The sequence below is a fragment of the Neodiprion lecontei genome, chromosome 3 (genome assembly GCF_021901455.1).
Source record: "Neodiprion lecontei isolate iyNeoLeco1 chromosome 3, iyNeoLeco1.1, whole genome shotgun sequence".
Lineage (NCBI taxonomy): Eukaryota > Metazoa > Arthropoda > Insecta > Hymenoptera > Diprionidae > Neodiprion > Neodiprion lecontei.
The window spans coordinates 18,288,301-18,494,875 of NC_060262.1; the positions used below are offsets into that span (position 1 = coordinate 18,288,301).

Here is a 206,575-nt window from a genome sequence, read left to right on the forward strand (position 1 = left end):
TCGGTCTTTCATAAAAAAATTCTTTTTGCAGTTTAAATCATTGAAATAATGGGTGGGCAATATACGAGTTTCAGTGCAATTCTTATCATACACTCAAAAACAGCAAATTATAGGCGCGTTTCTGTTTCATTGTGACTTTACTCCAAGAGACGCCGTAACTTTCAGAATTTTACAGATATTTCAGATTTAAAAATATTTTACAAATAAACCCATGGGACAAAAAATGATCTATCAAATTCGGATTTAAATGTGTGTCGACAGCGCTTTTTAGAGCAAAAATTACCGGTATACTTGTGATGCCAGTTACTCAGCACTGCATGTGTATTTTTAGGATACATAAACGACTGTTCTTCACATTTGCCAAATGAAATATCAGAATTGTTGTTACTTTTATTGCAAAAAATATATTGTTTTTTCTTACTATGATTACCGTCACGTATATAAATCCAAGAGATTACTTTTTTCCGCATGGATCAGACGGTTGCTCGGGAGCATGGCATGGAGAAAAAATTTAGAGACAAGCTTGATCTTGTCGCAAGAAATATGTCACTCGCAACTGCGAAGCTTTGGCGTATCGCTCTCCTCCACGTGTGAGATGATAAACTAAGAATAAAGCATGCGTAGAAACTATTAAATGAAAGTAGCGCGCTTATATGTCATACTTAAGAGGTGTAATTTACTCGACACATGACGTATCTTACCAAGCCTAAAGTGATATCGAATGCTAAGATGTTTCTGTAAAATAGAGTATCATCCATTGTCGTTACGGACTATTTGCAGCTGTCATAAAAATTTGACTCGCTCTTGAAATTAGAAGTTGGAAATTTTTAATTTCGGTTACTATACAATCCTCAACTATTTTCATTTGTTATTTTTTACCGGAAAATTCATGTTCTGGGTAAAAAATTAAAATGAGTTTTCTAGCCGTAACCAGAAAATCTAGTATGTCTTGCTATTCTTTTTTATTATAGTCACTTGTGTTATATTTTCTTGTATAACTAGTGTAATAATTTGATATTGGTCCAATGATAAATTGATGTCAAGGCCTAATTTAAATGAAACAATGTGGTAAACTAAACAACGAGATTTAATGATGCAACGATCAGAAAGTCTAATACCCACAACTCTAATTACACCAAGTATTTACTTGTACGGAATTTTCTGTAATTCCAACAGTATTTGAATCGTTATTGTAACGATACCCATTTCACTAAGTATAATAAACAAAATTTTTATTTCTAATTGCTTGTGTCTAATCAGGAGATTGGATTCGGTGTAACTTCACATTATGTTTTTTTCCAAATGTAGCTTTTACGTTAAATCCTAGAATATTTTGAATCGTAGCAACAGTGCGCCGCATTTCACGCAACCCGCATATCGTCATCTCAGTAGTAATTTAACGAATTATTTTTTCAGCACTAACATGGCATATTAATAATAATAATAATAATAAGGCGTTTGTTTTGCGCGGGGAACGGGAGGGGACGGATTAGTTTAATAGAAGCACCTGCATTCGCACAAGGACAAGAAAAACTGGAGAAAATCTTGCCCAGGGGATTTATTCTCTAACTTTGCGGCTGCGTAGCTGCAGAATTCATAATGTCTTTAGGTGGAACAAGTCCAAAAAAGCATTTTGACCAAAGTCTAGCTGGACTTAGTTCAAATCTTACAATTAGTTGCCAATTTGGCGCCTGAACGACGCGACCTGTCTTATTCTTGGGAATTGACGCTCTTGGTCTTCATCGACACGCTGGGAATTTGATGTCAAATCGCCTCGTTCCGCAATATTGCACGCTATGCGCGACGCTATCTATGGTCGGTTAGACGGTAAGAATCAGAGAACTCATCATATGTATTTGATACTGATCAACAGTCGTGTTTGATGAGTCAAACAGTGCCGCGAACTCAACACACGCGCAATAATAAATGACATTGGAAAAGCTGCAAAAGCATTCTCACTTACAATTAGATGTTTTCTAATTCACGAATTCTTCGGATCCAGCTTGAGAACTTATAATTAGCATTCACCCTGCGTAACATTTTGCAAATTAATTATTATAGCAGAAATACGTCACGCGGACAATCTATTTTATTTTAAATATTCGCACTTGACCCCATCACCATATTATGACCTGTTCAAAGCGTTATATCAACTGCTGTTTATGATATCAAATATGTATCATTGTAAGTTAGTGTAGTTCATAACTTATTATTGGTGTCTATGCCATTGTTCTATTTTCTATTGTAGTTATAGACCAAGTCCGGTACAGATGCTCCTCCTTAGCGAAAAATATGATAAAAAATTGTTGATTGGCAAAATCAAAATATTTACTACACGGACTTCTTACAGTAACTATTAGATATCAAACAGTACGATAACATTAGTTTTAACCCTCAATCGGCACCCTGGAGTCAAATCGACCCAATCCAAATTTCGATAGTCCGCAGAGTACAAATAACTTTCATAACTTCGGTAATTCGCATATTAGCAACGGAATTTTCTTAAAAAAAAAAAAAAAACTATTCTGCTAGCAAATTTATTAGCTGAAGAGTACTTAGGCAATAAGTAGTGCATTGGGCTCGGATTCACCCCAAAATGCCACGTACGTTTCATCCCTAAGGTGTACGAAGTAAGGGTTAAATATTTTCAATTGCACGTGTCTAAAAAAAAAAATGTATATACGAACACGTCGCATCAACCATTTCACCCTGAGGGTATGCGTGAGATAGTCTTTTCATGCCTACTTCCGTCCAACAAGCGTTATTGAAGCTAAAATTGAACGTACATACCCTCAATTTATCTACCTCGATATTTCGAAAATCATAGTATACAGTGGGAATCATGACGTAATTATGACACTGACCAGTAAAACATTTGTATCCTGAAAAAAAAACAAATAAAAACCGGTGATTATTGCAGTTTCTGAAATGCCGTGTTCCATTTAAGCAACGAATAACATCTTAGCATTTCAATGGGAACATCTGACATATATCCTAGAGAATATCGGTGGTCGGCCATCTCTCTGAAGTGAGGAATCTACAAGACTTACCCTATGGATCACCAATTTTAGTTAATATGCAAAAACATCTATACCGATATACCTATGTGACTTCACGATGTTACAATAGCTGACGTGGCCTGCTGGAATATAATGTTAAAAGTGACAGCGACACAGAAGCGGAAACGAAAAATGCAAGTCGAAAACGGAGACAGAAAATTAGGAGAAAAAAAAATTGAGGGCGAATAAAGTTCCGAGAATTGAAGGAAAATACTGATTTGCTCAACTCGTTATGAGTGAAAAATTTTTTTTTAAGTTATTTTGTTATTGAGACATTGTTCTTTTTATAACAATACGAAGACACAATTGATGAATTGGTATTATATGATACGTACACCAAATCTTTTGTGCGAGTCGCTATTATTGCAATTTCAGTATGAAAAACTGCGAAGCACACTTTGAATAAATACCAGATAATTCTTTAATATGCTCAGTTTAGCATTTGCAGTTTTCCACGCAAAACATTAGATTTTGCTGCCAAATTCTTATTTTTCTGTATAATAGTGAAACATCATGATTGAAAGAATATCTCGTACATTTTAAGGGAATTTCTGTGAATTTTTTTAATAGGACAAAGTAAAATTCAAATTTATTTTGTATTTTTAACATGTTAGTCAAAGCTAGTTGCGAGAATAAGGTACTCATATTTCTAGGTACAATGTGTATTGAGAGACGAGAATTCTGTGTTTTAATTATCAACCAGCCCACAGATTAAATAGTTCCAATTTATCCATCACAGAAATTATAGACAGTTTATACAAGTACCTAGACGCGTTGCTTCAAGAGAAGGGCAAAGAGAAATTTGCAAAGTGCAAAGCAAAGAAGCTATAAATCTGAAGAATTTGTAAACTGTAACAGTAAATTCTGTTTTTTTAACTATCGTATAGGTTCGAATTGTTGATTCTGCTCAGAGTCTCAAGGATGATGAAATATATGTTTTCAAGATAAAGCTGAAGGCTGGTACAAAATACTCGTAAGGCTTCAATTAATGCTACCAACTCTAAATTAGCTCTCAGCTGTTACGTTATATTCTTTAACAAGAAATCGTTTCGTACCATGAAGCAGTTCTTTCTTGCGTATTTTTATGATGCAGTGCGGGTCAAGTCGTCATTCAGTTTTTGAACGTGTCATGCAATGCTGTATGAATTCCAGTCACGTGTATTATGAGTTTCTAAGCAATTGAATTCCACGAGTCAAAATATGAATCCATCCCATTCTCTGTGTTTTTTTATTTCATTTAATCAGGAAGTAATTAAGCAATATGAATAAATATCTACGTTGTTCATCCTCGGTGAAGAAGAATTTTTTCAGATAAGAAAAGTTTGTAGCGATTAATTCGTGTCATACGGTGAGCTGTTAAAAGTGTAAAGTAAACTACCCAAAAATGAATAGGTTTAATGTTGATTATTTTTTTGGAGAACCTGTAAGGGTAAAAGTTTATGAAACTTGGATATTTTCTTGGGGTCTGTGAATAATGCAAGACTTCGGATATTTCGATTTTTCAAATAATCCAATTCGCTTTCATATGATTCGGAATTCTCGAATCAATCAGTCGATTTGTTGTGTATTTCTGAATGGCAACCATTCGAATTTGTTTATAGTTTAACTTAAAATGTACATACTTCTTTTGATAAATTACATTGAATCCTCTATCAAGACAGAATTTTGAAGATCACGCCTTTTGTTTGCCTACGGACCTTCAAAAGAGGAAAACATTAGAGAATTCAAGATTTCAAATGAATCATTTGAATATTTGAAACCATGCAATTTATCAGAATGATTTAAACTATTTTGAATATTATATTCGAACCATGAGAATTATTCAACAAGTCGAATATTCGATTCGATTTTCGATTAGATTTGTTCATTATTCGCTCTCCCTAGTAGTTTGTTAACGTTCTGAAATCGAATTCTTGATTATCCCGTGAGTACGTAATTATGATAATATTCGTTCAGACTATTGAACTGTCAAAAATTACATAAAATATAGACCGCGTGATGTCGAGCGACTGACGTTATCTTCTGATTATTATTCTTCGTCTTGAATTACATAAAGGTAGACCAGATTCAAAGTTCTTACAGTTTTTATTTTCATCCATTTTTTTAGCCGTCCAGTTTTCAGGTCGCAGGTTTCTAACGAATCATTAAATTTGTCAAATCTTGAGATCGCAGGTCTTTTCAATCCCGCGAGTCGACGCACGCTGGAGTCCGCGAACGGAAAGAACAGCGGAGAACCGGCGAAGTCCGTAGGGAGGTTGGAATGGATCGAATCTCCGGAGGTAGAGACGTGACCGCGGACATGGGCCTTATCAGTTCGCGCCGGGCAGCCGGGAAGCGCGGTCCTCGTTGCAAAGAGTCGGAAGAAGACGGAAAACGTGAGAGGGCGCCAAACGCCGTGCTTTTTTGAATTTGTGCTCATGTCATTCTCCCTGTTCGTTGTTGTTCTTGCCTAATTTTCTCCTTGGTGAAAGTGAGAGAAGATAATTAAAGAGTTGTAAAACAGAGATTTTCTCTTCTAATCGAACCGTTGACAGCGTCTTGTCAATGTAAGTGTGTATATCAGTACGTACCTACTTTACATTTTTCCATCATAAGTAGCATATACCGTTTGTCTCGACTTGAATCATGAATGAACTAGGCGCATGAAAGGAAAAAGGTGTTTGGGTATGATACACGTAAGAAAAAAGAATCTGATCTGTCAAGTAAAACCTTTTCGAATGAATTGTGTCGAAATAAGTTACAATAAATTACTTTAATAAATTTAAAACGTAATATCGGGTACCAAATTCTAGGAAAAGTTTGAGAATTGGGAACCGTCTTCAAGTTCGGAAAATAACTTGATCGTGCCTGAAAATGAATCACTATCGTTGACCTATGCAGAAAGTGTCACGTACTTTCTGACCACGAATAATAATTTCGCGGTTGTAATTGATCCCGTTGTATCCGAACAGATATCAATATATACCTCCCTGATCCGAACTGACAGCTAAATTTGCTCGAGCGTTATGAGAAGCAAGTGCAGCGTATGTCGTGTCACTGGTCGGTGGTCAGCGAGTGAAACGATCGGCTTCAGTTTCTATAAACCGTATTAGTTATATCAGTGTATTTCTTGTTAGCCATAATGTTCGTGTACCGTCGAGTACTTGATTCTCATTGTATTCGGATATAAACAAGATTTGCGTAGTCTTCAAAATCTCGATGGGTACCTGTACAATATGTATTACCTCACTTATGATGGTGCCACACCGAGTAAAATTTATAGCTGTGCTTACTTTACAGTTTTTAACTACATAGAATTTTTAACACAACTGATAAATATATTTTTCAGTACCTACAAAATGAAACGAGACGAGTTTTTGTAGATTTAATTAGAAACATCTTACAACACGTGTTATTATTCTCCTTTATCACGATCAATTATACTATATTTGCTTGTAACTATTGTGATAATTTTATGTTTGTGAAACGATAAATTAATGTTTGGGCTATATTTGATTGGAATAATTTAGCAAACTAAACTGATTTAACGTCGCGATAATCAGAAAATATACTAGTAGTGACAACAATAGTAAACAGTTACTAGTACCACACTTGCTATAATTTTGCATTAACTTAACAATCGAAATTTTTTTCAATGCACTATCAGCAAACCAATGTAGTGAATATTGTATGTGATGTGATGTTTTCGGTCTCGGAGAAAAAATATATATATAATTTATTCGAACAGGTTCGAAACTTTTGGAGCATTTTTTCATACGTTCGTTCCATAATATCAGTGTACATGTAATACTTGATGTCAGAGGTTGATATTGCAGACAATTCGTGAAATTTTGTTTTAGTTTGGTAAATTATTGTACGACTTGACCGATAAAATTTTCTTCGATTATTCGACTATGAAAATTACGGACAAGTTTCTTCTTTTATCTTATACTTGTCCGCAAACATATGACTATATTATCGTAGCTTCTTGCGGTTTGCAAATTCGAAAGACACTGCCGCACTCTGAGTTAAGTTTGTTGATACAGGAGAGAAGAACGAGGCAGTATATATATTATATATTTCATCGCAGTATGAATACTTTGAAAAAGTAAGATATACAAAGACTTTGAGTACCTACACTCGGCTAAATTTTTTACTCTATCATTCCCTTCGTAGTGAGAATCTGATATTCCCCATAAGCGGAAACGTTATCAGATTCATTTATTTTTTAACATAAACGCTTCCAATTTTCTCTACCAAATGAAATACATGCGTATAAAAACATTCCCCCGATGACGTGGTATAAAATGCGACGAGGCTGAAGCTAGCAGACGGAATAGCAGCCAAACTTGGTGAAAATGGAGTGTGAACCAAAATGTGAACGAAGGTTTAATAAAAAAATTTTGATAATGTGACGAAAGTGTGACAGAAGTCTTTGGTAAGATGTGATGGAAATGTAAATTGGAACAAGGAAGGTGTGACAAGATGCGCAGGCAGAAGTGTGCACGAAGTGTACCCAACTACTGTAGGAACTGTGCATGGTATGTGCACGTTGAGAGACTGTTTATTTGAATAAACGATAGAAAAATATCAATGTTTAATATGTTTTCGTTCGAAAGTAAATGTCAGCAAAAAAATGGTATGAGAGTCGAGATCTTCATAAACACGTCGAATCCGATACATGATATAGTTAGACACATACACCCCACCACAATTCACGCAATAATACAATGCTGAAATCTTTGTGTAGTGTATCTGTAGTGTAAACTAAGATTGAAAAGTTCACCTAGTTTGAACCTTCTCGGACCTACCGTTATCGTGAAATGCCACATCAAAGTTTATCATTCCGACCTAATTGAGGTTTAAACGCGAATTGTTTTCGTTTTGATATCGGCGTAAAAAAATTATGAAAAATAGGTATCTTATGTGAAAAATTCTTACCTATCCAAATGTGCTATTCATGTTCCGTACATATTATTCATTTCTGGATAACTTTTCAAAATCAATCTCAAAAACACGTTTTTAGAACAAAACCGCATTTTTCAGACGCCACCAAAATTTAACTTACTTTTGACTTTCTCATGTGAATGCTGAGATTTTTTCAGTAGGGAACCCAAATTTTTAGAGTGGAATGGACATGGGATCTCTCACGTAAGCTTCGTTCAATTCATACAGGTCTCTTACTAATGTGTACTCTCTTTTCGGAATTCAACGAACTATTTTTATTTCTGGTTTTTGTAAGACTTACTTTAGCAATTCACAATCAAAAGAAATAAAAATATTCCGTTGAATTCGGACCAGAGAGTATTATTAAGAGACCTTTGTCAATTGATCGTAGCTCACGTGAGATCCTATGACGCCGCACTCTGAAAATTTGAGTTCCCTACTGAAAAAATCTCAGCTTCCACATGAAAAACTCAAAAGTAAGATAAGTTTTGGTGTGGTAGAATAAAGCGGTTTTTTGACGAAAAACATTGTTTTTAAGATTGGTTGCGAAACGTTATCCAAAAATGTATAACACATTTGGAAAGGTAAGAATTTTTCACGTACGATATCTATTTTTTCATAATTTTTTCATGCCGATAACGATACGAAAACAATTTGTGCTTAAACTTCAATTAGATCGAAATGATAAACTTCGATGTGACATTTCTCGCGAACGGTAAGTCCGAGAAGGTTCAAACTCGGTGAACTTTTCAATCTTAGTACATACAACAGAGAGTAAAAATTTTAGACAAATTGATTTTTTGACGCCCCGTTCATTTGTTCATAATTAGTGGACTGGCCCATATACTATACACTTATATCTCACGCTCGCACCTATTACAGAAATATACATACACCTAAGTTGCCCTAAAATTTTCTTATACACCACACTTTGAAATATTCTGCCGCCTGTGAGAAAAGAGTATCCAATCTTATTCTCCGAATAATTCTTTGAAAAACCGATTTAAAAAAATTCTATTTGGAAGGTGTAATTTGTTTTTAAAAGTTGAACTTATAGAGAATAAAAAAAAATCTAAAAACATTTTTTATATCATTTTCTTGCACTATTTTATACGATAAAGATCAGAAATGTGACTGGAATGTGTGAAATAGCTGACACTAAATTTACTGGGAATGTGAGCTAATGTTCTTCGGGTAGACTTCCAGTACATGTGTACCGGGTGTGCGCAAAGTGTGTGGAAGTGGTCAAAGTTCAAAATGTTCGCAAATGTGACGAATCACTTCATGAAGCGTGCGGACACTTCCCAAACACCTCTTGGACATTTTATTGCACATTCCATTTTCGCCAGGGCAACTTTATAATGTTTACTTGAATAAGGTAGTGAAGTCTGAAAATTAAAATTTCGTGAACCACCTTGAACCCTCAATACTTTTATAGAATTATGAGAACAAAACTGAACTCCATTTTTCTATTTTCAAAGAGTTTAACAAATCTGGCTGCTAGCTTCAGCTTCATTAATATGCGATATAGAAATTAATGGCGTCTTAATGGAAATGCGATAAATTGATTGCTTTATCAAGTTGTACCGATGTATTCTCTGCTTGCACCGAAATAAAATACGAACCATGTGTTTCAGTATAGAAGCTATACCATTTTTTGCGATGTAGGATCTACAGTATTGGCTTATAAAACCTGGTTGACAAATGAAAGAATACTTATTTCACATTTTCACCTCATGTGCGCAGTTTACCAAAAAATTTATTTCCAAATATCGGGCGATTCAATAAAAAATGTTACTATTTCGTTCGATCATTCCTATCCTGAATACCTATAAAATTATCCTGCAAATGAATTCGCAGCACTGTAATTAAAATGTCCAAACTGTGAATCGTGTTTTTGGTTTTAAGTGAAGGAATGCATCTCTAGATAAACTGCATTCACAGGTAGAATAGTCACAATCTCAAATCTGTATTGTTCCTTACCTCGACTCTCTAAGAGAGAAAAGAGTTCTCTCTTATCTCACTATCATAGTTACATTAGTCCAAGGTAAACAACTTCTTGTGCATAGTTTCAGAGCTTCGTATAAGAAGACTTACAATTTGCCCCATACCCGTGTACTTAATTCATTTCTCAACCTCGTATACGTCAAGTTTCAGTTTTGGAATGCCGCCAAAAAGTATGAAAATTTATCCGCATCTTACAGAAACATCATCATTTCTCATATCTAACCCGCATACCGCGGGATTTGAAGGAGAGCCCCTAAAAATAAATTTTTGTAACGAACTTAAATTTTTTCAACATTAAAACTTGTTTTTCGATGTAATTATGATTTTCCACCTGCGTCTGAGATAACACTTCAACAGTTTCCGTTATGTCAGAATCTTAATGAACTGAAGTCTTATGATTTCGTTAATAGAGAAATGAAAAGTGATTAGTTTACAATCTTAACAAGATCTGTTTATAATGCGAGTTTACCGAAGAATGGAATATTATTATATCTTAGCCCCAGTGAAAATATAAGTGTGTCATACTAATAGGGATGTGCGATTAATCGATTAGGCGTTGATTTTGATCACGCATATTTGCAATTAATCGATTAAGCGTAAACTCCAATTAAGTTTTTTTTTTTAATCGATTGATGAATCGATTGATCGAAAAAATGATTATTTCAAAGATTGATTAATCGGAAGAATTGCTTAATTAAATACTCGTGAAAACGTATTAAACGGAAATGTTGATTCACAGATTAATTGAAGTAATAAGTACTTGACGTCATGCAAACAGACCCGTAAAATCAACACAGTATCAACCTGGAAAAAATAATAACTAACAATATTGTACTTATTATAAATTAAAATAATTTTTTCCCGTTTTATGAGGACAAATTGAATTTATCTGACTAACGAAATGATCCCAGCATTTGTTTTAGTATGCAACATTAAATTATTATTGCTTTATCGAGCACTACACTTTAAACGGAGTGACCGTCATTTTTCTCAAAATTACGTGATTAGTCGAGTTCGCAAAAGTGTACTGTATATTTACAAATTCAATTTAATAGATATGATTACGATTTCACTTCGTTAGAATTTAAAATGTTTGTTCAGTTGTCTATTGATCAAAATTTGATAGAGTTTCGAACAGATTTTTGGTTGGGTATAAGATTATTAGATATCTAATCATTACATGGTTGAGACTCGTTTGTTAGGTAGTTGTTGACGGTTTGAAAGATTTATGTTTACTGACTTTCGTTAGTTGATCAATGGAAGAGTTTAGAAGTATTTTAGAAATGTTGAAGGGGGAAGAAGTATGACATAAGTAATTTTTAGTTCATCGGATTGGTTAACGACATTGTTTATTGAAAGCAGTGGAAATATTGGAGGAAATGTTTGTTGCAAGAAAGCGGGAAAACGATAAGGTATATATTTAAAGTTGAACAATACCCGAAAAAAACTACGTTGGGAATCACGTACGAAAATTTTGTGTATCAATTCACTGTCAAAAAATATGTTGTATATTTTAGAAAGATAAAAAACTACGTTGAATACCACGCTGTGTTAAATATCTCGAAGATCGTAGGATTTGAAATTTTCCACGACTTGAAAGTTTCCTCGATTTGAAGGAAACCGAATGAGGTGTCAAACTTTACAATGTAAAGTTGCGGCCATCGTATAGAGAAAGGATAATCTCCATCCAACCGTCAGAATTGGATTTCTTACGTGTTATTAAAATGGCGAATACAAAATGTCAATGCGCGAGCACTAAAAAAAAAAATTGCACGGTGTTTTCCTTTCAGGAAGTTCAATATTACGTTATTAATTACGGTTTCGTAAAGTGGCTAAAAATAAAAAAAATTTTTTTGTGGCTCCCAACTGTACATGTATGATATCCATATGCAAATTACTCGCATATAGAATTTACGGCAGGTGAAGTGCATTTGCGGGGCGGTGAAATGTGAACTTTCAAGTAAGATCTTCTCGTCAACTTTAGTTGCTTTGCAAGCAGTGAGCCGCTGCAATTTACGCCTGACAGACGTTGGTCGCATTACATCAAATGACTCGACATTGCAATAAGCGACAAAATCTTTCGACCATTAGCAAGATCTCTGACAACTTGCAACTGTGAGCTATGACAATAGTAGTACATACAAATGAGTTATCTGCGTGACAACATCTGAGCCTCGCCTATAAACGCAGTACGGATATTCATATATGCATTGAAACTTTCTTTACGTTACAATAAATAATTGGGTGCGAGAGCTTGTTAAGATAATTATCAGACAGCGAAATTAGATGTTTTTCGACAAATACCTTAATAGTAAAGTGTGTGTTTACCGTTTAAAGTCGGTAATAAGACTATTTTTTCAATAATACTAGTTGACGCAGCAACCTTATTCATTTTATGACATATGAACTCTGAACCCTCTTTTATCTATGCAGACCACTAGATCGTTAGAAAGGGAGAAGAAAGGGGTGATTTCACCCTCTGTCACAATATCATCAATATGCACACGTAGTATGCCCGTTAAAAATGTGAACTGACGTACAGCTTGTTGAATATCTATTTGTTAGTTTGATAGGATTGCAGAGGGGGGATATAAGTTTAGTACTATGTTTTTTAGTGGTTTTAATCAATTTTTTTGACAAGAAAGGAATGTATATAACTTATCGAAACTTTAAGAACATTTTGTACATGTATTCGAGTAAATATTGTAATTTTTTTGTAGCATTTAGTTGGAAAATATGGAAGATATCAGCTGCCACCCATTGGAGATCACCATCAAAAATAGCTGTTTGTGTACATTTTGAAGGCCACAGTTTTCATCTGAAATCAACAAGGTTTCAAATTTACTTTAAGGACATGTCTTTCTTGTTTTTGCTGAACAGTAAAGATCTGCAGCCGAATATAACGGATACTAGAAGTTATTATATATTAACCTTTGTTTTCAAATTTTCATCAGTTCCTTTCATTGGGAAAAGTATAGACTAAAGTGTTTTTGGTTTGAAAAAGTTTTATCTGTCCGAATTTGAATTTTATTTCACGGTATATCCTTAGAAAGTGTAAAAAATAAACAATTTTTATCACAGTTTGATCCACGTGCACTGTATGGAGGCCTAAACATTAAATTGTTCTTATTTTTTTGTTTCAACAATTACACATTTGGACGGGTGTCCTGAAATTTTCAGAGTGGATTGAGATTGGGATCACAATTAAATTGGTATAAGTACTCCAGAGATCTCAATTTTTTGGAATAATTTTTTTTGTTCAGTGAAAAAAAATTATTATTCTTGCGATTCAAAAAGTAAACATTTAAGGTTACATCCTGAAGTTCTTTCAGTTCGATGAAACATGGTAGCATGCTTGAATCCGTGTGAATGGTTCAGAGATACAAAAAATATTCAGAAAATTATAGACCCCTGGAATATTTATATTGATTTGACATTAATAATGACACCGGTTTCGATCTAGTATAAAAACTTGAGGGTTCACTGAAAAAAATGTGTACTTTTTGAAACAGAAAATACAAACAATCATTTTTTTAGCCCTTTCCGTGTACATGATTCAAAATGTCAAAAAAGTCTTTCCTGATCCACGCTTCCTTAAATTGGATTTCAGATTCGGTACTATTAGAATTTTTTACATATAAAACACATTACATAAGTTATATTTCTTTTTGTGAAAGGAAGTGCTTAAAATTCAACAATAGAGATCCAATTCAAAAAAGTGATCAAATAAAATTGATCACCCGCAAACGGTGAGGTCTAGAAACCTACAAATTGCAGGATTTTCATATCTTACAATTAGTGTACATTATAAAATATCTTAATTACAGTAAATCCTAAATTTTTACCTTCAAAAGCTAGGCGAAGGTTCACGGATTGGTCCATCATTCATATGTATAAGGAACGGAAGATTCGGATACGTGCAGAATCTTTTTAACGGCTGCTTTGCTGAACATATACAGAAAAGGAAGTACCCAAGTAGAAATTGACGTCAGACGTCGGCCAGGCCCTGCGCAGGCTTGCCTGATAGTCGAGTCAAGATAGGTAAAAAGTCGACATTCAATTTCCTACAACTTTGGTTCTCGAGCTTTTTTTCAAAAAATGGATCTTTTTCGAATTAAACCTGAAAATAGCGGCAAAGTAAAACTATTGTATTATCTTGTTTATTTTTGACGTTAGGGCATAAATGAACATAAATAAACTTGTAGAGAATTAAATTTTCAACAATTTTGGTCTCCACCTTTTTTTTGCTACAGTCAATATTTAAGGTAGTAGTACGCCAACGGCAAAGAAAAAGAGGCATTTATGCCTTAAAGTCAGAAATAAACAAGATAATACAATAGTTTTATTTCGCCGCTATTTTCAGGTTTAATTCGAAAATTGAATTTCCTACAACTTTTGTCTTTACCATTTTTCCTTCAAATTGAAAATGGCTGAGTTATTCAAGAAAAACTATTTTTCATAAAATTCAAGATGGCGGCGATAGCATGGGGCCAATTTGGTCGACTTTTGGATTGAGGACTCCCAGTGACCCTCCCCCCCAACGATTGAACCAAGAAAAAATGAAAATGGAATTAATGCAAAGTGAAAACCTATCTTGACTGGACTATGACTGCCTGATCAAGCTGAAGTCAGGCTACCTGATCCTGAGGCCCTTGATCACGAATGTAACGCAATGTTCTAGAATCGCCTGAATAGGCTATATTGGTCGGGCCCTTATTAGATTCAAGGCTAGGCTTTCTGATCAAGCTCTCATTGGATTCACTGATCCAGATCCTGGATTCCTAATCAAGCGTTGATCAGAACTAGATTAGTGCTTCACCAGGTCTTTATCAGGGCAGGTTAAGACACTACGTGATTAAGGCTCTGGCGACGATTATACAGATTTATTGATTTTTGAAATAACGTGACAAATTATTTAGTTTTATACAGATGCGAAGTTAAGGCTACCAAAAAATAAGCAGCTGATATCTGTAGGTAGATATCTAAAAAAAACAACAAGCTGCGAGATGATATTTCGTACAATTTTGTAGGTAGATGGCCACACTTTATCACAAGTCATTTGATACTTTCATCATGAGAACGCCAACGGCTTCCATGACGCCTGGTGGCTACTCGCGGTACTTGCAATGTGTCAGGTTTAGACTGGCTCAGATGAGATGTGCCATAGTAGAGTTGGCTTGACCTGAGCCTGCTGACCAGGGCCAGATCAGGCATGTCGTACTCGGAAATGCCTGATATTATCCTGACTAGGACAACATCAAGTGCGCCTCAGTGATATGATGTCTGATGACAACCTGACAGAGGGCCCAACATGCACGCCTTAGTAAGGGTTGCCTGAGGCCAACTTGGCCAGGGCTGCGACAGGCGCAACTTACTCAAAAATATCAGGAACGCCTCAGCCTTACCTAACCAGGGGCCTAGCAGGCACGCCTGAGTAAAAGGTGCCTGAGGCCAACTTGGCCCAGGGCCATACCAGGTGTAACTTAGTAACGTGTGCCTGAGCCTATCTTGACCAGGGCCTGATGGAACCTCGAATTTCCACTCGGGTAGTTATAAGAATCACTCTAAGCATGAAAGTAATAGTTTAGACTTACCTCCGATTACTTATGTCTATAGTGACCAGAAGTTTATTGGATTTGGCAATATCTCAAGAATGAATGAACAGATTTGTATGATTATTATCTGAATCAACATGGGTCGGTCTAACTTAGAACTGACCAGATTCTGAGAAAAATCGACCAAGTTAACCTCTGAGCTTCTTAATTTGAAAAAATGAAAAAATGTACATACTTTCGACTTAATTCTTATATTTTCGTAAGTAATCGAAATAGCGGTAAGTTTTAGAGTTCATCCTTTCAGGTCCGTCGACTTTCCTTGTTATGATGCTGACTTTGTTACTCGTCTTCGAAATGAAATAACTCTTCTAATTGATTTTAACGAAACCATTTCATTTCATTGATTTTTGTAGAACCGGAACGAGTAGGTCAGATAATTATCACTACTTACACTAAGTGAAGACAATAACTACGTTTCGAATATTTAATAATTTTGATTATCCTCGTAGGCTTTTTTATTATATGCATTGTGATCTCGATTTCGAATGAACAGATACATCTAAAGCACTCTGCGACTGTGAGGTATCTACTAATGAGTAAGGATTTGAATACACCACTTTTTTTTAAACATTAAGCACTAATTAAAATTCTAGTGACTACGAAGGCCTCATTGTCAGTTAACTAGCAAAAATAGCTTCCGTATCATAATATATTCGCTTAGTGGAGGTACCTAAATATGTGGGGCCTATTATCTCAACCTATTACACGGACCGCATTTTTCTAAAGTAATGGTCGTGGTTCTTTATGCTTAACCTGATGTTGGATATACTTAAACACGCGCAACGGTATTAAAAAGATGAATCACATAACCCAAGGGGTATTTCACTCAAGCGATCATGGTATCAATATCAGTCGAAATTATTTTTAATCACCGAAATCACACTGAACTTAGTAATATTAAAATAAATTTCTGCATTAGTAATGATGGTAGTCATGAGAAATCATTTAGGATTACGAAAATCACTCTCTAATCTTAAGACATCATATGAAATGTTAGAAATCATATGGAATTTTAGAAATCGTAAGATATCACGTAGTCAAAGTAAAATTATTTGTCGAGTAATCTATTGTGATCACTCTGTAAATGTGCGTTAGCATGAAATATGTGATCATGGTATCAACTTTTGTTCCTCTTTTTATAAATTGTGGCACTTCAATGCCTTTCCAGTTACATCAAATATTCATTGGATAGATTAACCAATATTTATTTAAATTTAAATAAGATTATTAGTCTTTAACAGGCTGCTTATTTGTGTTGACCAAAGTATGAATGTAGCGAAGTCAATTGGATCATCATTGATCCAAACAAATTTATTCCATTCAGTTAAACCCCGTTAAATTACACAAAATAAGGCGATGCTTGATTGGACGAGTTACACAATCGGGGTCACATTCAGTCCTAATTTGGCAGCAAATATACAGGTCCTGATTTTCAATGGTTCATTAACAATGTTTGCTAGGTAGAGAAAAATGCAGAGAAGAATTCTAAGTTTTTATAACATTTTTCCCACAACTGTAGAAAAATACCTCAATTATTTGAAAACTTTCGACTAAACCATTCACACGAAATAAAACGAGAAAATTGACATTTTATGCATGGGTATTTACGTGATACGTAACGAAATATGGAGTTTTTAATTGAAAATAATTTGTTAAAAAGGTGAAAGCTGAATCAAAAAACAATTGAAACTGCAGAAAACATACTCCGAAATCGAATAAAACATTTTTGAAACGCTTTGTTTACATCGTTTATGAGTAATCAACACAAACGTAAGAAGGTTCTTTGGAAAACTGTAGCATTCAAAACTGTTTTGCCATGAACGTCCGGTACAGTAGGTATTAAACTTTGTCGGCGGAAAAAGTTGAACATATGTACTACAACTGATGAACAGAAACGGGAAGTTGCAAGATACTTCGATAACATACTTTAATGTTCGGTGAAAAATGTATACTTTCACATAAAACTAGTAATATTTATATTACTAAACATTGGAAGAAATCAACTAAGTTGTGTCATCGTGAAGGTGAATGTAAGAGAGTCGGTATTCGTTAAACGCCGTTGTACAGTCAGATATCACGTATTTCCATTATCATCAAATCCTATTTATCACTGACGTCAAAGTGCCGTAGATAGCATAATTCTACATGCAATTTCCAACAAAAATGTGCCAACTTTTTTAGTTCATTGTAGAATAACGCAAACAAAGGTATTTCTACGATTAACCCTAGTCATTTACACCTAGGGAAACTTCCACATTCCTTACGCGGGATTACCCAGACTCCAGCCAACTTTGGAATTTTTTACTGTACACAACAATACGTTATGTTCAATTATGACTTGAGCAAAAATCTAAAACAAAATTTAAGAATTTGTAAATACACTCCAATCTTAGTTTCAACAAAAAACGATGAAGGATGTGGGAGCAATTCTTGAAGCAAAAAAAGTAAAACAATATGCGATACATACATGGGGTCTCTGAGGCGCCAAAGTTTTTTCAATCATTCTTCATTTTACTTGCACAAGCAACCCTGATTCTACCACGCTGACTTTAAAATTGTACGTTAAAGTAGGTTCTGCGGTCGACTGGACCCCATGTCAGTGACTGGGATTAATGGTAATTGAATTACACTAAAATACATTTTTTAGTACTATTGTTGCGTGAAATAAATTGTTTTCGCAATAATCTGGTTGGGCATTTTACGTAGAATTGCACTAACAGTAACCACATCGGGTCAACGATGTGTAGGCTCTGGTAAATGCCAAAATAAGTCAATTCTGACTCGATCGGTAAAGACTGACTATAGCATCCCCTTAAGAAGATCTCATAGTCGTACTCATCCGCCTGCGGAATGGCCGGATGCAAAATTATCGAATCACACCCAAGCGGAGTGTTAGAATAAATTTGAGTTCTGGCATTTAACAATTTAAAACTAAAAACAATATCTAAATTGGTTACTGACGAAAGAAATTTGAGTTTTATTGTTGTGCATTAGAAAAATTTGAAAATCTGCATTCTTGGTAATTTATTCAGAAGTATTGATCACATTTAAATTTGGGTTGATTGTCGTGATTGTAAGATATCGGGTTAATCTAGAATGAAGTAATAAAATGAAACATTCTCTCACCATTCAACAATTGCTACATCGTATAGAATAACGGATAGCGCTTGTTATATTATAAATCTAGAATTAGTTGCATTGTTTTCACCACCTTACCGACAGAGCAAATAAGTTTTTAAAAAATTTTGGTCCAGTTCTATAACAAGTGTCATTTTTTGAATTGTAAATGACTGAAGAACAGAAGAAAATTAATTTTATTATTTTATTGAATAATGCAAAAACCCTTAACGTGCCTAAGTATTAGTCGTAATTACTGAGCTTAAGTTTCAGTTTCCGCCACTAGATGGCGCTGACAAAGACTGTACAATCTATAGACTTAAAAATACAAACGGGCATTCTCGTGTTTTGTTATCTTCCCTTGCAGTAACAGATATCTGCAGCTCATATTACTGTCGAGCATTTTCTCCAAGACCCAACGCAGTACTTGGCATTTAACACAATACTTTTTTGGGTTGAATTAATTAAAAATAATTCATCTAATTCAATTGATGTTATTTATTTCATATAATTTTTTTTATTCCAGATAAATTTCTTTAATTCAACTTGATTCATTTCGATTCACAAATTTAAATTTTGTTCTCGATAATTAACTCGATTTCAAGTGAGTTTAAAAAAATTTCTATCCAGTCGTTCGTATTTCCTGTTAATTCGACTAAATTTTTTTTAATTCAACTTATTATTTTTACTTTAATTTCATTTTTTTCTCTGTAAACAGATAATTCTGACATGAATCGAAATTAATTTAAATCAACTTGGGGTAATTTTTAAGAATTTATTTAATTCTCATTAATTCAGATGAATTGTAATTAATCCACAAACCTATTGACACATCGCTTAATAGTGAGTTATTTCCCCCTCGGCTAGCTCATCGTTTGAAACTTCGCTAACATAATAAACACATCAACTGCTGTCGTAATAACGGAATCGTTCACGGTAAATTCACAAAGTACTACCTCGTTATGAGAGAGTGTTCGGGCGGTTAGGGGAATAGGAGTCTAAGAAATTCGTCGCCGGAGCGTTCCCCACTACTGCCTGCAGAACCCGGGGATCACCCGTGAGTGAGCGAGCGTGTCGATGATCACCACTCCTCGTTGCAAGAGAATCACAGTTCTGTGTAAACGAATTCGGTGTCTAAACACGTATGATTGAACGCAATTGCTTATAACAAGTCCGCGCCACAGTTGGGGGACGTCAGGTAGACAGTTAGGGTGGGGGAAGTTATAAAACTCGGTTAAGCGGAACGAAGGGGAACTTCTCTCATAACGAGGTAGTACTGTATATCGATTCACAAAATCTTCTGAAACCATGAGATAAACAAAACTTGTGATTATGTACGCTGGTTCCTTAGAGTTCGAAAAGTGGTTTTTATTTCCTGAGGAAAGTTCATAGCTTCTAAATTGAATTCGGCCCCATAATGAAGTTTCTATACGTTTTTCTTCACTAATAAAAGATTATTCTCTGAAATGATTAGCTAAAAATGACGTTTGGCTTTTGATACTGTTACGTCCCAGCCGATAATTATGGCTGCACCCTCTCTGTATCGTAACCTACCGACGTGCAATTATCATAAGAAAGCACACATGCTCATACCATAGCCTTTAAGAACCATATAGATAAAGATTTAGTTATCATCTTGGTGTGCAATGGTCTCGCACCGACAATCGTTCATGTATCATTTTCATTTCTTTATTTTATATCTTCAATTCCAACTCAGGCTCGCGAACTCTCAATGACCAAACTTAAGGAACGTGAGAGAAGACAAGACGAGCAGTTCACAAAGTATCATTCTTAGAATTCAAATTGCATTCTTACAACTAACTATCTTGTCAGCATTGCACCGATTGGCTTCTTCAAGACCAATCGTCTTGCACTGAAGTAGCCAAAAACCAATCAGGAGTCTCTTCCAGACCTCCCACTATTCAAGGTCCTTTTCGAACTAGACAGTTGCAAATTAGAATCACTTCAAACATCGGCAGAAACAGAATCAATTTAGATGTCGGACCATTGCACACCTCGAAATCAAAAACGTCAATTATCATTCTGTCATAGAGCACTCATCGTCAGAAGCTTCGAACTTTAGAACAGCTAACCAAGTGAATAACACCAAAAACCCATACCTCGAAAACCAGTTAACGAACATATTATATTTAATAAACGTGTATTTTGAATTAAAGTGTGTGTAGAGCGAGTTATTTCAATCACGCATAGTGTTAGTTGGCACGACCCACAACAAAATTCCAAACCAAGACAGGCTGCCCGAGAAATTGTAAAGGATTTTTCGGGATGTTCTTCCCAGAACGTAACAATACATCTGAAAAACTATGGTGTTTCTGGCATTTTATAAAGTTTGAGCGCTACTGTATCGTTTTACATATTATAATTTTAAAACTTACTAAACGCTGAGGCTTTTGCAGTTTCAACTTTGCTTCGGTTGATCCGTATTTCGAATTACACTGTTATAAACTTGGACATTGTTGATTTTTTAATATATTTCCGCTAGTGCTGATGTTTAAACATCTTCTTACGAACTGACGAAATCGTTTCACAAAGTTTGAACCGGTTCTGCAAGGGTGTGAGTTTTGGTTAGGTCGATTACACGTAGAATGCCCCATAAAAAATCACACTATGAGATTTCTCCTAAGAAACGTGTAATCTAGCACTCCGATAATTATTGATTGAATTGTGGGTTAATGTCAAGTCAGAACAAAGTAATTAATACCTAAATAAATAACGACCATATTCTCGACAGCAGCGCCCTCTCAGTACGAATGCATCAATGCAATATAATGCGAGATGTAATGCGTACTTGGCAACAGGGGATTGAATATGCTGACCGTGTTTCCGGGTAGGCGTAATTCCGTGATCACTTTCTGAAAGGTTGCGCAACTTTAGGGTGACTCACATATGAGAACACGAGCGATGAGTCATCACCTTCCAGAAAATTCTTACGATTTTAGAATGTACTCAGTCAACAAGTTTCACAATTTTCAGGGAAATACCACGATAGCGGAATTTTAGATGATTTCGTGCTTGGACCGTAGCTGTGTCGAGTGACGAAGTCGACATAAATAGCAATAGTAGAATATTTGTGCAGAGAATGAATTCCCGATGCGGCAAACAACGCGAAACGCAACAGGTCACGCGACAGCGACAAACGAAACAAACGAATATGCCGCTCGACCGTCATTGCAAACTGTTGTTTTTAGCATTGTTTGTCGCTCTAGGCAGTCTCGGGGCTACAAAATTATAGAATGAGTACCCAGGCGTTATGGGTGGGAATCAGTACCCACATATAGGTATTTCTTTGTTGCGAAAAGTGATTCCGTTGTCTTCAATAGCCGTAGTTCATTCATTAAGCATTTAACAACAACACAGCTGCTGAATATCAGCGAAATTTGATTCAGACCGCGTTAAGATTCTTGCCTTATCAAGATTCGCGGCAACGAATCGCCGCCAAATACTCGTAGGCCGGCGAGCGCTATACGATCACATTGTGCTGACTCTAAACGAAATATTTTGTAGGGCTGTACCATTTGCATATTATATGCTTGGAAGTTTTAAAAATTGTTTCGACCAACATATTTCAGCATTGGCTATCATTTCTATTCGCCACCCCCATTTTGGTATGTAAACAATCATCCGGTTGAAATGATATGGTCTTTTGCCTGACTCAAGTTGTAAATTTAGTTTTTACCGAAAAAACATGTTTCAGAAATTATGAATTTTTAATTCAAGTTTAATAAGTACATTACACTAGACGACTATTTTCCATCTAGGATGCATTTGGAAAATCATTATTTTCACGTTTGATGAGAAAAATTGGGTAAGAAATTGAAATTCTCGTGATATTTTTATTTCATTTTCAAAATTTGAATCATTCATTTGTCACGGGATAAATGTCTAGTTCGAATGAGCAGTTACGGAACTAGTTTTGTGCCCAACCGAGATGTTAACTCAAACACCTGTTGGGTTCATATTTCCGGTGTGGTGGTGCAGGCTTAACGCAGGTATTAGGTTCGACCTCGTCGATTTGGAAACGTTAGTTATACTCTCAAAGTCAGTTTAAGAAAACGCCAAGGGGATCGATGCTGAGAAAGATAAATAGCTATGTAACTAATCATAAGTCATTATTCATGCTGGGCATACACAATGCTGCGTGTGGAATTGTTGAATTGCACAAAGTGGATTTTGGGGGTTCGATTATGAATGTTTGGGATCGTGATTTCGAAGATCGAATTGAAATTAACTTGCTAAATTTGGGAGATGAATATTGAAGTTGCTTTGACGAAAGTTATGTTAAAAGTATACTTATTGTATAATGAAATAGAAGTGATGCGGAGACAAAGTGTTCGAATCCAGGAAAAGTGTAAGAATTCAGAATAGTGGGGGAATACATAGTGCTGAGTAGGTAAAATTACTAGTGTCGTGGGCACTCAAGGTTTTACATTTATCTGATTGTTCGCATGCACAGAGCAGTATGGAAATATGAGGACAGGGGAAAGATGATATGCGTCTTAAGAAGGTGTCCTGGTCGATTTGAACGTCGACGTATATATCTCCAAGTATCGTTCACGTATCTCAACCGGGAAAAAAGACTTAACAGCCCCATTCTATACGCAATTCCAAACAAAAACACTACAACAAATTTTCATATAACGCAGAAGTAAAAAAATGACACGGATTATATGAAATCGCAATAGTAAATTCGTACAATTCATCAGATTTTTTCATTTCTGCGTCAAATGAAAATGGGTTTGAGTGTTTTTGTCCAGAATTGCGTATAAGATGGGGCTTAAAACCTTTCTTCGCTTTTCAGATACAAGGACTTCGATATTTGAAGATATATACGTCAACGTCGAAATCGACCAGGGCGCCCCCTTAAGAGAAATTCGAGAAAGCTAGTAAAGCGAAGGTGATGAGGTAGATGGAAAAAAAATTTGGTTATAAAGCCAGACGTAATAGATGTATAAATAATTTAATTTTCAGAGGGTAAACCGTAATAACATCACGGTTGGGTGTGGATACGGTCACAATCATCAACCCCGTAACACCAATGGGTAGACGTTTTTTTTTTTGTGAAATTTTATACATGGGATTTGTTCGGTTGATTATAAACATAAAATTGTGAATAAAAATATTAAAATAAATTATAATAGCAAAATTTAGTTCACAATTCTATCTGAACCAGATCATTCGTTGAAAAGGATTTTTGTTCCATTTCGGTGAAATATTTTCGAAGAAACATGAAAAAAATTATTTTCACGTTCCATGCATTTAAAAATCCAATCCGTGGAGTTGCTTGACGTAAACCTCATGATGCAACATTATTTTCGAAAGTAGGTGACGCGTATGATGTTTAGTAGTTGAAAATACTTTTTTTTATTGTAGATTACTACTTTGACGATTTTGTATAGGATAATAGTGTGTGGCATAATTTTGTGTAAGATAGGTCTGTACAGCATCTGTGTGTACTCAACAAATTCACCAAGTGTCGGTGAAATATTTTTGTACGGTTGCACCTTTTCGAACTGGTGTATCGGAAAACAATATACGCGACGAATTGATAACCTTCCTCCTTTTGTGAAGTCGGGAAAAAATAAAAATTTTCCGAAAATATTCAAATGCAAATAATATTCTTGAGGTATAGTAACAATAACTTAGGCATTTGCATGTCTATTCCAATTCTCATACTTTCCTTCGCGCTTTTCGGAGAGCTTCATTACTACATCTATGAGGATATTGAAGGAGAACTTGCAATCACAACGAATGTGAAAAGCAAGGTAAACCAGGGTTTGTTACAAGGGAATTAATAATTTATTTATCTCAGCTCTTAAAGAATCTATATTATACAGTCTAACTGTCACACGTAAAACAAGTAAAATCCAACGAACGCTACTAAAAAAATTATAAATTTATTCTTTACAGTGTCTTGACATCTAATCACTGCATCAGTTCCGTCAAATATTTGAAATTGTTATATAATAATCACAGCAATAATGTACCGATATAAACAACATCCAGCATTTTATACGACATACATGTATATACCTATTAATTTTTAATACCAAAAAGAGTTATAATTATATTCTTACCAAAAAGATGTACAACACTTGTAACGCGCACTGACAAGGAGAGTAGGGAGTTGATGTCGCGAAACGGGTTGTCCTTGCACGTGGTGAAAATTTAAGGCCCCCGATTAACGTGGTTTTTTATTTTCAATCCAATGGGCCGTGGTTGCTCAGATATCGCAATTTGAAATTTTTGTATTTTCGGGCGGGTTTCGGCTCGCGCTTAGAGCATGTGAAATAGGGCAGTTCAGAAACGGGCCATTTTTTCGATTTCGCTCTTTTCCGAGATTCTTGCACTATTTCACTAAAAAATAGCACATGCGAAAATGCTGGGCTGAAAACTTTTTTCACTACTGCCTCAACGACGTTGACATTTCGAGTAAAAAAGCTATTTTCGGGAATTTCAAAATTGAGATATTCGTAAATCCTTCGATGGCTATGTTTTGTATAACGTAACAAAAGTTTATAGCCCATTTTCGAAATTCCAACGCCGTTGAGGCAGTGGTAAAAAAATTTTTTATCCCAGCCGTTTCGCGTGAGTTATTTTTTTATTGAAAAAGTCCAAAAATCTCGGAGAAGAGCAGAGCTAAAAAAAGGGCTTTTCTGAACCTCTCTACTCCAAGTATTTCATCTTTAACCGTTATTGGGTACATTGTAATATTTTTGAAACATTCTGTGGTGTGTCAGACAACTTGTACCAAATTAATCCTCGTATGACTAATAATCTATTTTAAAATACTTAGAATAGTAATTTTAGGAAAGATAATTGAACTGTCGTCAAAATTGATAAATGAAAACGAGAATACGAATCAGAAATAAAAAACACAAAATATTATTTGGGCAATAGAATCGTACATTAATAATAACGCTATAGTACGTATTGCATCACAAATGAGAACGACTGAGAAATACCGATATAAACTCGAAATCGCAGGTCTGTTCGGTTCCACTGTTCGGCACGTGTCGCACACCTATAGCTTACTATTTTGATATAGTGACCTCTTTTTGCGACACGACGTCAATTTGATTCGTATTAACGTATACATCACTAGACGCTCTCATGTGCATGTATTATAATTAATAGATGGCTAAAAAGATGATTCATTAATGCAAGAGTTAGTCTCGTCCAGCATCACTTCCTCTTTTATAAGTACTTTTTGGAAATTATCGATTGCGCCGACAACTCCTTTGCCTAGACCGTAAACTCGGTCGTCCTGAAATCCGAAGAATTTGTCTTCGTGCGTCCAAGAAGTAAAAGCAGCGGATCGAGAACAGTTGACAGTCAAGTTAGGGCCTTCCTCTTCGACAACAATCGCGCCGATGTAACTGGGCGTTGTTATGACTGACAATGAGCCACGGCGATCGCCCGCGCTGTTGTTGTTGTCGTCGTCCTCGCTGTCTTTGCGCTCGATTTTAAGCCTGTAGCTCTTCTCTGTCGAAGGAAAACCGAATTCAGTAGGGTGACACTTCGAGTCGCAAGAATACTTGTAGATACAAAGTAATTCGTCGAAGTTCATTTCGTTACAATCTTCGCTATCTCCGTTCATAATATCGTTGAACTGTTCGTAATCGCATCCAGTCCTTGTTTTTTTCGTTGTCGGGCTCCGTTTACTTTCGTCGATGCAGAAACAACTGTCCTCGTCACTTCCTCGATTGACTTTTTCCAATTTCACCGGCGAGTACCAAGGCACGTCAGGATCTGTTACATCGTCTTTCCACTGTTCGGAGAATCGTAGGTTATCTAAAAAGTCGTCGGCGTCCATACCGCCAGGTCGAAGGTTACGCATCATCATATTCGTGTCGTAAATCGGCTCGAGTGAGCTGAAAGTACTTTGTGCTCTGGTCGTATGATCCAAATTTAGCAGATCTATGGAATTTTCCCTCGCCGTTTGACGTCCGGTACAGTTCCTATCGGGCGGGCCGATTTCTTTCTTGATAAGCAATGCTACATCGGAATTTAAAATAATGTCACCGTAAGCTTCATCGTCCGATGGAGGTACCCTTGGAAAAATGTTCCGGCTGTGTCTGTCGCTCTCATTTTTCTTTGCCGGATGTTGACAACTTTCGTACATTCTGTTCAACCGAAGTTTCAACCTTCGGCAATTTGACTTGCATGCTACCTTCTCGCTACGGCGTATGTGACGCTTTTTTACAGAGAGCCTCGAGATGATTTCGTCGCCGATTCTTAGTACGAGTGTTACCTTTTTCCGATCGTTGGGTGGGTGATATTTTTTATTGTGAAGATCCATATCAGAGACGCACTTGAAGGATTTATCGCAAATTTTACAACGTTCTCCTATAATTACCACCCGGCAATCAGTGATTTTGTTTCTTACCTCATCGCCAATTAATTCTAAATCGCTGGGGCCGGTATCGGTCGTCTCTCTCATCTTGAGGCCCATGAATTTCATGAAATCGAATTTTGATTTGACGCCGGTGGCATCGAGCGGAATAGATTTGCAATGTTCTCTGATATGATCAGCGAAGTCCGAAGCCATGGAAAAAGTTTTGGAACAAAATTTGCACGTTTTAACAGTACAAAAAACACCCTTCTTACCAAACTTTCTGTCCATGTATATTTCGAACTCTGTATCTAATTTTTGCGCTGTAACAATCGGCAGGCGTTTGTAATTCGCAAAGCCAATAACAGACCCAGGTTCGCGAGAATTTTTATTCCCTCGTAATTGCCCGCAGGAGCGCATATGAAATACAAGTTTTCTCTTCAGCCCAAAAACCTTTTTGCACCCGTGGCATATAAATCTCGGGTGTTCTTTTCTCCTGTGATTTACAAATTCTGTAGTTTTCGCGAACAGGATATCACACTCCTTGCAATAAGACATTGTAACGTGGTCAGCTTTTCGAATGTTGTCAAAAATCTTTCAAACGTCACGGTTTGCCCCCCAATCGAAGTGTGTGTCAATAGTTTTTGTATTCACAACTTTGTCAATTCCAAAGTAAAATACTCGACGACTCTGCAAACGAATCCTCGATCTTCGAAAAATATACGTACCCGTTCGCACTACTTTGGCACTAAAAAAAAAATATTCTTAACAATCAGTTCGTCTTTCAAGTGAATTTACTCGGTCTTAAAGCATGATCGCTGTAACGATATAAAAGACCGCAAAGTTTGAGCGGCGAATGCATGCGGCGAAACTATCAAAACTCAGTCCCCGGCGAAACGGAACGGGGCTTATTGTTATTATTTCTGCAGTCGTGACGTCTGACCTCGACCGGCGACCACGAACACTAGACGCGCGACACGGTAAGAAGTGCGCATTCAGAAAACACTCGAGGGTGGGAGGCGTGTATCATAAGCTTTGAGAGGGGAGTGGGAAGCCGCGTAGGCCACGTGACGAATAATCTGTTTCCGTTCTCGATAAGAGATGTCTCTGTCTACCGAACACTTATTAGCCGTTTAGAGTACAAAACACCGATTTCCATTAGCACGACTCTCTTTGCAAAATAACCTGTCTATATCTCGCATCGATTTTTCACCTTGTCGTTGATTGAGATGCACATATGTGTATGTACCTACGGAAATGACGATTCCATGCTCCGCTAGGTTGTTCTGTCTACCTTCAAGCTCAAAGACAAGGACGCCGATTTGTTGATTTTACTTATTCAGAGTTGGCTTTTGTATTTTCTTTTTTTCACTTTCAGTTTTTCACGGTCAAGTAATTTGTGACTTTACGCTCGAACCTGTTCGGAAAATATAAAACGCTAATGATGTTCATTTATTAATTTATTATTGACCGAAAAAGACTCGACTAATGCCAAATTATTGTGTGATATACTTGGCTCTCACTTAGACTCGATACGGCAATGAATATATTGTCATAAATTTAACGGACAAATACAAAAAGGAATCAATACCTACATTACAAGTATTCGCAGACTCCGATAATGAGATATTCCATAGTTCGGTGACAATGTATTGTTATCCATAGGGACGATGAACTGAAATCCAACGCCTATAACACTACGTGTACTGCTAGTTCGGCGCCTTCCATTTATGAAGATTTTATTTTGAACGCGCTAAGAAAATTGTCGTTTTTTTCTATTTCAATACTTGTAGAGAGGGATGAAAATGCGGTTAGTATATGTCCGAGAAGAAATGAACGATTGAAATTATTCTCACTACACGTGTAAGTGAATAAGCATACCATGTATAATACGCATTGCACGCCTAACGAAATGTGATGATTATTGAACATAAATATTGAATTTAGTATTTCTCTGTCACCAGATGCCACAATAAGTCGGAGATCTGCTGAGAGTGCTGATTATAACATACATATTTCCTATGCAGCATGTATAGTATTAATACGATAAGCAAGCGTTAAGATATGTACGAACTTGTATGAGGTATTCCACACCATGTCACCTAATCGGTGAAGGTCACCGACGCCGATCTTGGTGTCAATTTTTTTCTCAATTCGTCTATCGAAAAAAAAGAACACGTGTTCGGCCGTTTTTCGATTAGGCCACCTGTGTAGATTTTATGAATTTTCCGATTTTTCAACTTTTTCGAAACAGACTTTTTTCAACTGGCTCTGCAAGAGCTTTCATTCTTTTCACAAAATGATACAAGTATAAAATGTGTCAATAAGTCCGAGCTTTCTGAAAAAAATATTTGAAAATTTTTCCAACCACACAATTCTAAAATTTTTTCGAAAAAAAAAATCAAAATTTTTTGAATTGCGACGGCTTCGATTTTCCTGAAACTTTTTACTTGCATTTGACCAGTTACAATCAAGTTTTCCTCCAAAGGAAATTATGGACTTCCGATTCGTTCGGGAGTTACACCATCATAAGTGCCGAAAAATTGGAAATATTTTACGGAAATCAATCTTAAGGGGGCTTTCCAGTGTGACAGCCCGAAAAATCGCTGTTTTTCGCGATTTTTTTTTTTAAAGAAAAAATAATCTAATCGGTCTGGTTTTTTTTTTGTATATTAATTGGGTATTGAAGAATACAAAACAATTTTTTAAAGATCGATTTATTTATTAATTAGTATCTATAAAAATGATGAAACAATTGTTGCAGAAAATGCACTTGGATGTGGTGGCCACATTGGGGGTCACAATTTTGATCTGAGACAAAAAACACAAAAAGATTATTGATCGGTATATAATTGGCTTTCGTGCTATGGAAGCTTTTTTCTTTTTTTTTTTTTTTGCAAAAATGGCGCCGGTTTGAACAAAAAGTATCGATTTTAGCATTTTTTTTTGGCAGTTTTTTTTACAAAAAAATAGGAAGATGTCAAAAAAAAAAAAAAAGCTTCCATAGCACGATAAACAATGACGTTAAGAATATTGTGTAAAAAATTCAACTCGATAGCTTTAAAACTCTGCCCTCCAAGTTGGCCACCGTTTTGAAAAATGCTGTTTCGAGAAAAACGCGTTCAAAGTTTCAAGTGAGGAAATTTTAGGTAAATCGTTTACTTACGGTCAATCAGCGATGCCAGGTCCATACAATATCCCTTCTGCTTCTTCGAAAAGATCGTGCTCAATGGATTGTTCAATCCGACGAGCTGTCCTCGCCTCTTTGCTATCCAGGGACGCCCGGCGGTTTGCTTGGGTGATGCGCGCATTCTTGTATTTAGCGGCGAAATCTGCGGCGCTCGGCCCTATCGTGCATCCCATCGTCTCCAAAATTTTTAAAATTGGGTCGTAACCTTCATTGAAGGTGCACACAGCACACTGCGTAGCGATTTCTACTATCTGCTTGCCGCAGAATACGTGCTTTGGGGCTAGTTGCCACACACAGTGATTGATTGATTTTCAAGAATTTAGCACGCCGTCCGCTTTTTTTTTGAAAATTGAGTGCGCAAAAAAATAAGTCGCGCGACTAATTTACGGCTAATTAACGGCAAATTATGCAATAGTCCGAATTCACATTTTCGACAATTGGCGAGCCAAGTTCATGTACGTGCAGGTAGGAACGAGACAATAGAAATAACAGTCGCACGGGCAGACGGCCGACGCGGCAGCTGTAGCGCTCCCTTGCCTTCTTCCAAAAAATGCTGTACAGTAACCGAAATAATCTGAATTTCGGCATGAAAATTTCAGGGAATATTCGGAAGAGTGTATACTATTCGATAAAGCAAAAAAAAAAAAATCGATTTTTTGAAAATTTCACACTGGAAAGCTCCCTTAACTTCGATCAGACAAGTTTTCATGTTATAAAAACACATTTTTGCTGAAAAAAAAAAAACTTTTAGGAATATCCCAAACAATGTAAATAAAAACGAGATCACAATTTTTCTTTTCTATGCCAAATATATTTTCAGGTAGAAAGTTGTTGCACGGTCGTGAAATAGATGTACCCAGAAAAACGTTTTGAAAAATCACAAACACACTCGTCTGTCTAGAAGGGATATTTCCTACATCATTGTTATTGTACACTTTCTGGATTGTTTTCAAAATTATTTACGCTGTTTTCGAGCGTAATATAATCGGTACCGACTGTACATGACTCATCGAAAAGGGAGAGACCGTCACACCTCGAGGCGCATACTATTTACGATAGATGTATAATTGAGTTTTCGTATTATATCTACGTGAGTTTGTTGCCGAGGAACACACGCGTCAAGCATTTTTGTGCTGTGATGGGTTGTGCGACGGCAGAACGTCTTGCAAGTTTTATTTACAATTAGAGATTTATAGAAACCGCAATTCCGTTTCCTTCGCTGTTAATGCGTTCCACATGATCTATTTGTCTACTTCCATTGGTTAGTCTATGCCGATTGGGAATTAATGATTGAGCTCCGAAGAAAATGCATATTTCATAAGATGGATGCATCTGGGTTCGTTGTAACGTGCGTTCTTCATCAATATTTTTTTCTTATTTGATAGTACGTAATGCTCATCAATTCTGTTATTATTTCGGTGTGAGTGAATAAATCCGAACTATAATTACGATATTCCGTCCATGGATGTTATCTCTCAAATAAATATATAATAAATGAATGAAAACATAAAATCACTCGGGGGGAAATGAAACTTCGTAATAATATTTGTAAGAAGAATTTCGTGGTTTATATTCTCGGAGTCATACTCGCTGCAACTTGAGACTGTATTATATACATGTGTTCAAGCCATGCGGCCTCTCAAACGTGAAGCCAAAATATCTATCACCATACGACCACAGCTATGGGCAACGGTACTAGTGGAATAGAGAAATCATTGAAATATCTTTCGGTATACGTAGTTGCTAATCGATTATCGAAATTGGTTGAATCCAATTTCCATACACCGTAACAAAATATACTGTACACTTTGAATTACTCGTTAGAACGACTAAAAAATTATTGTTATTATTGCACGTTGCTACTTGGCTCCGTGTTCAATTATTATTAATAGGACCCTTTTGTATTTTTATTTAAATTTGTTATTTGTTGATTTAATTTCAATCAAAAAGTACCGAATGTAGATATTCTTGTGGAAGGTAACCTCTGAAGCTCATTTGACTGCATTAGAAATTTGATTTTTTGGTACCACAGTGTCTTCTACAGCTGCCAGTAAGAGCTAATGATGAAGTCAATTACGTAGGGTTTACTACGGGTTCAACAGCAAGCAATAAGTAGAATGAATAAAATTTCGGGAATTGTAAGTTGAAAGTCTATTATAATCAACGTCCTTATGTTTTAGTTAGTTCAACATACTCGTAATTCAATTCTCTTACTTCTATTTTTATCTCTTGCGTTCTCAAATTCATTGAATGATTAAAAGGAGACTTGTGCTACTGTCCATAGAACGTCTAGACGTTATGAATAAATAGATACATAGAAGAAGAAATCAGTGATCCTGAGCACATAAAGTGAGTCAGGCGTCAAAAGAACTACCCACGTACTATACATGAGTAGCAAGTCTCGACCTGTTCAAGCATGCTCGTGCCTGTTTGTCAGTGCAGGTAGCAAGAAGCAAGTTCAAAATTTCGTCGAATCCAACGTGGTTGTCACACTGCATTCTCTCGATCCCTTGTTATTTTTTCGTGGTAATAACTGAGCATACTTCTAATGCTATCGTATAATGTATCATATTATAGAAAGCACAGCTACAGTTCGTAGGGATATTTCTAATTTGACTTTCCTGATTTATGTTGATCTACAGCTGTCATGTCTACAAAAAGTTAGCATTTAGTTGCGTGTATGTCTAGTTATGTGTGTAGATTTTAAAAGCACATTTTACACAGTTATCCGTCAAATAGTTTGTTCTCGGTTCGTTGTTGATATATTGTTTTTCGAAAGTTTGATCACCGGAATTATTAAGATGAAATTTTTAATCATTCATTATCTTATAATATTATATTATACGTGTGCACGTCTCAAAAATAACAATTATTCAAACACCTAAGGGGGTATTTTGTTGCCTTCAACTCAATCCACTTGTTTCACTGTCGGTAAATTGCTGAATTCTTGTCACTGCAATTAAAAGTTGAGTAAAATTTGTTCTTATTACACAAAAAATAAACATTTGCCGTTCTAGTTTCTTGTAATTTTCGTAAAAGATTCTTGACAAGAATTCGTTTGTGGTTTTTAAAAGACTTGCTATACTGAAGGAAATTTCCATCTGTGGTTACAATGCAGCTTTCAACTTTTTTCACTTTTTACCATAAGTGAAAAATTTAATTTTGGGTCCAAACGAATCGAATTTCGAAACTGTAAACAGAAACTATATTATGTGTTACTATCCTTTTTGGTTGTGGTCATCTGTGACAGATTTTCGTGTAACTTTTGCGATATTAGAATATTGCTGCAGTAATAAATCGATGTAAGGCCTTCTTCAACAGAACTAGAAAATGCTACATCGCAATTGTGTAATCGTCTATTAACAAGCAGAATTGACAAGTTTCTTGTGGCGGTTACCCGCCACCGGCAAGCCGGCGAAAAACCATAAAAATATTTCCGTTTCTCCATGTGTATTCCATAGTTCTTTACAACTAACCTTCGAGTGTCCAGGACTCGCCTCGCTAGCCGAGGGCTAAGGGTTTGACCGCGCTGGAAATTTCCCTATAGGTGGCATTTATGGCGCAACGCGACCCTTGGCCTCGACTCGGGGGCGAGCCTGCACTTTTTCTTCATCTCTACCCCAGTCTTCGCCACGCTCTTGGCACAGACGTATCTATCAACTCGTTCCGGATCGCTACCCGGTTCCGCACATCGAGGATTTCTCCCAGAGCCTCCAGGGGAACAACATATTCGCCACAATAGATCTGGTGAGAGCGTATAACCAAATCCCCGTAGCACAAGAAGACGTTCCGAAAACAGCTATCACGACTCCATTCGGCCTGTACGAATTCCCATTCATGTCGTTCGGCTTACGCAACGCAGCACAGACGTTTCAACGTTTATTTTGCTACGTGTACATCGACGATATCCTCGTGGCCTCACGGACAGAAGAGGAGCATCTTCAACATCTGGGGGAACTTTTCAGGCGGTTGAAAAGCTACGGAGTGCTGGCAACTCCAGCAAAATGCATTTTCGGGGCAGTAAAAGTAAAATTCCTGGGCTATAGCGTGTCCGGCGAGGGCACTCGGCCGCTGGCGGAAAAGGTTGAAACCATCCGCACCTACCCAAAGCCCGTAACTGCAAAACAGCTACGACAATTCCTGGGTAAACTTCTATCGTCGTTTCATACCCAAGGCTGCATACCTGCAGGCACCCCTGAACGACCTTCTTCAGGGAAACGCTAAGGGACGAACCCCGGTAAAGTCGAACACGGAGGCTGAACAGGCTTTTGAAGCATCAAAGGAAAGCCTAGCGCAAGCCACGTTGCTAGCTCATCCCGCAAGCGACGCCGAACTCGCAATCGTCTGCGACGCTTCAGATTTCACCGTGGGAGCAGCACTATAGCAACGCGTCGAGGGAGATTGGCAACCATTGGGTTTCTTTTCGAAGAAGCTCAGCACAGCCGAGCAGAAGTACGGAGCGTACGACCGAGAGTTATTAGCCATCTATTTAGCAACTTTTGTTGCAACAGTTTTCGTGTATGACCCACAACAAAGACGTTATTTAACAAAATGTGGGGTCTCAAAAGTTTAAACAATCGTTACGGACAAATCCGTACCTAACTTTTTGGGGGGTAGGTGAAAATATGTTCGTCCGTCTGTGATGAACCTATAAAAAAATCGGCTAACCTACGTTATTCCTGAATAGAACTTTATTTTATTCTGCTGGACTATACGAAGCACCGCACAAAGAGGAGACCCCGAGTATAGGATACGCTGTGTAATGCATTCCATCTCATTCTTTTGCACGTTCAATATATATGTTTGTCTCTTTCTATAACGCCTCAAGTTTTCGTGTTACACTTGATTTTACTCCTCATATAATTTCCGTACCGGGCCCTATAACTCAAATCGTTTCTTAAGGAGTAAACTCTAAAAATAAATAAATAAATAGATTATACAGTAGCATTATAGTGAAATTTTTCTCACTTTTCATATTGAAACAGTGATAAAGTGATGTAGCTATAGTATCTTGTGGTACAAGTGTGGAAAGTAGGTGATTTTCGACGAGTGGGCGGTTTGTAGCATTTGCCAAGGCGAGAGCTGTAATCACACGGGTCAGATATCGCCCATCCGTACGCGAGACACACACTATTTTTTTAACACCTGCGAAGGAAAGTTCGATTTGGGATGCAAACGAATGTGATATAATTCGAAAGAAGTCTATCAAGGGCAATCAAGATGTCCAGAGACACAAGCCCGGCTGGGTAAAATACAAGCTAAACGCGTAGACACGAAATTGAACTCACGGTGAGACAAGGCTTTACATTTTTTGGTAACTAGATTAAGAGTGAGGATAACTCAAGGTCACGCCAAAGCGGCACGCTCGAAGTGACTTCTGCGTGTTCCATTTTGGGTATATTTCAGTGGTAAAGTCTATGCGTAAAATTATTTTTTGCAACACCTGCATGGAAAGTCCATTTTTATGCACCATTTACATGCACCGAAAGTAGTCTTTTATATACATGTGCGGGAAAAACTTTCGCGCATTGCTAGCGGTGTGAGCAAAAAACTTTCGCACATTTCCGGCGGTATAAGATAAACCTTCGCACATTGCTAGCGGTGTGCGAAAAAGACGGTCGCGCTTTTATCCACACTTGCGCACTTCGCAAACAGCTGCACTAGCGCCACCGATGGAATAGTTTGTCACATTTTGCCGTGCTCGACATCGTCACTGAACAGACATCGTGCCGTGGTTTCGTGTAAATATAATCGTGTATGTCGGACTTTCCATTACAGGTGTAGCAAAAAATAGAGTCCGATACACGCGCGAAAGTTGGCAATGCCTATCTCGCATGAGTGCGCCACACTCACCTTTCAACTCGTCTACGGGCTCGTGCTGCGCCTTCACGCTTGTGCGGGCATTGCCACTTTCGCGCACTAGTATCGAAAAACACCATTTTACATATAGCGTGCGATAAGTTTGTTATGCCGTGTTTACGGCACTTGCGGTAGGCGAATGTTATCTTTACAGCGACTTCTAGAATTGTAATACTATACTCCTGCGCACTGTGTATTTACTAGATTATAATCTATGTAAACAAACGTAGCGCTAAAATTGGATACGTGAAGTAGACAAAACAATTTACGAAAAATGATGGGTATAACACTTCCCCAAAACGTTCTGGAGATCCTTATTGTTTTTTACAATTAGTTCTGATAAGTATTTGATACGTTAAAGTACATATACTTTTGAATAAGCCAACTTTGCTTTAGAAGCTTTACCTAAATATAGATTTACCAGATCTTAAGCCGAAAGACGTTGCTATTCGAAATTTGTGTCAAAGCTCCATTCACTAGGTAAGTAAAGTTTTTTAGTAGCCAATTAGTCAAGACTCGTAGTTTCAGAGTTCTCAATAGTTAGGAAATGAGAAAAATTTGCCAGACATTATAAAAAAAATATTTTCTACTTATTCCATATTTTTACCAATAGGATTTTGAAAAAATGTGAGTGTTGTCTCTTAAGGACTTCTCATCTTTCAACTTATTGTTAGAGAACACCGTAGCACTTTGCAGGAACTGTATCAAGCACTCCGATCGAAATAACATGTCTCTCGAAATGAAATGATTTATAAAGTTAACCTTGCACCTAAAAGTTAAATAGTATATTGTGTATATAACAAAGAGGCAAACTCGGAGTTTTGGGGCCGAGCAAAAGTTTGCAAAATGAGTCGTAGGTGAGCATGCATACTAGCCGAAGACGAGTATGCTTGTGCGCGCCAAACGCGAATATTGCAAATACGCGAGGCGAAACGATAGTTTCCTCCTCGTTGCACACAATTCTTTATGCATCAAGAGTATGTTACGTATTTTTTCACGAAGTACGAAATTGTAGTTAGGGTTGCGTAATGTTAGATTGGTTTGCGGTAGCGCATGCGCACAATACAGAAAAATCCAGATTTAAAAGTGGTCTCTTCTGTACCCCGTGCATGCGCATTTGCAGACTCACTCTACCTTCGTCACTAATCTCTCTTCTAACTGGTTGTGTGTCCTGTACTTCCAGCACACGACAGCTTACGCCTATTAAAAGCCCCAAAAACCGACACTAGCGCTGCAATATCTGAAGCTAAACTAACTGGTCACGTGGGTGGTAGCATACCAGAAACAGATCTAATCACATGGTACAGCGTGGAAAAAATTACGATATTTCTCTGTTTTTCATTACATACTTACGTAAAGAAATGCACTGACCAATGTATTTTCTCTATTTCCTTACAAAAACAATAAAACCCCGTTCCTACAGGAACGCTTATGTGCTGTCAGTTTTACGAGCCACGTGATTCGTTAGTTCCGTTTAAGCTGTTGGAGCGCTGGTGTCGATTTTGTCTGCATCTAATCGACTCAGGCCGAGGACGCTAGTCAGCCATCCAGTTAGTATAGAGATCAGTTGCCGTCACAGAAACGGGTACTTTGAGTACGGAAAACACGCATGAAAAATTGCGTAAAACATGCTCGCGCTATATAAATAGATGTCCCGTACTAAATCCTTAGAACTACTGTCGAAGTCAGGTGAAAATTCCAGAAGTCTAACGAAAAGTCAGCCGACTCGGTAATACTCGGTGAATTTTGAATCTAGGCTGCAAACTTCATATATCCTTTAACGTCACAAAATCTCACGAATAGCGTGTATCAGGCACCCAAAAAGTTTATATTGAGAATCGCCTGGCCATCTGCTACAAGTTCTGTTTCAGAGAAAAAGACGATTTTTTTTTTTATTCTAAAGTATCATTTTTAAAATTCCTGAAAGTGGTAGTACGTGTAATAAATCCAGGAAGTAAGAAAGAAGGAGACGAAAATCCGAAGTACAAAGCTGGACCAGATTTCAGCGCAGAGTTAGTAGTATCGATTTTTCCCACTCTTGCGTCTGTGTTCTTTGGTCATTCAAATATTATGATTATTAAGTGTTGACCAGGTGTTGACAGCTGCCTGGTTTACATATTTCGAACGACCGAAGAACAGGAACGCGGTGAAGTGAAAAAAATCGGTACTACTAACTTTGCACCAAACAGGCGTAATTTTTGCTGGCACGCAGGCTTCAGTTTCATCTTCTTCTCTCTTACTTCCTGGATAAATCCAACAATGCAAACTCTTGTTCCCCCGGTGCCACAAAATTTTTGTCTCGAACTGTTGTCGTAACAACCTCGTTTTTCGAGGTGTTCAATGGTTAAGTACGAATGGAACACCCTGTATATACTTCTTTATTACGCCAGGTCAGTTTGACGAGAACAAAGGCGTAATAAGGCATCCCTAGTTAACAAAGCGATAACGTAGCGAAAACCTTCTGTAGGTAGAGTAACAATCCGAAGCACTTGGGACAATGAACTTGTGCATCGTATGTCACTACATAATGAAGGGGGAAACACAGCGTACCGAGTGTCTGAAACTCGTTTCAATAAATTGCCGAAACTAGTCATACCGAGCTACTAAATCCGAGTCTTGCTTACTGTAAAGATTGAAGGTATTCCACGACTTAGGAGATCTTATGTTAATAGTGAAAACTCGCTAATTGTCTCAAGACTTGTGCCAGAATTGTCACAGTGTGTGACTTGTTCTGTTACGCGCCTGATTTCACGACATTGTATCGATAAAAGTATAAGTATACTTCGTATATAAATATAAATTAGGTAACTGAATGATTATTGCACGCAAAGTTATTTTTACATGCTATTCTGTCCATGGTGTTTCCAATTATTCCTTTTCATTGACTATGTTTTAATATCGACCAATTGATTATTTTAAAACAAATCAATTCTCCAGAGCTAATTATTCTTAACGTTCGTCAAATTACTAAGGTTCGTTCTGATTAACTACTACATAAGATTGAGTTGAAACTTGGTTATGAATCACTTTTGTAAGCCCCTTAGAAGATAACTGTGGTGCTGTCGGGAGGTTAGTTACTGTATGACGCCAGAGAATATGGTTTACAAGTTGTTTATTGCCAGAAAAATCGGGTTACACAGTTCGGATGGCGTAGTAGAAAATGCGGAAGGCAGGGAAAATAAGCGAAACGAGTTGATAGATAAGTATGTGCCAAGAGCGTGGCGAAGACTGGGGTAGAGATGAAGAAAAAGTGCAGGCTCGCCCCCGAGTCGAGGCCAAGGGTCGCGTTGCGCCATAAATGCCACCTGTAGGGAAATTTCCGGCGCGGTCAAACCCTTAGCCCTCGGCTAGCGAGGCGAGGCCTGGATACTCGAAGGTTAGTTGTAAAGAACTATGGAAAAAGATACACATGGAGAAACGAAAATATTTTTATGGTTTTTCGCCGGCTTGCCGGTGGCGGGTGTCCGCCACAATAATCAATACCAAATGATACGATTTCAGACGCTAGCTTATCTGCGCGATTGACAATCGAATCCAGATTCCAGGTATTTGGTAAATTGTTTAATTTGTAATTGGACAAAAATCGCACGACAGTTTTTAAAAACTGACGATTGAGTATCGGGTAAGTCAGCAAGGATTAGAACTAGTACTATAGAATTTACATCAACCTAACTTAACCCAACTGCACCTTTACTTCTTTTGTTCATCTTTTTCAAGAGTTCACATTACGTAGATCTGTATACACGGTAAATATATGATGAAGCTAAAAGTGGCAAGCGAGCCACTAATTATAAACATGCTTGAGCTTGTTGGTATGCAGCGAAACCGGAACAAAGAATAACTTGAGACCGCGGGTTGAAGATGGTACAAGCTTGTCAAATTCATATACAAATTTACAACAATGTTTAAATCATACGTGAATATTATATTTTTCCATTTCAGGTACGAAAACGTAAACCTCGAGTAATGATGGCTTCAACAATCTTGGCTTCATAGCGCGTACATTGAGGGAGAGTCAAGATGCCGCATGCTGGGAGGTAAGACAAACATCATTAACTTACCTGATGGATACTATGGTACACGTTTTTCAAATTTATGTGTTTTATCTGGCGGGTTCAACGGAGTCACAATCGCTGCAGCAATTTCCTTGAAAGATAAAGCGATCACGAATTAGCTGTGGGCTGCATTATTGAAGATGGAAGTTTACTTTTGTTCGTACTAGTTAAACTAGTTTACTCATAATATCTGAACGCACAAACTAGAGTGCAGTAGAATAATATTATTTTCGAAATTCTATGGACAGACCTCCGTGGATGTCTTTCAGCGAAATGAAAGTCATATAAGGTTTGGTGTATTGTTGTATGGACTACAGAAATGTTTCATTCTCATAACTGTGAAACTGAAATATCAACTACGTTAACTTTACACAGGTTACTCTAAAAACATTTTTTATACTTTAGCCCACAATCATTTTTGGGAAGAACGCGAGTGACTTGAATTATCATGGTGTATGATTCGAAATAGTGCGCTTATTAAAAATGCTTCAAATTTAAAGCATACATTTAACGAATCGCAATTATCACAATCTCTTAATTGGTAATCGTTTTTCGTCCTCGTGCGGTTGTTCCAAAACTTTGTTAACTCAAGCTGCAGTTTACTCTGGTATTTACTTTTCTATCTAAGGGAACAACACCATGAATTGCCTCGCATTAACCTCCTTCTCCAACGGAAGATACCACTCCTCTCCTGTCCAATTCAATGCCCAGGACATATCCTCATATACTTATAATTGAAAATAACCTGGCCACCAGATTCTTTGTATTATGATAACGCTATGTCCTGATTATCGCTTCGAATTCTAAAGGGGTGAATTGTTTGATACGTTTGTGCTATTTATAATCACATGAAGTTGACAGTGTGGTATGGGACAATCAGTGCCGCACATCATCGAGTGTAAGTGTTCGTTAATATGTTTGTAGATATTAAAATGTCACAAAATTGAGTTTTGACAAAACGGGCTTATGCTAAAATAGTTTCTCTGTAATGAAGAATTTCTTAACATACCTCGTGTCATGTTCTATTTTTAAGCGGTATTGTAGGTTTTTCGCCCCCGTTCTGATTTCATAGTTCCCTATGGTGATTGGTGCCACTTCTACGTCTGTAGCATTGTTTCACGTTCCAGACTCTCGACCCTGGGGCTGACCTTAACCTATAAACAGAATTGTTTGACGTTTGCATTCGGAGTATAAGCACAAAAGTGCACCACATGTCTGGGTTCACGAGAATTTTTAGACTTACGACGTCAATGTCGATAAGCTACGAAACAAAATAACGAACGACACGTGGACATGAAGCCTGCGCATTGTTCTTCTGATTTTTGAGTCACATTGCATGGCAGTGTTTTGACTATGGGATTCAATTACAAATTCAAGTGACTACGGGTAGCAGCTTGATTCGTAATTTGTTAGGAGTAGGCACTGATAGTAATTTAATGCAGGAATGTCAAGTGCCGCTTAGAAGAGGAAGAGATCGCAAAATAAGCACATTATATATATCTTTTTGCGGGATGAAAATATACCGTGACTCATTAGAATGCCTATAGGCATGTAGGCGGGAAAGGAATTAATATACAAATGATTACTGCTACAGCAGTTTAAAATATATATTTATGGGGTAGCTACGTGCCAGTAAAATGAAGTAAAGTAATACATTTTATCTTTCACACTATAATATCTTTATTCAAGGATTTTCAACTTTTTAATTTCAGAACAAAATGACCCGCAAGCACGTAAGTGGTCATGTACAATCAAACTGAAAACATTACGTCACAGGCTACGGTATTTTCTCTACCCACGAAGCAATGAAGCGCTATTATTAGCAAGTCTGGCCTTTCTTCGTATATCTTATAACATACAGGGTTAAGTGGGTGATTTTCGTAGGTTGTGCACACTAATCAAGTGTTTCTTCAAACCTTCTTGAATATGACTTATTAGTACGTTTTACTTAAGTTTTGTTTCGTTATGTTATTTCCATCGCCAGAAATCAATGATCCGAAATTCATGCAGCATAGAGACCGCCATTTCATTAGTTTTCACTTGTAACAAAAATAAATATTGACATTCCTTCGAGGAAATCGTGGATATTTATGAAAAAGCAATCCAAGTGCGTTGCATAAGTTGAAGAATCATGTAACACGGTCCTGTGGCGCAACGGATAACGCGTCTGACTACGGATCAGAAGATTCCAGGTTCGAATCCTGGCAGGATCGAGCACAAATTTTTTTCTCCTCCTTTCACACTTTCGGTGTTTCACTGCTGTAAACTGCAGAATAAACGAGGTGTTATAGGACATGGGGTAAAGCGTATTGGTAAACAACAAATTAAGTAGCTAGTGTCTCTCATTGTCATCTGTCTCGTGGCATGTGTGCATAACCTAGCCACGAATGCCCGTCCATGCATCTGGCTTAAGGGGGTGCCCTGATCGATTTCGAAGTTGCGTATATATTTCCAAATATCGAAGTCATTGTATCTCAAGTGCGAAAAAGGGCTTGATGGCCCCATTCTATACGCGTTTTTGAACAAAAGCAGTCCAATACATTTTCATTTAACGCAGAAATAAAGAAATGGCACGGATTCTACAAAATCGCATTTGTAAATTCGTAGAATTTGTGCCATTTGTTCATTTCTGCGTTACATGAAAATGTATCGGGATGTTTTTGTTTAGAATTGTTTATAGAATGGGGCGGTTAAACCTATTCTCGCGTTTGAAAACCTTGGGATTTGATATTTGGAGATATATAAGTCAGCGTCGAAATCCACCAGGGCACCCCCTTAAATATATCCTCCTTCTATCTTGTCATAAAATATCGACCGTAGTCATGAGTCATTGAAGAGTATCTGACATTACGAGCGGCGGCTAATCAGTCAACCTAGGTGTCATCTTTAATGCCTCCATAAAATATATTGTAACGTTCTAAGACGTGGCAAAAATTAATAAAGATTCGTAAGCTTATTTAATGAGACCAATTATAGGTGCAAATAAAATGTTGTGAAAAACCTTTAATAGCAGAGAACGTGTTTCTAATTTAAAGTCTGAAACAAGACTGTTTTTACAATAATGTTGGTTGACGCAGCAACCTTATTCTTTTTAAAGACATAAGAGGTTCATAAACTTCTTTTATCTATGATGACTACTGGATCATTAAAAGGGGGCAAGACGGGTGATTTCACCCTTTGTAACAATATGATTGATCATGGTACAAAACCTTATACCTTATACTTGTGCGGTTTTGCTAGTTCGCAGATTATCTAGCTATGAGAATGATATGAGGAACGAAAAGATGTGTATCAAATTACTGCTGTTGGAAAAAGTAATCAGTTATTATAGTCTAGCAACCAGTATCAAATATAAATATACCTTCGCATGCTGATAAATCGTTAATTTGCTATCGTTCATCAGTGTTTCGTTTATTAAAGTGAGTGGACGCACAGTGGGACGAAGTCCTGAAAAAGCGGACTAAACCTCGAAGCATAAAAATTCGATTCAGCGAATTTTGACTATTAGGTCTGGTAAAGAAATAATTAGTGCGTTCAAACCTCGAAGGAGAAGGTGGTATGTTCTAAACTGGCTCCAGCGGGGTGGTTCAAGTTTCCCCGTCCACTTTCTTATATGAGAGCTTATGACATTCTATGACCACAGAAATAAAAATTAATGTTGAAAAGGAAGTTGACTAGTAAAAGTGGTAGCATTGATAATAATAATAATAATAATAACAAACAATGAAGATTCGTTTGCTTTTCTATCTCAAGAGTGCGCTGCGAAAAAATTGTGTTACCAACAAACGTAGAGGAGAACTCAAAAGTTCTACTAAGCTTTGATTACTTCATCACCCAGCTTGATTCAGGTGGTAATGTTTTGCAATGGGTTGTCGAATAAGGGTCTTATGCTAAGGCATTAAGTGTCACCCCGCCAGTATTGCCAACCATACGGTCAGGACCGTATTTGTACTGTAATTTCGTCTCTTGTACGGACATACAGTCCAGTTGCTCGACCTCACGCTAAATGTACAGTCCTGGAAAAGTTGTAGGAATTTAAGTAATTTTTTGGCTGGCCTATGCAAAAGAATCAAGTACAAAAGTATAAAGAAACTGTCCCAGTAATTCACATTTCTGGTTGTATGTTTGTAATTATTTATTCAAAAATAAAAAAAATAAAGTTTTCTACAAGTCTCCAGCAACTGCTTCGTGTGATTGAAAAATTGTTGAATGTAAAAATGTCAATAATGTGGTTAAAACCTATCTGGTCCTTGAGAAAGGAAGCAAAATCGTGGTAATTATACGACCATAAAATATAAAGAGCAAAAATGTACACCGCGAAATCTTTGTACGGTTGTGAAATTTCAAAGTATGGTCCATTTTCACTTTGAGTACGACCTGTAGCCACCAGAGGGTTGGTAACTCTGCACCCCGCTGCCTGGCTTGCTACTTCAGTTCAAACTCAACCTTCGTTGATAGTGCGTCGCGCGAGAACACAAACCAAAAAAAGTAAACTTCAAAATTCCATATCTCAAGAGTGAATTGTACTATTTCAATTTTTCAAGATGATCTCGGCTCCTGGAGATATGTAGAAAATATTTCTGTAGTAGTTCAATCTAAAAGTATTGTTTAACCGCTTAAAATACGGCCATGTTCGGTACCGTCTCAAAAACGATATACATTTAAACACTTGTATTTTGAAACAGATAAAAAGTACCATTTTCAAACATTTCTTACAACGATTCAAATTCAGGGCTTCAGGTGAGTTTATTAGCTTACGAAATCAACAAAAATCGGATGTTCCCACCTGCTCCTTTGGCTGTTACGATTTTTTTTCATAATTTGTGCACAGTTTGAACGGGTGCGCACAAATAAGTATTATTGTCTTATCTGTCATAAATTAGATGAATAAATATTACGTTGACGTGTTTTTGTGACTTCAATATTGGAAAACAAACTGATAAATAGAAATAAAATCGCTCTAAAAAAATGTAGTTTATTAAATGAGTTACATGGTACTTTATTCGTTATAGTCTACGTTAAATGTTTGAAGTTTTCATATGCAAATCAGTTTTAAATTCTATGTAGCTCAGTTACACAGGGTCTAGTAAGGAAGTATTACTCTTTATACGGAAGGAGGTTTTCAACATGGTGAAAAGTCATTTGAAGGATAGATTGCTTACTGTATTGGAACACCTTGAATTGCAAATCTCCGAGAAGAGTGGACGTTCAGTGCTTATACCAAAAGATATGAGGCAGTCCGTTTCAACGTTATTTAACAAATTGAGAACAATGTGGCAATCGGTCTGTAGGGGAAAAGAAAAGGTTTTACAAAAAATATATGTCATGGGTTAATGTGCAAGTGTCCTCTCCCGTACCTGCTACTTTTCAGAAGACATCAACCAATAAAGGTGGTCACCCTTCCAAGTAGTTTGAGTCACTAAGTGAATGGTGGAAAGAAGAAGTCCGTGAAACGTTGACTACGAACGAGTCGTCATATGCTGTTCAAATAAGCCTTCTCTCCTCAGGACAATTGGATGCTTCGAAAGTTGCACGAAAACACAGAATCGACAGTAAACGAAGAACGCTACATCGAAGATCATATAAAAGACATTTGTTCCTTGCGAAATAATACTACATCAGAACGATATCTCACTTGAATTTGAAATGATGTAACCAATGATCGATGGGAAAGTTTGCAACGCATTTACATCTATGAGTTCTTCTCTATGTTGCTACTTATGTGAAGCTACATTCAAAGATGTTAATGACGCTAATGACTTTGATACTCTTCTAGAAAGAAAAGTCTACGAGGACAATTTCAGGTTCGGAATATATGCATTGCATGCATGGATACGGTTTTTCGAATGCTTTTTGTATTTGTCCTACAAACTGAAAATTAAAACAATTGCAGGCACGTACTGAGAAAGGCAAACGGATTATATAAGAGAGCAAGAGAGTTGTTCAAAAGGGTTTCCGTAGGGAATTAGGACTCGTCGTTTATTATCCAAAGCCTGGATTCGCCAGTACCAATCATGGCAATACACCTCGGAGCTTTTTCGGAAACTCAAATGTGTTTGCTGTGATAACGGGGGTCAACGAAAATTTAATCAAACGATTGTAGGTTATTCTGCAGGCTATTTCCAGTGGTCATGATATTACCCTTACGGAAAAAACGCCCAATTTTACACCCAAAATAACACTCAACTCTACAGGGTAAATTCGTACCCCTTAATTCAGGGTTAACCTCGAAGTCGAAGGTTTACTCTCAAGTCGAGGGTTTACTCCCAAGTTGAGGGTTTACTTTCAAGTCGAGGGTTTACTCCAAGTCGAGGGTATACTCCCAAGTTGAGGGCTTACCTCTTAAGTGAGGGTTAACCCCCAAATCAAGGGCTTGCCTCCAAGTTGAGGGTGAACCTCCCAATCGTGGATTCATTTTGAATGACTTCTCGAATCAAGATCTTATTATGTCATTTTATTGGGATTATAGATATAACGGTATTACAAAAGTGCATTACACACCATTAGTAAATACAATAGAAACTGACTAATCAACAAGTTGTCTGGTTATTTCTCATTTGATATCTTGAGGCAATCATATACATCTATTATATATGCATTTGGATATTGATTTTTATCATTGAATGCCACGAAAATGATATATTAACATTATTAAATTCTTGTATATCTATACGAATTCGCGTTTAATATAGAAGGAGGGTATAATGTATCCCCACGCACAAAAATAATCGTAAATAAAATTTAATGTACGTATGTATAATTCATACAGCCATGAAGAATTATCTATACGCAATGCATTCCATTCATTATTATACTATAATGAAGATGTATGCGTACATGTACAATGTGCATACACTACATGAAAATACATAAAACATTTGGATTCGCTAATTTTCAGATAATTTCCAAATACTGTCATATAAAAAATCAGTGAGAAAATCGAAGAGAGTCAATGTTTTTGATTCACCGAGTTGACGTGGGAATCCCCATATATAGTGTAGTTTGTGATTTATAATTTCAACCCTGAAAAAACTAAGTAGTATTCTTTTGGAGCGTTGCATAATGGCATGCAGGGTAAGTAAAATGGAATATCAATAGTGATCCTTATACTATACAATGCGATGGCTTAATTCCAGCGAGTTGCTCGAAAGTTGAATTCAAATTGAATCATTGGTTTTACCATAAATAATATACACATAGATCATTTCAGATGTTATTGAGAATAATAGAACTTCAACGAATATCATAAGAATTACCTTGGTAATTTCACGGGTTATGTTACCCTGCCATGGAATCAAGGGTTCACCACTAATCTTTTACATATTATATTTTCGCGTTGACACTCAAATTTTATAGTTTACCCTCAAGAAGAGTTAGGTGTATCCCTTGGGATTGCAGGGGACAGTCCCCGCAATGTTGATAGTTCACCTTCACATTTACCATCAGTTAAATTTTGGAGATACGAATCACCTTCATGTCTTGGGGATTGAACCTTCAATTGCTAGGAATTAACCTTTATCGTTAAGGGTTTACCTTTAACGTTGGAGGTGTACCGTCAACGTTGAGGCTTCACCTTCAACATCGAGGGTTCACCTTCAACTCTTGGGGATGAACCTTCAATTGTTGAGGATTAATCTCCAACTGTTGGAGATAAACCCTCCATTAATTATGGTTTATCCTCAACTTTCAGGGTAAACCCCTAAATTTTGAGGCTTACACCCATAAATTCAGGATTTTTTTCCGTGAGGGGAGTACTGATAAATTTCAAGAATATGCGGAGGAAATTGCGCGAATATTTAGTAAATTATATCCATGGTATTATATGCCTACCTCTTTGCCCCATATTGCAATCCATGGGTCACATATCCCAAGCTGCTCAAGAAGCTAGAAACAAAGACATCAAAAGTGTTCGAGAAACTTCATGACGAATGTATTTGAAACCAAAAACAATGGAAGATGTTTTCAATCGGCTCATGGTAACATCTGATCCGTACATTTCAAGTATCTGTGAGTTACCCCAGAAAATAATGCGCAGTTTAACTGTGGAAGTTACAAAATTGTTAATCCCACCTACAACAAGTCAATTTACTATAAAAAATGATTCTCAGTTTGACGACGATCCTGACTAGGAAATTATATTCCATTAACTTAATTTGTAACATTTGTAACTTTTGATGATGTTTTTGCTAAAAAAGAAATAGTTAAAAATCTTTTGGCGGGTTTCTCCGGTCACCCCTACTTACAGCACGTTTCCGTCAGGATATTTTTATTTTTAGTTACCGTCTTGCTTATAAGCACTTTCTAGCCGTGAAAAAGTTCTCCGTATAACAGTTCCAATCAAATAGGTATATATTGTACAACGAGAATTTAATTAACATATATAAATTGTTATTGATGGGTGCTTAATATTGCTCATAAATTTTTAAACCAATTTCGTTCATGGCTACGTTTTCTTTTCTTGCTTTGCGACAACGAATCACCAGTTTTCATATTCTAGTACAAGGAAACTGAAGCGGGTGTGCTTGGTAAAAATTGTGTAATGTAAAGTACATACATGTAGAATACCTGAAGGCATCAATTTTCCGAGAATTCTAGGCCTGCGTGTAATTCATAAGTACAGAAATTTTCATTCATTTGAATAACACTCTGTTACTCTTACGTTTCTATATCATTATAAATTTCTACATACCGTCAATATCTAACTGGACTGCAAGTGAGTTCTCGTCTATCATTGCCTCGATAATTGGCAGTTGAAGTTTAAATTCATTAGCGTAATTGTCTTCTCAGAATATTCTTCATTTCCATAAGTATCCATCGAGAACCATTAATAGCAACGGACACCATTCCTGGTACATGGTAGGTGTCGTGTATTTATTTATTGGAATTTCCTTTTAAAGTATCTTTGTTTTATTACGGAGATATAACAATTATGTGGGTGTCAATAACGAGTGTGGACTTACAAAACGAGTATTAGTAAAACTTGTTCACTGCCTCTTACGGAGTCTATCACAACAGAGAGATCGGTAATATCATTGTGATTTTTGACGTTTTTGGCGACATTTTAACCTCGATCTATTATCCATGGGCGAAGAACGTCTAATTTGCCACAAAGGCCTCTGCACTGGATAACGTAACATCTATTGACTAAATGATATCTGACTGAAAACGTGTCGTGAATGAGAAGGGCTTAAAAAGTTTGGAAGGTTCTGTTAAAAGTCACGGACATTTGCTAGCCATGTCTTTTATTGATCTTGAAACTCTCTAGCAACGGGGAAGCAATAATTCAAGTCACAGATACCACCCAAACACCAAATCGATCCCATCTGCACTGTATAAAACATACATAGGTATAACGACAGTGAATGATTCGTAAAGCACATCCTGAACCCACACGTGATCGCAGAATGTAGATACCGATGACAATAACGTGGGTTAGGTTTGAAAAATGTAAATTAGAATTGATTGTCCTAAACTTGGAGTTCTGTTTCTGCAACGATGTCTCTATCAAAGTACACGGTATCGGTATTTCCTCATGTATCACAGGGCTGTAGTTAGATTGTGGGAGAGGAACTCTTGGAGGAAAAGAAATACAAACCTACAAGTGTACTGAGATGACGTGGGTTGAAGTTTTCCTTTACACATAGCTGACATTGAGTGACACGGTTTTTATGCAACACCAAGTCGTACAGATTATGAGAAAGCGTTCGGAATTTACATTATGGAAATTTCGTTCAATCCTGAATACTTGGGTGATGAATTTAGAGTACCCAAAACTCAATTATACCGAACAAATCGTTACGAGACGTGTAGGGCATTTTTAAAGATGACAAAATCGACGTCAGTGAAAATTGGCTCATACGGATCAACCGTATCTTTGCAATCTGAATTCAAATTGCCACGAATTTCAAATTCTACATTAGCCTGTAAGGCTAAGTTTTTTACAACAGATTTAGTGCCCATTCAGTATGACTAAATCGTCGATTGCAATTTACAAATATTCTTCAGAAATTTGACAATCATCGATCTGATTGATTGCCAATAAAAGGTCGTAACCAAATCTGGTTTGTATTTCTCCGTATCTGAAGGGTTCATAGTGTTGCCTCAAAATTTGAAAAAAATTCTTTTCTTGTACGAATACGTTAACCAGGACATAATTGATATTACAAAGACATTACAAATGTCAAAAAACCAGCAAGTACCTATTGGGCAAGATATTGAAAGATGGTTATTTCAATTAATGAAATGAACGAATTGATTCGCTGATGTGAAACTACCTTTCAAATTGCAAGTGTAGCCATTCGACCGAAATCGTGGTCGTCATTTTTACAAAATGATAGATAATTTTCTTATCCGTGATGGTACGAACTCACCTTACGAATTTCAAATTGATTTGTCAATTGCTTTGTCTAAAATCTTAGTCGATAGGTTGGTGTTTTGCTACAAAGGCCACGAAGAATAAGAAGAAGAAAAATTTCACCATCGTCTTCGTGGATGCTCAATAACTGTTAAACAGTTCGTTAGATTTCGTTCTAATTTTAGGGGTAGTGTGAACTGACCAGGGTTCCTGATCACGCAAATTATATTAAACAAAACTAACAAGCGGCTTTAGAGATACGACCACCGCTACCTAGGATCTTGATTTGCCAGCAAACTCGTTCGCTTATTACGGTAAAGTATATGCGTCAACGTATCAACATTGTCAACTGTCTTAAGGTTTATATATACATATAATACCAAGCACCGGGTCACTGCCAACGTGTTTCTTATGTTACGGACTGGCCATACGTTATATACTTGTAGATAAGTGCAGAAGTCTACAAAAGGGATCTACGTACACTGGCGTTGGCGTGAACTACGGCGTGCACCATTACTCAAAAGTTGGCAGCTCGCTTTGCTGTGGTCAAACGACTCAAAGACCACTTTGAGTTAGTCGTTTGTTGAACGGGGGCATCCGGATCATTTTTCAACGGCAATTCTACTCTTGTTAGTTTTTTTCCTCGACAAGTATTGTTAAACTTGAATATTTTCACACCCAGATTTCAACTTTGATCAAACTGCAGTTTACTTATTACGAATGGTGACATTTAAAAAATCCTCTGCTTTGCTGGCGTTGATGGTTGAATCAAATGTGTAGTCCTGCTCGCTGGCTCACGGTTCGATCAAACTTGAATTTCAGGGATGAGTAACACGGTTCAAAGCGTGGCTCTATGTGATGCATTCCATGCATCATCGGACTGTCGGTGGATTGCAGGAGTGAAAGTAGCTTACTTCTCGACAGTGTTGTTCTGTGCACACGAGTAAGCGTATGCGCAAACACGTAGCGTGTGGTACCCACGTGATACCCGCATTTTTGATATACATAGGTATGTTTACCTCCAGCGCTAGACTTACACAGCGACGCCACGGATTCCTTCCGTGCGCCATAAAAGGAATAATATCTCAGATGCTACACAAGCCATCCAGAAAGGGTATAGGCCTGTACACTCTTGTGCATAAATATTGACCTCAAACCAGCCCGGATGTCCTGTAACTATCTTAATCCATTTCTAATGTAAAATTACCTATTGAGATGGAAAAAAACGAGTAGATACGAAAAGATGTCCAAAAACATCTTTTATCATCGGTAAATTGTTTTTAACCTTTCAAAAAAACCTGACAAAAAAATCCATTCTTTTGGACATCAATAACAAAAAGATGTGCAAAACCCAAACGCAGACGGTGTTGTGTAGTGGTTTGTCGGAAGCCAAGTAGAAAACATGCTTTGTCACTAACAAGATCCTTTGCAAGTATTTCTTACGAATAGATACTATATGCGTATACGTGTACAGCGTGTCGTCAATTTTCGTGACCATGGGACTAAACAAACCACGTAACCAGTTTGGCTGATTTTCGAAAAAGAAATTGCTTACGTGTTGTTACTTTGTCAGACTTTTTTCACGTCCGGTTTCAAAAAGAGCAACGATCGTACTTTTAAAAAATGTGTAATTCTCAACTTCAGGAAATACCGCTTTGTGCCATTGGCATGCGTTTTTGGGAAATCTTGACTGATTCTCAATGAAATACGTCGGTGGAGTGAGAGTATTTTCTAGGCAGGATTCCAGATGAACCGATTTGACTGAAATTTTAACAGTATGCACCCAAAAAAAATGTGCCTGCATTACGCATAATATTCACGGCAACTTTTAGGCCTGAAATGAGCTTTGGATATGGTACTTGTCTGATGATGATTTTGACTGTTGAATTTCGATATTTTTACTATATACTTACATTATATTACATACTTCGCTCGATTCTTGAACAAGTTATTCTTGTTTAAAGATATATCAAACCTAATACGAAAATTAAAATATAGCTAAATCAGACATAAGGTGCCTGATTCATAAAGGGCCTCAGGCATAAAAATAGCCCTACTTCGATGAATTCTTCTTTCTGAGTGTTTACTGTTTTGTATGGACGACGTTCCAACAAGCCATTCCCACTTTCGGTCTCCAAACTGTACATGCTGACTGATATTTCTCAAGATAATTCAATGAACTTTAAAATTCGACTTTCTGTCATTAAAATATGATTTTTACTGGTAATTATTGAGCGTCATTTGGGGATCAAAAATAAGACATGTTAATACCTTCAAATCTTCAGCGGACATGTTGTGCTACCTGGAAATAGGACTATAGCGCGATACTGAAATTTGACAGCTTCAAAGGACGGTTCAAGCTGTCGCCCGAAAACAAGGTCACAATAGTACATTACGTAACAAGGGAATAATCGACTGTTATTCCTGTGTAACACGTGCGACTTTATTTCCGACTCAACTCTAGCCAAATTATGGACTCGAAAATAAGAGAAGAAAAGAGAAAATCCTAACAATGAATACAAGTAGTGCATGGATGTAGGTCGGTGGGAGTCAAGGTGTGGGAGCGGGTCCAGGGCCGCAGGCAGGGGGAGCACCCCCACGTAAAAATATACATTTAGAAAAGTTAGGAATACAATAATAAAAGTGTGTGGGGCTTATAGTGAAAACGGTTGACAGCTGTGTTTACTCTCTCTCTCTCTCTCTCTTTTCAAACGTCATGAAAACGTTGATGTTCGCCGTGCAGCTAACACGTTGTAGGCTGCACGGAAGAAACATATTATAGTAAATTGAATAGCGTACGCTCCTCCCTACTTCCTGTTTACACATTTTCGTCGCATTCAAAAAATTAACCCCACTTTGGGACTGCGCATTTGCCAACCAAATGTACAATCATCAAGAATCCAATCCATCTTACCAATTCTTACGGAATGTCAATCATTGGCAAGGATCCAACACTCCGAATAACGAAAACTAAATGGTAAAAACCGACCAATCAACAAGGGTAAACAAACTTCTTATACCTACCCTTTCAAAACATTTCCGTTCATTTCCCTTTTCATGGTACCAACATTTCGAATCAATCGAAAATCAGGCTGCTACCAAGTCTCAGAATTTATAAAATTTAGCTGTTAACGAGCTGTTCAAGCGACAATTCTAACTAACAAAAAATCGATTCTTCGACTTGAAATATTTCTATATAAAAAATTATAATGACATTTTTCCAAGACTCTGTCAGATTGAAATTAAACTTAAGCTGATCACTGTCGTGAATCCGAAACATGATAATTAATAATTCAATCAAACTGTTTGTTTGTAGTGTTGAGTGTCGTTAAAAAACATAAAAGTTTTAACATCACTGCAAACAATTTCTTTCAAACGAACAATCAGTGATCTTTACAGTTAGTCACACGAGCACAATCGGTGATTACCGTGGTAGAAAGAACCATCGATAAATCAACGGTAACAAATGAAAAAACAACTCGGCTTGAATTTCAATAAGAACTTTAGTAAATATATTAAAAATTAAAAATCGAAACAAATTTCTTGGATACGATACCATAATTCTGGTATTTAAAAAAAATCTTTTATCATCAAATTTGTTCATTTGACAGCCAGATCTCGATTGATCGTTCGGACTGAACTAAGGTAGCTATGAAACTTTGTAAATAATTTTTTATTCAAACTAAAAATTTCAAACATTTAGTTTTTTTATATGCCATTTATATAAAAACGGAAACTTCAAAGACTTGGGGGTGTTGTGAAATAAAAAAAAAATATCTCACGAATTTGAGTGGAAACCATTCAACAAAGATTCAGTTATTGTTAATACGTTATAAAACTAGCAGATCGTCGTGGCTCCACCCACAAGTATTTCCAAATGCTTCTCGTGGCAATACTATTAGACATAGCCATATGTTCTCCTGGACTTTTTTGTCGAGCTCATCCAGACCTGCAAAACTTAGGAGCATAAATTTTCTATCTGTAAGAGTTTACTCAGCGTTCATATAAGTGTGTAATTCCGTTCTGACTTTGCTTAAATATATCATTATATCTCCAAAACTATTGATATAGTTGTTACTAAATTGAGTTCGAATTACGAAGCCTGTGGAGCGTGCGTAAGGCGCCCCATTTCCGAATAGTGCGGTAAATCTACTTTGACGCATGCGTACAACTGGAATTCTATATTTTATACGCTGCAAATGTTACACTCGTTGGAAACCACTCGCTTTCCACACTTGTAACACAACAGTGTATAGTGTATTGTGTTACAACTTCGGTAAGTGGACGTTTTCCGACGAGAAAATTCGAGCAATGTAACTTACGATCAATGACACAGTGCGTAAAATTGAATTATCCGAAATGCGTCAATATTGTTTTACTAAACTGTTCGAAAATGGGGCATCTTTCGCATGCTCTACAGGCTTTGGAAATTGTACTGTCCGAGCAAGGGTTGAAATAGTAAATTGTATTTCAAATGCGGATAATGGGTGAATTCTGTTGGGCGTGACATTGTTATTGTGCTCGGCAAAGGCGAGTGCCGTAATCACACGAGTCAAATATTGCTCATCTGTTAGTGTGACACATGCTATTTTTTCCGACATCTGTGAAGGAAAGTTTAATTGGAAAAGCAACAAAGGTGCCACTGGGGGCTCATAAAACTAGGGTTAAATAACTTATGTTCAATGGCACAGTGCGTAAAATTCAGTTATTCCAAAGTGCGCATACACCAAAGAACTTGACCGAAAATTGTTAAAGACAACTTGCGCAATGGAAAATTTTGAAATTCGGTGCAACTTGACGAGGAACGGTGATGGTACAATAATTTCCTACCGTTACCGACTCGCTCATCATTGTAAGCCCCATACGCGAGTTATTAAATGTAGGGCGCTACCATTACCCCACTACCGTTCAGGCCCTTTTACTTGCTGCAAAGGAATACCTATACTTGGCTGATTTTAACAATCATCGATCAACGAATCGGGGTTAGGTAACTTATGTTCAATGATACAGTGCGTGAAATAGAATTATTTGAACTGCGCATGCGCTAAAGAAAGCTCTAGTGTGTAAAATCGAGCATTTCAGTTGAGCGCATACGCCAACATCTTTTTACCACACTTTTCGAAAATAGGGTACTTTATGCACGCTTCACGGGTTTTGAAAATCTACGTTTCCAAGCATGTGTTGGGAAAAAAATGTTCAATTTTTCGAAACATTTCAAACTTTCTCTGTTCGAAGAAAAAAGAAATATAGATCTTGCATCGACTACACTCACAAAACCATTCGAGCATTCAATAGTCTCTGCACCAGCACGTGAGTGGAACTTGGTGGTCGAATCCCAAATTATTTACATTCCATAGTTAGGTACCAGACAAGATATCTAAGTATGCTATTATATTTATTCGATCATAGATATTCAGACATAGTGTGTAGAGCATGAGATAATTGGAAGGCCTCCACATTACAAACATTTTGACCTGTGCCAATCATTGGATTTGACCGACTTGATTGATATCGTTTTACTATTGCAATATGAATTACCGTATGACTTTGAATCCATCATCGAGTGTAATTGAAACCTTCAGTGTAATACATAAAATCGATTTAACTCATAAATAGTTGTAGAACATATGTCAACTTAAATCTGATAATTTATTACTTTTCATACATTACGTATCAATTACTCTCAGTTGAAGTCGCGTGATGATGTTTCCAGTTTCAACTACGATGACGACAACTATACAACTCCAGCTCGTCACGCGCTTGCGCAACCTTGTAAACTAAATTATTTCAGGTTCTAAGAGTAAAGTTCATTGTCTTAAAATGGGCACGAGTATCTTTGTACGGAACTCAACCCACAGAGATTTCTCATGCAGAGAAATACAGTTTTATGTTAACACGCGAGATTGTACAAATCCTCAAAGTGGTATGTTTTGGGATATTTGTCAGGAAGTCTTTGAGCTTGAGAAAATTCAGCAAAATTCAGATGCGATTCTCACGAGCAATCAAACAAACAGTGGATTCATATAGTCAATTGTTTAGAAGGCACGATACTAAATCAACGCAACGTTTTAGTGTAGTATAGTGTTTATACATATTTATTTTATATACATGTATTTAGTATAAACATTTTATCACCTCAACGTTACTTTCCGAAAATGGCCGTTTAATCAAGTTATCGATCGTGTTCTGAACAATGACTACTAAAAATTCGACGTGCAATCAACGATTAATATTCTGATTCCTCGATCACTCGTTATAATGAAATCGCAATGTTAAATTTCCACGCAGCGTGTAATTTTCATTTGAACATGTAAGAAAGAAAGAGCTTAGAAATAGATATAATCAGCAGTTTTATCGATTCCTTAAATGCTGTCCCTTTTAACAATGTTAACTGATTCATAAAATATTTTTTCAGGACGGAACGGTGGAAAAGAGCGCTACTCTTGACATCGTGGTCACTCACACTCCTTCAGTCAATACAACTCACGAAAGCACGTAAGTAACATATCTAACTTATTTACTTCCATTGACGTCAGTTGGAAGATTTCTGTATCGATTACTGGGCAGCAGAAGGGGCTATTTCAGAAAATTCGAGAATGAGCTACCTTGAGAACGATATATTTAGTGAGATGAATGAAGCGCAGATACTGTATTTAATATAGGCTTTTCTTGAAATTATTCGGTGTTTTTGATGATGCCACGCCATTACGACGCTTATTGGCATTTTCGTCTAAGCTTTAGCGACATAAAAGAATCATTAATATAAATACTTTAAAATAGACAGTGAATTTGATTCATGCCGCTATTCTGTTGCGTGACAAATAATATATTCTACTCTTATACTCGGTTAACTGCCGGCCCGATAGGCACACTTTAATGCCACACTAATTTTTTCTTGGAACCAGCTTGAGTTCATATCATACCTCGAGTTCATATAGTAGTCAATGGATTCCAATTCAGCCGAACCAGTATTCAGTAAAACAAGGAGAAGATAATCTTGACCAAAAATTCATCCTGTTTTTGTAATCTCTCTTAAATGTTTATAACATCAAATGATCAGTTCACGTCGGTCGTAATCTCTTCTCTTCTCGTCTCAGTGGGTACTTTTTATTAATTTTATTAATAGTGTATCGTATACATAGAGTATTTGTCGAACTATCATATTCGCAAGCCACCAAGATCTCCTTCAAAATACAAAAATAGAAAATATTGGTATTAAAACAGAAACTTAAGTATCGACGCTACGTTTCAAATCTTTTCAAAGTGTAGTTGAAAATGTGGTAGATACGATTGATTTCAACCTATCATAGCTCATTTAATTCAAACGAGTATTTCCAACAAAGTCACGGAAATGGCTCTTCTTTTCAATAGTTCATTCACTATTGCCATTTGCTGATCACAATAAGTATCGCTGTGATGTTGTAACATTCGATATTTAATGATTCTGACATGATAAAAAAAATGTTTCAGTTTCTTTGTACAAAATAGTTTTTTGAATGGAAGTTGCCATACAAAAGTGATAGAATGAAATTAGTATAATAGATTTATCAACCATTTTGTAGCAATTTTAAATGAAGCATTTATATGTAACCACGATTTATACTTCAGTGTTTCACATTCTCGTAAGTTTGAATAAGTCCTCCTATCTTACAAATATCATAATTTGTGATGAACAGTCGATATATATGCCACCTTTTTGTAATAAAATTAATATATAGTATCGATTTTTAGCCCACCAATCTCCTAAAGCAAAACTACGATTAACGATAAAATCAAAGAAAACCTGTTTGTGTTGGCGAATAAAAATCACATGCACCCAACTTGAAAGGCTTTAGTCGTACAATACAATAAAAGAAAGAATTTTTGTCGTTATTTCTTTCTCTTACGCACATGAGTTGATCCCAATGATCTAATTGCATATACCTATTGCATTCATTGCCTTGATTTATTTATACATGGTACTAATCTGTATATTCTAGTTCATGTGACCTGTTATTAGTTGCATTGGGTGTAGGAACGCGGCCCAATATTTATCTGGCAGTCTATTTGAATCGTTCAGCCTTCCACACAATGGATTATGTGACACACATCCGCATTTGTTCTAGCCCTACGGGCATCCACAAGATTCGATCATAAGTGATTCTAGGCTAATGTATTCAACGGGTACTCAATCAAATTTCACGTAACAGCGAAGAGGATTCTGTAGGTATAATATCCCATGCAGACTCTCGGTTTTAAGTGTTTAATTCCAACGATATACCTATAATTTATAATGATGACCTTAAAAAACCATCAAAACACTTTGCGGCCGCAAAATAAACATCCAAGCGGTTATTATACCCATAGGTATCCGAACACGAGAATGAATAAAAAGTCTGAAATCTATCTACTGTTAATTACACTGTCTCAGATTAGGGTAATAATGTACTTTTTTAACTTCCCGCTCATTTTTTCTGGATACATTTTGTATTGATTTCATCAGTCCTGTAGTTTTTGAATTATTTGTGTAACAGGATAAAAGGGATGGGAAAATTTGTATTTGGTAATGTTTTGAGGTTTCAGAACACATCTCATTGTCAGCGGGAAGTTCTTGGGCTGAACCCATTAAGGTCAGCCAAATGGAACACTCGTTTTTGCTGGAAAAAGGTCCGAACGTTATTTTTTGCTCAATAACAAAATTCTCGCTAAATAAGTACTTGAGTAGTAATATGTACTCAGCTTAAGTCTATAAAGAGGTAGCTCATACCACGCGACTCTCTGCCTGTATTGAAGTAACGATTAAAAAAGTATATGCCGTCATATAACAAGATCGTCTAGGAATTCTCCAGAATAACCGTTGTGGTATGGTTTGACAATTGGACTGACTTCATTTTAATATAAATGATAAGATACTTATTTTCATGGACCTTAGAATGTCGGATTCAGTCCTCTGTTTTAAACGATAGATACAAAAAGCCCTATTTGGTAATATCTGATTTTTGGTTGCGCCTACGTAAAAAAACAGCAATGATGTTTTTGACAATAATTTTTTACTTATCCGTACGATTTATGCGTACAAGATCATACTCACGATTATTTCATAAAATTCCTCGAAGAAACTGGAATACGTGTAATATTTTTGAATGTGTCATTGAAATAGGGAAAAATCACAAGTTGTGAGATATTTCTTAGGCTTGGACTACGAATCATATGCTTAGGGGGGATTTTTCGTCCGGCAAAAACTAGCGTTTAGACACTGTGCCAGGAAAAATAAAAGTAAACACGTTATCCTAATCTGATACAGTTGACCGAGTATAGACCGATCTTAATAACATTGTAGGTGTTTAGCGCAATCAATTTGAAGTCGGAAGTGGAATTCTTAGTCCCTAATTACACCTCATTGGAGAGTGAAAATCGTTACTAAACTTGACGCTTTCTCTTTTCTTATCCTAGGATCGATGTAATATCGATTTGAATTGGACTCCTATGGAGCACCAAAGACCTACGAAGAGAACAAAAATTGAGATGAATAAAAAAAAGACACTCTTAACGGGTACTATTTTTTTTCCGATCTTATCTGTTACGTTGTAATCGATTCATGGCACTCGCTATTGGCGGTCGTACATACACGGTGGATTATACGATGTTGTACAAATGGACACACCAAACGTCCAGTTAGTGAACACAAATTGATCGCGTTATCAATCAGTTTTCCATCATTATAGATGCGACGATGTAACAATATGGTAATCGAACGATGGCTCAATGCATTGATTGCCTTCTTATAACTGCCGTCCAATTAATAGTATATTGGGTAACAAACTCGGAAGCTAAATCGGTCCTTTCGGGTCGAGCGTAAGTTCGCAAGACCTGTCGTTATAGGTGAACACGCATACGATCCGAAGGCAAGTATACCTAGTCCAAGAGTCAGGGATTTTTTTTCTGCAATCCTCTGCATAATTTATTTTCTTATTGGAAAATGTTCAGGGGCGTCCCCTGAATGTAAATTCAAGTTCTCGGGACATGAGGGTTGAGCTTTAGCCGCCATCTTGAAAAACACGTTTTATCAAATATCTCACAAGCCGCGTATCATACGACAAAAACAGTACAGCTCGTTTTCGTAGATAATAAAATTCTCTACAACTTTTGTTTGAAACTTTTTTCTCTATAGTCTATGGCAAACGTTTTAATTTTTATAAAAAATTTACTTTCCTAGGACTTAAGAGTGGTCTTTTCAGTACTCCGCATATATGCGCATTTGCTGACTCACGATCGTTATAGAAATGAGTACTTTGTGTACGGAAAACCTATATGAAAAAATAATGAAACATGCTCTCGTTATATGAAATCCATTAATCTACCAGCCCAGCAATTCATAAGTATCAATTTTATCCGGTGGGGCCCACCCATCAAGATATCACGTTGATCGCTGTGATTTTTTAAAGCTTCGTAACAATATGAAATCGGAAATCGGTTGCCCTTACGGAAGAAACCCCCAATTTTATACCCAAAGTAACTCTCAACCTCTAATGGGTAAATTCGTACCCCTTAATTCAGGGTTAACCTCGAAGTCAAAGGCTTACTCCCAAGTCGAGGGTTTACTTCCAAGTTGAGGGCTTACCTCTTGAGTGAGGGTTAACCCCCAAGTCAAGTGTTTACCTCCAAGTTGAGGGTGAACCTCCCAATCGAGGATTCACTTTGAAAGAATTCTCGAATCAAGAGCTTATTATGTCATTTTATTGGAATTATAGATGTAACGGTATTACAAATGTGCATTACACACCATTAGTAAAGACAATAGAAACTGAGTAATCAACAAGTTGTCTGGTTATTTCTCATTTGATATCTTGAGGCAATCATATACATCTATTATATATGCATTTGGATATTGATTTTTATCATTGAATGCCACGAAAATGATATATTAACATTATTGAATTATTGTATATCTATACGAATTCGCGTTTAATATAGAAGAAGGGTATAATGTATCCCCACGCACAAAAATAATCGTAAATAAAATTTAATGTACGTATGTATAATTCATACAGCCATGAAGAATTATCTATACCCAATGCATTCCGTTCGTTATTATATTATAATGAAGATGTATGCGTACATGTACTATGTACATACACTATACGAAAATATATAAAATATTCAGATTCGATAATTTTCAGATAATTTTCGAGAACTATCATATAAAAAATCACCGACAAAATCGAAGAGGGTCAATGTTTTTTGATTTGCCGAGTTGGCGTGGGAATTCCCATGTATAGTGTAGTTTATGATTTCTAATTTCAACCCTGAAAAAACTAAGTAGTATTCTTTTGGCATGCAGGGTAAGTAAAATGCAATATCAGTAGTGATCCTTATACTATATAATTCGATGGTTTAATTCCAGCGAGTTGCTCGAAAGTTAAACTCAAATTGAATCATTGGTTTTGCCATAAATAATATACAGATAGATCATTTCAGATGTTATTGAGAATAATAGAACTTCAATGAATATCATAAGAATTACCTTGGAAATTTCACGGGTTATGTTAGCCTGCAATGGAATCAAGGGTTCACTGCCAACCTTTTACACATTATATTTTCGCATTGACACCCAAATTTTATAGTTTACCCTCAAGAAGAGTAAGGTTTATCCCTTGGGATTGCAGGGGACAGTCCCCGCAATGTTGATAGTTCACCCTCACATTTACCATCAGTTAAATTTTGGGGATATGAATTACCCTTCAATGTCGAGGGTTCACCTTCATGTCTTGGGGATTGAACCCTCAATTGATAGGAATTAACCTTCATCGTTAAGGGTTTACCTTCAACGTCGGAGGTGTACCTTCAACGTTGAGGCTTCACCTTCAACGTCGAGGGTTCACCTTCAACTCTGGGGCTGAACCTTCAATTGTTGAGGGTTAATCTCCAACTGTTGGAGATAAACCCTCCATTAATGATGGCTTACCTTCAATTTTTGCGGGTAAACCCCCAAATTTAGGGGTTTATCCTCAACTTTCAGGGTAAACCCTTAAATTTTGTGGCTTACCCCTAAAAATTTAGGGTTCTTTTCCGTGAGGGTGGTATACCACGAAATAAGCATTTGACCGAGTCTCGACGTGAATTCGATCGTGTTGATAATTGAATTATATTTAACAATGAAAACAGCTTTTTCTACATTGAATCAACTAGAAATCAAATGATAAGTAAACTCGTGCTGTTTTACACCTTTGTTTGGAAATAGCGATCTGAAGCTGTCCTTCCAATGCCTACAAAAACAAATAGCTTATTATTTATATTATAAGAAAGCTTATAGTCCAATTGTCAAACTGTATTTCACGTTTATTTTGGAAGATTCCATGATGGAATGAGTATACTTTTTGTACGGTATTTGAATTGGAAAGAGTCACATGCAATGAGGCACCTCTCAGACTTGATCTAAAAATCTTATACTTCGGGAGGACATTTAGTTCGACAAAAAGTAACTTTTAGATATTATTCCGGAGAAAAAAGATCTGTCCCAATCTCAAACGGTCTAAAGTACAATATAGTATGCTTCGATTTACGCCTAGGTAGGTGTGATAAGATCGTACGTACTTCTTACATCGTGTACTGCCGCTGTATTTCATTTGTCGCACTACAAGTATAGAATCAGATACCATGCATCTATTTTCGATTCCAGTTGCGAGCTGCCTTGATCTCTGATCGCTTTGAAGTATAATACAACGTAGCATTTCTTCGATACGACGTCACGACATCGATGTCACTGAGAAGCTATGCGCCTGCCTCTCCTACATGCGCATTCGGGGCTTTGACTAGCCCAAGACTTGGATCAGATTAGATCGTGGTTGCAATATATCCCCGATTAAATAATAGACAATTTGAATATACATTATAGACGGTATAACGCACGAAAATTTGGCTGTGTATAGGTATTTATACATGGACTGCAAAAGCATTATTATGCACGAAATTATGCGAAAAAATTTTTCGCCTGCGGTGTCTGTTGTGAGATTGAAAAAAGCCGAGCACCAAGCACTGGACCCTATACAGATCCTCCTCGCAAGTAGGTTAACGGACTTGATGTTGAAAGCAATTCGTAGAGAATCAAATGCTCTCCAAAGTATCCATTGAACGAAATCCGTAATTTAAATGATTCGAAAGTTACATTCGTCCTGACTAAATTGCATTTTTGTGGGAAATTTTAGTACCTAAAAAAAGATTCCAAAATCAATTCCGTATTATTAAGTGCGGCTTAGTACTTATAATTCTAAAATAAAAAAATGATAACTTTCCCATTTTATTCGGATGAATAAAATTCGAATTCCAGCAATAACCTTTTTGAAAACTGTATTTCAAAGGTATCCTTTCACGAGGATCTCTTTGGTTGCTATTAACAAGTTTTCTGCTGTGAGCGAGAAAAAATATTTGCCTCCAACGGAAACACTCTAGTGTACACAAGTTCGCGAAGAGGGGCAAAAAAGATGATAGCCTATGGCTATTAGTATCAAGTATGTGGTCTGTAAAATACGGTTCACTCCTAATTTCGTATGGATCCTAACGTATTCTAATTATGAGATCAAGAACAGTGTCTTTCATGAATGTCTAGATTGACTGTTTACGCGATATACGTGGCCAAATATCCATAATGTATCCGCAAAGTGGCGCCAGTCATCTCGTGGATGGGATCTGGTTGGGTCGACTACGGGTTCGTGGGTAGGAATCGTAACCACCTACGCGCTGGAACAGAACAGTCAGTTAATTATAGTCAAGCACCGGTAAACAGTTGAGAGATCTTCACGGCAAATAATGACCCCAATAATTGCCTCTACAATAGGGCTGTGTAATTAAACGATCAATTCTTATAGATTTCAATTAATTGCTGAAAAATAATTTGCAATTATTAAAAGCAAAACAAATAACGATCCTGACGTTTAATTAGTCGTTTCAATTAATCGTTTTCCCAATTAATCTTTGGCCGGTAAGTGATTAAGAAGAAAACTGCGAGGTGATTATTCAACGAACATTTCGCTAATTGAGGGAGATTGAGTACGAATGAAATTATGATAAATAATGTAAATTGAAAAAATTTCGAACAATTAACTGGAAGAACAATTGATTGGATATATCGATTAATCGATTAATCAAAAACACGATTGAGCGAAAATAGTGATTAATCGATCCAACGAATCTTCCAATTAATTAATTCTTCGATCGATAGATTAATTGATTTATTATTGAAACAACTGTTCAAAGTCTCCGATTAATCGATTACGCAGTCCTAACTCGTATATAATATGTAGCCCTATGTGCGTGTATTATATAATAACCTAATCACGTCATATGAGTATATGCTATAGACATGCTTTATTCTCATGGTAAACCACATAACGTTTTCTAAGGATGACGTTTACATAGTTGTTTCTGTCTAGAAAGATGATAACGCCGGAAGAATGAGATATTTGTACAGAGCGTGTGTCTTAACTCTGCACAAATTTCTAGGGTGTGTGCAGAGGCTGCCTAGGCAAGCATTTCGAGATAGGAAACCCATGGTTGGAATCTCATCCTAACGACTCTGGAGGGCTTTGAAGGATTTAGCTCGGCGCACTTGTTCGTAGTGTAATAAAGCAGATGTGATCACGTCCGGTATAACGTTTTATTCGACCGTAGACAAGATGAAAACCTTAAAAAAGAGAGATCTTGTGTGAAATCAACAACACGATAAACATTGCAATGGAAAAAAAAACAACAATTTCCAGCGCATGTAAACAGAACTTGAAAAAAGTGACGAAATATCAAAGGCCCAGGCACGCCTGGGCATGTGCACAGTAATGCAGTAAAGGGTCCGTTTGAAAACATGAAATTCTGCTCTGAATTACAGGAAATTTTGTTGTTACTTTTTTCAGTGCAAAGTTTATCGTTTTGTTGATTTCACGTAAGAACTCTGTTTTGTAATATTATTATATATACAATATAATGTTGAGTGGGAAGTGATCACATGTGATTCGTTACACTACAGACAACAAGAAAGCTTCAAATGGTGACCAAACACTATGTACCGACAGGTTGAGTTGCTATTCAACATGTGTAATTACTTTTCATACTTTCAATGAATAAATTGAAAATTCACGAAGAGCACTCGTATTATCGGCACGGGCACACATTTTGAAGTACCTTATGCCAATATTCGAGCTTATCGTTGGCTGATTCTGCACGTGACGCACCGCGACAAACGCATACCTCACTTGGATTGATTGGGATGTTTATTTCAATTCACACTCAATTATTTTTAGTGATTGGCTATTCAACGCTCTATTATAGCTCCACGCAAGAATTTCTATTTAGCATGCCAGCGAACTAGTTCGGTTTCACGGCAAGCAAAACGTATGAACCATTCAATATCGTCATCGGTAACTCTAACCTCGATGCTGATTTCCATGATGATGATCTATGTTTAATGTCTTTTCGAAAATTGGTGAACAACTTACCAGATTCCTGTGTCAAATTAAGAATTGCTTGGAATCGGCCTTCGTGAGGAAAGTTTGATCAACCTGAATATGATAGTGATAAATGTTTATATAACATTTTCCAACTGATACACGTAAGTTTGCTTGTATACATGGTATGCTCATGAAATGCATGAAATGTGTTAAAAATTAATTCGAAGGTCCCCGCACTATTGATTTTTGGGACTTGTGTCCATGAGAACTTTTTATCGGGAGGATATGTACTATGACATACTGAAAATCCAGCTAATTCGACCGGTAGCCAATTTGCACGAGGATCCTGCGGTGTCCTTTAACATTTCACGTCCATAATTGAGAATGAGACATAATATATGGAAACTTTTGGTATGTCAGTGATACCATGAAAAAAGACTAATCTCCAATATAAGATGCCTGAAGTTTATTATTATGATTGAACTTATTTTTCGTTGCTGAGAGACTTGTAATTTCGTTTTGGTTCGCAATCAACGATCATATTTCATTCCAATCAGTGGCCACCAAGCAGTATTCTACACTCAGAAAAAAAGTATAATTGAAGCTAAATGAAAGTAATGTTTCACTCTCAATATAATTAATTATTAGTCCTACAACAGCGTGGAATCATATTTCAATTTATTCTAACGAGTTTAAGTATATAATTGCATCACGAGACAAAGTAAATATTGATAAGTCAAAATTTATTTGATACTGAAATGACATTAAACTTATTTTATGACAAATCACTCAATGGCGAAAGTAGTACAGGATGGAATCTATGCATTTTGAGCACCTAAGTTATCGGAAGTCAATACAATTTATAACTCCTTCTATAACTGGAGAGCACTATAAAGCACTCAATGGCATCAGCTGTTATAAGGCATAATAGAAACTCGGAAGTTTTCGAACTAAAAAAAATTGTTGATACTTTAACTACGTAAGAATTTTTAAATTTCTCGAGTACGAACGGAAGTCAACTTCTACTCGCAATCGGTGCGGATAATTTCAAGGCAAATATTAAGAAATGAAAAGTGACGTTCATTACAGAAACCTTTTCCAATAATGACCGTACCTACTCATACCATGGAAAATACCGAGACTCCTTACAAATTGAAAAACCATGACGCAATGCCCATAAATTATGATACTTACAATTAATAATATTTGTTAAAAAAAGAAAAGAATTAGCATCGTGCCGATTTAGTATTAGTCCAGTGTTGAGGAATTCACAACTTTCCAACTCTGTTATTATTCAAACTACCACAAACTCACGGACTAATAGTATTAGCTGACTAATCGTAATGGAACGTAGTTATAGCGCTAAGGCAAATTCGCCATAGGTTACGCCATACATTCAAGGAGCGGATAAAACACGCATTATACCTATATCCATAAAACCGGTGGAAGTATTAAACCTCGGCTTGATCGCCCACGCTTGTTTAGCCCCGTAACAAAAGGTCGGAAGTCTTCATCCTCCGTTGGCTCGTCTAGCCTCATATTTTCTACAATCTTATCGCGACTACACAGGTATAAAAGATCTCAGCATTCGCTGTATTGAGTTTCGGCCATGGCTGTGTGAGCCAAGAGCCGCTATCTCCTGGCGCCAAAGCTTTCGTTACGTTGTGCTGCCACGCGAAGAGCGAACATTGGAGAACCCGGAACACGAACTTAAGGATGAATGAGAAACACACTCTGAAACAAAAGTTAGGAAATGGGAAAAAACTATCCGAGAAACCTCGTAGAAATATAACGCAGTAATGTATAATACAGACGAATATATGTTGTTTACCGTATTTACACAAAGTTGTTTGCACTCACTCTGGAGATTCGTAATACTTTTTAGGTAAATGGAGATTTCTAGGCCGAACAGAATAGCCTCGAAAACATTAATATCGAATCAAAAACACCAAGTTTGATTATTTTAAGCTTGCGGATTATACAACCTTTTTTCACATTGTCGATATTTTTTGTCTCTTGATATAGCTTGGGTTATTCGAATTTGCTCAGATTCGTTACTACTGCGTAGCAGAAATGTTACTACCAACAAAAATTCACTGTGCAACTTAGAAACTACCAAAATGACAGTTCACATTCAAATAAGTACCAAAAACAATATCTTTCCTACACTGTGGAAAATTTCTATTGTAAATTTTCTAAAAATGTATTGGAGGCATTATTCGGGTTCAATATTGTGAATTTACCGTACATGTAATAAGTAATTTGACTATTAGTAATTGTGTGATTGGTAACTAATAGCAATATTTAGTATAATTACCAAACATTAGTGAGATAAATATCGTAATCTTGAATTCATTCGATTTATTATCTGAAAATTCAATACAGGAATTTTGAATTACAGTTTGTTAAATTTATTATACGAGACTTTATGGTAAATGTATACTAATACTGTAAAGTAAGAAAAGTATATAAAAAACGGTTTGATAATAATTGATTATATTAACATAAAAAATTATTAATATAAACGTCTCGGGTGGAGCTATTTTTAGCACACATGTCATACATGCAGTTCAAGCATATGTCATATATCTAATCTTAAATTCTGAGAGTCGACGGAAATTCTTAATCGAACTGACGATTCCGACCATACTTGAATTATTATAACTGGCATATTTCGGCTCTCCGTGCATCGTATTGATGCAGAGTTTAAATAAAAGCTTTTAAAATTTAGAAACGTACAAAACTTGTCAAATACCGAATTCCATCGTGAGAGGAGAGAAATTTGCGATAATATTTCCAGCGGCTAGGCCAAAGGCTTCTCTTCGCGGTAAAAGATAGTGTGTCATCTTACGCGCGTTAATTTTTTTTTTTTCACGAACTCGGTGCAATTAGTGACCGTCAATCTTTATTTGGCAGTTATTGGAAAAATTACATTTCTGTAAATTTATCAAACGGTTTTTCTCTTTACGAAACTTTTGATTCAGAGTATGGGTCCGATTTATAGCGAAAGGCACATATATGTAGTCTTCGAATTTCAAAAGGCCTGAGTTCTCTTAGCGTTTATATAATAACAATAACGTACTTACAGGCCTGGATTTTTCTTTCTCGGTATCTTTTAAGTATACATAATGCAAAGAAGAGAAAGAATACGGAATGAACAAATACTACTGCGGATACCCGACGTAATGGTCAGTTTGAGAAATGTAACACACGTGTAACTTTTTCAACGTATTCAACAAGGCAAATGAGTTAACGCGATGTCACTGTTGTTACACCATAGAAAGGATTTGTTGACTTTCGTCAATGATGCGGAAGAAATCTTCTTTTTATTTAAAGAAAATCAAACTAGGCAAATCCTGATCTTCAAAAATTGATTCTCACTTATTATATGCTCATTTGTTTAATTTGTTTCAATTATGTACAATTTTTTTTTTTCTTCAGATAATCAACCAGGTGTCAAAATTTTGTTATAAAATTTATGTTACGTACAAAATAGAAGTATTGTAGTAAAAGAAAAGGAAACAGCAAACATTATAACAATAATGTCATGCACCTGTTTGTTCATTACAATAAAATAAAATAACAATGACATGTTACTTAATTGACTGTTCACTCGTACAGGAATCGTCTATACGAAACGAGTATTTGCTGATATGTCATTGTCAACTTAATCGCTGTTAGCTACGAGCTTTATTGGCTTGCGGTGCTCAGTAGCGGCATAATAAATAATCCTATATACATCGATAACAATTTTTTTATTCATTCCTTCTCCAGCTTTGAATAACGTTGAAAGAATTAATTCTGAAAATATATTATGCATATTTTTTAATTACAGAATATAACGTGATCGAAGAAGAGCCGGGCCTTGAGGTAGCCCCGGCTCCTTGCGCGGGTTACAAACCGGGCGAAGATGATCTTCAAACCTTTGATTTCATCAGGAGGTATAAATTGGACTTGCTGGATACTCAACGCCCCGGAGTAACCAGAGTCAGAGGAAGTAATCGCATGCAAACGGCGTACAGATTGGACAGGGATGCAGATTTGACCTTACCAACAAGGTAATTACAAAAATAAAATAATTTCTACACCGCATTCCTTCGCAACAATCGAACCGAGACCAATTTCAATTCGACAAAATCCGATTTGTCCCATATTTCTCTTGTGTCCAATCAGTGTCACAGATTGCTCAATATAGTTGATACTTTCATTTTTTAATCGGTGATACACCGCGAATGCGTTTTAATTTACGATCGTGAGTATCAAAAAGTTTACAGTTTGCATACAATTTCATTTTTCACATACATATATGTCTTTATAAACTTTTTTCCCTTGAATATACAAGGACGCGGGAATTTTTTTAATCACGAGCCGAAATTTGCAATTGAAATTTTACCGCTACAATCGGTTATACAATTGTTCGAATATCCGACAAACCATACGAGCGGTTCAGAAATCGCGAGATCATTAACCTCGACTTCACTTGTCGACTTCTTCGAAATACAAGTACTGTGAGTGAGTCATAAACTTACGACTGTATTTCATTACCTATGAGGCGCCATCGAAGTCTCGCGTCCGAGAACGAAGCATAACGAACGACTCCCAGATTCAGTCACGCCACGTCCGTGTTTCAGCAGATTTTACGATGTACCAATTATGTGGTTATAAAGTAAAATCCGAGATGCAGCGAAATCCGATTTCATTGATTCTAATCATGTTTTGAAGAGGGTGCTACCCTGGGCTTAACCTTTTAGAAATGACGAATGCCTTCTATTTCAAGATGCGGTCAATTTTGAGTAGAACATTATTTAGAATTAGACACGTCGCGAGCTATTTGTGAAACTCGCCGCTCAGCGCCACCAGATAGGCAACTGAAGTTACATCTTAAGTCTGCACTGCCATTTCTGAAAATATATCCTTATCCTGACTGACGAAACCGCGGTAACTGCCAACTCAGATCCTTTTAGCAACGGCAGAAGAGTCCTCAAACCTAACTTTGGCTATCTATCTGCTGGCACTGATTGTGAGCGGCGGGTTTCTCAAACAATTCTCGGTATGTGAGGTCTACATCACAATGCGTTATGTGTGTAACGCACACATATGAAAAATACAAAAATTTCATGCGGCTGAAGTTAATAACGTTAACATAACTAAACAGCAGGGAAAAAATCATTTATGCGCAATTTGAGAATGACTTTCAAGGATTCGGCTTTTCAAAATAAGAGTGTGTTTTGTTTATCGTGGTTTACTAAATTTCAGATATTCTTAAATTTGGGAAATGATGATTTATCCTAAATATGCATCGTTATAGTAACGTTAACTTTATCCTCATACAATTTCGAAGTTCTGTGTTGTTGTTGCGCTATTTGAGTGCAAGTATATTTGATACTGTGCCTAGTTTCTTGTAGGTTTAAACAGGCTGGCCAACGCTGTCTAATTGGGAGCCAACGCGAACTGTCAATACGCCTAGCATTTTAAGGTTATGTTGACTCAAATGCAGATCCGTCATATTTTGGCAAGTATGAGTTCTCAACGCAACATAACTTCGAGATGCCCCTACATTTTGATTGATAACATCCATAGACATATAAGAATAGACCGCGGGAGTATCGGAGGTGGCTCGTTGGTGAATGCGATAGCGCAATAGAAAGAGGAAGCTCCATATAGTACCCCTCTATCCTTGTCTAATCGCGCATGCGCGCTCAGCGTTTCTTTAGTAAGAATGAAATATAAAATGAATGGAGGGATGGAAGTTCTTATATATTGTACATAAAACATAAATTAGAAGTTATAATTTAAAAATAAGAATAATACTAATAAAACATTTAAATTAAATAATTGAATCTTAAATCGTAAAATGCTGTTCATCATTTTTATTAGGTAACAAACATGAATGATGCACACAAGTACATACTGTATGATCATATACTGTAGTAAAACGTTCAATATTACTACACTTAAAACAATACGTAAAAATATATTATATTTTCGTAATATATAAAAATATTATTTTACAAGAAATTTATAAGCATATCTTGCACGAATATTCTTTTTGACTCATTTGACTTTGGTTATTAAATACTTATAAATAATTTGAAAATACTTAACAAAATTATTGTCCTTTAAAAATCGTGCGATTATTGTTCTGCATGCGTATTCTTTGGCTTTGACCTTGTAAAAGTTGACCACGCAGTGTGTACGCGTGTCCGCGCGTGCGCGACTAGATGAAGACAGTGCGATCCCATATGAGGGATTCTCCGTCAACTCGGCCACTTTTTTTTCGATCATCTCAGATCTGCCCCATAATTGGTTATATCAAAGTAATACTAAAAGGTACTCTATGTGAATTTTTTCAGATTTTTTAATTCATTACTTGAGAAATTGCCGTTTTTTTCGAATGAATATATCTCGGAAAGTTGAAGTAACTGAAAAATAATGACTCTACATAAAAGTTGCAGTTTTTTGTTAGCTTTCAAGAGGAATTTTTGAAAAAATTTTTCAGTTCCGGTAACGCTGATTTTTTACCAAAAAAGGAAGAAATTATTTTTTTTATTCAAAAAGGACCCTTTTTTTTGCTGAAAAAATTACAGGTTTTTTTTACCCTAGAACCTCGATCCGTGCCACTCTGGTGATTTTTTGGCGATATTGTCACACATATTGGAAGATTGTAATTTTTTCAGCGAAAAAAAAGGTCTTTTTTGAATAAAAAGAATAATTTCTTCCGTTTTTGGTAAAAAATCAGCGTTACTGGAACGTGAAAATTTTTTCAAAAATTTGTCTCGAAAGCTAACAAAAAACTACAACTTTTATGTAGAATCATTTTTTTTCAGTTACTTCAAGTTTCCGAGATATATTCATTTGCAAAAAAACGGCAATTTCTCAAATAATGAATGAAAAAATCTGAAAAAATTCACATAGAGTACCTTTTAGTAGTAATTTGATATAACCAATTATGGGGCAGATCTGAGATGGTCGAAAAAAAGTGGCCGAGTTGACGGAGAATCCCTCATATGCAACTTTCTCTTTCTATTCCGCTATCAACTTCTCAGCCCGGTCACGCGGCCTATTCTTATATGTCTATGATAACATCTGACAGCTACTCAGTTGGTCAACCTGACAAGCAGACGAAAAACTCGACAGAAATTAGTTGAATCTGCCAATAGAATCACATGACTTAGTGCGTGCGTATTTAATTGCATAGTATCCTGATTGTTTGACGTTCACGGCATAAATCACCTCACAAACTTCAAGTGTGTGGTTCATTAGAAAATACAAGAATTGAATGAAGTGACAACTTTTGGAAGAGGTTAAGGTATGAATTATTTGGTTTTAAGTCACGTATAATTATTATACCTATTACCATTCTGGGCCACAAATGTCCTCTTCATAAATCGTGGTAGTGGTAGAGCGAAGCAACACAAAATAATCAGAGAATTACAACATGTGAGACCTGCTGAAATAAATGTGGCGCATTCTGAAAATAATCTGCACTTATCGGCACGTGTGAAGACATCGGTTTATTTTTCCCCTTTTTTCTGTTTCAGTGATATTTTTCCCTCCGGATTACCAGAGGAATTCAGTTTAATATGTACCTTCAAAACGCGAAAGTGGCCAAACCGGCCATGGCACGTAGTGAGGATACTCGATGTCAAAACACGGCCACAATTCCTGATCACTTTGAACCTCAAGAAACGGACTTTAGAATTCTCGATCATGAATTATGACGGAAAACTGCAAACAGTAGTCTTCAATAACATCTCCGTGAGTACTTATTTTCTTATCTAGAACTGGTGCGTTTTTTCGCGTTCAAAGTCAGTTAAGACCGACGACTTCGGTCACTTTCGGGATGGTCGAACTCATTAGTGTGAATTACAGTCAAAGCCAAGCTACGCTAGAATTAAACTCCTCGAAAAAGGCAGAAAATAAAGTCTATTTCTAATTAGAAGTCGAAGAAATCGCTTTTATCGGTATACCGGGTGCTTCTTACGTCTACTTGAGCTTTTATGCATAATTTGCGGCTGATTATTCGACTTCACATTTCGTACGTCAGAGAAGATTTGCTGCTAGTTCGGCGATTAGCGGTGATGATCGATATCACATAATCATGGATAGAAACAATATTGGAGTGAAACTTCAAGTAAAGATTGTTAGGCCATTTCACTCCTGGAGTGGCTATCGAAACTTATACACTATACAGTGCATTATGCCCATCGTTAGTGACGATTCCGTCTGTTTCGCAATGAATTACGTCATGGGAGCGGCACGCGGGGATGTGAGGCATTAACCATATACCTACACGCTAGGTGCCATATTTCAAAGCGTAAGGCCCGCATAAATCTCTGCTCCAAACATATGCATATCGAGTTACGGATTCTTGCGTAATTGTTCAGAGCATATTCGAATCTAGAAAAGCACACGATCCAGCGGAGGTTGACCGGAACGCGTATCAAACTATAACGAGCTAACCATATCCTGACTACATTGGTGCGCGATGCGTCATGTCAAGCAACGGTCCGAGATTACCGAAAATTCCGTTACCGAGGATCCGTTTTGCTCTATAATTGACAACTTGTGAACTTGTTCAATACACTCATAAGCCGACAAGCTTGGAGATTGTTTTTCAGGTTCTTAGGCAACATTTTTGTTCATTCGGACAGTTCATACGTAAAAGCTATACCGATGTGAAAGTATGAAACGTAATTTCTCGATTTTGTAGTCTAAATTACAAATTTGAAGAATAAAACAAATCAATCACGTCATTATTTTCTCACTGTATATATACATGGCATATATTTCATCTAATTCGATGGTCACTTCTTGATCATAAATGTATAACTCGGTGTTTTTGAATATTTATAGAAATGTTGCAGGTAAGTAGATATTCGAGTGTATCCGCACTACAAGGGGTTACTCTCATTATACACTTGTAGTCACACTCTAAAGACATTACCGCGCTGTCATCTCACTATACACTGACGCTTTATGTGACTAGGATTCTATTATACGCTTAGAGGTATCGCGTAGAGTCTCATGCCTCAATTAATCATGTTGTGTGCGTCTTTTGAAGTAGGATCAGAGTATGAGGAGGGAAAAATGAAACAGCGACATCGGGTGCTTTGAAGAATTTTATACATCAGTTTTATAGCGGCCCGTGGTCATTACATACGCATGCAGCCTCCGTCGGTTGCGTGCTACGACGTTTTATATCGCAAATGATGCCATTAACACTGATCTGGCTAATGAACAAGCGGCGCTGTTCAATTTCTTTACCCTCTGTTAAATCGATACTTAATGCTTTGAACAGCCGATAACAATTACGACCAGTAGCAGGTCTGGTACTTGATACTGAATATGAATTATCCCTTATTACTTTCGATAGTCGCGAAAATTAATACGCGTACGGAAAAACACCAGCAAAGTAACAATGCTTACACCTGTTCCATAATGTAAAACAACTGCTCGAAGCGATGGCCTCAATAAAACTTTTTACGGTGTACCTCGCTACCTAATCGCTACAGCGTGTATGGCGTTGTTGTAATTCATCTTTCACAGATTGTAGATATTTACATACCCGTAATGTTCCACGGTGAATAGATAATTACCAAACATACTCGCGATTTTTGTGTCACAACGCGTTGTTGACGCTACAGCGAGTAATCGTAACAGGGCACGTCTTTCACACTATTGCACCGCTGGCCGAAATTATCGAGACCATTGCTCGTCTCAAGTGATTGTTTGTTTGTTTTTTTTTTTTTTTGGTGCCGCTTTACTTTAATTTTCACAACTCACACCCAGATCGAATTACCTTGGCGTTTAGGTTTTCGACAGAGGCTGGCACAAAATTCACTTTGGCGTCTTCAGGCAAAGTGTGGTCTTGTACGTAGATTGTGAAAGAGGCATTTCACAACCATTGGAGCTGAGAGGACCCATCGATGTCAACGGGAAAACTTCAATTGCCAAAGTTGGCAACTTAAGACGGACAGTACCTGTAAGTTTTCTGTTACAAATAGAATAAAGTTTTTTTTTATTTCAACATAGTCTTCTCCAATAGCAACATATTATGCACAACTCGTTAATTATCATTATACTTTTACGGAGAAGACATTTTCCTATCGTGATTCTTCTTTCGCTATAAGTTATTTTGTTCAGCAATATTCCAAGGACTGTTCATTCGAAATCAGCTGAGGGGCTTAATTGTGATCGACTTACAGTATAGAAAAATATAATTACTGTTGCAGCTGTCAATCTGCTGCTCGCAGAGACATGGATTTCCAGATGACTTCTGCAGATAGCTTTGTTACGTACGCCGCGATTAACAACCACTTAACACTTTACAACCGGAGTTAATAAATTATTGAGCGCTCACGCCACGTTAATACTGCATGCTTCAATTGCTCACCATACAATTATCGTTCTTGTTTTATATATACGTTTCGTTATTTCCCGGTTGCAAAGTTAAATTATCGATCAATACAGATTGATGAACAATAAATACTCAACGCTCCGAGAAATTCAATTCAAACGGAGGTCTCGCGTTTTTACTATTCACCAACACTCAATAGCACGTTTCGATCTTCAACTGAATAGATTACCATGAATATTTTTTTGTTTAATTGATATTAGAATATATTGAAGTAGGGATAATTAGCAATAAAAATTATCATAAATTTAAACCTTTAAATATAGCCGAAGGCAAAGACCATGTTAGACATTCTCTTTCCGTGTTCTTTTATTTGCAACAAGGTATAGATATTATAATTACCAATAATCGATTGAACTGTTACAAATAGGTTGACTTACAATGGATGTTACTCAGTTGTGACCCTACAAGACCCCAGCGAGAAACATGCGACGAATTGCCGGTGAGCTGATTGTCAGTTACAAAATAGCATGAGTGAACAAAAGTCAAGGCCTATCTTATACTTACAATTTTTGCTTTTATTCATCAGAAGATTATACCCGGCCCTGGTAATCCCCCCATTCCTACAGGGAACCCTCCTCAAACGTGTTCTATCACCTGTCCACAAGGACCTCCTGGCTATAACGGCACACAGGTGAGCTATTTCTGAAATATACATTTATAATAATTTTTTAGTATAATAGCAAAAAATCACATGAAATATATATCATTCAAGTTGTTATTCCGAAAGATTTCCGTTACCAATTACCAATATTTTGATTTTCGCAGTGTAACATGTAGGAGAAGTTGAAATTATGTTGTTATGACTCGTATCAGTCAGTTAAGATAAGAGTTCGTTCGATCTGCTTAACCCAAAATCTTCACATCTGCTGCGTTATCTCCATGAACCGTGTTTGACAACCGAACTTCGGGTGGACAGCCTGTACGAAAATTCGATAAAGCTCTCTCATGCGAATTTGGACGCGCAATCGACCGACACACCATTTCCTCTCGGATTCTTCTTCTGATTTTCACTGAATAATATACATATAGCAGAAGCTGGAAGAAGCCTGAAGGGTGGTGTGAAGTTCGGAATATATATGTTTTGATTTTTGCCATTCAACTTCCATAAAACCTAACAATTCCCTATGATCAATATAGGGAGTAGCAGGTCCTCCGGGACCACCGGGACAGAAAGGAGAACGTGGATTCATAGGTTTACCGGGAAGCGCGGGGCTCTGGGGAGAGCCTGGACCACAAGTATGTCCTTTGATTCGTTTCAGGTTTATCGCATCCGGTCGAAGAAGGGAGTAGGAAGTTAACAACTGTAGCTTGTTAAAAACTTGAGCAAAACCTGTAGTTACCTGCCACCAGTTCCTGAAAACCGATCACTACTTATCACCGTTGAACACAGGATAAAATGTGGCAAATACATTAACAATCCAATTCATTATTATATTACGCACATAAAGTTGCCTTTCTCGTTTAAGGAGGTTTGTTAGCCAAAAATCGATACTTTTTATTGGCTCTATTACGAGATAATCGTATATTGCATATTCAAAAAATTATTGTAATCGTAAGCTACGAAAATCTCCTGAAAATCTGTTCCGATGGCTTTGTGGAAAATAGTCTTCTGAATAAAATGAGTCTTCGTAGCGTGAAATCGAAGAAACCTACGAGATTTTTAATCGTTTGGAAACGATTTGAAATGGAGTATCTCTCTCTAATCTTTTGTTTCTTATATTTATGTATTTTTAAAAAGATCTTAGTTTGCAAATACAATGGTTCAATAAATCCTAAATGGACAGCTAGTATGTATAAAAATATCGTTTTTTGGCCAATTAACCTCCTTTAGTTTGTTTGTACAATTTGTATACGCAGTTAGAAAAAAGTGAAGAATCCACGTCGGTGCCAGATTTTATTCTATCCCAACAATGTGAAACCCTCTAAACTTTTTTAGTAAGTTGTGAATGCCTACCTTAACCCCACTGCCTCTTCTTCTGTTTCCATTGGACTTATATAGGGGTCACCTGGCCCACGGGGACCAATTGGCCGCATCGGAGAACCAGGCCTTCCAGGTTTTCCGGGCCCAAAGGGATTTCCGGGGCTCAATGGATTACCCGTATGTTTTTAACGAATCTAACAATTTTTCTGCTCTTTAATAGATTCTTCATTAATCGATGAGCTTTCGTAGAAGTTGTAATCACACAGTAACTCACGTACCGTTGCATTAGTAACTATATACTTACAGTAGGTAGATTCTAATATATTGCAATTCAGTAAGACTAGCACACCAGTGTATTGTAATACTGTATTCACATGTGAGTATAAAACTTATTCATTACACCATGTTGGAAAAAGTATGTTAATTTTGCCTATTTCTAAATGTTAAAGAGTTTGTGCTCATCCAGCATGTACGGGTAATAATGAACGTTGATAACTGGACTGTATGGAAAAATTGACACTAGTTCCATATTCCATTCCCGAACGATAAAAAGCTTTGCAAATTATCGTGCTAACATTTTGAAACTTTGGACTTCGACGCATATAACTCCAGGTTAAAATAAATACAAGCAAGTGTCATCATTCAAGCATTAATCATCGAAAGTTGGACGTGATTATAACGTAAATTTCACGTGTTTCATTAAAATATAATTTCAACTCCATACCAGATGATTGCTTAATGTAGGTAACAATTATTTGATAATGTATTTAAGTATTTAATTTAAACAGAATCAGTAACAAAAATACAATGTTGGATGAACTGAAGAAATAGAATAAAAAAATGTCAATAATTACCAGATTTCGTTCATTATATTACTATTTGAGTATGTTGTACAATTGTAATAAAATAACAGAAACTGGACATTTTTGTGAGCTGCACAAATTTGTTAACACTTTAACGGTGTGGTAAGTTATAAATTTCGGCAGAATTTACAGTAGAATTACACAAATAATATTAACTTACTGCTTCCAACAGCGTAGCTTCACATCGTTATGAACATTTGTTTTCACGCGGGTTTAGCTAGTATGCATTCGACGTACATTTCGAGTTGTTTTCTAGTACTTACAGTGGACTCAGTAATTCAATATAGTTTTTTTACCAGCAATTCGCCATTTCGGAATAATTCACGACAATTTCGCGCTGCCAATCTAGGGACCTCGAGGTTTGACCGGTCCTGAAGGACTTCCTGGTCCCCAAGGTATCATCGGCCCTCATGGACCTCCAGGGAGCACTGGACCCAAAGGTGATCGCGTGAGTAACCAAATACATCCTCCTGTACTTTTAGAATTTGAACCTTTTTTTTTTACTTTTGTTTATTTAATGCGTATTGTTCATCGTTTCTCCATCATCAGGGAGACATGGGTTTCGCTGGACTCAAGGGAGACCAGGGCGAAATCGGGCCACCGGGTTTTCCGGGCTCTCCGGGACCTCAAGGACCTCCTGGAAACGGGAGTGGTGAAACTGTGCAGGGTCCCCCGGGGCCGGTTGGACCACCTGGGCCTCAGGGTGCTCCGGGAATTCGAGGATTCACTGGGGAACGAGGCGATTCGGGGTTTCCTGGACAGGCTGGAGTTCCGGGTGAACGAGGCTTGAAGGGCGAACCTGGAGATTACGGGCCGCCGGGACCTCCAGGACCCCAAGGATTAACGGTGGGTAAATTTCATAAAACGCCATAAGAACTGTGGTGTTGAAATTTATCAAAATTGGTCAGAGTGGACTACTATAAAGGAATTTTTGTGGTCAATCTGGAAATTCAAAATCAGATAGTGTTAGATAACACCAAATTATGTGAACTAAAATTTCACATCGAATTCTTCCCACACAGCATACTCTAATTCAATTAATTTCTTCGATTGGGTATGAAATCACAAACATCTAATTGTGAGTCAAATTTTTGTTCAGGGTCTTCCAGGAACACCAGGCCAACCCGGGAATGCATTAATCGGAGGAACAGTTCCGGGAGCTCCAGGATTACCGGGAACGCCAGGCGCAGCTGGACTACCTGGTCCTACTGGACAAAAGGGGGTCAAAGGTGATCAGGGTGACCGTGGCGAACCTGGAATTCGAGGTGACAAAGGTAGTTGACTTTTTAAGTTTCGCTGTTTGTACATCTTATTTATGGTAATAGCATGATATAATCAGTCTGCCAAATTTTTAACAGCTTCTTTTTTGACAGCGTTCTAGTTTTTTCGATTCTAGGCAACATATATTCATTACATACATATATGTCCGTTTCCAAAGCAGGCACACTTACTGGTGATACAGATTTAAATAGTAGATTTAATTAAACTGAATGTTTTCGTATGCTCGATAGGAGCATGGGTCGAAATAAGAATAGCTGCTGTGTGTACACTTGGGTACAATGAATCCGAGACGCCTAATTTTTTACACCAGATAGTTAAGTTGGCAACACAGAGAAATCTACAACGCCATAGTCGTCCGAGCGCGAAACAAACTCAATCTCAATATACATAACATAACCCATGACTGCGAATCTAACCTTAGAATACGTGTCAATCCAACAATTCATTATCCCCGCAGTGTTCTAAGGTTAGATTCGACGGTAATGGGTTATGTTATGTTTATTCAGATTAAGTTTGTTTCGTGCTCGGCCGACTATGGCGCTGTAGGTTTCTCTGTATTTCCAACATAACTGTCTCGTGCAAAAAATTAGCCGTCTCAGATTCATTGTCCCCAAATGTACATCCGACAATTAGTGTAATATAATATATCTCGGGATAATGTTCTTCTGTACATCGATATTCATCATCATTCTAATCAATCTATTGCCATTAAAACTACTCGCACTCTAATTAATTATCGGTCACTTTGAGGTAAAGACAGGATTCGATATTTTATAAAGAACAAAAACTTATGAGTAAAGAATTAAATTCTTTGCATTTCGATAGTTGGCCTAGGATCTATAACGAATGGAAGGTAATCTCACGGTCACGACTAACAAAATGTAATAGAAACTTCGCCACGAACTCGTCTTTGTAAGCCTTCTTAAATCTACTAGCTATTCAAGTATTACCAGACCTATTATTTCGAATAGCCAAAGTAGCGGATAGCATCTCACTCGGTTCTTGATCAGCCTGGGAATATAGCGATAATTGAGTCAACTATAGATCCGAATGATGATGCTCTTGTTTGCGGTGTCGATGAAGAAGGTAGCTTTCAGTGCATGCGTGAATTTGGGGGGACCCCATGATTAGATGTGATTACCAGTGATTTTGTTTTTATGAAGTCAGAGACCGATTGATCTGAACATTAATGATAACACGCATTTTTGCTTCTGCATAGCCATAATATCAATTATACCAGTCCAATTACAGTTGATATAAACCTAGATTTATCATCAAACTTGGCCAAAATGTATTCACTTGATCCAACTAGAAATAGCGAGTAATTGTCGTGTGGGATTAAAATAACAAATAGCTTTTAAATATGGCTTAATCAGTGTGTATGTGGTTTAACGGTCAGTTTCATATCCGCATGCAAACGAGATTGCACAATCTACAATAACGATCCACTCTGCTGTTGCTCGACTTGTGAATTATAAAATTTCGTACTGAGAAAACGAATTATGCACATCTACCCAACTCGGCCAGGTTCTCTTTTAATCTTACAGTATTTAATAGGTCTATTGCGATCACGATGATGCGTAAAATAAGCATGTATGTACCTGAAATTTTGATCGAAAACTCAAACTGTAGCTCATACTTAGCTCTGATGACAAGTTTTATGAATTAGTAAGCTGAAAGCTAATTGTTGTGTTAACCTATATTCCTTTTTACATAAACTCTGTATTAGTGACTACTTGAGTTTTCAATCTAGCTTGATTCATAAAAACTTCAGACACCTAAATGAGCTGGCAAGGAACTAAATTTTTTACTGGAGAAAAGAACTTCATTTTTTAACCTTTGCCGTAAACTCCGCCACATAGAAGGTTCAATTTAATCTCATAAAGTTTCTAGAATGGTACGTGAGCCCAATACAAAGAGTATAACAAACGTTCAGTAGGAGATATTGCAGAAGATAAAGAGATACATACATGTTTTTTTTTTTCTACAAGCACGGACGATTCCAGATGCGTTCTTTAGCGAGAATGAAAAAACCTCTGAAGTGTTTCAGATGTGTATCAAGGATGGTGGTAAAGCGTCCGAGAATGTAGCAATGACGTAACAATCTCAATTAACCAGACTATGCTAATTTCTGACACGGAGCGCAAAGTAGCTTGCCGCGATGCTAAAAAACAGCTCATCCGTAATTTAGAAAATTAAGCTGTATGAGGGACTTAAAAAAACACAAAGTACTTCTCAGTATCGCTTCGCGAGTTAAAATAGGCCATGCAAAACTCTATCGTTGGCCTCAAGTTTATTCTGTTGATTATATGTGCATAGGATGAGCAAAAATGTATCAGTGTTTTTATTCTAGTGACTTTGTTAAATAAAAACTCAGCTGGTCCGTACTCTCCATTGATCAAATGATACACGGAGCCTTGACAGGCACAATGCAATAATATTAGCTCTGCTATAAATTACATTTTTGTATGACCGCACAGCTGAGTATTCTAATTGAGAAACACATTGTCAATGAGCGTTAATCGCCAAAAGGTCGCTAGCGTTGATGAATAATTTATTTGAATTACTCAGGCCACGGGACTTGCTTAAACCGTCTCGCTTATCTAAAACGTTTTGTATCAAAAGGATTTCCCTGTTAAAATTAAAAAGATAGAGATGAATATAAGTTTTTAAACAGCAATAGAATCTCTTTTTCTGTCCATAAATATATATGCTGTGTAATCAGTCTTTTTCTTTTCACAAATTCCCATCCTTTTGATATTAACATTTAGGTACTCCTTTATCCCAATACACGAGGAAAGATTAAAACTATTTTCGAACGCTACAAAATTTCCATTGGATTGAACTCATTTTTGCGAATGTTAAAACTTGAATTAAAAACAATTACTTTGGTGAGTATACTTGAATTTGTCTTTATCCCAATAAGTCCAAAATAGTTGCACCAAACTATTAGTAATTTTAGAATATCCCAGATTATTAATATACTGGTATAAATATAATTATAAGAGCGTCACAAACATTTTAAAAATTCTAGCCATAGATGGAGTTCAGAATCAAATATTGAATATTATCTTGAAACCGGACAGCTGGACTTTAAGGCTATGATAGTGTTTTCTTTTGGTCGTGAGAAAGCTAAAATATTTAGCGTGCCTGGTTAACGACTATAGAACCTACCTTACGATTAGAATCGAAAAATTAAGTGTGTAAAACCTGGAAAATACCCGGAATCTTTTATTACGGATTTGTTTTGCATATTATAACTTCAAAATTCATTCCAAACTGGAACTTTTTTCCCGTGGACTTTCGCCACTCTTTAACCTATTGTTTATTCTGCAAAGGCTGAAACGTGCGTTCCGCATCATTCTTCTTATACCAGGGGTTGTTCTGTGAAATTCGTTGCTCGCGATCAACTCGAGCAGATAGAAAACGGAAGCTACAGTTAGCACTGTTATACATATTCAAAATGCAGTTTCGGATGTCTACCTGCTGGCATTGAGTGGCGAGTTTTACAGAAACCTCCGGGTATAATTCTCATAAAGGCTGAATCCACATGACAACGGTGCACTGCGCAGAGTTTTCAATATTAAGTCATCGAATACATAATATAAAAGCGATTCAATCTGTCAACCGCGGAGTTTGTACTATCACTGCATCGATGACCTACATGTCTTCACTGGAAATAATTATTATAGATCAATTTGTGACAATCTATGGTGACACTCTTTATGGCCACTGCTATTTACTACCAATCACATACATCTAGTACACAAACAATGTCGTGACGCCAATCAACGAAATTTTTGACCCGTAAATTAAATCCTGAACAAGTTGAAGTCAATCGAAGATAGTCGGTAATTTTCTTGAAATAGGAGTTAGTGGTGTCTTGAAGCAGTAGTGAGTATTTAATTTAAGGTTCGGATTTATGACACTCCTGCTGTAAGTGAGCGGGGATCAAAAGTCTTTTGTTTTCACTCCAACGTCATAAATGACCTGGTCTAATAATATTAATAACGGACCCGCCATTCCACAAAACAATCTGTTAGATTACATTTTACTCATAGAAGTTGTCGAAACTACCTTCCCTACTTCTATGAGCTACAATTTTTGTTAAGAATGTGGAATCTGAAAATGGCTTGTCACACGTATGAAATATAAAATCATTATTACTTAAAACTTACAGATGAGTTTTTGTGAAGTTAAACTACATGAAAAAATTTCAGTAGCATCACAGTTACATGATGTAGGGCAGTGTCGCAATACGTGATTCAAATAACTTCAACAACACGATACAGAACAAAGTGAGGTAGAATGATTGTGAATAAGTCATGGAAAATAGTCGTAAAGAATGTAGCATGAAATCACAATAACCCGATTCCTTTTAGACTGGCCGAGAACTCAACTGACCCTAGAGGCTCAGGAATGCTATAATTTTATAGATCGATTGAGACTTCGTGGCTGTCTCGCATTACGGAGAACAAAACACGAGCGAAGTGTCGCTGCATCATTCTGGTAATAACGAATCTTAAACCGATCTGGTGATTACGTCCAACCGAAAGTTAACGGGCCAGTAGAAATAATGATAGACCAAGCTAAAGTTGTGCTAATAAATGATCGTCCAATTATTTCTATAATTAGCGCAATCGTAAAGTGGAGTGCCAATTGTATTTGTCGTCGCGAAAACGGTCACTTCAGAAGAATAAATTCTCTTCAACTTCGAAACACATTTCGGCATTCACATAATCATTTTATAGCAGCATCCAACATTTGCATGAGTGTGGGCGCGTCTATGCAGAAGTAGTACATTACGATACGAGTGCGCAAAGTAAATGATTTCCGCAGAAGCGGAATTTGACAAAAAAGCTAGTGTAGGTACAGCTACGCAGCATACGAGTATCGTATACGATTTTTCCTATTATGTTTCGCAAAGCTTGACCCATATAATTATTATAAAAGCTTGTGATGTATAAAGTGTCGGCATAAAGGCGCAGGGAAGGGGCGGTTTGGGGAGACAAAACCCCCCCGACCACAAAAAAGTAAATTAAAAAACTAATATAAATTTATTAAACTAAAAAAAATTTCACTTTTACATGTTATATATTTATACAGAATCGATTTAGTTGGATGACGGTCAGAGATGAAATGATGCACTATTAGCAATCAATTATGTTTTTACACGACGTTACGGCAGGCCCCACCTACCATCTTCAGGTTTCTTTAATGTGAAATAAATAACAGATTTAACATGAGAACTATATGGTGTTTACAATTTTACTAATGTACAAAAAATACTACTGTTTAATCTTATTATTGAACTAATGTGAAAAAATTAAATTATTTAAAACTTCATATATCGACGATCCTTAGCACTTATGATGTTTGTTACATGGTGTTCTAGAAGGAAGTGACTACCCATATGCCTATACTGACCAGCCTATTATCTTAATGTTAATTATAACAACAATGTTTGAAAGTCGTACATCTATTTACGCATTTGTTGGTATGTTGGCAAATTGTTTTCGTAACAGTCAATACATTTCCTCTTGACAGTTTAATAGAGGTGATTTAAATTTTGAATGTCAATTCTTTTGTTGACAGTGTTGTTTTTAGAGATATGCATCATTTCTTTTATGATCCTCTTATGCCAGTTAGTTTCTTTGTCTACAATCTTTACATTTTCAAAATTCAAACCCGTGCCCTTCGACCAATGAGTGATGGGCCAACGCCAATCCATCTAGATCCCGCGTTTTTACATCATACTTATGATTTGCTATCCGTTTTTTTAGATGCTGCGATGATTGGCTACATAGTGTATATTGTAAAAGTATATGTATTTATATATATATAATTTGTATAATATATACATATATATATATATATATATATGTATATATTATAAAAATTGATAGCTAATCATAAGTATGATGTAAAAACGCGGGTAAAAAAGCGAGGATATCAAGAAGCAGGGTCACCTGCCCGCACGAGTTATGTATACTATTTTTTGACACAGGTTGTGGTAAGTTCGCGATAAGATCTGATAAAACTGGTATTGGTACACAAAGAAAAGCTAATATGACCTTTTGTAATCGATGTTAGTAATCTGAGCATCACCTTCGCTCCTTAGCACCCTGTTTGTTGACATCGATTATAATCTGGTAAATACACAGTGCGCAGGAGTATGTTATTAAAATTGTAGAGATCACTGTAAAGGTAACATTCACTTACCGCACGTTCCGCAGGCACGGTAAAACGAATTTACCGCACGCTCTGTCAAAAAATATAATAACATAGGTACGCCTCGGTAACGCGCGTATATTCATATACATTCCCGCACGCTCTTCTCAGCGTATACGAAAGCGGCATTTTACGAACGCAAATTCGATTTCGCGCACGATAATAGGAAAATATTGTATTCTGAATTCCAAGAAAACGACTTTATCGATTTGGATGAAATTTCGGTGTAAGATTGATTGTGAGTATCGGGTGGATCTGATCCGTAAATGAGGAAGTTAGCTAGATAAATAGCCTTTCGGCGTAAGGTCATGCGAGCGTGTTCCTCTCCGCATGCACGGTGACACAAAAACGGAACATCCCCCACCTCAGAATGCTCGCCGCACACTGGGCAGTCTCGTGTACCGGCTCACGTGTCCGCTTGCTAGTTTTTTTCTCTCAGCGTAAACAAGATTGTCATTGGTCGAAAATTGCTTATACAGTGGAAGGCCATGCGAGCGAATGCCCCTTCTCACGCACGATCGCATACGCAAATGCGGCTTCCCCCACCTCAACGCGCCCATAGCACCCTGAGCCGTACTCCCCCCCCCCCCCCCCCCCCCCCCCTTCCAAACTATTTCGGATAATTTTCCTCTCTTCGAGCCCTATGGCAGGGCCATACTATATCTAGCGCCCACAGCACGTGCATCAAGAAACTTCTGTTATTTAAAATGTCAAACGAGGAAGTTGATAAAAATCCAGAAAGAAAGAAGCGTGAAAAGTACAATGTACTGGAAAAGTGTAACATTTTACATGAACTGGAGAAGAGCGGTGCGGCGGTGATATCTAAAAAGTACAGTATTCCAAGGAGAACTCTAAGAAGATGGGTAGCACAGAAAAAAAAATTGATAGAACAAGACCGTATTTATCAATTAACCTCGAAAGATAAAAGGGTCAAGGGTGCTGTTATGTATGACCTTGAAGAGGCCTTATATATTTGGTTTGACAGAAATGTCAAAGCAGGTGCATTTTTGCCAAGTCCCTTGATCACTGGTACGTATGTATGTTGTTGCATTTCATTATTTGTTATTCTTTCTATAACACGTTATATTTCTTGTTTTCTATTTGAATCACATCGTAAAAATATTTTCAAACCACTTGCGCTATATAAAAGGAGAATAAAAATTGTTGCGACCAAATTTTCTTGTCATTTGACACGTTGTCTTCAGCTAATTAAATTATTTAATATACTTTATTGATTTACTATAACTTATTTATTATCAAATTATTCATGAAAGAATGGATAAATTAGTAGGTCCATTAATTTCAGCAAAAGCCAGAGAATTGCACTCAGAATTTGGCATGATGAAAAACTTTGTTGCTAGTGAGCGTTGGTTCTACAGATGGAAGAAAAAATATAATATCCAACAATACATTAGGTGTATTGAAACGATGTTGGCTGATGTTCCTTCTGCAAATACTTTTAAGATTGATTTTCAAAACATTATGGACAAAGAAGAATTGCTCCCATGTCAAATATTTGACGCAGATGAAACTGATCTAAATTTTAAACAGATGCCAAAAAGAACCTTGGTTGAAGAATCATCGAGTGCACCAAGTGGTTTCAAGGTCAACAAAGATCGAGTGACAATAATGTTATGCAGTAATGCAGATGGATCACTTAAGATGCCTTTGATCATTATTGGAAAGTCAGCAGAATCCGGGGCAATAAATAAACAAATCGAGAGTAACAACCTTCCAGTTTATTATGCTAGTCAGAAAAGGGCTTGGATGAATGCTGAAATATTCACAAAGTGGTTCAAAGATGACTTTGTGAAAAGAGTGAAACAATTTTTGACGGAAAAAGAACTCCCAGTAAAGGCAAAACTGTTACTTGATAATGCATCTTGCCATCTACTATCAAATGAACTCATTGACGGTGATATCAGAGTAATGTACCTACCAGCAAATATAACATCAACAGTGCAGCCTATGAATCAGGGTATTATAGAAACTTTCAAGAAGTACTACAGATCACTCTTTCTAATCGCTATCCTCTACGCACAAAAAAATGGTATAGATATTGTTTCTTTTCTGAAATCAGTTAACATCGAGAAAGTGATTGACTGGGTTTCTCATGCTTGGAATAATGTAAAAGATGATACGATATTCAAATGCTGGAAACAAATTCTACCTGATCGTTTTTATACTATAAATAGGAATTCTATCTCTATTTCAAATGAAGCAATAACTGATGAAGAGATATTAAGAACTGTTAGACAGATCAATGATTATGCGCTTGCTGATAACGAAGCTATTCAAAAGTGGATTACACATGATTCACGATCACATGATGTGTCTATTCCAACAAACGCTGAGTTGGTGAATATGATGTCTGTCGACAATGATGCTGAAGGTAACCTTTTCGTATTGCATGAATTCAATAAGATAAGAATGATATCTCTTCATTGAATGTGATGATTATTTGTCAAAATAATTTTCAGAACCGAATGTGATAGTGGAATTGAATGAGAATGTTCATCCGAATGATGCAGTAGCTGCAGCAAACACTTTGCTCTCATTTTTCGAAAAGAATCCTGCCCTTCCTGAATCAAATATTTGGAGCATAAAGGAAGCGAGATTAGCTGCGATGAAAATTTATATTTCTAAGTAATATTTTATTGTCTAGTAATCGATAGTTCCCTGATGAGCAATGAATGTAAAAAAATATCATTTTGACAATAAGAGACAAGATCAATATATTTTTTTACGAGAGTTATTCATCAGTACCAAATGTAAATACTTAAAATACATATGTACGTATAATCATGCTATGAAAAAAAAAATAAGTAAATAATACATTACTAATTGCAGAAAAAGTAATAAAAAAACTTTTTAACATCTTACACAGACAATTTTTAAAAGTACATATAAATGTATAAAATATTCCCTTCCCAAGCTCAAGAATGAAATTACAAATCACGGGCACGAATGAAATTTCCCCAACTTGTGTCCTGTGGCAGTGCCATATATCTAGCGTTCACTGTAGTTAGATACAGTTTATTCAAAAACGTTCTACTTTATTATTCAATTCGTTTGATTTTGATGTGTATTTGTTTCTCCTCCATATCATGCACTATTTCAAAACTCCATTTTTTTGTACAACCTGCTCCGGTCTCTCCAATTCGGGAATCCAACGAACGAAACTAAGTCATTGAGGACTAGGGCTGCAATCATCCGAGGCAGCCTGTTTTAAAAAAACTACGCTTATCCAGATAATTTTAACAACCTGGTTCATACTTGACTAAAAATTCAAATTTTCAAAATTCACGTCTGCAGCACCTGACTCATAGACCTTTGTGTTGTAGGAGAAAGTGGCGAACGCGGTTATCCGGGATCAGACGGATTTCCTGGAGAGTTGGGAAAAGATGGTATCCCAGGCCTTCCAGGACCCAAAGGCGAATTAGGATTTCCTGGACCACCGGGTGCTCAAGGTTCTCCAGGACTTCCAGGCACAGATGGAACCCCAGGAATTCCGGGATCAAAGGGTAAACCTGGAGAAGGTCATTTATTATATGCCTTTGTTATAACGATGACACTGTTCCCTTTACTGAGCCGCTTAAGATTTTTCTCATGTAAAATACTGATAAAGATAACCTTTCACCAGATATTATTTTTTACTTTCAGGACTTTCCGGTAACCCGGGAATTGTAGGGCCTGAAGGACCTGCAGGTTCTCCGGGTGAAGACGGACTACCAGGGGTTAAAGGAGAAAGTGGAGCACCAGGCTTACCCGGTATCCCAGGTCCTGTTGGACCGCCCGGAATTGACGGAACTCCTGGTTCCGACGGACTGCAGGTATTCCCTACACATGTGTTTATTACATGAAATTAAAGACTAACCAAGGAAGTTCATCTGCACATTCCCAACTTGGATTTGGCTCACACATTTTTATAATACAAATTGAAGTCACATCAGATGATTCACCAAGCCATTTATGTGCAAAATAAGATTTTCAAAAGTTACAGATTACAATCTCATAACCATTGTAAATATATTTAAGAGGAATTCCATGCGGTTTTCCCCTGCCTGGGACGGTCACCAATCCCAATTTTGTTGTGACTTTAGTACAATTTAGTACAGTTACAGGGTAGGTGACTGTAATCACGTCGAGTGGTTATATCGATAATCGCACCAAGCCGTGATGGTATGACGGCCTGTTTTAGGTTCGTAACACGTCGACTATGCACACGGACAAGTGATAAGGGGAGATGAAAGCAACTGATATTAAGAGAGTTCAATGATTGATTATGTAATTGATTTCTGAAAGATCTGAAAAGTACAATAAAAAGATGTGAAGCAGAAATCGTTCGTAGGAGGGAAAAGGCAAGAGTTCAGTTTGGTTTCACGATGACAGATGAATTTATATGCTTGCCGAATGAAAGATATCTTGACAGAGAGTATATGGGAGAAAGGATGTATATGAGTTGCAATTTACAAAGTGCCTTGTGCAGTATAGGGAGCAATCTGCTGACTCACAACCGGGAACTGAGTTAGATAAGTGAGGATAAGAAGAGGATGCCAAGTGTAAGGTAGCTGTAAGAATGTGAGAACAGGTTTGAAAAGCATAAAGACTGAAGAAAGTAACAAATATAACTACTCGTATTTTTCTACCTAGTCCTATCACTCACCGTTTCAAAGTTAGTTGCCATTATAACTTCAAATTTTCGGAACACTTCAAAAAATCTTAAACAATTATAGAAAATTTCCAGCAAAATCAGAAAAATTTCAAGTCATTTCCAAAAGTTTCACAGTTAATTTGCTGTCCTAGATTTATCTGGACACTCAAAAAAGTCTGAAGAAATTACAGTAAACTCTATGAAAAATTGCAAGAACTTTGAAAAACGTGGAATAATAAATTGAGTCGTAATAATGATAAATTTTGCATAACTTGCAAACCAACCAAGATCTACTTTCTGCAAAGTCTTAAAATTTTCATGATTTTACGTCTGGAATTTCCTGTCATGTTTTCGTACATGGTCGAGTAACCCGAAAATTCGAAGTTGAACAGCTTCCAACTTCCAAACTGTGACGAATATCGAGGAACAAAAAACAAAACGGTTAGTTGTGTTTGAGAGTACTACTGCCCATGTACACTGAGCTAACAACAAAATCAAGAACAGTGACCTTCCTGGACTAAGTAAGTGAAACAGCATGGAATTCTCCACAAGTAGTATCTCAAGGTAGAACATCCTTTTGCGATTGCAAATTTATGGTCTCTGATACCATCATTCAAACATATCGTGACTTTTCATGGATAGTAAACGGTAGAGATACCAACCCAATACTTGCGTAGGCTAGTGAGATTGCGTAAGTCAATCATGAGGCAGAGCAAGGGATACAGAATGTCTCAACATACCGGGGCTGATATCTTTATCGTTTACTATCCACGAAAAATTACAGTACATATAATTGTTGGGGACTAGGGACCTTTACATAAGCCTAGTTGTGGTAAGTGTGAGACTTGGAAGGTAGGCAGATGTGCGGTCTTGTTAGAACTGTTAGAAGCGATGCTCATTATTATATTGCTTTCATAAATGTAACTGACTTAATAAATACTTATTCTAAATTATTAATTATGTGTTATCGCTAATATACAATAATAATTATATTTCAGGGCATATCCGGATTGCCAGGTGAACCGGGAAATCCTGGCCCTCAAGGTCCCACCGGGCCAATGGGAAAGTCAGGTTTTCCAGGGCCAACGGGAAAACCCGGCGAAAAAGGAGATACCGGACAACCCGGAGAACAAGGGCCCGTTGGACCCCGTGGGACACCAGGAAATTCAGTAAGTCACTCTTCTTGTACTGGTTAAAGTCCTGTTTTTTTTGTCTTGTCGAAGTGTATATTTGCAGGGCAGTCCAGGCGTACCAGGACAACAAGGGCCTCCTGGCTTGCCGGGACTCGAAGGAAGACAAGGACTTCCTGGTCCGCCGGGACCACCTGGACCCCCAGGTGACATGTTGAGTACGAATAGTGTCTTTCTTGATGGTGCTGGATCTCCGGGTGTGAGTGGACCACGAGGACACCCTGGCACTCCAGGAATGGTGAATACGTTGCATTATTTTCAAAGCTTTCGCTGTAAAACACAACGAAATCTTTTGCGATCAAAAAAAGTCTTGAACAGAAATGTTATTGAAATTATAATGTGAGAACTTGAATACGTAGGCGCACCGTGGCAGGCATCACATTTGTTTTAATGAAGAATAGATCTTTATTGGCTTTGACAAGGTCGTTATATTTGCGTATGTGTGCTATCGAAATTGGTTCGAACAAATAAAATAATGCCTTCAGTGTTCATAGACCGCGAAGGCATGGTAGAATAGCTAATAGTCAAGGCAGTAAAGTATATAAATCTTTATCTATTTTAATATTCGGGAGGGAGTGGGGCATCTACATACTTACGAAGTCGTTAGAAACGAGTTTAATTTTTTTAACGTTCTGAAAGAATCAGTGTCAAATGATCCCAAATGAATATTTTTTACCGGAATATTTTTTCGAAATATTTTTCTGCTCACATAAAAATATTCAGGCTGGTAAGTATTGGAACAATTTTAACAAACACGGTATTTTTTAAATGTATCTTTTATTTCAAAATATTGCAACCCTTTCTGCAATTTCTTAAATCTAAATGTAAATAATTGTCATCGCAATCATTTACGTATTTTCAAATATAACTAACTCTAGAACGGTAACAAAGGGTGAAAAAATACCCCACGCGAATTTAAATTTCTCACCGCAAGAGAATAGCTTACGTTTTTTACTCAAGACACTTTGATTTTTGACCACTTTTTTAAAACTTATGCAACAAGTTTTTTAACCCAGGCAATTGCCCCCCCCCCCCTTCCTCGTTGCCGGAGTAGGTAAAAAAAATTAACGTTACCGTTCCAGGGCTAATTTGGATTTTTTTTACAGATTTTTTCACGGCAAGGATTATTTCATGGAAATGCAACATGGGTGATTTCACATACCAGAGCATTTCCGTGATGGCGAATGACGCGAACAACGCTTCATCCTAACCGCGTGCACCTCGCATGCAATCTTGGTTGTCTATCTGTCACGAAAGGTCGTTCGCATCGTTCGCCTATACGGAATTCTCCCAGCATGGCGTAAAGCTGCCTACGTTCATGCAATTCAGAATACATTATACCAAAATCCGATTGTTTTCCTAGTTTCCTAGAGTACATTTTACCCATAGACTTTTGGCTGCCCTCATCAATCATGGTGAACCATAAGACAAAAGTGGAGCGTTAAAATGTGCCATGAACCGCATGAATGCAGGCGAATTTATCCCGTGTTAAATTTTCCCATGTTACAGTTTGTCCATTCGGTTTAGGTTGAATATTGTTGGAACATTGCATTTTACGATGTGAAGCTAGTACCTATAATTCCAAAACTGAATAGACAAACTATGCGTATATTACCACGAAATAACTTGATGTATATTTTTTGCACGTACAAAACAACTACATGAGATGATTACCGAGAATGAGTCCGTGATCATACTTTTTCAACTTGTAATTTTGTCAATATTCAGTCATAATTTTTCGATACTTGTAAAATAGATAAAAATAAAAAAATTTCACCAGAAATTTAGATTAACTCTTAAATCAACATAAAGTACTTTTTTTTATGTATTTTTTACTCCCCAAGAAGTTTTGTTTGACATAATTTTTGACGAAGTAATCAAGTTCCGAACAAAACGGTTCAACCCTTTTTTTTATAATGATTTCAGGGGTTGATTGCAAAATTATTATCACCATTCGATTGAGCGTCATCAAAGTACCCTTAGAACAAATTTCCGAATTCATACTTAAAAGTATTACCTTTCATGCTTATCTACTGGTTTACAGCCAGGTGAAAGAGGTGCCGCGGGCGATCGAGGACCGGAAGGACAAATGGGTCCTCCAGGGATGCCTGGGAAAGAGGGAGCTCCAGGACTCCCAGGGCCGCCAGGACAGAGAGGACAGTCGGGTATGCCCGGAATCCAAGGGACTCCCGGACGAAGTTACAGTGACGCGGAAATTCGTGATATTTGTGCAACTGTACTGAGAGGTAAGATATTCAAACGCTACAATTTTGCTCATTTTTATTGAGGTATCGCATATGTTGAGAAAATGCAAGTTATAATATTAATTATACACTTCAGAAGCAACAGCGTGATGCAAAACCTGAATATTTATGATCAGAAATTTCTCAAAGAGAGACGTAATCTTGAAGATGAAAGTATTCTCGATTTTCTTCTTTTTTTTTTTACTGATAATCCGTGTATCGTTAATGTCGTTATGCCTAAAATTCACAGTCATATGTGAATCACACATTTGTTATAAGCATACATCAACAATCCGGTGCTAAAGGCGCTTATATGTGGAGAAAAAATATATATTTCTAAATATATTGCAAAGCTAAACCGGTTTAAAATCCTCTTCAAGTAAACTTTAAAAATACATATTCTGGCTTTTTACAAAACCCGTAAAAACAGTGGAATCTTGTTGCAATTTCTAAAGGATTGACAACATTTAAAATCCCGGTTATTATGCCCATCTGTGTAAATTTCTTATAGCTCCCTTATTGAAATTTTTGGGGAAACTGTGGTAATATTTTTGAAAACTGTCTTATAAACTTTGAAAATTATTATCGCACGGTATTATTCACGAAAATATATCGGTGAAGCTCAAAATGTGTAGCAAAATTTTGATTTTGAATGAATTTCCAGCAAAATTCAATATTTTTCGAAAAAATTTAGAAACTGTAAAATAAGCACAAAAAGCTTGTGCTGTTCAGAGAAACTCAATATTTTCATGATAATCGCCTCGCAGTTGATTTCTTACTACATTTTTCTCACAACAGCATAGGTATTTCTGAAAAATTCTGATAAAACCCGCTTGTGAAGTCTGCGCTCAATCTAAAACGTTATCTGCGGAATATAGAACACTTAATTAGGAATCGCATCGTTTGTGTACTTGGTACAATATGTAACTCAAGCACAGTTCTTTAGTTTCAGAATTTAGATATAACGAAAAACTTCAAGTTCTGAAATGAAATGTATTTCTATGAAGTACATTTATTTTACATTATACAAGTCAGCCCAGCTACAGGTTGACAAATACATGTTGTTCGGACTTCAAAGTATCCTAAAACATCCAGTGCAACAAAATTGTCAGAAGGACGTCTTAAATACGCCTTGAAAGGGTTTCAAACAGTTCGAATACGATTTCAAGGTGTTAAGGGACACATCTTGTCTGTTTCGTTTGGGATATTACAAAATTGTCAAATTTTCAGAACATTTCTTATTTTCAGATCATTCAGCTTACCCATACCAGCATACCGTTTACAAATTCATCAACTGCAACTTGTGTTGAACCAGTGATTACTTGCGTATTAATAACATTTTGCAGAAAAAAAGGAAACTTAAATATGACATGATAAACTAAATGAAGATGTCACACTTATTTGCATGAAATAAATAGAACAGATGAGCGAGCTGACATCACTGATGCAGGGTCCACCTGGACCACCTGGTCGTGGTCGGCCTGGTCGGATCGGGTCTCCTGGTCTGCAAGGCCGTCCAGGTACAACACAGTCTACAGTCGATCTGAGTGCCACAATACTGGGCGTTATTGCATTTGCATTTGCTACACGATAAATAATCTTAGTCTGTAATTGCTAGGTGGTGGTTGTACTGTTGTGGGTTTACGGGATATTGGGCGTCGTTATTTACATGTTTGTGCACATAGTATACCTATACCACAATGATTGGCATGCAAGGAATGATCTCACAGGTTGTTATAAGTAAATAACTTAGTAATAGAAACGATACGTCTGCAAGCTTTAGGCAAGGTGTACAATAATTGCGCGTGTGGCACATAGTTCAACTTTTTTGCATCAAAGTCAAAGGCAAGCCAATTTACAGGGTGCATTAAAAACGACAGAACCCTTAAATATCTTGAATGGGAAAAGTTTCACGAAAAATCTCTCAAGAAAAAATGTTTAGAATTTCCAACAGGAATCAGATAGACGGATAAAATATTGGTTCCAGGCCCGTTTACCGGCGTAATAATATACGACCCTGATCAATGTTTTTAAGTTTGTAAATTACATTTTTACAGCATATTCTAATTTTCAGCTATTTCTTTCTTTTTTGTGTGTCTTTCATTTTGAGTTCAACCCAATGGAATCCCAACAAGCCCAAAATGAACCAAATAAGGTATAAACCGATCTATTCCTTTAATCCTTCTTCAAACAACTTTTCAAATTCAGGATAATTTTCTACTTCCGAATATCTGTCTTTGATTTTGGTTCCAGACTCAATTTGAACTCTGTGATTTTGAAGTTAATTTTTGTAATAATAATTATCCGTTACATGTGGCTGATTAAGGACAAATATTTGCAAGCAGTAAATTCATCAGCTAGATTCAAACCCACTGCTGGGAAAAGGAGATTTTCATTGAAAGAAAAACTACTTTGGACCTTATACCTCCTCAATTGGGCCCGAACCCACAATTGAGGATATGCATACCCGTTACCGAAAAATTGTTTTGAATCTGAATCTGCTATTAAAATAAGGAGGTTTCCATTCAAGAAACAAGGTTTTACGGCTTGTTGAGCTAGTAAATAGTCCCGCGCCTAGTATCTAATTCAAGTCCCATGTGTTCTCGTCGAAAATCCTAAATATTTGATCCCTCTAGTGAAGCTTTTCTTATTCCAGATATTTAAGGGTCCCATTGCGTTTCTTGCACTCTGTTCATCAATGCGGCTTTATTGTTGAAACAATTTGTGTGAAAACCGTATATTATATATAGGTATATCTATCCTGAAATCCCTTGAATTCACAATAGTTTATACCACTCGACGTGTGAATCCCGCGTTGCTTGCAGTACTAAGGATGGTCTTACAGAAGAACGTGATCTTTCACATTAACATAAATGATGAAGACGTTAACATTTTGAGTGTCGTTTAACGATGAAACCGAAAATGCATGTGTCGCAGAGAGGCTGAGCGAATTAACAGACGGGCTACGAGGGCCACCCGGAATGCCGGGTCTAAGCCGACAAGGCCGTCCCGGCCGAGCCGGAACCCAGGGCATCCCAGGTACCATAAACAACCAATTTAAAACTCCTTTCCACACTGAGAAAAATTTCATTTCGCGTAGTTACTATCTGATTTTTGTAGAACGGATGACGTTACTCGAACAGTTTGAATAATGTTCGAATTCCAACAGAATCCAACTATTTAGTGTTGTTATACAGTTATCAATACCACATTTTCTGGTTATTGCAATATTAAATTTGTTTGTTCAGTTTACTACTCTTTTCAGTCAAATAAGATCTCAATGAATTTATTTCTGCACCAACATCAAACTATTACAATAGTTAGAATAAAATATAATATAAAAAACTGTAGTCAGACAGAATAGTGATACTACGTTTTCTGGTTACAGCTACAAAACAAATTTTCATCTTATACCCTGAACTATATTTTTCAGTTATGACAAAAAACAATGATAGTTAGAATTTAACTAGAACTTTCTCTCGGTGCAATTTATGCTGGTTTAATATCGCGCATTGCTTGTAATTAAGTCTTTTTGTGGAAAAATTTTATATGCGTATCGAGGCATAGAAACAAAAAATAATTAGATCATACCTATTTTGTTTCTTGTAATTAAATGAAAGTTGATGCAGATGAGGCATTTCATATCGATTCGATCTAGGTATGACTATCGACCTCTTTGATTCGGTCCACGATTTTTTATCTCGTTGTTTCAACTCTAAAAGGCGCCCAAATTTTTTGAAAGTTTTTTTTTAAATACAATTTGATTTACTCGTAATTTTTCAAAACGATAACATCGCAAATTCTAAAATCTGAGACAATTTAAAAATACCAGTATTAGGTATCAAAAATTCCGAGCCCAGACCCAAAGTCGGCCAGCGTTTGCTTCGAAATTTATTGGATTTTTTGTTATAATATATAAAAATGTATTATAACAAATATTAAAACAGTTGTATCGTTAGGTGCACTTTAAAAACCTGATTTTTTTTGAAACAACTCTGTTCTATGTATAAAAATTTTTCTGCAAAAATCCATAATGATCAGACTTTGCTTCTAATGAAAAATAAAATGTATCTAAAACAATCTGGCCCGTTTTGGGATTCAATTAGAAAATTTTGATACCTAATACTAGAATTTAAAAATTTCTTCTGAATTTAGAATTTGGGGTAGAATTTTCGTTTTGAAAAATTATTAATAAATCAACTTTGATTAAAAAAATCTGAATGTCTTTTGTAATTGAAACAATAAGTTAAAAAACCATGGACCGATTTGAAAAGGTCGACGGTCAGTCCAGGTAATATGAGTATGGAGCACTTAACTGTATAACCAACTGAAATCTATAACAATTGTCATACCCATAATAATATATCTATACACACTTGTATTACAAAATCAGGAAAATTCAAGATAATATGATTTAAAAATTTTGTGTTTCTCTGTCTATATATACACATAAAAATTTAATTAAATTTTCTATTTAGAGGCAATTGAAGCTCATCCAGTGAACGAAAAAAGATTGTAAATTATTGCAGGCTACGAAAATCATTCCGAATTAATAGTTCGATTGCTTTGAGTGTGTGTCTACAGATTTGGTTTCTTCCTATTTTGTTATGTTTCAACTGTAACGCAATTTCAATGTGATACAATATGTAGTACGAAATTTCGTTCAGATGCATTTCTATTCGATTTTTTTTTTGTACAAATTTAAATTCACCTTGAATAAAGTTTGGTACGTCTCCAACAATTCAATTTCTATCCAATCATTTCTATTCGAATACTGCAACGATTTGAATTCATATAAGTCCTTGAATGTCATTACCGCTTATTCGTTTTCTATCGGTTAACTTTTCCAATTTTAGTTCAATCCTGAAGTTTTTAATGTATTTAATCTATTTTCACTTACTGAGCATCGTACAAAGTACAATAATAAGTTATGCACAAACAAAAATGTTTTATTTTCATCATTGTTTCCTAACTTCTATTTCCCAGAACGGTAAAAATACGGTAGGATCATTCTTAACACAAAATTATTCTTGAAACGCCAGATAGTATTAAACACTGTTTACATTGCTGTAAAAGACTTATATTATGTATATTATTCACTGTTTAAATCCACTCGTATCATTGTAGAAAATCTTATTCTCTATATTCTCTACCATACCATTATTCATTTGCATCCTAAATTCAAAATCGGTTTTCATACTGTGCAGTCATTTTCATGTTGAGCTTTTAATCTGACTCATTGTTACAGACTTTGCATTTAAAATACTTGAGAGATACAATATTGTATCAATCTATACCTATTCATAGAATGTAAGATGGTTGAGACAATTCCTAGTACATGCTTGATTTCGAAAGTTAGAAAATGTTCCCCTGTATAGCTTCTTGAATCATTGACTGAAATGCTTTGAACGTTATTATCTATCTCTAAATATTTATTCAAATTTGTATGTTTGTGAACAATACATCATTTTCGTACTTGTTTCTGACAAATCATGGCAATTGCTATATTGCTGCAGCCTTCCTATTCAAAACATCCGATAGAATTCGAGAGGTCATGATTAACTATTAAAGAATATCATAAAATAGGATTCAGAAGCACCATACAAATTGTTAGGTCTATCGTGTTGCTGAATCCCATTCTACAATATTCTTTCAGAATTTTTCATGTCCCATCAAACTTTTCCAGCATGACTGGCATCTCCTATCTTTCTCTAATATACAATGCTTGGATCAAACATGTAAGCATGGTTTATGGGCCTGTAATACTAAATGAAATACAGTATTCTGCACGCTTTACATTGAGGGCATGAAACTGATATCATTCTTGTTCAATATCTATAAATAACACATTAGCTGTATTATTAGTTAGCTGCAATCAATTATTGAATTGAAAACTGTAAACCAAAATACTTAATAAAAAAGTCTAATCATATCATTTTCTGTATTTTTCGTACTAACATTTAATTCGGTGGTTATTACAGTGTCATTAGTTTTACTAACGTTATCACTTAGGGCGATTTTACCCTTACCTAATGATCATACACTGTCTGCGATTTAGGTGATCCAGGTCCTCCAGGATTGCCAGGAGAACGCGGTTTTGTTGGAATGCCAGGGCCACAAGGTCCCACTGGTCCTCAGGGACCGCAAGGGGAAAGAGGTGACAAGGGTGACCGAGGCCCGGAAGGCATTGGAATGGAAGGTCCGCCTGGCCTTCGAGGATTGCCAGGTGAAACTTGGAAATTAAATTCATTTTTCTGCCTTCGGAATTGCGATACTGTATTTTAACAATTCGTGGATTTGAAACAATAATACGACTTTAGAATTTGTAAGGTCACCTCCCATAACAAAAACTGTGACTATACAATATCTGATCTTCTAACTTTAGGTCCTCCAGGAAATGATGGAGTTGGTTTACCGGGAATACAGGGAGACAGAGGAGAGGCGGGACGACCTGGTAAGCTTGACCGTAATACCTGACCTGCGTGAAATATTTATAGCCGTGTATTTAATTATTTCTCTTGACTTAGGTATTCCTGGTATGCGAGGAGCTCCGGGTGCTCAGGGAGCGCCAGGATTTTGTGAGCTTTGCAAATTTCCAACCGCCAATTACCTACAATACAGTAGTCAGGGTACAAACAAAGGACCTCGTTAACATTGCATAGATATACTATGTGTATAGATAATGTACGATGCTGGAAATATTCATCTTAACATTCGAGGTGCAGACACACTCTTGATTATATACATCAAACATAAACTTAGTAGGTGCTATTTTGATATCTCCCTTGTGATTGTCAAAACATACTACTTGAAGAACGTTACTTACCATGATTACGTGAGTCGCATATCCTTATTTACAATTCACTGTGTATGTGTTCACATCTAAGGATAGACACTAAATTATGGCTATAGGTACTTGTAAGATTTAGGCATCTATGATATTGTCGAAACAACAAATTTGAGCAGCTAACACTGGGATTCTACGCTACATATTATGAATATATATATATTAATTAGTCAAATAAATTTTACGCAAGTGACGTGAACTTGAAAACTCACTAACGACATTAATCGTGTAACACCAAAAAGTTATCCTCTCGATCCCCGCATTTATATAAACTATAGTTTACGATAAAATAGACACAACTCAGAGCCACACTGTATTTTGACATTGCATAATATATTTATATACAGAGTGTTGGGTAATTCAATATATCATAGTGTTAAAGAGCCGAGAGTGTTGTGGCTTTACTCATGAAAAAGGTGGAATAAAATGTTGAATAATTATATTGTTACAATAGCTGGATTAGTTTAGTTTCATAATATGCAGACAACACGGGTTTAATGGTTGAAAGTAGAACAAGAAAATCAATTATTCGGTTATTATTCCTAATTTGTATCACCATTATAGAAAGTTCTTCATCGCATCAGTCCTAAATGTTTGCCGTAATGACTCACTGATTATGAGACTATTCAATGTTTCGCTTCAACTTCTTCATTGGTTTCATTCGGTAGATATCGGTGTTCATCAGTATCTTAGATTCCAAAATATTGAGTGTGGTATCTGCGACATTTGATTCTGCGAGACTATGTACATAAATTGAGATTTGGAGAGGGATATTGTAAATATGGTCTTAGAATCTCGACTGGAATTCTTTGCTTCAAAATGAGGTGCAGATATCTTTAAATAGAATCTCAAAGCTCTTATGTTTAGCACCTCATAAATGTCTACATCTGATTTTTTTCTCGATTTTGCAAGCAAGATAATGTTAATTATTGCTTTCTGCAATATGTAAATTGTAACACGTCCGACATTTTAAAAATCGGTCAAATCACTGCCATACTAGCATTATAATCTTATATTGTAAATTGCAATCTTGTACGATGAAGATAGTAAGTACATATATTTTTAAAATATCTAAATATTAATATATACACATTAATATATTTGACTAGATTTTGTAATAAGTACTTGATAAGTCTCCGACATACCGCAAACGTTTGATAATATTTTGATAACTTATATAATGATTCTAATATTTACAAGATTTTTCCTTAAAAGCCACGGTAACATTAAAATTTACCATTTATTATGCTGTGCCTAAAGAAACTGATTTAAAAAAATTTTAGAAGTTTATAGAAATATAATTTACCATGTATGCAACTTGTCACCTATCGGTATAACAATATACTTAAACATTAGTAATTTCATAAATATGTGCTCCTAAACGAACTTGTAACAAATAAATATATCCGCTAATTGTGCTGTACAACTAACTATTCTTGCATCAAAAATAGAAAGTGAATCGCTAGCTTTAATTGCTAACAAGATCAATAAAACCGTTACATCAATTATACATATATGAAATATATCAAAATGTACAGTTCGAAGTAGAACAATTCACCAAAAATGAGGATTATTAATATTCATTCTATTACTACAGGATATTTACGTAAAATGCATCTTTCACTACTTTTATGCATGTAAAGAGTGCAGAAAATTATTGATGATTCAAAGATAACACTGACTTTCAAAATTACTGACTGTTTACTATTATAAAACCATACGTGGATACAAATTGAATATTGCATGTAAGAGAAAGTGTCTCAAGTTCTTAAAGCTTCGGAATCAGCCGCTTAAATGTTCAATCCGTTCTGCCATACATTGTCGAAACATAACCAAATTATTAGAATTTATCAAAAAGATGTGTCCTTTGATCAAACTGTAATCCCCAGACGCAATGACAACGTTATCAAATATATTTCTAAAAATAAGATGTCATTGGTAAGGCAAATTTATAAGGAGAGATCTATGTAGTAGTCAAGAAAAGAGTTCAAAAATAAAAAGATTCACTGTAAATCCAGTATATGAACTTTACTTCACCAATGTTGTGTATAATACTTAACATTGTTGTGATAATATTATCACCGTTAATATCGGATGAATAATTAAGATGTTTTAAACACACAGTAATAGATCATGTTTACCGTTCGTACTTATCGACTGTAAAGATGAAAATAATCCCACATACAGAGAAGCATGAAAAAGTTATTAATTCCTCTATTTTCTCAGTAAAAGTCAGTATAAACTAAATGATATGTTGCTTCTTATTATTTTATCATTACTTGATTAAATTGTTACGAATTTAAAATGGCTGTTTCCCTCTGCATTACAGTGAGTTTGAAATTGGCGCCCGAAAGACAGCCATGGGCAATGGATAGGGGAGTTTTTGTTTGCGCTCCCGCCCGAGAGAGGAGCTGAACGCCGTATCTGCTAGTGTACACGCAAATATGCATTAGCGCCTTATGGCAGCGTTCCTCCTATCCTATCCTCCTCGGACCGAACTACAGAAGTTAATTTTCAGTAGGCAGTAATGGCCGTAAGGATTCAGGTGTGCGTTGTGTTCGTGCTGTGTGAGATACTTGTTTACCGTCAATATTCAATGTAAAACACCGTCCTCGCGTCAAAAAACAGGTAAGAACAGTAGGGTATTTATCCATACTGAAAAACACCAAGTACCCCGTTTTGCTGCGAAATATAACTCTCGGAACTCCTAGTTGACAGTTCTCAGCTCTCCAGGTAGTCAATAACGTACACATTTGTGAATTGCCGTCTTGCTAGCAGCGCGAACTGCAATACGCGACCTCGAACGAGTGGCATAATTGTTGAGATAATTTTCTCAAGCTTTTACGCCGCGCTCGTTGATCAGGCGATTATCTTTGCGCCAGTTTAAGCATGAGCAATAAAATTATCAAGCCGCGTACCGGTAAAGCAGGTTAGGTGAACGTGTACCACGGTATATTGTGACGTCACAGTCGACGGCCAATCAGAATTCAGCCCTTCGTAGGTCCATGCACTTTGTTGGGTGATTTAAAAAATCTACATACACATATAATGTCGCCAGGCAATACGCTTATAACCTTATTCCTAAGTATAGAAACTTGTACAGCGTCGCGACCTGTCCGATTAATTTTATGTTTACAGTCTGTTTTCTTTATCCGTGACAGATTCAAAGTCAGTTGATTGCGATCATGCTTACTTGATTATATCCTCAAACTGTTTAATGTTCGTATCTAACAGTAGCGATTTATTAATATTTCTTAAGAGTGGTAGGTTGAAGGCCCAGAAAATCTGAAGATTTTACAATGTAAGAGTTCAATATTGCCTTCCTTTGCTGCTCACTATTAAGTTCTTAAAGATCGTAGATCTTTCTTACGTACGGTTTGAACCAAATCCTCGTATTGGTTATTGGCAACGGTCAAAAAGAATGAATCAGTATTTTCAACTTTGTTTCCAGGGAAGTTATTATGATCACCCCGAACACAGAGGACGCTGAAATTAGCCACAGGTTTCCACTGCTGAGAGCTTCTGATCATGATTTTCTAAGTAGGGGTGCACCAAATTACAGCAAAAAAAGTTGCATTCGCAATCAAACGTGAACACAAATTCGTAGCGTTGCGCGCTAGAGGGCTGATTGTGAAACCTGCGGCTAACTTCAGAGTCTAGTCGTCACTTTTAGATGGACGCTGGGCGTGTGTGCATGTGATCGATTTTTTGTAAGACGATATCTCGCGAACGATTAAACGAATTTTTATGGCCTTGGTCACATTGATAGGATTCTTTCTAACCCCGAATTGACTGGATTTTGGGAAAATTTATCCGATCCATCTCTGAAATCTTATCGAAAATAACTATAGAATAACGGGATGTTCTAGGACTGGTTCTTTCAAGGCAGTCGCGTTTTTCCTGCTTTCTTTTACTTTCAATTAAGAAACTTGAATTGAACTTAAGTTTGATCTGTAGCGAGATTTGTATGATGTTTTTGTCATCACGGTTTCATTCGTCTTTTATTTTATTCACTAACCCATTAAAAAAGTTTTCTGATTCCCCGCCAGATTTACAGTTGCTACTTAAATTCGTACTTTTTTGAACGTATATTATACAACGGCGGGTAATTGACGTCCAGTTTCCAAGTTTTAATATTGGATGTGCACATAACTGCAAAAGTATTAAACCTCATTATCAAACGTTTTTCCAACTGGACCAATTTCTACGATAATGGACTGGGAAAATGAATAACTTTGCGAAATTGTGTATATTTTGAAATTTATTTATACGTACAATCTTGCCAATGTGTATTTACTCTCGGTTAGAGTCTTTTAATTTGAAACTATTATTGTTATGACTCTATAAACTCCAGAAGTTACTATTAATGGCATAAAACGAGGATAATAGAAATAGGAACCTGAGTAATCCAATATAGTACAGGGTAAACTTTACAAAAAGTTTACGGTAAGTGCACCAGGAAATGACCGATTGAAACGATCATTTATTAGTTCACGGTCCTTTTCTAATCCTATAATATCGATTTAACAATTTAGAAATGGCTTTTAAACTTCTTAGAAATATCACAAAATCCCAATTCAAGTCAATTTTTGTCATGCGACTATATCCTATTAGCTCTCATATCTGCACTATATACTATCATTACGTGTAACAAACTGAAGGTAGCTTGAATGATTTAGCAAAGACTTTGAAACTCTACTAATAGTGAGGCAGCATGAAATTTTTATCAATATCCCCCTTCCACTATTTACTATGCAGTTAGGTATATTTGTGAAATAGTATTTATTCGGGATTCTTTTCCTTTATGTTCAATGTAAACTTGAATGATGATTTTATTAGGTACTGTATACTTTACGTTCTATTTACGTGGACAATGCGGGAAACTCGCGTATAACTATCAGCAAGAACGAGAAGCTATCGTTGAAACTTGGGCTGTCTGAAACTTCTTCAAATAAACGAGATTCGGAAAATATTATTGTATACTTTTCATGTATAGTATTCACCACACATCCAAAGGTTAAAATATTAGATACACACCTATGTTATTTTTTGTATGATCCAGTCCATTCGATAAGAATTTTTTTGTTGTTTTGCCCATTAATGATATTCTACACATGCAAGACAAACTACGTCACTAAAGTAACGAAAATAACATTTTTTTGAAGTGTAAATCATACGACTTAAATTCTTCTTATTGTTAGCTTTTTTGAAAATATTAAATATAGCGTCGCACGGTCGACAATTTGTTCATTTTGATTAATTACTGTACCTACCGATAATTATCTTCAGATCATGAACAAACTTGCTTTTCAAGTTTGCTGAATGATCATAAAACATTGATAAAATTACATTTGTAGCTTTTCACTATTATAGGTATACCTATAATAGAGTAGTCTAATTTTGTCATCACATTTTTAAAAAAAGTTTTACCGTGTAAAATTCTCCGGTTATTTAATATTTGCAAATTATTGCCGAACACGCACAGAAGTGGATTCTTTTATGGGAATATATCACATGTACTAATAATCATCTACAACGTATAATGTTAGGAAAATTAAAAAATTCCAACACGTATGTTTCATTCCAAACACACTTTTTCTCTAAATAATAATTTATCTCTTTTATTGGAATTTGATTTGATTAAATTTAATTCAAATGGAACGTAGAGCGCACCTGATTATAACAGATACGTAAATTGTATGTCGGATTCGTATAATGCATGTCGTATAAGAATAATTCATGTAATGTTTCGTTACATCGACGTTACTAATTCCACTCTCGTCAAAATTGGACAAGACGGTGAAAAAATTAAATAAACAAAAAGTAATAACATCAATGTTTAAAACGTTAAACTGAAGTTCGTTGTATTTAATTTCGGTAAAGAAATCCCTTCTTAATACAAAACGGATCGTTTAAACCGCAAATTCAAATGAAAAAATAGTAGTATTAATTATATTAAAAAGATCCCATCATTTTTCCTTTCTTCACAATTTCAAACTCGTATTATTCGTGCACAATTTCAGTGAATCAGATCTCATTGTGCCAATAAGAACGAGTGAAGATGCGTTGAATAGTGATATCCGAATCAATCCATACTGATATTATTGATTCAAACTGCGATGTAATTAAACGAAATTGTGATTTGCTAGAATTCATTTATACAACATGCCGCCTAATAAAAGACGCCAATGGTACGTAATATAACTGTATACCTTTGATGTCATCCTTGCCACGATCATTAACGATCTCTGTCTATAGATTTTCAACTAGGTAACAGAGACTCCATAACTTAATTTGGACAAAATCCTAATTGAAATACGACTGACAAATTGAACAAATATTGTATCTAATCATGATTAGCTTCGGAAGTAATCAATCATTTCACTCGAAATTCAAAAATTTGTTACCATCTCGTATCGGAAAGTAACGAAAAATATACGAATTTTTTAAGTTAAGGTTTTTACTGACCCTTTTTGCGACACCTATTTTTTATTAACGAATAAAACGTGATGTACATTCAAAACATGAATATAATGAAAAATGCAAATCCACGATAGGCGAGGGTTGAACAGGGTAGATTGAAAAACTGACCACTCTAAAATTTGCTGTGATGCTACTTTTATGGGAGAAAATGAGAAAGAAGGGAGTGACGACTTTCCAAAATTAGATGAAACAAGATAGAATCCTCACGTGTTGAATATACAACCGGTTATCTAACTAGTTAGTCACGTAAAGCGACTAAATTGAATGTCGTTTCAACGACAGATCGGAAAGTATTTATAGCATCGCGTGACAATTGAAAGCTATAAGATATAATGACTAAAACATTTATGGCTTGCTGTATAGTTACATATTAATCGTCGTTACAGTATTACAATACAAACCCATGAGAACTATTGTCTTTCTTTTTGTTTATCGTTAATCAAAGAGATACGTATACATAAAATTCATAAGGTGTGAACACAGCATTTCGGGGAGAAAACAAATTGAACACCGTTTCGATGAATTATCGGTAAATGAATGAAGTAATCAATCAATAACAGTTTTATTTTTAATAACTTATTCTGCCGGATTAATTACAATTACCCTTGTGTAGGATTGAAATTATGCGTCCCTTCTGAATTTCAGTGGAGAAAGCGTTTTTGTTTTGAATAAAATAATATAGAGCAAAATCTTCAACAATTTGACCCTGCGACTTGAAATTTGTTGATAAATGAGGTCTTTCCATAGAAATCCGTTGTTTCCATCCTTTTGTTTTGTGTCTCTACAAAGTGGTTCCGAGTAAGCACCGTAGTATATTGAGTTGCCTACCACCGAGGGAAACAAATATCGGTAATACAGACCTACCGACTTATCGAGACGTAGCGTGTTTGAAGACCTCGCGAGTGAACTGGAAGGAAGTACTCGTGTTGCACAGTTGTCTGTGGATTTTGCCAAGCAGTTGCTTCGTTGTTTATAACCTATGCCGAAGCGTTTAGTGATCGCCTTCCGAAGTTACGTTAAAGTGATTATGACTCGGTAGGTCTGTTTTACCGATATTTGTTCCCTTCGGTGGTAGGCAACACAACATACTGCGGCGTTTACTAGGAAACATCCTGTGTATTCAGGGGTGACGGTTTTGACCCAACTCAACTCGATTAACTTCAAATTGCACTTGAGCAGTCTTTATTTAGTAAGTCTTTCTTTGGACACTATTTTCGGCTGGACCTTATTAACGGGACGCACAGTTTGATCCAAAGGTTACGAAAGTAGAGACAACCGTTTGACAAACCTCCAGCAATGTTATAATAATATGAAATAAATAATCTGCAAATAATTATCTCTAGAATGGACAAGAATAGATTTTTTGGAAGTACGGTACAACTCATGTTTGTCAAAAATTACATTTGCGCGTAACAACTACTTGATAATATAATACTTCCCGAATATTTTTCTGACAATTTGTGGACATCTGATCACCATACAAAAGGAGCTCAAAAAAACCTCGGAAGAATCGGATCAGAAACACCATTTAATCATTTTGAATGTTATAACTACAAAACCTACTATCAAATTGCTGACATTCTCAACTTGTATTTTTCGAATTTGTTCAGATTTATTTCTATCACATAATAGAGATGTCGTTTCATTCATGATCGCCATCATTGGTACAAGTAACACAAACTATTCAAGGGTTATCCTTTTTATCATTTCTTCTCTTACGATTTAGACGATGCACGGCCCGTTTAATCTTGAACGTTGATATATAAATAAACAACATAAACTTTCTCGTCTCGCGTAATAATTAATGTATACAAATCAACAGATCGTTTCGATATAGAAGCTAGATTATATCAGCGTAGGTAATGATTGCGACATGCGTGCATGCGTGCAACCGTTACAACCGTCCATATTAAGATCGCCTAAAGTCGATTCCATCAATAACGTCTCGCCATATTTGGTCGGAGATTAAACCGATCTTAATACCCTGCTTCTACCGCATTTTCTATCCGGTGTCTAAGCCTGTCTTTGGCGGTCCGTTCCCTTCGTTCCTTACGTTTAGCCGGCGCACATCTCGGCCACCCTGCCGCCTTTTTCCCACCCCTGCAACCCCGTTGTCCGTAGGAACTTCGCCCCCACCTGTCCCACTTATCGTATTGATTCAACCTCGCTATATCTGCATGCATTCTCTCGCGAGCTTCAACTTCCCGTTTTGCAGTTGGTTCCTTCCTTCCTGCTGCTGCACACTCTGCATACCTACCACCTCCTGCAATACCCGATTTACGTATTTCCTTCCTCGATCACCAAGTTATGCAGCGGTTATATGTCCGGAGCTGATAATTTTCGGATGAAACAAAAGTAGTCTGTCAGTGGAGGACGGCTCTTTTTCTTTTCATTCTTATCTATCTTACTTTGCAGTAGTAGTTTCATTACATTAAACGCGCGATGTACTCGCGAGAAAAATTTTACTGTCTGACTCAATTTTAATGAGTGTAATAACACTGTGAGAATTACAGTTACTTTATAGTTCTAGAGAAATTGGTATAATAACGGTTTCAATTTCGTTGCAAATCTTTGTCTACCCAATACAAGAAAATGAGTGGTACAAATAACTATTTAGTGTGATAATATTCGTCAATACTAAATTTTCTGCAGTTATTGCGAGATTATATCGGTTTTTTTTTAACTTACTGGATTATTTTTTAAGTTGAATAAAACCTCAACATTAATTTATTGTTGCACCGAGATCAAATTATCGTAATAGTTACAAGAAAAAAATAGTTCATGTACAAGACTCAATTTTATTTGACGTCCAGAACTACATCTTTCGGTTATGGCAAAGAGTGGAAAAGTTGAAGGCTGTATAGTAACCACAATTAAAAATTTATTTTAGAATCTAACTTTGTATTTTGTAACCGTCCTAATCTCGATTTAAAATAGTTGCAAAAAATATTATAATTGTCTTTAGCACATCTTTCAGACAATTAAAATGCCTGAAACTGTCCGCTTTCATGAAACAAGTGATTTACCAAAAAGTAAAACGATTGTGAGTGCTATCGCGTAAATCGTTTGCTACAGAATTAATTTTCGACTTGTTTTTTTAGCCAGGATATAAAAATATAGTTCAGTTTATTATATACCTATACTAGACACGGGTTAATTTCTCGAGAAAATATGAAGAAAAAATTTGATGGTATCACACACCGTAATTTGTATATTATAGTTTTTTTTTTTCTTTAACCGTAAAAATATTGCTGACTTATAAAAATATGAGGTAAAAACATCACAGCCTTAACTAAATAATTTCAAGTACCTTCAATTGCAGTTCAAGTCTATTCCAGTTATCAAAAATTTAATGAAAACATGCAAAATTGACAAAAATATAATTCGAAATGTAAAAAACTTGGAAGAATAATATTTTATACGATTTGATACAACGTATCGCAATCTCTTCGTTTTTCAAACAAGCTTAAAGTATTTGTATACAAAAACAGGATATCGATCTTGCTTTTCCAGAATCACCCTCTCCTCGAATATTCCACCCCTGACGGCGAAAAACTAAACTGTTGACGCGATGTTGAAATTTCGAATTTTTGATTGTTTAGTTTTTCGACGTCAGGATTGGAATGTCCGACCGACTTCTATTGCCAGCGACTAATTCACGCGTCGATATATCAACAAATTTACGTACGTTCAAAATTTTTCCGTAACGTTCGGCTTGGAGGGTGGGGGGGGGGGGGTCAAGAAAGACGAAACTGATGTCAATCGACTGCAGTTAATTAGCGAATAAATCTCGCTTTGGTATTTTTCTATTACAGCTTTATTTGCACTATTTTTACGATGTGGCGATGCTAGCTTAATCGTAAGCTGGGTCTTCCGTGTTGTTTTTAAAAACTGCCATGGCGAGAAAAAAAATTTCCCCAATTAAAATGCGTTTAATTAGCGACTATTCTCCAATTTGTATTTACTTGTCATGCTACATTGGCATAGCCAGCTTAACGGAGGTGTATAATGGGAAACTGTGCGTATCTAAAGCAACTATGAGCTTTGTGTAGAAAGATCAATGCGCATATTACACGCATGTACGCAAAGCGATATTATTTTTACGGAAGATGATAACCGTTTCATTAATATTAATTAGCACTTTGTCTAGTCGGCAACGCATTACATTGTTCAATTCAAGAGAAATGGTTACAGGCGCTGATGTGATAGTATTTCAACTCTTTCCATTGCCACACACCTTCATCTACTAGATATTCCATTAGAATTCATCAATATATCATATTGAGTGTTCAATTTTTTATGAAGACTTCTGGTACGCATTTATCATTCCATTAACAGAACCTTCTACGTCCAGGATCCCTCTATGATATTATAATCACAGCCACCATACGTACTGTAATTAATTAATACATTTACACTGCACCGACGAGTAAAATTTTATACCCGATTATAATCATGCACGTAATAATAATAATAATCCTATATTATACTGTAATGTTGTACTTTTCGATTGTGAAAATGGCGTTCTTTAAATTTAATAGCACAGTCGTTACAATGTTCATTTTCTCTCGATCAGGTCTTGAAATCTTGGCGATATGCACGTCTGCACTTATTGTTAGGTTGCGTATAAAACCGGGATAATGAGAACGACTCGTTTGTTCGAAATATATAACCACATATGGTTATACCTTTTAACGAACTTATTATCACATCAACAATAAATTGTAATTGAAACTTCAGGTTCCATTAGATTCAAAAGTTAACGCAGAGTTTACTCGTGAATGTATAGGAAAGTCAATTTTACTTCGGCCAATATGTGAAACTTATACCAGTGACGAACTGAGAAAAATTTCATTTGCTGCAGTTACTCGAAAATCTTGATCGAATTGTTATTCTAACTATAACGCACCTATTTTTAGCGTGATTATAGTTGTCAAGATTACATTTTCTTGTTATTGCAACGTAAATTATGTTCATTTAGTTAGTCACATTTTTTTCAAATAACACCTATAATATCAATTTGTTGTTCCACCAGCATCAAATTATCGCAATTTTTTCTCATTTCGCAGGTGGAAACTTATCAAGCCTTTACCGTATGTGTTTTGAGTGTTGAAACGTGTGGCGTTCATTGTCAACATAAGAATTAACTGCACTCTCAGCAGTCTTGTAATAACTGCAAATACGGATCGGCAGTTATCGCTAATTAATAAATATGTAGTTAATTCTGCATTTTTGTCTCTTTATCCCGTTATTGCAGTTTTATGAATATTGTATTTTATGCGCATGGTTGTCTGACTTGGCTTGCTTTTCTTTGACTCACTTTTCAATGTTCCTTCATACGCCTTTTTTTCTGATCGCATCGCCTGAGGTATTCAGGTCTATTATACGGATATTATATACATATTACGCACGCGTTTGACTCTGCAAATCGTGCCTAACAGTTTTCTTCTCTCCAGAGTAATGACATCGTTTTAAACTTTGGGAAGTGTTAAGCTTTAGGTTATTAATACGACTCGTGGACGTATCTTCACTATTTATTGTGGACCAAGAAAGGTTTTGTTTGTGCAACGTTTTTCTTTCAAAGCATGGGTAAGAGGTGATAAGAAAGAAATTCTACATCGATCTCTTCTTGATAATCGATTTTACAATATGATTGACCAAATTATCGACTTAACCTATAGGCCCTGTAATAGATGGTGGCTGGCGCCAAATTCAAGTCTATACATGAAAATAATGAATCACTCTAATAGGACATGACAATGTTTGAAACTGTGCTTATGGGTTGGGCCAAGAAATTTCTAACAATTGGCGAAAATACTGAACATACAACAGATTCTCACTCACTTTAAGGTTGTGGCACACTAATATCCAAATCAAATATTTTCCGTATTTTTACATTAATTTTCGATCCTTTTTGGCTCAACATCCAAGCATAATTGCAAACACTATCATTTCCTAAAGTTTGAAACAATTTCATCACTCTACGGAGAGAAAAAAATTGATGGGGTGTTCGACAACAGGGGTGTTCATTCATCCTGTTCGCTATCGTCGGCACAAATAATAATAAAGTAAATAACGAATAACAATGCTGGGAGTTCCGAAACGGTTTTTTCCCTATTCGTAACTTTTGAGGCCGATGAACTGGCCGATTCAACCTTGTAAAAGATCAACCTTACCGCTCTCCACGCGCAATCCCCTTGATTTTCTTTTACTACATGTTATCAGACCTCTTGAATGTGCAATGCAACTAAACCGATGCAAGGTACTACGTTATAAAATGCGTGTATAGGGAATTCCCCATGCCTGATCATGCAGCTTAATTTTTTCAAAAATGAAAAAGGAAAATCCTAGTGTGTAAAATCGAGCACTTCTGCTGTACGCATGCGCCAGCGTCGTTTTACCGCACTTTTCTGAAATGGGGCACCCTACGCCCGTTCCACAGGTTTCCGAAATGAAATTTTCCAAGCAGGTGTTGGAAAAAATATTTTAATCGACGATGAGATTCTCAATTTTACACCCTAGTGCTTTCTTGGCCCGTGCACACTTTCGGATAACTTTTTTACGCACCGCTAGTTACGTCATTGGGCAAGTTCAACTTGAAGTTTGTACTCTTAGGTTAGGTTGTACGAAGCCGGGTCCGTGCTTTCGAAACTCTTAATCGCTCTTGATCTACTTCTTTTAAATTATCATATTACGTAACGTTTGCTTCTCAATTCGAACTTTCCTTCACAGGTGTTGGAAAAAATCGTACGTGTCACTCGTGTGGATGTGGGCGATATTTGACTCGTGTATTTACAGCGATAGCCTTCACGGCTCACCCTGCAACCTTAACACTCGTCAGAAATCGCCCGCTTTCCGCACTCGTAACACAATATCACAACTATTTCATGCAAGCGTGACTTTAACGCAGTTTTTAAGCGAGTTTTAAGCCTGTTATTGTTCATCTCGTTCCAGCGTATTGTGTAAATTTACATATTTGTGTATTCATCCGATAATTTACTTTTGTACAGGTATTTATCGGTATGTGGCTATACCGCAAGGGGATTTTATTCGAAAGGGGTCCGAGTTGTCCCGTTAGATTAGATTTATGAAAACCAGGAGAGTTGGGCAGAAGTTTATACAGTTCGATTTATGATAGTAAAAATTCCGACCACGTTTCGGTCCCGATATTATAGAAAATTGCCAGTGAAATATCGCCCACGTCTATGTCTTATATCTCCTTATGCAATTGCTATCTATAACCTTTTAGATATACGTATACTATTTCGTATATTCACTTATGCTACACAGAACAGGGCGTTCTTACAATTTACGCTTGGACGGTTTTATTGCAAAGTTTCGTGTTTGTATTCGCAATAAAAAAAAGTAATCAGTCAAGACGAAGTTGAAATTCGTAATATTTATCTGACGATACAATTTCGAGAAAAATTGTTTGAAATTTTAAAAGTTACAATAGAGCAATAATATCATGATATTTTGCAAACTAAACCCTATCAATGTTATAATTCTAAAGTTATAATTTGCATAGCTCATTTCTATGCAGGAGAAATATACAGACAGTAAGAAAATGAAATTTTCAATAATGTTGCGTTACTTTGACGTTACTAACTTCAACTGCGTTAATTAAGTTAAGAAATGTATAGTAAGTAACCACAACTAAAGATACTATTGGTTCATTTTTAATAATATCTGTATTTATCATGTTTATTACGTACACGACAAACTGAACTGGCAAGTCGGCTGCCGGATTTCGAACATGATACGAAATCGGTGTAAAATATAAATTATACAACTTTGCTAGCACAATCTTGGTGTTTGATTAATGAAGTTGAATCGATTGGACGATCTTATCTCAATCGGCGGCGTGAATAATCTTAATCTTTTGATGTTTACAGTTAAACCGTGCTCACAAACTTTACATCATACGTCAATAACGAACAGATTTCGTGTATCTGCGACAAACGTATTTCGCACAAGCTCTTTGTTCGCATCACCTTGTCAGATCTGCAATTTTGTTATTTTCTTTTGCTGCTATTTACGTTTTTATCGTTTTATTCAATCACTCATCGTCATATTTACGACCTTATAAGTTTACATTATTATTATTACTATTATTATACCCGAATGTGTAATCACTCCGGTACCTTATATGGGCTGGGATATTTGTCGAGGGGAAAATTTTACGGTCAATTGCAGAAGTCATAATGTTTCGCCAAAATTTTGGATTTTATCAATCGTTTCAAAAATTTTGGACATTGGACCAAGTTGAAATTCTCTTTTCCTTACGAAAGGAAATGATGAAGAACATTTTCGCATCTGAAGCATATTGTAAAATCTACCCAAATTTTTATTTACTTAATTTCAACAATTGCTTACATTTTTAAGTCAACGGTACAACCAATCTTGACTACACGCGAAGACTGTGTAAGAAATTATTATAAAATCTGACGTATTACACCGAGATAAATTTCTAGTTACGGTTACTCTACAGTACCTAAACCATGTTTACTCTTTACCCTAACCGAAAAATCTATAAGTTATACTTCGGAGTACAAAATGAAAACTAATAGTGCAGCTGTAATCACATAATCCAGTCTGCATTGCCGTTGTTCTTGATTTTTGGCACTTTTACTATACTTGGTTGTAACTATTGCGATGATTTGATATTCTTAGAACAATAAATCGACATTTACAAAAATTACGAAAGTTTGATCGCATAAAAATTCTTTACAATACGCATATAATAATAATAGTAATTAATGTAATTATTATTATTACACTTTTGAGTAACGCACATATTCTTTATAGCCTTTCACGGACGGGTATAATGCACAGCTTCCACTATAAACCCCATGTTATAATTTTCTCAACTCGGTGCGGGTGTAGGTTATACTTACGTATGTGTATGTAGGTATCTATATGTATATGTACGTACATATGTACCTCGGTGACCCGCCTACGCAAGAGAATGCCAGCCAGCAGCGGCATCTCCGTCCTGGATTCTCCAGAGGAAGACTTCTAGGTGGTCCATCCCAGCATCGGTCGCCTATTCGAATGCTTACCTAAAGTTCCGTACAATGTAAGCCCAGAGCTCTATTATACAACGATGGGCTCGAACAATCATCGCAATGTTTTATAAATCGTCCGAGGCGCATAAAAAAAGTTTGTTAGTCTCAAGGTTATCGATACGTTTTATCGATTAGTTTATTGAACGTTTGAAGGCGTTAATTATAGTTTCGATACTCACCTCGCAGATAACTCGAAACTTTTTTGACTCTCGAGATTATTGCATTATGTGAATTTTCAAAATTCTGAATTGATCCCATTGGAAGAAATCGGGATGTTTTCATTGCCCGTCATAAATAAATCAGCTGCAGTAACTGAATTACGTATATTCGTAAAGAATATAACATCAACAATCGATACCAACACTTATTTTTCTTTTTTTTTTCCATCGAGAATTACAATCTGCCGTTAGTAAATATATATTTCTCAAATATATGTCATCTTATTAAAAGTACTGTAATTTTTTGATTATGATTTTGAAAGGTCATATTATTGGTCTGAAATACCTGGATAGATCAGGGAATTTTAGATTCCAAAATGCGTTCGGGGCTCGATTGCAGGGTTTTTGAATTTGCTCGTATTATCTACGCGGTCTTACATTTTCGCTAATAGAGAGTTCGCGTATATCTCGACATTTCCTTGCAGCTGCAATCTCTCGCCATTTCTCACTCCGAGCACACCTCGCCTCACACACCTTCCGTCCCTTCTTCCTTTTTCCCCCTTTTTTTTTCCAGCTCTTCGTTGCCTAGCTCGCTCCTTCGTTTAACCGCTCTCATCTCGGCCTTCCTTCCTTGCCTCTTGCAGAATCCGCGAGGTAAAGCCTCCTCGCTGCCGCCTGCAGCACACGTTGGGTCGTACCTAGGTATCGATTCCGTGTCTTCTTGCCGCGGCTCGACCGTATTTTCCACACTCCGTGGAAATTCTCAGCACTGGGTTATGAATATTTATCGTATCACTGGCACCTAGCCATCTAAATACCTCTCATATAACGACTGAAGAGTCTTGCCTGCTCCGGAAGCGGCAATTATGTGAGGCAGAAATTTTTATTCCCATTTTAATTTTTTTTACAATTTTTCATTTTTCAACCTCGTAAGCTTTTGATTATGCGTATAAAGTATAAAATAATCTTACAATTCTTTGGTTTTCAAGCCGTATCGTTTGTGAAAAAACATTAATTTTTTTTTTTGTCATGTTTTGAATGAGTTGAAACTTTGTTTGACTATGAAATCCACTTTAAGGTAGATCCTCGGAAACTGCCAAATAAATTTATACGAGTTTTTTCTTTTCTAGATATTTTCAGTCCTGTATCAATGCGATGGACTAAAAGTTGGATTCTTTTTATGTTTTCATCTGTGAAAAAGTAGACGTTTTCAAATTTGTAGTGTAGGATGAAAATCGGATTATAATTGATTCGGTATATATACAGGGTGACCCAGGACTATCGTTCCATAGACCAACAATACTGAACCGTTTCTTTACTTAATTCGAACTTGTCAATTTTTACGCACAAAAAAGTAAGACAACTTTTTTTTATCTTCCACAGTACACAAAATGTCTGAAAACGTGGTTCTCTGATAGTTTCCGGGGAGCTACCACAAAATGGATTTCATATTTGGAAAGATCAAACTTTTTTACATGAAAAACATATTTGTTAATTTTTTCCCGACCGTACAAAGTAGTGGAAATTCGAAAACACGATAATGTTGACGAACGTGTTTCTCGTAAACGGTGCAGCATAAGAGTCTAAAAATTCAAGGATTATCGGATCTTGGCGTACACCATATTTTATTCAAATTGCTGCCATATCAAAGTTTTGACTCTACAGAAATCCCGCTGAAGTTGGTGTATCCGCTCATGTAATAATATGTAGGTGATATGTCATTGCGGGATTCCGTTATTCGGTTTTCTCTTTCAGTATAATAATGTTCACGGGAAAATGAATGAGCCTGAACTTTTCATTACGTACTACACGTTACGCAATTTTACGTACAAATGACTTGGTTTAAGTTTTAGGCAAAGTTTAAATTAACTAAACGTGCAGCTTGATATCCGCCATGGGATTCCCCGCTTTCTTGACAAATCTGATAGGTACGTGATTGGTGATCCAATTTAAACTCTGCACACGATGGAAACTAAGTCACAACTCTCGTTGTAACATTGATAATCACATATTCCGTGTGAATAATTAGACTATGTTGCGTAGTGCGTAAAACAAGAACGACGGACACACATATTTCATTATAATTGTATGTTTCGAGATCAATACTGACTACTTGTACCTTGTACCCATTTATGATTTTCCACAAGCTACTGCTGCAGGTTTTGAATTTTCTTCTGTAAACAGATTACAGTTGTACTTTCGTACAATCCCTACGAAGAAACTTGTCCGCTGAATATTCGATCTTAACGAATCCAGCTAAAACGAGCGATACCATAATTATATACTGAATACGAGCCGGATAGGATTAATGCTAATTATTTTATTGGCGCATGTTGCCATATATGCGGTTACCTGTTGATTAGTGATTCATTCCTCAGTTATTTGCTGTATGGATACGTACACCCACCGATATAATTTACGATCATATTTGCTGACCGTAAGATAACTGTGAAACGTTTATGAAAACATCTCCGTATATTGAAATTAACCAAACGTATATTACTTTATATGGGGTATTCTACATGTAATCGATCTGACCGAAATCTCCACCCTCTGAAACTTTGTAAAATACTTTTGTTAGTTGATAAGATTATGCTTAATTTTATTTTCTTTTACGTTTTAATTCGAAAACTATAGATCGTACGAAACTAAGCTAAGCAAAAAAAAAATCTCAGTTTCAAGTGAAACGTATTAAAAAAAGCTTCTAGTTCATTCTACCAACAATAAGTATCATCAGTTTATTAGGACTGATGTGATATCTTTTCTATTATTTTTCTCAACTTACTTTTTCTCCTTACTTTATGACAAATTGAATTATAGCTTCGGAAACTATACCTAGATTCTGGAAGCACGTTCTAAGTCAGAATAGCATCAGCTTATATATAGCACCTTACTCTTAGATTCTTATAGATATTAAAGCTTAAACAAACCACCCGTATTTTTAAGAATTCCCCTGGGAAAATACCCCATAAGTTATCAGATATTACAGTCTGAACAGCATCATGATCTATACACAATCATAAGTAACGTCGCTATAATCTAATTGAATTATTCTTTTGGCCGCACATTTCAATGCGAAATCAACAGCTCATCGGTATGTAGTTTCAGTTTTTAACGGAATCCGCAAGCAACAAACGAGCATCAGTGCGCTATCGTTCGTGTAGTGTTCGTATATTAATACAGAACATTAAATTGTTACAGAATTTTGAACCTTTGCAAAATCATTCGAAATGTACAAACTTACACAGACACTGCAATTCAAAAGTATCCAATCTTATATATACTCAAACTTCATCTTTACCGTATTCTTATAAATTCATAACTAAAACACGGTTGCCGAAGAATGCAGAATATACCGCGAAGAATCACATGCAAGATGTGTCGCGAATGTTTTATTTTTATTTTACACATATATTGAAACGTTTAGATAATGTGACCTGTAAGATTGGATTTTACAAAAGTAAAAAATGAGTTATAATTTAAATAGAGCTGACTTTTCTTATTGTGATTTTGAAGCTTCAAAATTGTTTTAAAGTGGTTGGGTTTAGTAGTTACATTGGCGTGGCTGATTTCAATCACGTCATTCCCCATGTCAACATAGGTATACGATGGATGCACTATTAAATCTCAACTTCTCGAATTCTCCACGTTGACGTAAAAACGGCTGAATGAAACTGATCGCCAAATTTTTTGAAAATTGATGATTTTCAAAAGTGATCTAAATTCTTGCCGCATGAATTCTATACAATCAAATCTCGCGTTGCAAGGAGGTGGAGGAAATAATGCACTCCGAATTATTTTTTAAAAAAGTGCGGCCGGGGGGAGGGGGGAACTATGGTTCATTATAGGTATGTATGTAACAGCTTCGGCGACATTAAAACCGTCTAACTTTAAATTAATCACTGCTAGCAAGCGAGGATCAGAGGAATTTTAATTAATTTGAGAATTAAAGCTATAAATTACCTCTCGTTTCCAAGCCCAAACTTGTGATTTAAATTACTTTTCCTCTTCCTCCTGGACTATCATGCCGGTATGCTTGGGGGGTGGGGGTGTTATTAACTCAAAAAAATTGTTCTATGTCTTACAAGTTGGAGAGTGATGTCAGGAGATGCGCCATCGCAAAAGCTCTCGAGTTCGGAGTTGTTCGCTACTTATATGCGTCATGTCGCCATTTTCTTATTAATTTCAATGAAAAAGTTCTAAATGTTCTTTAAATTATAACTAATAAAGCCCGTTAACTCAAATTGCTGTAAAAGGTTTCATTTTTTTGAATAACAACTCTTTAAAATAGGTATGATATTAGACCGTCCAAGCTATACCCCCCCCCCCCCCCCCCCCCCCCTTCAGGAACTAAAAATCTGTAACCCAGTATATTTAATTTTTCATACAAGTTTTCCAACACTTATTACCTCAGTATTGTACAAAATGGTGAGTATGAATATCTACAGATGAGAATCTTATTATTTATGTTATTTCGATGGATTAAGATAGATTTTAGATTGTAGATTACATTTATAAGATAACTGGTGAAATGATTTTATCCAAGATAATTCCGCGTTAATCAAAATTATCTGAATAATGTACAACACTGCTCATCATCGACCAAAATATAACACATCAGTTTTGATTCCAGCATGTTAGGCAACGCACACCACACCCATTATCATAATTTATGCAACATATACTATTTTTCGCTCCGTAATAATATCTCTGGACTTGCCTCAAGTCCAGTTATTTCAGACGACGGGACGACCTGAAATTCTCTCGTACGCATGTATGAGACCTCTCGTCCAGCACCTTACTCGTGACTCGTGTAAGTTTCTGAACCCGGGTCGACTTTCGTCGCTCTAAGCTCAAGATAAAAATTTCACGTTAATCTGCAGGTTTTAGTTTTTTTTCACAATTTTCTCATATCATCGCAAGTGAATGTCACATTCGTAAGCAAAACTCGAAGCTACCGACGCGAATAAATACTTCGGATCAATCTACCCCAGCTCTTTATGGTGCTGCAAAATTGCGAAATTTTTCATTCGAATCATGATTTATGTACACATGTGGACATTAATTCAGAGACGCCTAGTTTTTTGGTCGAGTCGATTACGTTAGTAACACAGATTCAGCCCGCAGCTGCCGGCCGACAGTGACAACTGCAAACCAAATCTGCGTTACCAACGTAATCGACTCGGGCGAAAAACTAGCTGTCCCTGACTTAATGTCCACATGTTTACCTAATCGTGTATATACAGAGTGAATTCCTAACGACTGCATGGTTTATCGTTGGCTAAAACTTAATGAGCGTGTATGGAATCTCAAAAATGTTGACAGTATCGACGGCAGTTGTGCTTAACTCACAAATGTCGAAATTTTTTAGGCTAGCAACAGTTGGTTACCCTGGTGAATAGCCGCTCTCGGATCGTAGGGCATGCGCATTAGGATTTTAGCAGACCACGGACCATGCGGTTGTTAGGAATTCACTCTGTACGTATATCGTGAGTTTTTGTAACAGCGGAACGATCCACGTGTCTGAGAGAGGCAACCAGAGATACTGCTCATATTCAGGTTGAGCACCGTATCTCGTCATGGCCAGCCCAAACATCAAACTATATTTGTCTAATATTTGTCAAAATAATATGAATATTAGGAAATGTGGAAAACGATGAAAAATTTAATTCGGAAATCAACTAAAGCAATAATGAGTCAATTAAAAATAGGACTGTCATCAAATTCAGTTATACATCGGGATAATGAGGTTGTGAGACATGGTGCTCAACTTGAACATGAGGTGTAGAGTCGTTCGTGTCAAGTGTGCGCATTTAAGGATTTAGGTTCGTGTAAAAATTAAATAAAAAGAAATAAGGACAAAAGAACCCATGCATATGATAAAGCATTTATTGAACTAATAATTAAATTAAGTAATAACACATAAAACTTTGACAATTGGAAAGAAAAAATGGTTAATGAAAAAAATTCAAAATACGCGTTTCTTCGGGTAAGTGTGCGCATTGTTCTTGAATAGTTATAGACTTCTTAATAACAAATTATTTTGAAGACTAGATAAATAAATAATGCGAGATCGACTTATTACAATAAAATCACATAAAATCAGATGCCTAAGAATGAACTTAAAGAAATTTTAGAAATTTAAAAGAATCTTCAAAATCAGTTGATAATTTTACGAGGGTTATTTGTGGCAACGATCACATTCAAAACTACCTCCTTCATAAAATGTACATTGTTCATGCTACGTGGCATTGTGATCAAAAACTGAAATAAAAAAAAACATCATTAGTCAATTTTTTTTTACAACAACTTCATTACTTTCTCACATAAAACAACGGGGGTATCTAAGTAGGTACCCGCGCACACTTGCCCCAGACCGAGATTTTTGATAGATACTCATATAACTTTACTCATACTAAACATAAACTTAAATTATATACAGAATAGTAAACTTAAATAAATCACTAACATAAAAAAAATTGATTTACCTTGGTGATTATATTCAGTTCGATGTGACAATATTTGTCAAGATGACAAAAATTATAGTTGGAGCGTCGAATTCTTTTTATTTATATTAAAAAATAAATGGACGACACGATGTCGCAATCTTGTAGATGAATTAAGTCTTTGTTACCGTACGTTTCAGTTCCCTACGCATATCAAGACTTTCCCTTCTGCCCTTCGTAGATAAACAGGGTGCGCACAGTTACCCACTGCGCACGGTTACCCCTAACAACTCTAACTGCGGTTGCCTGCCTCAGGCGCACGGATCGTTCCGCTGTTAGAAAAACTCACGGTATATACTTATACAGTGAATTCTCGGTTATACGTTTGGCACTTGTTCGTTTCTCGCTTATACGTTTTTAGCACTTATACGCTACGTATTCAATCCCTTAGTGCTGGTCTCTGTTCGGTTATGCGTTGTTACAGTTGACTTCTTATTCGAAATTTTCGATTTGACGTTGAACTTGCCTATCGTTGGATGGCGTAGCTTGACATACCTGCCTAATCCTGTCCCAAACACGTCCTGGCAAGTTTAGGTCTGCGCCTCATCTATAGAAAGATTCTTTACTTACCGGCACTGGATTAACCTTAAGATTAATAATATTAGTCGATTTCACTAGAGGTGAATGTAAATATGTCAAGATGATAGCTATAAGACCGCTGAAAATCATAAATTTTTCGTTTTCCAATCATGAAGGTTTGGAATATTTAGGTATTTCACTCAAACGTTTTTCTCATTTATACGTTAATATTGCCATACCTCTTGCAAAACGTATAACTGAATTTTTCACTGTACATAGAGAAGATGAGCTACGCTTTTTACGTCGATGTTATTGTGCTGCAGTGTGTTTTTAGGATGAGAAAGTATAAGGATAGTTCACAACTTCTTTCGCGTGCATGGATCGGCGATCATTGCGACTTGATCTTTTAGTCGTGATTCAAAATTTATCTACTTACAATCAGTGCCGCCTTATTCACGCAGCCATGATTGCCGGTCATAACACCGATACATGTATAATGTACATGTTTTTCAAGTGTCGCCGAACAGAGGATACGAGACTAGATGACCACTGTTTACGCTAATTATTAATTATCTGAAGGCCCAAGTGCATAGCAGTTCGTATACTGGGTCAGGGACTTATCAAAGAAATGAGCATATTTTATTTTACGTATTATCATTGGTATTTTTTTAAGATTTGTTAACAATTGAAAATTAATGTCTACGGAAATATTAAATCATTCAAATCATTTGAAATTTTCTGAAATCACTGAAATCATTGAAATCATTTATTAATTAAGCTCATCCAATTCAATACATAAACATAAATTTTAACAAACTGGGTTACAGTTTTTTTTCCACATAAATACATATTCTGAATGATTTGAAAAATGTAGAAACTAACAGATTTTATTTAATGACTACAAAATGTTACGAAATTTCCATAATTTATGATGGTTTCTGAATGTTGTAACATTGTTAAAATGTATTTTTCTTTTGACACTTTGTAAAAATGTTGCACTACTCTCAGTGGAATGTTATCAAATCATAAACCGTATGAAATATATAGACATATAAAATTTCATGAAATTATGCGAAATTATATAAATCGTCTGAAATTGTGTTAAATCCGCAAAATTGTTGAAATCATGTATAGGAAAACTGCGCAAAGTTGCCGTAGTGATTGTATCTTTTCGAGTAATTAATCAGCCACTGCCACTGTTCCAACGAAGTTTGAGGTCTGACAGACTCACTGGAAAAAATTTACAATAGAATTATGGTTTTTGACACTTGACACTAAATGTTTTAACGATACAATTGAATTCATATCATGTGATTAATTCTTGTTTATTGAAAGCAAATCACTTATTTGAGGCGGAAAACATTCTCCTTTGGTAATACAGGAATACATTTTGACTATCAAGACAACAGACAAATAACTTCAAGAACTATCCAGTCACGAACTATAACAACTACACTAATCAGTAAAATAATCTTATACCACCATAGTACATAGATTATTAACGACACCTATTACATTTAGAGTTTAAACATGCAATTGTTGAAGTATAAACTTTTGCATCACTATATTCTTTCCGCTATTACCTGAAAACCCCCCTTTGTCAGAAACTGATCTTTTTTTAATCCGTTTGAAAAATAAGCTGCAAAGCTCCGCGCTACGCTTGGGGCAAATTGGTGCATGTTTGAAACATATTCCCTGATAGTAATATATTCATTAATTTTTTACTGTGAATTTTGAATTTGTACTGGAAAATACTACGTGTATATCATACAACACATCACATCCACGTTTTTAGTAAATGGCATCAAATATTTCTTCACTAACTCCAAACCCATCTATTAAAATTTATCAAATAATTAGCATAAACATTGGAGAATTTGAGCAAAACTGCTAAATTTATTTTAGGTGAGATAACTATCCCTGTACTTTGTAATTTCAATTTCCAAGAAGACTGTTGAATGTTACAGAAAAAATGGCGGAAGATGGTGCAGGAGGTTCCAATCAAGGGATAGGCGGTAGCAGTGGGGAAGCAAGTCGACTGCAGCTGTTGCAAGAAATGCGACAACAGAATTTTGACAGTATCCGATTCGCATCATACCGAACTGCTTGTAAATTGAGATTCATTCAAAAAAAAGTCCATTGTAAGTACATCTTGCAATGAAAAAATTCTCAAAATCAACAGTTTGAAGTGATCACAGATTCTCATAGTTGGCATACAAATAAGATCATTCTACAACCCAACATTTAGTAATGCTACAATTTATTTTTGTGATTTAAATCAGCTTTCCATCACATTAATCAAGTATTAATCTTGACGACTCTACGAATTTCAGATTAAACGTAATTTTCATCCGCAAACAAATTGTCAAATCATTACATCCGTTTTGATTTGCATGTACAAAATAAAACGAATACATTGGAATCCATTTGAAGTTTTTAAATCATCATTACTGTTGGTACAGTGTCTTTAATATTCTGTGCTTCTGACCCTGTTTCTAGTTCACAATGTTGACATATGGAACGTGATCGAAGCATTCAGAGAAAATGGCTTGAACACATTAGAGCCGACGAGTACACTGGGAGTATCAAGGTTGGAAACCTTGCTTTCGTCTCTCTTTCACGCACTCAACAAAAGAGTACCCGTAGCTCAGCAAGCAAAAGTAGACGCTACCACAGCTCTTCTTATGAACTGGCTTTTGGCAGCATATACCAGTGGGTATGTAATCTAAAAATAATATTTATTCTACATTTCTGCTGATATCTTTGATAAAAATTATTTTAAATCTTTATTTTTTTTTAGGGAAAACAATAAAATATCTGTTTTCTCAGTAAAAGTTGCTTTGGCTACGCTATGTGCTGGTAAAAATATGGACAAATTTCGATGTAAGTATTCCAATTATTTTATCATGACAAATCTTGTTCATCGTTAATAATACAGTCATTTTAGTTATAAGTATGGCTTCTGCTCCTAAAAAGTCGGAGCCTCTTTTTTATTGCTTCATTTTGACGTTCTGAAAAAGATGTTCAAAATTGAGAACGAGATCACGTTCGCGTTAATAAATATTCAAGGTCAAAGGTCAACAAATTCGGTTTCTGCCTATGGCTTGGAGACCAATTGAGGATCATATCGAAATTCAAGATTATGAAATTTGACATAGGAAAGATTTTCTTCATTTTTTACGTACAACGAACCGTTTAGATGAAAACAAAGTGCTCTGTAGTTCCCGCACAAGGTGTACCAACGACCATATCTTTGGTTCGCCCCACTCACCGGCTTATGATATAATGGGAGTTATCAAAATAATTACTCCAAACAATGCTGTTATTAGTAATCTATTTATCATGAAGTGCACAACAGCATCAAGTACCAAAGACTTGGCGGCAGTTTCACATGTGCCTCTCTGCATGTACGAAAATCATACAGTGTTTAGATTCAGTAGAGTTGAAGTTAAAGACGTCAACTACAAGTAAGTATTATGCAAAACCGCCTTGAACATAATCGATCTAATCTGGATGTATGGCATGTCGAAAGGTGTATCAGATTTACCAGGTTGGAATGGCTTTATCGAATATCTTAAGTAAAACTGAAACAAACTGAAACGTCTTGCGTCATGTTTCTACCATTTATTCACAAGCCGTGTAGTAATTACAACACTGTTTATGACGTAGAAGTGTGTTGCAGATGATGCTGCTTTTAATAATCAAGCGATATGTCTTGTGATTTTTAATCAGACACTGTTCATGAAAGTACGTGAAACTGTAGCTGTTAGTGAACCTGGATCGGAGACTTCAAGCGTAATTCTAAGATTAGGAGGTTTCCACATGTTGATGTCGTTTCTAGGATGCATAGGGAAAAGAATTGCAGGAAATGGCATAAAAGAAGCCCCAAGTATTATATACGTTACAAATTATGTAGATAAAATGTGAAATAGCCGTGCTTATGCCCGAAGTGTCAGAGGCCATACACTACTCGGCAGAGTATTGTCGAGTCATATTTTTGACGAGATGGAAATTAATGATGCTATATATGATTTCATGGACAGTCATATTGAAGATATAATGAATGGAACAGTGTCTTATGAAAATGTAGCATCTAGCAAAATTTCAAACCATTAGTTGAGCAGTTTTACAATCAGTTGAATAAATGTAAAGCTCAAGGTAGTACGGCACAATTATGGGTACTATATCTTGAAATGGTTTCTGTTATACATGACTTTATACATGCTGAGAGAACGGGAAATTGGACTCAGCACCTGAAATCAGTTACAAAAATGCTTCCATATTTTCATGCTACCGGACACTTTCTGTACCATTTATATTTACAAGACATGCTCGCTATAGAAGAAAGTATAGATCAGCTGACATTTAAAAGATTTACAGATAGCAAAGTGATAAAATCAACAGTGGTACCTGAACCGATATGATTATCGAACAAACATTGACGAAGTCGATGAAAATGGAAGTAGGATTTTCTCGTGGAAGGAGCACACAGGGTAGTGTATTATGCAAGTGGGTGTCCAGTATGCATTCCATAAACGCCATATGTAGGAAATTAAAAAATTGGATAGCAATGAGCCACATTTTGATGCCAGAGATATGCGAATTAAAAGAGATGATGAAGACGTACTAAAATTACTTGAATAGGTCAAATTGCATAATCCGTTTCCAGGAATGAAGCAAATAGTGTCCTTGGCAACTACAATTATTGGTCATGACGAAATAAACTGTCACATGCACGTAATATTGGTCTTCAATCAATGAATAATATAATCGGACAGATATTTTCCAAGAAGAAAATTGCTCTCAAGAACGTATACTTGAAAATAAAGTCCGTACACTTTTGGCAATGTATGGAGCTCTTAAGTCAGAGAATTCACTTGACAATAATCGATACTCAAGTTTTGCGAAGTCAACTAGATTCAACAGAGCTGTAAAATTACCATCTCTTTCATCTACGATTGCAGCTGCTCAACAACATCTGTACCGTGTCTATTATCAGGTCCAAACTTGATTGGGTAAGGGTATAGAACCACAACAGTGAAGGTTAAAGTTAAATAGCAATATTTTGAATCCCGTTATAACATTGTTACTACTTGTACCGGACGATATTTTGCAAACGATTTTTTGTAATTGCACAAAAGGTTACAGTGCAAACTGCGGCTGTAGAAAAATTGAACTATCTTGCTCAATTGTTTCTGACCATTGTCGTGGACTATGATATACTGTCATGCCCGAAGCTTGTAGCATCGATCCTTCCGACGATGACATTGATGAAGAACTCACAACACCGATGCTGTCTCTTACAAAGAATAGGACAATGCAATGCAAACACAAGATATTAACGACGACGTAGACGGGACATACATTTTTTATACTAAATATGAATTAAAGCTGCTGGGGAAACCATGAGAAAAAAAACGCGCTTTGCATCCTACCTCGAAGGTGGTGTGAAAACGGATACTACACACGTTATACAGACATTCGTCGCTCTATACCCCGTAAATAGTCCACTGTGCGTAAAAAATAAACAGAATCTTTCCTATGTGAAATTGTATGATTTTGAAATTCAATCTCATCCTCAAAATTAGTGCAAAAGCGGATACTACGCACGTTATAGCGGAGCAGGTTTTCTGCCAAATAGTTCAATGTACGTAAAAAATGAATGAGACCTTTTTTGTGGGAAATTATATAATTGTTATTTTTAACACTCGCCTCAATTAGTCTCCGAGCCATAGTGAGCGAGATAGTCGCAAAAAACTAAATTTGTTGACCTTTGACCTCGAATATTTATTAACGGGAACGCGATGTCGATCTCTATTTTCAATATCTTTTTCAGAATGTCAAAATGAAGCGATGAACAAACAAATATAAGATCCGACTTTTTTGGAATAGAAAATCTAAAATAACTGGATTCTAAGCCTAGTGATCCATTATGGTGATTTGGTTGATTTTCTGTTGCAATTGCTTTCAGATATTTATTCTCAGATATCAGATAGTAATGGGCACATGATCCATTGGAGGTTTGCTGATTATTTGAAAGAAGTTCTTGCGTTAACTGCTGCCGTTTACGAAACACCTTCATTTGGGTATTCCGAAGGATTAGCAAATTCAATATTTCCACCAGTAAGTAGGAAATTTGTGTATTTTCAAAGCACTGTTGCAAATTGTTGATGTTTAATCAGTGTTTTCAATTTCTTTGTAAATTTTAAACTTTTAGAATTCCAAAGTCACTGTCAATGACTTTTTGGATACACTCATGTCAGATCCTGCACCGCATTGTTTAATTTGGCTACCTTTGTATCATAGAATGGCTGCTGTTGAAGGTGGTAAGTAGTATACTGAATATGGAAAATCGAATGATCAAAATGACAATACTTAGATCAATTGACGGAGATCCCTAAAATACATGATCGTTTTTCAGTTGTTCATCCAATACCATGTGATGCTTGTCACAAAGAGAATTTCACCGGATTTCGCTACCGCTGTCAAAAGTGTCATTCGTACCAACTGTGTCAGGATTGTTTCTGGCGAGGAAGGGTTTCCGGACCACATAATAATGATCATGAAACCAGAGAGTACAGTAGTTTCGTAAGCATTTTTCCATCTTTGTTGCACATACAGTAGTACTTGCCTAATTAGCACAAAGCAATGCTCTCTAAAGTCACAATTCCTAGACAAGCACCGCTGAACTTATGATACGTCTACTTTGATTAGATTCTACAAGCGAGTGACGATAAAATAAAAGTATCAAAGTAAAATCGGTTTCTAGAAATCTCCGAGTAAACAAATTGGACATTCTCTGCGCAAGAGCTTCAGATGTGTACCAGAGAAAGGAAAGAATAATTTACCAAGGTTTCCAGAACAACCGGAGAAAACTCTAGATCTTTCACATATTGTGTAAGTCCTGTTATTGCTGGTAAGATCAGTCAATATTCACGTTCTGAGTAAAGTAATATTGGCTTGATGTTTTATCAAGAAGAAATAGAGTGCCAAAGGTGAAACCCATAATTTGAACCACGTTTGAGGATAATTTATAAAGTGATGCTAATCTTTATTCATCTTTGTTTTGAATGACCAGTCCACCATCCCCTTTACCCTCACATAATGGATTTCCGGAGTCTGGGTTTATGGCTCCATTCGATTCTGGCTCAATGGATAGCAGATCAACGTTGAGGAGGTGAGTAAAATTTTTGGACCGATGAAAACTTTGAACATATTATGGAATCTGAAATCCTCCAAATGTTGGAACAGTAAGACAAGTGATATTTTCTTGTATAGCGCAAGAATGATCCCAAGATTTGGATGTCAAGAAATATTTTATTTTTAGTTGTCATCAACAAAACCAATTATTTAGCTCAAAAAATCTCTTTCATTGAACAACTATCACGCCACAAAGTAAATAATATTTGCGAATGCAACGTAAATCTGACATGTGATACATTTGGTTACAGTATGGATAGTTCGAGACTGGAGGATGAGCACAAACTCATAGCTAGATATGCCATGAGACTAGCCCAAGAAGCACGCGCTGTCGTAGTGGTGCGTTATTAGTTTAATAAATACTTATTGATTAGATTGCTCGGCTGTTGGACTTGTTAATTAGTTGATCTGATCGCAGACTATTATTATTTTGATAGATAGAACAGAGTCCGGAAAAGTTTTTACTACCAGTGTGCGATTGAATAAAAAGCATCTCCTAATTTTTATACATTCTCCATATTGTGTTACATCAACAATTTAATGCAATTAAGACAACTAGATATTTAGCTAGCCTGATGCGCTGTTGAGTATGGCTTAACGCAACTTTAAACTTGTTTCAACAGCCTCGATCTGCATCCAAAATGTCTCAGGCTGACCAAGCGGTAAGTTTAAATTATAAGTTTAACATATAATTACTCATAATACATGCTTGCATGCTATGCTTGAACTTTGATCGAGAGTTATCTCGTAATGTCAACCTTGGGCATTCGTGAGTCTCAAATTACAAATTCACAGTGTAGCCAAATAGCTCTATTATATAATACGACAGGACGTTGAGTTTGACATTTTATTTTGAAATAAACATACAAGTAACTTTTCATAGCATTATGTAAAAAAATTCGTATGGTATTCGCCCGAAGATTGTTGAAGACACTAAATTAAACTCATATGCATTTATATGAGGAAATAGCTGAAAAGGTTGGTAAATTTTTGTAATAATTAACACGATAGCCAATTATCCAATTCGATTGCTGTTTGTTTTATTCAAAAGAATATAGGATGAGCTTCATAGATTCAGAAACAATTAGTAGGAAGCACTGTTATTCACAATAACATCAACCATTTCACTCAGTGAAGCATTATATTGCGCCTACGACATCTAAAATCTGGCTAAATCTACCTACTTGAATTTTGGAAACGGTATTCTTGAATGATGTATCTTCTTTGCTACCATCTCCTTTTTTTTTGCTTTTTATCCAAGCGGAGATTGCTTGAAATTAAAATTGGATTTTTTATTAAAAATTTACAACTTTTTCATTCAATTAACAGAAAAAATGTAATAATTGTAAGTAAAGTATGATGGTTGGGAAAAGCAGAAACTATCAGGAAATACTATCTCCAAATTTCAAGTAAATCTTGATGTGTTTTCGAGATATCGTGAGCACTGCAAAATATGTCACAGAGTAAAAAATGACTGACGTTATTTTCAATAACAATGCTTCCTATTATTTGAGTTTGCATAAAAGAAATATGTAAATGGTGCTCGTTTGATTGATTTCAAAATAAAACAAACCCCAATTGAATTGCATAATTGATTGTCAATATATAAATGACCAAAATTCACCTACTTCTTCCGCGTCTACTCGTGTATACCCCTTGAATAACGAATTCGACATAACACAATTATAAAATATTCTTGTTAAATTTATAAGACTTTTATTGCTAAATGTAGTCTCTCTACCTTAGCTGTAAAAAGAGCCGTTGTCTCACCCACTCGCATTTTCATGTGATCATATTTGACAGTAATAGTAATTTGTTGTGACAGTTGTTTGCCGTGGTGAAGTTTAATTATATCTATTGTACTTACAATTGTTTTGGATTTCGATAATTAAAATAAATAAATATGTAAATTTATTTTGTTAATTACGCATCTGGTATTGTCTATTAATGAGAAATATTTATTTCTGTATTGAAGTAATTTAAATATAACTCAATAACTGTATAATGTGCATTGTTAAAGGGAAGGGCACCATCAGATGCAAATCTTACATCTTCGGACATATCAAGAGCGCAACGGGAGTTAATATCACATTTAGAAGCAAAGAACAAGGAGATTATGCGCGAGATTGCAAGGTTAAGGTATACCTGTGTCATTTATCTTCCTTTATATCAAGCCTTAACCTCGTGGTCATCCTGTCGAACCATCCTAGAGTCACGCATGTTCAAATTGTTCTGTTGATGCTTAATGTTTTTTTGTTGCGCCAAGTAAATGTTAGACTATAACTAAATAGCTCATACAGTCCAATTTACAATAAACAAACCATAATAATAAATGTTTCACAATTCAGTTGTTGCAGTAGTTACAGAATTTACACTTCCGAGATTTTAGAAATATGAATTGCGAAATTTTGCTCTAGACTGCAGTCAATTTGTAAGAGTTGAACCATTTGTACACGTACTCGCGCAAGGCTATTACCAGATCGACTTCATGGTACAATTTGTTGCAATGATGCCTGTAATTTGTATCAAAGTTTATCACTATTCGCTTTTCCATTTAATAAGCATTCTATATTTAAATATTTTCAACCATTATTACAGTTGCAAACCACCAAATATTTGAAATCATGCCATGTTTATACAAAATCAACTTGTGATTGTTGAGATGAGATTGTCTGCTGCTAAAAAAAGTTATCTGATGTAGATCATGAAGATTTCTTTGCGTTGAATTAGAAAGATTTACTGTCTTGTAATGAAATAATCGTATCTAGGAGGCAACAAGAAATTAACGCTGCCGGATTGGAAAATCCAGCATTGATGTCTGAGTTGAGATCACTAAGGCAAAGAAAAGACGAACTGGAAACTCATCTTGTTACGTTACAAGATTCTCGAAGGCAGCTTATGGTGCAGCTTGAAGGGTTAATGAAATTGCTGAAGGTAACATACGATCAGTATATATAATCATAAAACTATACTCAGTAGTGGAGATCAGTTGAAATTCAGATAGATATGAATGAACTACAATTCCTGGTTAATAACTTGTAAAATATTCGTCTTTGTGAACTGTTGGATCAGCATTTTGATTTGAGAAAGAAGGGTGTTCGAAGTCTGAAAAAAAAAAAACACTTTTTACATTGATATCGCTAGAAAATGTGGTAGTACACTTAATATTACGGTAGTTACAATTATTTCTCATATAAATTACCATCACTGCACAACAGTTTTCATGAAAAATGTATTAAAATTAATTATGTACATTTTGATTGATGAAGAACCATCAGGCATCGCCAAGATCGACTCCGAATAGTTCACCAAGAAGTACAAAATCCCCGCCCCTGCCTCCGGGAGGCGTTCCTAGCAGTAGATCCGCTCCACCGACACCCGGAGGCCCGTTAACATCAGTACCACAACAGCAACAACAAAATCAACAACCAATGTCTCAAAGTTATCAGAGCTCAGCGCCACCTACATCATCGGCAAATATGACAAACAATGCGATGCTTGGATCAATGCAGAATCCAATTCCTGATAGCCTCTCCTGCGTCGGTGGCGACGTAAGGTAGGATGGCATATGTAAATACGTTGGAGCCTGCTATACTTGCAACCAATATTAATTTAGTGTTGATGATTGCTAAATGTACGCACCCTTTTGACTAATAGAAATGTCATTGTTATATTAGTTTCAGTTCAAGAACAAGCCCAAATAATACTTCGTATACAGGTTAGATGATCTCTGAATCAGTACATGCGGCATAACTATATCATCTGCGACTTGTATGGGCATTAGATAAAAATCCAATTCGTTTTTTATCTCAATTCTACTTGGTATACAATAACGAAGTTTATACTATGAAAAACGAATGTTCCGATGATGGAGCAGTTCATAAATGCGAAATGTTCACATACTAACCAACTAGTAATACTCGTACCTTGGAACTAGCTGTATGCAGTGAAATTGAACTATTTTTAATTACTGTTAAATTTTGAGTGTAGTTAACAGAAGTAATTAGTTTCTTTTTTTTTTTAATATCAAGATCAACTATATCGGAAGCACAAAAATTATCTTTCGTGGATGACCAATTTCGTGTTGATTTACATATTTTCATTGGTTGATTTTTAATCAATAAAATTGATAATGACTTAAATTTTAATATATTTGCACCAACATATGAAAGTATTTTAAGTTCAGTACTGTATTGTGTATTAATTGTTGCAAATTTGAAGGGAATACTATTAAGTAAATTCCATGCTTGCATAGAAGAAATGCAACACTCGATGAGTCTTACATACGTAGTGAAAGTCTGTTAATGTCAAACGATCAAAACTTACTCGCGAAATTCTTCACGTAATACAATGACTATTTGAGAGAAAAAGTTAATTAAAAGCTTGGAATAATTGAATTAAATTTCATATGCACGTGTAAAATTAAATTATCTCCGCATGTAGGTAATATTTTTCATCACTCTTGAAATATCCAAACATCACTTAATATTCTCTGATATGGATAATTTGGAACAGATCAAAGTCACCTTCTTCCATGCCAAGATTGTTTTATCTTAAAATCTGTGAAAGTATTTTATAGACTGTTAAAGGCGTGGAATAAAGTCTTTTTATACTCTGCACTAATTGACATCATTCATCATCGGCACTTCTATCATCTTTCGTTTTTTGCGACTTGTTTTTCTACGTTAGCCGAGTTTTGCCGTACGAAGTTTAAAAATTTGGACAAAAAAACGTCTACTAATTTACTCCAAGTTGTTTCACATTCTGGTAGAAATTAATACCTCCTGTAAACCTTTGTTGTAAATGTTTATCATCAAATAGAGTAACTGGCCTTGACCGCTGACTTTTTTTTTTTACTACCGGCTAAAATTTACTATCTTTTATTGATACTCGAATTAGAAATCGAGAGAATTACTTGGAGGATAAATTTTAACTGGATGTAAAAAAATTGCCTCCAATCTACAGTAATTCCAGTAGTGTTGTAATTTTTAATTGTAGGGAATGATTTAGTTCTTGCAACTGTTGTTATTTTTTTGGCAGCATGAAAATGATGAGTGTATTTATAAATGTATCTATTATTGTTGGTTACATACAATTATATACACCATATACATGCATGCGAGATCTATCGAATTAGATATTTTTATGCTTATTGCTTAAGTGAGTCTACATTTAAATATTCTTTGATAGTAAAACTTTTAAATAATGCTGCCTTATGAATTTTATTTTTTTTGCAATGCTCTGCTGTTAAGAAAATTAAGATAAAACGCCCGCTTATTTCAAATCATATTGTAAAAAATAAAAAATAAAAAAAAACCGTCCTGTAAATAAGGTGTCGCTACAAAGCTGTTTTATTTTATTTCTGTATGTTTAGTAAATTTGTTATTAATAGTAATACAAATTACGATGATATACAATTAAATTTTTTAGGCAATACGGAAATCGATATCAGAATAAAACATTGCATGATATGTTGCATTTTGTTATAAAATTTTGCATTTTTCTGGAAATATACAACCCATAGAAAATAGACATTTTCAATGTCAGGTCGGCGTTTGGGACAAACAGTTTACCTGGAAGTGGTTCGAGTAGCGCTAACAACAGCTTGGGACGTTCGTTGCGCAATGATTTGCTAGTTGCTGCAGACAGCGTTACCAATGCGATGTCAACACTGGTCAGGGAATTGAATTCAGGTATGCTATTAAAATGTTAGACACGATGCTGATGCTACAGATGGACAGTTAATTAACTCTTAGATATGAATAACTTCAGCAAAGTTGTCGTTACACTATTTACATATTCATGACATCAATGGTATGGCTTTAATCTCGCTACTCGTCGTTTTTCAAGAAGGTGAGCTAGAATGAATTAACTTTCCAAACTTAGTAATAAAGAAACCGTATGTATACTATGTCTATCTGTTGCAACAGCTTCACACATTAATTTATGTATTAAATCTATTGCGCTTCCGTTTGAAACTTTTTTCCGTGTATATATTCTTATGTCATGCAATAATACCTGGATGCTAGGAAATGTTATCGTAATTAGCTTAATAATTATAAATACAGTCAAACATGGATATCTTACCACCGTTTTCTTGAAACTATCGAAAAATCCGAGAAGACAAGTTTTCTAATACCTCTACGAATCCGTTTGACTTTTAATGTGACATCCGCAAGTGTTATATGTACACATTTAAAAAAATATCACCCACAATTTCGAGAAAATAGCAGTAAGGTATCTACTGTATTGCCGGCTTTCAGCATTGGGAGCTTGTATATTTTCAAACATGCCTCACATGGAAGTGAAACAGCAACTTGGTAAATTGCGAATTAGGTTTTATGTGTTAAATTTTTTCTGCTTCATCTTGTCTCAATTGTAAAACTGTTTTCTGCCATTTCCACTGATGCTATTACTGCATCGTGTTTTATCTTGACATTACAAAGATACAATGAATTGCTAACACTTGCCAGTGCTTGTCTAAATTTTTCAAATTCTTCCAATTAATGTTACATATAAACTTTGCTTTATTTATTTATTGTTCTTCGAACCTTCATAATGAAGAAGCATGTCTGCTGGGCGTGTATTAAATTTCCACTGATTTCTGCAGAGAACATGGAATAATTATCATCACGCGCATGTTACGTAAAATTTATTATTCAAATAATTTTATACTTTAATGAGCACGTTATGATATTATATAAATTATATACTCGGGAAAAATTTTACCAGACAACACATTATTTAAAAATCAAAATAATAATTGCTTCCACACGGACCAGCATCTTAACACTTGAAATTTGTCGCGTATTATCACTGCGTGAAAATAAACTTTTCAACTCTTCGGTAGACTTTGTATTGCCCTGTGTTTAATTATTGCATTATAATATACTACTGCCTACAAATAATTCCCTACGACTTATTCTACCGTCTCAATTATTGAAGATACTATGTTTTGGTTATTGTACGGTTATAGTACTAAAAGTTGATACTGAGACGAATGATCAGAGCAGATAAAATTGGACACATCGAGTTTTAAAAGTAAACATTTAATGATCTGTATTATTTTCTTAGTTTGTTTTATTAATAGAAAAATCCTTTGTGATAACCGTACTTCTTAATTTATATTAACTTCACCTCTGTAATACGTTTTACTAACTTAAAATAGTTTTAGAGTACTTAGTTTAGTTTTCGCATGGACTGTACGGCTACGCAAGACACAAAATGGCATTTGCAGATTGTTTCAACACATAAATTTCGTTTCATAATGGTAGTAACAAATTAATTTGCATTGCAGACATAATGATAATTATGTTAAATTAAAAATATAATGATCATTTCCATTAACACTTAGACAGCAATATTTCAAATAGATCAATTTGAAAACTTCCAGGCCAATTTGAAATTGTAAACTATTTTGAAACTTGAGATTTAAAAAAATTTCTGTCAGTGAACATTTTACTCTGATAAGTCTGCAAAATTTGCAAATTTCGTAACAGAGTAAGGATCGGTTAAAATAAAAATTTGGGTAATTGGACAGAATGATGAATTATAAACCAGTGACACTCTAGACGTGTTATGGAATGTGTGATATGCACCCTCTGTGAATGTCTCCTACTGGCTTGCAGACTCAGACCAGGAAGATCATACTCCAGCCCCAGCACGTCACAACATCAGAAAACCTTTAGGTAAGCGTATGTAATCTCCACTAGAATTTTTTTTTTTTTTTGTTTTATCGATACTCTATTAGTATTTAAAACTAACAAAACTTAATTGTATCATTCCTTGTTATTATAGAGTAGTACGTGATATTGTAGAAACTATTAAAAAAAACAAAGAAAGAAAATGATAATTAAAACGCTTGCGTAAATTATTGGAATGCTACATGAAGTTGTATACCAAATAACGAACAATTTTTACATCTTTAGAGACTGGTCTTAGAAACTGCTCAAAGTTTACTGTACTAAAAATCCACTGAAGTGCGAGTAACTGGAAAGTATGAGTTGTTTATCATTGCAGATCGTTTTTAACTATATGATGAAATCACGTATTACCTCTATAGTTCACACAATTTTTTTGTATTATATGAACCGAGATTTCTGGAAAGATTGTTTTTATTCATGATTCAATTTTAGCTAATACGCATACATAATATTGGTGGCAATCTCTTTCACAATCGTATTACAATAACAACAATAATGTTGAAGTTTTTTAATATGCTTAACTTTATATTGTTTATTCGTGTTCCAAAGTTTATATACTAATACATGTATGCTGAAACAAATAAGTCAATCTTTGTCTAATTTTCTTAGTTTACATTCATATCCCTTTTGCACCTTTACTAACGTTTTCTGCAGTGTAATTGGACTAAAAGTATTATAACGGTAATGAATAATCAAAATCTTTCCTTATATTTTGAATTGCATAATATTCACTATAGTTAGTTGCATTAATTACTTTTCAGTTATATGTTGAATACCTAAACTACCTAATTTTTGTCCATTTCAATACGAGTCGATACTTTTAAAGAATTGTATTCCTCATGAACAAACTGATAAATTGACAAAGCAGAAATAGTTAATATGTATGTTAGAACTCAGTCAATTGAAACAAATCAACCAACTCCAAATTTCAACGATAAGTTTTAATAAGATAAGTTTTGATAAGAAAATAATTATACAAAAATTGATTCATCTTCAAAAGGAAAAATTTCCGAAGATTCAAATTGATTGATTAACTTTGATTCCTGGGACTAAATATATTGCCAGCAGGCTGTATGTATTTCTACCAATATGTCAATAGACTTCGAGGCCGGTGAGGACGGAGATGACAGTAGTGGCGGAGGTAACTCTTGGCGTGAAGAATTACAACGTCGTTACGAACAAGAAAACGATTTTTTGGCTGAGCTACGTGCCCGTAATACAAATGCATCTCAAACTCCATCAGCAACACCATCTAGTGAACAAGAGCAAGAAAGGGGTGAAAGGGAAGAAGCAGAAGGAGAAAAACAAGATGAAAGCGAATCAAACTGGGAAGAAGCAGTAAAGAGATGGGTTAATCGATAAATAGTTTGAAATGAATGTTAGAAATCTTCACCAAAATACCGCAAAAGATGCGAATTGAAGATGAGTGTTGATTTTTGAATAAATAGCGAGTTCTCTACAACTCGTTCACCGCTGCTACATCAAGATTATTGTAATTACTCATTATGGTATTACTTCAACTCAAGACTAGATCAAGAAACATATTCAATTTTTTGTTTTTTTTCACATTCACAATATCTTAAAATGTAAGGGAATTCTCACTCCTACGGCATATTTCATAATCATCATTGTTCAAATAGTTCACTCTCTGTAATTTAATTATTTTTAGAAATCTATTCGACTCTAGAGGCATGTTATTCAATGTGTCAAGTAATTAGCTATTCAATACCTTGTTAAAACATTACTAAATCGGCATTTTCACATTGATACATCACGTCAAAAGCGGTGTATTCCTTTTACGGATATTCCGTAAAACGTAAAGAATCAAAACGCCATACAGATTAAAATTGTTCATAATTATTATAACTTCTACTCATCAAATCAATTTTATAAAAAGTCGAAAATACTCTGCTCATACGTGTTCAATAAAACTGACCAAACTCGACATAGATCACTAGATGAACGGTAGCTTTCCATTGCAAACATTTCAATACATCTCATACAAATTAGAGTCAACCAATAATGTAGCGTTGATTGAAGATAATTTTCGGTCAAGGTATATGGTCAATGTTCGGCTTTTTTTGCGTCATATGTACGTTTTTCGAATTCGAAAAATGCTGTGATTATTACAGAGGGAATTTTTAATATTCTTAAAAACGTCGGGTAGTGTCAAACTGTTACTAATGATACTCTCAGCAATCACTAAGAAAAATAGTGATCTGTGCATTAAGTGATTAGCAATATTTTCTTGAAAGCATAAGTATCGCAAATTCAGTTTCAACTGATTCTGATCATTCTGCTATTTATGCTTTTATAGTTTATAAAAAGCTGATTGTGCCGTCCAACTTCAAAGGCAGTGAAATTGTTGAATCAATTTGTTACTGACAGTGAGCTTCTTAATGCATTTTAATTGCTGTAAAATAATACAGGTTGATTACAATAAGCAAGATTTGAAAATCTCTGAAGTTTTCTGGTTTTCCAATATTAAAATGTTTTCCTTTATGGAGCGGAAAATTCATTATATACTACATTGCTAGAGAACCATTAATATATTTGAACATATCTTTTTCTAAACGATCTCACGATATTCCCTATTTTCCAGGACTGCAGCCTTTCTGGCTGTTTCGTAATACACCATTCAGTGCGCTCTTTGTTCTTAATCACATTTATTCTCGATAGTCTTATTGCATGCATACAGAACTAATACAGTGCATTTTAAAAATTAGCATTTCGCATAATCATCTGTCTGATGTCTTGATATTAAAGTTGAATAGCATTTCCTAGGTGTAGCATAAATAAATGTGGTATTAGCGTATGTGACAAAATTAGCGTTACGTTCACGATATTATTGTTACTTTAATATTAAGTTGAAGTCTCAAACATTTAACAGAGTTATAGAATGATCTAGAAATAGACAAACGAATATTGTTAAAATTGAGAAATGTTACGATAGTTTCTGTTGTACCGTTTAACTCATTGAACAGGACTTGTGTACACAGTGGAGTTTCAAATCGTGTACGTGTTCCTAACTAACTCACGATGATAAGTCATATTCAATCAAAATTTGTTTTGGATACTTACCGTTTGTTGTGAAACATTGAAAATCTTAGAAAAGTGCTGAATAAATACTTCTACTGCTCGTGGTTCACTCGTGGAGCCCACTTAGCCAAAGACGTGTAGCTTTCTTTTGCGAGATTGAAAACTAAATCTTTAATTGCGGAGATTGTTGTGTGACTCAGGATTATAGCTTATTATATATATATATCGGCATTGTACATAAAATGACAAATTATTGTATGACTTAACATGAGTTTTTATGAGTATATAGGCAGCGCACAAGAAATCACCAATATATTTATATAACACCAAAAACGATACATTTTCTGATGTAACACAAAGGATGTGACATTCATTAATTACTTGTACGTTGAGCATAAAATAATTTATTTTAGTTCCTATAAGAATTTATCATACATTCCACAATTGAATAAACCACAAAAACGATACTATTGTTATAAACTACTGGTTTTTGTAATATTTTAAAGTTGAAATAACATATTAGTCTTACAAAATATTTCATGTGTATATATAATTTCAAATCTTTGATTTTGTCAATATATAGATTCATTGTATGAAAATTATGTAGCTGCTATTTAAAAAGAAGTACTTAATGAAAATAAATAAAACAGAATCAATGTCCAGATGTATACAGTTTCCGAAATATCTCAAATTAGACAACTGGCTGTGGTTTTACTTTGACTTTTCAAAAAACAATATCACTCATTTCTATCATCTGTAGGCAACAAGACGCATTGAGGAACTAAAAAAGTACAATGTTTGTGGATTGAAATTACATCATCTCACTAAACAAGGACAGTAGCACTGTCGTATGATGCACAGAAGCCACTGCACACATGGCGAGAAATTGGTACATAGAAAACTGCTTTCAAAGCACACTGGTCTCCACCGAATATGTCAGAAACCAAGTCGAAACAAGCAAGTGTTAGAAATCCTAAAGTGTGATGTTTACTACAAATTTATTTTACCCTCTCAGAATATATCTATTTCTTTAAATTAATTTCACAGGGGCAAAACGAGAAACGTGGTATATATTACAACGATGGAGGAAAGTCAGGCTTCAATGAAATCCAATTTTGAATTTCTGCACAAGCAGTTTCAGCACGTCAAAAAGTTTAAGAAAATTGAAGGTTGTAGTGATAAAAACGACCCTGCTATGAATCTGTCTGAGGAAGTGAAAACTGCAATCGAGCCTTTAATTGAGCTGATTAACAATATGATGATTCCTGACAGACCCATGAGCTTACGGCTGTTGGCGATGAAGACAACTCTCTCTTATGAACAATCAAAAATACTTATTAATCTAAATGAAGAAGAAGTTGCCGAAAAAGTTTTGGTTGACGTGTTAGATGGTATAAAAAATGTGATGTTCGAACCAGAAATAATATTCCTGACGTTCAAAATAATCAATCACTACTCGTATTTGCTTTCAAAGCGAGAGGAGTTTGACAAACCTAAACAACTCTTGAAATTGGCCGAGTCTACATACAGAAGTTTGAAAAAACAGAATACTCAGATAAAGTTTTACACCAGCGATGATCTTTTTTTGCCTGATACTGCCATACACCCTACTTCGGGTTTTAGTAACAAATTGGAACGTTTAGTTACAAATAATTTACAGATGCTTGGTTACATTTATAACAAAAAGGGCTGTATGACAAATTTGCTGAATGTCATCACAAGGTACTTCGAAGACAACTTGAAATGAATGACGGAGATGTGACACTGTGGGCACTAAAATCTGCTAGACTTGCATCGTACTTTCTCAGAAAAAATAGATTCAAGTATATTTACTTTCACATTTCTCTCATTACAATTTAGCATTTGTGAGCTGCAAGTAAAAAATTTGCAGAACAATATCGAAATTCTGTTTTGCTGTTGTGCTAACATCATGGAGAAATCAGTATTTACCAAACGCATTGCTGGTACTGTACGAGCAATGTGCTTTAAATGGCATTCTTAGTAAAGATAGGGTTGTTCTATCAAGATATTTTTTTAAGTGACATGTTTATAATTCATATAACTGGTTTAGAGAAGCAAGACATCATTTGTCTGCCGCAATTTACATGCTCTACAAGTATGAAAAGGAACTCAAAGCATTGAAACCATCTAACAACACAATACTGAAGTAATTAAATTTCACTGAACAATTCTTTATCGCTCTCCTAAATACAGTAGAATTATCTATCTTTGTGAGGTATTTTAATTAGTCACCGAGATACAATTTTCACTGCCAAATATAATCTTGCTCACAAGTTGTAAATAATTTTCATCAACTTCATATTATGTAATACTTATAGGTGGGAACAGTTACAGCTCAGATTTTCAGACATTGCCAAATGTTGGGTCAAATATGGTCTATTTTTATTCAGTGTTTCCAAAATGAGTATCGTATCTTCGTTGGATGCAGAGCCAAATCAAAATTTGGAAAAACTGTGGTCTGCCCCATTCATGACCAGCAACGAATGTAAACCATCAACATCAAAAGAAATGACAATGAAATATGTCAGCGAGAGCAATAACAAGGAAGTTCCACTCTCTCAAAGTTGCAAAAATATGGTTCATGAAAAATCTCAAGTGACATTTGCTGTCAGCGACTCTGTATCGGAAACTTCACAAAGTTTGCTTGAAAATGGCCCTAAAGAAGAAGCAATAACTACAGAAAAGGTTGACAATGAAGAATGCCGAGGTATTATATTTTTTGACCCTTTCGGCCCGAGCGGTGACTATAGTCACCCAACGCCCGACGCTCGCTCTGTCCGAGCGGTGACCATGGTAACCCAACATATGACGCTCGTTATGTGCGAACGGTGACTTAGGTCACTCGCGACTCTTCATGAGCAGAATATATATGTTATCTCCATGGTAATCCATCGCAAGTATTTTGCACTTGTTTTACGCTGCCTAATAATAAACTGACGAAACGAGCAACACTATAAGAAACATTTTTGAACAGTACACTTGTCTCGGCTCGCTCAGACGTTCGGAATATTTTCACGGTATGTGTTAATTTTTCTGCATTATCACATCATTTCATTTTATTATATTTTTCGTTTATTTTGCACCCCTCAAAGATAATGAAGAGGAATTGCAAAAGAAGGAAAGGAAACTGTTACTCCATCGAAAATGAGAGCAATGAGATATACGACAAATCTTCGGAGTCCGATAGCGATAGTGCAGTCAATAATATTTATACTAGAAAGAAGCCAAGTCGTCGGATAAAAGTACTTAGCACGTCAGCATCAGAAGATGATAATATTGAAGATGCTGTGCCATCAACTTCATTCCATAATATCCAATGGACTACTAAGAATGCTGAATTAACATTTCATAATTTTGATCTTTCGAATTCCGGACTTCAGACAGAAAACTTACAATTTTCCTCTACAATATTACATTATTTTGAATCATTCTTTTCACCTGATCTTGTAGACTTTATTATAGATAAGACAAATGAGTATTGGGCACGTATAGTAAGTGATAAGACGTGTCATGTCAAAATTGGAACAACCGTTGACGAACTATACTGTTTTCTCGCTTGTACCTTACTAATGTTACGAAATAAAAAATTAGCGCTTCGTGAATATTGGTCCAAGGATAAACTTTTAAAATCTGATATTTTTAGCGAAATTATGTGTAGAGATAGATATTTAGTTTTATTGAAAATGTTGCATTTTAGTGATGATAATCAAAATTCTTGTGATCGGTTGCAAAAAATTAGTAGTGTTTCAAGCAGACTTCAAAAATCGTTCAAAGATTTGTTTTATCCGTTTCAAAATTTATGTATACATAAAAGTCTATTACTGTACAAAGGTAGGCTATCTTTTAAACAGTATATACCGGCCAAGAGAAGCCGATTTGGCATTAAATCATATGTATTATGTGATTGTAAAACTGGCTATGTACTAGATATCGTATATACGGGCAGTGAGTCACACGTGACAGAGAACATGGAAAACATTGGCAAAACAGGAAACATCGTTTTAACACTTTTGAAACCGTACTTGGGAAAAGGTCATTCACTGTATGTTGATAATTATTATAGCAGTCCCGCTCTTTTTAATTTATTACATACAAATGTAACGAATTCTTGTGGAACTGTAAAGCGAAGACGAAAAGGAATGCCTGTAATGGACAGAAAATTAGAAAAAGGCGAGGTTGATTTTCGGACATCAAGTAATTTGCTGGCCCTTAAATGGCGAGATAAAAGGGACGTACTTATGTTATCTACTTTCCATACTAGCGAATTTATATCTACAGGAAAAAGAAATTATAGGACGCAAGAAATCGTATATAAACCTAAATGTGTAGTCGATTATAATTTGTCAATGGGAGCTGTCGACAAATGTGATATGGTCATAAGTTCTATTAAATCCGTTAGAAAATCTATAAAATGGTACAAGAAATACTTTTTTCATTTACTAGATATTGCCATTTGGAGTTCTTATTGTTTATATAAATACAAAACAGAAAAAGATATTTCTATAGCTGCTTTTCATCTTGAATTAGTACGGCAAATTTTTCGAAAATATCATAAAAACGATGTTAGACATAGCGGTCCTAAATCTGCGGATAAATATCCTTTGAGACTTACTGATAGACATTTCCCAGCGATTTACACTAACGAGAAAACAAAACGAAAAAGTGCACTGAGAAAGTGTGTTGTTTGTATTAAGAATGGTGTTCAACGACAATCACATTATCAATGTAAAACATGTGACGTAGGCCTTTGCGTATACCCGTGCTTTCAAACTTATCATACAAAATTACATTATTAAATTATAAAATCTGGATGTTTATGTGTTTCATTTATATTATTAAATTATATTTTCTAATTGCATTATGTTATAATTTTTTAAGCATTTTTTTTACGAGCGACTGCACTCGCTCTGCGTAAGATAGCGTGGTATTGTGCGTCTGACGGGCGCTTGCAGTTGTTCCGCAAGTACGGACGCTTGCCGCGACTGATCGGTCAGCGGGGACGGCGCGACGTAGAATGCGTCCGTACCGAAAGGGTTAATCATACGTTTTGATATACTCACAATAATAGTTCTGCAGCAAAAAATTAGGTTCATCACTGTTATTCAACTTTGTAGGACCATTTTTATTGTTTCCAACATTGGATATTGCCGAGTATGAGAAGCAAGTGACAGCTTCTTCTGTAGAGACAGCAATGCAAGCTAGAGCACTTTTTTTGTACACACACTCATGGTTGAAAAGGGCCAAGGCATTTTATACTTTACAAGACCACCCCATGGACTATGTCAGTGTCATACTAGATCTTAGCGAACTCTACAGACACCTTACATTTTACGAAGAAGATATTGAGAGGTAAATACTAGTTACTTGAAGAATTTGCAAAAAAATACATTCGGTAATTATATTTGAGTGGGAATTCTGACCTGAATATATTGATACTCAGTATGCCATACAAAAACTGTGGGCCGATGCTCTAGAAACTCTTAGCACTGTCCTCAGGGAAATACGTCCACAATGCTACATTGCAATATCGGTCGAGCTCTTACGAGAACTGGCAGAAATCTATTTAGAAATGATGGGCCTAAATTTGAAACGCATTTACGTTGCTCAAGAGGCTGCACCGGAGGCAAGTGACACAACTGTTCATAAAATGGAAGCTCTTGCGAGCATACATTCTAGATTGGAACAGTTCGGCGATAACCTTGGATGTAACATAGATCCTGTAGAATCTGAATTAATGCCTGTCTCTGACATGGCTGGTGATGTTTGTCAGTTTATCAATACGTAATTCAGGAAGCTATACTTAGTTATTGAGAAAGAATTTACGCACAATAAATATGCATACCAACTATTCCAAAATCGTTATTTTATTTGAAACGATTTTTGTACTGTACATATGCAAGACATATTTTCATATCTTACATTATTAAACAAGCTACTTTTTTTAGGAAAATCTGGTGAAAGTAATTTGTTTTGTCACATCAAATTATCGTACAAATTTGAAACTGTTCATGAAAATTAAAATACGATTGTTCTACTTTCTTTTTCTAGAAAATTTCAGCTTTGAAAAACGTTTTGGTTTTGGAATACCAGGGATGATTTTTTTATTTTTTTTCGGCTTTTCTTCAATAGCTTGTTTCATAACATCAACTGCTTTCTGTGCAACTTGATCCAATTGAAATTCGATGCTAGAATCTAAGTATTTCCCAGAGAAACCCTTAGGAAAAAGTGGTTTTGCCAGTAAACTCTTTAGCTGACGTCTTCTAGCTTTGAGTTGCCTTTTTAAATCTGCACTTTCTTGGACCTCCATTGTGGATTCTCTGGAAGAAGAGAATCGATATCAAAGTTATTTTTTAAGTAACTTATTATAAATTTACTGATCAATGCTATTAGTTGCTTTAGTATAAAATAAATAGTACACAATTAGAGTTCTTTCAGCTGATCTGTCATACCGAAGTAACTAAATTTGCTACAGTTAATGGCCTCTGCCACTCATCTACCTACAATATTAAAGCTAAGGTAATTCAAATCTTTCAAAGTTTCTCTAAAATTGGAAAATAGTGATTTTTCTTTAATGTTTCGTTATGCACACGCGATTAACTTCAAGTTCGTAGTGGAAGAAGGTGAAAAGTAGGCTGGACGATAGTGAGTGTGAATGAAAAGGTCCTCAGCATTTGACAAATTAAACGACTCCTGTGTAACAACCAGTATTGTAAATTATCTAAGACAATAATCCTAGATAGACTTCTTTAGACATCTTTCATCTCACAGAGATAATGTGAGTCAAGTTCATCTTTTATTTTCACCTGGACAAATCTGCTGATCATCACCTTTTTTTGACAGTATAAATAGAAAATAAACTGCTCACTAAAATATAGGTAAAGCCAATTCATAATCAAGACTTTGATGTAATTTTGTGAAAATAAATAATTGAATAACGTCTTCCTAAAAGAAACTCTGCTATAATTTGTTACACTGAGAGAAAAGAGTTTTTTGTGCGTGGCGAAAGAAATATTTCGTTTCTCGAACTAGATTGTACTTGATCTCATCAAATCATTTGCTGCCTTGTAAGAATCCATAAACATATTTTGTCGACCGAACAATCATTTTTACTCAGTATATTAAGAATCATCCGTTCTTTCGTTGTTTTTTATCATCCAGATGAAAGTGAGGATAATCTCGACTTTTGTACAAATAATTGCATGAATTTTTTGTACATGAATAATCTCATTTTCATCTAGACAATTAAAACGAGCATACTTTAATCTCTATGTATCATTGAGTAACTGCTCTGATATCTGATGTTAACTTAACAATTATTAGATTTTGTAATATACATAAGCACACGAACTTTTGCTGCATAATTAACGGGCCTAAACACTCAACTCACAATTGATCCTCGTCAAGCACGAGGTCCATATCTTCGACTGCTTTATGCAACCAACCCTTCTGGGCATTATCCCTTCTACACAACAATTCTAATCTGTCTATTTCTCGCGACAAGTTTACTCTTTCCTTTACAGCAATTAACAGTCGGTCTACAACTGGAAAGGTGGGTATATCCTGAGCTGTAAACGACAAAGAGAACAAATAATATTAGTACCCTTCTGAATATTACATCAAACTGATAGTGACCATTTATATCAAGGACATCTAAACGCATATAAATGGAAACTGAGACTCACTTTTTCCAAGCGTTTTGCATAGTCTAGTGTAATATTGCATTTCTGATGGTTCCATTAACAAAATAGTGATGCCCTCCTTCTGTGCTCTGGCTGTTCTGCCACTTCTGTGTACATAGCCCTGAAGTAGAGGCACAGTTAGAATATGATTTAATAAACAACTATAAAATGAAATTAGGTACGTATTACAATCGTTCGTTTGGCTATGGTGTTTAATGGAAAAAATATGGATTACTGATATGAAGATGATCGCTTGTTAAAGGCAATACACAAAATTATGGATAATACAAAATTATGGATAATGCAAAATACGATACCTCAGATGTTCTTGGCACTTGATAGTGAATCACATGTTCTACATTAGGTATGTCTAAACCTCTGGCAGCGACATCAGTAGCTATTAAGACACCATTTTCATTTGCCTGGAATCTAAAGATACGCTGATGTTTATCAAGCTTCAATAGACAGGTAAAAAGCTGTTAAATGCAGTACTCCATTCCGTGTGCACAATTTGAGTATACCTTTCAAGGTTCTTCAACCTTTGCCGTTGTTGCATACTAGCATGCAGCGGTAAAGGATTGCATTCTAAAATCTCCAATAAAGTCGCAAGCCTTCTGACGCAACCAATACTGTTACAAAATACCAAAGTTCTACCAGCATGTCTTTTCAGTAAATAATAAAGGTAGTAGTCTTTATGATCAATTGTACATGCTATACGACATTCAGTCAAACTTGCAGCAGTTCCTATAAAATATGACAAGTTCCATCACAATGTCAAGGGAAATATGCAATTAAATTAATCGACCAAAAGTTTACCAGATTGTTTAGTAACATCAACAACTTTAGGATTTGAAATGCCTATCATTTCAATAACTTTTTTCAACTTCTGTTCGGGTGTGAATTTCTGTATTTTATGTCGGTGTTTATTTTTCTTCTTTGACAAATGCTGCGGAATATCATGAACCATGGTCAGTGTCGCGGAGAAAACGAACGTTTGTCGCGTTTTCATTTTTTCACCGTTCATGTTTATTTTTTCGAGAAGACTGTGTAACTCTTGAAAGTGTCCTCTTTCCACCATTCTATCTGTCTCATCAATAGCCAGAAATCTGAAGCAAAAGAAAAAAACGGTCGTGTTATTGATTCTCATCGGAGAAAAAAGTTAAATACTTCATCACTCTAAGTATAGAAGCTAGAAATTGTTTTGTTCAATAGAGCTTGCAACAAAGGGGAAACTTCATTACTTGACATCATCAACTTGATTAAGGTGCGCGTTGCCTTCTTGAATAAGTTCCCACAATCGACCTGGTGTAGCAACAACTATTTCCGGTGATTTGCTAAGAATTCTCTCCTGCTTAACAGCAGCCATCCCTCCCACGACGACAGCAATCTTGAAGTGAAATCTTTGTAAGGTATGAAAGGAAAAATTTACCTGTTACAATTTCTTTGCCAAAACTTACTCTGATCCCAGTGTATTTTGCAGCCTTGACAAGATGGTTTTTAACTTGAATAGCCAACTCTCTGGTTGGTGTTAGAATTAAGGCGTACAGGGGCTTTTTTGGAGAGCCGCGCGAGTCATTAATCATAATATTATCAATTGCTCTGACACAACCGATACCTTCCGCATTTAACAGTTCATCACTAACAATTTCTTCTCTTTCTTCAAAATCTGATTCTTCCTCATTATCCTCTTCACTTTCTTTTATGACATAGTCGTGTTCTAACAAAAAAGTTATATTGTAAATACATGGTGTGAAATATATGCTCACCAAAGCCAAGTACTATTTGTCAAACTGCTTATTGTTTCTTTGCATGGTAGTAGAAAAAAGGTATTTACTCATTTAACAAAATAATTGTAGTATTATTCTTTCAACTATTTAAGGTACAATTGTGCACTTCAAACTTTACAAATTAATGTCTCGAGAATTCTTTAAGGTAATAAACAGAATCTTTCGTTTAAAAATTAATGCTCCAAAGAAAACTCTTTGGACTCCTAGCTTGCAATGATTTCGACATCATCGTATTTTTGTTGAGAAAGAACTTCACTTTTATTCCTTAAGGGTATTTATAGGAGTAGAAGGCTGAAAAAGAGAATAGCAACCAATTATTAAATTCGATTAGGGTTTGATTTATTCAGAAGTATGAAGATCAAGCTTTATTTACGTATTTTTGTTTAACAGAATGAATCGGAAGTATTTTTATGTCTTCCAGTGCCCGCAGTACCTCAAAAACAGCTGAACCGATTTATGTAAATTCAGTGACAGTATTTCTGGATAGTTTATTCTCTGCGATGATCCCACTTATTTTTTTAACAATCACATTTTTGTGTTAGTTAAATAAAAAAGTTGTAAGAATTGGATGAAAAATCGTATTTCAATTCACCAAGCAAAATGGTTGACATAAGACTATCATTGCTACAATTGATTTTAAAGAAAAATATGCAAATGAAGTTCGATCTACATACTTTTGAATTAAACAAACCTCAATCAAATTGAACAATTGGTTGTCAAAACAAAAGTACCCAAGCATCATAGACTGTTTAAACCATCTAGTCATATACACATTAAAGTATTGTAATTCATATTAAATTATTTTCAGCCAATTACCATTAGCAGTCATTTACAAAATTAGTGATACCACATAATTTCTAGCATACTGCTTGAGCATATTCTATTTAATCAAAAAGAGAGTTGAAATAATCATCGCAAATAACAGTTTTCTAGTTGGAATATATAGTCCCTAATTTCTATTTAAAAATGTCTCTCGTGTTATTCAAGTGAAATTGATTCTGGGTAGCCAATAAACCAATGGCATTATTGCTACATGTGCAACAATTTCGAAAAATTGAAGTATGATATTCGACGAAGTTTCTCGATCCAAGCAAGTTCCTCGTCATTTCAAAATAAGCCATTGATCTTAGATTCACTGATTTTGTCAATGCATACAAACGATTTCAAGTCAAACACTTTGTAACAATGAAAATGCATAACTCTATTGACATAGACAATCAGAGATAATTACAAACCAGAATCTGAATATTCTTCATTTGACAATTCATCCATAGAGAGTATATCTTCGTCATCTTCATTTTCTGATTCACCTAATTTGTTCCAGTCCTGATCACCTGTTTCAGTTGAATTATTGCTTTCATTCACTTTATCTGCCTCTTTCCTCTGAGCCTCCAGAATACCATTTAAAATTGGTAAACCAAAAGCCAAAGTTTTTCCACTTCCTGTTTCAGCGGCACCTAAAATATCTCTCCTTCCCAAAATTGCTGGAGCCAAGGTCAGAGCCTGAATTGGTGTCGGAGCTTGAAAACCTTGGTCAGCCAATGCTTTTACCAATATTTCAGGTACACCCAGCGAAGTCCATGAATGTACGTTTATATCTGATTTTAGATTGTCCAGATTGATCAGACATCCATCCTCTGCGTCAACCTCATGCCCGTTTTTATCCAAATTAGATTCGCTATCGGATCCAATACCAGACTCTTCTTCAATTAGATCAGATTGCTTTATACCACGTTTATCGTCGAATTTTTGCTTCTTCTTCTTCGGCTTCACTTTCTCTCCTTTCACAGCTGCTCTAAGTTTTTTCTTTTGAGCTGAATGCTCGTCTTCCTCGTCATTGTCAATCTGGTCATCGAGTTTCTGAGCCTTTTTCTTCTTGTTACCCTTGTTTGTTAAATATGATTCAATTTTCTTGTTATTAATATTAAAGAAAATTGGCAGAGCTATTGGTTATTCTCTGTAATGTTACTGACTACACGTCATAAATCAATCAACTAAAACTATGCTGTAAGCAGATTTTCCTTTCATGCACTGCGAAAGTTCGTTAATATTGTCCAGATACTGTAAGTTTTACAAATTTCTCAATCCCTTCAATATCCTTAATATGTATCATCTGTTATCGGTAGTGATTTAACTCTCGAAAGAAGAAGTGCTGCTCTATCGTACCAGAGTTATCTTGATATTTATTTCGTGTGCTTGTACATAATATTGAGACCATTGTTCGGTGAAAGGTATAGTATTAGAGATATTTAAAATTATTTCAATATGCAGGAAACCATTTACCTTGTCTAATTTGTCATCGGAGCGAGTTGCTTTTCGTTTTTTGGTTCCTTTTTCGAGACTGTAATCCGTCAATTCTTCAATTCCGATCAGGCCGTCAATACCTTCAGCAAAAAAGGCACCCTCCAATTTTAACGGTTTCCACGTCTTAGATTTATCCTTTTTGATTTTCCCCATTGCTTGTTTGTTTCGACTAAACATAACCTCGATTTGCGAGGAAAGAAACGCGCATATCACGACGAACACGTGCGAGCATTGAATTCGAAGCGAGTCAGATGACAGGGAAGTATAACTATATTATATAACCTAACTACCTAACTATAAAATTGAACCAAGCGGTGAAAATATGCACTAGAGTTAGTAAGTTATGCTGTACATAACGCAGTATCGGGTGATTTTGTTTTTGTAATTTTAATTAATGTATAAAATGAAATTTTGTCTACAAGAAATTTGTGAATTTGCTTGCACAAAGCCAAGCAATAAAAACTTCATTGGAGGTGAGGGTTTTAAATGCTGGACACGTGATAAAATGTGGACAAGTACCAATCAGTGGTTGCAATGTTATAAGTGTTTTAGCTTTTTGTTTACAAACATTAATTATTCATTATATTAAAAATAATCCCTATGAAATAACTGGTCAAATAATAAACGACGGTCGAATAATTGGAATGAGTTCTTCTTATAAGGCAGGTCATTCGTAAACACGTCGCAGTATTACTCCATTGCAACCGGTAAGATATTTTGTCACATTCATAACCTATAACAGTTATTTTATTTTTCCAACAATTAATTTATTAAAATCGATTTTTATTTTTACAGCAATGATTTGAAGAGCTTGCCAATGATTACTTGCACTCATAAAAAATGTGTATGGATTGGCTTCATGAATCTTCATTAGAAAAATAGAAGGCAAGCCATTACATGAACATGAGTGTCTTTTATCGGCGAAAAAAAAAATTTCCATGCTTAAAATATAAGGGAACAAAAGAAATTTAAGCTGGAGATGTTAACAACACTGAATCGATGGATTTTAATGAAAATTTACAGCTGTCTGAAAAGCAAGAAGTACAATTTTTTGCTCTAGCTTTACACGTGTAAATTTTACGCTGACATTTTATTTTTACATTTTTATCATCAATTTTTGACCTGATTTTTTTACACATATATCACTATTACAAATTCCTATTATTTGCATTACATATTTTTTCAAAGCCTGATTGCATGTTTTACAAATAATCATGTTTTATGAAAGAGTATTAAACTGCTACATAAATTGATTTTTAAAAACATTACGCTTTTTTGTCAAATCTAATTATGAAATTATTATTAATAAATTATTTCACAATTTCAATGATGTTGTGTTTTTATTTTATAATATTCTTTTCTCTCTTTCTGTTTTATTTACAGAATTACAAGACATGAGTATATCCAAGTTTCAAGCAATAACAATAGTGCTATCATTTGTTCAGGAAGAATTCTAGCTGTTTTTAGTAATCAAAAGTCCTCAGTCTTTCTCGATAAACTAGAAAAAATTGATGTTAATCCTCTTCAGAACTGCTGTAAGAAAATAGTCGAACAATATTAAATGGAGTTGCTCAACTACTGAATTTTATTCTGTTGGGAGAAAGAAAGACAATTTAGAATTACAGGAAGTGATCCAAGCTATAGATTATTTACTTATAGTAAAAATAAGAACTCGATTGGTAGTACAAATCATTAAAGTATTTTTATCCAACTGTGATAAGTAATACTTATACTAGACATGGTTTAAAATGAACCCACAGCATGTGAGCTTTATGAAAATTCCACACAGTTCAAAGTTGTTGAATGCAGTCTTATTATTGCACACAATAATCCTTAGCTCGGTTGCTCACCTGATGCTATTGTATTCGATGATTTTAAATCTATAAAAATAATTGAAATAAAATGTCCTCTCCTTTTTTTTTTATCAAGACTCAATTCTTCAGTACCTTCAGCTGTCAGTACCTTGTTTATAAGTGATCTCCTACGTATTCTTTCTTCTCTAGAATTTACATGACGAGTATATTTTGTAGTTGATCCTGGAGGAATATTTTGAGAAGGAACACTTATTTTCTTAAGTTAAGAATGAGTCGAACCAACAGCTATTACATGATGGTAAAAATTGTCTTTGTTAAAATGGAGTGAAAAGATCTTATACTGGTCATTACACTTTTTCCAATTCTCAACACTGGTCCAAGCTACGCGACTATCGCTTTTGTATTTATCACCAAAGTTGTTGATTCTATCGACGAAATCTTTATTGGGATGTGGAAGATGGAAAAACTTGATTTTTTCATCACCATAAGCTTTACATTGACAATCAAACACACAGCAATACACGTTACTTTTATTTTTTCGCGCAGGGAATTCCATAATCAAAACAATGACTTGGATCGACTATTCACTTTTTAAATCTTAATTATTAATCGAAAAACTAAAAAATAATATTAACATTTCCACATAAACAAATACATAGTCAGCTGTTAGCAATTCGAGCTACGCGCTCACGGTCAGATGTTGAATTTGGTCACTAGATAGCGTATCCGAAGACCACCTAGAATAAGATACCTATATCTAGAGTTGAACAACAGTTTCCCAATTGACACGCTTGTCGAATTCGAAGAAAATAACAGGTAGAGACTTAATAGATAATTTCCTAAAAATACATAAAAGCACTGATATATTATACATTTCAGTGAGGACTCTTAGCTTTCCAGGCCTGAGTTACACAATTTTTGATTGAGGACGTACCGGTATCTTTCGAGTCTCGTCAATATTTACAATAACTCCTTTTGTACGTATTAGGTTTGATTAATAACGTGTTATTTGTCGGTGTAAAACGTCGAGATACAAGTAGCCAATAATAATGCGTTGGATTGTAAGAACCTCTTGACAAATTAATCGTAAAAAATTCAACGCAAAAAAATCCTAACCTCTGATTCTTTTATTATGTCCAACCTCCAAAGCTCGAAATTGGACTAGCATTTTCCTACAATTTAAGCTTGTCTAGGTAGCTTTAAATTTCTTTAGCCATGGGAATCTTATCTGGCATTCTAAAAGATTCTAGATCACCTGAAGGAATCATTTGAAATCTATTTCAAATCACGATAAGATTGTGTCCGATGTCTCCAAACCTATGGGAATTTGAAGTGGATTTCCAAATGTACACCTGGAAATTTTCAATAACACAGTGAAATTTAACGTCGTTAAGCTTCAATCGCATTTTACTTTAATTGAGTGTGGAATTGCAGATTTGCGAAAAATTATCTGTGGTTTTAGATACGATTTCTGTGATGACTTTTACCATTTTTTGTTTTAGAATTAGCCAATATGTTCAAGACTGACACTGTAACCGAAAGTGAAAAACAAGGAGATGGCAATGATGACATGGAAATTGATGTTAAAAATGCGTCAACCACTCAGCCAATTCCAGGTGCAAGGCGAAAGCCAACTTGTATAGTCGTCCTTGGAATGGCTGGTTCAGGAAAAACAACTTTTGTCAAAAAAATCACGTCCACTTTGTATAACACTGGTAAACCATATGTTATCAATCTGGATCCGGCTTGTTCCGAAGTCCCTTACCCAGCCAATATAGGTGAGCTCAGTTCTAGTTACATTGAGTTTGCTGTACAATTCCATGGTAATTTTGAAATTGTGATATATATTGAATTTTGTGAAAATCCTATGTTTCATACCATGCCTGGAAGTTGTGAAAGAAAGTTCCAATGCTTATAAAATCCTATAAAAACTGTAAAACTCAGAATTCTTAATATCATGACAAGAAATTTGATTTTTCGTGCTAAATTTAAACCTTTTTTTTTAACTCAATTAACAAAAAAACATGAAAATTTTCAAAAGAAAAGTAGAGTCGTGGCAAAGAGGATAAATTATCCAAGAATAATCTATCCTCATTTGATACAAATCAGTCGAGCTGTTTCTGCGACATCATGGGCACTGAAAAACGTGTCACTGAGCAAAACGGTTTATCCTAATGTGAATAACAATCTTTCCTATTGTCTGATTTTAATAGAGAAAACGTTGATGGAACTTAATCTGCAGACATTTGAATGAAACGAATCTTAATCAAATTGCATAATTGGTTGTTGAGATATAAATTCCCAAAATTCTAGCCATCTACTTGTATATATCTCCTCAATAAACTTTTTAATAAAGATAAATGCAACAATTCGGGACAAGAATAATATAATAATAATATTAATAATAATCACTACGAACACTCGCCATATGTGATAGAGTTGGTTCTCATGAGCCGTTAGGGTTGTATGAAGCAAGATAGGGGATGGATCGGCGACCATCATTATGTGTCTGCGGCCGTCTTAAGATGTTCAATAGTTGCTCGATAAGTCAACCATTTTTTCAGACATTAGAGACACGGTCAACTACAAGGAGGTCATGAAGCAGTATGGGTTGGGCCCAAACGGTGGTATTGTTACGGCACTGAATTTATTCTCAACAAAATTTGACCAGGTGATAAAACTGATTGAAAAGGCAGGAGAAGAACACGAATTTGTTATATTGGATACTCCTGGTCAAATAGAGGTTTTCACTTGGTCAGCCAGCGGCACGATCATCACTGAGGCATTGGCTTCTGAATTTCCAACTGTGATTGTCTATGTCATGGATACTGTGAGGAGCGTCAGCCCAGTTACCTTTATGTCGAATATGCTATATGCATGTTCTATTCTTTACAAGACCAGACTTCCATTCGTTATAGCAATGAATAAGGTAAATTGAGAAAAATACAAATAATTCAAGTAATCGTTGATTAGTACAAATTTTGCAGTTTTCAATGCATGTACACTTCATCAACACTCGATTAGTAGATTTCATTTGAGATTTTATGGTTACAGATAGATGTTGTTGAGCACAGCTATGCAGTGGATTGGATGCAAGATTTTGAATCGTTCCAAGAAGCCTTGGAATCAGAGACTAGCTACATAAGTAACTTGACACGCAGTTTGGCACTAGCACTTGACGAATTCTATTGTCACCTGCGCAGTTGTGGTGTCTCGGCATTGACCGGGGATGGAGTTCCCCGCTTCTTCAAGCTGATTGAAGAAGCGGCCAAAGAATATGAAACGTAATTTTGTACTGAAATGTTTAAAAATTCTCAAAAATTCACGGCTTTTGACAGAAAAGTGAGAAAATTCTCGACTATTCATCCTTTGCATTAAAACTTGGCTATAATGTAATATTTCACTCATTTGCAACGTTATTTAAGCCAATATTTCACTTAATTCGTTTAAAAGATATTCTGAACACGAAACTAACATTACCCTACTTTATATTTCAACGGGTACCATTCAACTTCTGATTGATAAGATTATCAAAATTGTTGAGAAATATTTATGAGATTGAAATTGGAAACGTTCACGTAATGGATGTGTAGGAAAGAGAATTTAGCCATTAAAATTACGAACTACACCTTCATAAGTATTTCGTTTATTGTATACTTTCTATACTATTTAACGAATGTTCCAGAGACTATAAGAAAGATTGGGAGAGAATCCGCGTGGAGAATGCAAAAGCACAGGAAGAAGCAAGGAAAGCACAATTGAAAAAGGCAGCTGCGGAAGGTTCCGGCGATGTTGTTCCATTGGTCAGTACAGTTAATGTTGGCCGTGAGATAGCAGATATCTATCTGAAACACCCAGCCAACGAGTCTAGCGATGATGAAGAAGGCGAAGAGAATTCTGGAGATCCAGGAGTGGACGAGGATGAACGAAAAGAGGCAGAATCTTTTAAAACTTTTCTTGCAAAACAAAAAGCCGAACAGGACAGACGAGCGAAGTCCCAAAAAAGTGAACCGAGTACCAGCAAAGGAGGCTGACATATTTCTCAGCATAGAATACACCATTCGAGAATAAAGTTGGTTGATCATAAAATTCATTGATACCAAATGTTTATGGCCCTTGTACCATGAAAATCTTTGTACAAAAATAAACTTTAATACCTATCAATTTGGTTGATGGAAATCCATTCTAAAATACCTAAAACAACTTTAAAATTGACGGTAATAATTTTAAACAAGTATACATAACTAGGTTATAGTCGTAAACAGCCTGTAAAATGATGCAGTGGTTTGTATTGAACATTTGCTTTGACAGAGTAGACTGCACTGAAATAAGCTTCAAGACTACAGAAAACAACAACTGACATGTGTTCAGTTTGAGAAGCCAAAAATCGTGAGGGAAGCTCTTCACTTGACACATCGTTGTAGCGAATGAAACACATGGTACTGACGTGTAAAGACAATTTATTATTTGAAAAAAATAGTTTTATTTACATGATGGATTGGATGGTTTATGTTAATCACCATCATCTTGCTCTGGCTCGTCGAAGTCCTTCATTTTGACATCAGCTTCCTCACCATATTGGATGATATTATCAATAGTCAGCCTTATGTCAGCAATATTTTCTTCGTCTTTGATATTGAGTGGATAAAATCTAACTAAGCTGTAGTCCTCGATCAATCTTCCAAGAGCTTCAGTGAGATTTCTATACTTTTGGTTCCAGTGACCCTTTTCCATATCAGCCAACAAGCTATGTGGATCTGGTTCTAGATATCTATCCAACTGTTTCCTTGCTCCTTTTGAGAGCAAGTCCATTTTAGTGAGAATGTTGATGTGTGGAAGTTCTAAATTAATCATCACGCTAAGGGCTGCCATTGTGCCCGACAGAAACTTCGAACCGTCTACCATAAACTGACTGTCCAATAAAAACACACCGCAAATTCGGAAATTAATATTCTGCAGCATGTCGACAAGCTGACGTATCACCGTCATATGCGTATACAGTTCTATTTGACCAGGGCAATCGAAAATTATGTAGTCCTCATCCACGTCACCTAATTGTTCCTCCAGCCACTTCGAATTCTCAAGTAGGTATCTAATGAATCAATATTTCGGGTTACAAACGTGAAGTAAAAAGTTGAATGAGAAAAATAATCAAATAGACACTCACTCCATACAGAACACAAGGCCACCATTAGGACCAAACTTCAACTCTTGATCCTCCATGGCATCATCTAAGTGAATTAATTCTCGTATGTCTACCAGAGGCTCATAGTCGAAGTACTCAGCTGCTGGGTCCAAATTCACCACTTCTATAACCTTCTTTTCATCAGTTGCATGTTGTACCATAGTGGAACAATATGTAGACTGTAAGACATAATTACAGACTCATCAATATACAACTTAGGTTATTTATTTGTTTCTGGTAATAGTAGCAGATATCTGGCTAATGCATTCAACAAATATAACATTGACTGCTTGAGAGGGTGTCCTAGTTAATTTCGACGCTGATGTATGCATTTCCAAATATTGAAGCCCACATATCTCTAATGCAAAAAAGGGCTTAACAGTGCCATTCTATACACAATTCTGAACAAAAACACTCTAATCCATTTTCATTTGACGAAGAAATACAGAAATTGCATGAATTCAACGAATTTACTTTTCCGATTTTGTAAAATCTGTGCCATTTCTTTATTCCTGCGTCAAATGGAAATGCGTTGGGGGGTTTTTGTTCAGAATTGCGTATAGGATGAAGCCTTTAAGCTCTTTTTTGCGATTGAGATACGTGGGCTTCGATATTTGCAGATATATATATCAACGTCGGAAATCAAACAGGGCACACTCTTAAGGAGGTTGGTGTCTCGAAATTTAATGACTTTTCTTTAATTTTATTGCAAGAAGTGTGCATATTTGGAACTTATCAAATTATTATATATTCATCGACTGTTCAGTAATCATATAAATAGTGAAGTATTGATTAAATCACCCATCTTTTCAACATTGTTAAGAGATCAAATGCTGAACATCAAAACTCTTTGGAAATCTTTTAAAAACCTCATATTATCCATACTATTTTCTAGCGTGCTGATTAACAGGTTTACCTCAACAGGAGATACCTCATCATTTTTCAGAAAATCTAATTCTCCATTTTATCAGAATGAATCACAAAAACTATCCTGAGCTGACACTAACTTTGAGGTTAGACAATGCCAAAGTTAGTGAAACAAGTTTAAAAAATCTGTCACCTCAGATCATGAGTTAAATTTTTGTTAGAATAAAGTTTGTTAGATCAAAGTTTGTTAAACCCGTCTAGACTGTGATTGTAGACATCGCCATTTGGTAAAACATCAGTAGAGTAGAGTGGATGTCTAAACAGAAGCCAAACTTTATCTAACCTTTGTCACTCAATTTGAGCGTGCCTCGAAAAATTGTTCAGACACTGAAATTTTTTGCCAAAAATATGGTACACTTGAACTTTCGGCATGTGTGAAGTGCCGTGAAGATTCATTCTGTAGTGCTAATACACACTTCGTACATATTTACCTTTCCGCAGCCAGCGGGCCCCATAACCAGTTGGGCATATCTCATATTTGCATGCAATTATTAACACGTTGTTAATCAAAATATCGAATTATCGGGATGAATTTTTAATGTTCTCCAACCGATTTTTTCTGTTGCACTACGGTTGTGCTGGTTTTCGTCTTCTTTTCAGTACTCGAACATCGCATTTTGTATATAAATTATGACAACCACGTGCCACTTGAAAGCAGTGTCTCAAACGTGTTGACACGGTGCTAGAAATCGGTCCGGTTCTCGGATACAGGTTTTTAGTACCTTAAATTTCACCATCATTTTGCGCTGGGAGGAATCCAGACGGCACTGCGGTCGAAAACGGGAAGCTGAATGGTAATTATTTACATGCTACCAACAGTGCAGAATTCTAAATAGATGATGCGAACGAGTCATAGGCCCGTATTCATAGTCAGGTCTCAAGGCGGTGCTTAAGACCGTCTTGGTGAAGATCGTCTTATTCGTTCAAGACCGTCTTGAGATGCTATGTATTCATAGTCGGAAAACAAGACGGTCTTCGTCAAGAATTTGGTCTCAAGCGCTAGCTTATTTCATTCAAGACCGTCTTGACGAAGACTGAGCTTGAGACGGTCTTATTCGACGTTCGGTTATGTTCGGAATATTTCCGATGTATCCCCCAATAAGATGCTCGGATTTTATTTCTCAGCCTGTGCAAGATATTCGTATAGGCATGCAGCTCTTGAGTATTTTTATAGTTTATGAACACAACAACGTTAGCGCCACGTAGAGGAACTAAAAAACGGGAACAAATCGCGTGCAATTTTTTGTAGTGGGTGTATAGCTATAAAACGAAGAAGAAGAAAAAGAATTTTATAGTGTATGTTTATGTGTATATAATTTTTATATACACATATTTTAACCTATATCATTATGTAAATCTCTATACCGGTTATTGATAAATAAATTGTATTGATATGTTAAAAGGAATCCCGGTGCAGACTTGCAAAAAAATGCGCGTGAAAGGGACAACCTTTGATCTTCAAAGTTCAAAAGAGCAACTTTAGTTCTATTTACTGGCTGTATTTATAATGTATTGAATATTTTTACGTAGACAAATTTTCATAAGTATTATCGTAACTATAAGACTGACGCTTAGTACAATTACGTACATATCAGTATTTTCATGAGTAAGTGAGGGGTTTAAAAATAAAATGAGAACCAATGATAAGTTATGAGTAAAATATGTATTCTAATGTTAACTGTTTGTACAGATTAAATTCAATTTTATTAAATATTTGGAGTATATTCATTCTAAAATCAATTAGTCTTTACAATTAAATTAACTTGATATACATATATTTTGATTAAATGAATAACCGTTCGATTAGAGCTTCGCGTATTGCAAAACCCTCTCCAGGCTGCCAATGCGGTGCTTGAGGTGGCAATTCATCCGCTTCTTCTTCCTCGATGCGATTATCTTCCGGAAGAGCATTATCCAATGTTAGTGATAAATTGTGTAGTACGGCACAAGCTACAACAATTGTGGTAGAGCACAACAATTTGGTTCCCAAACCTCGGGATAGGCAAGGAAAACGTCGCTTCCAAACTCCAAATGTTCTTTCAACAATTTGCCTTGTTCTGCTTTGTACGTTGTTATACCTATCAAGATACCGACTTGGTTAATTCACACATGTATACTTTGTCAATTTTATGACTACTTATCGAAATCTAAAGTAATGCGATAATCTTTATCTTACCTTTGTTGAGCATCTGTAATTGGATTTGCCAGTGGAGTCAGCAGAAATGGCAAGCACGGATAGCCGGCATCTCCAACCAGGGTTCCAGTAAGTTGTCTCTCATGATACCGCATGTAAATTCGTGAATTTTGGAATATTTGACTGTCATGGTTACTTCCAGGCCATTCCGGAACCACATCCAAGAATTCCATATTGGGTCCGATAACTGCCTGTGGTATCATTTAAATTAAAAGTACCGATTTTCATAGAATAGTATTGTTTATTTGTATCCTAGATAAAATTAATTGCAACTTATGGTATTTGTAAACGGTTATCACCAACGCGACATACCTGTACATTGAGGGAAAAATATCCCTTACGATTCCTATAAACCTCCTGCAGGTCTGCAAATTTCGTATGACATAATCGAATGTGAGTGCAGTCGATAGCGCCATCAACGCCAGGTAAACCGATACCCTCCCTGCGTGCACCAAGTTGTCTGAATAGATCTCTGTTTGCGATCATAGCAGCTTCCGTACTAGGAAATTTGATAATTGCGTGAATCAATGATGCAATTTGAGCCGATACTCTGTGTATTATCCTCGATACTGTAGACTGCGATATAGTCATCAGATCTCCGTTGACGAGCTGTACAGTACAAAATGTATTAGCAATCATTTATTCCATGATCACAGGAAGCAATGAAATCACTTTATATTTTCAGTAGAATGTCAGGAATTATAATCACAATGATCCTTACTTGAAAGCTAGCGGTAGCGTAAAATCGTAGACATATTAATAATTGCATGACAGGTGGAATTGGTAGACCACGATTATTGGCACTGACTAAGGCAGCTTCAATTCTAGGTAGTATTCCGTACATAATACCATCCTTTGAAAATCGGAATCGCCGTTTGAACTCCTGCTCGGAATAAAACTCGAACGGGTTTTGACCATCTCTGATGTATCTCTTCGGAGCTCGCTGTACTTCACCCTCGTCTTCGTCATTCGGCCCAACGTTGACCATTGAACAATCATATTATTCATTTCTTCGATCTGATCGTAGAAATTAAACATATCTTGCATATTCGCCATGTCAGTAGAATTTCACTATTCACTTCACTTCACAAATTTTTCAAAGCGAATGCTCTCATAACCTCTACTTCAATTGCAAGTTTCCGTTGCTACCCTTTTACAGTAAATAATCCCGTCCCAGCTGCACTTTCCCAAACATTCCTTCACAATCTATTCCTGTTAATTTATATTGTTCGAATATAATATTTTCCAAACAATTCGTAATTATCAATTTCGTACGCATCAGAACAATTGAGTAATATTTAGGCAACAAGCATTTGCTTAAGTGCAGTCCGAACTCGACTTGATCAAGATACGTAAATAAGACTGCGTTAATTGACTATGAAACGTTGCGTGCTCAAGACCATGCTTATTTCAAATAAGACTGGACTATGCAACCTTGTAAGCACGCTTCGAATAAGACCGACTTGATGAAGACCGTCTTATTTGCCGCGTCTCAAGACCGTCTTGTTTGACGTCTATGGAACCAAACGCCATCTTAAGGCCTCGTATAAGACCGTCTTATTCGAGTCCGGTCTTAAGCACTGACTATGAATACCGGCCATAATCTCTATTGTGCTCGAAAAGGTAACTTGAATGTTTCCTGTTTAATATTGTAATTTCCCATTCCTATACATTAATTAACGCATTTCTAATAATTCAAGATCTATTCAATTTGTACTCATTCAAATATATTTTCATTTTATATTTGATATTTACCTTTGAAATTCACACAAGCGTGATGCAAACTCTGCAATCATCTACAATTGGCTACCTGAATTAGAACCAGTGTTCACAGTAGAAAAATGAAGACGATTTATGACATCATATATTTCCCTAGGATACCGCGACTGACTGTCAGCTCTCTGCTGTCAGTTTATAACGGAACGAATTTCTCTCCAGTAAGAGCACTGAACAGTGCTCGCAGTGTATGTCGGAACATACCCAAAGATATATGGCAGCACTGATGAAGCACCGAGCACCAGACTTGTGCTGAAGATCGTGATTAAAGTAATAGAGTTTGTTAATATAACGAAGTCTAGTTCCACTAATTGTGAAGTGTGTATTAAAAAATAATCAAATATGGGTCGAAGATCGATAAATACCACGAAAAGTGGAAAATACATGAATCCCACAGACCAAGCTCGTGAGTAGAATTATAACCTATAACTCTGACTCAACCTAACCTACTTCAATTCAATTTAATGTTCTTCACTCAACCTAAATGTGGAAGTAATTCATTGTTCTTTTCTGTTTATGGATGGTTACACATATTTTCTGCAAGTGGCCAAAATGTGATTTTGTAATTGTTCAATGTATAGAAACGGTTAAAGATATGCGACTAAACCATTGGCTAATAAACTTTGCTGATATGGAGTCGTAATGACTCTGAAGCTCAGGTTAGCAACCACTTACCAGCTAACTGCACTAATCTTTATTTGTATCAAATAATGCTGCATACTACATCACGGTTAATTGCAACAAAGGCTACTGCAAATTTCTGCTCACTTGTGTAGCTAATCCCTCTGATTGTACTCGCTTGTGTCTTAACACTGCATACCTTGATCATTCAATGCATCTTACTTTGATTAGTTTGGAAGTTAATTATTCTGCTCCCAGGAATGTTAACGTCCCAAAATAGGAAATAAGATCTTTGCGGAAAAAACTGAATTATTTGAAAAAAACCAAGTACAAATCATTTGTTAAGTAGTTGTCAAACCTGTGCGAAACATGCGTACAAAAATAAACAGAATGCTTGTAACTTATTTTCTTGGAAACGTTTAATTATACTCTTAAGGTTCATAAATGCTGGTTTGTTCTTCCATTATAATCAGTCATCAATAACAAATGGGTTTAGTTTTAGAAAAGTTGAAAGAGACTAAGCTAAATTTTCTCATCTTCCACATATATGTATGTAAAGAAAAACTAAACGTACTAACTTTTCCTGAGGTCCTATTTTTTCCAACCCTCTGTACTTTGAAAAATGAAATATTGATTATTTATTACAGGTAAAGAAGCACGTAAGAAAGAACTAAAAAAAAACAAGAAGCAACGTCAACTGGTAAGAGCTGCTGTATTGAAGGGCAAAGACCCAGCTCAAATTATTGAGGAGATGGAAAAAATAGATCAGATGGGTAAGTTCAGAAATATTTCTCCTATGGCTTACAACTTACGTAGTTCTGATTTTATTTCAACTCATGGTTTCATCTGCTCATGTACCTCAATTTTCTGTTTTCTACAGAATACAATGTTCTGCAGCCTCCACCTTTAAATGAAAAAGTTCTCAAAGACAAACGAAAAAAGCTCAAAGAAACCCTAGACAGAGTCTTAAAAATGTATGTAAGTAAATCTTGATTTATTCATATATGTGGTTATTCACTAACAATAACCAGCACAGCTAGATGCCAAAATCATCAAATTTTTGACCAAACAACTTTCTAAATCTGGTTACTACTAACAGGCAAAGGATGATCAAGAAAAATGGACTGAATTAAAAGAACAATTGATTCAATATGAACGACGAAGAATCGATTTGGTCACCTATTTTGAGGCTGTGAGGCATGCACAGCAGGTCCAAGTTGATGAAATCCCACTTCCTTCAGCTGGTGGTGATGTTACGCGGATTTATTCTGGTATGGATTTAATATTCTTATTATATCTAAGCAATTACTTGTAATATTATGTACATACTTAAAAAATGTAGCAGCATCATTCTCACGCTCATTAGTCAGACAATATATTTGTTTTCCTCACTGTAAGGTATCAATTAATGCACAAATGTAACAGAAAATTTTCTAAAAATATGAAACTTAACACCAAACCAGAAGTGTAGCAAATTGCAGAGCAATCGAGAGTAAGAAGTGAATGCTGATTACTTCTGCTATATCTGTTTTAAAGGCAATTTTCATTCTCAACTAACTTTTGTACAGGGTGACTAAAATAAAATTGAAAATTTCAGAATTTCAAAATTACTTTTGAAATGTGTAACAAAAACAAGTAGTCAATTACTCATTATAATAGCTTGTTAAAAATACTGTACTGCTTCGAGCATTTGAGTGTTCCATTCGATATATCATTGGATACTGTGCAGAGTTCAGTTAATAAGAAAAGGTCATGCTGAGATGACGGCTTGTTTTTGAATCTTCGTTAATATGGCTATGTTACATGTACTCGCGTAGATTTTGTAAAATTATAATTTCTAATCTTTTAATGATAAGTTGTTCATCGTGTCTGAGAAGATATCACGAATGCAGCATAAGTGATCTTGTCGTCATTCAATATTCAAAGGGAGGATCCTCAACTATACTCTGTCCAGCGAGAGATGAACACAGCGTTGGGCGGAGTGGGGGTTGGGTGGAGATAGCGGGGCTTGCTACTAAGCTCGTACCTATAATTTCGTACATTGTCCATGCTTTGTAACAGGATTCATAGGTCAAATAATATGAATATTGCAGTCTCATTATCTCTTACTTGAAATTTCACAAGTTCCAATTCACCCACTACTTTGTAACGATTGACGCTCGACAGTTCGAACCCAACTGTTAGGTTTGCAAGTAAACGTTAAGTTTCAGTAGCTGGGTAGCCTTGTCGGCTGTAGCTAGGTCTGCCCTGCTACAAGACTCGTTCGGTAACCTGGAGTGAGTAAAGTGGTCGGCGCATGGGGCAGGATCTGACCAAACTGGTTTAAACTTTGTTAAAATTTGTTTGGTTATTGGTTTGTTTCAGGAGCTTTGACATCTCAGATTCCATTACCTGAGATGCCACAACCAACTACACATCTTTATCCTGCCCATTCTCATTTTATGCCCCATCATCATCCTCTGATAAATATTCCTATACCACAAAGTATATTGAAAAAAACTAGTGCCTATTCATCAGCTATGTCAGCCACTCCCTTACTACCACTCAACAAAGAACCTCCAGGAGTGCCACCGTTTCCTCCACCAGATTTATCTAGCGACGATGAAGAATCGGCTGAAAAGGTAACTTTCTCGCTAATTGCAAGTGCTTTAAATCTATATTTAGTGCTTCAATTATATAGAAAATGGCACACGTCAAAAGACCCACAATAAAATGAGATTTTTCATATTTTATTCTTCTAATTAGGTCAATAGGGAAACTTTGGTTACATAATAACCAACTGCTCAGCTTTGATGTGCAAAAACATAAAATTTTTCTTTATCATAAACCAGATTATGGCTAAACTACCTCAATGTTTTCAAGTGTGAAAAGTTGATGGAAGTGACATCAAAATCATCTGATTCTCATGTTCAAATTTCGTTACAAGTCATTTCATTTTTATACTTTCATGACTTAATAAAGACTCATGCTTTTTTGACAGAATAAAGATTCGACCCTCAAATCAAGAACAATTCGTTTTGCTGATGACAAGGAGGATAAAAAGATGGAATTAGAAACCAGAGAAAAAGTTAAAGAAAGAGAAATTGAGAAAGAAAAGGAAAAGGAAACGTCACAGGTAAAGCCGACAACTCTGCAGCAGAAAATGTTGGCAATGGCTGGACAAGATATCGATCAGTTTATGCGGGAAATGGAAGTTGTGCATAAGAAAAGAGAAACAGAAAGAGCACAGGATTTGAGTGCACGGTTAACATTGCTGGATGCCGATACTAATTCCAAAAACAATTCCAATGGAAAATCTGACCAGGATGATAACATCGAACCTCCCGGATTAATGGATCATCCGCCACCACACAATCCACATCATCCTCAGCATCCACATCAACATTCACTCCCACCCCTCGGCCTTCCACCACCGCCACTCCTTTATCGTCCTCCACCACCGCCTATGCACGCTCTTCGGATGCCGCCACCACCTCCGCCACGTATTGGACTTAGGCTACCACCAGGTAAGCAAATCACAGGTTTTCTTTTTAAATTCGGCATCACGACATAGGCATAGAATAGTACTTTGTGAATCAAGAGTGTAAAATTGAATTTTACGCCCGAGTAGTAATCGCCGTGCACGAGTGATCGACAAAGCTGGCCATAGTGCTGTGTGATCATCACACAAGACTGTCAATTTGCTAACGTTATTTTTTCACACTGTGGATGTAAAATCGTCTACAGTAATATAGTCCCCGTGTCCAAAGATCTTGGAAAAGCCGAATTTTGACAAACCCCTCTGTATCACAGTGGGGTCCAGGGGGCCGGGGGTCGAATGGTGCGGGGTCCCCCTCAACGTAAAATATTTGATTATAAAAAATATATATACAAAAAAAATTATATAATAGTACTCAATAATGAAAATCGCTACTGTTTATACTGTGTACAGAAACTTAAAACACTTGTTTAAGCTTCAGTGTTGTTATCTACACTAATCGTCACGTATAAACTACTCAGTGCTGAGCACTAGGACGTATTTTTCGTTTTTCTGAGAAAGCATTAGGATAGGGAGGGTGTTAAGAAAATAAGGCGATATATTTGTGAAGTTTGTCACTTACCTTTTATACTATTGCATTCAAAAAACTGTTTTGAATATTTTTCATTTTATGCATACGTGTGGGTGAAATGTCGTTTTACGCCTGCAAACCGAGGTGTAAAAATATATTTGACGCACATATGTGTTGAAATGAATTAAAAAACATATACCATTTTAAGATAGCAGCTGAACTGAGAAATCTGGAAATTTTGAGACCCTAGAAAACTTACGAAAATCTTGGAGAGATATCGCTAACTTATTAGTGAAAATTATTTTATTTGAGGCATCGTGATCATAGGCAGAACTAGGGACAAATTAAATATTGCGCATCCAATTAGAGTTATTTTGTTGGGTATTGAATTGTTCCATTTGCACACGGATGTAAAATCTGCTTATTTCAGTTATACCAATTTCTATAAGTGATCTTAAACAACCTTTATGTGACCATTTCTGAAGCATGGCAGAATGGTGGTGACAAACTATAACAGATGGGGAATTTTGAAAAAATGGGCTCCGCATATCAGGGAAATATCAGACTATATTGTACTTCACTTTCTGTCACCACCCTGATTCATTTGATTTGGAATGATTCACTTACTTTTAGTAACATAAATTAAATGAAGTGAAAACCTTTTCGAACACTCACATTCATACAGCGACAAAATATAGACTTCCTGTGATCTTATCACAGGAAGTCTATATTTTACACCTTGGAAGACCAAGGTTCCAGATCGCGCTACAGATTGTGCTGAAATAATGAGACATAATATACAATAATCGCTGTCTCTATCAGTTCTACTCTAAAACTGCTGAACAATTAAAACAGAATATATTTTCTCTCAACCCGTGAAAACCTTACCGTATTTCGTTCATGTCTACACGAAAATGGAACAGTGAAAATGAGAAAGCTGGATGATCGACTGAGCAAAAACATTTGATTCCTATTTATCGCGAAAATCATACCGCAGCAGCAATATTTTCTGCTGCACAGTAGGGGAGCCAACTCACTCAATGCCGGGGCATCAGATATCAAACTCTCTCGTGTCAAGTATCGAATTGAAATTATGTAATTACAACAGTCAAGGCTGTTGATGGACCATCTTAGGGATATTTAAATCACATGTACACCTATGAATAGTTTTGATCCCTAAATTCTCCTTTATTAAGAAACATTTCGAGTATTTGTTGGGTGGAAATGGTACATTGCATACAATTATTGTGAGTGAAATGGTCGTGGTTAGCTACAAACGAGCCTGAAGTTAACATAAAATGTTAATAGAATAGCCTTGGAACAGCTTGCAAATGAATGCACACATAGCCAGTGAGCATGGACTACACACCTTGGCAGAAAATGCTTCCCATTACATGCTAGTTGCACACTTTACAGGCAAAGAAATGTACTGGTAATACTGAATACATACATACATACGGGTTACCTCAGTACACAGGAAAACCCAAATAGCTGATTATCGTATACGTAGACGGATCGCACACACACTTATAGCACGTGTGTATATATGCAGCTAGCTATTCTCACAATCAATCTGAAAACAAATTGGCAACTTTAAACAAGTAAGGTAGCTGAGAGGTCTAACTATCAGATGCACCTAAGTGAAGTTGGTTTACTGCAGTTTCAAAAACAAAATGTTCACGCTCAAAATAGGCCCCATATTATATTTTCAATTGTTTGATGATAGTTTAGAAGTGTATTGTAGTCGACTCACAATGTTTTCTACTGAATTATTTTTCTTCACAATTGAAAGAATTGTATTTGAGTTGTTTATATGTCAAGAACAAAAGAAAAACGTTTTATTCAGTAATGTTTTCTGGGGTCAAAGCGTATCTGAGGTGGAAGTTTGTAGGCTTACAAATTTTCCACCGAAGTATATTGAAGTCCCATCGACGGGTCCTAATGAAGTATGTGTATCTCAGATAGATGAGTAGAAAATACACATCTCACAATCAGAGAAACGAATTGAAAAAGCTTAATTCAACCAAAGTACTTGAAATGGATTGATTCATCGTACGAGTTTCGAAATACTTGTAAATGTATTTCGGTATGTGTGAAAATGTTGCATTCGTTTCACGGTCCCATTACAGTGATGAAATAATTTGCTTGTAGGCTGATATAAATTAATACTTTACTTTCAGGTCCACCACCTGGTATGCCTCGATTACTTCGACCAGGACCTCCTGGCATGCCAAGAATGCCTCCGCCACAAATGCAAATCGCAAATATGACTAGCTTGGCCAATATAGCGAATTCCCAAATTCAAACTCAAACAGCTCCAGGATCTCAGCCTAAAACTCCGAACGTATTATCAGCTGCTCCACAACTGATTAACAGAAAAGATAAGGATGGAAAAGGCTTGAGTACAATTGAAGCTAAACCCCAAATTAGAAATCTAGCTGCAGATATCACCCGTTTTCTACCAACTTCGCTTAGAGTCAAACGAGATGATAAGAAGAAACCTAGTTCTTTACCCAAGATGCCTGACAGACTTCCTGAGAACCAACCTCAAAGACTGTTGCAACCCAAAACAAAAGATGACGCTTACATGCAGTTTATGCAAGAAATGGAAGGATTGCTTTGAAAAATCAATCTCTGTATTTATATTAATTATGTCCAAGCATGCACCAAGGTACACAGGCTGATCCTATACAAAATTGTTCCACATATGATTATTCTGAACTAGATCATTCCACGCAAAACGACCTTGCACATATATCTACGTAATTTATCAACTTAAACACGTATAATTGTGGAGGTACTTTCCTACAATATAATCATTGATATTAGTCACAAACTCAAGTGTTTTTCTGAATAAAGAATTCAATTGTTACTTCCAAAAATAAGAGAATCATGAAAAACTTTGATTTGTATTAATAGGATAGTTGGATTTGAAAATAAATTTTGTAGAATCTCCATGGAAAGGAATCCACGTATAATTTTTGTAGTGCAGATTCTTCGGACAAAATTTCGTATTATTTTAGTAAAAACATAGTACTATTTAACCCAAAAATTGTGTTTTATACTACAACTGTAGTGATAAACAAGATGAGATGGAATTGTGCATGACCACATACATCTTAGTGCCCACGCATAGCTGTGAAGTCGGACATTCAATTCAGCGCAGAGAACTTCTTATAGATTTCAGTGACTATATCCTTTATGCATATAGAATAATTGCATATAATTATGTAGAATGATTTCGTGTAAGACAATTTCGCGTACCATATTGTGAGGAACTATAATAATTCAATTAAACGAATTACAAATGTCAAAACTTACTACATTAACGATATCCTATAAACATATATCTCAGGGACATTGATGAATGTACAGCGTATACTCATAAGGATCAGTATACAAAAGGCAACATCCTAATCCCTTCTTTGACTCGACACGCTCTTTCTCCCGGCCTCTACCTCCTCTTTTTCTTCTGCTTCCAACTGGCTATCTCCAAATATGGAATGTGCCAAAGTACTCTATGTTTTTCTTTTTATTTATTATGTTTCAAGTTTATTTAACAGTTTAATTTTGTTTTAATCACTTGAGCACCACTTGGAGGGATTCAATGAAGGATTACGAACAAGGAAGTTGCACTTAGGCTAGTTATTTCAACATTCGTCAGATTTTTGTCAAGAAAAATTTTTGTTACCGTTAATCTATAGATCTTTCATTCCTATAATTATGTCAACGCTCGGGATAACATGACCGTTTGTTGATAGGGGAGGGGGATAGTAACGGTGGAAGAAAAATAGGGGAACAGGTGGGAAGACGAAGATGGAGGAAAGAGATCGATAAAGAGGTGAGGAATTGAGGAAGGAAGAATAATATAATTGGAGGAAGGAAACAGGAGAATAGGCAAAGAATAAGCGAACAAATTCTCAAAACCGCGGTTTTAAGTTATAGCAATGTTTTATTGTATTTTTGCTTGGGAGCTGCAAATAGCGAGCACTACTGGCATCAGCGGGAAAGCGTTGACTCTACCGTGACGGCAGGGGTAATGTCTCGACTTTGGCTGGCGTCCGGGGTTGTTAATGGCAAGCGCGGACCATGGAGAGAGGTAGGTCAGCTGAACGGAGCTGACCGGCTCTAGCATGCGACTGTTGGACCAGGGGGTTGCGGGTGACAATTAAATTTGCTACGCCGAGTTATATATGATATCCAATTTTCATTTCAGCATTGTGTTGATCTTGACGTTGAGGACATTCTTTGATATGTGGTTGGCGCAACTTCAACTTTTGGCTTATTGACGGTTATTAACTCAGAACCTACTAACTCATGTCAGGGGAACATTCACCATTCTGCTAACTTCCTGTCGCATTCTAACAATGAGTCAAGTTTCTTATCCATCGACGTTATGCCTGCTTTAATAAGTCGAATGCACGTCAACATTATGACAAGTGCATTAATAGGATTTTTTGAAGAATTTTCCAGATGTTCTTGTTTATACCATTTATGTGAGCAGCAAACTCATAATCTCATGAAGACGTCATATTGGATTTCGAACTATAGAAAACAGGGAAGTAGGATAAATCACTTGGCCAACATAAACCTGACTCATCAAGCTTTGCGTCGATTCTCTGTCACCACTGCTTCTTTTGACCAAGGATTGCACAGACAGTACGCTGTTTATGCGCACTTGCCTCTAAAAGAACTATTAAAGCCTTTTTCACAGTAAGAGCCATTTCGCATGTATTTGTAAGCTCAACTTTTAATCTGGCTTGGAAATCAATCCCTTTCGGCATTTTTATTTGTATGAAATATTAATAACACGGAGCCTAGATAGAACAACAATCGACGTAGTCTTTTTGGCTTTATTTGCAGCCAAGAAAAGGAGCCCTATCATTTTTTCATAATGTCCTACCATCATGGTAGCGCTGCTAACTTTGATGTCAGATGATCGATTATGTAATTTCACTTTTCACATTTCCTACCATCCAAGTACTATGATTGGTTTGCAAAGTTCAGTCAACTGAACAAAATGCTTGGATGATGAGAAATGTGAAAAGTGAGATTACATGATCGACCCTGAGGTTCAAGGCGTCCGTTTGTTGTTGTTTGTATCGAATGATCATGGCATTTACCTTCTAAACTTGACATTAGCAATGCCAGTGCCTCTAGCGTAGAAAGATCTGGCTGCAATTTTTCAACCGTTTCTTATACATTACGATCATTCTCCTTATATCTAGGTTTTGTGATTAGTAAAATCAGCAAATAGAATCATTTCCATTGGGAGCTGTTAGGGAACTGTAATAGTCTGCTCTGCTAAACTGCGGACGACGATCGAAGTATCGACAGTAGGATTGTTCCAGCCAATCAAGCGTTCCACTGACCCTACTATCGTTAGTTGAAATTTTTTCTTACAGATGCTGAGGTGTAGAACACGCTCATGCCACACTTCCCAATAGAGCAAGTAGAATATATTTACACATGTAGAACATCAGTAGATATTAGTAGTGCATTTGCATTATCTGTCGCATACAGAACTGTATGTTCATTCCGCCGATGCAGTTTTCTCCTATTAAGGAGACCAATACAGTTTGACTTTTATCCATCCAAACAGTAGAAAATGTTCATGTTCTTGAAAAAATGCTTAGTTGCTGTCGATGGTTTGCGTACTTCATAACCTGAAATTTACATGAGATTTTAATAGCAAATAACAGCAAGGAATTGATAAATAAATAAATCTCTTTCCAATCGACTCAGTTACTTGTCGGAAGGATTTTGGAGCACCGTCGGACCGGTTGAACTTTTGGAGAAATCTTTTTGTTCAGAAGACTTGCCCTTCTAGATTCAATGAGTGACTAAGCTGAATCAAGAGGGTTTTCTATGAAACGGCACATAAACCAGCATCAACAGGGCCTGGTTAGGATTTTTTATCCCTTCGTCTGCACGTGGGGTCCCATTGAGTCACAAGGACCTGGGAAGTACAAAGTCTTAATTGTGATGATACGATCGAATATAGCTCTCTTTAATTGTATTGTAAAATCTTCACTTGTATTGGAATGTGAATAAACTTAAGTTTACATTTCGTCTTTTTGTAAACATCTATTGAGTGAATGTAAAGATATTATTGATATAAGTTATTCGTGGGTAATCCTTCCATGAGCCCTGCATCAAAAATTCAGATTTCAATAATTTTTTTTTTTTCTTATTCAGTCCTTGACCTGGTCTGAAATTTTTTATATGAAAATATACGTACTTCCTAACATTTTGGTGATTGAGCCACCTGCAATATGGATTTCAAAAAAATGTCAAGTGTAAAGATTAACAGTTTTTCGGCATCGCCTCTGTATTATCAAATTTATAATAGTTACTGTGTATATAAAATAATTTAAAGAGTGTTTGTATACAATAACATTACATAGTAACAATATTAATTACAAGTTCGCCGTACAGCCTAGTAAAAACAATTCTGAGCCTTCCAATTTTAGCAAGTCAGAAGTAAGGTAGGTCTCGCTGGTATTTGACTAGCGCGCATTGAACAACACATGTCGTGCTAGCTAAATGTATCGCTGTTATTGGTCGAAGAGTACCAGAACCAACCTTATTTCTGATCCGCTAAAACAAGGGAAGTCAAAATCGACATTACTCGGAAGTACATAATTAGGTGACAATGACTATAATTTCAGTTTGTCACCTAATTTGCGTATCATCATTTCAACAATATACTTATCAGTTTGAGTATAAAACAGTTGAAATATCGAGTTTTGCAAAGACAAGAAGTAACTCTCTTTGGAAAACAATCGCAAACAGCACGTTGAGAAAAAGAATTGTTCAGATCAACTATAATTTTATCATGGGTGGCAAAACAAAGTTATTTTTTCCCAATCGCATTGTATTTGTTAGAACGGAAAACATCTTTTTTCGTCAGCTAATACATTTTCTTTGTAATTAACAAAAAGAAGGTGTTGTTGAACCAATCAACCTTTTTTCTCATTGTCAATATGCGGTAATATTCTTGTGTACAGAAAATGGGTGTACAACTATATGAACATTATTACATTACATTTTTATTTTTCGATTCAGTGTAGCTCAGTACTTGGCTAGGTCAATTTAAAATTTCAATTTCTTTTAAAACTTGTTTTTTTTTTCCATCCGTTTTTATTTTATTTCAGTTTTTATGATCTAAGTATATAATTTTTTAGAATAGTTCAGTCGTTTATTGTATACTTATTGTTGCAAGCCATCGATGTTCTTTCGTTATTCAATTATGTGTCTATTACGATGGGTTTAGATAGTAAAGACGTATCTTGACGAGATGAAAAGAAAAATTGTACCCGAGATCACCATTATACAGATTTGAAATGATGTATAGCTACATCGTGAGAATTCAGTAAGGCTGCATGCTAACTATAAAACCAAGTTACAATGCTTAACGCAAAACACATAGTCCCCATGCAAAACTCAAAGAGCCTACTTCACAGAATCTTTACAGTATTCATCGTTCTGAAATACGATTTTTCTATTCATCTCTCTGAGACACTTCATTTTAGATCTTTATAATACGTCTTTTTCTGTAGGACTCGTTGATTACCGTAATAGTTGCAGTACGGATACATATGGGGCATTTCTTGTCAACTAGACCAGATCCTGATCCTCATATTTTTCATTTTTCCTAAAACTTTTTGTGAGTATAATAAAACCTCAAAAACACCTGAATGAGAATTATTTTTCTTAATACATTTCCCTGAAAAATCTCCTACAAACAAAAACTATCAAAGGTCGTGAAGCAACGCCTTAATTGTAAAATCTGGAAAAATACCAAAAGTATTATACCCTATTCCGACCATTTGGGCACAAGATCCGTGATGGTAAATAACCTCTTTAGGGGTGTTTAGGCAACAAGAACATTTATATTTAACCAAAAATATAATTTTCTTCTATGTTTGGCTGAAGTTGCAACTTTTCCGATTTTTTAAAACACTTTAAGAAGTCGGTAAACGTCTTTTAAAAATTTGAACGTAGTGACACCACTTATATAAAGCGATTTTAAAAGAATTTCTGCTGACCGAAAAACATTCAGAATGTAATTTTAATAAACACTATAAGAAACTAACATTTTTCTGCTTTTAGTTGCATACAAAATGTTGTAGGTGTTTAGACACCTAAAAGTAGATCGTTTACCATCATGGGCCTTATGCTAAAATGATTGGAATAAAATCAGCGTTTCTGGTATTTTTTTTCCTCACATTTTACAATTAGGTTGTTTCTTCAGGACTTTTTAGTCATTACTTGTAGGGAATTTTTTAAAAAAATGTAAAAAAATGGAGTCATGGGTTTTGGGAGTCCTATTACACCTAACAAAAATTTCGTAAAATGCAGAAAACATGAGGGTCATAACTTGGTGTAGTTGACAGGGAATACCCCATATACAGCATCATAGGCCTCTTATGAATTAGAAATTTTTGTTCACTTACATCTAATTTCAGACAGGATATGAATTGGATGATAGATATATTCATGTACTTGTAACAAAAATTACCGCTGCACAATAGATTTTTTCTCATCAATTAGAATTAGAAATAAACACTTTTTTCAATATAGCTTACTTTTGAAGAAACTAGTATTCTAATTGTGTTGCATATTCAAAGTTCATTGAATTAAGTTTATGAGCCTCCATAGATGTTGGACATTAAGGAGCTCGCAACAAATTCAAAATTACACTGATTAAATATGAATTCGCGAATGATGCACCAAAAAGATGTACTACTCTACTAGATCATCATGAATAGACAATATGCATCATTTATTTATAAAAGAGCAATATTTCTCATCCATCTATCTGTATCATTATTCTAAATGAAAACATCTATTTGTAACAGGTAGTGAAATGATGAATTAAAATTAATCTTTAATGAAACTTTGGTGCAAAAAACATCGTACTTGACTTCTGAAATAAAGCCAGATTTAATAATATTGCAAAACATTATTCTTATTTTCTAATCGATTATTTTCTTTCTTCCGCTATTCACTATATAATTTGTTAATGTGGTCATGTTACATTTCCTTTATAGCTACTAATTAATTCACATATCCAGTGAAAAATAATTACATCTACATTGTTCGAAATCCCCTTACAATTGACCATACGTACTGAATTGAAGAATAGCATTATTGCGTTAATAATGTAATGTAATGTAATGTAATTTATTAAACAGGCTGTAGGATTAAAATCCTCTAACGGCCTAAAGAAAATACAAAAAATATACAGAGCATACAATAAGAACAATAGTTGAAAGAATAATTGAAAATCGTAGTTAACAATAAGCAATAAAAAAAAAAAAACATTTTAAGAATAATAATAGTACTATATGTATGGTCTCTCAACGTCAATTGTCAATAATAAGAAAAAGAAAATAATAAAGCTTAAATTGCACTAGGCTGCCTAAAATAAAAATAAAAAAGCACGTTTGCACATAATAGTGATTCACAGATTCAGGACTCAAATTAAACACAGGCATGTAACTGCACATTAATCCAACGCGCTCACAACATCAGCTCGCTCAATTGCCATAAGATGATTGAAGCAAGCTGCTTTAAACACATCCAATGACATCGAAGTAGTAACAATTGGCGGTAGAGAGTTCCAAAAGGTAGTGCCAACAACTAGGAATGAGTGCTGCAAGATTGACGTGCGAGGAATTGGTGCAAGGAGCGTATCAGTCCGGTTGTTATGTCTATGCCGGGCAATATTGCGATTTAATCTGATACGCTCACACAGCAAAGCGTTTTTATTTAACACCAAAATTCCATAGAATATACATCCTAACAGATATAAACGGCGGTTATACGGCGAAAGCCACCCGAGATCCAACCGAGGAGTACTGATGTGCTCTCCAAGCCTCTTACGCAACACAAACCTTACACAATTGTTCAATGCAACTGTTAACTTCTTCTCAAGGTTCAGATTCAAATTTGTAATGATAACGTTGTAAGTATATTTTTGCAACTCATGCGATCAATGGATCCTAACATATGAAAACGTATCCCAGTGAGATAAATAAAAAAAGTATTAAGCTACCTTTAAATCGTTGTCCACCAACTTCTAATACTTGGATATTTATCGATGGACTTCACATTAAAAATTGAGGATATATTGACAGTACTGACTGGAACTGTTAAAACAAAAACATTATGATGCAAAGAATTAAATATTGTAACTAAACCTGATCGAATTGAATTTGATTTGAACAGCAGGTTTTTATTACAGAAAATATTCATGACCATCAGGAGATACGCCTTTTTCATTAGGACCCGTCGATATGCACACAACTATATTATTTGTACACATGGCATACATACGTATGTGTCAAACAAGTAAAACAGACTTAGGTATGATCTGAATTTGTTCCAAGTTTGTTGTGTTTAATTTGATATCTGGGAATAATTATTACTTTAATGAATAAGACATGATTTTAATAATGATGCTAATTTATTTTTATATCGCGTGTTATTTGTAAAAGATTTCGCAAAGCAACTAGATCTATATGTCTATAAAAGGTAGACTGTATACGCACTAAACCTTATATGTTTCAAGATATCAGCATTTACATTTCTCTGATTTCCCAATTGTAATGATATAGTAATACAAAAACTCTAAATTAAACGGACACTGATACTGCATGTAAATAGTTTCATTACCAGTCTTATAATATTTTGCAAATTTCATGTGCTATTAAAGCTTGTTCTGAACAACAACTGTACATGTAACTTTGAGTTGACTCTTGTGCTTTAGTACTTACGCTCTTCTTCACAATCACTGCTGAGAAACTATGTTATCTGGTATGAAGGCTCATAGTACCATTAAAAAATTACTACCGCAAGCCGATTTTCGGTTTAGTTGAATTGTACATAGAGATCTTCACATTTCACAAAATGCTTCAGTACAGCACAGTATCGTGCAATGAGGCTTCTATTAAATATAAAAATCTGGACTAAATAGTCCTTTTTCAATGAATCATAACTCATGTTACGTCTAGTTTAATTCGATCTCCTAGTTAACAGTATTTACTAATTATGACAGATGACTAAGGGGGTCCAGCCCTACCTCACCGATGAAAAAATATTCATGGTACCACTTGCTGTGCGTTTCCTCACTAAACGCGCTGCTACTGAAAATTCCAGAAATTCAGATTAATCATTGGAACCATTGCAACATTGATAAAGTACCGGTAAAATATAAACAACAGATTACGAATAATGAATAATTTTACACTGCAATATGTTTTCAATTATTAGTTTTGATTACTAACGACTTGCAGAAATTTCTTTAGAAATTCAAAATCTTGATCGAATTTCAACTCATAGTCATACAATTATTGTTGGGCGAAAAAATTTCTAATTGATTTATGTGTTAGAATTTTTAGGAACAACCTTACGACAGGGTTATTGATCTCTTCAAGTTTGTTTGCAAACTGCTTCAAGATAACTTCCGTGAAATGATGAGGGAGCGGTTTAGGAAAACAGGAAAATAATAGTTGCAATCTGTAAAACTGCAATTTTACGGATTTTCAAAAGAAGATAGACCGGGCTCTTGCATCACAAATAATATAACTACTGATTCTTACACTATGCGTATTTGTACTGCCTCATTTGGCCTCCCTTTTTCTACTTTTACCAATTAAACTTAATCCGATCCAATCTTGATGTAGCATACCCGTTAAACAGGCGAAGAAAGGAATTTAGAAAATGGGCAATATAATCGAATACATGATTGTAATGAGAAGTTGGAAATTGAAAGCATAGTGAGCCCCGTGTAGGACTGAACGATGTTGGATTTAACCATGTAAGAATGAGGGGTGTAGGATTGAACGGTAGCGGACTGAAGAATTATGAAAGACTGAATGGTGCAGGACTGCGCTGTATAGGACTGACCGGTACAGAATTCAACAGTATAAAACTGAGCAGCGTAAATACGAAAGCTGTAGTTTTAATTACATGTAGGATAATTGCCTGTAGGTCGAATTGCGTGTACTATAATTTAGAAAGCTTTGTATAAGACTCAACGTGTAGAATTGAAACTTTCCCGTAAGATTCCCTGACTACTTCCGCTTTCCCGTTTTCTTGCTGTTATCGTCACGCTGTCTATAGATTGTCTTTTACTTTGATAGCTAAACCATGAAATATGACATTGAAAGTGGTACTAACTCGACATATCATGTGGAGTCAATGGTTTTTCAATCACCCTTTGAATGATGCTCATCCACTGCGTCCTATCATCGTTGCTTTGAGCCGAAAGTAAATAACTTCTGTCAGGTGTCTCAAGAGTAAAGGAAAAACCCTGATCCTTAGCACCGGTTGGTACACCCAGTTTTACAGCGAAGCCATCCATGGTGGATCCCAGAAAAATTTCTCCTTTTGGATGTGCATCCTAACACAGTAAATCCACGAATATTGTAATGATTTTCCTTTCAACACTACAATCAATCAATCAAATATAACAGCAAATGCGGATGATTTTTTCTAAATTTGAAATACTTTTTACCTTTGTTGCCACAGATTTCTTTTAAACTCTAGGGCATGTCAGTATGTATTAAAACTATGCTGTGTATTTTTTCAAACTGTAGTGAAATGAATTTGACTGTAGTACTTTAGTGAAAAAAAAAATTGTTTTAAATACGATTTCGTTTCACTGTGATAAAAATAAATAAAAAATCGGTGTAAAATATATTCTCATGTGAAACTTTTGCAGTTTTTCAATGTGAATATCGATGTTTTGTTCGTCATTCAGAACAGTGCTTAAAATTAGGCACAAATTATTGCGACGAATGCTTTTTTTTTCATACGATTTACGATTTTGGTATCCTAATTATAATATTCATTGGATATGTTTATGCTAGGACAAGCAATTTGTAGATTGGTATCTCCATGTGGTCTCCACCACAACTAAATAAAGTACATGGGCTGTTGCTTGTTCACAACTTCTATTTTGTCCATGCAAGTTGACACGAAAGCTGTGATTGCATTAACATAACTGATTAAACTAGCCCTAGGTATAATTTTAAAATAAATTTGCAACCCTTTGACAATAACAGTTTGACAAGGTTGAGGATTCAAGAATACCTTCATATTTTCGTGAATGTCACTATCCACAACAATTAAATGAGTTTTTTATTGCACAAGTTGCCCACTTAAATGAATTCAACAAATTAAACATTTGCTGATCGGTTCAATATGTAAATATAATTAACAATAATAAAAACAATCGAAAACGTTGATTTTTTACTTTTGAGGATAGTGACGTGTACAAACAAAAATATGAAGTGTTCTTTGACCTGGATTTTTTCATGTTGTTGCCACGAAAGAGATGCAAACTTATTGTAAAATTGTACCTTCAAGTAATCAAATCAGTTAAATTGAAGCAAAAACTTATACCTCTATTCAGTACAAATAACTCATGTTTGGAAACAGTTAAAAAATGCGAACTTAATTGTGGTTAAATCTATAATAATCTTAATGTGAAAACCACACATCCTTCACAAAAAACTTGCAGAAATATAAGAAGCATACTAATTTCAATATTGAGGGTCGGCCTGACCATTAAGAGCATTTGATTTTGAATACTTTCTGAAATTATAAATTAACCTAATAACTATAAATGTTAGTGTAAAAACGTTCCCACGCACCAGTATAAACGTTATTTCCGAGTGAAAAATAATTTTAAATTGTACTCAATATGTAGCCAGAGATTAATATGATGTTCTATTTATATAGTGCTTTATTCATCATCGTGTTTTGGAATGAAAATTCCACACACTAGAACCTGTCATTAAACCCCTAAATTCGTCATTTCCATGAACAACAAACTATGCCAAACTTTTTTGTCCATATTTTCATCACATCGTGGTCGATAAGTTAACAATTTGATCTGTGCTCAGTTTCAATAGAGAGATTACAGTTCATAAAGTAAATATGACCTTACCATAGGCTCGTCATGGTACATCAGCTTCCGACCATCTAGAGTGAACCATCTTTTCTTATATGCATCTGAATGCCTTGGACCCGTTTTCCACAGATACCCTTCTCGGGCAAAATCTCTTGTCAGTTGCAAAAGTAATTCAGATTCTGAGATTCCAGGATATGCTATTTGTAAGCGATGCAGCTTTGCACATCTAATGGCCAAGTACCAGTTTGTTATAACTTCAGGATCTTCATGATAGACATAAAGATGTCTTGTGGTCCCATCTTTCATAAAAGAAATTTGTAAGCTATTTTGAAGGCCAGTTTTTGCAGGTGCAAATGCGACATTTAATTCTGATATCCTGAGTACAGCTTTTGGTTCCTTGAAATTAAGAAAATGCCGATTACTTTCTGTAATATCGTTAATATTTACTATCGCGTTTCTTATAGCATTATGATATTTTATGACTTTGAATGCCTATTTAAATATAACGAAATATATCCATACATTTTCAAGTCCACCTGATTTATTTTAAAGAGAATTTTTTTCTTCTATTATTACCTAATTAAATCATTTTCACCTTGTTCTCTTTGACATGATATTTTAACGTGTCGTCGGCCTCTGACAGAACAAATTTTCGTGGGTGATATTTTGAGTCCTCTTTTCCTCGCTTCATCAAGAATCCTTCCATGAATCCAGAAACATAATGATTCTGTCTTTCTGGGTGACAAAATTCTTCACGTTCATATTTAGCTCGTATCCATTGCTCCACTAGTACTCTATTCAACACAAGCATCATTCATAGGATTGGACGTTACATGATTATCAACAACTAAAGATAATTTATCAGGATACTCAGTTGAATCTTCATAGCATATTCTGCAGATTCTACAAGTCTATCTCTATGGCCATGAAACTAATAGTATAGTTTTGTATATCAACCTTACAAAATAAGATTTTATGCACGTAATTCCCTACTGATTGTTAGTTCATGGTAAGTGGAAACATTAAAGTTATTAACGTTAATGTCATGAATTGTTGAAAAAAAAATTACTTTTTTGCAACTTAAGAATAACTTTGAAGGAGTTTAATTTTCAAAATATGAGTATTTTCATACTGTGTTATAGATTTATAAATTCCAGACAATCCTAAAGTTGCAAAATAACGAGTTTTTCTAGAAATCCATAGATACATTAACATTGCAAACTTTGGCCCTGTTGGGAAATTAAGTAATAGCTATTGGCTGGCTATAAAATTTGGAAAATTATAATTTGAGGTGTAATAAAATATCACTTACAAGTAATATACATCATAATACATCTGTATATTATAAATCACATAAATCTCAACGCAATCCTGTCATAATGGCTAGCTTGTTATTGCTCGGTATGTACTTTGTGGTATTACACCATGTCCTGTTTAGATAAGTGGTTTCCTATTGGTTCTTGGTACTTATATAACGTCAACTTCAAGATAAATTTCCCAAGTATGGAATATAAGGAAAATGTGAAAAAAAGAATGAAAGATGTCATAAAACGCTATAAAGGTAAAAAATGGCAACATTTGCACACAACGTTTTGGGCTCTTCAATTAATACAAGACATATAAGACATAATTCAATCATACTATTTTTCTCACCAGAACTCAACAGGATAATTCAGAATGACAATAGTCCGCAAAGATTTCATGGTTCAGAGATCACACATGTTACTTGGAAAAGTGACTTACTGTGGTGCATCTTGATTGGGCCTTCGATAACAAGAAGGTACTCGTTCTTCATAATGAAGTCGTGCCACATTATTACCAACTTCGCGAACGCGAGTTACTTGAGAGTCTTCCCATCGATCCAACTTTAAATGTTTCACCTTTGATATGTGAGCCCCCATAGATCGATGCACACCGGCACACCTTGTGCACACAAAGATTCCAATATTGTATGAAGCCCATTCTGGATCTGAAAATGCAGATCATTCAGAAAACTAAAGTCAATTAAAGCAACATTATTTTTTAATAAGGTTAAACTTTGTAACGTTAATGTATAGATGCACTTTCAGGAGAAATCGTCATTTTGCAATATCAGAATTTTCTGGAATTTCGTAAACGGTAATAAAACAAAATATTCAGGGAGCAGAGGTAAAAGTTTTTCCACAAAAATTGTTTAGAGAAAAAAATTAGGTTGTTAACTATTTTTCTTACATACTACAGCTTGAAAGGCATTTTGAATACAACTACAAATTCTAGAAAAAAAATATAGTTGGTAAAGCGAATTTACCGGGTATTAGTAACATGGAGCAACAATGATGATTAAAATGATATGATTCATTTATGAATGCTTATTACTAATGCTGAATTACATTTTCTATTAAATGCAACTCCGTGAAGAACAAAATGTAAATAGTGGTTGATGTCTTAGCTAGCTATCATAACTGCTTCTCTAGACACGTGCAAGTATTGGATTAAAGCAATGTTGTACAAGATACCTGTCAAAACTTGAATCAAAGTAAAGCGCGAGTGTGATTGAACATATTACGAAAGTACATTCAGGCATACTTGGATTCTTCACAATCTTCTTGTATAGTAACTGCGCATTTTTGATTTGAATACAAGCTAGTCAAACCAGAACATGTATTGAATACCGATAGTCGCCAGTTGATAAGAAACGCAGTGATAAAAACTTAGAATGGAATATGAAGTGAAACATTAGTTTTTCTACTTTTCCTTGACAGCTTGACAAGCAGTCACCTCCCCGTAAAATACACGCATCGTACGCTATGCAGGAACATCCCTCGTTACTTTTTCACGTCTACCGCGAGATGTTGACGTCAATGTATTTGTATGAACATAATTGAAATATTCTATGTGTCTACGGTAAATATACTTACTTTTAGTTCCGCAATCAGCACAGACGTTATTTCCAGGTTTTTTTAGGAGCTCTGCTAACAACTTTTCGTTCGAGTCCGCCATCTTGATACACTCGTTTTGACCCCGCCAACACAGTGCCTAGTTACAAGGAGAACGATCGTACAGTGTAAGAAACGGCCGAATAATTGCATCCAAATCTTTCTGCACTAGAGGCGCTGATGTTGCCAATGTCAGGTGTAGAAGGGGAATGCCGTGATCATGTGGTGATCACGTGATGCAATTAAGAAAGGGAAATCTGTGGTCACATGTACAAACAATTAACAAACTGACGCCATGGACAGTGCATGGACCTGACATTAACATCAGAAGCGCCATCCTGGTGGACAGTGTGAGAAAATGATTGGGCTCGTTATTTTGGCCGCAAATAAAGCCCAAAAGCTTATGCGATCGTTCTCCTTATACCTAGGCTCCGTACCCGCCAGCTAGCGCTTACTCCACCGTTGACTGAGGATTACTAAAGATACCCAGCTAAATGGGACATTTTGAAGCTCAGAGAAAACCGCTGAGGGTCACTGAGGAGAGCTTCGGTATAGAAATTTTCAATTACTACCGATTCAATTTCCATTATTAGCTCCATAAAGCAAATGTAAAGCATTGCTATCAGCCATGGCTGGCTGTATCAAGTAACCATATCCTATCAGAAACAGTCACCCATTAGAGCCACCCCCCGGACACATGCGGCAACGCACGCTTCTGTCCTACTACGAAAATATGATCACGTAATGTCGTCATCACGTCCCATCGCTTATATCTATATTGTGTGGCACTGATAGTCGTGAACACGGTCTTATATACAGATCTGGATACTCCTATGCTGGGAGCCACGATTATTCGTGTCGCTTAGCGAGTGCAAATTTCGATTCTAGCGGCACCACCAGTTGTCGCTGCGGTCTAGTTACCACGATAAAAATAACACGATGATTGAGCGTGAGTGAGCAAATACCCATACACATAGGTATATGCGATACTACGGTCTTGTCTGGACTCCACCCGGCCCCGCCGCCGCTGTTGATAAGATCGCAACGAACCTAGTGGCGACTAGTGAACACAAAAATTGCTTCGATAAGCGACATACCCCCGCCAATGGAGTTTCCAGACCTGTATGTAAGACCGTGGTCGTGAACCTACCTGCCCATTGAAATGTATGTATTGATTCAATTGACTGTATGAGACACTTGACTACCAGCGCCACCAGCAGCTGGCGACATTTTGATCACCGCTCGCATTATGGTCGGCGAGCGGGGTGGGGAGGGGGGAGCTAACTGTGGGTAATTTTTCCGTTAGATCCGGCAGACGTAGTGGGCGTTGTGCTATTCGGTAATGGGAGCTTTCCAGCAACGACACAGAGCGACACAGTCGGACACAGCTGCGGAGCATGGTTGGACACTGTGTCGGATTCATTGCTACCAATTTTTTAGTTAGAGATTTTATTTTCGACGCGTGGTATTGTTTATATTTATTTATTAAATGCAATGATAATCTACCCGCGTTTCACAAATGTTTTTTTTTCCTGGAGCGCTCAATGATCCTAGATTTTTCGTATAATGCATGAACGGACTCTAGTGACTGAAATAAGAACCTCAAAGCGTTCCAACAAGCACCAAGGCACAGTGTTCGACCGTGTAACACAGTGTCACACTGTGTCTCCTTGCTGGAAAGCTCCCAATATTAGCACCTTCGGAGTGTTTTATGTCGAAATAACATATCAAAACGCCATCAATAAGCATTTTATGGGTAACGTTGGGTTCGCTACCTTCGTTTAAAAAGTGAGGTAGAAAAGGATAAGCCTTTGATATCGGACCGACAGTTTACTATGCCGTTATTGCAGCGTGCATTCCTATTGGCTATTTTTTAAATTGCTGATAGCTTACCATTCAATTTTTCTGACATGCGAACTCATGTCTGGCTGATGATATGATCTTGGGTGCTGTATGCTCCTCTCACGGTGTAAAAATAATCCGTGGCTCCTCAATATAAGAGATTAGTGATGCTTCTAGTGTGAGCTTCAGAACGCATACAGTGAGATAGAAGACCGCAACTAATCTGTAAAGCGAGAGAGACACAAAACTGCCGTCGGTGTTGGTAGCGGATATCGTGAAACCCTATGAAAAACAGTTTCTGACATTGTACATAACCTTCAAGTGTGAGGCACGCGTTATCAAAATCTACGACTGTCACTATTCCTCTAACCGTGTTCATTGAAAATTTTCAAAATTAGAGCATTCAAATTGTGTGTAACCTAAGGTTCCTATTTGGTCAGTGGGTTAACTACGATGTCCGACCCTCGAATTCGCACTTTAAAGATAAAAACCGGAGTAGTGAAGCGGCTCGCCAAAGAGAAAGTTACTTACGAAAGAGAAGCTGCCCAGCAACGCGACAGAATACAGAAATTCAAAGATCAGGGTGAGATCAGATATTCACGTGTTCTTTAATCAATTAACTCATTTGGCGAGGCCACGGCTGTGAAGCATTCTTGTGGCGCAGAATTCTGAATAAACCAAAGTCTTTATAGAACTAGGATACCTAACCTATTGTAGCAATTTTTGGACTCACTAATTTTTCTTGTACGTCAAAATTCACAGTCACAAAAAGGCTAAAACCAACAATGCGGTTTGGTATATATGACGTTACGAAAAATCATCTGTCATATTTTAATCTGTGGCTCTTCTCAAAAATTTAAAGCTCACGAGCTAATACAGTCATCATAATTACTCATTTTGTGAATAAATGCAGAGAGCACCAAACTTTGGCATATCTACCTGCCAAATCTGGTGGTTTTCTTGACAATTCTAAGAAATGTAGTTAGATAAATAATGCTTAGTTACACTCATAAAGTTGACGTCTGAAATTGGTAAGATCTAAGTTAATGATTTAATAATAACATGGGAATTGCATATGGGAAGACTTTGGCGGGAAAGCTGCTATGTTGGGCCACCATATTTGAGTCTCTGTTAAAGCTCAAAAACCATCGCATCTTTCTTTTAATATGCAAGAAACAATCTATCTTTCCAACCCATTTAAAATTCCCTAAGCTAATCTCTAACGGTATTAATTTTAAAATGTATAAGTCGCGAACTGCTTACCACCATAATGTATAAAAATTTCAAAGGTCGTTACTTAATCCCGAGATTAGTGACTCTTATGCTGCCATCAGTAAATATCAAAATATTTTGCTGGCGCTTGAGAACGATATTTTAATAGAATTACCTGTCGAGGGGTCAAAAAATTTTTTTGACACACAACATTTAAAATTAGAATCTACTTTCACAGCTCACAAAGCTTTTCACATTAACAAGCTAGCTAATCTCATAAAGAACAAAAAAAGACCTGCGTCTAAACCAATTGACTCGACCTTTGAAAATTGGTTTGTGAACCTCAGTAATACTGAAATACCTGTAAATGTTGCTGACGTGCTAAAAATGGGACCCAAATATGGCACCTCTTTTGAGGTCCATCGCATTCCAACTAACAAACTCATCGCTGACTTCGAATCTAAGATCTCTCTGATTTCCTCTAACCATCGCAATATGGCTAGACTAGATTTTACAAATGCTTTAAAAAAGTTTATAAACACTCAACACAAACACAAGAAAATCCTTGACAAGATTAAAGAAACTAAGATCTTTCATAAACATAACCAGGATTTACTTTTCTTGAAGGCAGACAAGGGCAACACAACCGTTGTTATAAATAATCAAACCTATGAAGAAAAAATGTTACATGAATTCTCCAACAAAAACACCTACAAAGCTGTTAGATTTGATCTTACGTGTACCCTTCAACAGGAAGTTCAAAAATTAACGATGGATTGGTCCAAAAGTAAACACATTTCTGATCAACTTAGACGGCAAATTTCAAATACTGATTGTGTACCACCTAGAGCTTACGGGCTACCTAAAATTCATAAACCGGATACACCGTTAAGAATCACAGTTTCTGTCACAGATAGTCCCACCATCAATCTAGCTCACTTCCTTAGTGAATGGATTGGCAATAACATTGTCCCTCCTGTGTCACGTGTCAAAGACAGTTTTGCTCTTGTTAAAGCTATCAAGAACTTTCTTCTTCCATCTGATCATGTGATGGTTTCGCTAGATGTAGTGTCATTGTTTACCAACATTCCTCAAAGTTAGCAATTAACGCGGTGAAGCAGCGTTGGCATCAGCTGGTAGATAAAATTCTTGTTCCACTCAACGAACTTATAAAAGTATTACATATTTGTTTTAAGGCTGCCATTTTTAAATTTAATAATAAAAACTATGCTCAAACCTATGGTTTACCTATGGGCTCGCCGCTCTCTCCAATTTTGTCGGATTTGGTTATGGATGATGTTGAACAACATTGTCTAAACAAAGTGGACTTTGAGCCTCCTTTCTACTTCAGATATGTAGATGACGTAATCACAGCGGTCCCTTCTGATAGAGTTGACGAAATGCTATCTGTGTTCAATCAATTCCATTGGAGATTACAATTCACCTCTGAAATAGAGTGTAATCGTCGAATCAGCTTTTTGGATGTTCTGACCATTAATGTTAACCAGCTCATCAAAACTGACTGGTTCCATAAGGTCACCTGGTCACAAAGGTTCTTAAATTTTCATTCTCACCATCCTAGATCTTACAAAATTGGAACGATTCATTGCTTGGTTGATAGAGCGATTCGACTTTCCAGTATTGAATTTTATAACAAAAATATGTCCTTGATTCATCAGGTAATACGTAAAAACGACTATCCAACTCCTCTTCTTAACAAACATATACATAGTAAATACAATTCCATTTTGTCGGCGATCAGTTCTAACAACAACAATGATGTATCTGGTGTACAAGTAAATCAAAAAAACTTTGTTTCTATCCGATATGCTGCTGGCCTGTTTGAGTCTCTCAACAGAATTTTCTCTAAGTATAAGATCCAATTTGTGGGTAAAAACGCACATGATCTATCCTCTACGTTTGACTCTGGTAAGGATCCACTACTCCTGGATATGCGTTCTGGTGTAATCTATAAAATTCCTTGCAACCAATGCAACATGTCCTACATAGGTCAAACAAGTAGGCAATTACACACTAGGATAACTGAACATAAACGCAATATTCATGAGCATGAGGATAATTATACTGCGCTGACTAGGCATGTTATCGATTTTGATTGTTCATTTAATTATTCTCAAGCCAGCATTTTAGATGTTGAACCAATGTATTACAATAGGTTACTGTTAGAAATGTGCAATATCGTTGCACATCCCAATTCTGTCAATCGAAGACAAGATATTGAACATTTGAGTACTATTTATACCTCTGTGATTCACCCAACATAACTATTAATTACCGGCTGAGCTTGCACTCGATCGATGTTCTGAAATAAATTTTTCTGAGGAGGGCCCCCATCTGGGCTGAAACGTTAACACAAAAAAAAAAGTGTTTTTTGTTTATGACCTTCATATCCAAGAATAATATTTACACATTTAATAATAACCTATGACACAAAATGAATTACCCAAGCACGACCCTTGAAAATTTCATTCATTTAAGGTAGACCATAAAAAATCTTTTCAAGAATTCGAGTCGGTTACATCCAAATTGTCAATGTGAACATGGTATATTGTTGTATTAAAATAGGATACATTCTTAAATGTCAGAATACGTGGTTGAATGTCACACATGAAACTATTTTACATACATATTTGCTTAAATCATTTGAACATACTTGATAAACCCATATATAGTCGTTTAATAGTAACGCATACATACCACTTAGGTATTGCAAATAAAATAGTAATAGTAATCTATAATTATCTGCTCTAGGTAAAGACGAGTATGATATACGTAAGCAAGAAGAGGTTCTTCAAGAGTCATTGATGATGGTTCCAGACTGTCAGCGTCGACTGGTAAAAGCATTTGAAGAGTTGAAAAAAATTTTGGAAAGTGAGCAAGACTTGAAAGAGGCAGAAGCATACGCTGAAGCAGAAAAAGTGATTCTTGAAGCAGAAATCCAGCTTCCACAGCCAGGAGAAGATTTAAAGACATGTTAAATCGTATAAGCTATGTTACCATCAGTTGAATAACGACTAATCATTACCCAATTTTTGTATTCTTTTGCATTCTCGATATACTTTCCATTGCAGTAGAAACTAAGCTAATTTACACTTAATATTCCCATACATAGTGATAAGTTTTCGAAGAATAATTATTTAATTTTTTTATTTCAAATTTAAATTTTGTTGCTGCAATAATGTATAGAAATCAGAACTTTGCACAAATACCACCTCACTACTACGATAGACAATTTCAATACCAGCTTGATCCAATACATCGAAATTACGAGATGCAAATGCAACAAAATTTTATTTATCCATCAATTACAAATGCTGAATCTACTAATATCAAATTTATCAACTTTAATCCAATGTGTAACAATGTCGATAATGAGAAATCAGTTCTGATTGCTAAGTTAGAGGTGCAAGAACGTGATGAACGGATGATAGAAAATTTTTTAAAGCAAAATGAGAACCCCGTGAAAAGAATAAAGAAAGATAGTTCTGACTGCATATCAAAAATTTCAGAGGCGCGTAGTGCGTTGGTATCTGTTTTCAAGTTGCATAAAGAACTGAAAGAAAGTTTTGCCAGTCTTGCCGAAAATCGGAATTTACCAGAATATGAATGGAACGAGAGAATAAACACTGCCCAAAATAAGCGATTTTCAATTTTGGAAACACTTAGTAAACTCAAAGATGACAAGGTCATGAGTGAAATTACAACGTGTATAAACAAGCGAAAGAAGAAGAGATTACGCCAGAAGAAGCAAAGAGTGTTACGGAAAATTGAAAAACTTAGTGCTCACGAAAGAAGGATACAACTCCATGCCGAAGCAGATGCTTGGATAAAATTGAAGCAAGATATAATTGAAAAAGAGAAACAGGAAAATGATATGCGGCGAAATGCTGATATAGTGCTCGCCGAAGTGAGAGGAAAGCGGAATGATGCCAAGAAATTCTTTGCACTATTGCATGAATTGAAAAATCTGAGATGTATTGAAGCGAACATCGCCAGAGCGAGGGGAGAACATTTATCGACTGCAGCTGATGAATCATTTACAAATATAATCGGTACCTAATGACTTTTGTTTCTTGAAGCTATCTGCAGGTTTAATCTATTTAATAGAAAGCATATACTCTTCGTATTACCAATTTCACTGAAATCTAGCAGCAATAGAAGCACTAATAACCGATAGTAAGCGTGATGCAAGGACTGAATAGTGAACTAAAAGCCTTGCAAAGTTGGCTTTAACATCACTTTGCTGTATTTCATTTTTTTCTTCATACAATTTTCTACATTATGCACAAAAATCGTTATTTACACATATAATGGACATGAAGGTGGAATGTAGATTTTATAATGAAGATGAAACAGCAGCCAGAGTTAGCCAAACGTGTTAAACTTTCTGGAAATAGAAAAATGCAGTTCAGTTTGATCCTCATAATTCTGTAAAAGTATTGGGGTTTCAAGGTATTTCACAAAATTTTGATTTTCCGTTTTCATTACCTCAATCGAACGAATATTAGATCGTTTGGCTGCTAATTCTGGCTGCTAGCTTCCGCCTCGTAATTTTGTAATTTCAATTAACAGAAAAATTCAAAGCAGTTCATAATTAAAACCAACTCAATGCCACTCATAGTACTACAAATTCAAATAACGTTAATCCAGGGAAACATTGACAGAAAAGAATTAGAATGACTTTGACGCAGTTAAGTTGGTAAAATATATGTATGTTTGCTGGTATTATGGTTTACTGTCTCTCAGGTAATCTTAAAGTTGCAAAAGAGTAATTTTTATAAAAATGCATAACTACGTTAACGTTAGTTTGTATCAAACTGCAAATTCTCCCAGAGAATAGGATATCGCAGACAGGAATTTTTAGCTCAAGTCTAAGATGTACTTCAGACCATGTCACTCTTTCCCATTCAAATAACGTCTAGAACTGTAAATTCATTCCAGTTTCTTAGCAGAATTTTCAAAAATAGTTGTGTAGCACGGTTTAACAATTGGATTGCTTTCACTTCAATATAAATAAAGTCAACTTTAGTCCGTTATTTTGAACAAGACGTACAAAAAGTCCTGATTTTGTTAATATCTGGTAGCTGCTTGAACCAACGTGAATATCATAATTTCATCACAATTTTTGAAAATAATTTGATCATCTAAACGATCATGTGTAATATCCGTAATTATTATAAAAAATTATACATCTTTTGTTGCAATGATAACTCCATTTCGATAACAAAGATTAAAAAAATGTTATATTTTATAAAACATTTCTGAATTTTTTCATTCTTAGAAACGGGGTGCTTTGGAAATGGGAAGTGTAACTGTATATCACATAGGGGTTGTAATTTCTTTTTTTTCGAAGAATTTGTGTTTTTTGACTAGAACTTTCATGTGATAAATTCTGGAGCAAATCTAAGATCTGAACTTCCGGTCTTAATTGATACCTCCTGGAATGCTCTCTATATAAGACAAGCATTCACTATTATTTTTTTAAATTCCTAAAGAAACTGATACAATTATATTTTTATTTACATCTTATTTGAATGGAAAAAAATCACATGCTCCATGCAGGTATTTCTTAGACTTGAGTTAAAAATTCCATGCTTTGGAAATATTTTTTTTGCAGTCGAAATCCAAGTTTAGACCTTGGTCATACAGACAAAATATATTTCACTAAATCTTGAAACAGTCGATTATACCTGCATTTACATGTTGTACACTACATAATGTACATGTATGTTCGTGTACCTTTATTTTATTACCTATCACAGACAAATTACTGGAGCAATGGAAACTGATGGACCGAGAGTACTCAATCGAGGAACAAGGGTTGAGGCTCATGTTGAAAACTAATAATGACCAAAAAATCGAAAACCAGAAGCGGAATATTTTCGATGATTGGGAAAGTGCACTGTTTGGTAGAAAACTACCAGCTGTGGATATCTTTCAACGAAATATACATGGATTCATTACCATAAGGTATTCAACGCTATTTCATCTAGTGATAAAGCATAAAATCACAATGCTGCATTGATTGATTGATCAATTTGGTTTTCGCAATGTTAGGGCCATGTGGGACAAATACATCAGCTGCGACGGATTTGGTTCACCAATACCAATTGGCTGGGTTATGCCAGATCCACCTTCATCTGCTGCCTGGCAAAAGTACCTCAAAAAATAAATCACTTTTTTACCACTAATGTAAAGCTATTTGTACTATGAGATAATGTTAATACTATATTCAATTTAACACGTTGGCGTCAATTTTTCTCACCTTAATCCATTATTCTAAGTAATGTTATTATCCAGACAGTTAGGGAGTACGAATAATTAAATATTTGAATGTTAGTATGAAATTAGAATCATCTATCCCAAAAGCTTGATGCGGGATAAACAGTGTGAATTTTACGGTCTGCTATTTTTTTTTGTCGATGGCAGTGTTGACTGGTGGTCAATATAGGAATTTCTACCGTCAATGCAGTGCATACTTATGACAACTTTTTGGTGCCTACAGGGCTCCAAAATTCTAAAATTTATTGTTCTTACGAGAATACGTGCAAAATTGCAATTCTTAAGTAGCATAACACAATCTGAACTAGATTATGAAACAAAAAGTATACGGCCGAATTATTTCGTATTTCTCTGCGTTACACATCTATACAAAAGGTTTTTTTTTTATAAATGCACAGATCCAATTATACAAAATAATGCTATAAGCTTTGTTTTTTATGATTTTCACCGTCAGAGTAATAATACTTCTGCTACATTGTTTGTCGACCAATGCACATTCTTTGTTAAAACATTGTAACAGTTGTACATTGTACCATAATAGCTACGTTTCCATTGCGATTCGAAGAACATACAAAGTGTTTCGGTATGCAGGGACCACCGGGTACTCACGGATTCTCTGCAAAAAAATTAGACTAAAATTACTCTTGACAATGTTTTATTAAAGCAACGGTTTTTGAATTAGAGGCTATGGTGGAGAGGGTATCATTACTACAAGTGGTACAAGTGCTGTTGGTCGTCTCTGAATTGGGCATGGATGCTAGCTTGACGATAAGGTCGAAGAAACCCACATGAGATATGTCTCTTTGCTAAAACAATGCCGTATTGTCCGATCTTCTGAATTATACCTTTTCATCATTCTCCAATACTACAATTTTGGTGTGATTCGTACATTCCAGAGCTACTCTATTATCGAATATAGTCATTTGCCCCTTGCATTCCTTCTCCACCACTTCCATTACATTACGGTTAATAAAGAACTTCCGAGCTACGTCTATATATGGCTACATCACTCTAGTAGTATGGATATAATGTCTCCGCTAGGTACGTAGACCGTAAGTGTTACAATATCATGTGTTTCAAGCCTTGTATATTCTTCATAACAGACACATCCACAACCAACTGATTAATCAGCTTCCAGTGTGACAACATTGTCGCATATCAGTAGCAATTGATTTATCATCTTCATTGGTATCCTGCTGGTTGATTCAGAGCACGCGCGCTATTTTCTGAGACTATTTCTTGATATACATTCATTGATTTCAATGCATTTGCCGTATCTTTTGCTCTCTTTCATTATCGTTATTTAGTTATGTCTGTAGATATTTTCACATAGATATAACATTTCAATCCATTAAACTAGTATGTGCGATAAAATTCATTAACAACAATCCAACGTCTTTTTCGAAACAATGCATTCCTTTCCTGTAATCATTTTTATGAATTCTTTTTTTTCATTAAAGACGAACGCAAAATATTCAGTCACTAACGCTTTTGACCAATAAAATAATTCTTTTTTCTATTCCAATAGAAACATTTCATGTTTCCCGGATTTCTTCTCCAACTATAAATAAGGATGCTTTGTTCGGAAGCAATATTTTTTTCCGCTTCCACCTGAAAAACTTGTCTATTGTATGAGGTATAGGTTTAACTTTTTAACTGTTTGAGCTACGGAATTCGCTCAATGGACAATTTTGGAAAACATTTTAATTCTTTACCAAATAAAGTTGACTGTTGACAATTTTACAAAAATAATATCTTGTTCGTATTATTTGCACGCGAAAATTTTTAATTTCGAAAGTGATCTTTGAAAATTGGATTTACGAGATATCCTATGTAAATTTATTTTTTATATATTTTGAGATTTTTGTACGTTTTCTTAATAAAGCGTTGGTTCAAGTACACAAAACCGGAATTACTCAGACAGCAAAAATTTTAAAGTCGTCAGAAAGACGTCCATAGGATGTCTTATTATGCGCCATTTTCTGACGTCCCAAGAACATTTTTTAGACACGCAGATATCCCTTAGGCGTCAGAAAATGGCGCATAAGGCATCCTTTGCACATCTTTTTGACGACTTTAAGTTTTGGGCTGTCTGGGTAGGTCCTTTCTTACTATGAAATGAACACGCAGTTATTTAGGTATGGTTTATTGAAGTTTTGTTAATGTAACCTAAAGAAACTGTTCAGAACCCGTTCAGGTACCCTCTATAGTAGATGCGCCCTCAGGTTCACTATCGTGATAAATAAAACAAAAATACAATGCATTATACTAAACATGTATTATGTACTTGTTTAAAAAGTCGCGTTACTGGTGTGGTGCAAAATAAAATGAAATTCTTGGAAATTCCAGATTTTTTTTGCAACGATTCTCAATTTCCCCGGGTTTTCCCGCATTTCCCGGTTTTCCAGGGTCAGTTTACATCCTGTCTTAGATTTTTCGTTGACGTGTTACAAAATTTGATAAACAAAAAAAGATAAGAATGACTCAAATAAAATCGCAAAAATGTGGAAATTTTATTGTAAACTGTACATTTGAGGAAGGTCTGAAATTATCCTATACTTATGACGAGTTCTGCTAGGGCAGCATTTGATGCCTCTAGAGGCTGTTTATCTTGAACAGCTAATGAAGATACAGTTTCAGCACCAGTCACCAGCATCTGCAAGGCGCCTTGCAATTCCAGTAGAGATTTGGTCAAGTCTTCTTCTTCTTCCAGTTTCTTAGCTAATTGGTTGAACATAATTCGTGCCTCGTCGTTCAATTCTTCCAAATTCTCCTCATAAACATCTATGAGGGATAGAAATGCATGTTTGAATCATATTAAGCATCAAACTGTTTACTCTAATAACATTTCAATCCATTATCTAGTATATGTGATAAAATTCATTAATAACAATCTAATGTATTTTTCGAAACAAAGCATTCCTTTCCTGTAATCATTTTTATTAATTCTTTTTTTTTTCATTAAAGATGAACGCAAAATATTCAGTCACTAACGTGTTTGACCAATGAAATAAAATTTTTATGGATATAAACTATAACAACTGGTTAGCTGTAAAAGCAGTGGATGGATGTTTGTAGACATTTTTATCCATTTTAATAACAGTACCGTATAAAGCTTTGAAGATAACTGAACAATGCAGAAACCTAGAATCTTTCACCTAAATTAGTTGAATGGAGATGCTATTCTATATTGAATTGTACTAATTAAATTAGGGAATAAAATTGCAGTTTTCGGCTCTTATTCTCAATTCGGAAGATATCTGCGTAATCAAAGAGACAATACTCACCCACTAAGACACTAGTGACGTGCAGCAAAACTTTTCCAAACCGAACATTCCCGATATGGCGTATCAAAAATCGAAGAATAGATGATAGTGACTTTCCATCCCGTCCTGCCAGAGCTTGTTTCAGTCCCTGACGTCTGGTGAGTTCTTGGAACAAAGCAACTGTGACATGTGGTGTCTTATTAGCAACAAATGCCATGAGAGCACTGTCCAGGGCTTTAGAGTACTGAAATTTTCTAAGAAAGGCATCCTGTTTAGACATGACCTCTTTTGTCTCTTCTTGAACAATGGCGTCTGTACTGGGTACGTGTGAATGTGAATCTACATATCTATAAGATACTTTTTTCCGTTGCGATTTGCTCTCCTTCACCTCTGTATCTCTTCGTCTGACGGATAACATACCGTCAACCATACCAGCTACCACGGTCTCATCATCACCCTGACGAATTAAAAATATTCACATGAGAACCTACCAAGGCTAGAAATTCTGATATTTTAGGCACGTTGAAGTGCTATTTCGATGACTATAATGGAGTAATGCCATAACATACAGAGCTTAATACGTAACTACTGTTTTTAAAGTTGGAGCTATAGTTAAATTTGCGGTCATAGGTTGTTCAATAAAAATATAATGCTTTTGAAAACGTAATAATTACTCACACTGACTCCAACACTGAGTACTGCATTAGGATAATCCAAAGTATGGACAACCTTATATGTGCCAGCATCATAAATTTTAACATGTCTATCCAAAGATCCTGATACAATTCTTCGACCATTTGAAGCCAGTTTCAAGCACATTACTGTTTTGTGATGTTGTGATACTTTTGCTTGTAATCTTCCTCCAGCTAATGCATCCCACACCCTGATTTCAGTGCCACCTTAAAAAAATTTATAGTTGAAATACAGTGTATAATAAATTACAGTAAGTAGATTGAAAATGGTAGAGAGGATTGTATCTTTTTAAACATTTTCTCAACTACAGGAGGGAACTAATTCTTTCAGATAATAACTGCATTCCTCTGTATACTTATATTACATAATACTGAAAATATTTGGTGCAGTGGAACTTTTACATGCAAAGAAGGGGCCAAGCCAAAGCAGTTGGCACTAGGCACTCCCGCCTTGAGAGATATTCTTAGTACATCATTTGCACATACTTATACACACTTCACTTGAAAGAAGTATAAAGGCAGAACTAACCAAAGAAATGTATGGATTGTATGGAATTTTAAGAAATCGATGAATCCTAACGACAGAGGTGTATTTAAAAAATTCGTACGAATTGAAAAGTCGTATTTTAAAGAAACGGCTTACAGCTCTCAAAAAAACCTGTTATTAATATATGCATTTCAAAATCAGCTTGGCAAGTTACGTCGTTTTAAACGGTCACATGAGATAAATTTCTTTTATTCGTCTCGTTGAGATATGTCTCTTGTACTCGGCTTGCTGCGATGTGTATTTTCTATTATTTTTTTTGAGATAGGTCTCTTCGGTTAGTCTCTCTGAAATACGTATTATTCATTGAGTCCTGTTGGAATCTGACAATCTGAAGGAATAACTACTCTGGAATAAGACTAATCAATCTATCGGTATCTACAATTCAAAGATCCACTCAAGAATGGGATTAACTTAGAATTTTTTAATATTAGAACTCTGTATAATACTGCAAGCTGCTATATTAAGCAAGACAAAGAAGTTTATTCTTTTGTCTACAGTAATCACTGGTTAAAGTGAGCAGAAGTACCAGTAAGAGTAAATCATAGTCAAAAAAATCCACTTGTAGTTTTAACAAATTTAGAAAATGCACACACTGTTCAGCGAGCTTCACGAACTGAATGGACAAATTCGCAAGATAGTTAAAAAATTTTTAATTGCAAAAATTTCTCAACGTTTTCTCACATACTATAAGATTTTGTATTCTAAGTAAAACATATTCACATAACAAGAAAACAGAATGTGAAATCGTGTAGCAGCACTTCAGTTTATTGTTTGACTAGCTGGACTTTATTGGACAGTTGATCCAAATGTAATATAAGGCTGCTATTAGCTTTCACTTTGAAGAATTAAATAAACCTGTATTTTTATTAGTGGTTTAATTATTGCGAGATAATATAAAATTTCCCGTTCCAAAATTTCTCTCATGATCTTGTAACTTCGTAAGATTTCCATAGCCTCGCATGCCCTTGCTGATTAATACCTTGAATATTTCTAAATTTCTTTAGATATTTTCAGTTTTTGAGATTTGCAACAACACTATTTTAGAAAATTTACAATAGCCCTTTCAGGGGACTATCACTAACATAATTTGTGAATAACCTCTATTTACCGGCAGATACAAATACTCCACCAGACGGAAGAAAGAGCAAACTTTCTACAGGAGCCTCATGGTCAACTGTGAAAACAGTTTTGTTTGTCCTAGTATCATACATTTGAATATGTTTGTCATAGCTTCCAGATAGGAAAATATCAGGAGATACTGGGCTGACAGCTCCTGCTCTGATGTAATCTTCGTGTTTGTTGAATGTGATCAACTGTTTCTCACTGGGTATGTCCCATAAAGCAACTGTATTGTCATCCGAGAATGAAGTGATCCGAATTCCATCACTTGTGAAGAATGTTCTATGGACGGGGGCTGTGTGTCCTCTGAATAAACGAAGTAAATTTTTTGAATGGAAATCAAACAGTCTAACGCTGTGTTCCTCTCCTCCTGCGCAAAGCAATTTCCCATCGCTTCGAAAAGATCCGCCGTATGCATTTTTTTTAAACCGACTCAAGTTCTTTTCAACAAGCTTTGTTATAGGATTGTAAATTTGTACTCTCGCTGACGACGTCACAGCAAAGTAGTGCGGCTCAATCGGTGAAAAATCAATGTAATCAATAGGGCCAAACTCCTTGACCAAAACAGGGGCCTATCATACAGAGAAGAAAACATATATAGATAATATTTACATAATAAATAACTGAATCTACGTCAATTTTCATGTTTTTTAATTTTTCTTTTAATTGTTCATAGATTTATCATAAATTTAGATTTGAATCCAGTAATATATAATAAATAGAATAATCTCTATACATCAGCAACAAGTGAGGAAATCTCTGAACTGTCCGACAGGACAATTGTCGGGTTACCTATCATGAAATTTTTGAATCATATGAGAACTGACATAGTTTATACTTTGTTATTGATTGCCAGCACTGCCTCCAGTTTTGTATCAATATTGAGCTTTTGGTTTACAACATTGCTGTAACAATTATATTATATATGTATAGGAAAATAATATAGCCATTACAATCATTGTAAATTTACTGGATAGCATGAAAATGAGTATAAAGTTAGTTATTTCAGTGATAATTTACTTTCTTTCTATCATCTTTGAATCCTCAATAACAGAAGCCAAATCGAATGCTTTGTTTATATTTTATTGCATTATGTAACAAGGTCAATTCATGATTACCAAGTGACTTTACTTTCCACATACATTTTCAGGTATTCCATAACGAAATGTATGAGGCTGAAGCTAGTAGTTCAACTAAGCGGCCAAACGGGCCAAACTTTTTTTGAACAGTGCAGCAGAGCTGTACGTTTATAATTCTTGAAGAGTATTACTTTTTTCAGGAAATCTCAATTATTGAGTTACAAATTCTGGTTGCCAGTTTCAGTTTCATCGAATTGTAACTAACGGACTAGTCAAAAATTATGTTGAAAGTCGCTTCAGAAGCATGAAAGTGTTTGTAGAAAACTATGTTAAATCATTTATTATACTGGACAGTATACAGTTATCTTAAGGAAAGTGGCCTGCTTAATCACTAATAAATGGAGACTTAAAACTAATTATTACATTCATTATTATTATTATCGCATGTCTGAAATATGTTTCAATTTGGATATCATCTTGTTTACAGATTTTCTGTAACCAACTTTTTTGAGTTATACATTCCACATCCTGTTCCAGTGGCTTTTTGCAATTTAATGTGTATTTATATTCCCTTATGACTGATAATAGGTCAACAATCGATGTCAATAATTACATCTAAGTCGTTAGGAAAAAATAGGTGCAGAGAAGATAGGGGATGTGATCGTCTCACCTTTGTTAACTGTGTAGGTGTTCAAGCTGTTGTTAACACAAAAGCCGTGGAATTCCTCCTCTTGCCTATCTATTATTGCAGTTGTTACAAGAGTGACCCAGTGGAAAGTAAAATTTAGAAAAACATTGTTGATGTTAAAAAAATAAACGGTTTACTAATTTTCATCTCTTGTACTGATGCACTTATGGAAGAAGCAGCAGAAAATTCTGTTTGCAATGTAAACATCAAAAAGTCAAAGGTTTATAGTTTTACAAAAATTAACGTTAGAGACACATTCTTACAGGAACATCATTGAGATTTTGAATTATTAAAGTATGTTCCTCAAATGGTAGACAAAAATAACAGTGAAGACGGAACAAATCTCTTGCCCAGGGAGCAATCCAACCTTTTAAGGCTGTGGTTATCTACATATGTCGTTACACAGCTTCTTCTGGATCCAGGATATAGTTTAACATAATACCATTGACTGGTTGTCTTCAACCCCTGACAGGCAATGAGGGTAAAATTTCCTCCCTACAAATCTTATACTCTTGGAACAGAATGTAAGGATTGAACCTCTTCAACGTTCATTTGTATTTGTTCAGTTCAACTTAATCATTTCATAATAAAACCATTTTAAACGGAATTGTTTTGTTTGGCATTTAATTTAAAGAAAAAAATGTCGCTAGCTTTATTAGAAGCTGAGATATTTGAAATAAAATTCCACTAGGTATTTTTCACACTCATTGCCACGAGAGATATACGGTTTGGATGTTTGCCCGTCAGGAGTTAAAGGCTTTTGGCGAAAGCCGCACGTCAAACTAGTTTCGAGGTTAGGTTCAGTACACGTGGTAACCACACAGAAAAAAGTACACATATCTGTATTCCAATAAACATACAGAAGAAATTGTAGCAACACAACTCACCGTAAATTGTTTCCAATATATGTTATCGGGACTTAAGTCTGGCCCAGTTTTAGCGAATATTTTCACATTCGTCTTTTTGAACGAGGCCATGCTGCTTAGACACTTACTTTTTTCTCTTATAGGTAAATCAGAGCTGGCATGCTACTAAAATGTTTGTTTACATGTGGTTTACATGAAAACTATGAGCGCTTCCTTTTACATCAATCGTCTAACACAAATCGATACTAGGTGATACCATTGGTTGGATCTAACGGAACAGGCCAATGAAATTACTTGGTGCCGTGGAATGACAGAAAGTGAAAGCAACCTATTGCGACGTTGAGTGGCAATTCCCGAAATTATCAAAAGTTAGTCACTGTAAATCGTTGTAAAAAATATAGCCAGGCAAACAAGTCCACTGGACAACTAAATTCAATCGCCCGGTTCATATAAACCGGAATTAATTCCCAATAGGTTATTAATAATTGTGTGCGTTGTGTACACTTATTTTTGAACCGTTGAACTCCGCTGAGATGTTGCTCCGTTGCGATGAAGAGGCGAGAGGAAACAGGAGTTTGAACGGTACTAGTTTTATTTAAAATCACTTGAAATTTATTTTAAAGTATTTATTCTCGCAATAAATCGTCTACAGAATACTAAATGTTGGATAATAATTAGTCAAAAAGTTAGAATGGAACAATTGCTTATTGTTCGACCAGAACTAACTGCTAAACAAATTGGAATATCTAATTGCGAGACGAAAAAAATTGGTTCAGAATTTCTAACACGATTTTGAACACGTAGCGTAAAATGCAAATGGCTGGGTACGGAAAGACTTGATAAAGGGAGAGTCTACAGGTGAGACTTGTGGTATGAAGCAAGGGACCGATTTGACGTGTGGTGTCTTTATTTATAGGGACCCGTAGCCATTTCCTTCTAATCCCCTGGTTGACTTTTAGCCGCACAACACCGCTCATTCCCCTGTTTTATATCCTAGTTCTGGCGTAGTATTATCTTCACAGGCTACGTTAGGATCCCCCACTTGTCAGCGGTCACAACCCACACATGCCCAGAATACCCGCGTTTTTTTGCGTTTTTTTAAAGTGGTCATTAGTACTAAGTGCAACAAGATGATAATATTAGATTGGTGACGCATAAGCGTCTTTGATGATTCATGTGCCGGGATTCTATGCATGTGAGTTTTGGCCGCGTCGGGTACTTTACACTGGTGTTTCTTTTCAGACGTTCAAGTGAAGGGAGCTGTTTCATTATTTAATAATATTATTTTATAAGCACCTGTTGCTATGTGCATTGTTATATGGTGTTATACCATACCTTATGGATATATAATTTTATTTGTATTTTATATGTAGACTGACAGCATTGTTCCAATTGTTGCTCGTTATTTAAACTATGGTTCTCTAAGCTTATTGGTGTTACATTGTTTCGTTGAGAAATTCGTCTCTTTAGAGCACAATTATAGAA

The 206,575-nt window shown here is 35.7% G+C and overlaps 12 protein-coding genes, 1 long non-coding RNA gene, 1 other non-coding gene and 1 pseudogene across 34 annotated transcripts; 10 read left to right on the plus strand and 5 right to left on the minus strand.

Moving 5' to 3' along the window:
• Positions 1-5,364: 5,364 nt before the first annotated feature.
• Positions 5,365-101,794, plus strand: LOC107227788 (collagen alpha-2(IX) chain). 9 transcript variants are annotated; one of them, XM_046734853.1, is made up of 21 exons: positions 5,365-5,621; positions 40,069-40,163; positions 56,951-57,030; positions 69,787-70,009; positions 73,493-73,709; positions 75,766-75,936; positions 76,739-76,810; positions 76,898-77,002; positions 78,371-78,469; positions 79,505-79,603; positions 79,705-80,001; positions 80,255-80,429; positions 90,012-90,191; positions 90,331-90,500; positions 92,320-92,490; positions 92,558-92,749; positions 94,556-94,757; positions 97,692-97,793; positions 100,813-100,980; positions 101,140-101,208; positions 101,282-101,794. In XM_046734853.1, exons 2-21 carry the CDS (start codon positions 40,147-40,149, stop codon positions 101,404-101,406), a joined length of 2,934 nt encoding a protein of 977 aa, XP_046590809.1. In that variant the 5' UTR covers positions 5,365-5,621; positions 40,069-40,146; the 3' UTR covers positions 101,407-101,794. The 9 variants fall into 9 exon arrangements, with proteins under 9 accessions (XP_046590809.1, XP_015524518.1, XP_046590808.1 ...); XM_015669032.2 differs by lacking the exon at positions 78,371-78,469 and adding an exon at positions 77,509-77,607 and having other exon boundaries at positions 5,365-5,605; XM_046734852.1 differs by lacking the exon at positions 97,692-97,793 and adding an exon at positions 96,173-96,274 and having other exon boundaries at positions 5,365-5,605.
• Trnar-acg lies at positions 42,322-42,394 on the plus strand. The gene has a single exon. It is a non-coding gene; the product is annotated as a tRNA-Arg (tRNA).
• Positions 87,227-89,522, plus strand: LOC124293569 (jerky protein homolog-like). Its single transcript, XM_046734863.1, has 3 exons — positions 87,227-87,696; positions 87,974-89,059; positions 89,148-89,522. Exons 1-3 carry the CDS (start codon positions 87,375-87,377, stop codon positions 89,315-89,317), a joined length of 1,578 nt encoding a protein of 525 aa, XP_046590819.1. The 5' UTR covers positions 87,227-87,374; the 3' UTR covers positions 89,318-89,522.
• A 2,266-nt stretch (positions 101,795-104,060) lies between the features above and the next one.
• On the plus strand, positions 104,061-142,935 carry LOC107227789 (dystrobrevin beta). 5 transcript variants are annotated; one of them, XM_046734859.1, is made up of 17 exons: positions 104,062-104,229; positions 126,303-126,476; positions 126,835-127,051; positions 127,136-127,218; positions 130,307-130,458; positions 130,553-130,661; positions 130,757-130,923; positions 131,105-131,232; positions 131,414-131,512; positions 131,787-131,874; positions 132,159-132,197; positions 133,556-133,668; positions 134,304-134,469; positions 134,805-135,091; positions 137,083-137,228; positions 139,164-139,223; positions 140,338-142,935. In XM_046734859.1, the coding sequence occupies exons 2-17, from the start codon at positions 126,308-126,310 to the stop codon at positions 140,598-140,600; spliced, it is 2,286 nt and encodes a 761-aa protein (XP_046590815.1). In that variant the 5' UTR covers positions 104,062-104,229; positions 126,303-126,307; the 3' UTR covers positions 140,601-142,935. The 5 variants fall into 5 exon arrangements, with proteins under 5 accessions (XP_046590817.1, XP_046590815.1, XP_046590816.1 ...); XM_015669035.2 differs by having other exon boundaries at positions 104,063-104,229; positions 133,556-133,674; XM_046734861.1 differs by lacking the exon at positions 132,159-132,197 and having other exon boundaries at positions 104,061-104,229.
• A 423-nt stretch (positions 142,936-143,358) lies between these two features.
• Positions 143,359-148,083, plus strand: LOC107227782 (annotated as a pseudogene).
• Positions 146,189-154,323, minus strand: LOC107227801 (ATP-dependent RNA helicase DDX24). The gene is made up of 10 exons (XM_015669049.2): positions 154,048-154,323; positions 153,000-153,648; positions 151,435-151,694; positions 151,219-151,364; positions 150,794-151,083; positions 150,499-150,721; positions 150,295-150,406; positions 149,981-150,098; positions 149,686-149,863; positions 146,189-148,615 (listed from the first exon to the last, which is right to left on the minus strand). The coding sequence occupies exons 1-10, from the start codon at positions 154,243-154,245 to the stop codon at positions 148,330-148,332; spliced, it is 2,460 nt and encodes an 819-aa protein (XP_015524535.1). The 5' UTR covers positions 154,246-154,323; the 3' UTR covers positions 146,189-148,329.
• Positions 154,324-154,400: 77 nt separating this feature from the next.
• On the plus strand, positions 154,401-160,046 carry LOC107227784 (GPN-loop GTPase 1). 6 transcript variants are annotated; one of them, XM_046734865.1, is made up of 6 exons: positions 154,401-154,775; positions 154,864-154,953; positions 157,385-157,660; positions 158,447-158,811; positions 158,937-159,166; positions 159,568-160,046. In XM_046734865.1, the coding sequence occupies exons 3-6, from the start codon at positions 157,396-157,398 to the stop codon at positions 159,914-159,916; spliced, it is 1,209 nt and encodes a 402-aa protein (XP_046590821.1). In that variant the 5' UTR covers positions 154,401-154,775; positions 154,864-154,953; positions 157,385-157,395; the 3' UTR covers positions 159,917-160,046. The 6 variants fall into 6 exon arrangements, with proteins under 6 accessions (XP_046590821.1, XP_046590823.1, XP_046590820.1 ...); XM_046734866.1 differs by lacking the exons at positions 154,401-154,775; positions 154,864-154,953 and adding exons at positions 156,599-156,698; positions 156,762-156,859; XM_046734867.1 differs by lacking the exon at positions 154,864-154,953.
• Positions 160,047-160,325: 279 nt separating this feature from the next.
• On the minus strand, positions 160,326-162,710 carry LOC107227786 (GPN-loop GTPase 3). The gene is made up of 3 exons (XM_015669030.2): positions 162,426-162,710; positions 161,050-161,246; positions 160,326-160,974 (listed from the first exon to the last, which is right to left on the minus strand). The coding sequence occupies exons 1-3, from the start codon at positions 162,468-162,470 to the stop codon at positions 160,395-160,397; spliced, it is 822 nt and encodes a 273-aa protein (XP_015524516.1). The 5' UTR covers positions 162,471-162,710; the 3' UTR covers positions 160,326-160,394.
• Positions 162,711-162,840: 130 nt separating this feature from the next.
• LOC124293572 lies at positions 162,841-163,641 on the plus strand. The gene is made up of 2 exons (XR_006903437.1): positions 162,841-163,290; positions 163,398-163,641. It is a non-coding gene; the product is annotated as an uncharacterized LOC124293572 (long non-coding RNA).
• Position 163,642: 1 nt separating this feature from the next.
• On the minus strand, positions 163,643-165,773 carry LOC124293571 (putative nuclease HARBI1). The gene is made up of 4 exons (XM_046734872.1): positions 164,910-165,773; positions 164,501-164,797; positions 164,171-164,379; positions 163,643-164,072 (listed from the first exon to the last, which is right to left on the minus strand). The coding sequence occupies exons 1-4, from the start codon at positions 165,174-165,176 to the stop codon at positions 163,778-163,780; spliced, it is 1,068 nt and encodes a 355-aa protein (XP_046590828.1). The 5' UTR covers positions 165,177-165,773; the 3' UTR covers positions 163,643-163,777.
• A 328-nt stretch (positions 165,774-166,101) lies between these two features.
• LOC107227800 (WW domain-binding protein 11) lies at positions 166,102-173,911 on the plus strand. Its single transcript, XM_015669048.2, has 7 exons — positions 166,102-166,370; positions 167,233-167,358; positions 167,466-167,563; positions 167,685-167,856; positions 168,950-169,206; positions 169,566-170,091; positions 172,815-173,911. Exons 1-7 carry the CDS (start codon positions 166,307-166,309, stop codon positions 173,255-173,257), a joined length of 1,686 nt encoding a protein of 561 aa, XP_015524534.1. The 5' UTR covers positions 166,102-166,306; the 3' UTR covers positions 173,258-173,911.
• Positions 173,912-178,191: 4,280 nt separating this feature from the next.
• On the minus strand, positions 178,192-187,606 carry LOC107227783 (arf-GAP with dual PH domain-containing protein 1). 4 transcript variants are annotated; one of them, XM_046734869.1, is made up of 6 exons: positions 187,459-187,606; positions 186,305-186,530; positions 185,157-185,355; positions 184,598-184,957; positions 182,824-183,046; positions 178,192-181,784 (listed from the first exon to the last, which is right to left on the minus strand). In XM_046734869.1, the coding sequence occupies exons 1-6, from the start codon at positions 187,538-187,540 to the stop codon at positions 181,720-181,722; spliced, it is 1,155 nt and encodes a 384-aa protein (XP_046590825.1). In that variant the 5' UTR covers positions 187,541-187,606; the 3' UTR covers positions 178,192-181,719. The 4 variants fall into 4 exon arrangements, with proteins under 4 accessions (XP_046590825.1, XP_046590826.1, XP_046590827.1 ...); XM_046734870.1 differs by having other exon boundaries at positions 182,861-183,046; positions 187,459-187,605; XM_046734871.1 differs by having other exon boundaries at positions 178,192-181,787; positions 182,861-183,046; positions 187,459-187,605.
• A 1,907-nt stretch (positions 187,607-189,513) lies between these two features.
• Positions 189,514-193,532, plus strand: LOC107227794 (tubulin-specific chaperone A). Its single transcript, XM_015669041.2, has 2 exons — positions 189,514-189,901; positions 193,303-193,532. The coding sequence occupies exons 1-2, from the start codon at positions 189,772-189,774 to the stop codon at positions 193,527-193,529; spliced, it is 357 nt and encodes a 118-aa protein (XP_015524527.1). The 5' UTR covers positions 189,514-189,771; the 3' UTR covers positions 193,530-193,532.
• A 197-nt stretch (positions 193,533-193,729) lies between these two features.
• On the plus strand, positions 193,730-196,792 carry LOC107227793. Its single transcript, XM_015669040.2, has 3 exons — positions 193,730-194,603; positions 196,314-196,521; positions 196,609-196,792. The coding sequence occupies exons 1-3, from the start codon at positions 193,730-193,732 to the stop codon at positions 196,721-196,723; spliced, it is 1,197 nt and encodes a 398-aa protein (XP_015524526.1). The 3' UTR covers positions 196,724-196,792.
• A 2,535-nt stretch (positions 196,793-199,327) lies between these two features.
• On the minus strand, positions 199,328-205,268 carry LOC107227785 (U3 small nucleolar RNA-associated protein 15 homolog). The gene is made up of 5 exons (XM_015669029.2): positions 205,112-205,268; positions 202,447-203,029; positions 200,778-200,998; positions 200,121-200,556; positions 199,328-199,617 (listed from the first exon to the last, which is right to left on the minus strand). The coding sequence occupies exons 1-5, from the start codon at positions 205,199-205,201 to the stop codon at positions 199,382-199,384; spliced, it is 1,566 nt and encodes a 521-aa protein (XP_015524515.2). The 5' UTR covers positions 205,202-205,268; the 3' UTR covers positions 199,328-199,381.
• Positions 205,269-206,575: the final 1,307 nt, after the last annotated feature.

Coding starts and splice junctions, on each gene's coding strand:
- LOC107227788 (XM_046734853.1), top strand. Junction 79,604..79,704: donor CTGGACCCAAAGGTGATCGC/GTGAGTAACCAA, acceptor CTCCATCATCAG/GGAGACATGGGTTTCGCTGG. Junction 92,750..94,555: donor ACCCTGGCACTCCAGGAATG/GTGAATACGTTG, acceptor ACTGGTTTACAG/CCAGGTGAAAGAGGTGCCGC.
- LOC124293569 (XM_046734863.1), top strand. CDS start 87,375: ATGTCAAACGAGGAAGTTGATAAAAATCCAGAAAGAAAGAAGCGTGAA. Junction 87,697..87,973: donor GCCAAGTCCCTTGATCACTG/GTACGTATGTAT, acceptor CATTAATTTCAG/CAAAAGCCAGAGAATTGCAC. Junction 89,060..89,147: donor TGTCGACAATGATGCTGAAG/GTAACCTTTTCG, acceptor AATAATTTTCAG/AACCGAATGTGATAGTGGAA.
- LOC107227789 (XM_015669035.2), top strand. CDS start 126,308: ATGGCGGAAGATGGTGCAGGAGGTTCCAATCAAGGGATAGGCGGTAGC. Junction 127,052..127,135: donor TTGGCAGCATATACCAGTGG/GTATGTAATCTA, acceptor ATTTTTTTTTAG/GGAAAACAATAAAATATCTG. Junction 131,233..131,413: donor CTAGATCTTTCACATATTGT/GTAAGTCCTGTT, acceptor TTGAATGACCAG/TCCACCATCCCCTTTACCCT.
- LOC107227801 (XM_015669049.2), bottom strand. CDS start 154,245: ATGTTTAGTCGAAACAAACAAGCAATGGGGAAAATCAAAAAGGATAAA. Junction 151,365..151,434: donor CAAAATACACTGGGATCAGA/GTAAGTTTTGGC, acceptor TTTCACTTCAAG/ATTGCTGTCGTCGTGGGAGG. Junction 150,407..150,498: donor AGGTTGAAGAACCTTGAAAG/GTATACTCAAAT, acceptor GCGTATCTTTAG/ATTCCAGGCAAATGAAAATG.
- LOC107227784 (XM_046734864.1), top strand. CDS start 154,463: ATGTATAAAATGAAATTTTGTCTACAAGAAATTTGTGAATTTGCTTGC. Junction 157,661..158,446: donor CCCTTACCCAGCCAATATAG/GTGAGCTCAGTT, acceptor CCATTTTTTCAG/ACATTAGAGACACGGTCAAC. Junction 158,812..158,936: donor TCGTTATAGCAATGAATAAG/GTAAATTGAGAA, acceptor TTATGGTTACAG/ATAGATGTTGTTGAGCACAG.
- LOC107227786 (XM_015669030.2), bottom strand. CDS start 162,470: ATGAGATATGCCCAACTGGTTATGGGGCCCGCTGGCTGCGGAAAG. Junction 161,247..162,425: donor GGCCCGCTGGCTGCGGAAAG/GTAAATATGTAC, acceptor TATGTCTTACAG/TCTACATATTGTTCCACTAT. Junction 160,975..161,049: donor GGCCTTGTGTTCTGTATGGA/GTGAGTGTCTAT, acceptor TTGATTCATTAG/ATACCTACTTGAGAATTCGA.
- LOC124293571 (XM_046734872.1), bottom strand. CDS start 165,176: ATGGTCAACGTTGGGCCGAATGACGAAGACGAGGGTGAAGTACAGCGA. Junction 164,798..164,909: donor ACGCTACCGCTAGCTTTCAA/GTAAGGATCATT, acceptor TGTACTGTACAG/CTCGTCAACGGAGATCTGAT. Junction 164,073..164,170: donor ATTACAGATGCTCAACAAAG/GTAAGATAAAGA, acceptor GTATCTTGATAG/GTATAACAACGTACAAAGCA.
- LOC107227800 (XM_015669048.2), top strand. CDS start 166,307: ATGGGTCGAAGATCGATAAATACCACGAAAAGTGGAAAATACATGAAT. Junction 167,359..167,465: donor GGAAAAAATAGATCAGATGG/GTAAGTTCAGAA, acceptor TGTTTTCTACAG/AATACAATGTTCTGCAGCCT. Junction 167,857..168,949: donor TGTTACGCGGATTTATTCTG/GTATGGATTTAA, acceptor GGTTTGTTTCAG/GAGCTTTGACATCTCAGATT.
- LOC107227783 (XM_015669025.2), bottom strand. CDS start 187,540: ATGGCGGACTCGAACGAAAAGTTGTTAGCAGAGCTCCTAAAAAAACCT. Junction 185,356..186,304: donor CCCAATCAAGATGCACCACA/GTAAGTCACTTT, acceptor TGTGTTGAATAG/AGTACTAGTGGAGCAATGGA. Junction 184,958..185,156: donor ATCATGTCAAAGAGAACAAG/GTGAAAATGATT, acceptor CTTAATTTCAAG/GAACCAAAAGCTGTACTCAG.
- LOC107227794 (XM_015669041.2), top strand. CDS start 189,772: ATGTCCGACCCTCGAATTCGCACTTTAAAGATAAAAACCGGAGTAGTG. Junction 189,902..193,302: donor ACAGAAATTCAAAGATCAGG/GTGAGATCAGAT, acceptor TATCTGCTCTAG/GTAAAGACGAGTATGATATA.
- LOC107227793 (XM_015669040.2), top strand. CDS start 193,730: ATGTATAGAAATCAGAACTTTGCACAAATACCACCTCACTACTACGAT. Junction 194,604..196,313: donor ATCATTTACAAATATAATCG/GTACCTAATGAC, acceptor TACCTATCACAG/ACAAATTACTGGAGCAATGG. Junction 196,522..196,608: donor CATGGATTCATTACCATAAG/GTATTCAACGCT, acceptor TCGCAATGTTAG/GGCCATGTGGGACAAATACA.
- LOC107227785 (XM_015669029.2), bottom strand. CDS start 205,201: ATGGCCTCGTTCAAAAAGACGAATGTGAAAATATTCGCTAAAACTGGG. Junction 200,999..202,446: donor TGGAGTATTTGTATCTGCCG/GTAAATAGAGGT, acceptor AATTTTTTTAAG/GTGGCACTGAAATCAGGGTG. Junction 199,618..200,120: donor CGTCACTAGTGTCTTAGTGG/GTGAGTATTGTC, acceptor TATCCCTCATAG/ATGTTTATGAGGAGAATTTG.